General features: G+C 43.4%; 2 protein-coding genes across 2 annotated transcripts; one reads left to right on the top strand and one right to left on the bottom strand.

Moving 5' to 3' along the window:
• The first annotated feature begins 58,827 nt into the window (after positions 1-58,827).
• LOC121287201 (SPHK1 interactor, AKAP domain containing) lies at positions 58,828-204,066 on the top strand. The gene is made up of 12 exons (XM_041204859.1): positions 58,828-59,085; positions 61,034-61,222; positions 66,007-66,117; positions 144,046-144,105; positions 149,004-149,141; positions 151,215-151,470; positions 158,033-161,828; positions 174,034-174,195; positions 179,243-179,329; positions 189,958-190,010; positions 190,107-190,291; positions 203,920-204,066. Exons 1-12 carry the CDS (start codon positions 58,828-58,830, stop codon positions 204,064-204,066), a joined length of 5,442 nt encoding a protein of 1,813 aa, XP_041060793.1.
• Positions 204,067-207,979: 3,913 nt separating this feature from the next.
• Positions 207,980-287,656, bottom strand: daw1 (dynein assembly factor with WDR repeat domains 1). Its single transcript, XM_041180893.1, has 13 exons — positions 287,600-287,656; positions 286,705-286,777; positions 276,225-276,369; positions 270,903-270,961; positions 264,893-265,015; positions 258,191-258,290; positions 255,710-255,817; positions 254,532-254,638; positions 228,685-228,787; positions 226,169-226,283; positions 225,107-225,183; positions 209,600-209,762; positions 207,980-208,048 (listed from the first exon to the last, which is right to left on the bottom strand). Exons 1-13 carry the CDS (start codon positions 287,637-287,639, stop codon positions 208,014-208,016), a joined length of 1,248 nt encoding a protein of 415 aa, XP_041036827.1. The 5' UTR covers positions 287,640-287,656; the 3' UTR covers positions 207,980-208,013.
• Positions 287,657-288,358: the final 702 nt, after the last annotated feature.

Raw genomic sequence — 288,358 nt, 5'->3', positions numbered from 1 at the left:
TAACTCACATCAAATCCCATTCACCCACCCAAGCAGCTTATTGACCTACATTGGCACCAAGTTCAGCAACACCTCAAATTTGAAATTCTTATTCTTGTGTTTAAATTGCTCAGAAGCTTTGCCACTCCCTAAATCAGCTACCTGCTCCAGCCCAACTATTCTCCAGACACTGCGGTTCTGTAATTCTAGCCCCTTGTGCATCCCAGCTTCCTTCATTTCACTCATGGTGGTCATGCCTTCAGCTGCATGGGTTCCAAACTCTAGAATTTTATCCATATGTCTTGCTTCTATGCCAACTCACTTGCCTCCTTTACAATACTCCTTAAAGTATATCTTTCGCCAATTTTATAGTCACCTTGTCCTGGTATCGCCTTCATTGGCATGGTGTCAATTTATTTTCTTTTTTTAACTTCATTCGTACAAAGTGGGTGTTGTTGCAAAGTATTTATTGCCCATATCTAATTGCACTTGAGAAGTTGATAGTGAGCCACTCACTTGATCTGCTATGGTCTGCGTGGTGAAGATACTAACACAGTGCTAATAGGGAGTGAGTTTCACCATTTTGACCCAGCCCATTTAAGGAACAGTGATATAGTTCCAAGACAGGTTGGTGTGTGGATTGGAAAGGAACTTGCAGGCGGTGGTATTTCTGGGCATCTGCTGTCATTGTCCTTAAGTGATAGAGTTCACAGATTGGGAGGAGCTACTGAAGAAGCCTTGGCATGTTGCTTCTGTGCATCTTGTAAGTGGCACAAACTGCAGAAACAATACACCGATGCTGGATGGAGTGAACATTTTATGTGGTGGATTGGATGCCTTTTTAGTGGACTGCTTTGCACTAGATGGAGTCATGCTTCTTTAATGTTGCTAGAGCTGCACTCAATCAGGCAAGTGAAGAGTATTCCATCATATGCCTGACTTGTGCCATATGGAGGGTCGGGAGTCAGGAGCTGAGTTACCTGCCTCAGAATACCCAACCTCTGACCTGCTCTAGTGGCTGCAGTATTTATGTGACAAATGCAGTCAAGTTTTTAGTCAATGGTAACCCCAAAGGTATAAATGGTGTGGAATTCAACTATGGTAATGCTGTTGAATGCTAAAGAGAGAGGGTCAAACTCTCTTGTTGGAGATATTCATTGCCTGAAATTTGTGTGATGTGAGTGTTAATTCCACTATCAGATCAAGCCTGGATATTGTCCTGGTCTTGCTGCATGTAAGGCCAATGACTTCGGTATCTGAGGAATGTGACTGGTGCTGAACATTGTACAATGATCAGCGAGCACCCCCACTTCTGGCCTTATGATGGAAGGAAAGCCATTGATGAAACAGCTGAAGATAGTTGAGCCTAGCTCACTACCCTGAGGAACTCCTGCAGTGATGTCCTGGGACTGAGATGATTGGTCTTCAACAATCACAACTTTTATGCTAGGTATGAGTCTACCAATCGAGAGTTTTCCCCCTGATTCCCATTGACCTCAATTTAACTCACACTCCTTGGTGCCACACTCAGTCAAATGCTGCCTTGATGTCAAAGAAAGTCACTCTCACCTCACCTCTAGCATTCAGTTCTTTTGTCCATGTTTGGACCAAGGCTGTAATGAACTCTAGAGCTGAGTGGCCCTGGCAGAATCCAAAGTAAATACCAGTAAGCAGGTTATTGCTGTGAAAGTGCTGCTTGATAGCACTGTTGAAAATACTTTGCATCACTTTGCTGACAATTGAGAGTAGGCTGATAAGGAGGTATTTGGCCAGAGTGGCTTTGTCCAGCTTTTTATGGATAGGAGATAACTGGGCAATTTTCTACATTGTTGGCTAGGTGGAAATATTGTAGCTGTACTAGAACAGCTTGGCTAGAGGAGAGATTGGTTTTCAAGCCCTTCTTCAGTACTATAGCTGGGATGTTGCCGGGGTGCATAGCCTTTGCTGTATCCATTGCACACAGCCATTTCAAATATCATGTGGAGTGATTGGGTTGACTGAAGATTGGCAGCTGTGAAGCAGGACATCTCAGGAAGAAGCCAAAATGGATCATCCGCCCAACATTTCTGGCCGAAGATGATTGCAAACTCTCCAGCCTTCTTTTTGTTCCATTCGTGTGCTGGGTCTGCCATTATTGAAGATATGGGAAGCAGTAATAGAGGAACAGTAGGCCATTTAGCTCTTCAAGCCTGTTCACCATTCAAGTAAATCATGGTGGATCTGTAACTGAATTTCATGTGTCCATCTTTGCCCCATCTTTCTTTGTTTATTATAAATCTATAAATCTCAGATTTAATATTAACAATTGATCTAACATCAACTGCTGTTTGTAAGAAGATAGTTCCAAATTTTTAGAAGTGTTTTCTTTCCTGAAAGACCTGGCTTTCATGTTTATTCTTAGTTTTCTAGTCTTAGAATCCCCAATCACCCGCAATAGTTTCTCTCTATCTATCCTATTTATTCTCCTTAATATCTTGGAAATACCAATCAAATAACCCTTTAATTTTCTAAATTCCAGGAAATGTAGCTCAATTTCATGTAAACTGTCCTCATATTTTAACCCTTCGAGTCCTGGTGTCATTCTGGTATATCTGCACTGCATGTCTCCAAGACCAATATATCCTTCCTAACGTGTAATGCACAAAACTGCTCACAATAACTGCATACTGCTGGTCTCTCCAGGATTTTGCATAGCTGTAGCATAACTTCTACCCCCAGGTGTTAAGCCCCCTCAATAAAAAGGCCAGAATTCCATTAGCCTTTCTGATTATTTTCTGTACCTGTTCAAGACATCTTAATCTATGAACCTGAACCCCTGCAAGGCTTTTTTAGACCTCTACTTTTCACCGTTTAGAAAGAGCTCTGTTCTGTCCCTTTTAGGATTAAAGTGGAAGACCTCACATTTGCCTACATTGCCATACATTTGCCACAATTTTGCTCATCTAGCTAATCCATAAGTATCTTTGTAATTTTATGCTTCCATCTACAATGCTTACAATGCCACCTATTTATGTGTCATTGGCCAAGCTTTCCAGCCCATCATCTAAGTCAGTAATAAATATAAACATGTGGATCATCAGGGAGCCTCCTTCTCCTGTTAGTTGTTCAATTGTCTACCACCATCCACAACTGGATGTGACAGGATCACAGGATTTTGATCTGATCCATTGGTGTGGGATCACTTACCTCTGTCTATCAAATGTTGCTTCTTGTTTAACATGCATGTAGTCCTGTGTTGTGGCTTCACCAGGTTGGCACCTCATTTTTAGGTATGCCTGGTGCTGCCCTGGTTATGCTTTCCTGCATTCCTCATTGAACCAGGGTTGATCCCCTGGCTTGATGGAAATGGCAGACTGAGTGATATGCTGCACCATAACATCACAGATTGCAGTTAAGTACACTTCTGCTGCTGCTGATGGCCTACAGTACCTCATGGATGCTCAGTTTTGAGCTACTAGATCAATTCTGAATCTATATCATCTATCATGGTAATCATGCCGCAAAACATGATGGACGACATCCTCAGTGTGAAGATGAAACTTCATCTCCACAAGAACTTTGCAGTGGTCACTCCTGCCAATACAGTTAGGGACAGATGCATCTGTGACAGGTAGACTGGGCGGACAAGGTCAAGTAAATGTTTCCCTCTTGTTGGTTTTCTCACCATTTGCCACAGGCCCAGTCTGGCTGATAGGTGCTCCGGCTCAATCAGTACTGTTTCTTCCAAAAAAAGAAAGAAAGACTTGAATTTACAAGGTTCCCACAATCACCGCAAGTCGCAAAGTGCTTTATAGCCAATGAAGTAGTATTTGAACTGTTGTCACTGTCATGATGTAGGAGTCACAGCAGCCAATTTGTGTGCAGAAAGCTCCCACAAAAGGCAACATGGTAGTGACCAGACAATCTGTTTTTTGTGATGTTGAATGAGGGATAAATACAACCAGGACACCAGAGAAAACTCAACTGCTCTTCTTCGAAATAAGTGCCATAGAATCTTTTACATCTGTTCGAGGAGGCAGACAGGGCCTTGGGTTAACATCTCCCACAGTGCAACTCTCCCTCATTACTGTACTGGAATGTCAGCCTAGATTTTGTACATAAGTCCTGGAGTGGGACTTGAACCCACAAATCTTCTGGTTCAGAGATGTGAGTGCAATTAAATGATGGCCACAGCTCACACAACTGGTGTTCATTATGCAGGAGTACTGATTCATCAACTGAGGGCAGGTGGTATGTGGTAATCGGCAGAAGATTTCCTTGCCCATATTTGACCTGATGCCATGATACATCTTGGAGTCTGGAGTCAGTGTTGAGTACTCCCAGGGACACTCCCTCCACATTGTATATCACTGTGCCGCCACATCTGGTGGGTCTCTCCTGCCAGTGGGACAGAACATACCCAGGGATGATGATGGAGGAATCTGGGACATTGAACTGTAGGGGTATGATTCTGTAAGGATGACTACCTCAGGCTGTTGCTTGACCAGTCTATTGGACAGCTCTCCTAATTTTGGCTCAAATTCTCATATGTTAGTGAGGAGGACTTGACAGGGCAGGGTGTGTCTTTGTCATGTCAAAATGTATTACCTAGATACAGTGCATTACTGTGGATCTGAAATCACATATAGGCCAGTGCTGGATCCTGTATCCAAGTTTTGTTGGGACTTAAGGACCCGGATTGCACACTTGTTTCAAGATGAATAGGCTGGCGCCATAGACAGAGAAGATCAGTAGATCGTTCTTAGAAGAAATGCATTTTGTTCATTTACAAAAGTAATTCAGCGGCTATACTTAGGTGCTTACAACTTGTGTGCTTACAACTTCAGATTACCACAGCCAGGTTGGGTAATGATGCTAGATTTCCTTCCCTAATGACGTTAGTGAAGCAGCTAAGTTTTTATGACAATCCGGCAGATTGATGCTCATCATTATTGAGACTACCTTTTTATTCCAGATTTATTAATTGATTGAATTTAAGTTGCCCACTGTAAGAAGATAAGAACATAACAAATAGGAACGGGAGTAGACCATTCGGCTCCTCAAGCCTGCTCGGCCATTCAATAAGATCATAGCTGATCTTCTTGTGTTTCAATTTCCACATTGCCACTTAATCTCCATAACCTTTGATTCCCTTGCCTAACAAGAATCTATCTACTTCTGCCTTAAAAATATTCAATGACCCCACTTCCACCACCTTCTGAGGCAGAGAGTTCCAAAGTCACACAACCCTCAGCGGAAAAAAAATTCTCCTAATCTCTGTCCTAATTTTAAAACAGTGCCCCCTAATTCTGGACTCACCCACAAGAGGAAACATCTTTTCGACATCCACCTTGTCAAGGCCATTCAGGATCTTATATACTTCAATCAAATCACTCCAAACTCTTCTGAACTGCAGTGGAAACAAGTCCAGTCTGTCCAACCTTCCCTCATAAAGCAACTCAAATATTCCAGGTATCAATCTAGTAAACCTCCTTTGAACCACCTCCAATGCATTTACATCCTTCCTTAAATAAGGAGACCAAAACTGCACACAATATTTGAGGTCTCACCAATGCCCTGTATAACTGAAGCATAACATCCTTACTTTTATGTTCAATCCCTCTAGTAATAAAAAATAGCATTCCATTAGCCTTCTTAATTACTTGCTATACTTGCATACTAACTTTTTGTGACTTATGCATTAGAACACCGAGATCCCTCTGCACCTTAGAATTATGCAGCCATTGAAGTAATACTCTGCTTTCTTGTTCTTCTTGCCAAAGTGAACAACTTCACATTTTCCCACATTAAACTCCATTTGCCAGATCTTTGCCCAAACACTCAACCATCTATATCCATCTGCAATCTCATGTCCTCCTCACAATATACTTTCCTGCCTATCTTTGTGTCATCTGCAAATTTAGCTACCATGTCTTCACTCCCCTCATCTAAGCCTTTGATGTAAATCATAAAAAGTTGAGGCCCCAACACAGACCCTTGTGGGACTCCACTTGTCACATCCTGCCAATTCAAAAAAGACCCATTTATGCATACGCTCTACTTTCTGCCAGCCAGTCAATCTGTGATGGTCAGATTCAAACTCATTGGTTGAATTTTACTCGGACGGGCGGCACACATTCGATCTGATCGGGCATAAAATCCCACGAGATGACGTCAGGAGAGCGTCCCGAGGTCATCCCGCGCCTGCACGATATTTCAGTCGGCGGGCGCACGCAAAAGTCGGAAGCGCGCATGCTGACAATTAAGAGGACAATTAAGTCCATTAATGGCGCAATTGTCTGTCATTTTACGTAGCCCGTCCAACCTTACGATTGGCAGATGGGCAAATTGGCCAGGCGGTCTTTACATTTCTCATCAAACCGCATCCAAGGGCGAGATAAGGTTTCAGTTATTAAATAAAACAAAAATTGAAATCTGTGGACACCATTTTTATAATCTACATGTTCAGGTGCCTGATTGTGATGTTTGGACATTTTTCCCTGTTTTTTTAAAAACTTTATTTCATGGTTTTCAGGTCTTCAGCTCCCTGAGGCAACGCTCTGCCCTCAAGGAGCTTTCTCTCAGCGCTCGCCAGCGCTTGCGTTGACGTCATCGACCACCCTCCTCCTGCCCCCACCCCCGCAGCGCTGAGCTTTTCAGCGCGCGCTTTGCGCTGGCTGGCTGTTAATTGGCCAGCCAACATGAAATTGCAGTTGGGGGCTGATCGCAGTTGGCGGTCCATTTCCCAGCCACTCCCAAGCTCGCCAATCATGCCTGGCCTGTCGAGCTGAAAATTCAGGCCCACGTTACTGGATCATTAACACAGGCCTCTGGATTACTGGTCCAGTAACATAACCACTATGCTATTGTACCCCTAGTTATGCTCCCATGAAGTTTCTTGGGCCATTTTATTATGTTGAAAGTACCACATAAATGAATAAATTTCAATAGAATATTTTTTGGGAAAGTGTATTAAAATAATAGGCAAAATATCATGCTCGAATTTTGACAAAGATTCATATACGAGCCCTTGTTCCAATCCTTAATTTAGAGATCAAGGGCCTATACTGGAACTGAATCAGGCATATGACTTTACTAAATCTAGGCTCAGGGATTAGATGTGCTGACTTTGAATTCAGAGGCAGTGGTGCATTATATTTAGTTGAAATGTCACAAATCGCTTTGGACAAATGTAGCCTGAAGGGTTTTGTTAGGGAGATAGGTCTTTAGTGACTATGGTGAGAAATGCTTTCTTCCCTGAATGGAATATACAGCCATTATAAAGCTCCATGTTATATACAATTGTCAAACGACTTCAAGGTGAAATACCACACAACATTTACAACACTCCAAACAGTATTGGTGTGCAATCTTTGCGTTGATCCAAATAATACAGCTATGCAATCTTTAAAGAATTCCATATACTATTACCATGTGATGAAGTGAATCATCATCCAATCTTTTCAGCACTCCAAATGGTTGTATTATGCAATCTTTGCAGCACTTCCAACCTTGAAATTGTTTGCTCCAAATAATGTGATTTTGTGACCTTTGGAACACTCCATATGATGGCAATGTGTAATCTTTAATCAATCTTTAAGGTAGCATGTTTAATCTAGCTGAATTATTATGTAATCTCTCCAAATTATTTGACCGTTAAACACTCTGCAATAATTTTTATAGGACTCGAAATTATGGGTAGCATTCCATAGATCTGAAAATGGTAGATGAGACCATGTGGATGCCAGGTTTGGCATGACTCCTAAGTTAAATAAATAGAGTGACAGAATGTAAGGTGCCACATTAAAGTTAGGGTAGTGGATGCAAAACTCTAGGCTTATTAAAGAGCCAATTAGATGCTAAAATTGTTGATATCAGGGATAAATGAAATAAAAATGGCTTTCCTCATCTATAATTATCTCATGAGGGTCACATGTGACAGGTAAGTTAAAGCATTGGCCTTTAACCTTTGAGACTTGCATTTGATTCTAGGCTAGACAGATGGAAGGCTAATCTTTCTTCTGGTGGCTATAAAGGTTCTAAGTGAAGTGAGTCTGGTCTGTTTCAACACAGATTCCTCCGGGTGAAAATAATGGTACAAGGATCCTTAACTTAATATTTAGGGGGATATTTTCCTTGACTAATTAATTGTAGTGAAGGCATGAGTATTAAGCAGAGGAGGTCATAGCAGGAAAAAAAACAGTTTAGGCCAGTATTCTTATTTCCCAGCTTTTACTGTTTTTTTCTTTCAGATCTAATTTATCATTAAAATTAGTGAACAGAGGAAAGCATGTTCAAGAAGCAATATCGTCTCCAGAGATGTAGGGGAAACCATACTGGCTGAGCATTCATGGCAGCTGGGACCAAAATGCATTGCTGAAGCAGAGTAAGAAAGCTTTAACCCGTGCCTAGTTTGTGCTGTATCTGACATAATTGATTGCACTTTTAGGAAGTGATTGTTCTTCAGCAGCACTGCAGCATAAACTGGAGACAAGGAATTGATGGCGCATTTTACACCCTGCCCATTCCTCCATTAATGAAAGAAAAAGAAAATCAGTATGGTGTAAAACAGGCTGCTGATTCATTATTGCCTGTTTGTGCTGCTGCTGAAGACTACCTACTTTCCACCCACCCCCCCATACATTTTCTTCCCCTTTAAACAGACAGATTTTTTGTGTATTCCCAACCCTCTGAGAGAAAAAGATCATTTTTAATTCCCACAAATCTCCATACAATTGCAGCCAGCAGCAGGCATTATGACATCAGTCTCTGATGACAGATGGCAGCTAAGTCTCTGCAGCAAGCAATGGCTCTTCTCAATGGATGGAAAGCATTCATTTTAAAATTTGCCCATACAGTGCAGACGGATTAATACAATGATTGGTGCTGGCTATGAGGAAGTCAGCAAATTCTCTTAGAAAAACAAAGTACTGTGGAATGCTGGAAATCTGAAATAAGAGCAGAAAATTTGGGAAATACTCAGCAGGTTTTGGAGCACCTGTGGAGAGAGAAACACAGTTAACATTTCAGGTCGACGACCTTTCATCAAAACTTGCTGATCAGAATGTGAACTTGAGTTCATCGATCTGAAATGTTAACTCTGTTTCTCTCTCCACAACTGTTCCAAGATGTGCTGAGTAATTCCAACACTTTGTGCTTTTACTTATGGTAAATTCTCTGCAATGCTTACACCAGGTGGAAATTGAATCTTGGATGTAAACCTGATTTTCTAATAATTCAAAACTTTTATCGTTATTTAAATTGATTTAACTTACACTTTTTACAACACTGAGGATAATTGTCATCATTAGAGATGGCTACAATCCATTTTAGATTCATTAAGATTACCCCCCAAAAGCATAATCCCCCTCACGAACAAACCTTTAATCTATGTAAACTAGATTTAATAGATGTGTTGAAGGGATCAATAAATGCTGCTTCAATGACAGTGACTGATGTGGACAAACACCTCAAGTATCTTTGTACTTGCATTTGTTGTCCAACCGCAAATTAATCTTGCTCATCTAACCCATACAGGACTGTAGGCGTATCTGAAATAATTTGCATCCTTGCCATTTTGTTTGGTGTTCTACCAGATTGCTCCTATAATCAAGTAGAATGAAGTAACGTATTGGGGAAAAGGAACAAGGAACCCACAAGTGGCAAAAAAAATATGGGGCAGAATTTTCCTATTGGCATGCGGGGTGGGCCCCGCACACAGACATTAAAATGACGCGCGGTGACGTCGGGCAGGGTCCCAATGTCACCACACACCATCGTGATATTTTGGTGGGTGGGCACGCGATGATGTTGGATGCATGCCCGCCATTAATTAATGGGCCACTTAAGGCCCTTGAGACACCAATCGATGGCGATTTTTCAGAGCCCGTGCAATCTTTAGGTCATCGCACGGGCGCAATGGGCAGATGGATAGGACATATTTGTATAAACTTCATCCACGGGCGGGATAAGAGGGGTCAATAAGGTCGTGAATGTGCTCAGTCAGATATTTATTTTTGAAAGTTAATGATACTTGCCTATGTGAGCAGAAATACTTCAAAACTCATTCTGGTTGCTTGGACATGACTCACAACCTTCAGGTCAGCATTCTTCTGCGAAGGTCCTTCTTGGGGCCTGCAGGTTTCAGGAAGCCTTCCCTTAGCCTGGGAATGGGAGTTGTGCTCTCTACTGGTTGCACCGCCTCTGAGGAGGAAGGGAGGGTCAGAAGGGGGAGGAGGTTTGGAATGTACATTCAGCCTCCATGGGAGCCATCTTTGGGAGAAGATACGCAGGCACAAGGGGCACAGGACCAACAGGAAGTCCAAGGTGGAAGGGACCACAGAAGACGCCACTATCCTGCTGCCAGGGTATACAGGCAGCGAAGCAGCTACCTCAATATGACTGAGGTGCAGTGCCGAAGGAGGCTCCGTCTGTCAAGGCAGACAGTCAACTATATCCATCAGATGATAGGCCCTGAGATCTCTGCTAACTGTGTGGGTGGGCACCCCATGTCAATGAAAATTATTTTTCGATTTAGTTGCTAAGCTGTTTCCTCTCATTTTTTCACTTTTCCCCACTTTGCAACGGAGTCTCCACTTTTCACACCACTTTCAGCTAACTGTTTCTGCCCAACAAGGAGAATGGCTCCATTTTGCGCCCCTTGAATTGTTTGTGAATCCCTTACAGTTCTTTTCATCACCAGTGCTATTTCTAACACTTTCTTAAAATCAAGATTCACTTCAGCCAGCAATCTTCACTGAATAGTGTCTTCCTGTATGCCTCATACTAAACAATCTCTAAGCATGTCATTCAGGGTTTCACTGAAATCACCATATTCCATTAATTTTTGTAATTTCACCACGTAGGAGCAATTGTCTCCCCCTGGGTTCTATTCTGTGAATTGAACCTAAACCTTTGCATTGTGACTGAGGGCTTGGGTTGAAAATGTCCTTTAACGAGGTCTACTAATTCACTGAAAGTTTTCGAATGTGGGGCACTGGGGGCCATCAAGCTTCAAATTAAACTGTAGGTCTTACTCCCAAAAATACTCGGGAGAATCGCACTCCTCTTTTCCTACCCTGTGATTTTGTTTGCTTGAAAGAAGAATGCAGGACATTCTATATATTGAGACCATTCATCTGTGGCTGGCTCAAAGGGATTGATTCTGCCAAACTGTGGCATTTTGGATGAGTATATCTTCTTTTATTTTTAACAAACTTAGGTACTCACAGTCACTGGGTGAGGTACAGAAGCGAATCTGATTTATCCTCATTGTTATAGAGTTGATATTTCAGACAACTTTTCTTAGTGAATGCATTTAACTTTATTTACAAGACAGCAGCAGCAACTACACATGTGCATAAAGCTCGATAACTAAAGAAGAACCCCCTGTAGAGGTTCCCCACACTGCTAACACATTGGTTTGCACAGGACATGTGATGTTACGACACAGGATTATTCTTAAACTTACAGTCCTACATTTCCAAAAACTGTCATTACTAAACTAACCATCTCCCCTTGATATTCAATGGCATTATCATCACTGAATACCACACTATCAACGTGCAGGGCATTATTATTGACCAGAAACTGAACTGTACCAGAAAAATAAATGCTATGGCTATAAAAGCAGATCAGAGGTTGGGAATAACTCACCTCCTGCCTCCCTAAAGCCTGCCCATTTATAAGGCACAATTCAGGTCTCAGGGTGGAGAGGAGAAGTGAGGCCTGGAGGCTGGGCAGAGGAGGAGGGGTGTGTGTTGGTGGAGGTGCCTTGGGGGGAGGGGAGGAAGGAGCATCTGCAGGGGCAAGATTTTGTGAGGTGGAGTTGGTGGGATGGGGGTGTGCCCAAAGTTGAAAGGAAGCTGCTGATGGAGGCACCCACCTCTCTCCACCCTTTCACGCCCAAAGCCTGACTAGGGTCACTTCCCAGGGTTCCTCCTACCCTCTCCTCTCACCAGCCTGACAATTGAGGCTGGGTGGAAACAGCCCTCAAGTGGTCATTAGTTGGCCACTTAAAGGCCTCAAATGGGGCAATGGTGGGTGAGCCAGTCTAGGCCTCACCCACCCCACCATAAAATTGCAGAAGGTTGGAGCAGGCCAGAGCCCAGTGGGAAGGCCATCTGAGAAATTTTACAGCCCCCCTCCATCTACAAACCTATGTGGAGGGAATATAAAACTCTGCCCTTGGGGTTAGATTCACTCTCCTGTATGTACTGGGACTGAGATGGAAAGATGAAAAGACAATAATCATGAAATGTGGCTGAAATTCCCCAATAGTCAATCCTTCCCGTGATAAGTTCCTGTGACTTGACCATGCACTAAAGATTCTACCGGTGGTTTCATTTTGTCCTTGACTTCCAACAGCTTCTTCGACATAGCAGAGACTTTGTGTTGTGTTGCAGTCTTTTCTTTCAAGATCATAATGACAACTTATTGTGATCAACTCCTGAAGAAGTCATCTGCTGGGGTAGAAAAGTGATGAATTTACTTCATTGAGGTTGGACAATGTTGAGGAATATATCACAATTAAACTGCAAGAATCTGAAGATCCACATGATTCCCACGACCCTCCCCCTACCAAACCAAGGTCATACCCCCCCCCCTTTAATCTTCCCACACCGGCCTCTCAAATTTGCCCCCCACCCCCACTAGAGCCTGCCAGTCAGGACCTGCCAATACCCCAGACTTATCTTCAGTCCAGCCTCCATTAGCTCCTCTTCTTTGGCGACTGGCTGTAGTCCTAGCAGTGGACACTGCTTGAACCTGGCGCTGCTGGAACTACAGACCTGTCGGCCTGCAATTAGTCGGCAGTTCTCTAAGGTTGGACTTCCTCCCAGATGGAGGCAGAAGTCTCACCCTCAGCTAATTAACTCTTCGGGTGGTGGGATGGAAAACCCCTGTATCCAAACTGTGTGTGCGTACTTATGTGTGTATTTGTTATTGTAGTGCATAGTGTGTAATGTCCAATGATAATAGATCAGTATTATTTACAAAATAGTAAAAGGATATAATGGTGTAAAGATTCTTTAGAATGTTGCCAAGAATTTTTTTACCGTGTCTTCACACACTTTTTTTCCCCTTTGGGGAATAGTGGGGAAGTAATGGAAGGATTTTCAGGTTGATTTACAGCCCACTGAACCATGATATGGACACTCCTTCTGTGGCCAACAAGTCCTGGTGTGGGACTTAAACCCGTAGCTTCTGGACCAGAAGTAGGGACATTACCTCTATGCCACAAGACTTCCTTTTTTTCAGAATGAGCTGTAGAGTTATGAAGGTGAATTGAGAAATTATGGTTTTATTCACAAGAGCATGAGATGGTTAAGGGGTGACCTAATAGATGTACTCAAGATTATGAAGGGTATGATAAGGTAAATAGCCATAGATTATTCCACTCAAAACATTAACAAGAAGGCAGATTTTCACAAAAAGAAATTAAAGGAGCAGTTAGAAAATAATTCTTACACAGAGGATGGTGAAAATGTGGAATTCTTTGCCATGAACCATTTTTCAAACAGAATTCATAAAGTATTTTACAACATAGTTGCTTGGAAAAGAATATTAGGTGACTAGAAAACGAGCAGCAGAGTAGGAGTTAACGAGATGATCATATAGAGAAAAACACATGCGAAGACTTGATGCACCAAATTACATTATTCTGCACAATGACATTCTTATAACTTAAAAAAAAAATTGCTTGATTAAAATAATACTCACCAGTTTCTGTGAAGTAAAGGGATTGGTCACTTCTCTGTTCCATAGGCTGGAACGCTGGAGCTGCTTTCACTTCCTATGTTATTGGTCCCAACGTTACCCTTCCAATGCTTTTCTTTGGCTTATCTGCACCTTACATTGGTTCTGTTCTTTATTGTAAACCAAGCATCAGGATCGTTTCCGCATCCCAAATCTTTGCATTTTGTTTATTACCAACCAACATAATAGGCCTGTACAATAGGAATTTGATTTTGGGACTTGGACAAAAATGTAATTTTCAGAATTATCTGGTAAGTGTGATCCAAAGCACCCATTGGGGAATAGCATTGAGAGTAAGTCATTGAAACCTACAAAGTTCTTACAGGGCGTGACAGGATAGTTCTGTCGAAGGGTCATGAGGACTCGAAACGTCAACTCTTTTCTTCTCCGCCGATGCTGCCAGACCTGCTGAGTTTTTCCAGGTAATTCTGTTTTTGTTGTGGATAGGATGTTTTGCCCAGCTGGTGAGTCTGGAACCAGCGTACACGGTCTCAGAATAAAGGGTAGGCCATTTAAGACTGAAATGAGGAGGGATTTCTTCACTCAGAGGGTCTTTGGAATTCTCTACCCCAGGGGACTCAGAAAGCTCAATCATTGAGCATGTTGAAGACAGAAGTTGATGGATTTCTGGATACTAATGACATCATATAGGGATAGTGGGGGAAAAAATGGCGTAGAAGTTGTGATCAGCCATGATCTTTTTGAATGGTGGAACAGGCTTATGGGCTGAATGGTCTACTCCTGCCCCTATGTTCCTATGTTTCTAACTGCATCATGGGAAATTGTGGCTGCCCAGTAACGTGACCTTTCATCTATTTTTATCCATCTGCAATCACATTTCTAGAGATTTGTGTAATTTTGCCTAAACCCATTGATCTCTTTGATCCTCTCCTCTGTGAAGAATGTTAACTTTTATTTCTGTTCTTTGTTCCTCATCCTGAATTACCATCTCATATTTATCCACATTGAACTTTGTTTATACTATTTCTGCCTAGCCTCCTGACCGGCCTCTAACCTCTAGCAGTCTCCAGTATTCTTCTTCACAGTTTGCATGTGCCAGCTCATTTATGCCTGGCGGTCATGGGGAATCGGAATACATCACACCGACTGCTGAGTACATTTGTTCATTGTCTACTGATGAAATTTTTAGTGTCATCATGATGGATGACATGGTAGAAAATACTAGTTGGGATTTCTTTTCCTGCATGATTCCAAAATATGCCCAAAAGGCTTTTCCATGTGCCATCAGGAGATTAGCCTTTAAGTTATTTTGAGCCTTTGACCATATTCTAGGATGTGATAAAATGCTGTGGATTTTTCGTGGATGGTCAAAGCAAATATGTAAAATGCAACCATGTTTAATATAGGAACAAGACGCTCGCCAGAAATTGAATCTCAAACACATGTACAAATTTAAAAATACCTGTGTACTGCAAAGTAGCTTGACAGGTTTGACCTAAGGATGCACAAACACTCTGCTGGGGTGCACAGCCTGATTCGAGCAGACAGCTTTTGCACTAGAGGTTTTGCAACAGCAAACAGAAGGAACTGCTATCCCCTAAGGACAGGCGAAAAGCGTTTGGCCAGGCACAGCAAGTTACGCCACATAACACATTATGGATTACTGCGTTGTTGCTGTAGGCTGTACATCTCATAGAAATGCAGGAACATTCAGAGCAACAAGCCTTAAATATAAAATGCAAATTTAAAATCTGTTCTTTCTAAACACTGAGGAGGAATGGAGCAGTTCATGAGTGACTGAAATACTTGGGCAGGATTTTAAACCCTGCTATGAGACTCAAATGGGTGTCAGAAGCCCACACTGTGGGTGGAATTTAATCACGCACCTCCTCCCCCCAACCCTTCCCCCACCAGTGGCAGGTTTGGAAGTGGGAGGATGCAGGGTGGGGACCCTGCTGCTTACCTGTCTCTGCCCAATTAAGTCTTAAGGCTCATGGATGGCCTTCCCACCTGGACACTAATTGAACCACTTAAGCGTGCGATTAATGCCCACTTAAAGACATCATCCCACCACCTCCGTAATTAAACCAGTTCTCGGGGGCATGCGGGCAGCCCAAAAAGCAAATCCTATGGATTTCTGGGTGGGGTGCAGCTCGTTCAAGGGCTCTCAATTCCTGATTGAGAGAACCGACATTGAGAAGGCGGCGGGGTCCCGCTGAGAGACAACCCTGGCCATTTCTTCCGATCTCCTCCCCCTCAGTCAGCGACCCCCTCCCCTCAACTCTGTCCTGTCCTCATTCACCTAAAGTCTGAGTACCTTGCGATCCGAGGTCTCTGGTAGGCCCATTACCAGCACTAGAAACGGCTCCTGGTGGTGCTGACGGGCAATGAAGAGCTCCCTGCCTCTGACTGGCCAAAAGCTTTCAGGGGTGGGATTCCCACCCCCCAGATTCTAAATCCTGAGAAAGGCCCAACAACTGTTAGATGCCTGATGGGCACTTAGTTCTTTGGGCCTTGCCCAATGGAAGAGACACAGGGCTCCCACCTGTTCTGCAGCCAGTGGGCAGGACCCCTGTTGCCAACATTAAATTCCGCCCTGTGTGGGAAACAGTCACTCACCTGAGATTTTCCCCAATTTGGCCAACAAATGACCACAGGCTGGACCTGTAATCAGATTAAGGATGGCAGGCAGGCTGTCAAGGCCAACAGGAGGCCTTATGCTTGAAAGCACCAGCAGGATGCCAGGGCAGATAAGTGATGGAGAGGGCACCCTAAAATGGAGGCACCCTCTTTCTAACAAATTAAAATCATTTTTTTTAAAATGGCCTTTGCTCCCAGACCATCACTTGGGGGGTGGTGTTTGGGAGTGTGGGTGATAGTGTTTGGGAGGGTGGTGATGCTTTGTGGATGGTGTGCTGGTGTTTTGGAGGGGGGAGGTGCGGTGGTGGTCTTTTTGGGAGATGGTGGTGGTGTTTCAGGGGGTGGTGGTGGTGTTTGGGGGAGGTGGGGATGGGAGCATTGGGGGGTGGGTTGTTGGGTGGTGGTGAGTTTCCAAATGTTTGGATTTCCCAAAGGTGTTCAGTAAGGTACCACACATAAGGCTACTTAATAAGATAAGAGCCCATGGTGTTGGGAGTAGTATATCAGCATGGATAGAAGACTGGCTAACTAATAGGAGACAGAGAGTTGGGATATGGGAGGAATTTTCAGGTTGGCAACCTGTAACTAGTGGAATGCCACAGGGATCAATGCTGGGGCCACAATTATTTACAACATATATTAATGACTTGGATGAGGGAAATGAGTGTACTATCGCCAAATTTGCGGATGATACAAAAATAGGTGGGAAGGCAAGTGGTGAGGATGACACAGAGTCTACAGAAGGATATACTCAGGATAAATGAGTGGGCAAAAATGTGGCAGATGGAATATAATGTGGGAAAATATAAGGTTATGCCTTTTGGCAGGAAGAATAGAAAAGCTTAATATTACTTAAATGGAGAAAGACTGAAGAAAGCTGCAACACAGAAGAATTTGGGGCCCTCATGCATGAATTCCAAAAAGCTAACATACAAGTTCAGCAGATAATAAGGGAGGCAAATGGTATATTGGCCTTTATGTCAAAGGGAATGAAGTGTAAAAATAGGGAAGCCTTGTTAAAACAATACGAGGCACTCGTTAGACCACACCTAGAATACTGTGAACAGTTTTTGTCCCCTTATCTAAGGAAAGATATCCTGGCATTGGATGCAGTCCAGAGAACGTTCACGAGGTTGATCCCAGGTATAGAGGGATTTTCTTATGAGGAGAGGTTGAGTAGGTTGGGCCTGTACTCATTGGAATTTAGAAAGATGAGCGGCAACCTTTTTGAAACATATAAGATTCTTAGGGGGCTTGACAGAGTAGAGGGGGAGGGTAGAGGGGCTTGACAGGGTAGAGTCAGGAGGAGGTGATGACATCGTGGAATTGTCACTGAACTAGTAATCCAGAGACTTAGGGTAATGCTCTGGGGGCTCAGGTTCGAGTCCTGCCTAGGCAGATGGTGGAATTTGAGTTCAATAAAAATCTGGAATTAAAAGTCTGACGATGACCATGAAACCATTGTCAATTGTTGTAAAAACTCATCTGGTTGCCTTTTAGGGGAAAGAAATCTGTCATCCTTACCTGGTAACCTACACATGACTCCAGACTCACAGTAATGTGGTTGACTCTTACATGCCCTCTGAAATGGTCTAGCAAGCTACTCAGTTGTAACAAACCACTACAAAGTCACACAAAAAGAAATGAAAGCAAAAAACTGCAGATGCTGGAAATCCAAAACAAAACCCACGGTGGTTGACAGGGCTCTCAACCATGTCCGGCCCATCTCCCGCGCATTCGCCCCTACACCTTCCTCTCTCTCCCAGAACCATGATAGGGTCCCCCTTGTCCTCACTTATCACCCCACCAGCCTCCGCATTCAAAGGATCATCCTCCGCCATTTCCGCCAACTCCAGCATGAGGCCACCACCAAACATATCTTCCTTTCACCTCCCCCCCCCCGCCCCTCCCCCCGGCGGCATTCTGCAGGGATCGTTCCCTCTGGGACACCCTGGTCAACTCTTCCATCACCCCCTCAACTCCCTCCCACGGCACCTTCCCATGCAACTGCAGAAGGTGCAACACCTGCCCCTTTACTTCCCCTCTCCTCACCGTCCAAGGGCCCAAACACTCCTTTAAAGTGAAGCAGCATTTCACTTGCACTTCCCTCAATTTAGTCTACTGCATTCGTTGCTCCCAATGTAGTTTCCTCTACATTGGAGAGACCAAACGCAGACTGGCTGACGGCTTTGCAGAACACCTTCGGTCTGTCAACAAGCATGACCCAGACCTCCCTGTCACTTGCCATTTCAACACTCCACCCTGCTCTCATACCCACATGTCCGTCCTTGGCCTGCTGCATTGTTCCAGTGAAACTCAATGCAAACTGGAGGAACAGAACCTCATCTACCGACAAGGCACTTTACGGACTGAATACTGAGTTCAACAATTTTAGATCATGAACTCTCTCCTTCATCCCCACCCCCTTTTCGATCCCCCCCTTTTTTTCCAAAAATTTATATAGATTTTTCTTTTCCCACCTATTTCCATTACTTTTAAATGTATTTCCATCCATTGTTTTATCTCTACCTTTTAGCCCATTTCGATCCCTTCCCTTCCCCCCACCCCACCCCCACTAGGGCTATCTGTACCTTGCTTGTCCTGATTTCTACCCTTAATTAGCACATTCCTTAGATAATATCACCACCTTCAACACCGCTTTGTCCTTTTGTCTATGACACCTTTTGGCTATCTCCACCTATCACTGGCCCTCTAACCAGCTCTACTTATCCCACCCCGCCCCCCCCCCTTTAAACCAGCTTATATTTCACCTCTTTTCTATTTTTACTTAGTTCTGTTAAAGAGTCATACTGACTCAAAATGTTAACTGTGTTCCTCTCCGCAGATGCTGCCAAACCTGCTGAGTTTTTCCAAAAAGGAATGAAACCTGGCATCGACCTAGGCACCAGAAACGACAATGGCAATCTCAACCCTGTCCACCCTACAAAGTCCTCCTGGGATCTAGTGCCAAAATTGGGAGAGCTGTTTCACAGACTAGTAAAGCAACAGCCTGACATAGTCATCCTCACAGAATCATACCTTACAATAATGTCCCAGACACCACCATCACCATCCTTGAGTATGTCCTGTCCCACTGGCAGGACAGGTCCGGCACAGTGGTACAGTGGTATACAGTCAGGAGGGAGTTGCCCTGGGAGTCCTCAACGTCGACTCCTGATCAGATCAAACATGGGCAAGGAAACCTCCTGCTGATTACCACATACCGCCCTCCCTCAGCTGATGAATCAGTGCTCCTCTATGTTGAACACCACTTGGAGGAAGCACTGAAGGTGGCAAGGGTGCAGAATGTACTCTGGGTGGGGGATTTCAATGTCCATCACCAAGAGTGGCTTGGTAGCACCACTACTGACCAAGCTGGCCAAGTCCTAAATGACATAGCTGCTAGACTGGGTCTGCAGCAGGTGGTGAGGGAATCAACAAGAGGGAAAAACATACTTGACCTCATCCTCACCAACCTCCCTGCTACAGATGCATTTGTCCATGACAGTATTGGTAGGAGCGAGAACTGCACATTAATTGTGGAGATGGAGTCCTGCCTTCACATTGAGAATACCCTCCATCATGTTGTATGGCACTACCTCCATGCTAAATGGGATAGATTTCAAGCAGATCCAGCAACTGGGCATTCATGAGGTGCTGTAGGCCATCGGCAGCAACAGAATTGTACTCAAACACAATCTATAACCTCATGGGCCAGCATATCCCCCACTCTACCATTACCATCAAGCCAGGGGATTAACCCTGGTTCAATGAAGAGTGCAGGAGGGCATGCCAGGAGCAGAACCAGGCATACCTAAAAATGAGATACCAATCTGGTGAAGTTATAACACAGGACTACTTGTATGCTAAACAGCTTAAGCAGCAAGTGATAGACAGAGATAAGCGATCCCACAACCAACTGCAGTCCTGGCCCATCCAGTCGTGAATGGCGGTGGACAATTAAACAACTCACTGGAGGATGAGGCTCCACAAATATCCCCATCCTCAATGATGGAGGAGACCAACAAATCATTACAAAAGATAAGCTGCAATCTTCAGCTGGAAGTGCTGAGTGGATGATCCATCTCGGATTCCTCCAGAGTTCCCTAGTATCACAGATGCCAGTCTTCAGCCAATTCAACTCACTCCACGTGATATCAAGAAACGGCTGAAGGCACTGGATGGTGCAAAGGCTATGGGCCCTGACAATATTCTGGCAATAGTATTGAAGACTTGTGCTCCAGAACTTGCCACGCCCCTAGCCAAGCTGTTCCAATACAACTACAACACTGGCATCTACCCGGCAATGTGGAAAATTGCCCAGGTACATCCTGTACACAAAAAGCAGGACTAATCCAACATGGTCAACTACCACCCCATCAGTCTACTCCATCGGCAGTTAAGTGATGGAAAGGGTCATCAACAGTGCTATCAAACGGCACTTGCTAAGCAATAACCTGCTCACTGACGCCCAGTTTGAGTTCCGCCAGGACCACTCAGCTCCAGACTTCATTACAGCCTTGGTTCAAACATGGACAAAAGAGCTGAACTACCAAGGTGAGGTGAGAGTGACTGCCCTTGATATCAAAGCCACGTTTGACCGAGTGGCATCAAAAGAGCCCCAGCAACACTGAAGTCAATGGGAATCAGGGGGAAAACTCTCCACTGGTTGGAGTCATACTGAGCACAAAGGAAGATGGTTGTGGTTGTTGGAGTTGAGTCATCTCAGTCCTGGGACGACGCTGCAGGAGTTCCTCAGGTTAGTGTCCTAGGCCCAACAATTTCAGCTGCTTCATCAATGTCTTTCCCTCTATAATAAGGTCAGAAGTGGGGATGTTCGCTGATGATTGCACGATGTTCAGCACCATTCGCGACTCCTCAGATACTGAAACAGCCCATGTCCAAATGCAGCAAGACATGGGCAATGTCCAGGCTTGGGCTGACAAGTGGCAAATAACAATTGCATCACACAAGTGCCAGACAATGACCATCTCCAACAAGAGAGAATCTAACCATTGCCCCTTGACTTCAATGGCATTACCATCACTGAGTCCCCCACTATCATCATCCTGGAGGTTACCATTGACCAGAAACTGAACTGGACCAGCCATATAAATACTGTGGCTACAAGAGCAGGTCAGAGGCTAGGAATTTTTCAACGAGTAACTCACCTCCTGACTCCCCAAAGCCTGTGCACCATCTACAAGGCACAAGTCAGGTGTGTGATGGAATACTCCCCACTTGCCTGGATGAGTGCAGCTCCCACAACACTCAAAAAGCTTGACACCATCCAGGACAAAGCAGCCCACTTGATTGGCACCACATCCACAAACATTCACTCCCTCCACCACCGACACAGTTGCAGCAGTGTGTACCATCTACAAGATGCACTGCAGGGATTCACCAAAGCTCCTTCGACAGCCCCTTCCAAACCCGTGACCACTACCACCTAGAAGGATAGGGGCAGCAGATGGATGGGAACACCACCACCTGGAAGTTCCCCTCCAAGTCAATCACCAATATGACTTGGAAATATATTGCCATTCCTTCACTATCGCTGGGTCAAAATCCTGGCACTCCCTTCCTAATAGCATGGTGGGTGTACCTGCAACACATGGACTGCACACATGGACTGCAGTCGGTAAGAAGGTAGCTCACCAAGACCTTCTCAAGAGCAACTAGGGATGGACAATAAATGCTTACCCAGCCAGCAAAGCCCACATCCCATGAATGAATTAAAAAAAAGATGCTGAGAGGTTGTTTCCCCTTGTGCGTGAGTCTAGGCCCAGAGGGCATAATCTCAGAGTAAGGGGTCACCCATTTACTCCTCAGAGATGAGGAGGAATTTCTTCTCTCAGAGGAGTGTTAATCTGTGGAATTTTTTACCACAGAGGGCTGTGGAGGCTGGGTTATTAAGTATATTCAAGGCTGACACAGATAGATTTTTAATTAGTAAGGGAATCAAGGGTTATGAGGAAAAGACAGAAAAGTGAAGTTGAGGATTATCAGATCAGCCATGATCTCATTAAATGGCAGAGCAGACTTGAGGGTCCGAATGGATTACTTCTGCTCCTACGCCTTATGGTCTTATGCTGGTGCTGGTGTTTGGGAGGGGGTGGAGTTTTGGGGATGTGGTAGTGGCGGTGTTTGAGGAGGGGGTGTTGAGGTGGTTGGTGTTTGGGGGGAGGTGGGGTTGTTTTGGAGGGGTGATGTTGTTTAGGGGTGTTTGAGAGGGGTGTGTTTTGGGGTTGGTATTTGGGGGTGTGGGTGAACCCCTCCACAGGGTGGCCTGCAGACTCTACTGAACCAGACAGACAGGGGGGACCTCTAAGCCTGTGAGTGCTGCCCCTAACCTAGTCTACTGTCTCTAGGCAGCTACAATTTCCCCATTGCCTGCGGGGACCTAGTGGCCGACTGGAAAACCCTAATTGGCCTCCTTCAATAGACCCTAAGTTGGAGTGTGAAATTCCAGGCCCAGCTCCTTCCCCAGTCCTGGCAGGGGCTAAAAATCCTGCCCTAGCTCCTGACTTTCATCCCAAAACTTCTTTTAGTAGAATATTGCAATGAAATGACCTAGAACATCAAACATAAATATGAAGATGATAATTCAAGGTAAAGGCTCAATTAATCAACATACACAGAATTATAAATAAAAGAGTAAACAAGAACAATGAACACGCACCTCAAAATTATTTTAGATTGTCCAACAAACCCAGTCACTCAGAAACATTACGCAATATTGTCAAAGTACAAATAAAGTAATTACAAAATTCCGCCAACAGTAATTACCCTGTGTCCTTGTACCAATTTATAAATGTTATAATGTTTCTGGAGCTTCTATTATTTTTGGCGAATGTTTCAGTTGAAGAGTTAATATGAATTAGCCTAAATCAAACTGCAGCGGTGACCATATCGATTGGCATGATTCAGTAACGTGCTACAATTATATAAATATATTACAACAATTTCAGTTAAATTGAATGATAATTAGTTTCACTCACACTGTCAAGTCAGTGACCACTCAAGATCACATCTGCTCATCAGCTTAACTGTTTGAAAAAAGAAATCAGCAAACGCAGAAAGAAGAAGGGATTTTGAATTCGATCCTAGTCATTTGTGATATTTGCCAGAGTGAATTTCCATGGGGGTTTTTCACTCTTATCTGATATAACTTGGTGGAAGAATCGGGAAAACTGTGGAAAACTGGCATTTACTTACACTATTTCTCCAGGTTTTTTGCTGCTCTTTGCCAAAGTTACAGAGGACAAGTAGAACCCCTGTGGAAATTCAACTTCTTTGTCACTCAGAGTTCTCTGACGGTGATTTTTTCTCTTTAAGAGAGATGTATGCCACCCCCCACCCACCACCCCCCCCCCCACCACTCCCCCCGCCCCCCGACCAGTGGAGAAATGGACAGCCCACTGCAATACCAGAAAATCAAAGTTTATGCCAAGGCCTACAGATGTACTTAGTAGTCATACTCTTACTTTTGAATCATAAAATTAAGGATCAAATCCCACTCCATATTTTTGAGCACATAATCTAGGCTGACATTTCAGTGCACTACTGAAGGAGTACTGCACTGTCAGAAGTGCTGACTTTCACACCAAAACCTTGTCAACCCTGTTAGGTAGGCATATAAGCTCCCATGGTATTTTTTGAGGAAGGACATATGTGTTATCTGTGGTGCATTGCAAGAAACAAGCATTTTGTTATATTGCTCTCTCTGCTGCCCTCTCTGTTGGGAAGGTGTAAATAAAGTTAGTTCAATAATGGCTGTCGGCCATGAGCCCACTCATTAGTCTTTTCTCCGTACAAAACACAACATTCTCCCCAGTGCCTGGGCCAACACATCCTTCCACCAGCAGCTAAAACAGATTATCTTATCATTATTTATTTTTGTGGGGCCTAGCTGTTCACAAATCGGTGGCTGTGTTTCCCACAGTGACTGCACTTGGATTGGCTGTAAAGTACTTTGGGACATCCTAAAGGTATGAAAGGTGCCATACAAATGCAGGTACTTTTTTTCTTATTTTATGTCAACTTTGAAAATTGTGATGAGGTATGGAGGGGCTTGGGAGGCTGCATCATCTAGAACTAAGGGACACGGTTTAAAAAGTTGGGATATGCTATTTAAGACCGAGATGAGGAGATTTTGTTTTTCTCAGAGGACCATTAGTCTGTGGCAGTCTCTTCGCCAGAGAGCAGTAAATGTTGGGTCATATTCAAATCTGAGTTAGATTTTTCTTCAATAGGGGATTCGAGAGTTATTGGTTGTCCAGGGTGGTGGGGTAGTTGGAGTTGAGACCACAATCAGACAGGCTATGATCTTATTGAATGACAGGAGAGTTTTGAGGTGCTAAATGGCCTACACCTGCTCCTAATTTTTGTGTGTCATACTAGCAATTCCTGGTGCTTGGTTTTAATATGACAATGGCTTAGATTTAGGAATAGGTTTGCTATCTGCCTTATTTCAGGATGCGGTGTGGAGAAAATATCTTAACAAAAGGGAATCTGGTCATGGAATGACAATGTGATGGAGCATGAACAAACTACTTATGTTGCTGAGCTTCCAGTGGCAGACGTACATTGCTCTGTTTCCTATAATGGAGCTTTGAAAGTAATGCTGTCCCCTTAAAAGGGCTGCTGAGAAGACAGCCTCACCATTTGGAGGGGTCCTAATGGGGCGACTGCCCCTCAAATTTTAATTATTTAAAAAATCTGTTGTTTGCTGGGGAATTTTTTTAACTTGTTTAGGTATGACATTCATTTCATGGTAGAAGAGTTAATCATAAGGAATGCAATGCCCTATTTAACATGTACAAGGACAGGAGATGTACGTCAGCTGAGCACCGGTGCCCTGCAGTCTGCTGTAGAAGGTTATGGGGTTTCACTCCCATGCCTGAGTGCAACGTGTTCTCTGTGTGGGATGCTCAACCACTGTCACATGCAATCATTTTACTCGCTGTTGCTTAAACAGAGTGTCACTGCTGCTGGCTGTGCAGAGATAAGTACAAGCTACTGTGGTTTAAAGCTTCAAAGAGGGAATTTTTCCAATGCCAATGTGATCCTGAAATCAATAGAGGTGGGAAGCATAATACCATTAAGGACTTACCTATGTTTTACTGTGCTTGTTTCTCTGGTGAGAGACTACAGCTGGAGTCAGCGCGTTTTCAGTAATTCAGTGATGGATCGCAGTAGCTTGCTTTCTGTACCAGGGTATGTAGCTGTTTTTTCTTGTAGAGCTTTCTTTTTAAATTCTTTTGTCATTTGGTATTCATTTGATGTAAAGAGCTTTGTTTCCTTTTATTCTGAACTAACCTAAATACACGGCTGTCTATTAATGCTTCGCTACCAACTCATGTTGAACAAGATCCTAAATCCTCATTAGTAACAGTGCCAGCGATACACATTTCATCTGACTTCTCCCTGCTATTATCAATCAAAGCACGCAATTAAGCTGCATTTAATTGTCTGCGCAAACTACATAATATATCGAATAATTGTACATAAAGTGAGTCACCAGAGTGCAACTGTAATTCCAGTGTGACATTCACATGTTACCACAGTAAAAGTAAAGCCTGAGCAATCTATATATGTCATCTAAACCCCAATATGGAATTAGTGTTTTTTAACCCACTCTTGTGTACTTAGCATTGTTTGTGTGATTCCTGAGAGAGGTACTGAAGTTATTTTCTTTTTGAAAGGGTAGATGTGCTGCTACTTCATAATGATCACCACTGATTGAGAGCCATTGATGCTTCAGTGTCTTCCAAGTGGGCATAGGCGCCGGAATTTTACAGCCCTGTCGCGGCGGGGACGAGACTGTAAAATGCGACGAGCCATTCTAAACTCCATTGACTTCGGCAGGACCGTAAAATCCTGCTTGCATAAAATTTCGACCATGATTTTGAAAGATTAGTCATTTTTAGAATGTGCAACCAGGAAAAATCACACAAGTGTCCACCGTTTTCTGAAATTTTCAGTGGTCTACCGGCTAGAATTGATTCTTTTCAGTTGCAAACTTTGCCAGGAGTGTTGGGACGGTGAACATTGTATGAAAGCAATTATGATATGGGGTACAATAGGGGCTGTAATTCCAGCAGGATGAAATTGGGATTGTTAATATATAAATGGTTGCAAATTCCCTTTGCTAGCTTCTTCCCAGCATCAAAAACACATTTACAATTTTGTTAAAAATTTGTGAACAGGATGATCATTCTGCATTATAACGTAGATTGATATCTTCCATATTTTCATTTTGGTGGGTATGTTGGGAAGAATTTTTTTGTTTTATCGTAGGAAATTTACTTAGTTAATTGTCTCCCACAGAAGATAAACTAAGTTGGAAAGAATTCATACTGTCCACATAGTTGGAAGGAATGGATCGGAAGGTTCAAATTCGTCTTTTTTTTCTCATTTCTGTATATTTTTATAATCTTGGAACAGCCACACTAATTGGAAAAAATACGTAGTTGAGTGTGTGTGAAATGTATGCAGACTAACTCGGAAAAATTGCATCCAAAATAAAGTACTTAGTATTTGTTATGGTCTAGGAAAAATAATGGTGGTCATATAAAACATAGATTACTGTGTAGAGACTAATTATGTGTGGGGATTAACACAAGCACAAAAATAATTTGTTACACAGTACGGCCTTATTTAGAAGGCTGTCCTGTGAATCCTGTGATATTATCCTATTCAAACAACATTACTAATAGCTGTTAGACTCTTTTGTGAACATTATTCACAGATGACATTCAATTCCTTCAGTGCAATAATGCTAAGAAATATTTAAGAAAAAGGTTTGATATTTTTGATGTTGACATAGCATTGTAAAATCTACTGCAAGTCTCCTCTCCAAGGATGTCTTTTTACATTCTCTAAATATAAAAGAACCATTCCTAAACTAGCTAGCATCCAGGATATTGCGAGTTAAGCACCTGTGTGATCTAGACATCTGACCCAGAGGGCATGTCTTATAGAAAGTAGCCATTATTGCAAAAGTTTCAATTTGGTACCAGAGCCTTGTTGATGTTCTTAAACCTTGCCCCCAGAATTTAACCTTTCTTTGTGTAAAATCATACCAAATACAGTTCCTGGCTAGAATAGGAGTGACAAGATGTTTCCATTAGTTTTCTATCCCAAAATCAAGAAAGTGTAATTTTCTAACAGGTTTTGGCATCCTCATCCAATCTACCTGCTGTGTCCCCAGCCAACTCAATGGAATAAATGTAAATGAGGTCCGGTGCTACTACACTGCCCATCCCCTCACCAAGTTTCATAATTCTTAGGCTCAGGGATAAGTTAGATTGAAAAATATTAACTGTTGCCCAAATTACCTGAGACATGGAAAGAAAGAAATTGTTAACACTTGTGATTGATGTTTACTGCAGCTGGGGGGAATTTTATTAGAGTTAATTTTTAGGCATTCTGCCTACATGGCTTTGGAGGTCAGTCTGAGTGATTATGGGAGGGTGAGACCAAGAGATCGGAGCCTGTTACGATTAGGTGAGGAGTGGGTGAATGAGACCAAACTGAGGGGGTTCCCAGACAGGAACTCATCAAGCTATAATAGGAATGCCTTAAACCCAATCACTTGAACAATGGGACCCTGGCTGGGATTCCAGACACAAATGAATTAAGTTTCAAGGAGAAATACACTGCAATGGCCATGTTTGAATCACTGGGAGATGGTCATGTGACAGGTCCACCCTTGGTGTGTTTGAGCTTCTGCTTTCTCTGCAGTAAGAGGGCAACTCCTCATTTGACTGTAACAGGGATTTTGTGCAAAGGATATACTTGCCAATACAGTGAGTGTTTAACTGGTTCTTTTATGATCACAACACGTAAACAATCAGACAGTTTTTCTTGAGTTTAACACAGAAAGGGGTTAGCTTTATTGTACATAACCCAGCCTAAGTAAAAATAATAAATATGCTCCAACTTCCACATGTGTGCGCATACGCACACACAAATAGATACCAGAATGGGGAAGGATAGATTATCGAATTAGAGCCCAGGGAAATAAAGAGGTATATGGCCCATAAGTTCAGTGACTTGGCCAGCTTCAGGATGAATTTGACAGTCCTGCTGTTTTCCTCATGAATGTAATTTAAAGATGTAGCTGACTGATTTGGCTGTCCTTTTGGGGATAGTGGCCATCTGAGTCTTCACTCGTCAGTGTCTCAGCTGCTTGCCCTCTTACTGCGGAGAAAGCAGAAGCTTAAACACACCAAGGGTAGACCTGTCACTTGACCATCTCCCAGTGATTAAAACATGGCCATTTCTCCTTGAAACCTAATTCATTTGTGTCTGGAATCCCAGCCAGGGTCCCATTGTTCAAGTGATTGGGTTCAAGACATTCGTATTATAGCTTGATGAGTTCCTGTCTGGGAACCCCCTCTCAGTTTGGTCTCATTATCAAAGTTAATAGGTTTAATGGTTCATCTCCACCAGTTGAATACTTCCATTGATTGCCTTGATGCCATGTTAATGGGACCAGGGTATGTGGTTCACTAATATTCACCTGGTCATTTTCCATGATGGGTCTTTACAGACACGGTGCCTCCATTTCAATTGATTTTGAATGTGGAAGGTACATTTATGACAGTTAAGTATCCATCATTGGCTGCGTGCTCAAGTCACCTTTAGTTTTTTAAAAAGTTCCCAGTTCTTAGCCAGTGGATTAAAAACATTATTTTACATAAAACACCTTTTCATGATGCCTCAACATCATAATTAATGAAATGTGATGACGGGAGCATTTCATTATAAGGTTGTAAAAAAACATTCACAAACATTCATCCTCAAGCACTCACTTATCAATCTTACACTGCTATAGCTATGCTCTGTTTAAGTTTTATCTGGGATGATTCTGTGCTTGCTTAAACTCTGGATAAAGCATCAACTATCATATTCTGTTTTTCCTGTAATGTGGGTAATCTTAGGTGATAAAGTAGCAAGAGAGGTCTCCATCGAAATAGCCTTGCATTCTGGGTTTTGAATTTCTCCACAAATGTCCAGGGGTTGCGATCTGTCTGAGCTAAGGTCCATCTATATCAATTTCAGACATATACTTCAAAGTGCTTGTGAGCGAGTAACAGTCACAGAATTTCTTTCTCAACAGTGGAGCATCTCTTTTGGTGTCTGTTTAATTTTTTGGAGAAATCCCAACTGGTGTTTCAATGCCACGATTACTACGTGAAATAGTTTGTTAAAGTTCAGAGCTGCCAGCACTAGATCGTTGGTTAATATGGCCTTCAGCCCCTCGAAAGCTGTTTGGCACCTCCCTGACCACACTACCTTCACTCTTTTCTATAACGAACCTGTCAGACGTACGGCTAGAGTTCTGAAGTTTAGGGCAGCCTTACAGTAGACCTACACATTCCCAAAAATTGCATTATTTCCCATTTAGTCTTGGGGATGGGGAAATCCATCAATGGCTGTACCTACGCTGCCCTGTGCAAAACCCACCCTTGACCCACAACATGCCCTAAGTAGGTTACCTGAGCTTTAGTGAACTTACTCTTTCCAAGAACTGCCACTGGATCAGCTGATTGTAACTTTCAGAAGAGAGCTTCCGCCTGGTCTAGGTGGCCCCTCCATGTGTTACTGTGTACTACCAGATCATCCAGACACACAACACTATTGAGTAGGCCGGCCACTGCCTGGTTCATCGGCCTTCGGAAGGTGGCTGAGGCATTTCGTAATCCGAATGGCATAACTTAGCACTGGAAGCAGCCATTTGATGTGACAAAAGCCGAGATCTCTTTGGCTTTGGTGATGAAGGTAGCCTGCCAATACCCTTTTAACAAGTCTATTTTTGTTATGTAAGGGGTGTTTCCTACTCTATCAATATATTCTTCCAGGCAGGAAATTGGATAGAAGTCAGCTCTGGTCACTGCATTAACCTTCCTGTAATCGATGTGAAGCATTGTTGAGCCACCGGGCTTTGGCATGTGCACCATTGGAGAACTCCAGCTGCTCTGGCTGAGCTTGATCAGGTTATGCTCCTGCATGTGCTGAATTTCCTCCCAAACTGGGTCAATTTCCTCCGCCCTAGGCAATGGGGACTTTGCTTTATGGGAGGGGTCTGTTCTACATCCACATTGTGCACCCTAGTTTGTCTCTACAGATTTCTTTAAATGCTGTGAGCAACCTTGTCAGGTCTCCTATCTGTTCTGTGTTTAAATAGGAGAGCATGGTGTCTGATGTCACCAACATTTCGGTATTAGCTAACTGACTGGTAGGGGATTTGAATTAGAAACCATCTAGGCCTCACTCTCTCTTTGACCTGTCCACACTGTCCTCTCTGCCCTCCTCTTTCCTCCCTACCTGACAGACCTGTGCTTGTTTGTCTCCCTTCCTAGCTGTCTGACTGCTTTAATGTTGGCCTGACATAGCCTTTGCTTTCTCCTGCAGTCTGGGGTATCAGTTAAATAATTCACCTCACCCATCCTCTTCGCTACTCTGTATGGGCTACTGAACTGGACTTTCAGCGGTTCACCCAGTATTGGTGGTAGCACTAACACATGGTCTCCTGGCTGAAATGTTTTGGCCTTGGCATATCTGCCTTTTCCTAGTTTTCTGGGAGGTTTTAAGGTGCTGCTGATCCACAGTACACACTTTCATGAGCTGCTCTCAGAACACGAACATGTAATCTAACATGGAAGATTCTTTCATTTGCTCTAAAAGCCTCTCCTTGATTAGTTTGAGGAACTTTCACTTCATGTCCATAAACTAATTCAAAGGGATTAAAACCTGTGGAATGATTGGGTGAGTTCCTGCTGGCAAACAGAAGAAATTCCAGCCTTTTGTTCCAGTTTTGGCAGGTACTCATAGCAGTATGACCTGACCATTATCTTTAGGGTCTGGTGGTACCTTCCTGAGCCCCTTGTGACTGTGGGTGATAGGCTAAGAACTTTAGCTGGAATATACCCAGATTACCCTTTTGAAAAACATTGGACATAAAATTCATGCCCTGATCTTGGCAGGGTAAAGAATTGGGTTATAGCCCCTCCACCAATACCTTGGCAGAGTTAGTTCTCAGGGAAGTTGCCTCTGGAGATTGTGTAACCACACCCATAACAGTGAGAAGATACCGTAAACTCCTGTTTGTTTTTGGCAGGATTCCCACACAATTCACCAACATCCTGCTGAATGGTTCCCCAAAAGCTGATATGGGAATTGGGGGGCAAGTGTTATTGCAGTTTGGGGCTTGCCCACAACATGGCATGTGTAAACAGGTTTTACAGAACTCCACCACATCCTTATTAAGGTGTGTCCAATAGAAATGCTTGTTTTTGTGGACTTGGGTTTTATGGATATCGACGTGTCCAACCATTGAAATTTTGTGGGCTATCCTTAATATTTGCTGATGGTACCTCAGTGACACCACTATCTGGTCGATCCCTCTTTGTCCTCAGGTCTGTGAGGCAGTCTCCACTTTCTATCAGTGCCTTATTTTTGTAAATAGTAGCATTCTGGAACTCCCCCTGCTTCAGCTTCAGCCTGGGCAGTCTGTGCTAACCTTTTTAACATTAGGTCAGCTTGCAGAGCCCTGACCTAGGAAGATCTGCCTTCATCTCATCTAACTTTCTGAAGAAGGTTTCACTTAACCAGATGGCAGGGTCATCTGCCTGTAGTGCCAATTCGGCTTCCTTTGACAGAGCCTTTTAGGCCATAGACCGGGTCACTGCACAGTTAGGGAAAATGCCAGAGACGTCTCCTGTAATTGTTCTGTCTCCTGACCTTGTTCAGCCTCTCTAGCACTCTGGGGAAGCTACCACCTTCACCCCTGCCAGATCATTACCAAGGAGTAGGTCGAACTCATCCACAGGTAAACTAGGGATAACACCAACAGCCCTGAAATAAACTTGCAATCCAGGTGCACCTGATTATAAAGGTATGGGCATATACCACCCTCTATACTGTTCACTAATACTTTTGCGTTCAATGTGCTCCCTGGTGGAAAAGCCATGCCCTTTCCCAGCATAAGGAATTGGGTGACCCCTCTATCCCTAAGTATGACTATGGGCTAATTTGTCTCTCTTGAGGGCTATGGGGCCACTTCTCATAACTCTAAGGGATTTTGTTGAGTTCCCCTGTTTTCAGGGATTTACTGCTGTGGTTAGAGCCACAGTCTTGCATGCTGTGCTGTTCACTAGGGCCTCTTTGCCTATACTGGTCTGGTGTACCCTGACAAAACCTACAGATTTTCTCTGTAACTTCCAGCAGTCAACCTGAAGGTGTATTGTCTTGTAGCAATAGAAACACGAGGCTTTCAGGTATCATTCCTGTTCTTGGGACAAGGGAAGGTTTCCCTTAGGGAAAGGGCTTGCAGACGAGCTTGTAATCATCAGCCAGAGTTGCTGCCTTCCTGCTCCTTGAAACTTTTTGTTCCACCACATGGGTTTTTATGGAAAGGAGAAGATAGTTTTCGATCGTGTCGAGGAGGATCACATCTGAGGCTTTCATAGGTGGACTTTATCTTAAGCACACATACCCACTAGTCGAAAGCAAGTTGCTTAACCCTTTCAAACTCCAATGTATGTTTGTTCAGACTGTTACTGGAGAATTCAGATTTTTTAGTAGCATGCTTCCAGTACCAGCTCAGTTAAGCATTTTTTGGTAATCTCATAGTTTGACAAATGCTCATTGGACAACAGGGAGTAAACCTCATGGGCTTTTCCTGTTAGTTTGCTTTGCAGTAGTAGGGTCTGCTGGCCACATAACTGTTTGGCAAGCTTTTCAAATGAGATGAAAAATGCTTCCACGTCTCCTTCATCAAACATTAGTATCAATTTCCCCTCCAAGTCACTCACCACCCTGACTTGGAAATATATCATGGTTCCTTCACTGTTATTGGGTCAAAATCCTGGAACTCCCTTCCTAACAGCACTGTGGGTATACCTACATCACATGGACTGCAACGATTCATGAAGGCAGCTCACCACCACCTTTTCAATAGCAGCTAAGGATGGACAATAAATGCTGACCCAGCGAGCGAAGCCCACATCCCGTGAATGAATTTTTTAAAAAATTGGGGAACTTTAATAGCTCAGCACTCGGTCCTGAGCTAGGTGCAGTTCCTTCTCTAGTACTGCCTTCACTGGGTATAGTAGGCCTTTCTATACTCAGTTCAAGCTGCCTTAAGTCCCTTTCTTCTTTCTCTCTATGGAAAGCTCATTCTTTCTCCCTTTCCTAGAATTCTCGGTCCTCCTGCCATTCCTATCTCTCCCTTTCCTCCTTTCCCTTCTCTGCTGTCTTTCCTTTTTTTTCTTCTTCTCTCTCCATTTCCTTTTCTCTTCCTTGGAATTCTAGCTCAAGTCTCCGCTGTTCCAGCTATATTCTTGCTAATGCTAGCCTGTCTGTTTCGGATTCTATTCCTGTCTCCGTATCTTCAAATTCAGTTTCAAGCTGGTTGACCACAAGTTCTCAGATTTTGGGTTTTCCAGCTTTTGAATGGATATGTATCTCTAAACTTAGCTATGCTCCTTAACTCTTCAATGATTGGGGGTTTTAAACTGTCCCAAGTTACCTCACTCAGTTCTAGGAAGATACTGGCCTCAAATGTAGCAGTTTTTAGTGCTCTATCACTGAAAACCACAAGAAAACCTGTATTGAAGTTTTAAAATTACTTCTAGGGATCAATTTGATTTCTGCTTCAAATTCCTTGATTGTCTATCGGTTCAATCACAGACAAGCCCCCAAGTTTCTGTTACAACCTGGTGAGGAGGGGTCGAATGGCTCCCCTCGTTTCCCACTCTTCTTTGACTGTAACAGGGTGTTTGTGAAAAGGATATACTTGCCAATACGCTGTGTGTTTAACTATTCATGTGCTGTGATCATAAAGAACTAATTGGACAGGTTTTCTTCAGTTTAACAAAGATTATTGAACTTAGTTCAGTCTAAGTAAAAATAATAAATTACGCACTGACTTACACACACACACACACACACACACACATGCACGCACGCACACACACGCACAGTCCAGAGAAATAGAAGGGGTATATGGTCCATAGTTTGGTGACTTGGTTGGTTTCAGGATGCAATGGTCTTGCTGCTTCCCTACTGGATGTGATTTGAAGATATAGCCAACTGATTTGGCTGTTCCTCTGGGAATAGTAGTGTAAGATTGATTTCCCTTGAGAAGTCTCTGTCTGCAGCAAAGGCAACTCTGGGTGGTGATAATTGGCAAACAGAGTTTGAAGTTTGCAAGGTGGGTTGGAGAGAGGGAGAAAAGAGGGACCACACTCATAACTTCTCTCATCGATGTCTCAGAAGCTTAAGTGCACAAAGAGTAGGCCTGTCACATGACCATCATCCAGTGATTCAAAAATGGTCATTACTAGTGTATTTCCCCTCATAACTTAATCTGTTCATGTCTGGGAATCCTATTCTAAAGCCAGAGTCCCATTGTTCAAGTGATTGTGTTTAAGACAATCCCAGTGTAGCTTGATGAGTTTATGTTTGGGAACACCCTCTCAACTAGGATCACATTGTCCAAGTGATTAGGTTTAAAGATTCATCTCCACCAGTTGAATACCCCAGGTGATTGCCTTAATGTATTGCTAATGGGGGCTGGATATTTAGTTCACTCACATCTTCCTGGTCATTGCCCTTGATAGGTCATTGTCCTTGATGGGTCTTTGCAGACATGGTGTCTCCATCTTAATAGATTGGAATGTGGAAGGTACAGTGATGCAACTTAGGTAGCCATCATTGGTTGCAAACTCAAGTCACCTTTAGTCTCTGGCTTTTTTAAAAATTCAACTCAGGTTTCTGGTCAGTGGATGAAAAATCATTTCTTGACATAAAGCGCGTTTTTGTGACAACACAGTGTGGGTTTCTTAGAGTTAGGTATTGCATTCCCTCTGTTATTGTCATGGAGAAGCAACAAAGGAGAGTTGCATGGCATTTCAGGAGGATACACCCCACCAGCTATTGCTCCCTTCCAAGGACCATATAGGATACACTGGTATGATAAGAACCTTACAACGAAGATGTAGATTGAAAAGGTATGCTTTGCTAATAGGAAACTCTGCTGAAGGAGGACGTCTAGCTATGGTCATCTGACCGTACTTCCCTGCCTATGGTTACATAAGTGATAACTGCCCTTAAAATGGCTCTGTATAGTAAACATTAAAGCAGCTGCAGGAGGTCTATGTAACTTTAGCCTTGGTGTTACATATGCAAATCACATATGGACTCATTTTTCAGGAAAGCTGGGAATTCATCCAGTTTAACCTCATAGCCAGGGAGGGACAAAGTAGGGCTGTCAAAAGACCTGTAAGATTCCTAGTTTGCGCATTCCTTTAACTAAAGTGCATTGTGGAGCTCTTAATTTAGGAGATTAAACAATGTAGCCAAGGTTTCTAAGCATTACAAAAAAGGAGAGTAGTTGGTTACATTCCCTGAAAGCAGGCCTTTTGAACCTCTTAAATCACTGGAGAGCAAATTGGTAATTAGGGAGAGTTAGTACTCAGTCCCAATGTCACCTGCCTCCACATGGCATAAAATATGTTTATTTCAGGGTGCCTAGTATGTGCAGACCCCTAGTCTGTGTCCCCTCAAAGAGAGTTTGGAGATCGGTTTGACTGAAATTGTATTCTCTTCTTTTCCTCCTTGCAATGCCCTTGTCCCTTTTTCAGCTGTCTGTGCCAGATGCTCCAGTCAAAATTATTCCTGAGAATTGGGACAAGTGACACATGAGCCATCAAATGCATCTACCTGACAGTGAACTCACTAACTCCAACACTTCCTTATTTACCTTCAGCTCCCTCAAACTGCTGCTGTGATCCTCAGCCAAACTTGTCTTTTGAAACTATTATTTCCAAGCAACCCCTGCACATTACTCCCAGGCAAGCACTGGAATAGTGGTGACATCTTTTGATGATCTGCTTCTATCACTGCTTGTTTGTCCCTACAACCACACCAACCCCCTCCACTTCTTTCTCTCTCTCTCTCTCTCCGCCCCCCCCCACACACCTTAAATCAGCTTATATTTCAGCTCTTTCTTGGACTCGAACTCAAGTTCTGTCGAAGGGTCATGAGGACTCGAAACGTCGACTCTTTTCTTCTCCGCCGATGCTGCCAGACCTGCTGAGTTTTTCCAGGTAATTCTGTTTTTGTACTGGAATAGTCATGTCTGGAGGTAGCAAAAATACGAATAAGTGCCTCGGGAGCTGAGGCAGAGACAGTGGTTATAGTAAAAGTAGGCAGTCTTATGAGTGGAGGGAATATGGGAGTCAAATAGGTCATTAAGATTGTTCACGATCTAGTTCAGCCTGAGACAATGGCCAAGGATAAGGATGGAATTGGTAATGAAGAATGCAGTTTTCTTTTTTTTTTGATTCTACCCTTCTCTGAAGGCAGCAGTCAGCTTCTGCCAGGTTGTCCAAGTGACCATTATTCATTCTGGGGCTTTAACTGTAAGTATTAGTGGACTATGTCCAAATGTGGAGGAATCCTATGATCACCTGGCACCCAACCACATGCATTTTGAGTAAGCAATTAGCAACAGGAACTCAACCCAACTTGCCTTTCCTTAAATCTATTTTACTTTTGTATAGACCAGATGTGCCCCTTCCATTACCCAACTCAATCATATAACTCACCAGGGACTGTGGATTGAACCTGGAACTTGCCTAGTTCATATGTTTCAGAGACAAAAACCTTACATCTGTGCTACTGCTCAATATTTTTGTAACTCAAACAGGGAAGTGAAATAATTACCGGCAATTATTATTTGAGATTACAGTCAAGGTCCCCATTTCCTTTTTAATTCAACAATGCATTATTGAGCAAAAATTAAGTACTCTACACAAGTGGATATAAATAAACTAAAAAGATCGTTTACTCACATAAAATTCCATGGCACACTGTCTCTATTTACATCCAATGCTTGATAGATTACTTTTCTGTATTTTTAAAGGTTATTTATAAGTAATCTATTTGACAGCATCACTAGATGCACTGGAAGTGAATCAACTGGAATATTCAATTGCTACCAGCTGTATAGTTTTTTTGATCATTGTCTTTCATTTTGCAACTCTAAATAAACTTACACAAAGCGATTACAAAAACAGATCCCTTACTTCTGTCAATAATGAAATATAGCATGTACTGAAGCGTTAAAGTAACTGCTTAGTTTCCCAAGGACACCATTATATCTCCTAAGTTATGGTACATTAGTATGTGGCCAACTCTGCTATGAAGAGGAAGATGTACTGATCTGATGCTGAACACTTAAAGTCAAGTGTCAGCATTTGATACTGAGTTAATGAACATATTTTCTTCCAAAAACCTGTATATCTCAGGCATTTTCATGAACCAAAGGATAATAGCCTGCATGACTGGAGGTTGCTGACCTGCTGGATTCACCCAAAATGCATATTTGAGGTAAACTCGAGGTGAAGTAAGATATTGCGGAGCTGGGAATTGACTTCACTTTTGGCTTCGATCCGACTTAAATCTTCTTTCAAAGTCCCCCCCGGAGGCTCTTCACCAGTAGGCTGCACGCTTGTTTGTGCAAAACATTGAGTAAATACCTTGAAAGCCCCCAAAACAGAAAAGATGGCCAGTTAGTGGGAAGCAGCAGAAAATCACATGCCATAGAGGCTGTTCGTCGACACATGATGTCTGGCAGGATAGAGTTCCAGGGTCATCTCATGGTGGGCTTAACACTTAGGAAGAGGAGAAGTTCGGGGCAGTGAAGCCTAAGATTTCTTTGTGGAGTCAGAGGAGTACTTGTACTCAAAGTAGTATCATTTATAGCATGTCTTATTATGTCTCAAAATACTTTATGTACTATGAATTACTTGAAGTGCAATGTCTGTTTATATATACAAATACAGAAGCCTATTTATATACACCCGGGGCCCAAAAACAGCAATATGAAGCATAGTCTATTTTTAAGGCATTGATTGATGAAAGAATTTTAGCCAGGAAGATTTCTCCCCTCTTCTTCAAATAGTGCCATGAGATCTTTAATGTTTGCCTAAACCAATGACAGATTCGATTGTCATTGAAAACAAATCACTATTCAAGCATGCAGCACTCCCTCAGTAATACACTTGAGCCTAAATTTTATTTACTCAAGTCCAGATGAGGGCTTGAACCTACAACCTTTCGGCTCAGAGGCAAAATACTACAAATTAAGCTATGCTGATCTTTGGCAGAGAGAAAGCACAGAGCAGGAGCTGAGCTCCTTCCCAGAGGAAAGTAAGATAAATCAGCAGATGTGCCCATCTGTTTTGTCTAAAGCAGCTGCAGTAGTTGATTATTATTTTAGCCATAAAAGGAGAAAAGAGGTGGAGTGGAAATAAGTAATAACTATTGAAGTTGGGAAGGGATATATACCTTTTTAGCTAAAGCAAAAGTTGCCTGGAATGGTGACAATTGCATGTCAGCTAATTCCTCAAGGTCCTGTTTGATGTCGACAGTATCACTTCTCCCAACATCCTTGTATACTGATTGAATAAAACCTTCAAGCAAAACTTCAATCACTTCTCCTCTGTTTTCACATAACTTAGTAGATGAGTGTACAATTAAACAAAACAGCTGTGTATCTTTGATTCTTTGTTTGTCATTCAGCTTGTTTTGCCTCCTGCTGGAATAAACATTTTTAATTTGTTCGTAGGCCATAGTTTCTGCATTTGTCGAAATTTATATGCAGTGAAACTTGCATAGGTGTTTGCGTGTTTTATCTATATCGGTATTTGCCTCGTTTTGCCTTTTCCTGACTGTGTGCCTCTGTATTCAATTTTTTTTAACCATGAGCCAATGTATCTCCTTTCTTGGTCCTATACCTCCAGAATTCTTTCCGTTTCTGTGCACATGTCTGTGTATATCAGCAATAATACAAAGCCATGAAAACATGATGAATCATGATCCAATTTTCAATTTAGAATTTTTCTTCCAGCAAGGACAAAAGCACTATTTAATTTGCTCATGGAAAACTGTGTGTCCTTTCAGACAAGAACAGGAATAATAGTAGATCCGGATAATATGAAATATTTACATATAAAGATCAAAAGCAAAAACCCTTTAAGAAGCTATTTGGTGAATGCAGCCAGGGCTGACGTACAATCCAATGGCTTAAAGGCATTGTGGTAAATGAGACTGAAATGGACATTAAGACAACTGGTATTTGCAGATGAGCCTACGGGAGCATGGATGATTCAGTTAGATGATAAATAGCTGGAAGAAATGTGTACAATTTACATGAGTAATGTTTGACAAATATGGCCAGGAATAGTATGTGTGCTGTCATTTGGTCAGATTTGGTGAATGCGGCTGGAAGATTTAAATGGAGCTTGATTTTTCAATTGCTGTGGGGGTGAGGTCAGGTGTGGGCATGCTTTGAAAATACGGATGGCGTGTCAGTGTCGTGATGCCTCTGGGATGCACTGCTATTTTCAAAGCAAGCATGGACAGAGAGGATAGGGAGCTAGCAATCCCCTCGCCTCCGTATTAATTGCCAGCTAAGTTCTTTGAGGAACTTGTTAATAGGCTGGAGAGGTCAAATCGCATATTGGCAAACTGAAACAGTCTAGTGCTCAGCTGTTGGGAGCAATGTAGAGAGACATTAAGTCATGTTTCTACTGAAAATATTTAGGAGAAAATGGTTATTTTCTCAGCAGGTCTGGTACCTTATCGCTGACCATGTGGCCACTTGTCTGTGCCGTGAAGCTACTGGACCTCTGATCTTCTGCCTCCTCTATTCTGCAAGGCAGCAGCAAGCCCAGTCATGGCTTTTGTCTGTCTTCGGGAATTGTAGAGTCGGTTCCCACCTCCTGGCAGCACTTGGCACCTCGAATTGAGCACCAAGCTTGTAGTTGTTCCAATTTCGGGCATCGGCATTTTAAAATAGCAATGTGGATGTAGCACAGGGTTCGGACCTAGTAATGAACAAGGCATTCCCACCCCCAGCTCGAAAATTAAGCCCATGGTGATTGTGGTATGACAGATGCTTATGAAAATAGGCATCTGGTGAAGTGTCTGGGATGAAAAGGCCCCCTTTAAATTAATATCATTGGAGGAAACCTGAGTGGAAGAAGTGTATCTTGTTTAGATGGTTGGCATTTGTTAAGTGTGTTTGGAAAGCAGATAAATACTTCACATAAATGGTTTCTATTGACTGTAGTTGGAAGTGGAATAGATGTTTTAGACAACTGGGTCTTTAGTCAAACTGTTGCTCTGACTGATGAAGATTTGGATATATTTTATATATGAAATCCCTTGCTTAATTTTGTAAATTGAAATCACGGGCGGGATTTTCCGGCCACTCTCGCCAGCAGGATCTTCCAGTCCCACCAAAGTCAACGGAGATTTGAATGACTCACCACATCCTGGTCTATAATACTTGTGTAATTTTTACAATTTAAAAAAAACAAGTTTTTTATTCTTTAGTAGTTCCGCCTAACTGATAATTTAAAGGCTGCAATTTTGGTTTCCACAATTTGATTCTCTGAATGTGTGGAGGAGTTGGATTATGGCACGGCTTTTGCGGCAGCAATAGCAATGAAGCTGTCAATGCTCATTGTTGTTAATCCTCTGAAACCAATAGCAACTCCTGGAGTCAGCACATGAGGGCAGTGGAGATGGTAAATGTGCTGCAGTTAAGCTTGGAAATCTGGAAGGTACTGTCAGTGTTCTCCTGAGGCTCTGCTATTGCGGTTCCCCTAGTCTGCATTAATTAAAAATCATTGAACTGAGAAGAACTTCCACTTCTATACTATTAGCCTCACTGTAAAAACTCTTAAACATTATACCTTGTTGAATGAGTCGAGGTGCGATTGAGTTTTTAATGGCACACTAAGTTCATATTTACTACTAAACAGCCTCACTGGCCCTGAAAGAGTAATTTAATATTTGTTAAATGCTAATTTTTTCCATTATGACAAGTTCCACATTTATTAAAATATTTTAAGTTTATGATAATTTAGCTTCCACCTTAATCCAATGTGTATGCCTCAACCATTTATTTTGCTATTTGTCAAATTTACTTCCTGCTTTGCTGTCTGTGAGAGTAATTCAACGTGATTGGCTACTTATACTGCTTGATGGCATCACTACTGCTGGAGATCCTCTTGGTCCCAGATTCACACTGACATCGGGAAAGGGAAAGTCCACACCACAGAAATTGCTAAATTTTTGCGAGCCGGGTTCTTCAAAGTCAGCAGTGAGCAATGCTCCTTTGCTGCTGACCTGAAATCCAATCCACTAAACTTTTAAAGTCTTGAAATTGGATGGAGTGATATTAGCTTAGGGGTGGTTAATATTTAATATTTCTATATGAAAGTCATCTTCTACTCCCATTTATTTTAAATATTTTACACTAATTTTGCATACTTAATTTCAGGAGCAAATTTTCAAGCAGTCTTTCTCATATATTTGATGACCCAGCTTTATGAACTCATTCTGTAGATCAATTTCCTAACTGTATTAAATCCACATGAAATTGATGCATACATTGTTATATGCAACCAATTAGGCCAAAGAGAATTTCCACTCTTATCCCCTGTCCCCACAATGCCATTAGATACAAAGGCCATAGATATGTTTCTGGCATGAAATTCTGATATTCCAAAAGCTTTTTCATTATGTGCAATTTCATTGTGCCATCTGGTTTCCTTACTGGTCACTCACTAGATATTATTGAACACATGGTGAACTTTGTAATTAACCTCATTCTTGCAGGATCATTCCTAATGATGGGTACATCCCATGGACCTATTACTGAAGCAGTCCATCAATACATCACAACCATGAAGAAATATTACACCCAGACAGACTTGCAAATACAATGGTTCCAACATGTTTAATGAGCATGGAAAGTTTTTGGTGAATTCTGGTGAATTGAAATAAAATTTAGCAATAGCGTCCTCTAATCATTTGTACCAGCAGAAGGAATGCTGGAAGATACTCTAAATTCAAGAGTTTTTATCAGTTCAAATATCGTCCAGGTATATATCATAATAGTTAACTTGTTTTTACTTTCATTGTGATAAAAGCAAAATACTGCGGATGCTGGAAATCTGAAACAAGAACAGAAAATGCTGGAAAAACTAAGCAGGTCGGACAGCATCTGTGGAGAGAGAAACAGAGTTGATGTTTTGAGTCCCAGTGACTCTTCTTCAGAGCTGCAGAGAAGCAGTCATTGAAGATTGTTTTCTTGATATTTCACTAACCTTCTGCTACATCTACTGAAAGACATGCCCTTTCTGCAAAGCCCATGGAATTGTTTCTGTGACTTCTTCTCACAATAAGAATATTACAGTGGAATCTCTTTAAACACATTACTAGTTCAGCAAGAAATGGATGCTTGCAACAAGAATTATCCTTTGATGGCAAATTCTATAAATACCAGTTTATAAACCAGCTAGTTAGCATATATGTGCTCAAATCCAATTAATCACTTGTTCACTGATTCAAACTAAGCAAAGACAGAGCACTTACCAAAAATCTGTGATTTCACACAAAAGTGTGAAATCTAAAATGTGCTGCTGCATGTAAATGACATTTGGCAATGATTTGATGGAACATAGTGTTCTGATAATCAAGATCTGGATAATTTAGAAGTAAGAAATTAGAGCAGACACAGTAAAGATAAATAGGAATTGGTTTAGCCCACTAGGATGTAGCAATGTCCCATTTCCACTTTGGGTTAGGTAACCCGGGATCTGGATACATTCCTGTTCAGCTTCTGTCAGTCTAAAACTGTTAGCGCACAAATTACAAACTTTTTTTGCCTCTCACTTCAGCATGCATGAATGAGTCAGCACTGCCACACTGATTTCATCTGTTAAGACTTCTTTACATCACAAGTACTACTTTTTCAAGCAAATCAAACCAGTGCTTTGATGGAAACAGCTCTTTGCAGAACTCAGTAGATGTTAGAGGCCCGAACAATCCCCATCCACCACTACTCTCCTCCGTCTGGCTGAACTTGTTCTCACATTGAACAATTTCTCCTTAAACTCCTCTCACTTCCTCCAAATAAAAGGTGCGGCTATGGGTACCCGCATGGCCCCAGCTATGCTTGTCTCTTTATGGGGTATGTGGAACATTCCTTGTTCCAGTCCTACTCCGGCCCCCTCCCACAACTCTTTCTCCAGTACATCGATTATTACTTCGGTGCTGCTTCATGCTCTCTTCTGGACCTGGAAAAATTTATTAATTTTGCTTCCAATTTCGACCCCTCCAACATTTTCACATGATCCATCTCTGACATTTCCTTTCCCTTCCTTGACCTCCCTGTCTCAATTTCTGGTGATAGACTGTCCACCAATATTCATTACAAGCCTACCAACTCCCACAGCTACCTCGACTACAGCTCCTCACACCCTGCTTCCTGTAAGGACTCCATCCCATTCTCTCAGTTCCTTTGCCTCCGTCGCATCTGTTCTGATGATGCCACTTTCAAAAACAGTTCCTTTGACATGTCCTCTGTCTTCCTTAACCGAGGTTTTCCACCAACGATAGTTGACAGGGCCCTTAACTGTGTCCGGCCCATCTCCTGCGCATCCGCCCTCACGCCTTCTCCTCCCTCCCAGAAACACAATAGGGTCCCCTTTGCCCTCACTTATCACCCCACCAGCCTCCGCATTCAAAGGATCATCCTCCACCATTTCCGCCAACTCCAGCATGATGCCACCACCAAACACATCTTCCCTTCACCCCCCCCCGGCGGCATTCTGCAGGGATCGTTCCCTCAGGGACACCCTGGTCCACTCCTCCATCACCCTCTACACCTCAACCCCCTCCCACAGCACCTTCCCATGCAACTGCAGAAGATGCAACACCTGCCCCTTTCCTCTCCGTCCAAGGGCCCAACCTCTCCTTTCAAGTGAAGCAGCATTTCGCTTGCACTTCCCTCAATTTAGTCTACAGCATTCGTTGCTCCCAATGCAGTTTCCTCTACATTGGAGAGATCAAACGTAAACTGAGTGACCACTTTGCAGAACACCTTCAGTCTGTCCGCAAGCTTAACCAGACCTCCCTGTCAATTGCCATTTCAACACTCCACCCTGCTGTCATACCCACATGTCCGTCCTTGGCTTGCTGCATTGTTCCACTGAAGCTCAACGCAAACTAGGGGAACAGCACCTCATCTTCCGACTAGGCACTTTACAGCCTTCCGGACTGAATATTGAGTTCAAAAATTTTAGATCATGAATTCTCTCCTCCATCCCCACCCCCTTTCCTATCATTCCCCCCCCCCCACCCCCATCGCCTTTTTTTCTAATAATTCATAAAGATTTTTCTTTTCCCACCTACTTCCATTATTTTTAAATATATTTCCATCCATTGTTTTATCTCTACCGTTTAGCCTTTTTTTGATTCCTTCACCCCACCCCACCCCCACTAGGGCTATCTGTACCTTGCTTGTCTGCTTTCTACCCTTAATTAGCACATTCCTCAGATAATATCACCACCATCAACACCGCTTTGTCCTTTTGTCCATGACATCCTTTGGTTATCTGCACCTATCACTGGACCTCTATCCAGCTCTACTTGTCCCACCCCTCCTTAAACTAGCTTATATTTCACCTCTCTTCTATTTTTACTTAGTTCTGTTGAAGGGTCATTCGGACTCGAAACGTTAACCGTGCTCCTCTCCACAGATGCTGCCAGACCTGCTGAGTTTTTCCAGGTACTTTTGTTTTTATGTCAGTAGATGTTAGGTTGGCTGGAATTCATATCAATTCACCACTAGTCATTTTGGTAATCTCTTCATAGGTGATTGGAAACTAAACTGCAAGAAAAAGTCATTGGTAGTTTGTTAACTGAACACTATCTACAAGTTGGAAGAATTAGTGGGAAGTGATCTGGTACATTTTAATTATGTAAACCACAAATGAATAGGAAGTGGCGTGGTTCACTTTAATTCTGTACGACAACTTTGTAATTCTTTACTGCAGATGATAAGTTAAAGCACTCACTATTAAAAGATTTAAAGAATCCCTATCATGTGACTGTGGAACTCCTAATCAGACCCTGAAGCACATCATGAAACACTGCCCTCATAGAAAATTAGCAAACAGCCGCAAGATACTTACACTGTTATACCAGATACTTGGTCTCCTTATCTGACTTAGATATTGATATATGATTTGTTTTTTTGCTACCGGTATTCAGAAGACGTACTAAAGGATTGTTCACCCATTGCAACTCAGTTCAGTGGGAATGATTTTACGCAATTATGGTCAATTGAAGATATTTTTAAAGCGTAGCAGTCAATATGTGATTTGGCCAATTGGAATTCTATAGCCTGTTAATAAATCATATAGAGGGGTATGTCTATTCAAATGCTGTACAGTAGGACTAAATATGAGAAGGTGGGTATACTGGAATTTGACAACGGATGAGAAAGGAAATTGTCTACCAAATACGTGTGAATATTAATGGGTTTAGTCTTTTCTAATGAATATTATGAGGGAGGAGTTTAATGTTGTGGAATTATATGTATGGTTCAGGTATGTGGTTATCTGAAATAAGCAGATTTTTAACAAGTGCCGATGACTTTTATGTTTACTGAAAACAGCCATGAGAGGCGAGGAGACAGAAACAGTGCATACAAAGAGTTGAATGTAATTATTAAAGAGAGAAACAGTGTTTACACAGAGTGAGAGTGAGAAAGGATGGAGAGAAGAATAGAAAGGCTATGAGTAATGGTAGCCAAGTAAAGATCCATGCAGCAGTTGAATGTGGAAGGCAGTGAGCAAGGATGGAGGCCGTCATAAGGGAGGCAGAGGATGAAGCCATTTATTTTTCTCTCCATTTTCTTTTAACTTCTCCTGCTGATCCCACAAAATATGGTGAGTCTAGTGATGGAGATAATTTCATTTGTTACATTAGGAACACATCAATTGAGGCTATGTCTCATAAGGCACATAATTTTTGAGAACAAGTTCTCAAAAATTATGTTTAAAAAAATTTATTTTCCCTTCCTCCTTTGCTTAAGTAAAATGTGTTCCCTTTATGACACATTATAATGGTGTACAGATTGGTGCTGTCACAGTGAGCTTATTTCTATTGAACCAATTTTTTGTATTTTCAGATATAATGAACTACTGTCCTAGTCAATAAAACATAACTAGGTATTGATCGTACTGCTCCCATTCTGCTCTGTATACCTAGTTTGTTAGTCAACTGGGTGTGCACAAATGGAGAAATATGTGCCATAACAAAATGTCTTTTCATCACAGATGTTAAGTTGTAGCGTTGGAGGTTTCCATTGATGCCTTTTCAATCCTAAACAATGCACTAAAAAGATATACTGAGATTACTCCTTCAATCTAGGCAAAACCTTGTATTCTCATGGTTCTTTACCATGCCTCCATTTGGGTCTTCCTGTCATGGTTGTAGCTTGGGAACCTATCACCGCCGAAAAGGTAGCTTCTTATGTGGCCAGGAGGAACTGGATTGGTCCTGCTTGCTCCGTAGCAATCCTGCTGACTGTGGTCGTCTTCCTCCTGCTGTCCTCCCCACTACCTGAGACTTAACCTGAGAGCTTTGGCCAGCATGGCAAGCAGCTTTTAATCCATTTTTGAAATAGCCAAGCTAGCTCCAGAAGCACAATAGGTTGTCTAAATTAAGTGAGGTCTGAGGCCTAATATTGGATCAGCCTCAGGTCTCCTGGTTGGGCTGCAGCTAAGAGGTGCAGAGTAAAGAACTAACATCAGGAGCACCTGATACCGATGTTAGTACCGATGTAACAATGATGCAATGTCACAAGACTAAGAGACTGCGATCTGGTGGGAAGCAGAGGTACAACCTCGAGTATTGAGATGTATATGGATCTGTAAATAAACAAGAATGGTTTTTACAAATAACAGTCTGTGGTAGCATCCTTAGGGTAACCATCAAACCCTAAAGAAACTCCATGTAGACCCCGAATTTGAGACAAAACAAGAGGCTGTGCATAGTTACATCAATATCAGGTACTCCTGATACTAGCCCTTTAATCTGTACCTCTTAGCTTGCCCAACCAGGGGTCTGAGGCTGGCCCAATATTGGGCCTTAGGCCACACTTAACAATTTAGACATTGGTATCCTTGCAATTGTCCTGATGAGTACGAGCCAAAAAGCTTTGACAAAATGTCTTTTTTCAGCAATACTTACTAATGGATAAGAATTACAGGCAGTGTTAATGATTTCTAACAACCGCACAGAAGGCAAAGCTGATGCTTCCAATAGAACCTGCAAGAAAAATGTACCAGTTTGGTGTCAGTTTTTTGTCAATTTTCTATCTTCTATTGCAGTGACTTTGAAGCCTCACAAATGCGTCAACTCTCAGAGCACTTTGAAACAATTCCAGGTAGTGAAGCAGAACGTTCCACTTGCACTACAGGGAGCTCCATCACAGCATGTAAAAAGGTAAATAATCTTACCACTTCAACGCAAAATGCACTCCATATGTGACTTGCAATTGCTTGTAGATACCACACAGCAGGCGATTGCACAGCTCCAGAAACTGAGTGGGATCTGACAGCTAGCAAGCAAATGCTATTAAAAGAGTTTTCTGCTGAGGGTCTAAAAATTATTTCTGGAGAATAATAGTTTCGCAGTATGAGCATAATCACCCATCAAAGACAAAATATGAGTTATCAACATCCAGACAGAGGCCATTCTTCAAGTTGAATAAAACAGTTTTTAAAAGCAGCACCTTTGGAGCAATTTGATAGTTTGTCATTTGGACTCTTCAATTAGACCATGGAAAATAACTCCCTTCCAGTTTTCTTTTACCCCACAAATAAACCATAGGATCCCCTCTATTAGATTCTAGCCTTTAATTTTCTCCAAGATATCCATTATTATTCAATCTATCATTTGACCAAACCCTTCGATTAGATTCCAGCCTGTAACTCATCCTAGGTATTGGCTATCTACGACAAATTAAAGTGGTCAGCAGACTCAATATAACTGTAGATAGCAATAAGATTGTCACATTCAGTGATGTAAAGGTATCTGACAGAGGAAAATGCCAATAAGACTTTATTATGATTAGTTATAAGCAATGAAGAACACATTAAACATATATAAATAGCAAAATAGAATCAAAATGTTCTTGTTAGAAAGCAGCAGAGTTCTATCGGAGGTCACCCAGGATCAGGGCAGCTACGGTGATGTTTCCTTTGCCAATCTTTTTCATGCATCCATGTCTGAATCAAAGCTATAAGATATGAAGCTGTGTCAATCCTACAAGAACCAGAATTTGATCATGTCAGTAACTTTTTTTTCATTTATGAGATATGAGTATTGCTTGCAAGGCCAGCATTTGTTGCCCATCACCAATTTCCTTTGGAAAGATGGTGGTGAACCACCTTCTTGAATCACTACAGTGTTTTTAGTACAGGTACACTCACAGTGCTAGGAAGTTCCAAATTTTTGACACAGTAACAGTGAAGGAACAGTGAAATATTCCCAAGTCGATGGTGTGTGACTTGTTGGCAAACTTGCAGGTAATGGTGTTCCCATCCTTTTGCTGCCTTTGTTCTTGATGGTGAAAGCCCTGTTGAAGAAGTTTTGTCGAGTTGCTGCTGTTTATTTTGTAGATGGTCCACATGCAAGCATGGTACACCAGTGGTGCAGGAAGTGAATGTCTAAGGTAATAACTGTGATATAGTTTGGATGGGAATTTAATAGGGTGAATATTATTCCTTGGTATTTTATTAATTACACCATATAACCATAATCACACGTCAATGACATAAAATGTACCAATATTCACCATCTAGGCATAGCGATGCCTGAATCAAGAGGCTTAAGAATCAATAGAAATTCATCCTGGGGCCTCATCAACAGATGTGAAACAAGTTCCCAGCACTTTAACTGCATTAAGCCTCTACAAGCAACATGTTTGAGGGAAGACATCAATGATAGGATACCTGTTTCACAGGCAGCAACCCTCAGGTAAGTTTGGGATGAGTGGGATTGGAGCAGGTTCTCATGAGTTGGGAGCTAACAATTCCTGTAGGGGAGTGCTTTGCCTTTCAACTTCTCTATAGAGCTTCAAGAAAGGTTAGGGGTGGGTGGAGGCAGTGGGGTAATGGAGCAATGTGGTGAAGGTGAGTAGAGATGGGGGTAACCTGGGGAAGGAGTGATTGGTCGGTCAGGGCAGGGTTGTTGACTGGAGGGGTGAGGTAGTGACCAGGGGGTTGACAGGCAAGTGAGGGGAAGGGGGGGAGTGGGGAATCAAACAGAGGGGCGAAGGGTGATCTGGAGAGGCGGTTGGCTGATTGGGGTAGGATGGAGAATCAGCCAGAGTGGATTAAATCAGGAGGTTGGATGGAGAGGGCTGGTCATCCTGGAGGTGAGGTCAGGTTCTGAGCGGGGAAGGTCAGAGACCCTTTTATTAAACTACCATGTGCAGGCTCTTGGTAAATTACAATTTCTTCAAGTTATGCTTCCACCTGCTTCTATGCGGTGCAGCTTGGTGGCTTCAGTGGAGATAGAGGCAGGCTGGTCACTCCCCTGCACTGACTGCTCAGATGCTTTTGGCCTATGACCTCTAGCACCAAAGACTGCTCCACCTGGACTTATGCCAGGGGCAGACTGGCCATTGGGAGAAGAGGCAATATGGCAGGTTCTAGCTGAGGAAAGGAAAGAGTGAAATGTGAGAGATGAAGATTGCTTTGAGTTGAGATCACACTTCCATGTCCCCACTTAACATCATTCATGTTGATCAGGAGCATCTCAACCCGAACATTCTGCTGGCAGCAGCTGGTTGAAAATCAGTGACGAGTTATAGTCACAGATAAACTATCTGCCATCCTGCTTAATGTAGCTGTCGCATTGGCATTCAAAGTCTGCACATACCTTCCTTGAAACTTTGTGGAGGAGTCTCTCTTTCTCTCTCTCTCTCTCTCTCCTATTCTCTCCCTATCTCTCCTGCAGATTAATATACCAACCAATAGCTAAACACATTCAAAACTCACTCACTTACACAAAGTTAAAATGGGGCCCAATTTTGTGCTCTTCACACGATTATGTGAAAATTCTGATGACGACAACTTCTTATACAATTTGATCCTTACATATATATTTTTTGCAATCACCCATAATGTTTCACTTTACGTAGCTATTATTAGAAACATTTTCAACTTGTCCTTTCTTAGAAGCGAAATACATTAATGTTGACCTTTATGATTAAAGGCATTGGGCTTGTTCCCAGACACTTAGCAGGCAGAGTTAGGCTCGGCATTGTCCGCCGTTTGGGAGATACAGATACCAGACAGGAACTGAAATGGTGTCAGATGTGTGTGCGTTCATACTTGTACTGTGAATTGCACATGATACCACCTTGGTAAAGGCATTAGCATGTGAAGCTAACATCCACTGGAAGCATCCAGGGCAGGCTGATCATGAAGTCAATCAGCATACAATCCTGATGTAAGCCAGTGGTGACATTTTACAGCTCAGTGCTCCAACCAAAACCCTTATCTCTCACAGCTGAACCGTGATAAGCAGCAGGAAGTATCTCCCACCAGCATTATTTATGGTGAACACGAACTACTTAACAGATCAGTTGCTGTTTGATTTCTTGCGGCTGTTGCTCTGATTCCATGAGTGTTTTGTGCTTTTAATAGCTCCTTCAATTTGCAAAAGCCTATAGTGAATGGCGTGGCAGGTACCGAAGAACATTTTGCTGACTTCAAGGCTTCTGCATAAACGAGTTGCTTCCCAAAATGGGTGCACTGCTAGCCATTCCCCTCAGAATGCAATTTGACTGGGTGAACAAGCAGGGGCTACGCAGAGTTAAGATGCTGAGTAAGGGAGGAGGAGGAAGAGAAGGGTTCTTAGCTGGAGGCCATATCTGCTTGAGAACTTTAGAAGTAGAGGTAGTTACTGGAGTGGTAATTCAGAGGCCCGGAGACAAAAGTACAAATCTCACAATAGCAATTGGATTGTTATGAAAAGCTGCTGTCCTTATCTTTTCTATGTGACTCCAGACCCACATCAATGTGATTGATTCTTAATTGTTTTCTGAAATGGCCTAGCAAACTACTCAGTTGTATCGAGATGCTACAGAAAAGTCCGAAAGGCTGAAAAGCCTGCTAGAAAGACTGTTCAACAGAAGCATGCAACAATCAGCACCAATTTGCACAGGGCTTTGTGCAGAGCTTAGAGCCCATCCCTTCCAGCATGAAAGTGATTGTCAACTCTATCTGTACACTTATGGATGCTACCATGATGAAGCTTAGACTGTTGCCATTATGACTATAGATTACAATGTTCAAGGAGGGGAGTGACAGAGAGGCTCAGCTGAGCATGAACCTGCTGTTGTCTCTTAGAAAGGCAGCATTCATCCTCCCACCCCTGTCACTCCATCAGTGCCCGTGCTGTTGCCTGTCAGCCAACCATCCCAGGCTGGCTCTGCCCATGTCAAGGTAGGGGGGGCCAAACTTTGAAGGTCAGAGATGTTTGAAGTTTTGCTTTAGGCTATCTACAGTTCTCCTCAACTACAATGTCTGCTTCATCTTTTTTTGTGAAAACAGATGCTAAGTGTTTCTAATTTCTTCTTGAGATACGTGCAGTGACAATATCTGAGCTGGTGGCATTCTCGTGAAATCAATTCAATGAAATTCAATTTCCTCTTCTTTGGTGTCCCTGCACTGCCTGGAACATTTACACCAGCTGCAGTTTATAAATCAGAAGAGATTGCAGAGTGAGGGGTAAGTGGGATTAGGAGGATTAAGTATGAGGATAGATTTATGTTTGATGTTTTAAATCCCATGACTGACCACAGTTTCTGCAATGGCTGCTGCACTAATGATCTCCACCATAGGGGTTAGGACATGTAGGCATATCTGTCCACCTTTTGGTTAACTCCTGCTGCCTCTGGTTGTGCACCAACTTGTTGTGCAAGAGATTGGTAAGTGTGTCAGTCTGTGTCATGCAATCTGTTTGAGTGATGTGGCTGTCATGGTTGATTAGCTGGCTGTGTGCAAGTTGCAAGATGAGGGGATGAGGCTTGCAGCAGTGCCAAGTGTGTGAGGGTGAGGTGAAGAGTATGAATGTTAATCATGAGTGCTAATTGTTATAAATTGTTGTTATGAGTGATGGGATGTAGTGAATTGAGGAGTGGCTGAGACTAATCAAGCAGTTGGTAGGATATGGCATCTGAAAATGCGTTCACTGACCTTCACAACTCTTGTGATGTCATTGAACTTCTTTCAACACTGCATCCAGCTCTGTACAAAGTCCTCCACAGCTACCTGCCCCTTTTGCCTTTTGATTCTGTGTTTTGAGGGACTCCTGTTCACTTGTGGATACAGGGCATCCCTCGTACATTCCATCTCCTCCACCAAGACTTCCATGCAGCACCTGAAAATCTTGGAGTTCACTCCGTCACATGCCTCAGTATTTCCAAGTACAGATTCACTTCCTGCACAATTCCCAGAATCTGCTCCAGCCACAATGCACCTCCCCTTTTAAGAGGTGCAGTCTAGCTTTAAGCAGGGGAAGGTAGCTTTTAAGTAGTCCTAGGAAGTTATGATTTTTGGCTGCCTCCTGATGTATGCAGGCACTGAACCCTGCAGTTAATGCTGGCTGCATGCAGAAATTATTATAATGACCAGGCAGCACGAACACAGCATGCTGCCTGCATTTCAAGCAACGGGCACAAGTTAATCAGGCATCACATTCCTCATTCCTGTTTTTCAGGGGTTATTCAATTTGGTTCCCTTACATTTCAGTGTACATTCAACTTCCATGGATGAACTTAGCAGAGCAGTTTCTTAATTTAGAGTAATGTACAGCAGTCTGAAAGCTGATGATTTTAAACCTTCCCCTCAAATCATTTAGCTTCTTTGTTGTTTCAAAATTAATCATTTGTCTGCATTGGGAAAAGCCCTTGCTCGATGAAATCACATTTAAACAGTTCCAAAACTTTTCCAGATGAGCTGAATTCATCCTCTTAACATTTTACTAAAGGTAAGCCACTGCCAAAGTTCAGTTGTTGTTGAACCTCCACCGCCTGCCACCACCCCATCCTGCCACGCACGGTCCTGGTTTAGCCATAAATCTCTAAATAATCTAATGGAGAACCCATATCCTACCAGTTTGTGATCCAGTTTAACAATGCACTAACATTCTGTGCCTCTGGGGGTTCTCAGATTGCAGGATACTTCACATTCAGTGTTCATTTAAGTGGAATAAATTGTAACCGACTGTCAAATTGAGAGCTGTGACATGAAAGATCTTGGAGTCAAGTGATACTCTGATAATAATTAATGGGGAGTCTCATGCTGACTTGCCAGGAGGTGCATCCAGTATTATCAATCCTGAGAAGAAGAGACAGACCATCAGGTAAATCACACTAGTAGATTTATGTGGTATTTATTAGTTGGGTAGCCACCAGCAAATCCTAATAAACACTTAAATATTTAGCCAAAACAAAACTTCCTTTGGCCTGTGCGACACCCTTTTTAATATTAAAATTACCTCTTTTAAAGGATTACGGTTGGTGAGGTTCTTAAGATGTTTCAATATAACAAGTATTTAGCTATGAAACTGAAGCCAAAGCTCCCATTAAAATACCAAAGAAAAGAAGTTCAGACTTTTGAAGTACTATAAAAGAAGCATAGAATGGTGCTGCAGAGAGAAGGCCATTGGGCCCATCATGTCTATATTAGTTCTTTGGTATTCGCTTAAACCTACTACTCCCCTGATCTTTCCCCATAGCACTGTCATTTCTGTACCTTTCAAGTATTTATCCAATTCTCTTTTGAATGTTATGATTGAATTTGCTTCCACCGCTCTTTCAGTTCATTTCAGAACCCAACAACTCATTCTGTTTTTTTTTTTAAATTCCTTTGTTGCCTCTAGTGCTTTTACCAATCACCTCAAATCTGCCTCTTCTAGCTACCAGTTTCTCCTGATTTAATTTTATTAAAACCTTTCATGGTTTTGAAATCCTCTATTAAATCTTTCCTTGATCTGCTCTGCTCTAAAGAGAACAACCCCACCGTCTCCAGTCTTTCCCTGCAACTGAAGTTCCTCACCCCTAGTACCATTTTACTAAACTTCCTTTGCACTCTCTCTATAAGGCCTTGACATTCCTCCTGATATGTGGTGTTCAGAACTGAACAAAATATTCAGTTGAGACCTAACAAAAGATTTAGCATGGTAGGCTTAAGTCAGTAGCCTGCCCATCATTTTGAAAAGTCATTAATGAGCAATTGAGCTTGTTAACAAGTCAACTGTTATGATCCAGTTAGGGACCAGTAACTTTTTGTTAAAAGTAGACAAATTTTGAAATCCCAGTTATGCACTAAGAGAATAAAGCCAAAGTTCCACAGTTTAAAATAAACAAAATAAACGTTACTGTAGAAAGTCAGAAAAATAAAACAATCTAAGAATTAACAGGCAAACTGTGAATGAACACATCCCTCTGCATATTAAATGGAAGATGCGACCAAGACAGATCCCACAGATTTTGCAGCCACGCTCCCAGATGTCAGTGACCACTGTGAACTACACAAGCTTATTATAACTTTGTCTTCCCCATGAGGGATTTCAACTCTTAACTTTCAAACATCTATGCTTTTAATTCCCTCAAAAACTGCTTCAACTTGGACTCAATGACTGTTTACCTCCCGATATTTCCATCTCTCCTCCTGAGACTGTTTCATGGGATTCACAAAGCTGCAATCCCATCTCTAATTATGAAACCCACTTCCAACTCTTTTGCAAACCACTAGCTTCACTAAGCTGATATTGCCCCTGGGTTTCTCTGAATTCCAATCACCCAACAGCATTGCACTGTAAATGGCTCCCGGGGCTTCTTGAACCTCTAACTGCCTGGCATGAAACCAACGACCTTCCATCGCTAGCTCCCCATGGCGTCTCCGAGCCTGAACTGCCTGGAGCCTGCTAACAGCGGCACCTTTTTGGGATGATCAGATGGCAGTAAATTACAAAATGCCTGAAAATGCACCAAATAAACTGAAACCTTCAGTTGGGTTGGGCATTATTTCTTAAATATTACTTTGAGGGATTTAGAATAGTCTGTGATTAGTTATTGTGGGGAAAATGCTAATGAATATTATTGAAATATTCAAAGATAATGGAGTGTGTTTTGCCATGGATAGCCTGGGAATACTGCCAGAATCTGAGATGCTGACAGCAGTAAAAGCATGTTCAATTCTGCTGGTGGTGAAAGCTGTTGTTCCTGACAACTCTCCAATTCTTGTGCAAGTGCCAATAAAAGAAATATTGCCAAGAATCAGCCATTCTGCTGTACCTGGATCCAATGACCAAATCTTCCATGATCATCATTATTGTGATCTGTCCCTTGATTCCAGGATGATCTCTACTTGGGGTGTTACGAGGCTATGCCCTGTTATTTTTGAAAATATGATTTTTCAGCTTTCAACTGACAGAAAATTGTGCAATTTAAACTGAGACTGCTTAAAAACGCAAGGCCACATTCCAAGGTGAAGGTGAGAAATCAACAAATCATCCTTGGGAGTGTGAAGAGAGAGACATTTCCATCGAAACTCATAACAGTCTAAGAAAGAGACATTAAAAATGCAAAGTGCTGGATATTGAAATGATGGCTGCCAAAGACAGACACACCCAAAACCTCTTGGAAATACATAATAGGTGAAGTATTTCAAGGCAAGGCTGTGAGCCACTAGAGAGAAATTGTAAGTAACACAGGTGGTGTTCAGAAAGTCTTCAGCAAAGGAAACAATTTGAGGCCTGTCTTTCCCCCTCGCTCTCTTTTGGAACAAGTGTGTTACCTGGTTTGAGAAGCAACTCTACCATAAACCCATCAAGGAACCTAGGTCTCGTAATAACTACAGCATCTTCTACATCTGCCACATCCAAGAAACCAGCTAACCTAAATTGGCCATAACGTTCAAAATCCAAGCTTCAAGGACAATCATTACTGAATTCTAACTCTCCTTATTTCTGATACCTGTGCATGTGAGCTTTAACAACTGCATGAGGGCTGAATGCTTAAAGTTGCGTTTTTATTAGTTTTCTTGAATTTAGTGATTAATAAATTTGCTCTTTCTTTGACTTGAGAAAACCTTGTTTGATTGGTTCCTTTGCTCACAGCTTAACGAGTAAAATTAATTCTGATTTGGAAAAGGCATATTCTTGACAAAAAGGAACTTAAACCTTTGCTGTGGCCAACTGAGGAGGTTGAATAGAGGGGAGCAAGTTCATCCCTTTTCACCTGGTCATAACAAGGGCCATGTGTTTTATGCCATGGCACATCATGTGACTGAACAGGTTGATTCTCAATACACAGATCTTTGGCACACGGGGAAGGATTTCCTACACAGTAATAGATCCAGAGTGCAGGATTTGCTTCTGTTTCTTTGCCTCTGTGCTGCCACTCTGCATCATCAGTAAGATATTGCAACTCAAATCGTAAAGCAACTTCATACGAACAAGGTGTAGGAGGAGGCCATTCAGTCCCTCGAGCCTGCTCTCCTATTTAATAAGATTGTGATGTTTGTGTTTAACATTTATGCTTTTTTGTAAAAGGACATTTTAGTTTAAAAAAAATAGGTCTTATATTAAAACCTGATGGCAGGGTGTACAAAGTACTGGATATATTGCCCTCTGATGTAGAATAAGGAATAAAAGAACCTTCTGGGTTTTTTTTTTACACCGTGCGTGTGTGCATGTGCATGCATGCATGTATTCTTAATTGTTAAGAAGTGGCAAAACACTTCAAATGACTATGAGGGTGGGACCATCATAATTAGGGACTTTAGAGGCTTTTGATCCAGCTACTATGGACTTTGTAGTTTTATATAGTCAGAGTTTTACAGCATGGAAAGAGGTCCTTCAGCCCATCTCGCCAGTCATCAAGCCATTATCTACTCTAATCCCATTTTCCAACACTTGGCCCGTAGCCCTGTATGCGATGGCATTTCAAGTGCTCATCTAAATACTTCTTAAATGTTATGAAGGTTCCCGCCTCTACCACCCTTTCAGGCAATGAGTTCCAGATATGCCCCATCATCTGAGTGAAAAAAAATTTCCTCAAACCCCCTCTAAATCTCCTGCTTCCTACCTTAAATCTATGTCCCCTAGTTATTGACCCCTTTGAAGGGGCAAAGTTTCTTCCCACCTACGCCATCTATGCCCCTCATAATTTTGTACATCTCAATCAGGTCCTTCCTCAGTCTTCTCTGCTCTTAAGGAAAACAACCTTACCCTATCCGGTCTCTCTTCAACATCCTGCAGCCCAGGCAATATCCTGGTGAATCTCCTCTGCAATCACATCCCCCCTATAGTGTGGCGATCAGAACTGCACACACAACTCCAGAAGTGGCCTAGCTAGCATTTTATACAGCTCCATCATAACCTCCCTGTTCTTGTATTCAATGCCTCGACTAATAAAGTCAAGTATCCCATATGCCTTCTTAACCATCTTATCTACCTGTCCTGCTGCCTTCAAGGATCTATGGACATGCACACCAAGGTCCCTCTGATCCTCTGTACTTCTTAGGGTCCTACCATTCACCGTGTCCCTTGCCTTGTTAGTCATCCCAAAATGCACCACCTCTCACTTTTTGGGATTAAATTCCATTTGCCACTGTTCTGTTCATCTGACCAACCCATCTATATTGTTCTGTAGTCTAAGGCTTTCCTCTTCGCTATTTACCACACCACACAATTTTCATGTAATCTACAAACTTACTGATCATACCCCTACATTCATGTCTTGATCATTAATGTACACTACAAATAGCAAGGGACCCAGCACCAAACCCTGCGGTACACCACTGGACACAGGCTTCCAGTCACAAAAATAACCTTTGACCATCACCCTCTGCCTCTTTTATGTTGAGCAAATGGAACAGTTTTTCATTGCGAATGAGATTGAAGAGGAAAAGCTGACCTCAGTTTTAATTACTGAGAAATCTCATTGCTCCTGACAAGCCAGCAGATAAAAGCTTTAAAGAGCTTGTGAAAAAGTACTTCGATCCCAAACCAGAAATTATTGCCGAGAGATTCAAGTTTCACTGAAGAGAACAGATGAAAGTGAGTCAGTTTCCCAGTTCCTGGCCTAGTTGAGAAAATTTGCAGAATGTTGTGACATTAAAGGTTACCTGAAAGAAGTTTTGTGTAACTACTTGGTTTGTGAACTAAGAAATGAAAGAATTCAGCATAGATTGTTAGCGGAGCAAGAGTTGACACTGAAGAAAGTGTTCAAGATTGCGCAAAGCATAGAAGTGGCAGAGAAACAAGTTGGACATTTGAAGGCACATGCTAACAATGCTGAAGTTGAAATAGTAAAGTCAGGGTACACTCGCTTCCAAACATGTCACCACTGTAATGGAATTGGGCATAATGCAGAAACCTGTAAGCGAAAATCCACTGATTGTCGCTACTGTGGGGATAAAAAGGACACATAGTGTGCATGTACATCAAAGACTGATCACAGTAAAACAGTACCGCCAAGAAAAGAGCATCACGAGGAGCACATGGACAAGTCACGTTTGAAAATAGAGGCAGTTTAAAAAGATGCGTTACTTGGAAACAAAATACAAAACTAATGCGAATCCAGATGAGACAGAAAGTGAAACTAACAGCAACAATGCAGAAGAACAATTGTATTACATTCAGTCTGATCTGAAACTATATGAAGGACTAAAATTTGGCATTGTCTTAAATGGTAAAATGGTTGAAATGGAGGTTGACACTGGAGCATCTGTTTCTATTGCTTCAGAGAAGACATGGGAGAAGATTTTCAAGAAATGCCCATTGGAGAAAACTCTACATGTATCGTGGTCACACCTGCATAAAGACCATTGATACTCTCTGGAATGTGTTTACTACTTTTGGATTGCCGGAGCAGATTGTGTCTGACAATGGCACACAATTCACATCATGTAAATTTCAAACATTCTTGAAAAACAATAGGATCAAGCAGATTCTCATCTCACCTTAACACCCATCCTCAAATGGTGAAGTAGAGTGCTTTGTCCATACATTCAAAATGACCATATTGAAGAGGAGGATGCAAACACATTGGAAGTTGAAGCTGAAGAACTTTTGATGATGTTTCATAACACTCCACATTCAACAACACGCGTATCTCCTGCTGAGCTGATGTTTGGAAGACGACTGTATACCAGAATGGATTTGCTGTGTCTAGATTTGAAAGGAAAGATTAGTTCAAGGCAACTTGATCAGAAAAGGCCACACGACACAAGTAAACCAGCTTGAGAGTTTAACCTGGATCAGTCTGTTTGGGTCCGAAATTACTGTGGGACACCAAAGTGGCTCCTTGTGTGTATGTGTGTGCGTACTCTTAACTGTTAAGAAGTGACAAAACACTTAAGAGATCATGGCTGATCTGATAGTAACCTCAAGTCTGCATCCCACCTACCCCCAATAATCTTTCACCCCTTGCTCACCAAGAATTTATCCACCTCTGCCTTCAAAATATTCAAAGACTCTGCTTCCACCACCTTTTCAAGAAGGTAGTTCCAAAGACACTGAGCCTTCTGAGAGAAAAATTTTGCCTAATCTCCACTTTAAATTGGCAACCCCTTATTTTTAAGTAGTGACCCCTAGTTCTAGATTCTCCCACAAGAAACATGCTCTCCACATCCACAGTCAAGACCCCTCAGGTCTTTGTATGTTTAAATCAAGTGTATGTTTCATGGAAAAGTTGTTGCCATTTTGGATGATTGGTAGCAAGCTCCCACCAATCATTAATGTCAATGCTGCTGCACTTCAAGGAGAGCTTCTTTGAAGTGTTTTCTTTGTTTCCTCCTGGAATGTTGGTCAGTTGAGAGTTGGGAAAACCGCCAGGAGATACTTTTCGGCCATCTGGGCACAGTGTCCAATCCATCAAAGTTAATTTTGCAGGAATTTTGCTTGAATGCTTGTGAAAATGATTTCAAGAAGGACACTGGTGTTTGACGGTCCTCCCATTGAATCCAATGGATGCAGTGGAGGCATTGTTGTTGGAATTTCTCTAATGCTCTTTTGTGTCACTGATACAGAGTCCAGGTCTCGCTGCAGTACATGAATGTGGTAATGACAATTACACTACTCTAAATGATTTTTGTTGACTCGCAGAGATCTTTGTTGTCAAAAACTCACTACCATAGTGTTGGATCTCTTTGTCAATGGCGGTCTTTTGCAAGAGGTCACTGCTAAGGTATGGGAAGTGCTCAACCCATTCTAGAATGTCTCCTTCAACATATATGGGAGGTGGAATATTTGGCTGAGCAGGTGTGGGTTGATATACAAGTTTTTTTTTGGCAACATTCAAGGACAGGCTGAGTTTCTTGTATGCAGAATTGAAGAGATTGAGAGTGGCTTGCAAATCTTGTGTAGAGTGGGTAACATCACTGCAGTCACCTGCAAACTGGATTATATGTGACTATGGTAGTCAGTTTAGTTTTGGCACAGGTCAAAGGGTTTTCCATCTAGGCAGCATTTAATATTGATGAAATGAATAGCCACTGTCAGGTAGATTGTAAATAATATGGGGGGTATGGGGGCTATTACACAGCCTTGCTTAATCCCAGTCCAGATTTTGAAGGCATCTGTTTCAGAATGCAAGATCGTGTTGAAGTTTTGTGATGAGACATCCAAATCGTTTGAGCGTAATCCACAGAACCTCATGATTTATGAGTCAAATGCTTTTGTCAGGTCAATGAATGCAATGAAGATTTCCTGGTTTTATTCTCAACACTTTTCTTGGATTTCCCAGGCAACAAAGACCATGTCAGAGGTTCTTCTGGAAGATCTAAAGCCACACTGTGCTCTGGGAGCTTTTCCTCAATCACAGGAATTAGCGATTCAGGAGAACGTGGATCAGGATTTTCCCTGTTGTGGACAAGCAGAAAATAGCTCAATAGTTTCAACAGCATCATTATCTCCCTTCTTGAATATATTTACGGTCTGTCGCACTCCTGACAACAGGTGGGGGGAGTTCTTTACCTGCCCCCCCACCCCACCCCACCAAAACACACAAATCTGTAGGATGAGTGCATGGAGTTTTGATGAGAGCAAAAACCCACCAGCTATGATGACCTCAGCTGGAATACCATTGGGCTTTAGGTTTTGTTGTTTTTCACAGCTGTTCCAACAATGGTGGTTCACACATGGGTCCTACCTTAGGGTATGTGGGCTACCCTGGAGAGTATCAGCTGCCACAGTGGATTCACAGTTGAGGAGTTGTTGAAAATGTTCTGCCGTTGACAAACATTTGGGCCGCACTTTGTCTGGCACATTACCATAACCTCGTCACCATTGGTAGCCCTACCAGGAGCAAAGAGTTCCTGACTCTACCGCTCAAGGGATCGTCAGAATGCTCAAGCGCCTGCACCACATAGATGTGGCGATCCACAGAGGGCTTCCATGATCACCTGGAAGGCAAATGCAAGTGCAGCTGCAAGATGTGCTTAAACCTACCATCTGTTCTGGAGAGGGAATCATCTGTTTTACCCAAACCAGTACTCGCTGATCAGGAATTCAAGGGAAAGTACAAGAAGGCATATTCTGTAAAAAGAGAAACTGTGGGTTCTGAAGTCTGAATGAAGGTTACCAAATTCTGAAACTATAGAGCAGGTATCTGAAAGAGAACGATAGATTAATATTTCAGATGGAAACTTTCAACTAATTTCAACTAATTAAAATCCATGGGGGTTGTGCCAGAGACATGGCAGGAAGACCGATAGTTGTTTTGCGGGGTATGCTCATAAGCTTCTTAACTTTGGAAACTTCAGTCTGTGAATTGGGCTATAAATGATGGAACATGCTTACTAAACCCAACAGGTAAGATTAAATTGACTAACCAGAAAAAGAAATTGGTGGCAATTTTCTAGACACTTTTCTCTTGCTTCATTGCCATAACTTTGACAGTAAAATGGGAGAAACCATGAGGAAATTCCTGGAGAGTGTGTAGAAATTAAAAATATAAAAGCTTTTGCATTTCATGAAATGTTTGAAGAACTTTATTCTTCATAGGGTGAGAGTGATGAAAACTGCCTTTCAGGCTCAGCAGCTCTTTTGCTGTGCCATGAATCCTGCATCTATGTCCAATCTGGGCAGCATTAATATGGAATGGGCAAACTTTACGCTATAAACCGAGTCTGAGTCAGACCACAGCACCTTATTCAACCCTGAGTTAAGATTCTGACTCCATATCCTCTATATTTCAATGATTTCCTCCTCTCCCACATTAGCCTATCAATTGTTGAAAACCTCAACAATGACTTTGTCACCTCTAGACTAAATATTTCAATGCCCTCTCTGTCTCCAATTTCTTTCACCCATCATAAACCTCAGTTCATCCAGAACCTTGCTGCCTGCATTCTTATCTCATGCCAGGGCCTAGATTTTCTTCTTGCCGATTTTCACAATATCGCAATCCCGCCTCCTGCCTGGCAGAGCTAGCTTGTGCTATTTTCAAAGTGGGGTGGCAGGGCTGGGCTAGAGTTGGGGCCACTGCCTTCAGGTCTGAGGTGGGAATGGAGGCAGGTAGATGCTGAGGTGGGCAGGTTAGAGGGCCTGCCTCCATTCACTGGAACATCAGCCCAGTTCTGTAAATGTGTTAGGCACCCTAGCCCTCACCACTGCCCCCCAGTCATATCCCAATGCCCCCTCCATACCGACATGCCCACTCACCCAGTATCCGCAAAGGACAGAACTCATGAGATCATAATAACATTGGGAATTCTTTGAGTTGCTGATGAAACTGTCAAAATAAATAAACACCCATTCAAAAACCCTTCATAAAGCGTTAATTCTCTTAGGAGCTCATAAAACTCGTCAATCAAAACAAACCATTCAAACTCCATTTGGGAAAAAAACTTACTGTTGAGTGGCCACAAAGCTGTCAAAATAAATACACTCCTTCAAAAAAACTTTAAACCTATTAACTGCTTAGAACTGACAATCAAAACAAAGCTCACCATCCTCCTGACAGCTGTGTCAACAACTGTTAATGAGCTAAATCCAGTAGTGTGTTTGAATCCCAGCCAACCATTCATAATGAGATTCCATTGCAAAGCTATATAAACAATTACTGTTGAGCTATATCCATTAATAGGTTGGTACTCAGTCAAGCATTCATAATGAGATTCCATTGCACAGTTGTGCCTACAGCCCTGAATATATCAAAACCTTGATGTCTTTTAAAGACATTTGCCACCAGTTCAACTTTTGAAGCAGAGAACAGATAGTCATCTGTTCCACTGCTTCAATGGCTTTAACAAATGGTTGGACTGTCAATCAAAGAAATGATTAAAATCTGTAGGAGATTGGCGGATAAAATTTTAATCTCAGTGCTGTTGAATGAGAAAGAGCATGTTATCCACTGGATAAAGTACTCTCTTGTATCTGAATGCTTTCATAATGCTGGTCAGTGTAGTGGTCAGATGCCTTTTCTAAACAAAACTTTATCTTTAATCACTACATTCAAAATATATTTGGCATATCACATTATGACATGTACAGTTGTCAGCACTTTTTAAACTATCTGTCAGAGGTTTCTGACTCTAGATTAGACTTCCCCGATCTCGCTGATGACTACTCTGCGGTGCCGTGAACCATATTTCCTGCCAAAATGGGTCCGTCTCCATGGAAATAGCAGGGGGCCTAAAATGCCAATGGACACGAGAGTAGGTAAGTGTGGTTTGCTGCGCGTGGCCTTACTGCCCACACTCATATCCCAGCGCCATGAAAATCCCACACAATGGGAATGGGGTGGGTATCACAGAATCGGGTCCCACCCACTATTTTTAAATCCTGCCCACTATCTTTCCAACATGCACAGAGACATGAAAATCCGGCCCCAGGTCTCACTTGCCTATCCCCTCAGTTCTCACTGGCATCAAGTGGCTCCTAGTCCTCCCATGCCACAAATGCTCTTCCTTATCTTTGAATCCCTCCATGACCTTGCCCTCTTTACTTTAACTCCAAATAATGGACAGGGTTGTGTCAGGTGGGAGACTAATTTTAAAAATCTGAAACCGACCACAACCCAGCTTCGATCCGCACAGGTCTGATGTTAATGCAGGCGGGATGGGTGGGAGGACAGCCAATCCACTCCCAGGCTTGGCAATTTAAATATTATAATGAGGCTGCAGCCTTTTAAATATAGCTCCGGATGGGTGGGTTTCTCTTGCCTTGGGAAACCTGGCAGATCTGGGGTGGTGAGGGCTGTGCTAACCCCAACCCCCCACACCAACCCATGAGGCCTCCGATTGCCTCGATCCCCAAGGCCGATTTAAACTGCCTTGGAGGCATCCAACTGCAACGCCCCCACCCACCCGTTCATCCAAATCTTCCAGCCCCCATTGCGAGTCTTGAATGTTACCCCTTCCCTGGATGTGAACAGCTTCCACTTCCTGCCTGATCATGGCTCGAACTAATCTATCCCTGCAGCCTCTTCTCTCGTGTTCTCCACCGACTAGAAGCCAAGCCTGTCAATCAGGCTAACTTTGGGGTAGGGAATCTACCTGTTACATCACACACGCACGCACTCACTCACTCACGCACGCACGCACGCACGCACCTCCTAAAATTTCACGCGTGCATAGAAACCCCGAACTCTAAGTTTCCTGCTGCCGGGCCCCTTCAATCCCAGCAAAAATTTCCAATTGCCCTTCAGTATCTCTAATTTTCTGCATCAAAATTTCCACTCATGTACAAAATCACTAATGTACGTCTGTATTCAAGAAAGTAGGGAGACAGAAAACAGGAAACTACAGATCAGTTATCTGTCATAGGACAAATGCTAGAATCCATTACTAAGGGGGCAGTAGCAGGACATTTAGAAAATCATAATACAATCAGGCAGAGTCAACATGGTTTTCTGAAAGGAAAATTGTGTTTGACTAATTTATTAGAGTTCTTTGAGGAAATAATAAGCAAGGTGGTTAAAGGGGAGCCTACGGATTTGGTGTATTTAGATTTCCTAAAGATACAAGTTGTGGTATCAAAGGCTGCTACACAAAATAAGAGCTCATGGTGTAGGGGGTAATATATTGGCATGGATAAGGATTGGTTAGCTAACAAGAAGCAGAGAGTAGAGTTACATAGGTCATTTTCGGAAAGGCAAGTTGTTATTAGTAGAGTGCCATAGGGATCAGTGTTGGGGCCTCAACTATTTACAATCTATTTCAATGACTTGGGTGAATGGGCCGAATGCATGGTTGCTAAATTTGCTGATGACACAAAAATATGTAAGAAAGTAAATTGTTAGGAGGACATAGAGTCTACAGGTAGCTTTAGACAGGTTAAGTGAGTGGGCAAAAATTTGGCAGGTGGCATAAAATGTGAATTTGACCACTTTGACAGGAAGAATAGAAAAGCAGTAAACCATATGAATGGACAGAGACTGCAGGACTCTGGTACAGAGGGATCTGGGTGGCCTGGTACATGAATCACAAAAAGAGATTCCTGCTCCTAATTCTTGTGTACTTTGTGAGCCAGAGCTGCTGTTGCCACTATACCAGAGGCACAAGTGGTGACTTGTGCCTGCAGCTCATTGGCCCTTTCATGTGCAAGCTTTCTTGACCTTTTTCACATTTAAATCTTTCTTGCCATAATTGAAATAAAAAGCATATTAACGGGCAGCAGCCTTGAATGCTCATATAAATATATTAAAAACACTTGCTGATGGTGAAACAAATCTGTAGATTGAAACAGAGATAATTTGATTTTCTCTTTCAACAGGTCTTGTGCAGCAATAGTTTACTGGACTCTGCGGAATATTGGTTACGGAATGAGAAGAAACTTTGCCGGGTTGGATTCCTGGAAGATAAGGCAGGAAACAGCTGCCCGACGGTACGTGTGATGGAAATTAAAAGAATGATTTCTACCTATCAACTTTTTAATAGAGGGTACCAGAAGGGATTTGAATAATTACAGTTCTTAACAAATATTGACCAGATGGGGATCTGTGGTTAGGTAGTTGTTGTGAAATGACTCCTATCAATAATTTTGCTGAAAAAATTCATGAGAATTGAAAATTGTTTCCTAAAATTTTACCCTGACTATTATTTAATGCGATACCATTCAGTTATTTTGCACAGAAAGTCAAAAGCTGAACTCATGTCATGTGATAGGAGGAAACAACATTACTAAAAAATAATCTATTAATGAAGCTCACATCATGCTCTGGGGTTTCCACAGAAGAGGTAGCAGATGATCATGACAGCCCCATAGAAATTCAACTGTTTAGTCTATTCAAGTACCTGGCATTATCTTCATGTTGATTTCTGTTCTTCTTTACACTGGGTGTCGTGAAATCGTAAACAGATACTTTGTAAATTCATCTCCGTGCATAAAGGAAATCTTCCCCCATTTGTACAACAATACATTACCATTGGACAGATAATTCATGCTGTTCTATCCAATTATGACAGTGAAAAATGTTCAGAGAAGAACAGTAAAAGTGATTCCTGAACACACATCATTCAGTTGTCAAGAAAGACTAAGAAAGCTAATCTATCCTCATTTGAAGCACCGCCAACTGGGACATAATCACACTACAGGTGGTAATCCATCTATCTCTTTGAGTGAAAGCAAATTTTGTGGTTAATCTCTTTCGTGGATCTCGCATTATTACTGCAAAACTGACAAAATGTGTGAATGCTTAATTTTAATACTCAAATCAATTTAAATGCATGTAAACATGACAGAGTGATTTCCTGTTTGTAGAATGGAATCATTTTATGTGCTTTGCTCAGCCATCTGGTGTGATCATTAAGTTAAGTTTCATGTCTGATTGCTATTCTTTTGTATGAGCTCTTAATATTCATTTTTCAGTGCCTTCTGCTACGGTGCTTTGGAGAGAAGAGGTAAAAAGTGTTTAGGTGGAGGTAAGAATAGGGAAATAGGGTATCAGGTTCAGCAGCTTGATACTAGCTGTTCTTGAAGCATTTGATAGAACAGGAAGAATGAAACAAGAGAAGGGAAGTGAAAAAAAACTCAAACAATACAAACGTTTATAGGAGCTCAAGCAACAATGCATCCAAATGCAAACTACAAAATACTGTGGTGGTCGCCAAATCAAATTAAAATGAATGATGGGGTTCATTATAAGTACATTTTCACCACCATATGGTTAGTAATATGGTGAATGAAGATTGGATGGATTCTATAACAGGCAGGCATTCTACTCCATTGGATTACTCCTACCATGTGGTAAAGACAAACATTTACCCCAGAATTTCAGGGTTGATGTGATACAAGATTAAAGAAGGCTTGTCAGGGAGAGCAGCAGGTATCAGAGCTGGACAGTATTCATCCATCATTTTGCCACCAGCCATATCTGGGTCTCCTGACACATCTACCTGACAATGGTCAAGATAGCTTGCCTCTATAGACTTTGGTCAGGACAGAGCCAAAGATAACAGCTCCTCACATTAGTAAGGAATATCCATAGCATAAGTACTGTCCTTTCTGGAGTACATCCTTCAGACCTTTTTATAATCTTAATTAGCTTGTGGCTTTTAACTTAGAAGGTTTTTGTGGCATGATTACCTGGGAACTTTCATTGTTTGAATTAGCTTCACTCCACAATTGTTCATACCTTGAAAAATTCAGGAGGTTTACACTTACCAAGCATAATGTGGTGTGCAAATCCAAATGGCAGCCACTCCTGATCCAGAGGATTGCTGGAAATGGCCTATTATCTTAGTTTGGACGTGCTTTCTAGCTTTAAAACTCTGAAGTTTGGTGAAGGGAGACAAGGGCACATGATCTGTTTAACGCTTGTAGCACTGAAATCACGAGATACCATGTATCCAGTGTCCCATCCTGAAAGAAGATATGCCAAGGTGACCATCAGCCAGGGTACCCTGGCTGATTTATGTCCTGTGGAGTGGCAAAATGTGTGTCAGCTGTGGTCACATTCCAGCCTCTGAGTCAGAAGCTAACACCTTCAAGTCACACTCCAGAGACTCGAGTATGTAATCTGGGTTGGCACTGCAGTGCAGTACTGAGCAGAACTGCCAGAGTTGCTGTCTTTTGGATAATAAGCTAAACTGAGGCTCTGCCTGTTCTCTCAGGCGTATGTCCATGGTAGCATTCTAAGAATAGAAGGTCAGCTCACCCCCCCAGTGTCCTGGCCAATATTTATATCACAACAAACCCCTAAAACAGAAGGTCTAGTCATTCAATTCACTACTGCTTGTGTAAACTTGCTGTACATAAATTGGCTACAGCAGTGACAATCGCAATTTAATTGTAAAGTGCTTTGGTTCTTCCTGAGTTCTGAATAGCTCTATTTAAATATGTCTTTTTTAAAAATTTCCTTATATCCAATTGAGCCACAATGTGATTGTCACCTGTGTTTAATTCTGAAAGATGCTACTCAGATTCAAATAATATTTAATTCTTCCCATTTTAACAGAAACCATAATCCACTTGTTTTAAATGTATTAATTTCTCGCTTAAAATGATTCAACTGACATAAAAATACTAATATTAAACAGTAATCTCTAGGCTATATGTATACATTAATTTCACTGATTTTCTTTTAAAACACAAGTTGACATAATTAGAGCAACTGTCTTATTTGATCTAGTGAACATATCGAGGCATATTCAGCATCCAATACCTAATTCAATTAAAATGATCATATAATATTTTAGCCCTGTCGTTAATATTCCCTGGTAATGCAAGAAAAGCTAAACCTACTTTGCATTAGTAATTATGGTAATGTTTCAACATAAACCTTCCCCTCATCCTCAAGTGAACCAAACGAACAATTACTATCTTTAAATATGTATTCTGTGCCTCTATTTCATTTGTAGACAGTGACATTGTGATTCTTATCCAGTGACTGGATTGGAGGCAGAGGAGATTTAACTGGCAAGTGACATCATCTCCCCAGTCCCATCATCTCCTGATGTTGCTATGGGGAGATGTGGGGTAGCATGGTAAAATCAACACTTCACCCCTACCTAAGCTGGAATTTTTCAAATGTCATTAAACATTCAGTTGGCTTAGTTGCTTTATTCAGTTCTTTATGAAACAGCCCTCATGATAAATAGTACCCAATAAAGCTAAATGTCCTCCTCCCTCTCCGCTGTAGCATTTCTGTCATTCTGTCATATCAAGAGGAGACCTTTGTGCTTTTTTAACAGTACGTTGCTCCCTTCAGGGGTCCTTTTAGTGTCCAACTGATGATATTTATGAATGACAAGTCGGAGGGAACAAGGACCAGTTGCTCCAAAGCAAATTCAAGGAATATATATAGAACATTGTTTTACAATATTTTATCCTGCTTTAAAACAAAGCACCAGATGCTCATTGTTTTAAAAATGCATATTACTCCTGAAATTTCATTTAATATCCATATAAATAAGCAAGTAGAAAACAAATGATGAAAGAAACCCTGAAAAGTATAGTTCCAAAATTTGTAAGTATGTTCACTATTCAGAATCCATTCCATACAGATGATTATTTTAAAAAATCAGAACACCAACAGTGTGTGGGTTGCTTGAAAATTGTACAGTGAGACGTTAAATTGCAACCCTCAAGTCAAGATTAAATTTTCAATGTGTGATGATCTCATAACTGACTCAGTACTGCTAAAAAGTCTTTTTAATATTTATTCGGCAATATTAATCTGTTTTCTGGTTAATCTGTGGCAGGAAACCTAAAACAATGTCTAAAAATTTGATGGGCATTTCAGTAAATGCAAATATTATCAAAGGACACAATAATCATTTAGTTACAAGTCAATTTTATTTCCTAATCATAAGGTACTTGTTTAGAGATATTTGAATAACATAATTAGTAACCCAATAATTATCAGAAACCAATTGTGCCTGATATTCAAATTTTGTAACTTTAGTTCAAAACTGATTTAAAGTAATAAACTCTGGGCCAGATTTTGCTCATGATTATTTATGTGTAAATGCTACAGCAGCTTCAGGAAAGAGCAAATGCACGATTAAATGCCAATGCCAAATGTTGCTGTTGGAGTAGCACTGCTCCACTGTTGGGTTCACAAAAACAGAAGTTAGTTGTCTGCCAAACCAGTGACATCCTTTAAATGCCATGAAGCTGCTGCATTTGTGAAAAGGATATGAATAAAAGCCACCACAGATATTTAGGCTAGTACTTGCAAAATTAACACAGTAAGTGTTAATTAGTGACAATCAGCACCTCGGACACTGAAAATTAATTATTGGAAGTGTGGAGTCTCTTTCCTTCAAGTTGTTAATTGTTTTAGGAGATTTTAGAAATGTCAAATTTAAAATTTAACTTTGTTCCTTATTTGTTCTTTCGGTCTCTTTCATAGAAACATAGAAAATAAGAGCAGGAGTAGGCCATTCAGCCCTTTGAGTTTGCTCTGCCATTCATTATGATCATGGCTGATCATCCAACTCAATAGCCTGCTCCCGCTTTTTCCCCATATCCTTTTATCCCTTTTGCCCCAAGAGCTATATCTAACTCCTTATTGAAAACATACAATGTTTTGGCCTCAACTACTTTCTGTGGTAGCAAATTCCACAGGTTCACCACTCTCTGGGTGAAGAAATTTCTCCTCATCTCAGTCCTAAGACCGTATCCTCAGACTGTGACCCCTGGTTCTGGACTCCCCCACCATCAGGAACACCCTTCCTGCATCTACCCTGTCTAGTCCTGTTAGAATTTTATAGGTTTCTATGAGATCCCCCCTCATTCTTCTGAGCTCCAGCGAATATAATCATAACTGACTCAATCTCTCCTCATATGTCAGTCCTGTCATCCCAGATGGTAAACCTTTGCTGCACTCCCTCTATAGCAAGAACATCCTTCCTCAGATAAGGAGACCAAAACTGCACTCAATGTTCTCACCGTGGCCCTGTATAATTGCAGCAAGATATCCCTGCTCCTGTACTCGAATCCTCTCGATATGAAGGCCAACTTACCATTTGCCTTCTTTACCAAGTGCTGCACCTGCATGCTTACCTTCAGCGACTGGTGTATGTGGATACCCAGGTCTCGTTGCACATTCCCCTCTCTCAATTTATAGCCATTCAGATAATAATCTGCCTTCTTGTTTTTGCTACCAAAGTAGATAACCTCACATTTATCCACATTATACTGCATCTGCTATGCATTTGCCCACTCACTCAGCTTGGTCCAAATCACACTGAAGCATCTCTGCATCCTTCTCACAGCTTACCCTCCCACCCAGCTTTGTGGCATCTGCAAATTTGGAGATATTACATTTAGTTCTCTCATCTAAATCATTAATATATATTGAGAATAGCTGGGATCCCAGCACCGATCCCTGCAGTACCCCACTAACCACTGCCTGCCATTCAGAAAAAGACCCGTAAATTCCTACTCTTTGTTTCCTGCCTGCCAGTCAGTTTTCTATCCATCTCAATACACTACCCCCAATCCCATGCGCTTTAATTTTATACGCCAATCTCTTATGTGGGAATTTGTCGAAAGCCTTCTGAAAGTCCAAATAAACCACATCCACTAGCTCCCCTTTATCAACTCTACGAGTTATATCCTCAAAATTCCAATGAATTTGCCGAGCATGATTTACCTTTCATAAATCCATGCTGATTCTGTTTGATTCTACCACTGTTTTCCAAGTGCTCAGCTATTAAATCTTTTATAATGGACTCTAGAATTTTCCCCACTACTGATGTCAGGCTGACTGGTCTATGATTCCCTGTTTTCTCTCTACCTCCCTTTCTAAATAGTGGGGTTACATTAGCTAGCGATAAAAACAAAAAACTGCGGATGCTGGAAATCCAAAACAAAAACAGAATTACCTGGAAAATTCAGCAGGTCTGGCAGCATTGGCGGAGAAGAAAAGAGTTGATGTTTTGAGTCCTCATGACCCTTCAACAGAACCTGCTTATATTTCAACTCCTTCTTGGACTCGAACTCAAGTTCTGTCGAAGGGTCATGAGGACTCGAAACGTCAACTCTTTTCCTCTCTGCCAATGCTGCCAGACCTGCTGAGTTTTTCCAGGTAATTCTGTTTCTGTTTTACATTAGCTAGCCTCCAATCTGTAGGAACTGTTCCAGAGTCTATAGAATCTTGGAAGATGACCACTATTTCTAGGGCCACTTCCTTAAGTAGTCTGGGATGTAGATTATCAAGCCCTGGGGATTTATCGGCCTTCAATCCCATCAATTTCCCCAACACCATTTCCCTACTAATACTGATTTCTTTCAGTTCCTCCCTCTCTCTAAACCATGTGTTCCCCAACAGTTCTGTTATGTTATTTGTGTCCTCCTTTGTGAAGACAGAACCAAAGTATGTGTTTAGTTGATCAGCCATTTCTTTGTTCCCCGTTATAAATTCCCCTGTTTCTGACTGTAAGTGACCTACATTTGTCTTCACCAATCTTTTTCTGTTCACATACCTATAGAAACTTTTACAGTCAGTTTTTATGGTCCCCACAAGCTTACTCTTGTACTCTATTTTCCCCTTGTTAATCAATCCCTTGGCCCTTCTTTGAGTTCTAAACTGCTCCCAATCGTCAGGAATGTTGTTTTTTCTGGCCAGTTTATATGCCTCTTCCTTGGATCTAATACTATCTCTAATTTCTCTTGTAAGCCATGGTTTGGCCACCTTTCCTGTTTTACTTTTGCACCAGACAGGAATAAACAATTATAAAAACAAAAAAACTGCGGATGCTGGAAATCCAAAACAAAAACAGAATTACCTGGAAAAACTCAGCAGATCTGGCAGCATCGGCGGAGAAGAAAAGAGTTGACGTTTCGAGTCCTCATGACCCTTCGACTCTCACTCAAGTTCTGTCGAAGGGTCATGAGGACTCGAAACGTCAACTCTTTTCTTCTCTGCCGATGCTGCCAGACCTGCTGAGTTTTTCCAGGTAATTCTGTTTTTGTTTAGGAATAAACAATTGTTGCAGTTCACCCATGCGCTCTTTGAATGTTTGCCATTGCCTATCCACCGTCACCCCTTTAAGTAATATTTCCCAATTCATCATAGCCAACTCGTGCCTCATACTATCGTAATTTCCTTTATTAAGATTTATTAAGATAAGGACACTAGTCTCAGAATCAACTACGTCACTCTTCATCTTGATGAAGAATTCTACCATATTATAGTCGCTCATCTCCAAGGGGCCTCACACAACTAGATTGCCAATTATTCCTTTCTCATTGCACAATACCCAGTCTAGGATGGCCTGTTCTCAACATTGGTTCCTCAACATATTAGTCCAGAAAACCACCCCGTATACACTCCAGGATTTCCCCCTCTATGGTATTGATACTAATTTGATTTGCCCAATCTAAATGCAGATTAAAGTCACTCATAATTACAGATAATCCTTTATTGCATGGGTCTCTAATTTCGTGTTTAATGCTATTCCCAACTTCACCACTACAGTTTGGGGGTCTATATACAACCCCCACTAACGTTTTTTGCCCCTTAGTGTTTCTCAGCTCTACCCATACATATTCCACAATGTCGGAGATAATATCTTTCCTCACTATTGCGTTAATTTCCTCTTTAACCAGCAATGCAACTCCACCAACTGTTCCTTTTTGTCTGTCCTTCCTAAATACTGAATACCCCTGGATGTTCAGTTCCCATCCTTGGTCAACCTGCAACCATGTCTCCGTAATCCCAACTATATCATACCTGTTTACATCTATTTGCATGGTTAACTCATCCACTTTATTGCGAATGCTCCTCACGTTAAGGCACAAAGCCTTAAGGCTTGTCTTTTTAACATTACTTGTTCCAATCCCACTATTTTTCACTGAGTCCCTGTTTGACTCTTGCCCTTGATTTCTCTGCCTATCACTTTTCTTATTCCCCTTTCTGTTTTTTGTTCTTATCCTTGATTCCCTCTCCTCTGACTTCTTGCATAGGTTCCAATCCCGCTGCTGTTTTAGGTTAAACCCTCCTCAACCACTCTAGCAAATATTCCCCCTAGTAGATTAGTCCTAGTCCAGCCCAGGTGTAACCCGTCCAGTTTGTATTGGTCGCACCGTCCCCAGAACTGGTCCCAATGTGCCAGGAATCTGAAACCCTCCCCCTCACACCATCTCTTAAGCCACGTATTCACCTGATATATCCAGCTATTTCTACTCTGACTAGCACGTGGCACTGGTAGTAATCCTGAGATCATTACCTTTGAGGTCCTACTTGTCAACTTACTTCCTAACTCCCTATATTCTACTTTTAGGACCTCATCCTTTTATTTCCTATGTCGTTTGTACCAATGTGTACCACGACCACTGGCTGTTCACCCTCCCCCTTCAGAATGTCCTGTAGCCGCACTGAGACATCCTTGACCCTAACACCAGGGCGGCATCGTACCAGCCTGGAGTCTCGGTTACGGCCACAGAAATGCCTGTCTATTCCCCCGACAACTGAATTCCCTATAATTATTGCATTCCCATACTTTTTACTCCTCCTCTGTGCAGCAGAGTCAACCATGGTGCAATGAATTTGGCTGTTGCTGCTTTCCCCTGAGAGGCCATTCCGCTCAAAAGCGGTATGTCAGTTTTGCAGGGGAATAGCCACTGGAGATTCCTGTACTGCCTGCCTAGTTCTCTTGCTCTGCCTGGTGGTCACCCATTCCCTTTCTAGCTGTGGACTCAGCCTGCAGCGTGACCATCTCTCTATATGCGCTATTCACTATACTTTCCACCTCGTGGATGCTCCATAATGTCCCCAGCCGCCGCTCCAGCTGCAAAACCCAGGCTTCCAGAAGCTTCAGCTGGAGACACTTCCCACACACATGCTGGCCCTGGGCACTGGAAATGTTCCCGGCTTTACACATAGAGCAGGAGGAGCACACCAAGGCTTTGAGCTCTCCTGCCATGACTTACCCCATTAAATTAATCCTTTTGGAAGACACTTAATATCAAATAATATCAATTAATCTGTGGCCCTTCTTCCCTGGTCCTCGTTGTTACAGAATATAGCCCTTACAAACAACAAAATAAGACCTTAAAAACTGTAAGCGATTAAAGTAGTAAATACTTACTTGACTGTACTCATGGTACTCAAAGGATCACCTCATTCCGAAATCACCAAGCTCCCTCAGTCATCAAACTCCAACTTAAGCACTCTACTGTAGCCTAAAGCAGCACTCCAGTGTAGACAAAGTCAGCACTGTAAGATGGCCTGTTTTTATTCTCTCTGAATCTAGCTTCTGAAAACCTGTTTAAGCCAGTTATCTAATTAACTAGTTGTAGCTGCAAGCAGAGCCTGTATAAACCCTGTTTTAAAACTGGCCTAAAGCTCACCTTCCAACCCAAACAGCAACTTTTAGCTAATTACTAAATTAAACAAAGACTAGACTTTAACCCTTAAATTCCCTCAGTCACCGAACTCCAACTGAAGCACTCCACTGCAGCCCAAAGCAGCACTGCAGTGCAGACAAAGTCAGCACTGTAAGATGGCTTGTTTTTATACCCTCTTTCACTCAACCCAGTCTTCTTTCTATCTTTCTTCTTGTACCTAATTTGACATTGGATTCACTCCCTTTTAGTTTACCCTTCTTCCTAGTCCTTCTGTTTATTTCCGAATCCTTTAATCTGATTGTTTAAGGTGATGTCTTGTTTATTACCCTGTTCACTCAAATCCCAGATGCCCTGTTCCCCTTGTTGTACCATTATCGATGTCAGTAACATAGTTGGCAAATTGTTTTGAGCTGAAGGGCACAGGGAAAGTCTAACTAATTTAGTAATTAGCTAAAAGTGTGTGTTTGGGTTGGAAGGTGAGTTTTAGGCCAGTTTTAAAACAGGGTTTATACAGGCTCTGCTTGCAGCTGCAACTAGTTAATTAGATAACTGGCTTAAACAGGTTTTCAGAAGCTAGATTCAGTGAGTATAAAAACAGGCCATCTTAAGAGCAAATGCCATTACATGCACAGCTACTGAAAAATCTGTCCCTTTGTAACCACAAATTAAGGAAAGATCTAAGTGCTGAACCTGTTTGGAACTTCTCTGAGTTATGTCCAGCAAATACAGTTAATTTAACATGACTGTATACCTCTTTTCTACGTGGCTAGCCCATTTGGTTTTTAAACAATTCTGTGTGTAGTAGCGGTGGTTGGGTTGGGGTAGTGGAGGGGGTGGGTGGAAAGTGGGCTTGCTTTGTCCATTCTTTGCATTTTATCCCACTAGCTGCTCCTTATTTATTTAAAAACATATATTTCTTTAAGGTTTTTGTACATTTTTATTAGTGGGTTTCCCATGGGACTTTTTAAGAATGCAGGAGGGAGTGGCTACAGACTGGAGATTAATGTTTTTGATATTAGCGGATGAACATTCAACATGTTCCAATACAACTCCCTGGCCCTGCTTTAATGCAGACATTAACCAGTTTATTTTAAATGGGTTAATGATCTTACAAATATACTGGACAGAGGATTGTCATATAAACACATTACGCATTTGTCCACTAATATCACAAATGCTAATCTCCATGTTTATGTGTCTAATGTTTCTGGTGTTTCAGAATGTTTGTGCTGACAAAACATCCAATTTCCAGGGAGTGACATCTATATGTGGTTCTCCCACTTTTACGATATGTCTACTGTGCCATTCCCTGTATTTGCATTGGTCTCCAGAGATCTACAGAGAGAAAATACATGGGACTAGTGAACAAAGAACCCTGTGAAATGTAGCACCTATTGGTATTTATACATTCACTTCTTCGCACATTTTCCTGAACGCACTTTAGCAGCACATTAGAAAAATACAAATTTGCTGCCAGTTAGCAGCTAGTTTTCTCCACAGATGCTAACTGACCTGCTGTATGTTTCCAGCATGTTCTGTTTTCATCACAGGTTAAACATATACAAGATCAACACAGAAGGAGGCCATCATGCCAGTGCCAGCTCGTGTGGATATTGGTTGGAATCTTGTGAGCCCTCAAGGGTATTGCCTGTCGGCTGGAGAGCTGGAAAGAGGCCTATGCTGCCTCTTTTCTGGAAGGCCTGCCGAACCACATGCCAACCAGGCAGTGGTGAGGCCAGTTGCAGGCCTTTCTCTGGAGCAGAAGTCTCTCCCAATGAGAGCTGCTGGCCAATCACAGTCCAAAAGCTCTTGCGCTCAGCAGTGCCACGAAGGAGACTGTGGCTGCTGCCAGAAGTACAAGCCCTGGGGTCCTAGATTATGAGGTGACCCAGAATAAAGGTAAATGATGATGTGGTGGAGGGGGCTGGTTTCTTAGGGTGGGGCCGCAGGGAAAGGAAGGCAGAGAGGGTCGGAAGCAAGGACAGGGGAGTGGCTCTCAGCAGCCCCCCTTTCCCGATGTCTAGTCCCTCGCTCAGGCACCGGGTGCTTTTGATCAAGGGATATCCCCCCTGGAGGTGACGAGCTGCCAGTTGGGTAGTAGTTGTTGCACATGCTGCATGGCGATGGGCCTGCCTGCAGCTAGGTTAATCCCAGTGGTGGTGGGATGAGGCCCTTTAGTGGTCATTAATTGACCAGTCAAGGGCCTCAATCAACGGCAGGGCAGCAAGGTAGGCCACGGGTCTTCCCGCCCAGAACTTAATTCAGGCAAAGGCAGGAATGTGGCACGATTCAGGTATGCCACAATTCCGCCTAGGTACATGCCCTTCCTGCACCCCCAATCTCGTCACCGCCCGTTGCCTCTAATCCCATTTGTCTGCCCTTTTCCCTTTTAATTTTAGCAGCTATTTGTGGTAGACCATTCCTTGTTCTAATACTCTGGTGTGAAATAAATGTTTAGCTTTTGATGTGATTTTTTTCTTGATAATCTTAAATCTATGTTCACTTATCACTGACTTGACAACCAGCTAAGATTTTTACTCTTAAGATCATTTTTTTTATGTTAACAACTTAAATTTTGGAATAATTTTAAAAGAAATCTATAGAACACAATATTTTGAGCCTTTCTTCACAGTTACACCCTCTCATTCCAGGCCATTTTCCAGTTTTTCTTCATATTATCCTTTCTATGGGTATAATACTACTCCTATACTGGGGTGCTGAAAACCCACTATGGCCCAACCAATACCTTACATAAATTCAATATTACTTTTCCTGCTCATGTTTTCACTGGTCCTAGGTGTAAAATCCAGAATCCTCTTTTTCTTTCTGCTTTGTTACAGTCTTCTACCTGCACTTCCACAATTGAAGCAGTATTAGATTTTCTCTTTATTCCTCTGATTACTTCCTTTCGTCCTTTTTCACAAAATGCACTATTTCACATTTCAATGCATTAAACTGTATATATCTGCTCACAACAGTAAAATAATTATTCCCTTTGTATTCCTTCTCACTGTTGTCATACCTTCTAATTGGTATCATAAACATACATCAGTTCCACCCCCAGCTTATGCCTACATACAGTGAGGAAGTTGGGGAGCGGGCAGGGGCTGGAGGGGGAAATGGTGGTATATCAAATACCAAAGAATAATGAAACATGATAGAAGAAGGCATTAGAATATTAGAAATTCTGCAGATTAGGCTGTTAAGTGACAAATGAACTTTAAAATATATAAATGTGAGGTGATGCACTTTGGTAGGAAAAATGAAACATCAACCATACCTTAGGAAATAAGAAACTGAATAGGTAGAAAATAAGAAACTAAGTAGGTAGAAGAGCAAAGGGATCAGGGTGACAGGTGAACAAATTATTAAAAGTAGCATTGAAAGTCAGCAAAGCAATTAAAATGCTAACAAAGCACTGGTATTTTTTTTTCTAGGGACATAAAATTCATAAGTGGTCAGGTTTTGTTACAGCTATTGGAAAAAATTGAATGGGTTGAGTTTTTACCTCCAGAAAAGGGAAGACTTAGAGGTGACCTAGGAAAAGCCTTTACAATTATGAATGAGCTGGACGGGGTAGATGTAGAGAGAATGTTTCCACTTTTGGGAGAATCCAAAGGTTAGGGGCCATAAAGTCAAGTTATTTAGCAACAATTCCAATAGGGTAATAAGGGGAAATTTCTTTACTCAGTGAGTTAGAATGTGGAACTCACCACCATAGAAACTGGTAGAAACAAATAAGTCTCAAAAGAAAACTAGACATGTAGATGATAGAAAACAGAGCAGTACGATATGCTGAGATGAGTTGGATGGAATGGGAGGAGACTGTGTGGAATATAAGCACCATCCAGACTTGTTGGGACAAATGTCCTATTTCTGTGCGTATATTCCATGTAATAGTTGACTTAAATAAATGGAAAATGAAAAAGGATTCTGCATAAATCCCTGGGGCACACCACCATCCATGCCCCACCATTCGAAAAGTCATCCAGTTGTTCATAGGCTCTTCCGGTCTGGGTTACGTGCGTGTTCAGCAGAGGGAGAGAAAATAATTTTTTAAGTCTCTGGTTAGCTAAAGAGCCAAACATGATCTGAAATTCCATCATTGTTGCTGACTGATAAAGCAATGGTTTGTAAGTAAAATGGATTTGATAAGAATCAACACGAACAGCAAGCTGAAAAGAACTGAGTTAGTCCTGTAATCATCATATGATTCATTTATATTTATACCATGATAATAAATCTCTGAAATCTTTTATTAGATATTATTTGCCTTTGGAGAGTGTTCATGTCATAATTAATTCTTCAAGTCCCTATTCAAACTTGCAATCTGGCTCAATGAGTTACTTTCTGCCATTCATAAGCTGCTTTGCAGAAGCTAAGGCCTTATTTTCCCTGAATTGCACTAAGTGCAGTGGCGGGCGTGAAAAAGGACATTTTTCCCACCAGCCGCAATGGTGGGTTTTTGCGCTATATCATCCGCTTCCCATATCATTAATTATGCAGCCACAGAAAACACTCTGTATCGCTGGCAGGCAGCCTCTGAACCACCCACCACGCTATCACATTGTTTCCACACTCCAGGTGCCTTGTCTAAACTGCAGCTGCTCACACAGTTCTCTATGATTGCAGCCCAGGACTGCTCCAGCGAAGACATGACCCCAAAGGCCAAGAAGAGTTGAGTGATATATCTCTGGAATGCCTTTTGGAGGCCTGCTACGATGCCCTCTACCCATCTCTGGCTGCAGGAGGTCCAGCAATCTCACCACTCTGGCTTGGGAAGCAGTGGCAGTGGTGGTTAGTGCCAATGCTGCACAGAAGAGGTTGGCCATCTAGTGCAGAAAGAGGATGAATGATCACATCAGTGCTGTCAGGGTAAGGCAGCCATCTCATCACTCTAAACTCACACTCTGTAAATTGATGGAAGGGGTCATCAACAGTGCTTTCAAGCAGCACACGCATGGCAATAGCCTGCTCACTGACGTTCAGTTTGGATTCCTGACCCCATTACATCCTTGGTTCAAACATGAATAAAAGAGTTGAACTCCAGAAGTGAGGCAAGAGTGTCTGCCCTTAACATCAAGGCAGCATTTGACCGAGTGAGGCATCAAGGAGCCCTAGCAAAACCAGGATCAATGGGAATCAGAGGGAAAGCTCTCCACTAGTTGGCGTCATACCTAGCACAAAGGGAGACAATTGTGGTTGTTGGAGGTCAATCATCTCAGTTCAAAGACATCACTGCAGGAGTTCCTCAGGGTAGTGTCCAAGGTCCAACAATCTTCAGCTGCTTCATCAACTACTTTCCTTCCGTCATAAGGTCAGAAGTGGATTGTTCACTGATGATTGCGCAATGTTCAGCACTATTTGCATCTCCTCAGATAATGAAGCAGTCCATGTCCAAATGCAGCCAGACCTGGACAATATCCAGGCTTGGGCTGACAAGTGGCCATTGACATTCATGCCACACAGTGTCAGGCAATGCCGAACTCCAACAAGAGAGAATCTAACCATCGCCCCTTGACATTCAATGGCATTACCATCACTGAATTCACCACTATCAACATCCTGGGGGTTACCATTGACCAGAAACTAAACTGGATTAGTCACATAAATACTGTGGCTACAAGAGCATGTCAGAGGCTAGGAATCCTAGAACTCACATCCTGACTCCTCAAAGCCTGTCTGCCATCTACAAGGCATAAGTCAGGGAGTGCGATGGAATATTTTCCACTTGTCTGGATGAGTGCAACTCCAACGACACTCAAGAAGCTTGACACCATCTAGGACAAAGCAGCCCAGTTGATTGGCACCCCATGTACAAACATTCAGTCCCTTCATCACTGATGCACAGTGGTAGCTGTGTATACCATCTACACGATGCACTGCAGGAATTCACCAAGCCTCCTTGGACAGCATTTTCTAAATCACTGTTACCATCTGGAAGGACAAGAGCAGCAGAGACATGGGAACACCACCACCTGGAAGTTCACCTCCAGGCCACTCACCATCCTGACTTGGAAATATATCACTGTCCTTCACTGTCACTGGGTCAAAATCCTGCAGCTCCTTCCTTAACAACATTTTGGGTGTACCTACACCACGTGGACTGCAGCGATTCAAGAAGGCAGCTCACCACCACTTTCTCAAGGGCAATTAGGGATGGGCAATAAATGCTGGCCAAACCAACAACACCCACATCCTGTGAATGAATAAAAAAAAAACTCACAAGGCCATTACACATTCACTGGCATCTCACTAATTGCCAGCTCAAGGAACATCACCATTCAGTCACACCCTCACATCTCTGTCTGGCCTCATCCCCTCTGGACACTGCCTCCTCAGCCCTCACCATTTTGAGGTCACTTGCACAAATCAATATGTTTCCCCACATACACCCTGGGATAATCCCCATCCCCAAGCAAGCCCTAGCCCTGCAGCTGTTGAAAAGCCAACGCCCCCCTTCACCACTAGTCTGGTAGGTAGAGACCCGCCCATGAACCCTGCTAATCACGATACGGTGATGCCTGCGAAGCCTAGCACTAATGACTGCGAGTGCTGCCTAAAATAAAGTATGCAAACTAACCTCAAGGTCTCAAGTGAAGTGCAGGTCATGAAGTGCATATTGCTTATGTACTGTTGTGAAACACGACATGCAATCATGCCGACGTGAGCTCGTGATCCAGTATGAGGAGGGAAGGGTGTGGTTCCAGCAAGCAGAGCTTGTAATGAGATGCTAAAGTATTAAAATTAGGTTCCCGACATGCTGCGGCAGGAAATGTGGCTCGTCGTTGACAGGTGGAGCGGATGATCACAAACTGGTTTTACGAAGATGTGAAACCAATTTTTGCTATCCCCTGATATTTTCCGCTCCCGTCCGTTATGATGCCCACCACACACGGGAGCAGAAAATACCATCTTAAATGTTAGTGTTGTAATTTGGAGAAAGAGAGAAAACAGAGGTAAACGGGAAAAAGGAGAGGCAGGAATAGCCCTGTAGTGGATAAAGAAACATAGCTGCTTCCCTAATGCCAGAATGAAGGACATCATAAAGCAATTGGAGAAACTTGGAGGGGAGGGCAAACAGCCCCATGGTACCAGGTAGCTGTACATTTGAGCTCCTGTAGAGGGATTTAAAGGAACTAGATTGAAAACCAAGACCTCAGGGATGGTATTTTTCAGATTGATTGATATGCCACATGTTGGACAGGTTAACAAGAAGCAGCTCAACCTGTGGCTGCAGGGCTGATTTAAGAGGGAAAGGTAAGACAAAATGGAATGAGAAAACTAAGAAAAAGGGAAGGTCCTTGTTCAAATAAGTTAGAGCACATACTTTGTGTGTTAAATTGACAAAGATTTAACAACAGAATTGGAGTGACAGGAGCCATTAATAATTGTGAAGAGGTAGATATTAAAGGTGGCTTAATGTCTGAATAGGACTAGTAATGGAGTGAGGTGATGGTGTAGTGGTATTGTTGCTGGTTTCACATCTTTTGTGAAACTAGTAATCCAGAGACTCAGGGTTGCTCCGTCCTGGGTTCAAATCCCGTCATGGCAAATGGTGGAATTTGAATTCAATAAAAATCTGGATGACTATGAAACCATTGTTGATTGTCTATCTAGTTCACTAATGTCCTTTAGGAAAGGAAATCTGCCATCCTTACCTGCTCTGGCCTACATGTTACTCCAGACCCACAGCAATGTGGTTGACTCTTTAAATGCCCTCTGAAGGGCAATTTGGGATGGGCAATAAATGCTGGTAATCCCATGAATGAATTTTAAAAAAACTTGAATGTTCCCAGATAAAGAAACATAGCTGCTTCCCTACTGTCCAGAGTGAAGGACATCACATCTGTTGTAATATTTTCAGTAAAAAAATAGGGGAAGTAAAAGGTGAGCAGGGTGGCATCATGAGTGAAGGGTTTCATCGCTCACTATAAAGCAAGATATGGTTGCTGTGATAAATTAGAATTCATATTGATAAAGATAGGAGATAAGAGAAATGGTTGGTTTGGATTTTAACTGAAATAGAGCTGGAGATCAGATCTACAGACAGTTCAGGAAGATATGTCAGAACGAAGGCCAATGTTATCTGGCAATTGTAACCATCCAAGACTGGATTTTTTAAAATTTGCTTTTGGGATGTGGGCATCCATTTTATTTTTTTAGAGGGCATTTAAGAATCAAGCACATTGCTGTGGGCCTGGAGTCTCACATGTAGGCTAGAAGGCAATAATTGAACTAGATGGGGATTTTTAACAACAATCGGCAATGGTTTCATGGTCATCATCAGACTTTTAATTCCAGAGTTTTTTATTGAATTCAAATTCCACCATCTGCTGGACTCATGAACCCAGGTCCCAAAGCATTACCCTGGGTTTCTGGATTACTGATCGAGTGACAGTACCACTACACCTCCTCTAATGAAGCTAATGCTGGTGGTCAAAGTGGATGAGGAAGCCGGGCAGATGTTCTGCTTTCCAGAATGATTTCAATGCTGCTGCTCTCTTTAGAAGCAATGCTTGATTTAATTCAACAAAGAACTGGCAGTTCAAATATAAAACTGTTGAACTGTTCTCACTGACTTGAAACATTGGGGGTATTTTTAAATGTGGGGGTGGGTGGTGGTCAAAGTTAAAATGGAAAGCTGCCTCACAATACACCCATATTTGGTTTTAACAGATTGGGAGATAAGCGACCAACCTGCTCTCAAATGGTGGGTCCATTATTTAAATATGTTAGTGAGGCTGTGTGCCTCAAATTTTACCAAAGTTTCACCTTTAACCCCTATATGCCAGATTTCCCAGAGCTCAGGACCCGAGATGCTGAAAGGAGGGACGCAGGGCTAGATCTTGCAGGAAAATGCCTTTCCACGACTGCTTGCAGGCCAGGAGGAGCCAGGTTACTGTCCCCAGTCCCATCTGTTTCTCCTCCCTCTGCCAACCTCTGAGCAGCCACAGACACCAGGATCTGCCTCTCTCAACCTCAGGCTCCCAGCCACAACGTATCCTGTTCTATCCATGAGATCTCTACCAACCCATGATCTCCCTCCCTCTCTCCTTTCTGCTCCCCAGCTGGAGCCTATCAACATAGGCCTTCCCACCTGACAGCCACCGCCTGAGAAATTGAGACTTAAAAACAAATGGGTTATGTTGTTAAATTCAGCAGGATCTCTGCGTTACCTGCGTTTCTTGGACGTTGACTTCCATCTTCACTGTCTCCCTGCCTCTGCCCAACTTTTGGGGCCATTAACTCTTACGTTTAGGCCCAGATGTTTGCCATGATGGAGAGCTGCTCTGACATGGTGAAAATCCCAGAAATGGCCGAATTTTCTGAGTCCCGCCCTCGAACACATCATCTCCCATCTTCATGGGAAGAGACTGAAGTTGTGCCGGTGGGTTCATGCATGCGCAAATTGAAGGCTTCTGGCCATTTAAATCACCTGTTGCCTCCACTAACTTCCAATTTTTGAACTCCAGCTGCATGATTCCCAGAGTATGCAGAGCAACCAGTTAAGAGGTCTGAACTTGGAGGATTTGTTTGGATAGCCAGGGTAGCCCTTTGGTGAGATAAGGTACCCCTTTGGATTTAGTCCTGGTACACCTTTGGGAGAGGTAAGGGACCCTTTGGGAATTTTAGAAGTAAACATGATTATGCACTTGTTAAACATAAACTAATTGGAACTATCCATCTATTAAGGAGCTGTTCAGCCATCCAGCAAGTGTCAAAGCTGTCCAGGAAGTGTCAAAGGATACTTGTTGAGTTGGCATGGAGGGGGTAAGGGGCAAAAGATCCTGCTGAATTTAACAACATCATCTGTGTTGGGAGCTTGGATTTGCATGAGTTGCCACAAAATTGGCATGAGGTTATGAGGGACCATGGGGAATGGGTAGAGGGATGTGAGGTGACATGGGTTGGCATGGACATAAGGCGTGTGTGTAGGGGGTGAAGGCTAGAAAGATGTTTTATTGTCTTATTTTTAAAAATTCATTTAAACATCATGCTGGAACAAAGAGGCAGGCCTTGTGCCCAGCCCGCCTCAGCACTTGGAAGCCTCTGCATATTTTCCAGTATCGCTGCCCCGACCCTATTTCAGCCCATCCCCACCACCAATGCACCCCCCCCCCCCCCCCCCCCGCTCCCCCGGCTGAAAATCTGAGCAGCAGGCATACATTTTTAAAGATTGGGTTCACCAAGCCATGCAAACTCTCAATGACCTGGGAAGGAAAATCAGGGCCTAAATGTTTCCAACTTTTTCCATTTTACAATAGCTCATCACATGTATAGAGTCATTATCATATGGCAAAGAAGGAGATCATTCAGTCCATTGTAACCTGTGTTGGCTCTTTGAAAGAACAGCCCCCTGAGGTTTCCCCTTAACACTGCAAATGTTTCCTTTTCAAGCAGATATTCAATTCCATTTTGAAAATATTACTTTTGAATCTGCTTCCACAACCCTTTCAGGCAGTGCCTTCCAAAGCATAACAATTTATTGCATGAAAAGAAAATTCTCCTAATTTCCCCTATGGTTCTTTTGCCAAATATTTTCAGTTATACGTACACATGAATTAGGGGCAGGAGTAGGCCACTCGGCCCTTCGAGCCTGCTCTGCCATTCAATAAAATCATGGCTGATCTGAATGTAACCTCAACTCCACTTGCCTGCCTACCCTGATAACCTTTCACCCTCTTGTTCATCTAGAATCTATCTAGCTCTGCCTTAAAAATATTTAAAGACTCTGCTTCCATCGCCTTTTGAGGAAGAGTCCCAAAGACTCTCAACCCTCTGAGAGAAAAAAATTCTCCTTATCTCTGTCTTAAATAAGTGACCCCTTATTTTTAAACAGTGACCCCTAGTTCTAGATTCCCCCACTAGAGGAAACAACTTCTCCACACATCCACCCTGTCAAGACCCCTCAGGATCTTATAGGTTTCAATTAAATCATCTCTTACTCTTCTAAATTCCAGTGGATACAAGCCTAACCTGTCCAACCTTTCCTCATAAGACAACCCGCCCATTCTTGGTATTAGTCCAGTAAACCTTCTCTGAACTGCTTCAAGCGCATTTACTTCTATCTTTCAATAAGGAGACCAGTACTGTACACAATACTCCAGATGTAGTCTCACCAGTGCCCTGTGCAACTGGAGCATAATCTCCCTACTTTTGTAATCAATTCCTCTCACAATAAATTAAAACATTCTATTAGCTTTCCTAATTACCTAATGTACCTGCATTCTAACCTTTTGTGATTCACGCCCTAGGACATACAGATCCCTCGGAATCTCAGAGTTCTGCAATCTCTCACCATTTAGATGATAAGCTTCTTTATTCTTTCTGCCAAAATTAATGATTTCACATTTGCCCTCATTATACCCCATTTGCCAAATCTTTGCTCTCTCACTTAACCTATATATGTCACTTTGTAGCCACCTTATGTCCTCTTCATAATTTACTTTCCTACCTATCTTTGTGTCGTCAGCAAATTTAGCCACTATTCCTTCGGTCCCTTAATCCAAGTCATTTATATAAATTGTAAAAAGTTGAGGCCCCAGCACTGATCCCTGTGGCACACCACTTGTTCCATCCTGCCAACCAGAAAAAGACCCATTTATCACAACTCCCTGCTTCCTGTTAGCTAGCCAGTCTTCTATCCATGTCAATATGTAACCCCTACACCATGAGCTTTTACTTTCTGCAATAACCTTTGATGTGGCACCTTATCAAATGCCTTCTGGGTTGTCTGGTTACTGACCCTCCACCCAGTGGTATCTCCATTCTATCAAAACTATTCATAATTTTGAACATGCAAATTATAGTTCACATTAAACATTTCTTCTCGACGGAAAAGAAAGAAAAGCTTGCATTTATAGAACACCTTTCCCAACCACAGAATGTTCCAAAGTGCTTTACAAACAATGAAGTGCTTTTGAAATGTAAGCCAGAATTTTACGCCCAACCACTGGTGGATTTTTAGGCGGGGACGGGAGTCAAATTGAAGCGAAAGGATTCCCTTCAGGTTCCCGCCCGCCCGCCCCCGACCGCACAACGATTTTATGATGGTGTGGCAAGCCTGCCTTTGACCCAGTTGAGGCCCTTAGGGGCCATTTCCCACCCAGCCTCAATTTTTAAGCTGGCGGGAAGATTGAACCTTCATTGGGGAAGACTAAAATACATCGAAGTTACATCCCGAGTGGGAAGTGGAGTGGGGAAGGTTCCTCTGACAGAGGCCCCCTTCTGAAGTTGGGGCACCCCCCCTTTAAGGTCCGGTGGCCTCCAGACCTCCTTCCCCCACCTCCCCCCACCCCCACCCAACCCCCGGCCTCTCTCCAATGACTCCGATTGTACCACCATTCCCCCAGCAGGGCATTCCCTACCCTCCCCACCCTGGAACCCCCTGAACTTACTGGGTCTCTGGTTCCCAAATTTGTCTCTGACATCTTCTTGAACTTGATTTTCTATCCAGTGCAATTTGTGTTGCTGCAGGGACTGGAGAGCTACCTGCCAATCAAATTGGCCGGCAACTCTCTAAGGCAGGATTTTTTCCCGAGTGGGGGTGGAAGTCCTGTCTGCAGCCAATTGATGCTTGTTGGGTGTCCATTGGCTGCGGGTCAGTTGGAGTTGGTGGGGATGTTTTCCCTACCAACTCTTCGGATGGCAGGAAACAAGAACTTGCCATCCTCAAAATTCAGGCCGTAGAGTTGTGATATAGGAAATGCTGCAGTTCATTTGAATACAGTGACCTTCCACAAATAACTGCATTATCTGTTTTTCATGTTGTTGGTTGAGGAATAGATATTGACCAAGATACCGGATCATTCCCCTACTTTGAGCTAGTGTCATGGGATCTTTTACATTCATGTGAGAGGGCAGACAGGGCCTCAGTTTAAATCCTCATCAGAAAGACAACACGCCCAACAGTGCAACACTTCCTCAGCCTGAACCTGAACCCAGAACCTCGGACTGACAGGGAAGTGTGCTACCAACTTAGCCACAGCTGACACAGGGGAAACATTCCCCACTAGTCTCTCCACATAACAGAAGTCCCTCATTCCTGGTAGCGTAAACCTACTGTGCCTCTTCTATTGACATCTTTCCTAACTGGCCAATATTTATCCCTCAGCCGACAGCAGAAAAACAGGTTATCTAGTTATTATCACATAGTTGTGAGAGTTTGCTGTGTGCAAATTAGTTACCAAATTCCTATATTACTACAATGACTACACTTCGAAAGTAATTCATTGACTGTAAAGCACTTCGAGACATCCAGTGGTCATGAAGAGTGCTACATTAGTGCAAGTCTTTCTTTCTTTTTAATGCCCAGAATTGAATGCAATGCTCCAGCTGAAGCCTAGCCAATGATTTATAAAAGTTTAGCATAACTTCCTTACTGCAATGCTTCTATTTATAAAATCAAGGTTCCCAAATGCTTTTCAATAGCCCTGTCCGGCTTGTCCTACCAACTTTAAAGTGTCTTTAATATTGGAATCAGATGATGGGTTATTGTGCTCGAGGGCAATTTATGACTTAAAGGTAACAGCTCTCTGCACAACACTGCATTGCTGACAGCTGACATCAGGAATTCAGTGCAGGAGTTCCTCAGGATAGTGTCCTGGACCCAACCACTTTCAGCTGCTTCATCAATGACCTTCCCTCCATCATAAGGTCAGAAGTGGGATGTTCACTGATGATTGCACAATGTTCAGCACCATTCATGACTCCTCAAATACTAAAGCAGGTGGTGTTCATTTGCAGGCAAGACCTGAACAACATTCAGGTTGGGCTTATAAGTGGCAAGTAACATTCATGCCACATAAGTGCCAAGCAATGACCATCTCCAACAAGTGAGAAACTAACTATCTTACCTTGACATTCAATGGCATTACCATCACTAAATCCCAAACTATCAACATCCAGGCCATTACTATTGGCCAGAAACTGAATATAAATACTGTGGCTACAAGAACAGGTCAGAGGTTGGGAATTCTGTGGTGAGTAACTCACCTCCTGACTCCCCAAAGCTTGTCCACCATCTCCAAGGCACAAATCGGGAATGTGCTGGAATACTGTTATGACTGATGCAGTTTGTACAGCTGAGTTATTTAAAAATCCCAGAGGGAAACTTTAAACAAATGTCATAACCAATAATTTTAAATGTTATGTTTGAGATGTGACTCTAATTTCAGGAATCAGACCCCCAGTTCTCGAGGTTTTACATTAAACTAAATGAAACATTTTATTAATTTAAACAGGTTAGAATATATATAACATGGCTACAAATTACTACTATCATCATTTTTAATAAATTCTCAAACTAATCTCCATTAAGGCAACAACAATCCATAGACTTAGCACAGACACCAGGCAAAGCATTTTCACTTTACGAATTCAAAATGAGGTTATTTTCACTTTGGTTCCCGTGGAGCCAGTTGGAGGCTTACAGCTGCCTTTTGTCTCACATTGCCTCTGCTCTGCACACCCCAAAATTGCTGAAGTTATACCTACCACTGCCCGTTGAATGTTAATTCTCATTGTATCAACAGCCTCTAAACTAAACCCCTCTAATGATACAACCCCTTTCATAGTACCAATTTTATTAGTAATCTAAACATATTGCTTTGTATCTGCTAGATAGGTATCAGTTTTCACCCCACTTCTTGAATACTCTATTCAAAAAATGCAGATACACACTATCTCGCTTACATATCAAAATTAGTACACATCAAAACACCCAGACTAACTGGCTTTAATCCAATTAAGATACACCCACAGATTAAACCTCTATTTTAAAATAAAAATATTTTCCAAAAATATTACATACATTAATAGCTTCATGACAAATACTCTGCACTTGCCTTGATGAGTGAACTCCAAGAACACTCGAGAAGCTCGACACCATTGAGGACAAAGCAGTCACTTGATTGGCACCCCATCTACCACCTAAAACATTCACTCCTTCCACCACTGATGCACTGTATCACTTACAAGATGCACTGCAGTAACTGACCAAGGTTCATTCAACAGCATCTTCCAAACCTGTGACCCCTACCACCTAGAAGGTCAAGGGCAGCAGATGTATGAGAACACCATCACCTGCAAGTTCCCCTCCAAGCCACTCCTGACTTGGAAATATATTATCGTCCCTTCACTGTTGCTCGGTCAAAATCCTGGAACTCCCTTCCAAACTGCACTGTGGGTGTACCTGCACCACATAGACTGCAGCGGTTCAAGAAGGCAGCTCACCACCATCTTCTCAAGAGCAATTTGGGATGGGCAATAGATACTGGTTGAGCCGGCAAAGCACACATTCCATGACAGAATAAGTTTTTTAAAAAAACACAGAACAAGCAGGTTTCAGCTAGCAAATTCAGCAGTGGCTTCCACTCGTTCAGAAACAGTATAATTGACTGATTGAAATAAATTGCTAAGATCAGCATTTAATTTACATGAGAAGTGATCAGGCACGTGACACAAAGTATGGAATTAAAGCCAGTTGCATATAATTATTCTGCATTCAAAGTTTAAAACTATTGTGAACTAAGTATTTTGGACCAGTCTGGTTGCAAGTAGACTTTGAGGTAGACTTGAGAGAAGCTAGGAGCTACAAAGAGTCATGTGGACTCTGTCTCCCTTTCAAGTCAATATTTGTCTGGATCATGTTAAATTTCTTGGTATTCCAAAGAGGTGAGTTCTACAATGCCAATACCCCACAATATACCATCCATACTCCTTTTGTGATCTTGTTTATCGGAATTGTCCCAGGACTGCAAATGATAAAAAAATACTTTTAGAGATACATGTGTCGCTTAATTATGATTCCACTTGCATGTGGCTCACCATGGCAAAAGGTTAAAAAAACATTTGGCTGTATCAGACATAAGTATATTTGGACAGGCATTTAGAATAGGTTCTCAGTTGAACCTAAATGCACAGAAATGAACAGTGTAGAAATTCATTAATGGGAATAAATTGCACGTAGGACAAGGCCATGCGGTGAGACTTGATGTAGCAAATATTTGATTTTTTTTTGTTAACTTAAAATCCAATATTGCAGTTTGATCAGAATTTGACTGGTTGCACTTTTTACTGACACTCCAGCCTACCTGCAATGATGCCTTTGTTCTACACACTGAGGGAATTGAGTAACATCCATTTTTTTGAACGCTGTAATTAAGTAGGTGGAACAGTAAAGCTAAATTGGTGCATTGTGGCAATTTTATGATATTTAAATGAGTACACAAGCCACATAGACCGGGATTTTAGTGGGCTCATGGGGGCCTCGCTCACCAGTTGGAGAACTGGCAGGGAAACCTGATCAATTCCGTGGAGGAGCCTTATGGGATCAAGTGTCCCTCAGGCACTTAATTGGCCACTGTCAGGCCTTCCCCGCGATTGAGGACCCTGGTGGCAGAAGTCCCGCCTACTGAGAGCTGCCAGCCGCTTGGAGGCCAGCATCTCCTTGTGCCACCAGAGGGAGCAGTGGCTGCTGTCAGCAATGCACCAACCCAAGGCCCAGGATAACAGAGGGATCCCAGGCCACAGGTGATTGAAGGTCAGATGGGCGACGTAGGATGGGGTTCACTGGAGGGGTGAAGGGCATCAGAGACAAGGGCAGGTAGGTGGTTTTCAGCTTCCAACCCCCTTGCCCAATGCCAGGTCCCTCAATTGAGCCCAGAGTGCCTGATAATGATGGACACTCCCACCCTCAGGAGGTCACTGGCAAACCCAACAGGTTTTGCCAGGCAGCCTTCCAAGGGCTCAGGAGGCCTATACGGCCTCCATTTAATCCCTGAAGCACCACTAAGTTACTTATTTCTCAGTGCATTGTCCGTGTTTCTACTTGGAGCTGGTGTACTTGGTCACTGCCTTGGTGCCCTCCGACACGGCGTGCTTGGCCAGCTCCCCGGGCAGAAGCAGGCGCACAGCGGTCTGGATCTCCCGGGAGCTGATGGTGCTGCGCTTGTTGTAGTAGGCCAGGTGGGAAGCCTCGCCGGTGATGCGCTCGAAGATGTCCTTGACGAAGGAGATCATGATGCTCATGGCCTTGGAGGCGATGCCGGCATCCGGCTGGACCTGCTTCATCACCTTGTAGATGTAGATGGAGTAGCTCTCCTTCCTGGATCTCTTCCTCTTCTTGCCGTTCTTGATGATTTTTTTCATGCCCTTCTTGGCCGCTCCTGTTGCCTTTTTCTCATCAGCCATCGCCACTCTCAACTCGCAACGTAGACTTACAAAATTTATTTTTAATTAGGTGGAACCAGCGAAGCCAGTCATCCGTCCTTTTCGTAGACTTACAGTATTGTAGGCACTTGTGCTGAGAGTTTTCTGCTGTCATTATCCCTCTGGAAAAACTCAGCAGATCTGGCAGCATCGGCGGAGAAGAAAAGAGTTGACATTTCGAGTCCTCATGACCCTGAGTGAGGCTTCAGTAGACTAACCCTTGGACTCGAGGAAAAAGGATGTCAATTGGCTCATTAATTAGTCTAATTGACATCCTGCCCTGGCGACCATATATCCCACATCAATCCATTCCGCCCACTGACTTAATAGGCAGAGGTTTTCCTGCTGCCAGGACACTGACAAAGTGCCCTCTCCCATGATTAAATGGGCTCAGCTCTCATTGTTCCCATATTGATGAGCTGTATAAAATCCAACTCATAATATATTTCAACTTCCAACAGAGCATGCAATGCAAGGTGTGGTAGAAAGTTCCAGAAGCTTCTTGCTGGAAATCATCAACCTTTATTTAAAGTTAATAGGTACGCAGCTATTTTGTTGAGCAATTTGACTGAGACTTCAGCAAAATTATAAAACTGCTGTTGAAAAAAGAAAGACAGCATTCAATAGTAATGTCACAATAAAGAAGATAAACTGAGAATATCGACATCATTGCAAATATGAATGAGTTAATAAAGCCGGTGAAAACATTCCTTAAAACATTAAAACCAATTCCAGTAAGCATAAATTGGAGAAAAAGGCTTTAATGTCACTGTTTGTTGCAGAAATGGGTAATGAGGGTGATGTGCCAACTCTGAAGCCTTCGGCACAAATTGTGCAGTATTGTGTCCCAACTCAATGGCCCAGAATTCGCACTCAGCAATGATGGCGCTGGCTGCTCACCTTTCTGATAGCTGCTAACAAAGATTTGAAGTAAAGTGGAGTTTTGACCATGTGACTGTATTGACCAATTGCTGCACAGCATGGGCTTCTTGAGTAACTGGGAAGTCTAGAGCTGGAGGTGATTGAAGAAGCATACATGGTGTCAGTGCTCTGTTCTTAGTCCCAATAAACCATCAGTGTTTGTTCAGTTAATCAGTCTCTCTGCCTATATTGTTTCAAGCACTAACTAATGTATTAATATCAAGGGCTCAGCTTGCGTTCGCTGGACAAAGTGAATCTGATAACCAAAAACATAAAACTGGCGATGAGGATAAACCAGATCAATTGACGGCAATCAAGAAAGCCGCAGTAAGGCAGCTACGTTATTTCGCCACTACCTTGAAAGCCTTGAAAGTGCAGTCTCCTTAGTCATCGAGTATGCTGCGGTTTGGGCATCTTGAACCATTCAACCCCATTTCTGACGGCTGGTCTCATTACGTTGAATGCCTAGTGTTCTTATTTACCGCTAACAACATCATGGGGAGGACAAGAAGAGGGCGATTCTTTTGTCCACATGCGGGAGCAAAACATAGGTAGCTGATCCGCAGCCTCACGTCACCTAACACCCCTGATTCAAAGACTTCCGATGAGTTAGTAAATACTGTGTGTAAAAAATAAACAACACCTGAAGCCAAAGCCCTCAGTCACTATGCAGCGTTTTAAATTCAATTCAAGGAATAGGCTTCCAGGAGAGACAATCACTGGCTATGTAGCGGCTTTAAAGGAATTAACAGAATATTGAGAGTTCAGAACTTCAACGAATGACATGTTGAGAGACGAATGATATGCGGAATCGGGGGAATTGGGGATAATGCTATTCAAAAGCAATTGCTATCTGAAACTGACCTAGTCTTCAGTAAGGCATTATAATTGGCAACAGCCATGGAGAGCGCTGTTAGAGACTCGGAGGCAATAAAAGATACAGAATATGGCGCCGTCCATCTTGTAGGACGGGATGGTCCTGTAACAAACGATGCAAAAGCGTCGGACTTCAGAGAAACGCAGGGAACGCCCACTATGAACAGACCATTGAAGAATAATAGTACTACAGTGAAAGCCCATGACATTAATGAGAGAAATGCATCCAGGCAGCCTGCAAGCAATCAACAGTTCAGAAATATCAAATGCTTTTTCCGTCACTGAAATGGTCACTTAATGCAGCGCTGTCAAGATAGGCTGAGACAGCATTTTGAAAACAAAGGTAGAAATCACGAAATCTGTCTCGTTGAAGAACCAGAGGAAACAGAATCTGACATCTATTCATTATGCAACCTGAAAGTGGGGAGAACTGACCCAATCCAGGTGGTCATTAGAATCAATGAACAATCAAGATGGAGGTTGATACTGGGGCATCAATGTCTGCTGTAGGAGAACATACTTTCAGACGCTTGAATAAAGGAATCCATCCTTTAAGTTTGGAAGAATCGGACACTAAATTAAAAACATATACAGACAAAGAAACAAGAGTGAAAGGGGTTTTTCAAAGCTCTGGTGCAGTATGGGGATCAGTTTGCAAATTTATCCCTTATAGTAGTTGCTGGGGTAGGCCCCAGTTTAATTGGTTGCAACTGGCTCAAAAAGATTAAATTGCAATGGGCCTAGATTTTTCAAATCAGCACAAGAAACCTACAGTAATTGTCACAAAAGTACGCTTCTATTTTCAGTGATGAGCTAGAATTCGTGAGCTACAAGCCAAAATCCATGTAGACCCTAACACAACCCCCAGATTTATCAGAGCCAGACAGTCCCTTATGCTCTATGGTACAGGGTCGAGACTGAGGTAAACAGGCTGGAAAAGTTGTGAATCTTACAACCGGTGCAATTTTCCAAGTGGGCGGCACCAGCCATAATACCTGTAGTGAAGCCAGCCCAAAGTATTCGCTTATGCAGTGCCTGTAAGTTAACTGTAAACAGAGTGGCCAAATTTGATAGACACCTAATACTGTAGATTTACGAATTATATTCAAAATTGGCAGGGAGCATCACATATTCAAAACTTGACATGAGCCATGCCTACCGGCAGGTAGAGTTGGAAGAAGGCTCTAGGGAACTTGTGACCATCAATACACATCGAGGATTGTATCAATATACTTGTCAACCCTTTGAGGTCTCATTGTCATGTGCTATTTTCCAGCGTTCCATGGAAACTCTGCTTCAGGGACTGTCCCATGTCGTCAGTTATCTGGATGATGTCTTAGTTACTGGACGAACTTACAAAGAGCACTTAGCTAATTTGGAGGAGGTGCTAAAATGCTTCTCACAAGTGGGGGGTGTCCTTGAAGTGAGAAAAATGTCTTTTCCAAGCCAAAGAGGTAGTTTACTTGGGCCATAAGTTTGACATGCAGGGCCTACATCCCGGGGAAGAAAAGGTCAAGGCTATTCGGGAGGCACCTGCACCAAGAAACACTACAGAACTAAAGGCTGCCTTAGGCATGATAAACTACTATGGGCGATTTCTCCCAAATTTATCAACCATACTTGCTCCGTTAAACGCATTGCTTAAAAATAAATAAATGGATTTGGCAAGCTCCACACCAGGATGCATTTCTGAAAGTAAAGCAATTGTTAAGATCATTGGCCCTGCTGGTCCACTTTGGACCCAAAGAAAGAATTGGTTTTAACTTGCGACACATCCCCTTATGGAGTAGGGGCTGTACTTTCACATCGGATGGCAGATGGCTCCGAACGACCCACTGGTTATACGTCTTGCATGCTCAGTGCTGCAGAGCGATGATATTCTCAAATTGAGGAGGAGGGTTTGTCTGTTGTGTTTGGTGTTCGGAAATTCCATCAATGCCTCCACGGTCGCCATTTTCACATTTTATCCGACCACATGCCTCTGCTGGGATTATTTGGAGAAGATAAGACAATACCCCGCCATCACATCTGCTTGCATCCTGAGGTGGGCACTGGTATTGGCTGCTTACGAAAGCACTTTTATTCACCAATCAGGAAGCCAGATCACAAATGCTGATGCACTGAGCTGCTGCCCTTGCCAGATAATAACATGAAGGTTCCAATTCCCCAGGAATTTGCCTTCATACTAAATTTTTTGGATTCCTCCCCTGTCCAGGTCAAACAAATCTGTGAGTGGACAAGCCAAGATCCATATTTATCTCACATCCGGGAGCTGATATTAAAAGGATGGTCAGGTGAGCCAAAGTCTGATGACATGTAGCCCTATTTCAAACATAGATATGAGGTCACCTGCCAGGACGGCATATTGCTCTGGGGAGCAAGGGTTATCATGCCGAATTACATTGCACTCACCCTGGCATTAGTAGGATGAAGATGCTCGTACGCAGCTGGTTGTGGTGGCCAAGGATGGACGTGCACATTGAAACCCTAATCAAAAGTTGTCTTCAATATCAACAGGTACAAAAGCTACCACCCCCTTAGCTCCACTGCACCCCAGGGAATGGCTGGGTGGTCATGGGGGCACCTCCATGTCAACCACGCCGTGCCCTTCTTGGACACAATCTTCCTTTTACTAATAGATGCCCACTTCAAGTGGATAGATGTCTAAGAAGTCTGGTCACCCACATCTGCTGCCACCATAGACTGTTTGCAACAGGTTTTTGCAGTACACGAGTTACCAGAGGTACTTGAGTCAGACAATGGTGCTGCATTTACCAGTGGGGAGCTCCACAGGTTTACGATCCTCAACGGAATAACCCATATCAAAGTCTCACCTTACCACCCCACCTCTAATGATTTGGCTTCTGAGACCCCCTTCTCAGGGGTCAACTGTCCACCAGGCTCTTCGGCTGAGCGGGCGATCCAAATTTTTAAGCCCGGAATGAAAAAGCTGGACAGGGTTTTCATCAGCACTAGATTGTCACGATTCCTGCATGCCTCCCAGATGACCACCTCTACTGCCCCCAATGAATCACTAATGAAGAGACTTCTCTGCACTAGTCTTAACTCTTATCAGGCTGAGTTTAGGGGGAAGGGTGGAGAGAAGCCAAGAGACCCAGAAGGCAAGACATGATGGCTATAATCATGAAAGAAATTTCACAGTAGGAGACACAGTTCTCACAAAGAACTTTGGAGATGGGCCCAATTGGCTATTAGGTGAAGTGAGTGCCATGACAGGACCTCTCTCCTATAATGTGTCGGTAAATGGCCTAATAATTAGACAACACGTGGACTATCTCCAGAGAAGAGAGACAATCCCAAAAGAAGGAACGCCATCATCATTTGCATTTGAGTCTGCACTACACATGGGAGAAATGTCACATGATTTGGAAGTACCGGTGGGGCCTGTTGGACCCAAGAGGGTTGAAGACACAAACTTGCCCACTTCCAACGAAGACCCTGGTGGACAGTTGACCCCGGAGAAGGGGGTTCTCAGAAAACCAGCCGAGGTCGTTGAGCTACAACGCTCGACACGTTCAAGGAAGCCTCTGAGAGACTTGACTTAGTTCTGATGAAGAGTCATACGGACTCGAAACATAAACTGTATTCCTCTCCGCAGATGCTGTCAGACCTGCTGAGTTTTTCCAGCTATTTTTATTTTTGTTTCAGAAGCCTCTGAGAGACTTGACTTGTAAATAGTTATTCATGTAAATAATTGGGATGTTGTGAAGCTTGTCAATTGTACTTTCAAGTAAAGGGGGAGGTATGTAGTAAAGTGAAGTGCTATGTACCTTTAAGAAAATCTATTTAGTTGGCCATGTGACTGTATTGACCAATCGCTGCACAGCATGGGCTTCTTGGGTAACTGCTAAGTCTAAAGCTTGAGTTGATTGAAGAAGCACAGTTGGTGTTCATCCTCTGTTCTTCGTTTCAATGAACTTCCAGTGTTTGTTCAGATAATCAGTCTCTCTGCCTATATTGTTTCAAGCACCAACTAATGTGTTAGAATTGAGGGTGCAGCTCATGTTCGCTGGATAAAGTGAATCTGATAACCAAAAACATAAAAGGTAGGTACATCAACCAATCAGATTGAGGAATCCTCACTGAGCCACAAAGCATCTAAACCAGAAAGTATAAAGTAGGAAGTATAAATAAGATTTAAAGATAGGGAAATACAGATGGGATTAAGGGAGAGAGATAAAAGAGAGAGACAGAAAAGGTTTTAAAAAATCTTAAAATCTTGGACATTAATTTTCTACTGAGGAAATGCGATTGTACATTTGTAAACTTTATTTTTTTCAGAGATTGCTTGCTGTTAAAAACAGACTTACAGCTGATTGCATCAGTCTTAACATTTTTGGTCATTTTCAGTGTGGAATTAGTGGACAAGGACAATAATTCACGTGTTGCATTGTGGAGTCTATTGGCAAAGACTACAACAATACAGTCTATGGAAAAGCTGGCTATCTCTGACAGCAACCCATGGATTTCCGCTTTTAACAGTGCCAGAAGGTGCTGCAAATTTAATAAGCAATAATGGTTATTATTACAGCAAAATCCAAGCCAATTGCCTCATATTTGTGAAGACTTGGGAGGGGAAGAGTGAACTCCTGCTTAACAGCATTGGATGTTAAGCGTATGTTCCTAATGCAGCGAGTGCTGTGAATGGTCCTTACAAATCATGGTTCTCACATCTCCATTCAAATTATAGTCTGACAATAATCTGCTCAGCTCCAGAATATAATTGAAGACATCTGCCAGCTAGGGAGCTGGCTGGAGAAACAGCTCTCTGTAACTTTTGGTGCATTCTATGCTTACCTGTCTCTATATCAGTTCACTACACTTTCAGTCTCTGCCACTTTTCCAGGCTTTTCCAGCACACTTTATTTTATAAGGGTCAATGTGGGGAGATGTTTCCTCTTGTGGGAGACTCTAGTAATAGAGGCCACTGTTTAAAAATAAGAGGTCGCCCATTTAGGACAGATATGAGGAGAATTTTTTTCTCTGAGGGTTGAGAGCCTTTGGAACTCTCTTCCTCAAAAGGTGGTGTAAGTAGAGTCCTTGAATATTTTTAGGGCAGCTGTAGATAGATTCTTGATAAGAAGGGCTGAAAGGTTATCGGGAGTAGGCAGGAAGGTGGGGTTGAAGTTACAATCAGATCAGCTATGATATTATGGGCCAAATGGCCTCCTCCAGCTCTTAGTTCGTATGTTTGTATGTATGCTGTATTTTTCTCAGATCTGCTGAAATTTGTGCTGCTCAATGGACCTTGATACTAGAGTTCATGGATATCTTGTGAGATAAAGAGGAAAAAGAGTGGCAATTGGTAGGAACCATTGCCAATATTTCAGCTTTGCAACTGCAGCATATAATGCTCCCAATCAGTCTGACTAATCTTACATTTTCAAAAAATTAAACTTCTGGGGCCCCTGCAATGAGTTGCCCATGGTCATTATTTTCTTTAGGACTGAAAAATATCATCAATAGATGATGGCTCTTATCATCTATTTTAATCTTCTGGATAGTTATACTCTGCTAAATTAACAATTATGATACACTTTGTAGACTTTACCTTCAGTAACAGCCATAATTCCAGTGGGAGACTTGTGGAACCCAGCAGCAAATGATAGGGATCTGGTTGCACCAAATCTCTGCTGTTTTTCTATCTTATGGTGATTCATTGTTTAAATCATAGAATAATACAGCACAGAAGGAGACTGTTCAGCTATCCAATTAATCTCTCTTCCCAGCTTTGTGCCCGTGGCTCTGTAATTTTTTTCCCTTCAAGTATTTATCCAATTCTCTTTTGAAAGTTACAATTTGAATCTGCTCCCTTTCAGGCAATGCATTCCAGATCACAACAACTCACTGCTTAAAACAATGTTTCCTCACATCACCTCTAGTATTTTACCTCCCACCTTAAATCTGCGTTCTCAGTTATCAACCCCTCTGGCACTCAAAACAGTTTCTCCTTACATAATCTATCAAGCCGTTCATGATTTTAAACATCCTAGCAAACCTCCTCTTACCCTAAGGAGAACTTTCCAGCTCCAGTCTCCCCACTTAATTTAAGTCTCTCATTCCTCATACCATTCCAGTAAATCTCTTTTGCACCCTTTCTAAAGCTTTGACATCCTTTCTAAAGTGTGGTGCCCAGAATTGAACACCATACTCCATCTGTGACTTTAACCAGTGAATTATTAAGGTTAAATATAACTTCCTTGCTTTTGTAGTCCAGGCTTTATAATCCACATGTCTTTATGACAGCCTTCTCAAGGTGTCCTGACACCTTCCCAGGTATGTGTACATACAACCCCATGTCTTTGCATTTGCATGCCCCCTTCAAAATTGTACATTAGCGTTATTATATTATACCAATGGAGGTACGCAATGATGTTGCAGTCCATGGTGACATCATGGTGCACATGTGCATAATGGGTGCTGGCAAATGAGGTTGCAGGTGTGATTTTGATGACATTGACACTTTGCTTCATTGTCAAGAGTTACAGTGGAAAATACTGCCTTAGTGGCTCCACATCGGTACTGTGCAAGCAGAATACAGGAAATTGCAATACAGCATTACAACACTGCTTTGATTGAAATAAGATCCAGCCCATGAAATTTGTTAGCCATGAGTAGTGTTGAACGAATGGAGGAACAAAATGGAGAGTACAAGAGGAATATGGTAATATACCGACAAAATTTGACCAGGACTTTGAATGAAACCAGTGAGTTATGGCAAGTTCTGAGCAGCAGCTTATTGTGGGAATTAAAGCAATATTGATTTAGACAGTCTGATTAGAAGATTTTATGTTAAGAGAATAAAGTGTGGAATGTAATGCCCTTCCCCTTGATGAATTGGGTGGTGAGGGGGTATGTAATCAGATGGCGTGTGGGGACCCTGCCACCTTTCTGCCTCCAACCTGATTAAGTCCGTGGCAGGAAGGCCTGTGGTATTAACCCAGTAGTGGGTGAGAGGGGGGTGTGCTCGCCAAGCAGGGTGCACAAAAGGAAACCTGTCCAGGGTTCCTTGTGGGCTCCAAGCAGTCACTTGTTGTCAGGCACTCAGTGCTGGATAAAGGGACCTGGCATGAAGGGACTTGGCATCAGGTAGAGGTGGCCTGCTGAAAGCCAATCCCCTGCCTTTGCTGCCAAACTCCGCTCCCACGATATCCATCCTACCATCACTTAACTGTGGCCTGGGATCCAGCAACAATATTAGGCCCTGGGTGGGTTTCAAATTGGCAGCAGCCACCGCCTCACCAGTGGCAGTGTTGTTCAATAGAGCTTCCAGCCTCTGATTGGCCGGCAGCTCTCAGAAGGCGGGTTTTCAGCTCCCGGGGTTCTCAACCCCAGACCTGCCACTGCCCAGTTAGTTGCCTGATTGGCACTTAATACAGTGGGTTTTCCTTAAAAGAAGCGATATTGGCCTCTCAGCAGTTTTCCAGCCAGCAGATGGGAAGCCTATCACCTCCATTAAATATCATTCAAAGGCTTTTGCAAGAAATGGATCCATACAGGAACTGGAAAGCAAGAATCTAAGAAAGGAACTTAGTTGTACCAACAAATCAGACCTTTGAATGAGGCAGGGTGCTGCCACACCAATCACTGAAACAGTTGGTTGAGGAACTGTTGATTACATGGATCTATTGCTCTTGTTCTGATATGAGATGATTGGAATGCAGTCCCAATAAGCATGGAGTTGGAGAATTAAGAGTGGAGGTCAGGGCAGCTGATTCACAGTAATCCTAATTTTCTAATGCTCATCTTTAAATCAGAAGTTTGAAATATCAAACCGAGTTCAGGACATGAGCAAAGGGGGAACCATTTTCTGACTTTATGCTCACAATGAGGAGCATATTTTTTTTTTTTGGATTCATTTACAGGATGTGGGCATTGCTGGCTAGGCCAACACTTATCGCTCATCTTTGATGACACAACTGTTGGTAAATGCTGAGCTGTTCAAATCCCAGAGGGAAACCTGAAACAACTGTCACAACTAATTTTCAATATGTATAAATTTCGAGATGTGTGCCTTGGGGGAGAATTTTCTCCCTGTCGGCAGGGGCAGAGCAGGAGCATGCCACCATTTTATGTGGATGGGCCGATTAATGCCCACCTAGCGTGATGTGCATCCAGAAGCGCTGAGCGCTCCCGGTGCAGGCGGGGGGAGGAGGCTGAGTTGGGGCCTGCACTCTTTCGTGCGCGAAAGAGCACAGAAATCTCTGAGGCATGGAGTTGCCTCAGGGAGTTTAATTTCATTATGCAAAATTTAAATAAAGAAAAAAACATTTCAGACATGTCCCCTCGTGTGACAGCGTCACCTGAGCTGGGACATGTCATTGAATTTCAATTTAAAAAATTATTTGATTTATAAATCCTTCATGATGCGAAGGCCGCCTGGGCTCTTCGCCTGCTCGCCAACCTTAATTAGTTTTTAAATGGCCTTACTAGGCCACTAACAGTTCGGCAGGCGCGCAGCCGACTCCAGTGCACGCCCACCAAACTGAAAATCGGAACGATGCGCGGTGATGTCAGGACGCACGCCCGATGTCACCGCGCATCATTTTACGTGTCGGCGAGTGGGGTCCACCCTCACACGCCAACCTGAAGATTTTGGCCTTGAATTCAGTAGTAAGAAGACCACCAAGGCTTATAGGATTTTATTAAACTAGATTAAACATTTATTAATAAGAGAAATTATTCTAAATACATACATAGATCTAGAAATTACTACTCTGATAACTTCTAAATCCCCTAATCAATCTAATTCCCAGTTACACTTTCGTTAAGGCAACAGTAAGTCACACAGATTTTAAAAGACCCAAGTAAAGAAACATGATACACTGAACAAGCTGAATTCAAAGTGATTTCTCTTCACTTCAGTCCCTGGAGACAGCAGCTTGAGGCATAGATGCTGAAGGCGTTTTCACACTCGTAAGATCTTAAAAATGCCTCCCCTGACACACAGCCTTTGATCCTTTATACATATTTCCCCCTTTGAATGCAAATGCCCATTGTTTCACTATGTCTTTGGAGATTATCTACAAGAAAATAAAACCTTCTCAAAGCACTAAGTTTTACCAGTAATCTTTGGGAAAAATAAACATGCTCTTTCTAAACTTCACCTGGCTAGGTCACACATTTCATCCCTCCTTTGAAAACAATATAGTCTTATTTAAACAATATTTAAAAATGCAAATGTTCCCTTAACACCAATGTTTTTAAACTTCCCCATGTTTACCTAATTAACATTTCAAACCTAACCTCTCTTCTTAGATCCAAGCACCTTGACTAATTCAATTAAGCCTCACACACACACACACACAGACACAGACACATATAGACACATAGACACATCCCACTATTATTCTATTTTACAATAAATTCCAATAACATTATGAGAATTATTGTATGTTCTTGACACCATTGCTAAATGCCCTTGAGAAAGTGGTGGCGAGCTGCAGTCCTGTGGTGTAGATACATCCACAGTACTGTTAGGGAGGGAGTTCCAGGATTTTGACCAAGCGACAGTGAAGGAACAGTGATATACTTCTAAGTCAGGATGGTGAGAGGCTTGGAGGAGAACTTCCAGATGGTGGTGCTCCCTTGTATCTTGTCCTTCTAGATGGTAGTGGCCATGGCTTTGGAAGGTGCTGCCTAAGGAGCCTTGGTGAGTTTCTGCAGTGCATCTTGTAGATGGTACACAGCACTGCCAGTTTTTGTTGGTGGTGGAGCGAGTGAATGTTTGTAGATGTTGTGTCAATCAAGCGGGCTGCTTTGTCCTGAATGGTGTCAAGCTTCTTGACTGTTGTTGGAGCTTCACTCATCCAGGCAAGTGGAGAGTATTTCATCACACTCCTGACTTGTGCCTTGTAGATGATGGACAGGCTTTGGGAAGTCAGGAGGTGAGTTACTTGCTGCAGGATTCTTAGCTTCTGGCCTGCTCTTGTAGCCACGGTATTTACCTGGCCAGTCCAGTTCAGTTTCTGGTCAATGGTAACCCTCGGGATGTTGATAGTGGGGGATTCAGTGATGGTAATGCCATTGAACATCAAGGGGCAATGTTTAGATTTTCTCTTGTTGGAGATGGCCATTGCCTGGCACTTGTGTGGTGTGAATGTTACTTGCCACTTGGCAGCCCAGTCCTGGATATTGTCCAGGCCTTGTTGCATTTGGACATGGACGGCTTCAGTATCGGAGGAGTCGCGAATGGTGCTGAATATTGTGCAATCATCAGCGAACACCCCCACTTCTGACCTTATGATGGAAGGAAGGTCATTGATGAAGCAGCCAATGGTTGGGCCAAGGACACTACTCCTGCAGTGATGCCCTGGAGCTAAGATGATTAATCCCCAGCAGCCACTACCATATTCATCTGTGCTTGGTTTGACCCCAATCAGCTTAGCGTATTCCCCCTGATTCCCATTGACTCCACTTTTGCTAGGGCTCCTTGATGCCACACTCGGTCAAATGCTAACTTGATGTCAAGAGCAGTCACTCTCACCTCACCTCTGGAGTTCAGCTCTTTTGTCCATCTTTGAACCAAGGCTGTAACAAAGTCAGAAGGTGAGTGACCCTGGCGGAATCCAAACTGAGCATCAGTGAGCAGCTTATTGCTAACCAAGTGCCGCTTGATAGCGTTGATGACCCCTTCCATTACTTTACTGATGATCAAGAGTAGACTGATGGGGCGGTAATTGGCCAGGTTGGATTTGTGCTACTTTTTGTGTATAGGACGTACCTGGGCAATTTTCCACATAGCCGGGTAGATGTCAGTGTTGTGCTGTACTGGAACAGCTTGGCTAGGGGCGTGGCAAGTTCTGGAGCACAAGTCTTCAGTACTATTGCTGGAATATTGTCAGGGCCCTTAGCCTTTGCAGTATCCAGTGGCTTCAGCCATTTCTTGATAACACATGGACTGAATCGAATTGACTGAAGGCTGGCACCTATGATGCTAGGGACCTCCGGAGGAAGCCAAGATGGACCATCCACTCAGCACTTCTGGCTGAAGATTGTTGCAAATGCTTCAGCCTTATCCTCTGCACTGATGCGCTGGGCTCCTCCATCATTGAGGATGGGGATATTTGTGGAGCCTTCTCCTCCAGTGAGTTGTTCAATTGTCCACCACCATTCACGACTGGATTGTGGCAGGACTGCAGAGCTTAGATCTGATCCGTTGGCTGTGGAATCACTTAGCTCTGTCTATCACTTGCTGCTTATGCTGTTAGGCATGCAAGTAATCCTGTGTTGTAGCTTCACTAGGTTGACACCTCATTTTTAGGTATGCCTAATGCTGCTCCTGGCATGCCCTCCTGCACTCTTCATTGAGCCAAGGTTGATCCCCTGGCTTGATGGTAAAAGTAGAGTGTGGGAAATGCCAGACTGTGAGGGTACAGATTGTGGTTGAGTACAATTCTGCTGCTGCAGATGACACACAGTGCCCTTTGGTGGCCCAGTTTTGAGTTGCTAGATCTTTTCAAGATGTGTCCCATTTGGCACAGTGGTAGTGCCACAGAACACGATGGAGGGTACCCTCCATGTGAAGACAGGTCTTTGTCTCCACAAGGACTGTGTGCTGGTCACACCTACCGATACTCTCATGGACAGATGCATCTGTGGCAGGCAGGTTGGTGAGGGCGACCTCAAGTATGTTATTCCTTTAGTTGGTTCCCTCACCACCTGCCGCTGATCCAGTCTAGCAGTTATGTCCTTTAGGACTTGGCCAGCTCGGTCTGTGGTGGTACTCCTGAGCCTTCTTGGTGGTGGACATTGAAGTCTCCCACACAGAGTACATTCTATGCTCTTACCACGCTCAATGATTCCTCCAAGTGGTGTTCAACATGGAGTACTGATCCATTAGCTGAGGCAGGGTGGGTTTGGGGTGGGGCGGAACTAACTGTCCTGTCATTCCATTTCTCCTGTCTTTCACTCGATCACAGACTGTCCTTTTGTTCTTGTCTCATCTAACCCTTACTCAAAACCTATTAAATTTCTAACTTATCCAAGTTCAGATGATAGGCCATCGACCCAATATGTTAACTCTGTTTCTCTCTCCACAGCTACTGCCTGACCTGCTGAGTATTTCCAGCATTTTCTACTTTTATTAAAAGTAATATCTTTTTGCTGATTTTAAGAGTTTCCAAAAATAAGCTTCTTTAAAAAGTGGAATTATTGAAGAGTGTAGGAGGTCCTGACTGGTCTCTTGATAAGTTCATGAACTGTTGAATAATTACAATAATTTTGTCATTGTTACTGACAGAATTCTACCAGAATGCTACACATTAGAAAAGGTTTAAAACATGAATGCATTAGAAAGGTAAACATTTCTCTAGTGTCACCCGCATATTAATTACATCCAAAACCGTTTTCAGTCAATCCCAACACAATCGTTGGTATGGATGAGCTGCCAACAACGGGACATGGGTCATAGTTGCTGTAAAGGCTGTTTGTGATCAATGCTACTCATCAATTTGGATGGAAGGTTTAGGGTTGGAAGAATGAAGTGATACAGCAGGTATCAATTTGAATGTCATTTGACTCTTTTGAGTTGCTGATGAATCCAATTCTCAGAATCTGGCTGCAGCCATTTTCACTCCATTCTTTCTGTATTGATATAACTTTCTTCCTCCCCTTTCAAGATCTATGCAGAAGAAGCAACATTCCTAACCATGTGCCTGATCCTACAGCTGTGCTAGTATTACCCTGTGATGACCTGCTGGATTGTGCACAAGAAGGCACTGAGGGGGATTCTGCGCATGAGGTCATTCTCAGCATCCTGCAGTATATGAGCTATACTTCGCTTTGTTCATTATTTTGGTTAAATTGGCAGGATTATCTTTTACTTAGCAAGTTTTATTTCTTAAAAATAGTCACCTATGGGAAATATAACTCTGTAGAATGGGGTACACCAAGGCTGAAAGACATTGGAAATACATTATGATAAATTGGGAAGTAGGGATTAAAAAGGGAGGAAGGGGTAAGGCTGAGTAATTACAGGCCAGTCAGCCTAACCCCAGTGGTGGGTAAACTATTGGAAAAAGATCTGAGGGACATTATAAATTGTCCTTTAGAAATGCACAAATTAATCAAAGACAGCATAGATTTGTTAAGGGAAGGTCATATCTGACTAACTTAATTCGATTTCTTGAGGAGAAAACAAGGAGGGTCGATGAGAGTAGAACTTTAACGTCACTGGCATAGATTTTAGCAAGGGTCTTGACACAATCCTGCATGGCAGACCGACTGGAAAAGTAAAAGCCTATGGGATCCAAAAGCAAGTGGCAAGTTTGGCTCAGTGGCAGGAAGCAAAGTTGATAAATGTTTTTCTGGTTCCAGTGGGGATGATATAAAAAATTGGTCATGTGATTGACAGTGAGAAAGAAAGTAGGGGCAGAATTTAGCCCTTGTCGGGCGGGCTCGGGGCGGGTGGGGGTGGTCGGGGCCAGACCACAAAAGGCCTGCCCAACAAGAAACGCAAGCGGCAGTGCTTAGCGCTGCCTATGGGGGCGGGGGGGGCGGCAGTGTGGGGGGTAGTGTGAGCATGAAGTTTGTGCGAGTGCAGGCTTGCAAATCTCCCTGAGGCAGCTCTGCCATTTTCAGAAAAGTAAATAAAGGCTGATAAAATGTTATAAAACGCCCCCGCATGTGACTCTGTCACGTGAGCAGGGACATGTTATTAATTTAATTTAAAAATTTTTATTTTATTTTTTATTTGCTTTTGGAAACCTCCTCCTGCCCGTGGATGAGGTTTCCTAAAAAGCACAAAGGCTGCTTGGCCTTTTTGCCAGCCTGCCAACCGTAAGGTTGGACTGGCAGCAAAAAATGTAAGTTAATTAAGATTTTAATAGCCTTAACAGGCCTTTTCATTGTCGGCGGGCACTCTGCCGATTCCCGTGTGTGCCCGCCAACTGAAATATCACGCGACTGCGCATTGCCATCGGGGCGCTTGCCCAATATCAACACGCGTCATTTTATGCTTGAGAGGGTTGGACACACGCCTCCCCGTCAAGGTAAAAATTTTGCCCCTGCAGATTGCAGGAAGATATCAATGGACTGGTCAAGTGGGCAGAAAAGTAACAAATGGAATTCATTCCAGAAAAATGTGAGCTAATACGCCTGGGCAGGGCAAACAACTGGGAATACATAAGAGATGGTAGGATACTGTAATGTCTGAGAGATTGAGAATCACAGCTGACACAATTTCACATATATCCAACAGCTTTATTGCCAAAAACACAAGACAGAATGATTTAAAACATACAATTATCCCTAGTTAGTCAGACTAAGTTGACTGCAGGTTGCTTAGATCTGACTTGAACCGATCCCCTTCCAGTACAACTTCTCCTGTTGATGGTCTCGCTCCGGACAATATCATCCCAGTTAGGGCTTTTAGCCAGATTTCATACTTTGGCTGTATCACAACTGCTGTCATGCTCAGTCCCTCTGAGTCACTCAACTGGCAGACTTTGATTGGTTCCTGCAGTGTATGATAAATGTTCTGAGAATAGTCAGCTCATTTCTGCAGCAAATTTAAACAAATATTAAAGCATATTCTTACAATACTGAGAAGGGTATGCTGATCAATCAGTGCTCATCCATGTTGAACATCACTTGGGGAAAGCACTGAGGGTGGCAAGGGTGCAGAATGTACTCTGGATCGGGGACTTCAATATCCATCACCAAGATGGCTCAGTAGCACCACTACTGACCGAGCTGGCCGAATCCTAAGTGACATAGCTGCTAGACTGGGTCTGCTGCAGGTGGTGAAGGAAGCAACAAGAGGGAAAAACATACTTGACCTCATCCTCACCAACCTGCCTGCCACAGGTGTATCTGTCCATGACAGTATCGGTAGGAGTGACCACTGCACAGTCATTGTGGAGACGAAATCCTGCCTTCACATTAAGGATGCCCCCCATCGTGTTGTGTGGCACTACCACTGTGCTAAATGGGATAGATTTCGAACAGATCTAGCAACTCAAGACTGGGCATCCATGAGGCGCTGAGGGCCATCAGCAGCGGAAGAATTGTATTCAAACACAATCCATAACCTCATGGCCTGGCATATCCCCCATTTTACTATTACCATCAAGCCAGGGGATCAACCCTGGTTCAATGAAGAGTACAGGAAGGCATGCCAGGAGCAGCACCAGGCATACCTAAAAATGAGGTATCAACCTGGTGAAGCTATAACACAGGACTGCTTGCATGCCAAACAGCATAAGCAGCAAGTGACAGACAGAGCTAAGCAATCCCGCAACCAACAGATCAGATCTAAGCTCTGCAGTCCTGCCACATTCAGTCGTGAATGATGGTGGACAATTAAACAACACGCTGGAGGAGGAGGCTCCACACATATCCCTATCCTATCAATGATGGAGAAGCCCAGCACAGCAGTGCAAAAGGTAAGGCTGAAGCATTCGCAAAAATCTTCAGCCAAAAATGCTGGGTGGATGATTCATCTCAGCTTCCTCCGGAAGTTCCCAGCAGCACAGATGCCAGTCTTCAACCGATTCAATTCACTTCATGTGATATCAAGAAATGACTGAAGATACTGGACACCGCAAAGGCTGTGGGCCCTGACAATATTCTGGCAATAGTACTGGTAATAGACTTCAGCTCCAGAACTTGCCGTGCCCCTAGCCAAGCTGTTCCAGTACAGCAACAACACTGGCATCTACCTGGCTATGTGGAAAATTGCCCAGGAATGTCCACAAACAGCAGGACAAATCCAACCCGGCCAATTACTGCCCCATCAGTCTACTCTTGATTATCGGTAATGTAATAGAAGGGGTCATCAACAGTGCTATCAAGCGGCAATTGCTTAGCAATAATCTGCTCATTGATGGCCAGTTAGGGTTCCGTCAGGGCCACTCAGCTCGTGACCTCATTACAGCCTCAGTTCAAACATGGAGAAAAGAGCTGAACTCCTGAGGTGAGGTGAGACTGATTGCCCTTGACATCAAGGCAGCATTTGACTGAGTGTGGCATCAAGAAGCCCTAGCAAAACTGGAGTCAATGGGAATCAGAGAGAATACTCTAAGCTGTTTGGAGTCATACCTAGCACAAAAGAATATGGTAGTGGCTGTTGGAGGTCAGTCAACTCAGCCCCAGGACATCACTGCAGGAGCTCCACAGGGTAGTGTCCTAGGCCCAACAATCTGCAGCTGCTTCATAAATGATCTTCCTTCCATCATAAGGTCAGAAGTGAGGATGTTCACTGATGATTGCACAGTGTTCAGCATCATTCATGACGCCTCAGATGCTGAAGTAGTCCATGTCCAAATGCAGCAAGACTTGGACAATATCCAGGCTTGGGCTGACAAAAGGCAAGTAACATTCACGCCACACAAGTGTCAAGCAATGACCATCCCCAACAAGAGAGAACCCAGCCGTCGCCCCTTGATGTTCAATGGCATTACCATCACTGAATCCCCCACTATCAACATCCTGGGGGTTACCATTGACCAGAAACTGAACTGGACTAGCCATTTAAATATTGTGACTACAAGAGCAGGTCAGAGGCTAGGAATCATGCAACGAGTAACTCACCTCCTGACTCCTCAAAGCCTATCCACCACCCACAAGGCACAAGTCAGGAATGTGATGGAATACTCACCACTTGCCTGGATGAATGCAGCTCCTACAACGCTGAAGAAGCTGGACACTGTCCAGGACAAATCAGTCCACTTGATTGGCACCACATCCACAAACGTTCACTGTTTCCACCACCGACACACAGTAGCAGCAGTGTGGATCATCTACAAGATGCACTGCAGGAATTCACCAAGTCTCCTTAGACAGCACCTTCCAAACCCACTACCACTACAATCTAGAAGGACAAGGACTGCAGATAAATGGGAACACCACCACTTGGAAGTTCCCCTCCAAGTCACTCACCACCCTGACTTGGAAGTATATCGCCGTTCCTTGACTGTTGCTGGGTCAAAATCCTGGAACTCCCTGCCTAACAGCACTATGGGTGTACCTACACCACATGGACTGCAGCAGTTCAAGAAGGCAGCTCACTACCACCTTCTAAAGGGCAACTAAGGATGGGCAATTAATACTGGCCCAGCCAGCGAAGCCCACATCCCGTGAATGAATAAGAAAAAAATAAAGAACAGAGGGACCTTAGAGTCCATATCCACAGATCCTTTAGGGTAGCTGGGTAAGTAGATAAGGTGGTTAAGAAGGTATATGGAATACTTTATTAACTGAAGCATAATATATAAGAGCAGAGAGATTATGTTAGAACTATATAAAACACTAGTTAGGCCAAAGCTAGAATATTGTGTACCGTTATTGCATTGCAGGGAGACGGTGGTATAGTGATAATGTCATTGGATGAAAAGTCCAGAGGTCCAGACTAAGGTCCTGGGGTCTGGGTTCAAATCCCACCACAGCAGCTCCTGGAATTTGAAAATTCAATTAATAAAATATGAAATTGAGAGCTAGTCTCAGTAATGGTGACCATGAAACTATCATCGATTGTCATTAAAAACCCATCTGGTTAACTAATGTCCTTTAGGGAAGGAAATCTGCCATCCTTACCTGGTCTGGCCTTCATGTGACTCTACACCCACAGCAATATGGTTGATTCTAAGCTGCTCTCGATGACAATTTGGGGCAACAAATGCTGGCCTTGCCAGTGATGCCCAAAACCCATGAACAAATAATAAACAAGGAAAGACAGAATCACACTAGAGAAGGTAGAGGGAAATTTGCAAGAGAGGTGGAGGGGGTTGGTGTGGTTGTAGGGACAAACAAGCAGTGATAGAAGCAGATCATCAAAAGATGTCAACGACAATAGTACAATAGAACACATAGGTGTTAAAGATAAAGTTGGTGATATTATCTAAACGAATGTGCTAATTAAGAATGGATGGTAGGGCACTCAAGGTATAGCTCTAGTGGGTTTTTTTTTTAATAATGGAAATAGGTGGGACAAGGAAAATCTTTATAATTTATTGGAAAAAAAAGAAGGGGGAAACAGAAAGGGGGTGGGGATGGGGGAGGGAGCTCACGACCTAAAGTTGTTGAATTCAATATTCAGTCCGGAAGGCTGTAAAGTCCCTAGTCGAAAGATGAGGTGTTGTTCCTCCAGTTTGCGTTGGGCTTCACTGGAACAATGCAGCAAGCCAAGGACAGACATGTGGGCAAGAGAGCAGGGTGGAGTGTTAAAATGGCAAGCGACAGGGAGGTTTGGGTCATTCTTGCGGACAGACCGCAGGTGTTCTGCAAAGCGGTCGCCCAGCTTACGTTTGGTCTCTCCAATGTAGAGGAGACCACATTGGGAGCAACGAATGCAGTAGACTAAGTTGGGGGAAATGCAAGTGAAATGCTGCTTCACTTGAAAGGAGTGTTTGGGTCCTTGGACGGTGAGGAGAGAGGAAGTGAAGGGGCAGGTGTTGCATCTTTTGCGTGGGCATGGGGTTGTGCCATAGGAGGGGGTTGAGGAGTAGGGGGTGATGGAGGAGTGGACCAGGGTGTCCCGGAGGGAGCGATCCCTACGGAATGCCGATAAGGGGGGTGAAGGGAAGATGTGTTTGGTGGTGGCATCATGCTGGAGTTGGCGGAAATGGCGGAGGATGATCCTTTGAACGCGGAGGCTGGTGGGGTGATAAGTGAGGACAAGGGGGACCCTATCATGTTTCTGGGAGGGAGGAGAAGGAGTGAGGGTGGATGCGCGGGAGATGGGCCGGACACGGTTGAGGGCCCTGTCAACGACCGTGGGTGGAAAACCTCGGTTAAGGAAGAAGGAGGACATGTCAGAGGAACTGTTTTTGAATGTAGCATCATTGGAACAGATGCGACGGAGGCGAAGGAACTGAGAGAATGGGATGGAGTCCTTACAGGAAGTGGGGTGTGAGGAGCTGTAGTCGAGATAGCTGTGGGAGTCGGTGGGTTTGTAATGGATATTGGTGGACAGTCTATCACCAGAGATTGAGACAGAGAGGTCAAGGAAGGGAAGGGAAGTGTCAGAGATGGACCACGTGAAAATGATGGAGGGGTGGAGATTGGAAGCAAAATTAATAAATTTTTCCAAGTCCTGACGAGAGCATGAAGCGGCACCGAAATAATCATCGATGTACCGGAGAAAGAGTTGTGGAAGGGGGCCGGAGTAGGACTGCAACAAGGAATGTTCCACATACCCCATAAAGAGACAGGCATAGCTGGGGCCCATGCGGGTACCCATAGCCACACCTTTTATTTGGAGGAAGTGAGAGGAGTTGAAGGAGAAATTGTTCAGCGTGAGAACAAGTTCAGCCAGACGGAGGAGAGTAGTGGTGGATGGGGATTGTTCGGGCCTCTGTTCGAGGAAGAAGCTAAGGGCCCTCAGACCATCCTGGTGGGGGATGGAGGTGTAGAGGGATTGGACGTCCATGGTGAAGAGGTAGCGGTAGGGGCCAGGGAACTGGAAATTGTTGATGTGACGTAAGGTGTCAGAGGAATCACGGATGTAGGTGGGAAGGGACTGGACAAGGGGAGAGAGAAGGGAGTCAAGATAACGAGAAATGAGTTCTGTGGGGCAGGAGCAAGCTGAGACGATCGGTCTACCAGGGCAGTTCTGTTTGTGGATTTTGGGTAGGAGATAGAAGCGGGCCGTCCGAGGTTGGGCGACTATCAGGTTGGAAGCTGTGGGAGGGAGATCCCCAGAGGAGATGAGGTCAGTGACAGTCCTGGAAACAGTGGCCTGATGTTCAGTGGTGGGGTCATGGTCCAGGGAGAGGTAGGAGGAAGTGTCTGCGAGTTGACGCTCAGCTTCCGCGAGGTAGAGGTCAGTGCGCCAGACAACAACAGCACCACCCTTGTCAGCGGGTTTGATGACAATGTCAGGGTTGGACCTGAGAGAATGGAGTGCAGTAAGTTCAGAGAGAGACAGGTTAGAATGGGTGAGAGGAGCAGAGAAATTGAGACGACTAATGTCGCGCCGACAGTTCTCAATGAAAAGATCGAGGGAAGGTAAGAATCCAGAGGGAGGGGTCCAGGTGGAGGGAGAATATTGGAGATGGGTAAAAGGATCCGTTGAACTGGGAGAGGACTCCTGCCCAAAGAAGTGAGCCCGGAGACGAAGACGGCGGAAGAAGAGTTCAGTATCATGCCGAGCCCGAAATTCATTGAGGTGAGGGCGTAAGGGTATGAAACTAAGTCCTTTGCTGAGCACTGAACGTTCAGCATCGGAGAGGGGAAGGTCAGGGGGTATAGTGAATACACGGCTGGGGTTGGGACTGGAAGAAAGGGTGGGGACGGAGGAAAGGCAGGGGTGGAGGGTCCTAGATGGGTGTTGGTGTCGATGAGTTGTTGGAGCTTGCGTTCCTTAGCACTTGAGAGAAAGAGAAAAAGTTTCTTGTTGAGGCGTCAGATGAGCCGAAGGATAAAATGAAACTGGGGGCATGCGCAGCTTTGAAAAAGGGTACGGCGGTGCTGCTGGAGGGAGAGGTCGAGTGTGTTCATATGGCGTACTATTGTCGTTGACATCTTTTGATGATCTGCTTCTATCACTGCTTGTTTGTCCCTACAACCACACCAACCCCCTCCACCTCTCTGTCTCTCTATCTCTCCGCCCCCCCACACACACACCTTAAACCAGCTTATATTTCAGCTCTTTCCTGGACTCGAACTCAAGTTCTGTCGAAGGGTCATGAGGACTCGAAACGTCAACTCTTTTCTTCTCCGCCGATGCTGCCAGACCTGCTGAGTTTTTCCAGGTAATTCTGTTTTTGTTTTGGATTTCCAGTATCCGCAGTTTTTTTGTTTTTATCGGAAATTTGCAAGCATGTTTCCAGGAATGGAGAATTTTAGCAATGAGGAAAGATTGAATCGGGTGGCATCATTTACTTTGAAACAGAGGAGGCTGAGGGGAGATTTAATTGATATATATAAAATTACGAGGGTCTTAGTGTGTGGATAGGAAGGATCTATTTCCATTAACAGAGAGATTAATAACCGGGGGGCATAGATTAAAGTAGTTTGGTAGAAGGATTAGAGGGGAGTTGAAAAGAGAGTTTTCATGCAGAGGATAGTGTGGAAAGGAAAGTTAAGGCAGAAACCTGCATCACATTTAAAACTACTTGGAAATGCACTTTGTTACAGACACGAGAGGTGAACTGAACTCTTTTATCCTCTTGCCGTCTGCCTGTAAGCAGAGGTGTTTTTAATGGTTTAAAAACAAGCAGTGGCATGTTCCCCCTTTGACAGAAGGTTAATTTATTCATGCATTCAAACCTGGGGTGGGTGATCACAACCACACACAAGCACGCGCACGCACACTCACGCTCACACTCATACAGACTAAGGGGCATAGAAAAGAGTTTTACAACTATGAATAATTTTACAGTGGGAAAGAAACACAGAAATAGATATCAGTTAACTTGATTTCCAGAGTGTAGAAAGTCAAAGTCCGGAGAGGGTTCTTTTACTGAGAAGCTCCAGCTCCATTGTGTCCATGGCTGAAAGCAACACAGAATTTCTTTTAAATGGATGGCTATGCACCAGGATGAGATTGCTGAACATAGACTTGGTATGCTAGGCAGGCAATGAGCAGAGGCTTCCAGATAAATAGGCTTCGAGTGGCTAAGATTTGTTGCAGGTTGCTGTTGAATCTTGCAGGTTGGAGGTACATCAGGCTGAATTATGAGTCTAGAAATGTAATATTGGAAGCATTTCAAAGGCCAGAAGCTTGGATTATGTGATATGGCACATTAATGAGGCAATTGCAGGTTAACAAGCTGTTTCTGTGCCTCTGGTCAAATTTATTGTCTGCCTTATGAGATAAATGGTGGCTCTTAACGTCTCTGCAGGGATAATGAATTTCAGTGGCACTCCCTTTGTTATAGTTTAGGCTGGAGAGACTGACCATCTGCTGCTCCCCTAGTTTCATTTATTGTAATGCCTCTGTGAAGAGATGTGTGAGATTCCATTCCGATGATGGTTGTTTTTGTTTTGTTATTGCTGTTTGGAAATTTCCAGAAGGTTGGTCAATCTTGAATGATGTGACCTGTAGCAGCCATCCTTTGGTTCAGCAGAGTCCAGTTTAGGTAAGGTTTAATTTTAAACAGTTTACGATCCCTTTCATATCTTAGGGACATGACAACTTAAGTGCTATAACCTACAATGCTATGGACAAAGAGTTTGCATGTGGGATTAGGCTGATTTACTCTCTTTGATTTACACAGACCCGATGGGCTGAATGACCGCTGCCTTTGCCATAAATTTTCTATGCTTCTATGTTTCTTTGGTTAGGTGGTGAGAAAGAGCTAGAGGGAGAACCAGGAAATTGTGCAATTAAATCCTGGTTTCAATACAGAAGCAAACTGTTTGCCCACCCCCTGTGAATGCAACATTGATGAGATGAAGCTGACCATGTTCATCATCCGGAGCATTTGGTTCAGGTGGATATGTAGGTAATTGCTAAGGCCAAGCTGAGCCTGGAAGGTTCTGCTGCAAATGCGGCAGCAATACGGCAGAGGTTTTGGACCAGTTGCTGGCTCGGGATTTCCTTTTCTTTCGTTTTCTCAATGCCTCTGATATGTGCCTGATGCAGTGATGCTAGGCCAGCTTCTCCCAGGGTTTGAAGTTGACTTGAACTCAAACAAAACTCCAAAGTGAAGCCTTCCAAGTGTCCTTGTAGCATTTCCTTTCACCATCATGAGCGCGCATTCCAGATTCAAGCTCTCCACAGAAGATTTGCTTTGATAAGTAAGTGTCAGGAATTCTGGCTACATGACCAGCCTGAATCAGTTGTGACTGTCTCAATATGGTGTAGATGCCAGCTTGGTTGAGCACCTTAGTGTCTGGTATTTTGTCCTGCCACCTGATCCTCAGAAGCTTCCAAAGGCAGCTCAAGCAGAAACGGATAAGCTTCTTGGTATGTTGCTGACACACAGTTCAAGTCTCACATGAGTAAACTAGAGTGTGTAGGACTAATGCTCTATTTTGTTACAATCTTGTTGGGGACTGTTAATGTTTAAAGAAGAAAGTCAAACTCCCAGAAATTAACTGACAGAATTACAAAAGATTTCACATTTTTAAACAAAAACAAACTTTATTGTATATCCAAAAGAGTTAAACAAATGGGGCCAGAGCTTCCGAGGAGTGGCAATCACAGTTGGATTGCCACTCCACTTCTTTTTACTTAACTTAGTCAGGAGCTGCACATTTCTCACTCGACCTACTCACTCGGGTCTGGTGAAAGAAGTGCAGCACAGCGGGTCCCTGAGGCCTTCAGTGCAGTCGAGCAGGGTTGGAAGTAAAGCCATGACCAGTTTATATGGCACAAAACAGATACGTTTAAAGTTCCCTGTGCTTAAATGCACTTTGAAAAGCCAGAGAGGAAATAAGTGTGTAAGGTAAGTGGGTAGGATGGCGGGGGGGGGTGGGGGGGGGGTGGGAGTAGATGGTGGGGTGGGGGTTGCGGGTTGGGGTTCAGGTGCTCAATCGGGGTTAGGAGAGCAGTCAGGAGGGGTTGTTGAGTGGGTAATTGGGGGAGTGGGGAAGCTAGTTGGTGGGTATTCGGGGGATTGGGAGGGTAGTCGGGGTGGGGGGTAGCCTGAGGTAGGTAGGGGGGTTGGGGTGTGGTTGGATAGTTGGGGATAGTCAGGGGGTCAGGAGCTAGTTGGAGAATGGGAAGTAGAGGGGTAGTCAGGGTTAGTGGGGAGGTGGAGGGATATATGGGTTGTGAGAGGGCGGTTGTGAGGGTGAGGGAGGAGTCTGGTGTTGGGGGAATGTTAGGAAGTACTTGGTGGGGGGTGCTAGTCGGAAGGGACAAGAGGGTAGTCATGGGGTAGGGAGGATAGTTGGGCATGTAGGGAGGTAGGCGATGGGGTCAGGAGGATAGTTGGACAGATGGGAGGATAGTTGGGGGGTCAGATGGGTTGTTGGGCTTTGGGGTGTTGGGGGTAGTCAGGAGGGTAGTCGTGGGCGGGGAGTAGTCAGGGGTTGGGGGTGGGGTGTGCAGGGGTCAGTATTATAGTTATTCAAGAGGTAGAAGTGGTTTTAACCCTTCTAATTTTTCCTGGGTTTTTATTGCGAGGAGAGTCGGAATCATGACAAGCCAATGATTTAAACCGGAGGATCAGATGGTCCCCATTACAGAGTATTTGCCCATTGGCAGTTTAAATTTTAGATATTCACAATAATAACTGAACTGGACTAGCCATATAAATACTGTGGCTACAAGAGTAGGTCAGAGGCTAGGAATCCTGCGACGAGTAACTCATCTCCTGACTCCTCAAAGTCTGTCCGCCATCTACAAGGCACACGTCAGGATTGTGTTGGAATACTCCCCACTTGCCTGGATGAGTGCCGGTCCAAGAACATTGAAGAAGCTCAACGCCATCCAGTACAAAGTCCACTTGATTGGCACCCCTTCCACAAACATTCACTCCCTCCAACACCGATGCACAGTAGCAGCAGTGGGTATCATTTACAAGATGCACTGCAGAAACTTACCAAGGCTCCTGAGGCAGCACCTTCCAAACCCCCAACCCCTCGCATCTAGAAGGACAAGGGCAATAGATACATGGGAACACCACCATCTAGAATTTCCCCTTCAAACCACTCACCATCCTGACTTGGAAATTTAGCGCTGTTACTTCACTGTCGCTTGGTCAAAATCCTGGAACTCCCAACCTAACAGCACTGTTGGTGTACCTATACCACAGGGATTGCAGTGGTTCAAGAAGGTAGCTCACCAACACCTTCTCAAGGGCAATTAGGGATGGGCAATAAATGCTGGCCTAACCAGCGACACCCACATTCTGTAAATGAATAAAAAAAGTATCAGTTTTGTAGGCAGACTTCCTCCTCTTCATTCACAGACTGATATTTGAAGTCTGCCGAAGGCTACACTTGCTATGGCAATTCTTGTATGTGCCTTGACCTCAATATAGACAGCTTGAGGGATTGTGCTATTGAGATAAATGAACTTATCCACTGCTGACAGGTTCTCATCATGGACTGAAACATCCAGTACAAAGTCCACTTGATTGGCACCCCTTCCACAAACATTCACTCCCTCCAACACCGATGCACAGTAGCAGCAGTGGGTATCATTTACAAGATGCACTGCAGAAACTTACCAAGGCTCCTGAGGCAGCACCTTCCAAACCCCCAACCCCTCGCATCTAGAAGGACAAGGATACTTGAAATAGAGCTTTACTGGAGCAGGGTACTTACTTCAGTTTTCTTCATGCTGATTAAGGCCAAAGTTGTCACATGCATTGGACAACAAGTCTCTGCTATATTGCATGACCAGCTCAGAACCAGCTTCTATTGCATTGTCATCAGCAAACAGGAAAACATCAAGTCTGACCTTGGTCTTTGCCTGGAGTTGTCTCAGATCGAGCAGCTACACATCCATGTGGTGTATGATTTTGATGCCAGGGTCACCATCATGGAAGGCATCGGAAAGCTTGGCAGAGAAAAACATGCTGAAGAGTACTGGCGCTAGCATGCAGCCCTGTTTAACTCCATTTAACTTGCAGTTCTGAAGAAGAGTCATACGGACTCGAAAAGTTCACTCTGTCTCTTCACAGATGCTGCCAGACCTGCTGAGCTTTATTCCAGCATTTGCTGTTTTTATATCAAATTTCCAGCATCCACAGTATTTTGCTTTTCACTCCATTAGTGACTGGGAATGGGTGAGAAGACTCACTATCATCCAGAAAACATGTGAACATGCTGTCATGGAACTGTTGAACCATTCTGATGATTTTCTCAGAGCAGCTAAATATATGTAGAATAACAGCTAAATACCACTTTACATGAGGGAAAAGAGAATGCTGAGCAGGAGACAGGAAAGACAGGGGTTGAGGCAGTGGGAGTGTGAAGTGAATAAGAATTTGCTTTTGAGTTAAGGGAAGGTGATAGATTCATGAGGCTGGTTTCTGGGTCTGGATTTAATGGAGTTGATGAGGGTCTTGCCCACTGTTTGGAGAGCCAGCAGGCGCACCCTTATCGCCTCCTTTGGGGAAGACCTGCTGGATTAAGTGCCACTCAGGTGCTGTACAATGGCGGTGCTTTTCAAGATCAAGGATCCCAGGGGCTGAAGTACCACCTGCTGAGAACTGCTGGCTAATCAGAGGCCGACAGCTATTGAATGGCATTGCCACTGGGTGACGATGCCACTGGTGGCTGTTGCTGGTATGACACCCACCACGATCTAGTATTGTTGCAGGATCCCATGTCACAGGTAAGTGATGGCAAGAGGGGAATCACAGGGAAGGCGGGATCAGGAGCAAGGACGGGGTATTGGTTCCCAGCATTTCCCTCCAATGTTAAGGATTGAGTGGCCCATGTATCCCGGAGCATTACCATGGGACTTGCTCACATTTTGGGACGGTAGGGGTCCATGGTTCCTGAAAGGACAAAACTCCTGAAACTCTCTCTGGGAGTTTATCCAGCTCAGACACACACAGTGCCATGCCCTCCAAAGGGTAAGTTTCTGTAGCGAGAGGCTCTGCCTGCCCTGCTGCACCACCCAAAGGCAAGTTCTTCAGGGGACTACTCATGTGAAGTTTGACTAGTCCAAAAGGCTTACCTCGCAATCTCCAGCACTCAGGACTGAAGTGGCCTATTTTGTTGCAATAAGAACACTGGCCTCTGGGAGTTTTCTTTTTGGACTGCCTGGGGCCTTCTCGCACCCTCTTTTGTGTTTCTTTTCTGGGTGGGGGGCCTTTCCTATCTAGATCGCACTGCTTATCCTTCCAATGCTCAGGGTTATGGTTTGGAAAAGGATCTGCCTGAGTTTCCAGGCTTATGGGTGAGGTCATAGCCGTCTGCTGTGACAGCTGTACCCCTGGCTGTGAGGACTCTCTGTTCCTCTTGGTATATTTGTGGGTTGGAGGCTAGGCAGTTCTTGAATTCCTCCAACAGTAGTAGCTCAAGCATACCCTCATAAGTGCGTGGGATTTTTAGGGGTCTCATCCATCAGTCGAACGCAATTTGTTTCCGCCATTCAAACTCAGTGTGGGTTTGTGTTGTCTTCTTACGAGGGTTCCAGAATTGCTGGTGGTATGCCTCCGGTACTAACTCTTAGACACCTAGGATGGCAGCCTTAATATGCTCATAGTTCATGGACACATTAGAAGGCAGCATGGAGTGGACCCCTTGGCCTCTTCCTGACAGCTGCCCTTGAATTAAAAATGTTCAGATCCTGATTGCTATTTTAGCTGTCCTGCTATTTTCTTAAAGGTGGTTAAAAAAAAAATGATTCCACATCACTGTCCTCAAATTTGGGAAGGAATCTTGCATACTTAGGGGCCTCAGTGAATGGTTCTAGGTTAGGGTGATAAGGGGTGCCCGGGGAGAGAGAGATTTTCCCTTACAGTGGCCAGCTGTCTCTCTCGCTCTCTCCTTTTGAGCTGCTAGCTCCATTTCCAATTTTCGGAGCTGCAATTCTCTTTCCTTCTCTTGTTCCCTTACTCTCTCTTCCCTCCCTTTCTCTCTTTCCCTCTCTTAAGCTTCTCTCTTTTTCCCGCTCCTGAAATTCTAGCTGCAATTTAAGCTTTTCCAGCTCATAATTGCCTAGGGGAGGGGATTCAGAATGATGATTGTGCTCTTCATCTAATTGTTCTGGTAATATGAGATCCAAACATTCTACCAACAACTGGATCGGTTCACTTGGTTTGATTTTTGTTGGACAATTTTAACTATACTTTCTTAGCTACAGCTTTCAATTGTCCTGTGCTAAGGACTGCCAAAGATTTACCATTTAAATTCCCATCTGGGCATCAAACATTGCCATTTTCTTAATGTTAAAGTAAAGGAATTTGCTGTGGTAAGTTACTTGTATTTTAAAATTTGTTCCAGCCACTAAGTTTCCCTCTTAGCTTCCAATTGGCTCTTTTATATCAAACTGTGCTCATTTCTTAACTTGGACTCTGGTCAAATACAAATTGGATTCATCCTGGATGTGAGCTCACAATTTTCTGTTACAGACAGGAGGGGATTTAATTTAGAACAACGCTGATTTCTCCACTCACCACCCATCCGTAAATAGAAAGATGTTTTTGATTTTTGACTGCCTCATTTATAAGTGGTGGTGTATTTTCCACAATACTTCAATTTTTGGAGTGATCCAATCCTCTATTAATAACCCACACAAACTTGAGATAAGGTAAAATAAGAGGGATAGTATATTTTACACACACCCAAAATGTGAGAAGGGGTGTCGCAACGCCGTCCCTTTCTGCATTCATACAATAAGAGAGGGATAAGGGAAAGAAAGGGCTTCAGAGCAAAGACCATGATAAAAATAAGAATTATGGTTTCACATGAGTCAAGAGACCAGAATCAAAAAGTCCAATGGTGTATTGGTTTTAGTAGACTGAAACAGTTGAAGAGTGATCGCTTTTTCAAGAAGCAGTGATTTCCACGATGGAAGAAGGCATGTAGAGATGAATTAGTCTCCCAGGCACAGATAGAGAAGTTCAGATGTTCCAGTAGTACACAGTGTAGATTAGGGCCAGGTAATTTAAAACCTGATCAGAGCCCTGGCTCTGTTGCTGCTCTGTTAGATGTTAAATGGCAGAGAGAGCCTGGAGATCTGTTTCTCTTCTAAGGTTAAAGAGCGAGTGAAGATAAAATGCAAAAGCTGTTTAATTATAGCAATCAAACAGCTCAAGCTTAAGTGTGAGTCATGTGACAGGGTTTTTTCAGGGTGAGCTCTTCAGCTAACAAGGCCCCCTGTTAAGACCCATTAGTTTTGTGCAGGTAACTGTAGAACTATTAGCACAATATTGGAGATGAGTCACAAATGGTCGATGGATGCCCTTGCGAACGGAAAGCTGTCTGAAGTGGCGTTCCACAGGGCTCAGTGCTGGGACCCTTGCTGTTTGTGTTATATATTAACGATTTGGGCATGAACATGGAGGGCACGATTGGGAAATTTGCAGATGACACAAGGATTGGCTGAGTACTGGATAGTGTAGAGGATAGCCATAATCTCCAAAACGATATAGATGGGTTGGTGGAGTGGGCGGTAAAGTGGCAGATGGATTTTAACATAGAGAAGTGTGAGGTCATACATTTAGGGAGGTCAAACAGTTACAGGGATTACACAATAAATGGGAATATACTAAGGGAGTAGATGAAGTGAGAGATCTTGGCATACAAGTACACAGGTACCTGAAGGCAGCAGTTCAAGTAGACAAGGTTGTAAAGAAGGCATATGGAATGCTCTCCTTCAGTGGCAGAGGTATAGACTATAAAAGTAAGGATATAATGTTGGAATTGTATAAAACACTGGTGAGGCCACAACTGGAGTTTTGTGTGCAGTTCTGGTCACCACATTACAGAAAGGATGTAATAGCTCTGGAGAGAGTGCAGAGGAGGTTTACAAGAATGTTGCCAGGGTTAGAAAAGTGTAGCTACGAGGAGAGATTGGATAGGTTGGGGTTATTTTCCTTAGAACAAAGGAGGCTGAGAGGTGATGTGATTGAGGTGTACAAAATTATGAGGGGAATAGATAGAGTGGACAGGATAAAATTGTTTCCCTTGATGGAGAATTCTAGAACCAGGGGGCATAGATTCAAGATAAATGGCAGAATGTGTAGGGGGGACATGAGGAAGAACTTATTTACGCAGAGGGTAGTGGGTGTCTGGAATTCGCTGCCCAAGTTGGTGGTAGAGGCAGAAACTCTAAACTCTTTTAAAAAGTACCTGGATCTGCACCTTAAGTGTTGTAAACTGCAGGGCTATGGCCCGGGTGCAGGAAGGTGGGATTAGAAAGTGAACCTGGGTGTCCTCGGGCTGGCATGGACAAGATGGGCTGAATAGCCTCCTTCTGTGCTGTAACTTTTCTATGGTTCTATATATCTCTGCCTTTGTCCAAAACCGGCTGATGCAGATGTCTCATCCACTATCCTTCGTGTTTGCTTGGCTGGAATGTTGAAACAATGCAAAGAGTGTTACATTCCAGGGGTTTGGTGTGTTAGCCTTTGTCCATTTTTTAAAACTGCTCAGAAACTTCCAGAACTAATATCATGTGGTCAGTGGTGGCCATTTTATTAGTTCAACTATTTATCCATTTAAAAAAAAAGAAATTAAACAAGAGTATATGGAATCAAAACAAATTTCTTTTTTTTTTTATCCTTTGTGCCGTCTCGGTGGAACGATCCTGAGAATAAGATGGTAAAAGTATGAAAACGTAATTGTGAAACAGGATCAAAAGTATGTGGCAATGCATGTCTGGTATTGATGTATTAGCACAATGTAGCCTTTGCTTTAAATATATTAGATAATCTGTGTGTATATATTAACATTCTGCCTAAAGTTAATGAGGCATTATGTTCCTCACAGTGTATTTAGCAATGTCATTTTTATTTCATTTGGGCATGATATTATTATGCTTTATTTTGTTGTAATATTACGCTCAAGTAATGTGATAATGTGTTTTGGAGTTAGCTACATCATTGCACCATTACAACAGGAAAAAACAGAATTTTTTTCATGAAGACTGTTCCTTTTTAAATATGCAAATGGTGAATTATTTGTAATTCAAGATTCAAGGCATAACTGTCCTGTTCTACACTTACACTGCAAAGAAAAATAAGCTACTCTTAAAGCTCGATCTACTTGTGCTTTTTGTTTTTACTTTGAAAAAATCTTGCACCACTTCTATCTAAAAACACTGGATCTGATGTTAAACTGTTCATTTTAAATTTGTAAGTTGTGATCAGTGATTGCAACAAGAGGCAAAAGGGAAACCTTTATTTTTAAAATATGTTGAACTGATCCCCTGTTTTCAGATGTATGTGCTTGATCCAACCCTGCATTTTAATCTCCATTCTTCTTATCTTAATCTTAAAATTGTCAATTGTCACAAAAGTATAATAATTCTCATAATATTATTATAATTATTGTAAAAATAGATTAATAGTGGAATTTAGTTTCTGTGTGTGTGGGGGGGCGGTTGGTGGTGGTGGTAATTGAACAGGAGACAGCTGGTCTGGAGGCTTTGACTCATCAAAAGAAGCTAGGTTTGAAATGCTAAATACGTAAATATGGCTGAAGTCTTAGACTGTGATGTGAGGAGAATTTGCATTTTTAGATAAATCAGGGTAGTTTGAATTTCAAAGAGATAGGATGTTATACCTAGCCAGAGGAGCTTGGCCAAGCAGTGTGCTTATTTTTCCTAAAGGTTACTGATAATATTAGCACCATGAAAAGATTTATATTATGAGAAATGAAGTTCCAAAGATATATGGGAACAATAGGATTTACATTAAAAGGGAGAAACATGTATAAAAGAGAAGAGGCTATGTGTCGGGGGGGCACTATAAGATCTATCAGATGTGTTAAAAGCCTCTAGTGTTTGTGCATCGAGCCTGCTGTCTACAGAAACCAAAGCTGGGAAAAGCCACTTTGAATTCTATTGTCCAGGACATTGAGTTGACTTGCCTTGATCTGTTTAAATCTAATTTTTTTTAACGTTGCCTTAACGGGGGTGAAACTGGAAGCCAGATTAATTACGGGTTTTAGGAGTTATAATGATAGTAATTTGTAGATCTATGTATGTGCTTGAAATCTATTCCTTTGTTAAGAAATGTTTAATTTAGTTTTCTAAAAAATCTCTAAAGTCTTGGTGGACTTGTTACTTCTGAATTCAGGGCGCGCACCTTGAAATGAATAGAAATTGCAAAACCGTTGTGACCATGTGATCAAGTTTCCCTCGTGGTTTTGATCCACCTGGCACACATCAACTGCTGCATCATAACACAATGCATTCTAAATCTAAATCCAATTTGTTCTATAATCTGTTATTCTCTCGATTCTGACCATCACTCTAACCTATTTTGTGTTTTAATTTTTATACTAACCTATTCTGTTTTCTGTAATTTACCCTGATGACTATCTGTACACTAACCTGCTCTGTACAGTAATCTGCTTTTAATTTGGTGCCCCAAAGTAACTCCTTTGCTCTAATCTGCTAAAATTTTTAATTTTTTTCATGGAATGTGAGCATCACTGACAAGACTAGCATTTATTGATCATCCCTAATAAATCTGAATGGCTTGCTAGGCTATTTTGGAGGGCAGCCAATAGATAGCTGTATGCCTGCTGAACTGTCAAAGGCCTATTAAGGCCATTTAAATATCAATTAAAGTAATAAACTGAGCTGCCCATCCAGCCTTAAGGTTGGCGGGGCAGGCAAATAGCCTAGGCGGCCTTTGCATTTTTTACGGAACCTCATCCACAGGCAGGATGAGGTTTCATGAAGGGTTTATAAGTTAAATAAATTTTTCCATTAATGTTCCTTGTCATGCCCCAGCTCATGTGACAGTCACATGAGGGGACATGTCTTAAAATATTTTCTTTCCTTTATCTAAATTTTTAAACCTTAAACTAATCTCCTGAGGCACCTCTGTGCCTCAGGGAGATGCGCGTGAAAGAGTGCAGGCCTGGACACCGGGAACCCCCTCCTGCACAGGGAGCACACACGTCCATGTCATGCTGGGCGGGCTTTAATTGGCCCGCCCACCCAAAATGGCGGCGCGGACCTGATCAGGTTCAGGCCTGCTCCCCCCACCTCCGCACAACCCCCCCCCTCCCCCGATAGGGAGAAAATTCTCCCCACTGTGTTTTAGTTTTATTCCACAAGCAGAATTCTTTACTTTTTTTAAAAATAAATTTCCTTATTTTACTCCATGGGCAGAATTTTACGGCTCCCCCTGTCAGTGGGTTTACAGGCAGGAAAGCCCTTAAAATTCGGGTGGTGTCCTGCCTGCCTGCCACCTATATCCTTCTGCCCCAAACCTGGCTGTTATTTTATGGGAGGCAAGTGAGACCTAGGGTACCCAGGGTGGCCCTCCCACCCTCGCCTCAATTGAGGCCCTAAAATGGAAAATAAATGGAAGGGCCGCTCCCCACTGTAGGGGGTGGTGGTGTGTGTCAGCTTCACCTCTGACTTCTGAGCGGTCCGAATCGCTCCTACTCCCTGGGTTTTGGACCTTGGACTTATTTGGGGGTTGTGACAAAGCTCAGCAGACAACTGGTTTTGGTGCAAGAAAAGAACTGGGTTTATTGAATCACAAATGAACTTATAACGTTAGGATAACACTGCTTAAACTCTGCTTCAACTGCTCTAAAAACTGCTCACCCTTCTGTGTCAGCTTCACCTTCGTAACTGGTGGCCCAGTTATACTGTTTTTTCAAATTTCTTATCTAAAACCAAATCAAGGTTAGTTCTTTGTCTGATTTGGGCTTCTTCAGGTGATTGTTGTCTCATTGTTTTTAATGGGCTCGCATGATGTTTATCATTGTCTTCCTGTCCCCATAACTAGTCTTGAACTGAAAGCCATTGTATATGTGGAAGTATTAATAGGTTCGCATAATTGCATTGATTGCGGCCTTCCTGCCTCAACAGTTAGTAGCGATTATTTATGCAAGATTTTGATGGGCTTTAGTTTCGTGCAAGATGAAGTCTTTCTCTGGGTTGATTGTTTTAAAGGGAAGAATGCGTATTCTGTCACCGCTTGTTGTCTGGTTATAGGCAACAATCCACAGCGCACTCAACAAGCCCGGCCATGTCCAGTCCCAGGCCTTCATGGGCTGCAGGGTTCTACACTTAACTCAGCAGTTGGGTCCTCTGCCACAAAAGTCCAAAAGTCATATCCTTGTTGATGATATGAAAAATGTGGGAATTTTGAGAACCCTTCACCACCTGGCACAATTTTTAGGCTGGCAGGAAGAAGTCAGGAATGAGGGGGGCGGGGTGAGGGTGGGGGGAAGGGAGCAGTGCCTGGCAGCTTGCCCTGCTGCAGCCTTGGGCGGATAGATGGAGGATGGGCACTCAATTATTACGCTCAATAAAATGTTATCTTTAAAAGTATAATGAGTGGAATGGGCATAATTAATGCAGCATAATTGGAATAAAATGTAAAATTGGCATTAACATTGTGCACCAAATTTGGGGGTGTAATTAATACAAAGAAAGAAAGTAACAAAATACAAGAAGACATTAATAAACTTGCAAAATGGAGATGTAATTAGTAAATTAATTTCAATGTAGCCAAGTGTGAGGTGCTGCATTTTGATAGGAAGAGTAAAGAGGTCATATACTGCTTGGAAAATGAGGACCGGATTCTCCCGGAGTCAGGCTGACTCTGGAGACCTTTAAAAATGTCATGTGGGGCTTAAATCTGGAAGTTCTGCCCCCTTTCTCATTTCTGCCACTTTTCGCCAGCACGGAATAAGGGTGCAGGTAGCAAGCCTGCACCCTGCACTCACAACCTGGCTGGCTCCATTGTGGCATGAGGGAATGGTGAGAATGACTGAGGGCAGAGTGAGGCTGTAGGGTGAGTGATCGATGGTAGTCGTAGAAGGGACGGGGAGGGTGGGGATTCAGAGGCAGACACAGACCCTGGGAGTGGGAGGGAGGAGGTCGCGGAGGTGGGTGGATGGGGTGGGATTTTCAGGAAGGAAGGGAATGTGCATGTTCACCGTGACATTCCCAAAGAAATAGGATTGTGGCTGGTAGGTCAAGGAGGGGAGGTGAAAGGTGATGCCAGGGGATCAGATGTAATGGGGGAAAGGAAATGGGTGACTTGATTTTTTTGAGGAGGTGACCAGTTGTGTAGATGCGGTTAGTGCAGTTGATGTAGTTTATATGAATTTCAGCAAAATCTTTGACAAGGTCCCCCACGGGAGACTTATGAAGAAGGCAAATGCACATGGGATACAGGGTAATTTGATGAGGTGGATTCAAAATTGGCTTAGTTGTAGGAGACAGAGAGTGATGACAGAAGGATGCTTTAGTGACTGGAAGCCTGTGTCCAGTGGCGTACCACAAGGATCTGTGCTGGGTCCCCTATTATTTGTCATTTATAAAAACGACATAGATGAGTATGTGGGGGGTAGGATTAATAAGTTTGCGAATGACACAGAGATTGGCCGGGTGGTTAACAGTGAGGTTGACTGTCTTGGGCTTGGAAGATATAGACGGGATGGTCAAATGGGCAGATAAGTGGCAGAGGGAATTTAACCCTGAAAAATGTGAGGCGATGCACTTTGGAAGGAGTAATTTGACAAGGAAGTATTCAATGAATGTCATGACACTAGGAAGTTCTGAGGAACAAAGGGACCTTGGCGCGTGTGTCCATAGATCTCTGAAGGCGGAGGGGCATGTTAGTGGGGTGTTTAAAAAGGCATATGGGACACTTGCCTTTATCAATCGAGGCACAGATTACAAAAGTAGGGAGGCCATGTTGGAGTTGTATAGAACCTTGGTGAGGCCACAGCTGGAGTACTGTGTGCAGTTCTGGTCGCCACATTATTGGAAGGAGGGGGTGCAGAGGAGATTCACCAGGATGTTGCCTGGGATGAAACATTTAAGTTATGGAGAGAGGTTGGATAGACTTGGGTTGTTTTGGTTGGAGCAGAGAAGACTGAGGGGCGATCTGATCGAGGTGTACAAGATCATGAGGGGAATGGACAGGGTGGATAGGGAGCAGCTGTTCCCCTTAGTTGAAGGATCAGTCACAAGGGGACATAAGTTCAGGGTGAGGGGCAGGAGTTTTAGGGGGTATGTGAGGAACACTTTTTTATCCAGAGGGTGGTGATGGTCTGGAATGCACTGCCTGAGAGGGTGGTGGAGGCGGGTTGCCTCACATCCTTTAAAAAGTACCTGGATGAGCACTTGGCACGTCATAACATTCAAGGCTATGGGCCAAGTGCTGGTAAATTGGATTAGGTAGGTCAGGTGTTTCTCACATGTCGGTGCAGACTCGATGGGCCGAAGGGCCTCTTCTGCACTGTGATTCTGTGAAGGCATCTTTAGCCTTCCACCCCCAATTTTCATGAAGTCCAGCCAGCTTCTTGAGGACTTGTGGTTCAAGGTTTCTCAGAGAGGTCAAGAACCACAGTTTGCTTTCAGGAGCTCTTTGACTCAAGTCAAAAAGTCTTACCCATGCCCCCTCATTTCCTCCATTCCTCCCTCATACGCTTTCCATTACCCCATGACCCTTCCATAATGCGTGCATTCATCCAGTTTGCACTATGCACAGAACCAATAAGCCATAAAATACAGTGATAAGTGTTTGAAATGTTTATGACAAAACACCCAAAATATATTTCTCCAGATGGCATCATTATGAATTGTTGGCTGAGCTCCAAGACCCACTAATGGAATCAGCTCAGCAGGGGTTTAGACAGGCTGAAGGAAAGTGTTAGCACTGATTGATTGACAACTTTATGAAGTTATAGTAAGTTCTTTCTTTGTGGTGTTTCAATGTATGTTTATTAGTACAAAATTAAAAGGTGTGAAGTGGGATAAAGCTTCTGTTATTGATGCTATGAATGGCTCTGTATGATTAACACATTTACAACAGCTGTTTTTCTCAATGGAGATTTTCTTGAATGTTTTGGGGTTTCTTCATGAGCATTTCAAACAGTTGCCATTATTATATGGCTCATTGATTCTATATAGAGTCATAGAGTTATACAGCACAGAAACAGGCCCTTTGGCCCATCGTGTCTATGCCAACCAGCTAGCACCTTTCTATTCTAATCCCATTTTCCAGCACTTGGGCCGTAGCTCTGTATGCTATGGCATTTCAATGTTGTGAGGTGGATATTGGGTATATGGACATGGTGGATATTGGGTATATGGACATGGAGGATGCAGGGGTCATGGAAGGAACATGGGGGTATGAGGGGACATGGGAGGTGGGTGGGGGTGAGGGCATGTGTGAGATAAGGGCTGGAGGGCCTAACAGCCTTTAATGCAACTGGACCAAAGTCCCAGAGAACCAAGGCAGGCTGGTTGGAAGGCTTGCCTTGGCACTCGCCCGCCTCTGTGACCATCTCTGAAATGCTTCCAGAGCTGATGGACCTCACTACATCCCACCCCTCCCATCGCATCCCCCCTCCCCCCAGGCGGAATGAAAATACGATGGGCTGGAGCTCTTTTAAAGGAGGCAGGTCTGCCAACTCGGGACATTTTACAACTCGATCTTCCACAAAATTCTGACCTTAAATCTTGCCCCCTCTCCAGCATGGATGCAATGGGCTGAATGGCCTCATTCTGTGCTGTAACCATCATATGAAATAATGTAAAAGAGCAAAGGGCCCTGGAGGTACAAATACACAAATCACCAATGTAGTGACGTGGGTTAATGAGGGCATTAAATATGAAAATCAATCCAAGCACCAATAGAATTGAAAAACAGTGAATTTATGTTAAACCTGTATCAAACCTTGGTTAAACCATACTTATTGGGTGGGCAGGAGGTAGAGGAGGGATTTTATGGAGCCCATAAGAGTGGTAAACTTGGCGTGCAGGGTAACATAATTAGGCAGGTTGTGAAATTTTGATTTCCTGACAGCAGGTTGAGACGCAGAGATAACTTCAGAGGGGTGTTCCAACATGTCAACCATTACGTTGGCCTGCAGCAGGTTCATACTTGTAATTCATTTGCATGCTTGTTAACATAAAACTTTTTTTGCAATTACATCCTACCTTCAACATAAAGTCAGCAGAAGACGAGAATCTCATGGCTGCTGGTTCACCATCGTTTAAAGGTGGTAAGCACCATTCGGCTTTGTGCAGTTATATATACGGTCAGCAGTTTTCCTTGTTCAAATCTATGGCACAATGGAGGAGAGCAGGAGAATCGCTGCTTTCATGGAGGCTCAGGACTGGAAAGGGTGAGTCAGTGGCCAGTTACCTGATCTGGTCTACACGTGGCTCCAGACCCACAGAAAAGTGGTTGACTTTTAACTGCCCTCTGAAATGGCCGAGCAAGCCATTTAGTTCAAGAGCAATTTGGAATAGGCAACAAATGCTGGCCTTGCCAATGACGCCCACATCCCGTGAAACGAATAAATAAAAGAAAATGTAATGCTGACCCTCCAGTAATTTTGCCACCATGTGTGTGCCAGCCCTGGAAGACTTAGGAAATGCATCAAGTTAAAGAAGGAAGTGATTTATTCATAGCAGTTTTTTTTTCTTTGAAAGTGCCCTCTCACTCTTTACTCCCTAGCTATATACCCCTTCAGGTCAAAAGAGCACTTGGCTTACCTGCTATAGGTACTTCATCTCAAGCAGTCTGAACTTCTCTCTCTCTCTCTCTCTCTCTCTCCTCTTGTCCCATCTCTCTAAGTGCCCTCTTGACACTGGAAGCTGGAGAGTACTTCACTCCATATTACCTAACTGCTGTGGCTCACACACAAAATTGAGGGTTTCCTTGAAATTATTCCAGAGTGACAGGTTGGATCTACTTCGTGATTAAGTTGCACCCCCATGTGCACCGTGCATGTTGCAATGGTAACTTTATTTCTCTTGATGAACTGACTCCATCATACTCAGTCCTCATTCCGTGTTGTATAGGTTGCTGGCCAGCTTCATCTAATTCAGCACGCTAGTCAACACCATTACTAGGATGTAAAAACTGTCATATGTTAATTCTAAAGAACCACAGGGGAGAGTTGGTTGTGATACAGAGGCCGATGGCTAAGGCCACAGAAGACATCATCACCGCTGGGTACAAATTTCCAAGGATTAGGGATGGTCCTCCTGTACAAATACCCCAATTATCTTTCATATCTTTAGGAAAGGTGATCATTGCAAAAAGGAAAGGGGAACACAGCAGTTGCAGATCTCAACTATCTATGGACAAATGGAATGTGATGGGTGGGATTGAGGTAGTTGGGTCCAGAGGTGAGAAGAAAAGCAAAATAATGTGTCTCATGTGCAGGATTCAGACAAGCATAATTTTAGATAAGTCAATAATTCCATGATGAAATAAGTTCTTAACAGTAAAAGACTATGGATATAAACAATTTATCTAGCTAGTTCATGTAACAAATCCTTTTTTATTTCTTGAAACTTGAATATTTGGTTGATTTTAATCACACACTGATTTCATTCTTCCTGCCCACCCATTAAGAACAGGCTTTACGTGACACGGTCATAATACTCTGCAATTTTATTATCACAGTAGCCCTTTGTGCTCTACCATTAATGTCATTTCAACTTGTTAAATTGTTTTAATACTGTTGCTAATTTTTTATTGAAATCAGTGTCTATTATTAAAAAAGGAATGTGTGGCAGAATAATTAAAAGGTTGTAATTCAAAATGCTGCTTCAAATGATGTCCATAAATCTAGGAACTTTCATTTTCATTTAAATGCTTCATCCATAGGCAAGGCCATCTATAATTCCAGCATCAATTGGACTTGTAATTTATAATTGCGGTAGCACGTTTTCTTACATAATTGCTCAGGATGTATTATACATTGGCCTGATCTTAGTTTCTCCCCCAACCTTTTTCTTAAAAGCTATCAAGTTTCCTTGCCCAAGCTGTTACTGCGCCTGTCACAGCTGCATCAGCTAAGAGATTGGCACAATGTAAGTGCACAGGTTTTTATTTTAAAGCTTCATTAAGCAGCTCTCTGCATCAGCACATCTGAGCACAACAAATGCCACCCGCATCTGGAGGCTCAGCCAGATGGTAAGAAACTGATGAACTGCTGACAGATCTCTCTGAGGATTTAGGTCTGATTGATACCAAGACTTCAGCAACACCTCTTCTATCTAAAAATATTCTTGGATGATGGTTGAGAACCTGGTTCAAGGACCGAAAATAGCTGTTTATTTCTCAAAATGTCCCTTGCTGCTATAAAACTACTGGCCTTGAGAGAAATGGATGCTCATTTAACTTGAACTGAAATTTCAAAATAATCAATATCATAATCCTGGTTTCATGGAGATACAAAATCTTGGTTTCATGGGGATACAGAATTGTGCTCCAGATGAGTTTAGATTGTGAAATTAACCAGGCAGGTCCAAATATTGCATTTGAAGAGTTCAGCACATCGTGCTTACACCTCCCATGAGGAAGGAAAGGAAAGGGAGAAAGAAAGATCAAGAGAAAGTTCTTCCTGTAGATGTCAAGATCATTAAACTGCCATAGACAGCAGTGTTTGCAGAATGCAACACCTTCATTTAATCTGTGGCAAGCAAGTATTAACTTTAGAGCGCACAGAACCTTTACTGGGTATCTAGATACTTGGGTGCAGAGGATAATAGATGGCACTGATGTGGGCATCAGGTCTCCTCATCAATCCCAAAGGCGATCCAAACAAAAAAAGCAACACAAAATTAATCCAAGTATTGTGGAGTCTTGCCTCTTTTGATTAGATCCTTTAGATGCCTGAATAACAGGGATCATGAGTTGAAGTCACAGGAGGTGCTTAGAAACATACACAGTCAGACTGGTTGAGGCACCTGGAGGTGGCTGATCCATGGTTATCAGGCTGCAGGCAGGTAGTTTGAAGTTGAGACTGTTGCAGGCCATTGATCTGGGGTTGTCCAGCTGTCAGAGAGGAGTATGAAGTTGGAAAACAAAATTTCAGGGGCATTAAAAAAAAAGTTTCAAGGAGCAATGTACACATGACCTAACAAAATACTGAAATTAGTTTGAAAATTTAATATCTAAATATTTGAAGATAAATCTTATTTTTGATAAGATTTTTGATAAGATTTGCTCAAAATCAGTTAGATTCTTGAAATATTGGTGTCAAGCATTCATACATGCAGCAGTTGAGGCTAAGGACTCAAAACATTACAGTTCTGAGATCTGAGGATTCAGATCATTCAAATCCAAATTACTTCTAAAATCTAACACTTTTTATATCTTTCTGGGATAAAATTTCCTTATTAACATACCTGTATGCTTCAAGCTACGCAGACCTGATATATCTTGATCACATCTATAGCTTTACATCATTTAAGTGTAGAGTAGTATCCAATAGATTTTTTTTTATTGTTTCATGAGATTTGGGCTTAGGTGGCAGGGCCAGCATTTATTGCCCATCCCTAATTGCCCTTGACTGAATGGCTTGCGAGGCCATTTCAGAGGGTTGTAAAGAGTAAATTACATTGTGGATCTGGGGTCACATCTAGGCCAGATGAGGTAAGGATGGCAAATTTCCTTCGCTAAAGGACATTAGTGGACCAGATTGTTTTTTTGTACCATTTGAAGATGATTTTGTGGTCACCATTATTGAAACTAGCTTTATCTTTCATATTTATTAATTGAATTCAAATTCCACCAGCTGGTGGGATTTGAACCCATGTTCCCATAGCATTAGCCTGGGTCAAAAATAAAAGCAAAACACTGCAGATGCTGGAAATCTGAAACAAAAACCCAAAATGCTGGAAAAATTCAGCTGGTCTAGCAGCATCTGTGGGGAGAGAAACAGAGTTAATGTTACAAGCCCATATGGCCCTTCTTCAGTGCTGAAGAGAATTAGAAATGTGATGAAATTTATACTGTTTAAGGGGTTGGAACAGGTGGAGCTGGATAGAAGGCCAGCAATAGGTGGGGACAAAGGAGGGATTGACAAAGATGTTATGAACTAAAGGACAAAAGGAATGCTAGTGGTAGTGGTTAGCGCTAAAAAGGGTGCTGATGGTGGCAAAAATGTAAGAAAGCAGAATGTGATCATCGCAGAACAAGAACAGGGCCATTTGTTACTTGTTCCATGGTGTTCTTTCACACAATGCTACCCTTGTTGTGCTATGATCACATTCTGCTATCCCATTAACTCCTCCATCCTCACCCCCTTTTTTATCCCCTTTTTTTTCTACATCATGTTTATTTTTTATCCATTTACTTTTATATGCATTTATCTGTGGTTTTATCCCCCCCTTCCATCCCACTTTCTATCCTATTTTCCATGGATCCCGTAGTTATTCACATGCATGACAACGTACTGTTTTTACACTGAAAGTGTTCCCAATCCAAATTAATTTATTTGTTCTCAGGATGTGGGGGTCACTAGCAAGGCCAACATTTATTACCCATCCCTAATTTCCCTTGAAGGTGGTGATGAGCTTAAGTGAAACTGAATAGCTTGCTGCATCATTTCAGAGGGCAGTTAAGAGTCAACCACGGATCTGTGGATTTTAAGCCACGTTTAGGCCATGCTGGGCAAGGATGGCAAATTTCCTTCCCTCAAGGGCATTAGTGAACCCGATCAGATTTTACAATAATACAGTAGTTTCTTAGCTTTTGAAGTCAGATTTGTTTAAGTTATCAAATTTAAATTCCCTGACTGCCATGGTGGGATTTGAACTCATGACTCTGGATCATTATTCCAGGCCTGTGGCGTACCAGTCCCCTAACATAACCAAGGTTCTCCAAGGTTAATATTTGTCTGGTCATGTTTGTCAAAGAAAGGTAGCATTTTATTAGACTTCTCAAACTCCTCAGAAGTTAACGCAGCTTAATTCCTGTGGCGCGTACTCATCTCATTGCACCGTCTCTGTGATTGGCAAGATCAACAGATTAAAGTCATGTCCAAGTTTTCTTTTCCATCTGACTAGGTACTTTGCTGTTTCCCCATGTACGTCAAAAGCAAATAAGGGGAAATTCTTTTACCCTAGGGGTGCACCATCACATTTACACAGACGGACACAAATCTGTTAATGTTAACACCAGAGCTGGGGGGCAAGCTTTTCCTGGGTTTGATTGCATTAGGTCCTGTCAGGCAACCTAATCAGCTGGATTTTCTATAAGTCCCCATGAAGTCTCATGGCATCAGGTCAAACATGGGCAAGGAAACCTCCTGCTGTTTACCATGTACCGTCCTCCCTCAGCTGATGAATCAGTGCTCCTCCATGTTGAACACCACTTGTAGGAAGCGCTGATGTTGGCAAGGGCATAGAATGTACTCTGGGTAGGGGACTTCAATGTCCAACACCAAGAGTGGCATGGTAGCACCACTACTGACTGAGCTGGCTGAGTCCTAAATGACATAGCCACTAGACTGGGTCTGTGCCAGGTGGTGAAGGAACCAACAAGAGGGAAAAACATACTTGACCTCATCCTCTTCAACCTGCCTGCCACAGATGCATCTGTTCATGGCTGTATTGTTAGGAGTGACCATCTCACAGTCGTTGTGGAGATGAACTCCCGTCTTCACACTGAGGATATCCTCCATCATGTTATGTGGCACTACCACCATGTTAAATGGGATAGAGTTCGAACAGATCTAGCAACTCGAGACTGGGCATCCATGAGGCACTGTGGGCCATCATCAGCAGCAGAATTGTACTCGGACCTGTAACCCCATGGCCCAGCATATCCCCCACTCTATCATTACCATCAAGCCTTAGTTCAATGAAGAATGCAGGAGGGCATGCCAGGAGCAGTACCAGGCATATCTAAAAATGAGGTATCAACCTGATGAAGCTATAACTCAGGACTACTTGCGTGCCAAACAGCATAAGCAGCAAGTGATAGACAGAGCTAAGCGATCCCACAACCAGCGGATCAGATCTAAGCTCCCCATCCTCAATAATGGAGGAGCCCAGCACATCAGTGCAAAAGATAAGGCTAAAGCATTTGCAACAACCTTCAGCCAGAAGTTCCAAGTGGATGATTCATCTCGGCCTCCTCCATAGGCCTCCAGCATCACAGATGCCAGCTTCAGCCAATTCAATTCACTCCACCTGACATCAAGAAACGGTCACTCAGCTCCTGACCTCATTACAGCCTTGGTTCAAACATGGACAAAAGAGCTGAACTCCTGAGGTTAGGTGAGAGTGACCGCCTTTGACACCAAGACAGCTCTTGACCAAGTCTGGTATCAAGGAGCCCTAGCAAAACTGGAATCAATGGGAATCGGGGGAAAACTCTTCACTGGTTGGGGTCATAGCTAACATAAAGGAAGATGCTTGTGGTTGTTGGAGGTCAGCCATTCAGCTCCAGGCCATCACTACAGGAGTTCCTCAAGGTAATGTCCTAAGCACAACCATCTTCAGCTGCTTCATCGATGACCTTTATTCCATCATAAGGTCAGAAGTGGGGATGTTCGCTGATGATTGCACAATGTTCAGCACTATTCGTAACTCCTCACAGTAGCAGTCCATGTCCAAATGCAGCAAGACCTGAACAATATCTAGGCTTGGGATGACAAGTGGCAAGTAACATTCGTGCTACACAAGTACCAGGCAATAATCATCTCCAACAAGTGAGAATCTAACTATCGCCCCTTGACGTTCAATGTATTACCATCACTGAATACCCCACTATCAACATCCTTGGGGTTACAATTGACCAGAAACTGAATTGGACTAGCCATATAAATACTGTGGCTGCAAGAGCAGGTCAGAGGCTAGGAATCCTGAGATAGGTAATTCACCTCCTGACTCCCCAAAGCCTGTCACCATCTACAATGCACAAGTCAGGAGTGTGATGGGATACTCCCCACTTGGATGAGAGCAGATCCCATAACACTCAAGAAGCTTGACACCATCCAGGACAAAGCTGCCTGCTTGATTGGCACCACATCCACAAATAATCACTCCTTCCACCACCAATGCACCCTAGCAGTGTGTACCATCTACAAGATGCACTGCAGGAATTCACCAAGGCTCCTTAGACAGTACTTTCCAAACCCATGACCACTATCATCTTGAAGGACAAAGGCAGCAGATAGATGGGAATACCACCATCTGGAAGTTCTCCTCCAAGTCAATCACCATCCTGACTTGGAAATATATCGCCGTTCCTTCACTGTCACTGGATGAAAACCCTGGAACTCCCTTCCTAACAGCACTGTGGGTGTACCTACACCACATGGACTGCAACAGTTCAAGAAGGAAGCTCACCACCACCTCTCAAGAGCCACCAGGGATGGGCAATAAATGCTGGCCCAGCCAGCAAAGCCCACATCCCATGAATGAATTTTAAAAATGCATTTTTTTAATAGGAAGATGTACAAATGTTTTTTTTTAATAATTCAGAGCAATTTGAACAATCTAAAATGGAATTGGAAATGGAGGCAAAGGGCACTTATTCAAATTAAGCCAGAAGCACACAAAGATTTTAATAGGTATATGAAGTATTTGTGTATCCAAATTAGGTGTTTTTATTTTAGTCTTTGACCATTGTAATTTATAAATAATGGTGTTGAAAGGAAGTTGGAAGATAAAGAAAGACTTGCATTTATAAAGCACTTTTCATGACCACTGGATGTCTCAAAAGTCCAAAACAGCTAAAAGTACTTTTGAAGTGTAGTCACTGTTGTAAGGGAGGAAATGTGGCATGCAACAGTCTTTCACAAACAGGAATGTGATAATGAACAGATAATCTGTTTTTATGATGTTGATTGAGTGATAAATATTGGCCAGGGCACTGGAGATAACTCCCCTGCTCTTATTCAAAATAGTGCCATTGCATCTTTTACATACACCCGTGCAGGCAGATAGGGCCCCGATTTAATGACTCTTCCAAAAGACAGCGCCTCCAAAAGTGCAGCACTCCTTCAGTACTGCCAACTTTGAGTTTTGTGTTTAAGCCCTGGAGTAGAATGTAAATCTGGAAACTTGTGACTCAGTGGCAAGAGTGCTATTAACTGAACCACAAGTAACACAGATAAAATGTATAAACATGGATGGAAAGGAAATTACAAGAAGCAATGCCACTAAATTCAAAATAATTCAAACTGAGATTTGATAAATGCAAAGTAATTAAGATGGGACCAAGGTGCTAAATTATAGCGTGTGCACTGAATGGACTCATTGAGCCCAACAGTCCAGTAAATAGGTGAACTGAAAATAATTAAACAAGATTTAATGCATCATTACCTGCTAGTCTAGGATAAATGGTCAAAATCAGGGTCACGTAATTTATTGTACATAGTCCCAGGTATATTCACTTAACCTAACATGTTCATTCTTGTACTATTTATAGTAAATCATGGCATTTAAGTCGACCCAGCATATAAGATGACCCGATTTTTCCAAGCTGAAAAATCATGCTTTTCTGTATACTCGGTGTATAAGTTGACCCCCCTTTTCAGACATGACGTGCTATACTAGCATTCGTAGTCAGCCTCAATTTTTCACCCCATGAATGGATGTTTCATTTATTGGTACCTTATAGCTGGGCGCATGGAATCAAGCAGGCGATACAGGTTGTGCTGTGAAGACGCCCGCTCTTTGCGTCAGATACTGATGACATTTCAAAATGGCAACAACCCACTTTTATATTCGCTGTACAAGTCAACCCCCACTTTAGGAGCGAGTTTTTGAGGCTTCAAAGGTCAACTTCTACATCAAAATCTAAGTTTCATGCACTGCTACAGTGTGAGTATTTTTGCCATAGTTTCATTACACACCAAACGTGAAAGTGGATTGCAATATCTGTTAAAAAAAAAGTTAAGTACAAGAAAATGTTATTCAGCCCACCCAAGCACATCTTTCTATTTTGCTAGTTCTCCCACTGTGGGACTAGCAATATGTTGAATGTCCTTAACATTTATGGGACTGCTTTTCTTCTAAAGTTATGCAGGTTTTGTGTTGTAGTGAGAGTGAACATTTAGTACCACTGTCCAAGTGTGGGCAGATGTATCCCAGGAAACGTGAATGATCACTGAATTTAAAAAGATTTATTTCCTGTCCTACAGTCATCGTAACCACTAATGTTAGTGTGGTGTGGCCACCCAAATTGCTGCGATGGGGGAGGGGGAAAAGCAATTCACGGGGTGATCAGCCGTACTTCTGCCAAAAAGATTTGAAATTAAAAAATAACACAAGCATATTCTTCATATGACTCAGGCCAAAAGCCATGCTCCACTGAAGCAGGCACCCAAGACCTGCATCAATTTCCCACCAGCCCCAAGGCAGGTTCCTCAACGCAGGCAGGAACTCTCCTGAGGGCCCACAGAATTATATAACTAAGGATGCCTGCAGAGGATCGGTCATAAATGGTGCTGCTGAAAGGCAGCTCACTGAAACTGTAGCAGCAACTCGATTATTTATTTCCATTAGTCAGCAAGACTATACAATCTATCACTATTTACTTTAACACAAGCCTTCATAAATGTGAAGGCTTCTATCAAACCACCTCTTAACCTTCTCAGTTCTGGAGCAAAAAAGCCATAATTTCCCATGTTTCCCCTCATAGATCAAATTCTGTCATCTCCAGTAACATTCTAGCAAATCTATGTTGAACCCTTCTACAAAAGGCTGCGCACATTACCCTGATACAGCTCTATTAGCACATTGGCATTAGCTCCTGGCATGAGCATTCTATGGGGAAAAGGTGCAAATCAACTTGGAAATGCACTCTACTACATCCCTACCTCTGGACTCTTTCTGTGGGTGAGTTCCAACTGACTCCATTGATGTGTGGTGTATTTGAATGTGATTTTTAAAATTTGTTTTGGAGATAGGTGCAGTGCAAGCAAAGCCACGTTTGGTACACACCCCTTGGCCCAGGTTTTTGCTCCCCGGGTCGGGTGAGCAGAGACGGAGAAAACCTGGCCCCATGAACCCAAACTTTAAAAATGGCCGCCGGCAGTTGGGGTGGGTGTGGGGGCGGTGGTGGTGGAGGATGCAGGCTGGATTGGAATCTGGGTCGGCTACCCCCAGAACGAGTAAAGAGGGCTATCATGTGCAGAGGCAGATCTGGCAGAAGATCTATATCTACGCTCCAGCCCTTTATTTTATTTTTTTTAAGTATGAAATCAAGAACCAGCCCTCACCCGCTCCCCCCCCCCCCCCCGCCCCCGCCACACACACACACACACACACACACACACACACACTGCCCATGCCACATCCATGAAATCCAATGCTACTTCATGCCCCTGCTATCCCCCATAGTCCCTCATATTCCTTATGCCAACCCATGCCCCCATCCATATCCTGATGGTCCCTCATACTCCTTACATATCCTGATGGTCCCTCATACTCCTTATGCCCCACACATCCCCAAGGCCCTTTATAGCCCCCATGTCAAAAGTGCCAACTCATGCCAACACATGCCCCCCACCCATCACACTTTGCGCTTACCCACTCGATGCCAACTCACCTAGTACTCTTTGACAGCTCATTGACAGCTTGACAGTTCCTTGACAGTCCTTTGACAGTTCCTTGATAGTTGTTTTACAGCTTGACAGTTCTTGGATAGCTTTGACAGTTCCTTGATAGCTTGACAGTTCTTTGACAGCTTGACAACTCTTTGAAAGATTTGGCAGTTCCTTGTCAGTTCTTTGACAGGTCAACAGTTCTTTTGCAGCTTCCTTGATAGCTTCAACAATTCCAATGAATTTATGAGTGTAATTTTTACAAGCAATTATGTTTACTTGTAACCATCCACTCTGAAAAGTGCCCTAGAACCATATACAAAGGGGTACCTTACCTCTCCAAAGGTGTACCCTGGCTATCCAAATGAATCCACCAAAATTAGACCTCCAGTTCTCTGGGCTAATCTGCACACTTTGGGTTTCACACTCCTAGTCTACCAAAATCCTACCTCAGTGGAAGTAACTGGTAATTTAAATGGCCAGCTTCATCCATGAATCAGACATATGTGAACCCTGGCCCACCTTCAGTCCCACCCTCACAAAAATAGGAAATGCCATGTTCGAGGGCGGGACTTCAAATTTCTAGCCACTTCCAGGATTTTTGCCATGACGGAGAGCCTGATTTATTTTCCTGGTTTTACTATCTTGTTCTATATAACCACATTCAACCTTTCTAACTCCTTACTACCTTACACTTAGTGCTTAATTTCTCTCCCATGCTGCCTACTTTGCTCTTTCTTCTGCCAGATTAGTTTATATCTAATATTTTATGTAGCGCCTTTCATGACCTTAGGGTGTCCCAAATCACTTTCCTACCAGGGAAGTGCTTTTTGAGTGTCGCCTCTATCACAATGTCGAAACAATGATAGAAGCTGATTCAATAATAACTTTCAAAAGGGAATTGTATAAAAACTTGAATGGGGAAAAATTTGCAGGGGAAAGGACAGGGAAGTGGGACAAATTGGATAGCTTGTTCAAAGAGCTGACATCATGGGCCCCTTCTGCATTGTTTCAGTCCATGATTCAACGATTGTTTCCAGACTATAGAGCATAAGCTTCTCAAATCCTCTCTCATGGTTCATGCATATTATGCTTGGAATCATTCCTGTCCTTCCCTGCAAGCTCCCAATGTTGAACAGACTAAGTATGTCATGTCAGAGGGGGGGAAAGTGGGAACCAAGTATACCAGGTCCAAGTAAAACACCATAATATATTAAAAAAAAATATGATTTTGGTGGTGTGATGACTGCAGTTGATCAGAGTATATTGCAAAGCCCTGCCATAATTTCTGGAAGCTAACACTCTTCTGCTCTGTCTACACAGGGGTGATATTGCATTTGTGCTCCCAGCACAGAGCTACACTTGCCATAGGGGCAGTTCAAGTCCATGCGCCAGACAGCTTGAATTAGCGAAACAAATCATTTCTGTAACTTTGCACATAGTTCACTTTCGGAATGTCAATTTTGGTGACTTAGTTGGTCGATTTCCTCCCACGTCCCCACAGCCATCTCATTACAGCTGCAGTAAGCTCAGACTTGTCATCCTCTACCCACTCACAGCTCAGCTCTGATTGAAAAGCTTTGCTGTAATTAGCTGGCCTGATGGCTGGAAAGTCCTTGTCAAACTTTGATCATGAATGTTCTTGAGCTGAATTCAGTTTTTTGTTTTCTCTAGATCTGTTTTGTAAATCTTGATGGAGTGGATGCAAAGAGCAATAGTAAGGAATTCCAACAGGTAAGAGAACTTGGTTTAAATTATTTCTGTAAAAACCTAAGCACAGAAATTACAATGTGGAATACGGGTTTGTGAATGTGCAACATACTTAGCTGAATTTCCCCTCTTCTATTTTAGAAGGGGCATTGGCCTATCTATATTAAACAGGTAAACATTCTCATTAAAATAGTGAGGAGAGAAATTTCAGGCGAGCATATTAACCACTTAGTCCCTGAAATTACAAACATACAAATTAGGAGCAGAAGTAGGTCACTCGGGCCCTTGAGCTTATTCCAGCATTCAATAAGATCATGGCTGATTTGATTGCAAACTCAACTCCACATTCCCACCTACCCCTAATAACCTTTCACCCCTTTGTTTATCAGGAATCTCTCTAGCTCTGCCTGAAAAATGTTCAAGGACTCTTTCACTGCCTTTTGAGGAAGAGAGTTCCAAAGACTCACCACCCTCTGAGAGAAAAAAATTCTCTTCATCTCTGCCCTAAATGGGCAATCCTTTATTTTTAAACAGTGACCCCCTTGTTCTAGATTCTCCCATAACAGGAAACAACTTTTCCACATCCACCCTGTCAAGATCCTTCAGGATCTTAAAAAGTTTCAATGAAGTCACCTCTTACTCTTCCAAACTCCAGCAGATACAAGCCTAGACTATCCAATCTTCCTTCATAAGACAACCCACCCCTTCCAGGTATTAGTCTAGTAAGCCTTCTCTGAACTGCTTCCAAAGCATTTACATCCTTCCTTAAATATGGAGACCAATACTGTTTGCAGTACTCCAGATGTGGTCTCACCAATGCCCTGTATAACTGAAGCATAACCTTTCCATTTTGTATTCAATTCTTCTCACAATAAATGATAACATTCTATTAGTTTTCCTAATTACTTGCTGTACCTGCATACTAACTTTTTGTGATTCATGCGCTAGGACACCCAAATCCCTCTACACCTCAGTGCTTTGCAATCTCTCACCATTTAGGGAGTATGTTTTTTTTATTCTTCCTGCAAAAATGGACAATTTCACACTTTCCCACATTGTAATCCATTTGCCAGATCTTTGTCCACTCACTTAACCTATCTACACCCCTTTGTGACCTCTGAAGGTTCTCTTCACAGCTTACGTTCCTACCTATCTTTGTATTATCATCAAATTTAGCTACCATACCTTCTGTCCTTCATCCAAATCATTGATATAAAATGTAAAAAGTTGAGGCCCCAGCACTGATCCCTGTGGCACACCACTCATTATATCTTGCCAACCAGAAAAAGATCCATTTACGCCTACTCTTTGTTTCCTGTTAGCTAGCCAATCTTCAATCCTTACCCCCTGCACCATGAGCTTTTATTTCCCACAATAATCTTTGATATGGCACCTTATCAAATGTCTTCTTGAAATCCAAGTACAAGTACATCCACCAGTTCCTCCTTACCCACAGCGGATGTTACTTCCTCAAAGAACTCCTATAAATAGGTTAAACATGATTTACTGCTCATAAAACCTGGTTGACTCTGCCTGGTTACCTTGAATTTTTTTTAAGGGCCCTGCTATGACGTCTTTAATAGTTACTTCTAACATTTTTCCAATGACTGATAAGCTAACTAGCCTGTAGTTTCTTGCTTTCTGTCTCCCGCCCTTTTTGAATAAAGGAGTTATATTGGGAAATAGCTAATCTAATATAATATTCCCTGCATCTAGTGAATTTTGGAAAATTAAAACCAACACATCAACTAATTCACTAGCCGCTTCTTCTAAGCCTCGAGGATGAAGTCTGTCAGGACCTGGGTGACAATGTTAGAAATTCAGGTCCCTTTAAGAGTAAACCAGGACAAGCTTCAGAGTGAATTGAGAGCAGATGATGCTCATTGAAACCTGTACTTAAGACCTGGCTTTCCCTCAGTGGCTGTGTTTGCTTCTGGACAGGGGGAGGATCTAGAAGGGAAGAGTGGAAATTGGTATTTGTATACTATTATAGTTTAACAATGAAACAGTTATGGTTCGCAGAGTGTCTTCTGCTGCCTGATTCAGTAAATGGATAGTTGCCTATTAAACACTGGGAACTTGACAGCCTGCAGCTCTAACAATTTGCTAAGTACCAGGTCTCTGATGATTGTGATCTTTTTCTTGAGTTCCTCTCTCCTGTCGAATTCCTGATTTGCAGCTATTTTTGGGATGTTACTTGTCACCTCTGTGGTGAAGATTAATGCAAAATACCAGTTAATTTGCCATCTCCTTATTTTCCATTATTAATTCCCCAAACTCACTTTCTATAGGACCAACATTCACCTTGTTAGCTCTTTTCTTTTTAAAATATCTATAGAATCTCTTACTATCTGTTTCTATGGGCAGAATTTTGCCCTTGAAGGGTGGGCGGGTCCCAATGTTCTTAACTCTTTTTTAAGTATCTATAGAAACTCTTACTATCTGTCTTTATATTTCTAGCTAGCTTTCTCTTGTACTTACATTTTTACCCCCTTATTAATCTTTTAGTTATTCTTTGCTTTTTTTTAATGTTCTGTCCAATCTTCTGACATGTCACCCATCTTCGTGCAGTTATATGCTTTTTCTTTAAGTTTGGTACTGTCTTTAACTTTTTTAGTTAGCCATGGATGTCAGGTGCTCCCCTTGGAATTTTTCTTTCTCGTTGGAATGTATCTATTCTGTGCATTCTGAAATATCCCCTTAAATTTTTGCCACTGTTTCACTATTGACCTATCCCTTAACCTGAATTGCCAATTCACTTTTGCTAGCCGTGCTTTCATGCCCTCATAATTGCCTTTATTCAAGTTTAATATACTAGTCTTAGACCCCTCTTCTCTCTCTCAAACTGAATGTAAAATACAATTATAATATGATCATTTCCTCATCTCTACCCAAACCACTATCCTGGTTTCCTGAACTTAGGTCATCTCTCTCTCCATTGTGCTAATATCATCTTTAATTAATAAAGCCACCTCTCCACCTTTTTCAAGCTTTCTACCCTTCTTAAATGACAAATGCCCTTCAATATTCAGATCTCAATCTGTTATCCTGCAGCCATGTCTCTGTAATTTCTATCAGATTGTACTTATTTATCTCTATTTGTACTATCAGTTCATCTATTTTGTTTCAAGCTACTTGCATTCAGACACAGAGCCTTAAGTTTTGTCTTTTTATTCTTTTTTCATCCTCTATCCTTAGCTGCTGATTTACCCTTCGATTTGTATTTTGATCCTTCCTGTCATGGTTTGTTTATCATTTCCCATATTAATACCTTTCTCTCTTGCCTTGCCTTTATTCTTTGTAATACCATATCTTCCCAAATTTGATCCCTTGCCCCCACTAGTTAGCTTAAAACCCTCTACTTCCCTTGTTATGTGGCTTGCTAGAACACTGGTCCCAGCATAGTTCAGGAATGGACCGTCCCAGTGGTACAGATGACACTTTCCCCAATACTGGTGCCAGCACCCCGCGAACCGGAACCCACTTCTCCCATACAAATCTTTGAGCCATGCATTCATCTCTCTAATCTTATTTGCCCTTTGTCAATTTGCTTGCGGCTCAGGTAATAATCCAGAGATTATTACCTTTGAGGTTCTGCTTAATCTGATGCCTAGCTCCTGATAATGTCTATGCAAAACCTCATTCCTTGGCCTGCCTATGTCAGTGGCACCTACATGGACCACGACTACTGGATCCTCCCCTTCCATTGTAAGTTCCTGTCCAGCCCTGAGCAGATATCCCAAACCCTGGCACTGGGTAGGCAGCACAGCCGCCTGGACTCTTAATCTTTGCTGCAGAGAACAGTGTCAATCCCCCTCAATTATATAAGAGAGAGGCAGGACTAACACCTGACTATTCACTTTGTCAACTTGCTATTGACTACATTTTTACTCTGCAAGCATTATTCCAGAATTAAATCCACTTCATTTGTTAAATCCTGTATAGTTCTGAAAAATGCAGTGAAACAGACAATTCCAGGCCAATGTCATCCTGACCTATCTTTCAGTGAAAGGGTTAAGCATTACTATTGCAGGGAGTCTCAGCAAGATGCTGAATATGAAAATATGTCCCCTCTCTGCTACTTCGTCAAATAATAATTAACAGGGATTGGAAGGAACCCTTATATAATAATCCGTTAACAATAATTTCAGACATCATTTCACTACATTGCATAGGTTCACCTAACTATTGGTTTGTGAAAGTAGAAAACAGCAACAGAAATGCAATGTGATCTGAGCAATTCTAAGGTCATCACCAACCAAAGCTTCAATAAATGAACACAGCTGCAGATGATCAACTTGGAGATGGTGAATGAAGAAAGATGTGTCTCGTATTTTTACCATATTCACTTGTTGCATTTTAAGTGCTCCTTGGATATCCTCCTGGCACAATTTAGACTCGGGAAGGTTGGGTACAATGGCCCTCTGAATTACTCTAACATTGTTCTTTGGCCAAGAGTAAAGGGGAAGGGGTGAATGATTTAGTCACTTTACCTACAAATACTCAACCTTGGCACTGAAGTAAAAAGTAGAAAACTATTCCTAACACTGACTTTTAATTTGATGATCAAAATATGCTGTGTAGCTGATTGCTAATGTCGCAAACATGGCACAGAGCTATGCTGGACTGTAAGGTTCTAGTTTCATCCCTTGATGTTTTAAGTTAGCCAGTCTTGGCTAGGGTAGTAATTAAGCCCTACAGTTAACCTCTGTATCCCTGAATCTTAGGGAGAAAGTAAATCAGTGATTATACCTACTTTTGTTTTTGACAATAGCTCGTAACTATGTAATGCCTTTTTATGTAGCAAAATGTCCCAAGGTGTAGAGACACACACTGAGGTCAAAAGTACAGTTGAATAGGTGGGTGATGTGTTAAAAAAAATATTATGAGCCTCTTATTTGTTTGTGTTTTTCTCTATTTAGAAATTAGTTACTGTGTCTCCTGATCTCCCATACCTCATCAATTCTTTGAACGTTTGCCAAATGAAAGATAATGAACTCATTCTTGTGAGTGGATTAATTTCTCCAGGAAGCTGTCAGGGCAATTCAGATGATTCCCAGGTATGAAGCTGATGATTTTCATTGGAAAACACCTCGATGGTTAACCTGGTTGATTCTATGATGCGACAATGTCAATTCCCAATTGTAAACTTTCTTTAGACTGAAAAACTAGTTACTTTTCACTGAATGAGAAACAAATATTTGGAAAGTTTCTCTCAAAGTAAATAGTTGGAGGTAGGAGGAAGAAGAAATGGAGATTATTACATGAGAGGTCAAAGTCATTAATAATGATTACTGACAAGTTTGTACTAAAACAATTTAATAATTCCCACTTATCAGTCTACTCTGAAGATTCACTCGGATGGTATTGACCCTGAGGGTTCACTTGTTGGCACTCATGTCAACAGCAGACTTTCACCAACATTCCTTCAAATAAATGACACTATTGCAATAGAACATGCTGCTTCGCTAAGTATAGTAAATAAGCTGCAACACAGTGAACCTGTTGAGTGAATGTTATTCACAGTACCATCTCTTGAAATTCCTTTCTACCCAAATGTCCTGAGAGCTTTGTTTTAATTAGATAAACCACATTTGCATAATAATTTGTGATGGATCATTATAGTTTTAAATAGTTGGCACACATTTTTAATTTTGAATTGTGCATCAATGGAAACTGCTGCAAACGCTTTTTACTTTATTGTACTGGTTGTGAACTATTCATTTAAAGTAATGAAATCAAACCTCTAAAATGGGCAAATAGGGACACATTTTCCCCTGCTATATCAATATCAATATTCAATGTAAATGAGTTGTAACATGTACATTCTAAAATTATGGCTTTAAGAGAATAAACTTTACAATTTAAGGATATTTGTTAATATCATTAAAACATGAAATACAGATGTCAGTTTCATGGTGCTTCATTTCAGAAAGAGGGCACTAAAATTGTATTTAGCGTTTTCGATAAATGCTAAGAGACAGCGTAGACATCCAGCATAGTATAAATGAGGAAAATGAGGCTAATACTCATCAGTCTTGCTTTATCAGTAGAATGTGGTAGAACAGGCTCTGTTGACTCTGTCGCATAATGGGTTAATAATCATGGTGATGAAATAATGATGTATATCATGATGTTATAGTGACATCAGCAGTCATGTGCTAAAAGCTCTGTAGAGAAGATAGAATAGCCTGCATACAAGAGAGATGTAGCTACCTAGTATCTTATGTAAATAGTGTAAATAAAGTAGTTTTGAAGAAACCTATCTGAGTGAGACCTAAGTCACTCATGAGTGGAGGGAAACCTTCTCTGTATAGATTAGGTCAGGAGATAACCCACAAAATAGACTCCACCCGAATATCTGGATTCGGGGCTGCGTAATCTCATTAAATTGCAGTCAGTAGCCATCTATGCCGGTATTAGCACACATTGATCACATGCCAGGCTTTGGGAGGAAGGAGCATAGCTTAATCACAGCTGATACCACCACTCGTTATTTCTTCCAATCAAGGGGCTGAGCAGCACTTTAAATTAGGGATCCAGGCCTAGGTCCCAACATACATTGTATATGCCTCTATGGTAGTTCATCTTTGTGCCAGAGTGTTCAGTGTATTGTGGTTAGGGCCTACAAAATTCCCCATTATATGAATTCCCTCCTGCCCTGCAGTGCTCCCTCTTATGTCAGAGGGCATGTTTGCAGAATACAGATGTCCCACCCCAAACAGACACCTTTCAGATTCACAGCCTGATAGACTTGAATCCAGCATAATCTGGTTCCAAGCCAGTTTCCAAGCAGCATTGCTGTGCTTCTAGTTCATTGGAAGAAATAACAAGTGGTGGTATCAGCCATGAAAATTTCTATGACTTAATCTAGCAAACGCATAAAGGTACCCCTGGACTACACTAGTAAACTCAAAATACACCAGTAACCCTGCCAAAAATTCCCAGCCAATCTTAGTAAAATAATGCAGCTTTTAACTTGCCTTAGCTTAAACTGACTGGTTGGTTTTCAAAGAACCATCCTTTCTGTAAGTACACTCAAAGCTATCCAATGTTTGTAATTTATAAATATCTGTTTTTAGGGTCTTCATTCCAGTCATTTGGAAGATGAATGTTTCCCTCCTCCCCCACAGTCGGCTAGACCACCAGACGTCTGTTTAGTTCAATCAGCCAGAAGGTGCAGGAAGAATGATATGGCCTGTGTCATTTATGACATAAACAAATGCATGATTGGCTTGGACTATGTTAAAGGAAAGAAAATACATCTTCGTAGCACCACCAAGTCAGGGGATGACACCAATTGTTCTGTATCATCAATTGAGGAGGACTTTCTCACGGCCTCTGAACACTTAGATGATGAGGAGGTTGAAGCTAGCAATGTCTTAAGTGGTAGGTCTTTCTTAAACTCAATATTTATCATGTTAACATAAAGTTTGCTGCTGCTCACTTGAACTTGATCTTAAAACTACAAGATATGTAAAGGTAAAACTGGTATATGGGCAAAGAACACAGTGGCCCATAATTTCTGATCTCCGGGACATCATGCCTGGGAGGTACCCCAAAGACCCAAAGATGTGCTGCGGACACCACCCCCCCAAAACCACCTGAAAGTCCCCATGTTGAGATTGCATGGCAATTGCCCTGGAAGGTCAAACTTCCATTAGGCAATTACCCTGCACTGGAAACAAATTTGGATGGTTCCAATTATCTTACAGGAATAGTTACCTAGGAAAAGCTATCCTAACTGCTGGGGATAACTCTAGTACTGACCCACCCCTGACACCTACTGGACTCCTAGACTACATCCTCTGGCCCCCACCCACTTGACCCTCTGACCCCACTGACTTACCCCCACCCGCCCCACAGGACCCCCTCAACTATCCCTCACTCCACTAACTACCCTCCCAACCCCCCCCCACTACACGCACCACCTCGATTACCCTCCCGACACTCCGACTACCCCTTACCTAACCAACTACCTCACAACTGACCACCCGACCAACGCCCCTGCTGACTACCCGACCTGACCCCACCCCCAACTGACCATCCTACCGCTATCTCCCCCTTCCTACCCACTTACCTGCTCTCTGGCTTCTCAAAGGCGCTGGGACATTTAAAGTTACCTACTTTACGGCAGCCCATGCCATAAAAAAAGGGGACATGGCCTCCTTTCCCCCTGACTCTCTTGCACTTGAGTGAAGGCCTCAGGAACCCACTGCGCTGCACTTATCTCACCTGGCCTGAATCAGAAGGTCAAGCGAGAAATGTGCAGCTGCATTTCAGTGTAAGTAAATAGGAGTGGATCCATGGACATTCTGACCCAAAAATTTTTGTCTACTGTTGCTATCCCAGCTGATGTTAATATTGGTTAAGATCTCAGAAACCTGGCATGACTTTTATTTAGAAACTGCGGAGGTAAGTTACTGAACGAATTCACAGGAGTCTGCTGATGAACTTTTAACACACAGAATAAAAGAAAAATGAACAATATTACACCACACAAAAAGGTTGGAAAGATCTCAATACAAACACAAGAAAATGATTCAAATATTCACTATGCCTTCCCTCTATATCTTTACAGACACGTACAAATTCGGAAAGATAAAACAAATGATCACATCTTGCTTATACTCTAACACTCAGATTCAGTGCATGTTGCATGTGAATTAACAGGCGAACTGTGATCAGACTCACCACACTTCAAAGTAACTGACAGAGGTGACCAAAGCAGATTCTATGGATTTCCCTACTACCCACCCCGAAGCTTGCCACACAGTGAGCCAACTGGTCTCACTGAAACTCTGGGCGGGATTTTCCGGCCCTGTCCGCTGCCAGGATCGTTCGGCTGGCCCACTGCATCCCCCGAGGCAGGTCCCATCACGACATGGCCGGAAAATCCTGGCCTCTGTCTTTCTCGCAACGGTTTCCAATCTCCACGTTCGAAGAACTTGCCTTGGAATTCTTGCTCAAACGTCACTCCCACTCGGACAGCTTCAACAAGAATTCACCTCCAGGGTTTCAATCTCACCTTCCGAGATTCCTTTCCCCTGGATCGTCACGTACTCTCTTCACCTTTAAGCAAAATTTCAGATCTTTGGCCATGCCAAGCAGAACATTACTGCTCCAGGGGGGTACCTTTGGCCTAATGGCCTGCAGCGTGGAGTTACAAAATTTCGGCTGCTCTCTTGTATCATCAGGGCTTTTCTCGAGCCCACTTTGCTCCAAGTTTACTCCCCGCAGCTCTTGCTCTTTAATTCGGAGTCAATTACTCTACTCCTTTCTCTCAACTTTGTTTACCAGGATTTTTTTCTGATCTCTGTCCTTGTCCTTTACCTAGGACTGTCTTCTGGGATCTGTTTCTGTCCCACTCCCTTGTTTGGGTCTGTTTTCTTGGTTTGGGGCCTCTCCTTGTCCCCATCCCCATGTCTTGCTCTCTGGGGCACCTTCTCTGCAGTGGCGCTCCGCTTCAGGTCACCTGACCTGCAGTTTCATGTTGTTTCACTTTTCTTCTTTTTTTTTCTTCTACTTATGTGCACAGGGTCATTTCCCAGCCTGAAGATGGTGGAATCAACAAATTGCGCATAAGCGGCCATTTTCCAGCCGGCACATGTGCAGAATGCCCGAGTCCCGCTGGGAACTGCAGTTCCTGCACTCTGAACTCCTCATATCTGACTTCGATTTGAAATGAAGGTAAGTATCTGGAGTTCATTACAGTACGCTTATTGTAAACTTATTGTTACAATGAAGAATTCCTGTACTTTTTATTAATAAACAGTGAATTTACAAGTCTGAAAATCTTGTCAATGGTTGGGGAAGCCAGATTCTCTCTCTTCCTCTTGCCACCCCCACCCACCCATCCTCCATCATCCCAGCCGAACCCCCCAAATGCAGCAAATAATCGTAGGCTGGCAGCCTTAGGACTTGGGCTGATTCAGAACGTCCCTCATGCAAAGTGATGTTGGTCAACATTTAGAATGGACTTCTGGCTAAATAGAGACGTATAGCGCAGAATGCAAGCCAAAATTTTAACATGTCAAAATGCCCCATTAAAATTTAGGCTTTGGCAGATTCTTGGTCATTATGTTGGAATTAGCTACGTTGCAGTACAGACTGATAACAACAGTAAAACACATCAAGGGCTGAAATTAATGGACTGCCAGAATTCCCCACCCCCAAACCCTGGCTAAAATGTTGGGGTCAGGGGTGAGCCAGTGGCAAAACTTTCCCCGCAGCTATTTAACAACTGATTAGCAATTATAGACTGGAGGCGGGACCTCTGCCTCTTGGGAGCAGGAAGTCCCATCTTAGAGAGCTATCGGCCAATCAGAAGCCAGCATTTCTCCAGTCCTGACAACGCCACTGGGACCTTCATGGGGGATCATCTCTGGATCCCTGGAGAAAGGTAAGGGTGGGTGGGATGGGGTAGCAGGGAAAGGGGTGCTGGGGAATGGGGGTGGGAGGCTGAAGCCAATAGAACGGGGAGTGGGATGGTAGTGTTACCTGGCTGGAGGGGTTAGGGTTAACTTTTAGGGGAGAGGAAACTGGAGGGGTTACACCTTGGGCAGGCCCCCTGATGGGCCCAGGGAGCCTAATAAGAAGGGACTTCCCCTGCCCACCACTAGCCTATGTAGGGATACCTGCCGAGCTGGCTGCTTGGCATGGGCCTCTCCCACTGCCCATTAAATCACAAAGGCGACAGGATTTAAGGACATCAGTTGGCCCACTGGCAGGCAGACACCCTGCCCCTGCCACTGGTGTAATTGCAGTGGGACAGGGCGGGTGGGTAGATGGCAAACAGGGCACCCACTGGCCTTGAAATCCACCAGTGGGGAAGCGTTAAATCCAGCCCCAGGAATTATCCATGCTTTCGGTGAAATAATGTTGGTGGAGTGAAAGCAGCTCCGAGAAAATACTCTGCCAAATCACTACAAAACGGCAAAGTGATTTTGGTTTCTCTACCAGCCCATCTTTTGGCAGGAAAGTAGTAGTTGCATGACCAAAATCGCTAAAGTTCTTGCTGTCTTCTCACCCATTGTTATTATGCACCAGCACATGATAAAGATGATCATCATACTCACCGGAACTATTGAGGAGCCACTATGATGTGGATAGGACTTTAATGCCTTTTTCATCTGTGAACATGTACCATGTGCCCACTAAAACTTCTATGTCTTGAGTAAATTAGTTCGTTGGCCAACTGAACTCGAACTGCGGACCTTCTTATATTCTCCTCAATAGCTGCTTGCAATCAATAATGGGGAGAGACTGATGTAAAAATAAACAACGATGGTTTATTGAGACATAGGGCAGAGCACCAGATCATAAGTGCTCACTCAGGAACCTCACTCGAGAACTAGGCTTACAGTTCCCAATTGCCTGTGCTGTACAGTGATTTGTCAGTGCTGTCACGTGATCAGTACACTTGCATTCTATTAAAGGGGTAGAGTACCTCACTTTGCCACATCCCGCCCCCTTTACTTCAAAGTACAGCTAACAAGCTTAATACACATTAACTATTTACACAATAACTATTTACAGGTCAAGTCTCTCAGGAGGCTTTCTCGGGCGTGTTGAGCGTCTCAGTTCAACAACTGAGTTTTTCCAAGACCAGCTTTTCAGCTCACAGTTGTCCATTAGGTTCCTCAGTGAAAATTGGTGGGTTTGTCCCCCCGCCCCCCCCAAAAGGTCCCACAGCCCTCATCGGTGCTTCCAAATCATGTGACCTGTGCTCTACATGTGGCACAAACTCAATCATAGATGAAGACTGCATTTCTTCTTGTGGGACTAGTGTTCTCTTGCGGAGATGATTCACATGTCATCTAATTATTAGGCCATTTACCAATACATTATAGGAGAGGGGACAAGTTACTGCACTCACCTCGCCTCATACCAATTGGGTCCATCTCCAAAGTTCTTCGCAAGGACCACATCTCCCACCACGCAAGTTCTTTCGCGACCATGACCACCATGCCTAGTCTTCTGCGCCTTTTGGCTTTTCTCCACCCTCCCTCTAAATTTGGCCAAATAAGGGTCAAGCAGGTGTGGAGTCGTCTTTTCATTAGTAATTCTGCAGGGGCAATGCCGATCGTCGTGTGTGTGTGTGTGTGTGTGTGTGTGTGGCGTGGTCCGGTATGCGAACAAGAACCAGGACAATCTCGTGCCGATGGAATCCCCTTCCATTTTTTTTGATCCTGGATTTAAAGGTTTGGACTGCCGGCTCAGCAATGCCATTCGATGCTGTGTAGTAGAGTGAGGTTTTAATATGGGTATCCACAGGTTGTGAACCTGTGGAACTCCCCGCTGGGAAAAGTGGTCCTGTTGTCGGAAATGAGGACCTCCAGCAACCCGAGCACTGCAAAACTCTGCCGCAAACGGCCAATGGCGGCAGCCGACGTGGGCGACCGAACTTCATAGACATCCATCCATTTGGAGTGGGAGTCAACCAGTAAAATGAACGTTGTGTCCAAGGAGGGTCCGACGTAAGCAAAATGGAGGCACACCCATGGCCACACTAGCCATTCCCACAGGTGCAAAGGAGCTAAGGGGAGGAGCTTTTGCACCTGTTGGCATTGAGGACAGCTTTTGTCCAGGGTTTCTATATCCAAGTCCATGCCTGGCCATCACAAATAGTTGTGTGCGAGCATCTTCATTCTGCTAATGCCCAGGTGAATGCTATGTAACTCTGCTAATAACGGCCTTGGGGGCATGATAACCCTTGCTCCCCAAAGTAATTTGCTGCCCTGGCTATAGAATTCATATTTGTGATCAGAATCATCTCCTCTCATTTAGATCCACCTGACCAACCATTCAAGACCTGCTCCTGGATGTTAGACAATAATAGGTCCCGGCTTGTCCACTCACGGATCTATCTAGTTTGAACATGGGAGGAATCCAGAAAGTTTAGCACTAAGACCAGTTCCTGGGGAATCAGAGCCTCCTCGTTATTAGCTGGCAGGGGAAGGCGGCTTAGTGTGTCAGCATGTGCGATTTGAGTTCCTGAACGGTGAATAGAAGTCTATTCGTAGACTGCTAATATTAGTGCCCATCTCTGGATGCGAACCGCTGTGATAGGTGGTATCACTTTATCTTCCGCAAATTACCCCAGTCGGGGCTTGTGGTCAGTTATAATATGGAAATGATGACTGTGGAGATATTGATTAAACTTCTGCACACCGAACACAATAGCTGAGCTCTCCTTTTCAATCTGGGAATATCGTCGGTCAGCGTAGGGTTTTTTAAAATTTTAAACTGCAGCACTGCTTTCTGCTCCAATTTCCAACTGTCACCTATTTTACAAGCTCAGTACAGATGCTCTTTCCAATTCTTTGCTCACCTGTCTTATGGGCTCACTCAGGGGTCTTGCAGTGTTTTTATCCTCGTCGACACTTTTATATCTTGAGTAAATGAGTTAATTGGCCGACCGAACTCTAACTGCATGCCTTCCTATATTCTCCTCAACAGCTGCTTGCAATCTATAATGGGGAGAGACTGATGTCAGAATAAACAGTGATGATTTATTGAGACCTAGGGCAGAGCACTAGATCATACTTGCTCACTCAGAAACCTCCAGAACTAGGCTTACAGTTTCCAGTTGCCCACACTGTACAGTGATTCATCAGTGCTGTCACATGATCATACTTGCATTCTCTTAAAGGGGCAGGGTACCTCACTTTACCACTAAACCAATGAAACGTGGCCAAATCTTGAAGGATTGTTGGAGGCCATTTTGCAAGTGGCAAATTGAATATTGGTAGCTGACTTTTAAGGGCTCAGATGAACAAGAAAGAGTAAATTGTGCAAACACAAGCATCAATTATTTGTTAGTTTATAAATTGCTCCATTTGCAACAGATTTCCATTTATATCTCTATTAAAATGCCTATCAAGGGGCAAAGAATGATATATAAATCCAAGCAATATTGTGAACTCAAATTTTAATTTGTTTCCTCTAGATCCTCTGAGAATTAGACATTCAGAACCGTCAAGGGACGCTAAAAAGCCAAAAGGAGAGACTTCGGGTCTCTTGCAGATGCGACAAAACAAAGAAAATTTATTTCTTCAAAGGACATGCAATCCCGAGGATATTTCAATGTCCTGGCCCACAGGTGAGGAGACCTCTGAAAACACTGTGCAGACACTTTGCTGCGAAAGCAAACATATTTCTGGAGAAGGAGATAATGGAAGGCACAATCTAGATGAAAAAGCTCGAAAAGAAACCCTTATCTGCCAATCGTTTCAAAGCACAGTCTTAGCAAAACATGGAGTGGAGGAAGATCATGGCTCTTGTGCAATGGAATGTGTTGGTAAGCACCTTCACAGCAACTCTCTAGCAGAGTTCATAGATACACAGGACACTGAGGATAAACTAAGTGTTTCTTCATCTCTGGAGGAGAATCAGAATGTGGAGGGTGAATACGCTTCAAACTTAGCAGAATCTGTTTTGCAAGATGCCTTCATTAGACTGTCCCAGTCAGAACCTACTTTTACCACAGAGGCTGCTGTTAGCATCTCTGCAGAAAACCGTGATGCTCTTTCACCCAGCAAAACAAAAACAGATACAATAAACTCTTCTTGCCCATGGAATGTTCTTCCCAAAATTGTTATTGTACAAAGTCCAGACAACTGTGAGAATGCTCCAGAATGGCACGAGCCATTTAGTCCAACAGTGGCTTCATACCTGGACTTAGAACCTTTGAATGAACCTTCAACCTGGGTTCAGGAACATGTGAGTGACCACAGGAGTTCTGAGTCAAGTGGATTGCCTCCTAGTTCTGTGGAGGTTGCACTAGTCTGTGCAGCCAGTATTGTAGGGACTATTTCAAGCCCGTATGTTGCTGAAAGTCTGCAGTTAGACCAAGCCTTATGTGACACAGATAATTTATCTTGCAATGGAAACTGTGAAGATGAAACATTATTAAATGATCCTGAACGTCATGAAATGAACTTCTCGTTCTCTTCAGCACTCTATGGCGTGACCCAGGTGGCCAGTGCTGTAGGAATTGCAGGGTTAAATGACGAACCAGACATTGGTTTCTCTGCTACTTCAAGCGGTCTCCTATCTGCAGCTGAAACCTCTGCTGCAATTACCCTGCGGTGCAGTGTGAATGTTGGCAGCTGTGTGGATACATTTGCCTGTAACATTGCTGAGGTACTGCTCAAAGAAGCAGCCACTGTTCTTACAAAACCAGACCATTACAAAAGCGTTGGTGAACTTATGGAATCTGTGGACAGAAAATTAATTGAAACAGTGACAAGTCCAAAAATCTCTCAATGGGAGGAATTGTCAATGGATGATTTTGCCCAGAATGTTTCAAATTTAATTCTAAAGCACTCTTTCCAAGAAGCAAATGTAAACATAGGAATAACACATCAGGAAAAAGAAAACCATTCAGATGTGAATCCAACTAGCATATTTATTGAAAGGGCAAATAAGTCTCTCTTCAGCATAATATTCTCCACTTGTAGGAAAATCAAGGACATTGTAAGGCATAATGATCTTTCCATGGTCTTTCAAGATGAAACAGACAACTGGAAGGATTTGGAAAACACTATCAAGCAGAAGGGTGGAGTTACGCAGAATTATAATAGCAATGACAGTTCCGAAGACTTTGGGCAGCCAAACAATGTTCTCTCTATTCAAGAGAGCCTGATGGACCCCACAATCTCAAATAGAAACAGTTTTGAGGGACTAGACATTTCACAGCAGATTAACCTGAACTCAGTGTGGCTTTGCAATAGACGAGGTAGTGACTGTTCAAACAACACACACAATTTGACGGACCAACTGGGATCAAGGATTGACAGTGCTGCCATTACAAATTATGTTACCCCACAGCATCAGCAGAAAGTGTGTGACAAAGATGCAAGTTCATATTTCTCCATTGGCCTTCATGGGACAGATACTGGATATGGTGGTGTCACGCCAGCACAGACATGTGGTTTTACTAACACGCCTACAGAAAGCAGAGAATTGCAGAGAACCAAACCGCAGCCAGAGAAAGAACAGAACTTCCTTATGATAAATGCACAAAATGCCTTAAGTCCACTTAAATCTTCATTCCATGTTATGCAGTCAACAGATACAAACCTTTCAATAAATGGGTTTGCTGACCAGATATCCAAAACCGTTGTTTCCATGGCAACAGAGATGGCAGCCATTTGTCTTGAAAATACAAATGCTAAGCAGCCATGGTTCTGTCCATGGAAAAGAAGACTTGGAGACCCGGAAAAATTCATGGTTCCACAGTCATCCTCATCCAGGGTAGTCATGAGGAGTAAAGAATCCCAAAGCATCACTCCAATTGGAAAGAGACTTAAGCCACCCAGACTTAGTGAGATTAAAAGAAAAACACAAGAACAACCTGAACTAAAGGAAAAGCTAATGAATAGAGTGGTTGATGAATCATTGAACTTTGACGATGCCTTAGAGCCAATAAGCAACTTTGCCAATGAGGTGGCAGCAAAAATAGTGAACTCAGCTGAACTGGCCATGATGGATTCTGTGAAGCAAGGACAGGGGCTGACTAGAAATCGGCTGCTGTGTGAAAGGTGGAGCAGGGGAAAGGCATCCAGTTATGAAAGCATTCCAGAAGAGGCCACAGATTCCAGCAGTTCATGGGCTGCCCTGGGTGCCATGACTAAACTTGGCCAGCCATTAAGCAGGGCCAGTTCCATCTCCAAGCAGTCAAGTTGTGAGAGTATCACTGATGAATTTTCGAACTTTATGGTGAATCAAATGGAGAATGAAGGGTGGGGATTTGATTTGCTGCTGGATTACTATGCCGGTAAGCATGCCAGCAATATTTTAAATGCAGCACTCCAGCAGGTGTGCAGAAAAAATGGGCATCTCAGTGTAAGTACATCCTGTCTTTCAAAGCAATCCAGTACAGAGAGCATAACGGAGGAGTTCTACAGATACATGCTCCAGGAGCTTGATAAAGAAAGTAAAGAAAATAAAACCAACAGGGAATTGCTGGTGCCTGTTGGACGAACAGTCATGTGTTTCAGGCAGTCGTCAATGCCAGACAGACGAGCATCAGAGGAAAGATTAACAGTAACTCCTCCTGTGAAAGCAAATTCCTTCGACGGCTTTGCTCAAAATGATCGCAGGAACACTTTAGATATACACATGGGTGACACAGCGTTGTCCACTAATCTCTATAAATCTCTAACAGACTCTTGTTTGTATCGGAAGTGTAAAACTGACCATATCACTGATATGCTAATAAGTGAGACTTGGTCAAATTCCATTGAGGCCCTAATGAGAAAGAATAAAATCATCTGTGGTGACACTGCTGGTCAGAGTGCCGAGCAGCTACCAAGTGGAGCCCAGCCACACATTGACCAAAATGCCACTGGGGTGTTATCAGACACTGTTAGGTGTGGGACGTTACCCATCAGCAGCCAGCAGGATTCCATTGAAACTGCAGTCCCTAACTCTGGAACAAAAAATCAAAACTGTGAGGCATCCATTCGGCACAAATTGGAGAAAACAAAAATAGTGATTGAGAAAAAGTGTTTCACATCACATGATTGGGAAACTGTGAAGAGAAAGAAGTTGTCCCACTGCCCAAGGGAAGTCCCTTTAATTCATATAGAGGATGACCAGAGAGGAGAGAGCACTGAATCCCTTCAGGCAAAGACAGCTTGTACTACAAAGGCATTGACTGAAAGGAGGCTATTGGAAAGGAAGCTCCCAGAAGTTGATTCTGAAGGGCATACTGAGTCTAGTTCTGTCACGAACAGCAGGTAAATGACAGATATAGAGAGATGACATTTGCTGACTTTGTTCTATCAGTGCAAGTTGTGGCCTACAACAGAATTTGGAATCTGGAGTTTTTTATATAAATCCGGAGTTGTTATAAAACAATGGGAAAGATTATAATCATAGGGTGGCATATCATGGTAAGATATTGGCTTACAACTAGTTTGCCATCTATTATCCTGATGGTCATGTGATACAACAATAGTGTAGTTGTTGACTGATCATGGCAAATCAATTAGTCTACTGAAAACCCACCCATGAGGCAAGGAAAAGATCCCAGATGTTTGAGAACCATAAGTCCAAAATTGCCTGTTCCTTCAAAGCATTCTGCATTTTCCATACACCATGGCCAGATTTTCCATGGACCTTTGGCTGGTCTGTCAAATTTTCCGTCCTGTAAGACCATAAGATGTAGGAGCAGAAGTAGGCCATTCGGCCCATTGAGTCTGCTCTGCCATTCAATGAGATTATGACTGACCTGATAATCCTCAACTCCACTTCCCTGCCTTCTCCCCATAATCCTTGATTCCCTTACTAATTTAAAATCTGTCTATCTCAGCCTTGAATATACTTAACGACCCAGATTCTACAGCCTTCTACAATAAAGAATTCCATAGATTAACTACCCTCTGAGAGAAGAAATTCCTCCTCATCTCTGTTTTAAATGGGCAACCTCCTACTCTGAGATTATGCCCTCTGGTCCTAGACTCTCCTATAAGGGGAAACAACCTCTCAGCACCTACCCTGTCAAGCCTCCTAAGTATCTTACATATTTCAATAAGGTCGCCTCTCATTCTTCTAAACCTCAATGAGTACAGGCCGAACCTATTCAACCACTCCTCATAAGAAAATCCCTCCATACCCAGAATCAACCTTTTCTGGACTGCCTCCACTGCCAGCATATCTTTCCTTAGATAAAGGGACCAAAACTGTTCACAGTATTCTAGATGTGGTCTAACTAGTACCTTGTATAGTTTTACCAAGACTTTCCTATTTTTATACTTCATTCCCTTTGAAATAAAGGCCAACATTCCATTTGCCTTAATAAAAACAAAAAAACTGCAGATGCTGGAAATCCAAAACAAAAACAGAATTACCTGGAAAAATTTAGCAGGTCTGGCAGCATCGGCGGAGAAGAAAAGAGTTGACGTTTCGAGTCCTCATGACCTTTCGACAGAACTTGAGTGTCCAAGAAAGGGGTGAAATATAAGCTGGTTTAAGGTGTGTGTGTGTGTGTGTGTGTGTGTGTGTGTGTGTGTGTGTGTGTGTGTGTGTGTGTGTGTGTGTGTGTGTGTGTGTGTGTGTGTGTGTGTGTGTGTGTGTGTGTGTGTGTGTGTGTGTGTGTGTGTGTGTGTGTGTGTGTGTGTGTGTGTGTGTGTGTGTGTGTGTGTGTGTGTGTGTGTGTGTGTGTGTGTGTGTGTGTGTGTGTTTTTGGCGGGGGTGGGGGGGGAAGAGAGAGAGAGAAGTGGAGGGGGTTGGTGTGGTTGTAGGGACAAACAAGCAGTAATAGAAGCAGATCATCAAAAGATGTCACAAACAACAGAACAAAAGAACACATAGGTGTTAAAGTTGGTGATATTATCTAAACGAATGTGCTAATTAAGAATGGATGGTAGGGCACTCAAGGTATAGCTCTAGTGGGGGTGGGGGAGCATAAAAGATTTAAAAATATTTAAAAATAATGGAAATAGGTGGGAAAAGAAAAATCTATATAATTTATTGGAAAAAAACAAAAGGAAGGGGGAAACAGAAAGGGGGTGGGGATGGAGGAGGGAGCTCAAGACCTAAAGTTGTTGAATTCAATATTCAGCCCAGAAGGCTGTAAAGTGCCTAGTCGGAAGATGAGGTGTTGTTCCTCCAGTTTGCGTTGGGCTTCACTGGAACAATGCAGCAAGCCAAGGACAGACATGTGGGCAAGAGAGCAGGGTGGAGTGTTAAAATGGCAAACGACAGGGAGGTTTGGGTCATTCTTGCGGACAGACCGCAGGTGTTCTGCAAAGCGGTCGCCCAGTTTACGTTTGGTCTCTCCAATGTAGAGGAGACCACATTGGGAGCAACAAATGCAGTAGACTAAGTTGGGGGAAATGCAAGTGAAATGCTGCTTCACTTGAAAGGAGTGTTTGGGCCCTTGGACGGTGAGGAGAGAGGAAGTGAAGGGGCAGGTGTTGCATCTTTTGCGTGGGCATGGGGTGGTGCCATAGGAGGGGGTTGAGGAGTAGGGGGTGATGGAGGAGTGGACCAGGGTGTCCCGGAGGGAGCGATCCCTACGGAATGCCGATAGTGGGGGTGAAGGGAAGATGTGTTTGGTGGTGGCATCATGCTGAAGTTGGCGGAAATGGCGGAGGATGATTCTTTGAATGCGGAGGCTGGTGGGGTGATAAGTGAGGACAAGGGGGACCCTATCATGTTTCTGGGAGGGAGGAGAAGGCGTGAGGGCGGATGTGCGGGAGATGGGCTGGACACGGTTGAGGGCCCTGTCAACGACCGTGGGTGGAAAACCTCGGTTAAGGAAAAAGGAGGACATGTCAGAGGAACTGTTTTTGAAGGTAGCATCATCGGAACAGATGCGACGGAGGCGATGAAACTGAGAGAATGGGATGGAGTCCTTACGGGAAGCGGGGTGTGAGGAGCTTCCTATTACCTGTTGAACTTGTATGTTAGCTTCTTGGGATTCATGCACAAGGACTCCTAAATCCCTCTGTGCTGCAGTTTTCTGCAGTCTTTCTCCATTTAAATAATATTCAGCTCCTCTATTCTCCCTGCTAAAGTGCCTAACCTCACGTTTTCCCACATTATATTCCATTTGCCACTTTTTTCCCCCACTCACTTAACCTGTCTATATCCTGCTGCAGTCTCCTTGTGTCATGTTCACCACTTGCCTTCCCATCTATTTTTGTATCATCCGCAAATTTGGCAATGGTACATTCACTTCCCTCATCTAAGGCATTAATATATATTGTAAATAATTGTGGCCCCATCACAGTTTAATCAAATTATTGCTCCAAACCCTCTCCATGAAACTAATAGCATCATTATACAGGTTCTCCTGTGTCCTTTATCCCACATTGATGTGGGGGATGTCTTTGCCACAGCTAACTGTGGTTGAATTTAAAGCACATTGTTCTTACTGTGCTTTATGAAATGAAAAAATCATTTCAAAAGAGAAACAGAATATGGAAATGTTCTTTTTTAAGGTATGATGGAACTCTGCTTGTCATATAAGTGTACTCCAAACTAGTGAGCTATAGTTGCTAGCAGTAATCCTGGAATCAGTACAACAATCAGCAAAATGTTGTTATCTCTGCTGGAAGCTGCATGTCAGTGAGTGGAAAATATTTTGTTACAAAACCTTTAAATATTTCAGTCACTATGATAGCACATTGAGGTGGTTTGCCACTATGAAAAAGGAAAGGACAGGATATGCAATTGTTTAATACCTTTCACAACCTCAGGAGTCCCAAAAGTGTTTTACAGTCAATTAAGTGCTTTTGAACTGTGGTCACTGTTGTAATGTAGGGATATACAACAGAAATTTGATCACACAACAGCAATCTTTTTTGTAAGGGATAATTGTTGGACAGGACAACAGAAGGGCTTGGCTACTCTTTACCAAATCATGCCAAGGGATCTGTTATGCCGTTCTAGTTTAACAGCTCACAGGCACCTCTAACTATGTGGCATCCCCTCAGCACTGCAGTAGAGTACCAACCTAGATTATGTGCTCATCCTTGGGCTAGGACTTAAGCCCACAACCTTCTGATTGAGCTCAGGGCCAAGAGTACTACCAATGAAGCAAGGATGACATCTTTCACCCGTCTCCAGTATTCTTCCTCCATCTGGATCTCTCCCTCTCTGGCCTTTTACCTGCTCTTGATCTTTTCATTGAGAACTGTCGCCGTGACATTGGTCATCTCAATTTCTGTACTCCTCTCACCCGCTCAAACCTATCTCCTTCTGAACTCACCACGCTCCATTCTCTCAGGTCCAACCCTGACTTTGTTATCAAATCTGTTGACAAGGGTGGTGCTGTTGTTGTCTGGCACACTGACCTCTACCTCACAGAGGCTGAGTGCCAACTCGCCCTGGACCATGACCCCCACCACTCAACATCAAACCATTGTTTCCAGGACTGTCACTGACCTCATCTCCTCTGGAGATCTTCCCTCCACAGCTTCCAACCTCATAGCCTCCCAACCTCAAACAGCCCACTTCTACCTCCTCCCCAAAATCCACAAACATGATTGTCCCGGTAGACCAATTGTGTCAGCCTGTTCCTGCGCCATGGAAGTCATTTCTTCTTATCTTGACTCCATTCTCTCTCCCCTTGTCCAGTCTCTTCCCAACTACATCCACGATTGCTCTGATCCCTACATCATATCAACAATTTCCAATTCCCTGGCCCCAACCGCATTCTTTTCACCATGGATGTCCAATCCCTCTACACCTCCATCACCCACCAGGATAGTCTGAGAGCTCTCCGCTTCTTCCTTGAACAGAGGCCCGAACAATTCCCATCCACCACCACTCTCCTTTGTCTGGCTGAACTTGTTCTCTCACTGAACAATTTCTCCTTAAATTCATCTGATTTCCTCCAAATAAAAGGTGTGGCTATGGGTACTCACTTGGGCCCCAATTATGCCCGTCTCTTAATGGGGTACGTGGAACATTTTTTGTTTCAGTCCTAGTCAGGCCCCCTCCCACAACTCCTTCTCTGGTACATCGATAACTGTTTCGGTGCCACTTCATGCTCTCGTCTGGACCTGGAAAAATTTATTAATTTTGCTTCCAATTTCCACCCCTCCATCACTTTCACATGGTCCATCACTGACACTTCCCTTCCCTTCCTTGACTTCTCTGTCTCAATTTCTGGTGATAGACTGTCCACCAATATTCATTACAAGCCCACCAACTCCCACAGCTACCTTGACTACAACTCCTCACACCCTGCTTCCGGTAAGGACTCCATCCCGTTCTCTCAGTTCCTTCATCTCCAATGCATCTGTTCCGATGTTGCCACTTTCCAAAACAGTGCTTCTGATATGTCTTCCTTCTTCCTTAACCGAGGTTTTCCAACCACAGTGGCTGACAGGGCCCTCAACCGTGTCCGACCCATCTCCCATGCCTCTGTCCTCACACCTTCCTCTCCCTCCAAGAGCCATGATAGGGTCCCCCTTGTCCTCACTTTATACCCCAGCAGCCTCCACATTCAAAGGATCATCCTCCGCCATTTCCGTCAACTCCAGCATGATGCCACCATGAAACACAGCTTCCCTTCACCCCCCTGTCAGCATTCCATAGGGACTGTTCCCTCCGGGACACCCTGGTCCACACCTACATCATCCCCTACACTCAGCCCCCTCCCACAGCACCTTCCCATGCAATTGCAGAAGGTGCAACATCTGCCCCTTTACTTCCCCCCTCCTCATCTTCCAAGGGCCCAAACACTCCTTTCAAGTGAAGCAGCATTTCAGTTGCACTTCCCTCAATTTGGTCTACTGCATTTGCCGCTCCTAATGTGGTTTCCTCTACATTGGAGAGAACAAATGCAGACTGGGTGACTGCTTTGCAGAAAACCTTTGGTCTGTCCGCAATCATGACCCAGACCTTCCTGTTGCTTGCTTTTTCAACACACCATCTTGATCTCATGCCCACATGTCCACCCTTGGCCTGCTGCAATATTCCAGTGAAGCTCAATGCAAACTGGAGGAACAGCACTTCGTCTTCTGATTAGGCACTTTACAGCCTTCCGGACTTAAGATTGAGTTCAACAACTTCAGATCATGAAATCTCTGCTCCATCCTCACCACTTTTTTCAATATTTATATATATATTTTTTTTCCTACCTATTTCTAATATTTTTTAAAAAATTATTTCCATTTATTGTTTTAACCCCACCTTTTAGCCTATTTCGATCTTTTTTCCCCACATTGTCCCCTCCCCCCACCCCACCCCCACTAGAGCCATCTGTCAATTGCTCATCCTGCTTTCTACTCTTAATGTCACCATTAGCACCTCCTTTAGCCAGTATCACTACCATCAGTACCCCTTCAACCTTTTGTTTATGGCAGCTTTTGCAATCTCTCCTTTGCCTCCACCTATCACTGGCCTTCTATCCAGCTTTACCTGTCCCATCCCCTTTAACAGTATATATTTCACCAGATTTCTGCTTCTCTTTAGTTCTGAAGAAAAGTCATACGGACTCGAAACGTTAACTGTCTTTCTCTCCACAGATGCTGTCAGACCTGCTGAGTTTTTCCAGCAATTTTTGTTTTTGTTTCAGATTTCCAGCATCTGCTTTTATATAAAGATGACATCTAATTGTGCTCTGCAATCTGATAGTAGAATGGAAGCTTACATCTAGATCCGCACACAGAAAGTCCTCAGCCCCAACAAACAAGGTAAAAGGAGGTGTGGTGCAGTAGTAAGTCATGCTAGGTCACTCTTGAGATGTCCCCCAAGAAGTCATGGAAGTAACATAATCATCAGTTCAGGAGGCTGCTAGAAGGTGCTTCAAAAGGAATTTTAAAAATATGCTACACTACAATATGCAGAAACCTTCAGGGTTAATGCTCTTTAATTCTGGAGAAATGGCCCAATGCTTAAGAGTTCATCCTTGGCATAGAATAGTTTTTCACTGAATTAATTTGATTGCTTTTTCATGGGATGTTCCTCAAGGTTATTCTTCCTCTCAATGAAGGTAACTTCAATTTCTGATCATAGTTGTCATGAACTAATCTGCGCTGTCACACAGGAAAGCTCATCACTGACAGCACTACTAAAGGTCAAAGACAAAGCTGTTAGGGAAATTTTCATATGTGGGTATTAACAGTTACAAACAAGGTCTTTCTTGCTGTATGGCTATTCCAGGTAGTTACTAGATAACCCGATAATTACAGTGTGATCTGTTTAATTCCCAGAGGCATCTTATTAGCATCAGCCAGGCAAAAGGAATATAAAATGTTATTGTTGATTAAATCCAGTAAACTTGTTAACCCCAAATGGCTCTGTTGCAAGTTCTTGGTCAACTGTAGATACCTTATCGGCGTCGGCTGCATATGCATTTTACTCTTAAGGGAGTTGACTCCCACCACCCTACATTGTACTTGCACAATAAAATGACCCATGAATGTTCCCTTAGCACCCCCTTGTGACTTGGGCTGAATATGCATGTTTTTTTTTCACCTGTGATCCATCAGTTTCTCTCAAAACACAGTAAGTAAACACTTGGTGAGATGGATCTTGACACGAATCATTAGGCTGGTTTATTGCAGAGCGCATGGCTATTTGGAGCAACAGCTATGATGAAGTTTCCTTAGTTCATCGGCACAACTTGTTCATAAGATTATAAAAATAGTAAAAAAAACTACATTTCCCCACATCAATGAGTAATCTTATTTGACTTCAATAATATATCTAACTCTCATCCCTTTCCTGCCACCCCAAAACCCATTGTAATCATCTCACAATCTTTTTCGGGACCTCACTGTTCTGAAGATTTATGTCTTAAGCTCAGACTACCAGTGCAGCATCCTGTTTCCAAAGCCTTTCTGCTTGTCTGTACCCATCGTTCTCTCTATTCATAGCTATGAGAATTAATCAACTTTACAATACAATGATTGTGAAGTGTGCATCAACTACAGAGATAACCTAATGAATTGTTGATTAAATACAGTCAATGAAGAAACATCAGAGTTTGCTCATTCTATCTAAATTGTTTATCATTCAAGCCTGCTTTTTTTTTTAAATTGAGTGAATGCGGTGTTTTAGAACAAAGGATTTAAAGTAACTATTTTTCCCAAATAATTTCTGTGGAAAAACAGCAGAAGGATCCTGAAATGTGTTAGACACATTATGCTGACTATTCTAAAAACATTAAAACAACAAAAATAATTGACTATTCTAACCCTAACTCTAAAAACCGCTTTGAGTTAATTTGATGAAAACTGGATTTGATTAACCTGATCTCTGTCTCTGAATACACCTATCGCTTGACTAAATTGGCAATAGACATGCTTAAGTTGTCAAAATAACACTTTCAGTGTCTCATTGTCAATTTCATGGTGGTTGGCGGTCAGGTAACCAAACAACTCTTGGCAACTAGAGCTACTGAATAAAATCATAGAATCATTTATGGCGCTGAAGGAGGCTGTTTGGCCCATCAAGCCCATGCCAGCTAACAACAGAGCAATCCATTTACTCCTGCTCCGTCCTTTTGAGAAAAATCAAAGCATTAAAAAAGTGTGTTTTTAAAAAGAAATTTCTTAAAACACTTGTGCTTTTTAGCTACTTAAACTTTGGAGGATGAGAAAAATAGGGCCCTTGACTTATAGTCAAGAATCATCCAATTGGAAGAAGAGTTTGCTTGTTTTCCAATTGGCCATGGGAAGCCTGTGAATCATGAGGTTGGGTGTGTTGGGCAGCCAAAGGCGGGAAAGGGGAAAGGAATGGCGTGGTTGGAGGTCATGATATGTTGGTCTTACATGCGGAGGAATTTTAAAGGAGTACCATTGACATCATTACTTAATATATAGTGTTTCTTTTTCTGTTCGACAGTGGATCTTGGGCAGGGGAATTTTGTGGTTCACCTTCAAGGAGACTGCCCAGCAAAATCTAGAGATCTGTGTCATGGAATTCCCCTTTCCTGATAGCAGTTTAAACCTGGCACCAAGGCAAGTGGACCTCCAGGCATCCAGCAGCAATGATGACAACAAGCAGGACAAGCAGCCAATCACACTGAAGTATTCTCATAAACCATAAAAAGCAAATCAGGGAGTCAGAAGTATTGAATCCCTTCACTTTTAAGTTTTCAGATAGCAAAATAAATGATTGGATTAAATAGAACCTAAAATGGGAAATTTTATCATTGTGGAGAAATTTGACATTCCACAAATATAAAATTAGCCTTTCAGGGCAAGTTTGTTTCACAGTATTTATAAACTTAGCACAGCATTAAAAACACGTCTGCACTTCATTTAAGATGGTGTAATGTTTTCAAGGATTTTTACAGCACGATTAACAGTGTAAAATGGAAGTTCTGTCAATTCAGTCATTGCTTACAGATTGCACTCTGGGGGACCTCAAGCACACCCTCTGGGGAAGCATAGAATCACTGACAGCAACCTTCTGCATTATTCTACGTGTGTACAGATTCCCAAAGCTGCCATTAGTTTCGGTGGAGTGATAACTGTGAATGCGAACAGTTTTACTATTATTACCACTACTAATTCTAGTCTATAAGCTGATAGCAATAAAGACCCAATTCTTCATTGTGAATATCATCATGTGTCAATAAGAGAAAGAGAGGGAGAGACTGGCAATTGGCATTTAACAGAAGAAACAGGAAATATAACAAGATGGAGAAAAGATCATGATTAGCTGGCAAAACCCCTACACTAAATAAAGGAAAGTGATTTGTTTGAATCATACGTGTGAAAACAAAAATTACATTGCAACTAATTCCATACTCAATAGATGAAGAAACATAATTTGCCCAAAAAACCTGAATGAAACCAATTAAGCATATTTAAATAACTGCAGTTTTATAGCACAATGCAGTCACTCAATAAGATGGTGGCTTTGCAAAGCTTTTTTGTTGCACAAGAGTATTTGTGCATTTTGCCAACAATTCAGTATGTAACTTGCATTGATCTGTTTTTATAGCAAATCTGATTTTTTAGTAAAAGTGTCAACATAGTCAATTAGGCTTGATGTATTGAAACACCCAGAACAGTAAGTCCCCACTTAACATTGACTCACATAATGTTATTTTCAATTTACCATCATTAATAAGGTAGTGCCAATACATCCATTTAATGTTGCCATTTCACTTTAACATTGTTTGCCACAATGACAATCTTCTGTGGCCTGCCTGCTTACATGACCTTTCCCACAGTGCTTCCACTCCCACCCTTGCTGCCTCCCTTGCCTCATGGTGTTGCTTCCCACCCCTGCCCTCCAATGTGACTCCCAGCCTTGCCTCCTTGCAGCGCCCCCACAATCCCCAGGCTTGGAATGCTGTACATGTATGGTAGAGTATTTGAAATTATATATTGTTTTTACCAGCTAAGCAATGTCCGAAGGAACCTACCTCCTGCTTTAACATTGATTCCTATGGGATCCTATGATTCGTTTAAAGTCATTTCACTTAAAGCCGCAATTTTCAGGAACACAATCACAGACAGAATTTTTCAGCCCTGACGCGGTGGGGGTGGGGCCGGAAAATGCAGCAGGCCATTCAAAAGTCTGTTACCTTTGGCAGGACTGGAAAATTTAAGCTTTAAGTGAGGCTTTAAGTGAGGACTTACTATGTTATAAAAATTTCATTCCAACTTCACAATGATAAGTGGCGTGGCATTTGTCATATTTACCTCAACTTACAGCAACAAAACAGACAATATGCATTAAAACCTTTGAATTACTACAAAATTTAAATTTTTCACAAATTTCAGTTCTGGAATCCACTTTTCAGATCATTGATAGGTTCAAAGCTCATTAGACCTAGTAATTTGTTGTGAACTAAGCTACTGCAACGTAATGACAGCTTGCATTCCTGTAGGAGTATTTGTTTGCTTGTGGGGGGATCCCCATGCAAAGGTTCGGAATTGAGTTTCCAACATTTTGCTAGACAAGCTGATATTTGAACCTAATTACAAATGCTGAAAAATTCACCTTCTTATGTTTGCAAGGTTGTTAAACTTTTCCTGAACAATGTACCTGTTTGTGGGGTGGTGGTGGTGCACTCAGCCTCTTTCCCTATAGTCTAGGGCATTCTCTCCTTGCCTCAGTTTCCAGGATACCTTCTCTCCTGGAACTAATTTTTCCCAAGATAGCTAGCAAAGCTTCAATAATTCTGGGAGCCCTTCCTGCTGCTGATCTTCCCTCCCTGTGCTCCTTACTCATTGCTGTTCTGCTTTGCTGATCCCTATCAAAGAACATACGCTGCCTTTAATCAGCTGGAATCTTTAAAATGTTGCAGCACTACTGAATGTCCTTCCTTCCCTACAGCAGTAAATCAATAAGCAATGGTTTTACCTTTGGAAACCTGCCCTGCATAACTGATAAGGATTTGTCTGAGAAACTTGAATGGGCAGCAAGAATACCTGCCCCACTGTAAACCGGCCAGTGGTAGAAGAATTCAACTTTGTACAAATCTTTCTCTGCTCCCATGAGAATGAGAGTCTACAGGTAAAATACAAATCCAAAAGAGGAGACTTTGATGGTTGGCCACTACGATGTATAAGTATTAAATCTCAAAGTGTAAATCTTTGAGGAGAAGACAGCTGTGAATGTTCCTACTTGCCTCCCGCTATTAAAACTGCATAGAAAATGGGGGATCATTTTCACTTTTTGCTACAGTGATGGAACACTAATCCCGGTTAATTAGTTTCCCGATTATACAACCCACTTTCCCATTGACTTCAACATGAAGAAGAATCAGGCAATGAGTATTGGGCAGCAAACCAAGCTTTCCATAATCACCAAAAGTGAAAATCAGCCCAGTTGTATGATAACTGCACAGTCCCAACTCATGGCTGATTGTAATTTATTGCAGCAGTCACTGGTCCTATCTCTTGGTTGTAATTAGAGTGTGAAAAATAATCATGATTCCCCTTACAGCAACCGCAAGTTTAGCTGCAATTAGTAAATAAAATGTCAGTGCAGCTTTTTTACACCAAAGGCGTAATTTTCTTAGATGATGCTTGTGTTGAGGAGCCTTGCCCATCACAAATAAGCACTGCTTACGACTTTCACACCATTTGAAATTGTGCATCTGAATCCTGAATTCAGATCTGTGGGAAATCCTCTCAACAAAAGAAAATCAGTAAAATTGGAAAATTGCCCCTCTGACACACTCATCCATGCAGTGGGCTCAGGAGATTCTGCTCATGAAATGAATTTAGACATCTCATGACTTTTTGCATGGTGAATTCCTCCACTTTGCCAAAGCTACATGAAGGAAAAATCTAGCTGGCAAAGCAAATGGCAACTTACTTCATAGAGTATTGAACACCTCCTGGCAGGTATTACATGTGCTTCATTAGCAAGGTGCTGGGAAAATACCACTTAACCACTTTCCTAGTTAATGATCGGTTTGTAGGAGGGAAATCAAGTATGAGGGAACATTTTTAAAATAATTATTTGGTAGCAAATCAATTAATTCGTTTCCTCTTTTTGTTTTCTCCCAATAAGCATTATGAGGAATCCAATACCAGTAGCAGCAGAGAAGGCCGCAGCTGATGAGATTCCATGCAGCTTGAGCACCAGCGATGATAGCATGGGGAGCTGGTCACAGCTCATTAATGAAGAGGACCACGCAGAAGACAGCAGTAGCTATCTTCATCTCAGTGAAAGGTCGTTAAAAAAAATCACTGTTGATTTAGTGAAGTGCATGATAGTATGTGATTGCTATTTAAATTTACGACCTGGCCGCAGTAGGGTTTTAATAGAATGTTATGAGTCTAATCAGCCTTCCAGCTGATTAAAATTAAATTATCTTGTGTACCTTAAGCTGTTAATCACAAAATGAAATGTTGTGAAAAGTAGTAAAAAGGGTGATGTAACACAGGAACAAATCACAGAAGTTTGATGTCTCAGGGTTGAATAATATCACTATGAAGATTGGTACTAATACAATGATTGATAGCAATTAGAAATAAATATTCTACAGATTCTCTGAAGAAGAGCTATACGGATTCAAAACATTAATTCTGTTTCTCTCTCCACAGATGCTGCCTGGCCTGCTGAGTTTTTCCAGCATTTTCTGTTTTTATTTAAGTATTCTACATGCTTATGTCCCACCATAGTCTGAACTGCTGTCTATATATTTAAAATATTAGATGATCCACAGGCACTTGGTCTCTTTCATTTTTTTTAATGTAATCGTTCTTGTGAAGGTTTAAAACCAACAGACTAATTTCTGCAATAAAAACAAAAAAACTGCGGATGCTGGAAATCCAAAACAAAAAAAAAACAGAATTACCTGGAAAAACTCAGCAGGTCTCGCAGCGTCGGCGGAGAAGAAAAGAGTTGACGTTTCGAGTCCTCATGACCCTTCGATAGAACTATCAGTTCTGTCGAAGGGTCATGAGGACTCAAGACGTCAACGCTTTTCTTCTCCGCCGACGCTGCCAGACCTGCTGAGGTTTTCCAGGTAATTCTGTTTTTGTTTTTGTTTTGTGACTAATTTCTGCAATGGGACTCGTGTAGAATCTGCAAATCTCTTGTAAACTTGTATCTCCAAAACAGCAATATATAAACCCGCCAGGATAATATACTTCAGAGCTCTAACTTTATATGCAAGAGGACAAGTTTGTAGTAATTGTTACAACCTGTTAAAACTGCATACACAAATCAAATGCATATCTTGTAGTAAAATGTGCTTAAGGTAGAAAACACCTTGAGTTCTCACTGCCTGTAATGGTCATGTGGACCTGATGTTTAAACTGGGCTTGTCAAAACCCATTTACCAGTGTTTATAATGTTCAGTTCCAATTAATCAGTTTTTTATAGGAATCCCCTATGTTTCTCTCATTCTGACTGGTTTCCACCTGGTAGCTTTTTCAAGATGTTAGTGCTGCAACACATGTTTTTGTTTTCTCCAATTACTCCTAACCCAAAACTAGCATTCTGAGCAATGTGTTGCTTAGCCTTTTAAACGGCCCACCATTGCTGAGTAATACCTCATTCAGGATTACACTTTTGGGCTGACATCAATGAATGGAATAAAATAAGGGTACTAACATGAATTTTACAGCACTGTCATTCTGAGCAGTATATAATGGGTAGAGCAGCTGCATAGTGCATGGGGAGAAGGGTGGAGCAGCACATGGGTAAGAATACATCAGAGATAATGAGACTGCCTAGTGTTAGGGAGAATATAGTAAGCAGCTGTTCAATCAGCTATTTCTTGAATAGCTCGATTGTACAATACTGATCAGTCACTTTTAGCGATTATTTGGGATACTGCTGGATCAAATTACTTTACATCACTATACTAAATTTCAGTCCATTTTATTTGTGATGAGCCCTCTATGTTATTTCTTCACCTTGAGCTCAAGGAATGTACTCCTGTTAGTGTATAGTTGTTTGTGTTAGTCTAGCACTTATTTCAGCAGAGATGGCATTGCACCAGACAGCACTTGTGAACCAGAGTTGAGAGACTATGATAGTCACTAACTAATAACTCAATCTGCTATACTCCATTGGTTTCATAAGATTAAACTAAACAGGACAGTTAGAAACAACAATCTACAAATGGAACAATAGCGTTATTTGTGAGGTGTCACCTAATTTTGTGGCATGTGAGTGTTTGGTGCACACTCTGACCAGATAAGCAGTCAATTTGTCCAAATGAGGCCACACTAAGGGGCCATTTTGTACTGGCGTTGATATTTTGCTAAAGTCAGAGCAGCTGCCTTCACCATGTGCCAAGACCACCAGCTAAATCAAGTTGGCCTACAGGCAGCAAACAGGAGGGCTATTGGCCCTGTGTCCCAATGACAGGACCCTGCGGATGAAAGGCTGCAGCCCTGTCCGTAAGTAGGCCTGCGAAGGGCAACCCATTGGCCCTACCGCCTTCAGACCTCTTTAATTTAGAACTTCAAAGTAGGCCACCAAGGGCGTCTCCATGTTGAGATGCACTCACACTCGCATGTTTACCTCGGAGGCACCGACCTCTTCTGGCAGTGCTGCTGGCCTCACACTGCTGCAGGCCCTCTGATTGGTCTGCAGTATGTGGAGCCCACCTGCTGTCCAATTAGGATGCTGTGACCTGGAAGGCATTCTGATGACATGGGTGGCCCACTCACCAGAAAATTCAGCCCAAAGTGCCAACTGTGATTGAGATAGTACTTTTGCCTTTAAGTCAGTCGCTCGTAGGTCAAGAGACTTGAACACCTATCTTGACTGACATTTTAGTATAGTACTGAAGCATTGCGCACTGATGAATGTCTTTTGGATGAATGTCTTTTGGATGAGATGTTAAACTGAGGTCCCATCTGCCCTCAGTCAGACATCCTTCGGCACTCTTCGATGAAGATCCCCCTGTGAACTGGTCAATGTTTATCCATCAACGAACATTACCTGGTCATTGACTTTGGCATCTGTCCGTCTCGGGAGATGACAGAATGCACCCATGGTATATGTCACTTCAGTATTGAACATTGTTGTGGCTGTGGACGCTGATTCATGGGTGGCAGTCTCTTCTGCTGCTGGCACCGGTGAATAGTGCAGGCCCAACTTCGACTGATGCTTTTATCTTCTGGTGGGTTCTCTTTTCCACTATCTGGTTACTTTTCTTTCCTCTGCTTTCTCTGCACCTTTCCTGTCTGCTTGTTTCCAGGCACTCTGGTCAGCAGCAAGGACTTCCCATGCATCGACTCCAATCCCAGTCAACTTGAAGTCTTGTTTGCAGATATTGATGTATTGCAGATGTCAGTGACCTGTTGACCTTATACCGATAGCAAATTCACCATAGAGTGTGTCTTTGGGGATGCAGCCATCACCCATTCGGCTCACATGACCGAGCCAATGGAGTCTCTCGAGGGCAGATTTGCTGGGAGATCCCTGCACACTGGTGTACTTCCATATTCCACACCATGTCTTACAGAAGATGCCCATCTGAGGCAGTGGAGGTGGAAATTGTTCAGCTGCTTTTCCTGGCTTGCATAAGTTTTCCAATGCATCACAACTGTATAGGAGGGTGTTGAGAACACAAGCGTTGTACAGAAGGAGCTTTGTATTTTCAGTTAGTTTACTGTTGGTGCACACTCGACTTCTCAACATTAACATGACAGTTGCAGCCTTGACAATCCTGGTGCTGATTTCAGCATCAAGGGACAGGTTGCTGGTAGTTCTTGATCTAAAGTATGTGAAGCTGTGAACGACCTCCAGAGTGAGGTTTTCAAGTTTTTGGAAGGTGGAGTTTCTACGTCCTGTTCCATAATCTTAATCTTCCTGACACTGATTGCCAGTCCAAACTCCTTGCAGGCCGGGAGAACTGATACAAACTGTTGAAGTGAACTTCATTATGGGATGTCAGTGCGGCTTCATCAGCAAACAGAACTAAGACATTATGCACTTTGGTCTTGGCGTGCAATCTTGCCAAGTTGAACGGTTGGCTCTGGCATGCAGGTAGGCACCTCATTTGAGTCGCTGAAAACATACTATAGCAGCATAGAGAAAAACATGCCAAAGAGACCTGATTTTTATCACACTGCTACTTTTGGAACCTTGCTGTGTAAAGATGCGACTGCTGTATTTCTTACAGCAATGCTGAATATGTTTCAAAAGCGCTTAATTGGCTATGACACCCTAAGGTCATGAAAGGCGCTATATAACTGCATGTTCTCTCCACCCTAAAATGCTAATCAGAGTTCTATGTACATCATCGAAGATAGGCATATTAAAAGAGGCCTTCTCCTTGAAATATGCAGGCACTTTTGTCACCTTGTAGTAGGGCTGTGACAAGGTGGTATTAATGGGGCGCTATGTCTGATAAGCCACTTTTTGAGGCTGTTATCACCCAATTAATGCCAATTTCAGCAAGTTAAAATCAACCTTGTCATATGTAGACCAGTGTTATCTTTAGACTTTGTGCTGTGAGTATCATTAATCATTAAAAGTGGATTTGGAGCTATAGGCTATTGGTGGAAACTGCTGATGGCTTATCAAATCATATTACACTGAATACACAGAATGTAAAATAGTTCATTTGTAAATCTTTGTCTCATGGCATATTTAATCATTGAGTTAGCAAATCAATTTGAACAGAAATGAAAAACACTGACTGCAGTTTCTGCACTAATGTAATTAAATTCTGAGTTTGCAATATTAAATTTGGCTGTGTTTAGGGAGTTCAGCCTTACAAAGTAGATGAATACAGAATGTTTTAAAAGCTTAGGTCAGCAAATTATTTTCTGTTCATGGGAGTTGCTTTGGTTCATTATAATTCTATGTAGTTGCATAATTAAGTGCTTTACCTTATTGGTATGCTATACAACAGAAGTAAACTAAGATTGATCCATTATAACTCTATAAAATAGGAATGACTGGGAATTGAGTTAATCCATTGGGATGCTCTGCACAAAGAGTAATTGTGTATTGTTCAAATGGAATGCCATATAATGAAAGTAGATGGAAAGGTGGTTAATTCAATATGGTTCAGCAACAACCTGTATTTATATTGCACCTTTAATTTGGCAAAATATCCCAAGGCATTTAATACAATGATATGAATAGAAAGTGATTTGAACCATTGGGATGATATAAAAATGAATGAGAAAAAGTTTTTCCCATTTGCGTGGGATAATTCTTCCCACTAATTATCCATTTTTTTGAAAGGTACTTTTAATTGTAGAGAATTATCCCTGTCTAATTTTGAATTCTCTGTTTTCATTAGCAATGGGAACAGCAGCGCTTCAAGTAGTCTTGGCTTAGTGGACCTGGATGCCTATCAGGAAAACCTTTCAGCGCGTGCTTTACCCAGGTTTGATACCATAAATCATCTTCAGAAACAAAAGGGATGAAAATTGTTCTTTGACCCTTCAGGTCTTGTGAGTTTGAGCTCATTATCCAAGCTGACATCCTAGTACAGTGCCGAGGGAGTGATGAGTCATTAAAATTTGATTGTTTAGATGGTGACTAAAAACCCCATGCCATTAGTCAGAAATGAATTTTTCCCTGACAGCATTATTTTCTCATTCAAATACCACTAAAAACAGATTGTTCATTTCGTTGCTGTTTTTGAGATGCTGATGGTACAGCATCTACGTTGCCTACGTAGCAACATTGACCGCACTTCATGAAAATTGATTGCACAAAATGCTTTGAGATATATGTGGTGATAAAGTGGTGCATAAATGGAAAATGCATGACAATTGGATGGAAACTTATGGAAAATTGAAAGCACTGGCCTCCATATTTGTGATGCACAAGCAATGCTGAGCAACTTCATAAAATATTGCTCAATATTAAAAAGTAAAAGGGATGATGTATTACAGATGGAATATGCAAGTGAAACAATGGTAAGCTTTATCAGAAAGAAAACAATGAATGATCAGTGCATACCATCGTATGCATTGGAAGCAAATGAAAATATGATTTTTTTAATAGATGTATTCAATATACATTTTTGTAAACAGTGAGAGTAGGGTGGATTTTCAACTTGCTGCCCTGGTGTAAAACTGTTACTGAACTAGTAATCAAGAAAACATGAGTTTTTCTGAAAAAAAGAGATATATCGAAGCTTTTCATCTTGTACTTATCAGGATACTTCACAAGACTACCAATACAAGGGGAAAATAACAATTTATACTGTATGTGAAGAGAATGCTGATTGGTTGGGAAGTAGATTCTGACTGGTAGAGGTATTGCCATGGAGAATGTGCCAGTGATGGTGACTGACAGGTAACTGCCAAGTATGTTTGAAATTTAAAGCAGGCAGCTTGACCCTGATTGGTCAAGGCTTTATCCTGAGGAATGAATCAGCGAATGTCTGTCACTTATTTTGTTTAGCTGAAACAGGCACAATGTGTGTACATGTTCTTTCTGTCTGCAAAGAACAGGGCCCTGTGTATTAATATATGAAGCTTCCAGTAGATGCAAATGCGCCACACTGCAAGCCCAACTAACAATCTTAAATCTTAGCACACTGAGGATTATCTAGCAAATGTTGTCCACTCGCAGAATCATATGAGTTCCAATTGCATTGACAGTTTGAGAATTTTAATTCAGTTTTTTTTTAATTTATTATGAGTAAATATGTCCAGGAAGTTGTTGGATTGTCATAAAAACTGGTTCACTAACAGTTCATTTAGAAAGGAACACCCGCAATCCATTCCTTATCTGGCCTAGATATAATCCAGTTGCACATCAACATTGTTGACTCAGCTTGCTCGGCGACAGAGCAGTTATCCAGTTCTATTATGTTACCGATCAAGAAGGCGGCCCACTAGCACTCTGAAGCGAATTAAGAGTGGCGAATAAATGAATTATCCAGTTCTATTATGTTACTGATCAAGAAGAAGGCCCACTAGCACTCTCAAGTGAATTAAGAGTGGCCAATAAATGCTAACCCTGCTGCCAACAGCCACATTCTGAGAGTGAATTAAAATGGGCCAAATGGCTCCATTCAGTGCTGTAATGACTGTGCAGTCCATATTTTTGTTAAGTTGGGATGACTAGGGAGCCCTTTAAAAAAGGTGGTTGGGATCCAATTCCAGAAGTCATCTCTCCATTCCCCTTTCCGTTAATTTTCGTCTTGGAATAAGGGTTCACGTGGACTGCCCACACACGGCACTCCCACCCTTGCTGGCTTGATTGTGGGGTTGAGCAATTTAAATTACTCCAAAATTTTAGGACCCTTCTCGGAGAAGGCGTGAACCACAGAGAACCCCAGTCCCAAGTGGAGAATGAAGAAAAAAGTCACTTGCTCCTGGAATTATTTCATTGACCAGTTTTAAAATGCAAATGAAATATTTATTCTTTCAGTTTCAGTAGTTAGATACTGTACTGTAAGTTAGATGTGATTTTTACTGCAGTGATTTGATATCTCTAGCGTACTAATCTGAAGTGAATTAAATGCTCAGAATCCTACTGAAAAAGAAAACCTTCAGCCGCTGTCAGTTAGAGAGAAAAAGCCCCCATCTGATCCTGGACTGCTTTGATTGTCAGGCCATCTGGTGTTGCTTCTAAAAAACTTAGTCATCTGTTTTTGAAATTTCAATAGGCTGCACTATCTGTGAACTGGAATGGTTTGTTATGACAGCTGTGGCCATTATGGCTGAGTTTCAAAAGATCTAGATCAAATTATCTCAGCGGGGGCTGTATGGGCATTTTGATAGTTTTAAGAGGTTATTTAAGAGGTTATTACAACAGATTAACTAGTGAGAGAATGTAATTGTTTTGGAACTATTTTGTTTTTAAGGGGAGTTCTTTTCAGTACGGTAGCCTGAATTTTTGGTCCTGGGTCAGAAGCGCAAAGTCAGGACAATTCCCAGCTCTACAAACCCGACCCAGGTAATAGTGCCCCCGATGGTAGAATTTTCATCATTATTGGGAGGGGGTGTGATGGGGGTGGGCGGGTGATAACTGGAATTGGGCCCATCACCCTTAGAAGGAGTTGTAAGGCAACGACAGGAGCTGCCAGGTGTAGAGGCAAGCTGGGGGAAAGGCTGACCTTGGAGCTGTGGCATTTTGTTAAAACTACGAAAGAAAGGAGTAAAATAAAAAAAAGCCCTCCAGCCCTCACCTCACCCTCACACACACTCCTGATGATCCATCCATGTCAAACCCTGCCACCTCATGCCCTCTACCCACCTCCATGGCCCCTCATACCTTCCATGCTGACCCATGCCCCAGCTCATCCTCGTGGCCCTTTTTAGCCCCTATGCCAACCCATGCCCTTTGCCCTTATACCCTTCATGCCAACTCACCCAGAATCCACCATGGGCAGACCTTGGACCCATACTGAGATTTCTTAAAAAGTGTTAATTGATTAATTCACTATTTAAGAAAAACTCTTTCATTGATAAAAATTCAATTCACTACATTTAACTTCCTGTAATCCTTTACAAAAACAAGCATTTGTAACCACTTGGAGCTGTCAATCAAACTGTGAACTGACAGGCACCCCACTGTGGTTATGATCAGTTGTAAAATCAGTCATGCAGCACTAATTCTATAATGGTAGCCCTCAGACTTATGTCAACCGTCAGTGAAATAGCAAGCACTGATTTTTTTTTAACATTGCACTTGTTTTCAAAGACTTAAAGAGCACTTAAAGACTTAAATTCCTTCACAGCTTATAGCTTTCTTGACAACTCTCTTGGCAGTTCCAGTGAGCTTAACAGTTTGAATAAGTTTAGCACTTTTTACCCACATTCATGCTTCCTTTAACAATCCCAAAAGGGCACCTTACCTCTCCAGAGAGCACCTTAGCTCTGAGAAAGGGTACCCTACCTCTCCAAAGAACTCTGTGGTGAATTTAGATCTTCTCCTACCGGTTCTAAAGTGCACATTATGTTTTGGACATCCCCACCAGCAAAAATCAGATCTGATTGAGGCATCTGCACTTTAACATGTGCAGTTGCCTCTCAGAACCACGGATATGCTATTTAGAACTCATTCCCATTTCCCCGCCACCCCATAAAAATCGTGGCGAGCCCCTCAGTCTGCGCGAAAATTCAGGCCGGTTTGTTTGACTGAGATTAGATTGTTAAAAGTTTATTTATTTTTAATTACCATTTCAAAGGCATTCTGAAGTTTGTCCATCATAGATACTGGGTGAGTGGCTATGCATGATACATGGGGACCATTGTGTTTAGTGTGTTGGTCTCATGGCCTGCTATACTGGGAAGGTTTCCCTTTTATCATAAGTAACTCTGGTCTGACTTAGGTAGGTTACTTCAAACTACTTTATAACACTACATACAAGATAGACTACAGAATAGGTAGACCTCTTTTGAGTGCCTACTCCACAGAGTCCATCTGCTGTACAGAGTCTTTAGCACATGACTGCTGATGTCACTGTTACATCATGATACACATCACTAACTCATTACCACAACTATTAACCCATTATACTACACCTCCCCAAGTATAATGTCAACTCCTTTAATAACGATGTTGAACTATTTCTTAACCTATTTACATTACCATTCTGTAACTTGCTTTACTGTTACAGATTCTACCCAAATCCTACTCTTGCTCTTCCATCCCCATCCCCCAACCACAAGTCACTATTACAAAGGATTCAATCTCCCACAGTGTCCTTGGCTCTCAGGAAGATGTAGTGGATACATGCAGGGGCTTCTCTGTTCTGTGGAGGACATCATCATTGGCGAAGTGGGACAGCAGCTTTCCAGGATGGCTGGTAATTGTGGTGAGATCTTCAGGACAGCTGAAACGTAAGGACCGTGGAACCTTTTCAAAGAAAGACTGATCCAAGTGAGAAGACTGAAGGAGATCAATGCTTGCACTATCTTGAACTGGAAGAGGATAGATTGGCATTCGCTCAAGAATCTTCTGCTCTCTCATAACTCAATGGAGAAAGGTCTGAGAAGATGAAACATCTTCAATTCCAAAGAAGAATTGCACAGCTATGTCATTCACTGCTGCATTGAGAATGAGAAAAACATTCAGCTGCTGAGATTAGAACAAATCTGGAGGACGAGAAGAAGAACGACAAAATTCCTGTAGACATTGCAGGAAACGAAGAAGATATGACTTCCCAACAGCACTTCAGAAATGACATTCGGTAGTGATAACATTGCCACACTTTCTTCAGTGTGAGGTTGCTCCACTTGGGCAATGGGAATACTGTGTCAGGATAAGAAGATAAGACAGCACCATTTTCAGAAATAGAATGAATCTACAGAATGATATCTAGATGAAATTCTTGTACAGGACACAGCTGTAGAAGCCCTGAAGATTTGGCTTCTGCTCCTGCGCTGAAGGACAGCTTTATTGGGAAAAGGATTTTCTGGTGTATTTGAAGTGTGGGGGGTCAACTTACTTTCACCTAAGTTAATAGGCTCTACTAATACTCTGGCTGTATGATCCTATGTGGAATTGACCATTTTGCTCTCCCTGGACAACTCTTCATGGTCGACCAGTGATATACAAGGCATTGCATTGGTGGGTTCAGTAGGACAGAGATCTGAATGCTGCTCTTCTGCAGCAAACGCAGCTGACTCCTCAAAAAGACAGAGGCTTCATATGCTGCGACAGTAGATTTGAATAGCATACCAACCTCTAGGACCTCATCTTCCAATGGATCACTCAGTGCTACAATGGCGTCTTTCTCTTAAACTTCTTCAGGAAAGAGCCAACCTAGGTCTGAAAGGTCTTCTTGCTGATGGCCACCATCTGCTGCAGTGCTTTTGTGTCCACATCCTCCGGCTTAGCTTCAAAAAGAGCTGAGAGATCTACAATTTCAATCTCTGCCTGGGGTCTATTGGATGGTGTCTCTGTGATAAAGAATGAATCACCACTTATTGAATAAACCTCACTAGAAGCTGTAGTTATACGTGATGTTGGAAATTCCTCCATGAAAAGGCATCTGGTTGTTCTGTTGTAGGTCTTCATCTGCTCTTTCCAGGATGCCCAGTTGTATACAGACATCTCCACTTATTAAAGATCATCATTGAATGTAGACAGCATAGAGAGTCTCAACAATCTGCCAACCCTTGTGGTGAAGGATGGTGATTATCCAACCTTTTTTACTGGAAGATTTGTGCCACCTAGATCTTGCAGTTTAATGTCTCATGGATAGAGGGCTACTGTTTGGAGCCAGTCCAGATGATCAGCTAGCATTGTAACACCAGTTCCAGTGTCAATTTTAAAGTCAGTGTTAAAACCTTTAATTTCCACTGTAACTAATAGTCTTGACCATGATCATTTGCTTCTCCTAGGATCTCTGTAATTTTGTGTCTTTCGTTATTTCCAATTTGTTGAATATTTTGCATTTCATAAATGATCCCCTCTCTTCTTTCTCTACTGAAATTGTTAAACTTCGAAAACTGCTTGAAGCGTCCTGTCTTTTTGCATTAGAAAAACTTTGTGTGCCATGCTAGACAATCTTGGCACCTGTGCTGCTGCTTTACGCCGCAGCATAGGCACTTTAAGATGGCTGCTGTAGGGTTTCCCACCCTTTTGCCCAGTTTGGTAGGCTTTTGGTGGGACTGCTGCCCTTGGACCTAACCAGCTAACCGAGTCATCTAGAGGCTCGCTGTCACAACAGATTTAGCCTGATTTAGCACTCTTGAGTTCGGCCTACCTAGTGTGCTGAACTGCTTGATCGAGCTTGAGGTTGTCTCTTGTCTACATAAAAAAAATTGACGGTTTTTCATCATGGACTCCAGTTACAAAGCAGTCGCAAATAAGTTCACCTTTCAAAGCACCATTCCCGTAAGAACCGGCTGAGGGGGTATAGGTCAGTAAGAAATAATTCAACAGCTTCCCCTGGTCTTTGAGATCTCTGATTAAATTGATTGCAAGGTTTTGTTTCAGGCTAAAATGTGTGTTGAACATTTAAGTCTGGAAGTCTGTGGAGGTTTCTTCTACCTCATGTCTCAAAAGGACGTCATTACTGACAGGTCTCATGGTATAGAGGAGTGAACTAACTTGGTGCTTCTGCTCTTTGGCATGCAAACCCGATGCTGCTTGATATCTTAGGAAATGTTTCTTCCGCCACACCCAATGTTGGTCTCTCTGTGGACCTTCAAGGTTTTCAAGTGCTGCAGAAGGGGCAGTGACTGCTTGCCTGATGCTGACATCGCTACTGCTTCTCAGTGCGACTCTCTCATAGATAAGCATTCAGATTCTTGCTTCTAATAGGTTTTCTTCCACTTTCTTGCTCTATTCTGTTGATGGCAAAAAGTTGGTGTTAGATTGGTGTCACCACCGCTGCTATCATGTTTAGTGTGTTGGTTTCATGGCCTAATCTATACTAGGTAGGTTCCCTCAAACCATGAGTAACTCTGGTCTGACTCAGGTAGGCTACTTGGAACTACTTTGTTAACACTATATACAAAATAGGCTACAGAGTAGGTAGATTTCTCTTGAGTACAGACTGTTCCATCTGCTCCAGAGTCTCTAGCACATGACGGCTGATGTCACTGTTACATCATGATACACATCATTAGCTCATTACCACAGCTATTAACCCATTATACTACACATGGAGGGGGCATGGGGGGGATGAGGGGGCATCGAGGGCGTGATGAGACATGAGGGTGGTGAGAAGTGAGGGTTTGAAGGTCTGACATACATCATTAAAACTGTGCCAGTGCCCCAGTAAACAGAGGTGTGCCCCGCCCACCTCCTTTGCCACCTTGTCTCCATCCTGTCCACACCTCTCCGGAACGAAAATATGGTGGACGAGGGCCCTTTTAAAGGAGATGGGCCTGCCGAGTTGGCAAGTTTCCCAATGTGAACCTCCCGCCTCCTCCAAAGAAATCTGGCCCTATGACTCTAATGGAATTACACCCAGGTGGCAAAATGAAAATCTACCAACTGGAGTCTGAGATTATAATTTACTCTCTGAGTCCTGCTGTGATTATTCAATCTATACTCTCATCGACTGGGAAATTCCTCAGAGCTATCCCACGCTGCCAGCATTACTTAAGCAGAAGTGTGACAGAAATCCCTTTTGCACGTGTGACAGGATTTTTGCAGCACTTCTGGTGAAGTAGCACAGGTGGAACAGGAGCTGCTGTGCAGAATTTCTCAGCCAAAATTTCTGATAGCATCAGACTTGCTTTATGGGGCTGAATCCCCCCATGGAAGTGGGAAACAGGAACCGAGTTTGTTTTTGGGTCAGAAGTTCTTCCCCTGGGGAAGTTGATTAAAGCTAAAGTTTTCATTTGGGTAAGCCCTTAATTGGCATGGAGATGCATTTTCAATCAAAGGCCTTCCAGCTTCAGAAGGGCACCTGGATAGAGTGAAGGGTAAATAATTGTAGGGTACAAATAAGGGTAGCTCAACAAGAAGATGCCCACAAGCAGCCATGGGCCACCACTGTATGGGAGGTGGGGGTGGGGGGGGAGACCCTCAGCAGTGTTCTTTAGCTATGCTCCCAACCACCCAGGCAGGGGGGACCTGCAGGTCTGCCAGGGCAGTGGCACCCCAGGCTGCCACTGTGTGCATCCCTATCCCCGTCACATTGGAAAATTGGAGGCCAACTCGAAAATCCCAAGGCACAAGATGCCTTAACAAACCGAGTTGCCTGCCCACCTTGTGAGGGCAGGCAACCTTCCCGGGCCCCGAATTCGCCTCCCTCAAAATGGCCACTGCCAAGAATGGCGCCCCGAGACTGACATGTGCCCTGGTGCCTTCAGGCCACCCCTTGCCTCCATTCCTGGCTTTGCAGGGGCTTGAAAATTCAGCCTGTGGGATCTGAATCATGTAATTTACTGCACATAATCCAAATATAGTACAATATACATTTTATTGTGTATAAATAGGAGCAGGAGTAGGCTATTTGGCCCCACAAGCCTAGCTGTTCTGCCATTCAATTAAATCTTGACTGATCTTTATCTTAACTCCATCCACCTGTAACATCCAACTCCATCCAACAAAAATTAAATCAGTCGCAGTTTTGAAATTTTCAGTTGACTGAGTCGCAACAGCATCTTGGGGACAGAGTGCCACTTTTGTGTGAACAGGTGCTTCTCACATCACCTTTGGGGATCTAGCTCTAGTTTTAAGCTAACACCCCCTTGTTCTGACCTTGTGCTCCAGAGGAAATGGTTTCCCTCTATTTACCGAATCAAGTCCTTTAATCGTCATCAATTATATCACCCCTTAAACTTCTATATTTAAGGAACTACAAGCCTAACGCATGTAACCTGGCCTCATAGCTTAACCCTTTTAACCCGACTATATAATTGAAGATTTGCATGCATTGGGCAATCTTCATTTTGAAAGAATGCAAACTTGTTATAGGTTAGGGTGCAGTATTTAAAGTAGAATTACAGCTACAGTTAATTTCTCTAGCATTCACAAGCTTCTTCAGTTACCTAGAACAAGTGACACAGAAAGCTTCCGAATTGAACATTTTGTAGACAGTTATGTTATACATTTTGCATTGGTATGAAATGGTCCCTACTGTTTGTCCCCTATTTAATTTTTATCAACAGTATAATAACATTTACATTTATATAACCCCTAAATGTTTATTTCAAAAAATTGCTTTGCAGTGCTGTGACTATTGTAATGTAGGAAAACACAGCAGCCACCCTGTAGCAGCAAACCCACAAACAATAATAAAGTAACCTATTAATTTAATTTTTTGAGGTAGTTGTTTGAGGGAAGAATATCAGCTGGGATTCCAAGAGAACTCTCCTTTGTATTTCAAACATTGTTATTGATGTATGATGTCCAGGTGAACAGGCAGGCAGGATATTTAATCCAAAAGACAAGACCTCCAACATTGTAGCACTTCCTTAGAAGTGCATTAAAGAACCAAATTTTCCAGGCCTGGTGGAGACGGGGTTGGAGGTGGGAGGACCAGGAAAATAGGGGGAGCATGTCAGGACAGCGCTCTTTGATGTATTCCCACCTCTAGGTGACTTTCCTGGGGTGGGCTGGAAAAGGGATCATCTGCCCGCTCCATGGAGGCGAGCAGCCAAGTAGTTCATTTGAGGCCCCACTTAGAGGCCATTTTGTGACATGTCAGTATTTTATCACCAACAAAGCAGCCCTAGCATGTGCAGAAGCTGCCAGTCCACTTGAGGCAGCCTTCCAGTGGCAACCTCCCTTGGAACCAGAGGCTCCATGCCCCAACAACAGGGTGGTGGGGATGAAGGGCAGCAGCCATGTAGAGGCACCCTTGCCTGCCTCAGCAATGCTCGCCCCTCCCTGTGGAGCTGCAGCCTCATTTTACTGTGGCTGCTCTGAATCTGCAGCCTCTGGAGAGGATGGCGAGTGAAGAAGTGGCCAATTAGGACACACCCATATCGCACCAGCAGGCAGGCTAATGATATGGGTGACCTTGGGACTCACATATCGGCCTCCCAACACCTGCCCAAAAATCCAGCCCAGAACATCAGCCTACATAATGCACAGGCCCTGGTGTGGATAAATCCTGAATAATGAATGTCCTGGTCAAGTACGTTTTACACCAAAACTCCCTCTGGCTGCCAAATAGCACAACAAAGCTCAACATCCACAGTTGTGTTGCTAAGAGAATGACATAGCAATGCAAGCTACAAGCTGAAATAGGAAAATTAAGCAACCACAAGCGAGCCAAAATAAAAGCAAAATACTGTGGATGCTGGAAATCTGAAACAAAAACAAAAATAGCTGGAAAATCTCAGCAGGTCTGACAGCATCTGTAGAGAGGAAGACAGAGTTAATGTTTTGAGTCCGTATGACTCTTCATCAGAACTAAAGAGAAATAGAAATGTGGTGAAATGTAAGATGTTTAAGGGGGGTGGGACGGGTGGAGCTGGATAGAGGGCCAGTGGAGGCAAAGGAGAGATTGCCAAAGATGTCATAAACAAAGGTCAAAGGGGTCACAAACAAACAAGGTCACAAACAAGCCTTGCTTCTATCACTTCAAATGATAATTAAGAATGTGTTATAAATAATCATGTTACTTTTTTTTGCCAGTGAAATCGTAAGTGAAAAGGAGACAGCGAAAGATAACCATGAACATTTGGATGGTGAGATAATACTTGTTGGGCAATAGAACAATAACTTTCTAACTGCTGAACGTTCCACATGTACCTGTATATGCATTTTCTTTTTCTTTTTTTCAGAAAAAACATCTCAGTTATCAATGGGGGCAGTCGGCTGCCATAAGGACTTTCTTGTGCTGAATTTTGACCTGAGCCCTGAGTGTGTTGACTCTGAATTGAGAGCAATTTTGCAGTGGATAGCAGCTTCTGAACTTGGTTTCCCAGTGATTTACTTCAAAAAATCCCAGGAAAAAAAGATTCAAAAGGTAGCTTTCATGTCATTAAAGCAATTGCTAACTCTACTTGTTGTTATTATTGTTTGCTCCTCATAATGCTTGCTGTGCCATATATCATTTCCAGGGCAGGAGACTAGCTGGCAAACTCCTGGCAGTTGTGCTTTACATCTAGCTATCAATAGATGGGTAACTGCAGTATGTGTTTGCTTTGGCTTCTGATTTTTCTTTCTCTCCCTGCAGAACAGATAAGTGTACTTCCAGTATTCAATGTAAGTGACGGAACCATACCTGGCATCCACACCTAAGCTTAACAATCAAAAAAATAAGAAAATTAAAGCCAGACATAAAATAAAGAATGCCTGTATTAAAATAATAGTAAATGCCAGACAATATGGCTTCAGAAGGTGGTTTTGAAAAAGTGAAATCCAATATTGGTGGACAAAGTGCAACAGCTTCTGTGATCTATGATATAATAGCCATGATTTTGCACCAAAGCTGCCTGTTGTATTGTAAATTGCCTGTTGGCTTATAAATTGGGGGCTAGTGGCAGAACTACCCACCTTTCACTGCAGTGAGGTTTTTGAGCAGGGGTGTGATGGGACTCAAGTGGCATAGGAAACGGTCACCTCATAAGCATGAGCTTCCCTCCAATATTCTGTTTTGTCTTTACCTACGAGACAGATGCTGCCCAGGCCATGGTGGCAAAGGAGATAGCTCAGTCACTAGAAGGGTTTAAAATTGGTAAGGAGAAGGTACTTAAAGTTGATGAGATGCATCCAAGAATAATGAAGGAAGTGAGAGTGGAAATTGCAGAGGCACTGGCAATAATCTTTCAACGTTCCCTGGATTTGGAGGAGGTGCCGGAGGACTGGAGAATTGCAAACATTACATTCTTTTTCAAAAAAGGTTGTAAAGATCTGCCCTGCAATACAGACCGGTCAGTTTAACTTCAGTGGTGGGGAAGCTTCTAGAAACAATTATTCGGAATAGAATTAATAGTCACTTGGAAAAATGTGGATTAATTTGGAAAAGTCAGCATGGATATGTTAAAGGAAAATCGTGTCTAACTAACTTGCTGGAGTTTTTTGAAGAGGTAACAGAGATAGTTGATGAGAGCAAGGCCATTGATGTGGTGTATATGGACTTCCAAAAGGTGTTCGTTTTGGTGCCACACAACAGACTTGTGAGGAAAGTTATAGGTTATACAATAAAAGGGACAGTAGCAACTTTAGATACAAAATTGGCTGAGGGATAGGAAACAGAGAGTAATGGTTAATGGGTATTTTTTGGGTTGGAAGAAGGTTTGTAGTGGAGTACCCCGGGGGTGGGGGGGTTGGGGGGGTGGGGGGGTTGGTGGTGATATTAGGACCCTTGCTTTTCCTGATATATATAACTGATCTAAATCTAGGTGGGCAGGGGATAATTTCAAAGTTTGTGGATGACACAAAACTTGGGAGTGTTGTAAACTGTGAGGAGGACAGTGTAGAACTTCAAAAGGACATTGACACATTGGTGAAGTGGGCAGATAGGTGGCAGATGAAGTTCAATATGGAGAAATATGGAACAAAGAACATAGAGAGGCAGTATAAAATAAAGGATACTATTCTAAAGGGTGTGCAGGAGCCAAGAGACCTGTGTATGTGCATATTAGTCATTAAAGGTGGCAGGACAGGTTGAGAGAACTGTTTCTAAAACATACAATATTCTAGGCTTCATTAATAGGGGCATAGAGTACAAGAGCAGGGAAGTTATGATGAACTTGTTTAAGACCTGGTTAGACCTCAGCTGGAGTATACACTATAGGAAGGATGTGAACGCCTTGGAGATAATGCAGAAGAGGTTTACGAAAATGGTTCCAGGGATGAGTCACTTCAGTTATGAGGAAAGATTGGAGAAGTTGAAGCTGTTTTCCTTGGAGAGGAGAAGGCTAAGAGGAGGCTTGATAGAAGTTTTCAAAGTCATGAGGGGTCTGGCCAGAGTAGATAGGATCGTAAACGGGTCGAGAACCAGAGGACACAGTTTTAATGTGTCCTGCAAAAGAAACAAATGCGAGGTGAGAAATATCTTTTTCACACAGCGAGTAGCTAAGGTGCGGAATGCATTGCCTGGAAGTATGTGGAGGCAGGTTCAACTGAGGCATTCAAGGGGACATTGTTTCTATTTAAATTATCATTCAATGGGCAGGGTTATGGAGAAAAGGCAGGAGATTGGTACTAAGTTAAAATGCTCAGAGAGCCAGTGCAGACACGATGGGCCGAATGACCTCCTTCTACACCATAACAATTTTGTGATTCACTCGAGGGTAGGGCTATACCTCAGTGTGCAACATATTGGGGTAGATTTTCAACTTTCTGTGCTGGCATAAAACTGGTGTGACTCAGTTGCCTAGGGCACGATTTTTGGGTTGTCGGGCGGAAGCAGTGGGTGGGCCCAGGAGTGGCCTGGAAACAGCCCGGCTCCTGCAATCGGCCCTCGGCCGCGATTTCATGCTAGCTGGCCAATTAATGGCCCACCAGCATGAAGCACGTGCTGAGAAGCTTAGCACGGCTGGGGTGGGGGTGGGGAGAGGCCGAGCATTGAAGTCAGTGCAGGCGTGGGGGGGCAATGGGCAATGAAAGCTCACCGAAGGCAGCGAGCTGCCCCAGGGAGCTGAAGAACTTTAATTACAAAAATAAAGAGTTTGAAATTCAGAAAAAAAATGTCCCCACCTCAGATTCCCTCACAGAAAGGTATAGGCCAGGATTCTCAGCTCGGCGTGCGGGCGCACGCCCGGCACACAGGAGCGTGAAATAGCGCTTCAATGACATCGGGCGAGCGTCATGATGTTATCACGCGCTCACGCGATAGTTCTGTCAGTGGGTGCGTGGGAGTCAGCAGTGCGCCCGCTAACAATTAAGAGGGCTGTTAAGCCCATTAATGAATTAATTACATTTAATTTTCCCCTGCCCGTCCAACCTTACGGTTGGCAGGCGGGCGAATAGGCCATGCGGCCTTTGTATTTTTTTGCGAAACCGCATCCACGGGTGGGATGAGGTTTCGAGGGGTGATTTTAAAAATAATATAAAAACTTTTAAAACTCGTGTTTAACGTGACCCACCAGCGTGAAGTTGTGGACTGCTGTGTGGCCCCTCCTAGGCCCGCCCCATCGCGCCCACCCAACAAAGGGAAAAGCCTCCCCGTTGAGTATAAAAATTCTGTGAAAACACTTTTTTTTATTACTACCTGAAACCTCATGCCACTCAAAAATGCAAAAGCTGCCTGGCTGATTTGCCCACCCACCGACCATAAGGTTGGACAAGCAGTGAAGAATCGCTGTCAATTGCTGACTTTAATGGCCTTAATAGGCCTCTTAATTGTCAGCGGGCACGTTGCCAACTCTTGCGTGCACCCGCTGACTGAAATATTGCACAAGTGTGCGATGACGTCAGGATGCTTGCCTGGTGTCATTGCGCGTTATTTTACACCCGTTAGGCACACTCCGGGGCCACAGGACATAAAATTCTGCCCCTAGTGTAGAATTTGACTGAGTTTAATTTCAACCCTGGAGTGGCAGACAGAGTAGGAGATTAGGTGCTGGGTTGCTCTGTTAACTTGCCTACGGATACCTACTTGAACCTTGAGTTTCCTTATCTCTTACTTTCCTTCCTCCCCAAAGGCTGGTAATGGGTGATGTGCCTTTGGAGCCTTTCCATCTGAATTCCTGTCTCCATTTTCTGACTCACTCCGTTAAAATTTACATTAATATTTAAAATTTCCCCTTCCTTCTACTGTTGTGCTCCCAGCAACCATCCAAATCTGCACCTGAAAGCTAAGGAAATCAGCTAACCCAAGCAGAAAGGGTGTGATTGGCACACTTCCATCTGAATCTACTTAAAACCTGCCAGTAACCAGGGACAAAACAATGGACTCAATTATGAATCCATCTGCGATCCTGTGAAAGGTCTCTGCCAACATATGGGACCTTTCCCTATATGTTCATTATCCATGTGCAAAATCAGGATATTAAAGCCCAAACATTACAACAGTTGCAGTTGGATAATGAAGTATGCTTAGGTAATTAAATCTTTAAGAGACTCTACGAGCTTATGAGTAACTTCTTGTAGTTCATATTATCTGTATTATCTCGATAAGGGGTTCCAAGCTCTCCCTCCCATGTTATAAATATTCCAAGGGCCACCTGCCCTCCCCCGGCCAGTAACATGAGTATTTTTTCTATACTTAAAGTTAGTTTTACAATTAAGCATATACATTGACTATTATTTTTGTTTAACTTAGTGTGAAACTTGTTTCTGGTTCTGAACAATAATTCTGCCAAGATCTGGTGGTACTTTCAACAAGCACATGTACACATCATGGTCAATATTCATACTGGCTGTTGAGGTGCCTTCTAAGGATCGACCACATGAGACTCAGATACAGGTTAGCGATCGTTTTATTAAAGCGAATACAGGGAGAGTCTGCCGTAGACTGGCTAAAACAGAACTATACCAATTAAAGGAAAACCATCTTTTTATACACAGCTAGTCACATACACATTGCATTATTCAAATTCCAATCTTGTCAGTACATGATCACATAATAAGCAGATGTCCCCTGACCAGTTACATATCTTTTCCTTACCCAAGCAGGGCCTATTTATCTCTTTCTAGCCTGGCTTCATCCCTGACACTGTTTGTCTTTGACTTATCTGTTTATCCTCATCCCCCTTCTGTCTCCTGTCTAGTTAATCTGTTGTGCTCCCCAAGGTCTTTCAGGAGAGTTCTGCTAATTTTGGCCCTATGGTGTACAAGGCTCACCTGGAGAGTTCTGCTGACCTTTGGTTTTGCTAATAGAAAATTCCTGTTTAACTAGAAGTCCCTGTTTAGCTCTTATAGTCCCCCCTTTTGGCCCTTGGACTAGCCCAGGGTAGCCAATTCAGTGGCACTGTCCTTTCCTTTTACGCTCCGCCACCCATTGATACTGGCCAGGTATCCGGTTTAGGGTTGTAAAGGTACTGGGCCAGATCATCTGTACTAGTTGGCCCTTCAATTTAGGCCCCGATTTAACATTTTGTTGACCCATCTTTTAAGTCCTCATCGAAATTCCCTGTGTGACCTCCTGGTACGATAGACCAGGCATATTAAATATAAAATTAATAACAGTCGAGCAATAACCAGAGTATGGGAGATAATCCAAATTATCTGTAAATTCGATCTCCAATTCCACAGTTCCTCCCATCAGATGGTAGAGTCTATTTGTCTAATGTCATCAGTTAAGGCTCGAGTCTGTTGCTAGAGTGTATAATATGGCCTATACACTCGCTGTACCTTATCCCGGATTAGGGTGAGGTGTTTGAGCAATAGTGGGATAGCATAGGAGAACTGGCTGAGATATTGCGTCAGGTTGTCTTTTACAATTTCCTCAGCTTGAACATTAACTGTTCCTTGCTTATATATTTCAATCAATTCTACCTTCCCAACTCTTGCCAGCACCCGTGGGTGTGAGCACACTGAATGGTTGTGTATGGGGCATGACCAGTTGTTCCTGTACCGGAATTCTTGCTGTCACGTGGTAATACAGTATCTCCCATTACCTATGTACGCAACGTGGGTTGGTTCTTTTGCAGCTCATATAGTCTCCATTGTACAATTGGCTGTAGCATTAAATCCGCACCTTGGCTTTTCTGTTTCGTATATCAGATGGGTGCATACTACTAAGGTGGCTTATCTGCACCTATCTAATGAAGTACTAACCATACTATTCTCTATCTCTACTGCGTATGGCAGCATATTGTGATCTTACATAATGATTTCCCCTGATTACCCTTATATTCTCTACCCTGCTGCCCTGCTGGGTGTTGACTTGGATATAACGGGGATATCAACAAGACAATACCTAACAACATGTTATTATCCATTATACATATCGGCATCAGTTCCATACACACGTTAAACCCCTGAGCTGCAACCAGTCAAATCATGATTGTGTCGTGAAAGGTTAAAAAGACCCATAAAGGGACCATACCCTCATGAATTTGTCTCAAACTTTCCCATGTTTAGTTCAAGCACCTATGATCCATAGATACTCGGACATTGCTCCTGTTTGCATCACCTGAGATGTTCTTACCAATTCCAATTAATTTGTTAATAATGCCCGCATGACTCTCCAGCACAGTGGTCAAGCTCTAAACTATTTGTCTCAGGTCTTGGTCTGCACCTAGTTTGAGTGTCTTGGGTCCTTTGCCCCTTTTCTAAACTTTTCTTAAGCTGTGAACTTAAGGTTTGGACCTTTTGGTCCACAGTAGCAAGGTCGATGGAATTAACTACTTGGTTTCTGTATTAAACACTGTAGTGACATCATTTACTAAGCTGTGGTTCAGCTGGCTCTTCTCCTGGGCCATTGGCCGTGTTCCACCTTTGAACTGAGCTGTTTTTATCATTAACTGACCCATTACAACCATACACAGTGCTTGAGTATGAATTGAGCACCATCAGGGCAGGGTTATGTCAGAAACATTTAGGACCACGGGTACCAGCTTATGGTGTACATTATCATACAAGATCTTATTATTATTAATCAGCACAAGTCCATTTTCCAGTCCTGGGTTTAATGTCAGACAAGGTTGGTCAGTTGGCATGGTTTGTAGGGTTTTGAATGCATCTGCTCGGACTGATTGTCCTGTTGTCATGAAAGGTGGTGAAGTGGTTGTAACAATCCTTTCCTTGGGATATACTCCCCACATCCCCCTATTATCGTCCTGTGCCCATGCTTGTCTATTATTGTCATTCTGACCACATTCCTGATTCTTGGGGGGAGATTGAGTAAAAAATCTGGGCACACCCTGTCTGGCATGCCATATGTATGTGACTTTCTTTCTCACAAACAGAACTCTCCCATTCCTTACATACGTTAGTTAGACTCGGGAATTTAACAAAAGGACCAGTCTCCCCAAGGACCCCCCCCCCCCACCAACCGTCTGTGTGTGTCAAGTCGTTACTGCCTCCACGTCCGAACTTAAGTACACCCATACTGCAATGCAAAGTTACTTGCTCTCCTACTGTTACGTTCAGTGTTGGGTGTTGCACTCTGCACTGCTTGTGGTATACCATAGTCCTGTCTATGGTTTGTTTGTTTGTTGGGCGGTATTCCCCATTCCCTCCACCAGGATTATCAGTTCCATAAGTATTGGTACGGCAGTTAACATTCTGTAAATTAAACAAATAACCATCCCCGTTACTGGTCGGTCAAGATTAGTTTTGGAAGACAAAATTAATTAATTAGCAAAACGCTTCAGCTGTGACCAGTGTTTCCAGTGCCTCTTTCCTTTAATGTCCATGCAGGCACATGTATCACTGGCCATGATTACCTCGTATGGTCCCACCCTCCTGGGTGCAAATCCTGGCTTATCGGGTGTGATCCTGACCATTACCTTATCACCCACGCTGGGTACCTCAGCCTGTTCTGCTCTTACCTTTGCCGCTATATCACACATAAACTGCTAGTCTCTAATCTCTTGTCCCATTTCATGCAGCTGCTTGCACAGCTCCTCCACGAATTACTTCACTCTGTCTCACACCGGTCCTACTTCCTCACTCCCTGTCACGACATCTCCTGGCTGTCTCATAGCTCTTCCCATCATCAGCTCATATGGAGTCAATCCAGTCATCCTACAGGGTGTTGCCCTGACTTGCGTCAAGATACTAGGTAACAAATCCACCCGCCACTGCCCTGAGTCCTGACTGGCCTTGGCCAACGCTTTCTTCAACGTTCTGTTTTTTTGTTCAATCATGCCCAAACTTTGCAGGTGGTAAGGGATATGAAACTTCTATTTTATTCCTAGCCGTTTACACACTTCCTTAATCACTGGCTCCATAAAATGTGTGCCCTGATCTGAATCTATCTGTAATGGTTGTCCCTGCCACTTTGCCCTATTTATTTCTGTCCATTTATTGCAACTCCAGTCACAAGATGTTTTATAAACAGAATTAACAGGGCCCATTTTCCCTGCCCACGGACAGAATTTTCGGGTCGGTGGGCGACCATGATCATCAGCCCCGAGAGCGGCCTAGGGACAGACCGCTAAGCACGATCAGGCCCCAACCGCGATCTCACACTGGCTGGCCAATTAACTGGCTGGCCAATTGAAAGACTCAGCACTGCTGGGGTGGGTGGGGGGCTGGTGTGCGGGTGTGGGGGGAGAGCAAGCACTGAGGTCAGCTTGGGGGATTGCAGAAGGAAAGCTCCCTGAAGGCAGAGAGCTGCCGAATTTACAATCAATAAAAACAGAATTTAAAATTGGGGAAAAATGTCCAGGCGTCAGAATGAGACACCTCAGCATACGGACGATGAAATTTTTTTCAAACCATCTTAATCTTTTTCTAAATTAATCATGGAAACCTCACTCTGCCCTTGGATGAGGTTTCCTCAAAAATGCAAAGGCCGCCTGGTTGATTCGCCTGCCCACCAACCATAGGGTTCGACGGGCAGCCAAAAGTCACCATCAGTTGCTGCTTTAATGGCCTTAATAGGCCTCTTAATTGTCGGTGGGCACGCTGCTGACTCTCGCACGCGCCCGCCGACCGAAATATCACACAAGTGTGCGATGACGTCATCCCGCGCTATTTTACACCTGATCAGGTTGGGCACCTGCCTGCCCCCCGGGACGTAAAATTCAGCCCCATAGCTTCCAGCCACCTTCACTTTTACCAGATTTTTCTCTTGGGAGAGATTGACTGTAGACTCTTTTCACCATCTGTCCTTTCTCTCTTGGGGGCTCCCTGCTGCCTCTGACTGCGTGCCTAAATAGTTCCCAATCAAATGTTTTGTTCTGGTACAAGCTCGGGTTTTTTGCTTTGCATTTCCATTATGGCCGCCCTTGTCTATTGAATCTTTTATCCCCACACGCCTGATAATTCAATTGAAGAAGAGACATACGGACTCGAAATGTTAACTCTTTTTTTTCTCTCCAGAGATGCTGTTAGACCTGCTGAGTTTTTCCAGCATTTTCTGTTTTTGTTTCAGATTTCCAGCATCCGCAGTATTTTGCTTTTATTCAATTGGAATGGCCGGCTTATGCCATGCAAAAGCATGTGGTTGGAGGAGGGGGAGGGGCATTGGGAAAGAATGGTAGCAATTCAAATGCAGTTATAAAATAATATAATTGGATCTAAACAGTGTGAAAATTTAATAAAAATATTGTTGGCAGTTTAGATTTAATGTTGAACTTTGTAAATGAATTGCTGGCTGGTCAGAGAGGTCATATCACTGTTTTTGCACTGGGATTGTGCTGGCTGCCAACAAGAAGTCAGTAAGAGCTGAATCAATCTGGGGGCTAGATTGATGACATTGTGAGAGGCCGTAGGGCAGCAGCGGCTCCTTAAAATCTTCTCATGGATTCTTGGTTGAGAAGCTCTCATGTAGATAATTCATAGAAATGGAGGGAGATTTACCTGAGTGTGTAATAATGGCAAGGAGTTTTACTTGCCAATGTTGCATATCAGGAAATTGGTGCACTGGAAATCTTTCACAGGTTGTACATTGAAGTAGAAGAAACATCACAGGTCAAACCACAGGTCAGGGACTAGCAGTTATTTTCATCCTAAGAGAGCTTTCGACAATTGAAAAATCCCTGGACTGTGACATGATGTTAGAAGTACCTGAGCTAGAATCATCTGCATGCTGGAAAGCAGTTTACTGTGTCAACACTTCTTCAGTGGCCTGCTGAAAATGATTATGGCCAGAGAAGACCTAGAAAGAGGAACCGTAGTATCAAGGACTATAACTGAGAAAGAAACAGTTTAAATAGTCTTCCACATCCTCAGGATGTTCTAAAGCATTTCTCACTTAATTTGTGTCTTTTGAAAATGTGTCAGCAATTTTGTTCATAACAAATTGGGTTATTGCGGGACGAAGGCTCAGACACTATGCAAACGCCCTATTTTTTTCGACGAATGCTATGGAATCTTTTACATCCATTGATGGGGTATGGATAGATGGGGTCTTACGTTAACATCTCATTCCAAAATGCATGGCCTCATGGCAGTCCCTCACTGTAACACTTAAATGTCAGCCTAGATTATGTGCTGAAGCCTGGAATGGTCGTTGAACCTACAATGTTCTAACTCAGAGGCAATCTGACAACTAGAATGCTAAATATTATTGCATTCCCCTATGTTTTTTCTAGGCCTAAAATGCTTCTGTGCAGCACAATAGGAAAGTTGTATTGTCCATCCCTTTTTTTCTAAATTGTTTCTTCAATGCATTGTTTCAAGTAAACTTCATGAATTTTGACTGACACTAGACTTCAATCAGTTTGGTTTTATTTACATTTGTCTTTTATGTTTCCAACCATATTCACAAAATCGCAACATCAGAGACAAATTGTGCACAACAACCATGATGTGAGACTTACCTTCAATTTTTCTATTCCTCCCTGGGCCTTAGCTCTTCCTCAGGACCACAAAGAAGGAGACATCAGAGCATAGTTACATCCAAATTTCCCAGTTTTTTTTAAAAAGAAATTCACTGTAACTTTGTACTTACGCATATACATTCCAAGAAAATTCCACACCATTTTCCGGTCATTTACCTTAGGAACATATAAATAGGAGTATTTAGCTCCTAGATCCTGTTCCATCATTCAGTGAAACCATGGCTGATCTGTGACCTGACTCCATATGGCCACCTGTGCCCCACATTTCTTAATACCTTTGGATAAGAAAAATCTATCAAACTCAGTTTTAAAACTAACAACTGATCTAGCATCGACTGTTGTTTGCGGAAGAGAATTCCAAATTTCTACTGCCCTTTCTGTGTAGAAGTGTTGCCTAATTTCACTCCTGAAAGGTCTGACTCTAATTTTTAGACTCTGCCCCCTAATCCTTGACTCCACAGCTAGAGGAAATAGTTATCTACTCAATCTGTTCACCAAATTACCCATTACCCTTCTAAATTCCAAGGAATACAATGATAGTTTGTGTAATCAACAACAACTTATATTTGACCATTTCTGGGGATGATGGGACCTGTATAGACCAGATGGGTTGCATCTAAACAGAGCTGGGGCTAATTTCCAAGCAGGGTGATTTGCTAGTGCTTGGGGAGGGTTTAAAATAACTGACCTGGGGTGTGGGAACCAAGAGGTAATATTAGAAAGGGACTCCAAGGTGCACAGAGGATTCAGAGAGACAGATAGCACCAGAGTAGGAAATAGGTGTTTGTTGGGTCAAAGTAAGAGGGGCTGTAATAAAGTCTAAATTAGAGTTACTGTGCAGTTGTGTGAATGCGCGGCATGTGGTAAATAAAATTGGTGAGCTGCAGGACCAGATGGAAATATATTGTGGTGATAACGGAGACCTAGCTCAAAGAAGGGCAGAATTGGGTACTGAATATTCCTGGATACAACGTGTTCAAGAAATAGAGGGAAGGAATGAAAGACAAATGGGTGGCAGTATTGATCAAGGAGAACATTGCAGTGCTGGAGAGAGAGAATGTCTCAGAGGGATCAATTAAAGGACAGAATCTATTTGGCTAGAGCTAAGGGACAAAACAAAGTGCAATTATGTTGCTTTGTGTAATTTGTAGGCCACCAAATAGTGGGAAAGATGTAGATGAACAAATTTGCAAGGAAATTACAGAGAGTGCAAGAATTATAGAATAGTTATAATGGGAAATTTTAAGTATTCTAATGATGACTGGGATAATAATGGTGTAAAGGGCAGAGAGGTGCAAGAATTCCTAGAGTGCGGTTAGGACAGTTTTCTACATCAGCATGTTTCCAGTCCAACAAGAAAGGAGGCATTGAGGTTCCTGGGAACGAGGTGGGCCAAGTGGAACATTTAGGGGACAGTGATTATCATATCACAATGCAGTGAGAACGGATCTGGACCAGATAAATTGGAATAAAATATTGGCAGGCAAAACTGTAACTAAACAGTAGGCTGCCTTTAAAGATGAGATAGTTTGGATACAATCAAGGTACATTCCTACAAGAGCACGCTGGCGACGAAAGAGGTAGAAAGTAAGATGAAGCAGAAAAATGATGCATATGACAGATGTCAGGCGGATAATACAATTGAGATTCTGACTGCATATAGAAGGTTCATAGGGGAACTGAAGAAACAAATCAAAGCAAAGAGGGAGTATAAGAGACTTGCAGCTAACATAAAATGGAATCCAAAAACCTTCAACAGGCATTTAAATAGCAAAAGGTAAAAGGAGTGGAGCTGATTGTGAATATAAAAGGAGATTTACACATGGAGGCAAGGGGCATGGCTGAGGTACTGAATGAATGGTTGCGTCTATCTTTAACGAGGAAGAAGATGCTGCCTAAGTCATGGTGAAAGAGGAAGGTTTAAAATTGATGAGGAGTTATTGGATAGGCTGTCTGTACTTAAAGTTGATAAGGCATCAGGACCAGATGAGCTGCATCCAAGGATCCTAAGGGAAGTAAAGGTGGAAATTGCAGGGGCATTGGTCATAACTTTCTACAACTTATTTGCAGGGATGGTGCTAGAGGACTGCAGAATTGCAAATGTTACACCCTTGTACAAAAAGGATGTAAGGATAAGCCCAACAACTACAGACCAGTCAGTTTAGTCTCAGTGGTGGGGAAGATTTTATAAGCTATTATTTGGGGCAAAATTGGGCAAATACAAGTTAATTAAGGAAAGCCAGCATAGATTTGTTAAGGGAAAATCAAGAGATTGGAAAAACTGTTCTTGGAGAAGAGAAAGTTGACAGGAGATTTGATGGAGGTGTTCAAAATCATGTGGGGTCTGGACAGGGTAGATGCAGAGAAATTGTTTCCATTGGCATGAATGAGAGGGCATGGGTTAAGGTGAGTAACAAAAGAATCAATGGTGACATGGGAGAAACTTCTTATGCAGTGACTTGTTAAGACCTGGCACGTACTAGCTGAGAGTGTGGTGGAAAGACGGGTATGAATTCGGGAAATATACGTTCAAGGACTCTGGAGAGGAAAGAGAGGTTGGAGATGGTACGGTAGTTTGCAAAGGGCTCGGGTTGGTTTTTGAGGGGAGTGGTGATGGTGGCAGACTTAAAGGAGAGAGAGAGAGAGAGACAATACCTGAAGAGAGTGAATCATTTACAGTATCAACTAACATGGGGACCAGGAGGGGAAGTTGGGTGGTCAGCAGTTTAGTGGAAATGGGATCAAGGAAACAGAAGGTGGGTCTCAGAGAAGGCATAAGAGGAGATAGGAAAGAAACTAGAGAAAGATGCAAGCTCAGGGCTAAGGCAAGGGAGAACTTTAGCTCTTCATAATTTAATGGTTGGAGTCTATATGTCTTATTGCTGTTTGTGGGGCTTTTTTATACGGAAATTGGCTACATTACAACAGTGACTAGTTTGAAACCAAAAAAACAGCTATTAATTGGCTATAAAGAGCTTTGGAACACTCTGAAGTTGTGAAAGTTCTACAAATACAAGTTTTTATTTTCTTGGTAGTAATCTATGTAAATATGCAGATAAAAAGAAAAACTATAGCTACTGGGAATATGGAAAGTGGAAATAAAATGATCACATTCTAAAGATTATTGTTAAGAAATTGTTGGTAAATTGTGTAGAAATAATGTTATTCAGTTTTCTTTTACCTTGCAGCAAGATGTGTCAACGCAAAACACTGTTGTGCAATAACTGATTTCTTTGTTTGGATTCAGTTTTTAGATGTTGTCCACTCTGCTCACCAGAAAGCCTGGAAGCTTAAAGATCTATTTCTTGCAATCCTGCAGTATTGTAAAGTGCAAGAGGAGGGAGGAAGCCTTCCAACAAGAAGTCTGTTTGATTGGCTTCTTGAATTTGGCTAAAAATCAATTTGCAATTTTGACTTTGTAGGTATAATAGTCGATTTTTGAATTTGGTTCTTATGACTATTTTAAAGCCAGTTTGTGTTCTCCTTGAAGTGATTAATCATTCATCATGTACACATGGGGCAAACCAAGTAGTACTGTACACAACATGTGAAAGCTATCAATTGTACGTGAGTCAATCAGGAGCAATTTTCTATCTATATTCAAGATATAGTGTTTTTGCTATTTGCAAGTTTGACTTATCTATCTATGATTATACATGGATAAACATGCTCTTTCATTACCAAAGCATCTCTACTGTTATAATGGACTTGCAGTGTACATGTATAAGAGCTGACACTGATGTAAACAAGCCATACAATACAAAGTTGAATAAGTTGTTACCTTTTATCTGATGTGTACTGTACATGTGAAGAAACTGACACTGACATATACGAGCCATATTGTATCAGACAGCAACAAACTATCAGCTTTTACCAATTGTGTACTGTACATGTATATTCATGTGGCATGTTTTTAGAGCAGGTTTGGATAGCGTTTTGAAAAAATATTTTTGCCATCATCTTATTAAAACTGTATATTGTATGTACAGTGAGCATGTATGTCCATACAATCAATCTTTAAGTTAGTGTATAGATCAAGTTAATCACAACTGCAACAATGATTTTAACATAGTGAGACTGCTTACTCTGTTGAAATAGTTATGCAATATTAAAACAAACATTAGAACATAAAATTGAAAATTGGCATCTATCCAAACCAAAATCTTTGCAAAATGCTGCCGATCGCAGTTATAATTGCTACAAGTTCCCACCAGCTCCATTTCAGGGGCCATTTGTGTCTGGCAACACAAATAAATGAATGGAAATCAATCCACTTGGAAACTACACAGTGATTAATCTATTGAAATTCTAGAAGTCTATCCTTACGTTTGAAAAAAAAGTCACATGTTTAAAACTGTCAAATATGACATTTAAAGAAAGGAAGACTTGCATTTATATAGCATCTTTCATGACCACCAGAAATCTCAAGCGCTTTGTAGCTAGTGAAGTACTTTTGAAGTGTAGTGACTGTTGCAATATAGGAAATGCACACAACAAACTTCCACAAACAGCAATGTGATAGTGACTAGATAATCTGTTTCTGTGATGTTTGTTGAGGGATAACTACTGGTCAGGACATTAGGGATAACTCCCCCTGGTCATCTTCAAGATAGTCCTATGGGAGCTTTTATTTACACATGACCAGGTAAATGGGGCCTCAGTTTATCGTCTCATCTGAAAGGTAGCACCTCTGACAGTGCAGCATCCCACAGTGCTGTATTGGAGTGTCAGCCTCAATTTATGTCCTTAAGCCTCGTGGGTGGGTCTTGAACCCAGATTCTTGTGACTCAGGCAAGTGCTACCAACAGAGCCACAATTGTCACATACTGTCATTTGACAGTAAAGTCATAACCAGGTTTTGTCAGTGACAGGATTGTGGGACAAATAGGAACCGTATCGTTGTGCAGTTTCCACTTGGCTCAATTATTTGTTTATTTTCAAGACAATAGTTTATTTAAAATATCCATTTTTATAAAGCACAAACCTAGAAGATCAGAGGGAAGTTTGGAACAGGCCACTACTGTCACTAAAACCTACTGTTTATTAGAAACAAATATTCGGAGTCAAAAGGAATTTGGGTTCTGTATGAGAAATATGGGTTAATTTGTAATACTACAGTTATTTTGTTAAATTTAGTCAAAATATTTTTCTTTATTACAATTTATTTACAGTACCATATCAAAACAGTGGAATAGAACAGTATGTGTGTTCCTCAAACACTCACTGAAGTCTTGCTTAGGATTTAGTGCTTTACCATGTACAGTAGTGTGACAATAGTTTCTTGATTATTGTAAGAACTTTGCATCACACATTTTCATCTTCTTCATATTATTCCATGAAACTGGACTCATCATGGATGTAACTTACAATAAATATTGATTGAAAATGTCAAGACTGATTTTGTTTCTCTGAATTCTAGAACCCTTTCCTCTCTCCTTCCTCCTTTTGTCTTTGTGTTGAAAATGCAACTTACTGTTAACTTTTATGGTAAGGCAGACTTTTACTAACTTACCCTTTATATTAAAATTCTGGTATCTGTCATGTGCATTGAATTTAGCATGAACACCATGACCATCAAGCTGTCAATCAATCAGCTGCTTGGACATTTAAGTCTCTGGGATGAAATTCCATGGCACTTCCACCTGGTTTGTGGCCATTTTCAAGAGCAACAGACATGAAGCAGAATTTCAATCCATCTGTCACAAGGTAAGTCAATGGCTGAGGTGGGACCAGTGATAAGCAATCCTAGTCCAATTCCACAATAACCACAGGTAAATTGCACCAAGGTGGTGTCCATTAGTTGACACTGTTAACTCAGGCAGGGTTAGCACTAGATTCTTTACCCTTTACTGGCCTCCTTGTTCCATTCTTCGACTGTATGATAGAGAAGAAAGTTTAGAGTACTAAAATAAATATTGCAGATAATAATACAATAGATACCGCTCTTAGCAAGTGTAAGTGGACAATATTTTTTTTGGTGGAGCCTAGCTTGAAAAAAAAGGACACTGATGTTAAGGAAGAGGCTCAAATCAGTCTTTTGCTTACTGACCCAGGTCAGCTGTACTTCAGTAAAGGAAAACACTGTAGCAGTAATGACTCCAGTTGTGAAGTAAAAAAGCATTACAAAGAGTAAAGTATACTTACAACTGACAAAGTTAGTGTACCTCCTTCCAAAGTTCCTTCCCTGCACAAGTGACTTCTCATCATAAAAATCACACAAGAAAATAAGCTATATGCATTTCTATTGCTGAAAATTTAATGCCCAACAGCAAAAAGTCAGTTTTGTTGTTGACTACGAGATGCTTCACGCATGTGGGAGATACCAATAAAATGCATCTTCAACCTGAGCACATTACCTGATCACCTTTACATGTAGAACATCAGAGGGCTGCTGTTACAAATGCACACTCCCAGCAGAGGTTCTCGATTGGTGATTATGCATAAAGCGAAATCACAATTGAGTTCCTTATCACTTTTCACTCTTTAATTTTAAAGCATGAAAAATCATGAAGAAAAACCTGCGATTTCTTAATTTGAACTGCAAGATCTCCTGCTGGAGTACATACTCTAAATAGCCAAGTGGTTATGGTGCTGGGTTTGTAACCCCAAGATCAAGAGTTCAAATCTCACAGTGGCAAACTATGAAACAATGTAACTTCATCTGAATAGGAACAGATGGAAAGTGTTTGTACTTGAAAGAGTTACATACTCATAAAAATTGAATCTCAGTGGTAACCACATTCTAATTAGCTTTGGATACCATTGTGCCTGAATAATGAAGACAACAAGACACAAGTGAAGAACTCCTAGACACACTTTTATTTTGTAAACAAATGTAAGAAGGTTTAGATGGTTAGCTGCTATGGCAGAATACTTCAGTGTAATTGTATACTTTACAAAAGCATTCAATTTAGGTGCAACAACTCATGATGATTAAACACAGTCAAAGATAGTTTTTTAAATATTTTCAAAATTCAGAACAGTTAACACTTATTATTAACCACATTAAAGCTTAAACTTATAACAAACCTTGTTAGAAACAAACAAAAATCATGCTATGGTCTTACATAAGCTTTATTGCAGCCAGAAGTATAGCTCAGTCTGTGTTTAATGATGATTCTCTGACAAGCTGAAGTATCTTATTTGCCACTAGTTTGCAATAACATTTGTCTGCATGCAATGAAGAAACTGAACATGTGGCTTAGATTTCTTCACAAGTCCTTTTTTGAGACAATGAATATCTGAAATAATATATACTCTCACTTATAGAGCAAAATTACAGTATTCTTATCCTAGATATTTATGAATTTACTAAGTTAGTTTTAGTAATTCCGTCTTCATTCATCGCCAAATCCTGCAAGTGTTATCCTTGCTTCCTGTATTATAATGAAAAAAGTAAATTTAATATTCTTACACCTAATAAGCCGACAATTTTCAATGTTTAAGAATTAATACTGGACATCAAATCTTTTGCAAGTAAAACCTGCAGCACTTGACTTCAAATACAAGTTGAATACCCTTCAGTGAACACTAAGAGAAGACTGATCTATCCACCTCACAAACTAGGGGTAGGCTACTGACCCCTGAATCAAGAACATTAAGAATTAAAGTTACACCAAACAATGTACAATATTTAAAATATATAAACATTGTAGGGGGTGATTTCAAGAATGTAATCTAATACAATATATAATTATTTGCTTGTCACAACTGGTCCACCTGTCATAACCAACCTTTCCAACATTGATCAAGTTCAAGGTCAAATGAAAAGACCCGTGTTTATATACCACCTTTCGTGACCACCAGATGTTTTATAGCTAATGAAGTACTATTGAAGTGTAGTCACTATTGAAATGTAGGAAAAGATAGTGGGTCAATAAAGACATGTAGATCGAACGTTCTTGTACTTCCAATTAAGAAAGAATTTTGTTGTGCTTTCTAGGGGCATAGAGAGGGGAGAAAAGAAAAAGAAAAACCATAGAATCATATTGAAAAAGGCCACTCGACCCATAGGGCAGAATTTAGCCCTTGTCGGGTGGTCGGCGTGATTGAGGCTGGAAGGCAATTTCATGCTGGCACAGAGCTGTCTCAGGGAGATGAAGAGTTTTAAAAGATAATAAAGAACAAAGAAAAGTACAGCACAGGAACAGGCCCTTTGGCCCTCCAAGCCTGCGCCGATCATATTGCCCATCAACTAAAACATTTTGCACTTCCAGAGTCCGTATCCCTCTATTCCCATCCTATTCATGTATTTGTCAAGCTGCCTCTTAAACACCACAATCGTACCTGCTTCCACCACCTCCTCTGGCAGCGAATTCCAGACACAGTCTGAAAATTAGAAAAATGTTACAAAACATGTCCTCTCATATGACTCTGTCACATGAGTAGGGACATGTAAGTGAAGTCTGAAAAATTTTATTTCATTTTTATTTGATGTTGGAAACCTCATCCCGTCCGTGGATGAAGTTTCTAAAAAAGCGCTTGGCCTTTTCACCTGCCCGCCAACTACAAGTTGGACGGGCAGCAAAAAATTCTATTTCATCGATCCTTTAATGGCTATAATACGCCTTTTAATTGTCAGCGGATGCGCTGCTAAGTCCAGCGCACGCCCGCTGACCAAAATATCGCGCGCATGTCCATTGACGTCGGGACGCTCGCCCGACGTCAACACGTGTCATTTTAAGCTTGAGCAGGTCAGGCACGCGACCACCTGCTGAGGTAAAAATTTTGCCCATTGTGCCTGGACCAGCTCTTTGAAAGATCTATCAAATTAATCCCATTGCTTTTCTTTTCCTAAAGCCCTGCAGGATTTTCTCTTCAAGTATATATCCACATCACTTTTGAATTTTATTGAATCTGCTTTCACCACCATGTCAAGCCAGAAAATAGTTACATTAATATTATCCAAGTATCATTTCATATAGTACCTGTGATGATGGCATTTCCTTCATAGTTAAAAGCACATGAGAAAATTTCATCAGTGTGCCCTTCTAGCACCTGAAGGCATTGGCCTGTGCGAGGATCCCAAAGCCTGGATGTCTTATCAGAACTGCCTGTAAGAATGCGACTGCCCTGAGGATTGAAACAAATCTGACAAAAGCATTGTAACATTAGGACATTGTGCAGTCGTCACTAGAACTGTTAATATTGCCTGAAAGAGGCTGTAGTAACATTACTTTTATAGTTAAAATGCAATCTTAGCTCTAAATATGATTTTTAAAAGCATGATTGCTTAGCACAGTCAATGATGGAGCTGCCATTGTTCCTTACAGGTGTTGCTGTATATACACATATTTAAAGTAAAATCTGATTTCTCTTCATCTCAGCATATATTCATGTGGGAAGACCACCCAATCCTGCTGATAATTTCTTGTCAAGCACCTGTACATTCCTTGTTTGCAGAAATCAAGTTGACTAAACATAATGAGGCCAATGTTTCATTTGCACCTGCACCTGCTGTGATGTCAGCGGTGCGACAGCATTGCATGCCAAAAGCTGGCATCAGGAAAACATGCATTTTCTGATCCAGCTTCATTCAGCTGCTGCTGGCGAGCCACAGGTAGAAAATGTGCGCCTCACCTGCAATTGTAAGAGGATGGGAAAACAGTGGACTTCTATTCTGAGCTAACTAGTAGAGGGAAATAATCTTGGTGGGGGTCATTGAATGGTCCTGCATTCCTGTTCTTCCAGAATTCATCAAAAAAAAACTCCTGGGTTGTTTTCAGAGCAGCCTCCAGTGGTTTCTGTCCTTGTATATCTGCAAATTGCAGTTGGAGTCATACAACCAATGGGGCCCCGGTTTGCATACTTAAGCAAACTTGGCTGTTTACTTGCCAATTTACAAACCTGCTTGAAAATTGTCCTGGGCATCAATTTAACAGTGGAGATACACCCCTACAGATTTTTAACTGTTAGTTGCTCATTTCTCAGCTGATGTCAAACTAACCCCTTCAGCACTAACATTATGTCAGGGACTATTCCCTTAGGTTTCCAGTGTCCTCTGGCTTCCCACTTAATTTTCACTCCTGCCCAATGGCCCTGATATCATTCCTACTGGATTCGGGCAAAGTGATTGCTAAAAATCTTTTTATATTATTTTGTTTGGAATCGCATTCATTTTCCATGAAATCTGGTACGAGATTTTTGCCAATAAAATGATGCTTGTCTTATTCTTGCTATGTTGCTTGTTAAGGTTATCACTGCAACTGAATCTGAATGGAGTGGAAAGAGGTTTACTGTACAAACATAGTCTTCAATATCACATAAAACACAGCACTAAAACCATTGTTGGTATAGTAACCTCAGGAGGCTCATGGTTTTGTATAAGGTGACCATAGGCATTTGCAGCTTCCTGGAAGAAGGCCTCCTGCTAAGTGGACCAGATGGGCATGCATTATCAGGAGCTAGCAAAGTCACCACTGGCCTTAATTGTTTTGCTTCTGGCTCCTTCCAGGGCTCTGCAGGTGATATTTTCAGAATCTCACAATCTGCTGCCAATAACGCATCTCACATGTGACCAATGCCATGTTTACCAGGGCCAGGATCTATAAGCACTTCTCAACAGATCAGGCCAGCCAGAATAAGTGGGCACTTGACTTTGTTGCTCTGCCTGATTTCCACAGCTCCAGGGTGTCACTGACTGCACATATGACAATCAAGGCACACCACATTACCCTGGAGTCCTCATCAACTGAGGGGTTCCACTCCATCAATATTCAACTAGTCTGTAAACACAAAAAGGTCATGATACCTGTGTGTGTAAGATATTCAAACAGCTGTCACAAAGCTTTGGTCCTGCACCAGTCAAGGTGCCCTGAGATCTTCACAACTCAAAGTGGAGTTTACAGATGATTCCTTGGAGACAAGAGTTACCCTCTGATGATCTGGTTGATGCTACCCCTGAGGAACCCAGGCAATTATGTCCAGGAGAGATAAAAGAGAAGCCACCTGACCACCAGAGCTGTGATAGATCAAGCAATCGGTATGTTGAAGATGTGTTTTAGGTGCCCCAATGTATCTGGCAGTGCCCTTCAATATGCACCAGCCTGGATATCAATAATGATAGCGGTCTGCTGCAGCATGCATAACATAGCACAGCAGCAAAGACTGGAGCTCTGGAAGGAGGAAGGTCCTGAGTGCAATGCCTCTTCAGAGGAAGAGGAGAAGCAACATGAGAACCAGAGGAAGGAGGAGGGTGAATTGGCATGGGCACCAGCAGCTGCACATATAGCTGCCTGAGATGCCCAGGAAGGCCTGATTCAGACACAGTTCACTTGGATCAAGGCAGTGCAGCCACCAGGCAGCCAAATTCTGAACCCATTTAGCCTCCCCCAATCTTCAGTACAAAGCTGTCCCACAATCAATAATTCATTCTATTTACAATCACCCATTGCTTGTCTTTAACTCTTTTCTTACCACCCTTCATAAGTAGAAGGCCTTGCTCCAATCAATAGAAAAAAATGGCAATGTAGGAAATTGGAGCAAACTAATGAACTTTATCGTACAGAAAAACTGATTGTAAAATTAACAATCTAACTCTGTGTTAAAAATCCATGTATATATTCTTGTGCAACTACAATCTCTACTTTTCCTTCTTCAACTATTCCTACATGGTGTTATCCCTGTGGTTTCTGATGTAGAGCAAGGCTGCTCATAGTCAACATCCTCTCAGTTTTTTGCCCATAAGCCAGTGACTGCCAACCCTTACCCCCACCCCCCCACCCCCATCCACCCCCTGTGCAAGGCAAGACTTGAAAACCTGGCCATCAGGGTAGGAGACAGCATGTACGGATCTGAATGAGGAGGGGACCAAGGGATCAGAAATGGAGCAGAGTCCCCACTTCCTCCATCTTTCCTTTCATTGTCCACCTACATTTCTAGCAATGAGCTGGAGAGCACTTTGCTGCTTCTCAGTGATGTGCTGAATGGCCAAGGTTAGGTTTTCATCAAACCCGTTTAAGTTGGTAATTTGAGTGTGCAAGCCATGGCGATGCACTTGGCCAACTGCCAGGTCTGATGCTCAATGAGACAGCCAATCTTTCCATGGATATAGACATCAGCACAAAGGCCTAAAACATCATGGCACTCATGCTAAATACAGGGTGGCAGGAAGAATAAAAAAGGATATTATCTAAATGGTGAGCATTTGCAGAGCTCTGAGGTGCAGAGGGATGTGGGTAGCCCAGTGCATGAATCGTGAAAAGGTAGTATGCAGGTACAGCAAGTAATTAGGAAAGCTAATAGAATTTTGTCGTTTATTGCAAGGGGAATTGAGTACAAAAGTAGAGAGGTTATAATTCAGTTAGACAATACACTGGTGAGACCACATCTGCAGTACTATGTAAAGTATTGGTCTCCTTATTTAAGGTAGGATGTAAATGCATTGGAAGCAGTTCAGAGAAGATTGACTAGACTAATACCTGGAATGGGATGTTTTTCTTATGTGGAAAGGTTGGACAGGCCAAAATTATATCCTCTGGAGTTTAGAAGAATAAGAGGCGACTTGATTGCAAAAAGTAAGATCCTGAGGAATCTTGACAGGATGGATGTGGAAAGGAAGTTTCCTCTTGTGGAACAATCTAGAAGTAGGGGGGTCATTGTTTAAAAATAAAAGGTCACCCATTTGAGACAGAGGTGAGGAGAATTTTTTTTCTCTCAGGGTGGTGAGTCTTTGGAACTCTTTGCTTCCACCAGTCTTTGAATAGTTTTAAGGCAAAGCTAGATAGATTATTGATAAGCAAGGGAGTGAAAGGTTATCAAGGGTAGGTGGGAACGTGGAGTTGAGGTTACAAACAAATCAGCCATCATATTATTGAATGGCAGGGGCCAAGTGGCATACTCCTGCTCCTAATTTGTATGCTCGTATGTCCTCCAATCTCTCTCCAAACTTGCACAGTGCAGCTAGAAAGACTGACAGAACCTCACCCATTTCTGCTCCAGAATTTTCCTCTTCATCAACGGCCCCCAAGGCCCAGTATCTGCTTCCAGCTGAACAGAACTTGGAGGGTCCTGCAGCTTCCAAAAGGAACTCTCCACTAACCTTGTTTCTACCATCTGCTCCTGCCCACTTGTGAGACACGCTGTGAGAACCCACCGACTAACATTCCCTCTATTTCTATTTTATATACGAACATACAAACATGTGAAATAGCAGCAGAAATAGGCCATTTGGCCTCTCAAGCCTGCTCCACCATTCAATAAGATTATGGCTGATATACTTGTATCTTGAATTCCACATTACCATCTACCTCGATAACCTCTGATACTGTTGCCTAAGAAGAATCTATCTACCTCCAGCTTAAAGATATTCAATGACCCCATCTTCACTGCCTTCTGAGGCAGAGGGTTCCAAAGTCGCACGACCCTCAGAGAAAAAAATTATCCACATCTCTGTCATAAAAGGCCAAACCCTAATTTTAAAACAATGCCCCCTAGTTCTGGACTCACCCACAACAGAAAACATTATTTCCACGTCCACCTTGTCAAGGCCCTTCTGGATCCTATATACTTCAATCAAGTCACCCCTCACTCTTCTAAGCTCCATTGGGAATAAGCCAAGTCTGTCCAACCTATCTTCGTAAGACAACCCGCTCATTCCAGGTATCAATCTAGTGGACTTCCTCTGAACTGTCTCCAGCACATTTACATCCTTCCTTAATAAGGAGGCCAAAACTGCACACAGTATTCAAGATATGGTACCACCAAAGCCCTGTAAAACTGAAGCATAACATCCTTACTTTTATGTTCAATTCGTCTCATAATAAAGGATAGCATTCCATTAGCCTTCTTAATTACTTGCTCTGCCTGCATACCAACTTTTTGTGATTCATGCACTAGAATACCTTATTACCTCTGCACCTCAGAATTCTGCAGACGTTCTTCATTTAAGTAATACTCTGCTTTTTTTGTTCTTCCTGCCTAAGTGAACAACTTCACATTTTCCCACATTAAACTCCATTTGCCAGATCTTTGCCCATTCACTCAACCTATCTATATCCAACCTCATGTCCTCTTCACAACATACTTTCCTACCTATCTTTCTGTCATCTGCAAATTTAGCTACTATGCCTTCGCTCCCCTCATCTATATCATTGCTATAAATTGTAAAAAGTTGAGGCCCCAGCACAGACCTCTGCGAAATTCCACTCATCACATCCTGCCAATCAGAAAAAAGCCTATTTATGCATACTTCCTATTTTCTGCCAGCCCACCAATCTTCTATCCACGCTAATATATTACCCCCCACCCCATGAGCTTTTATTTTCTGCAATAACCTTTGATGTGGCACCTTATCAAAAGCCTTCTGGAAATCCAATTACAGCACATCTACAAGCTCTCTTTCATCCACAACGCATGTTACTTCTTCAAAGAACTCTGATAAATTGGTTAAATGTGATTTCCCTTTCATAAAACCTGTTGACTCTTCCCAATTAGTGCCCAGCTATAAACTCTTTAATGATTGATTGTAACACCTTCCCCATGACAGGCGTCAAGCTAACTGACCTATAGTTCCTGTTTTCTGGTTCTCTCCCTTCTTCAATAGAGGGTTTATACTTGCCAGTCTGATGGAACCTTTCCAGAATTTAGTGAATTTTGGAAAAGTAATACCAATGCATCTACTACCTCATTAGGCACCTCCTTTAAGACCTAGGATGAAGAGACTTGTCAGCCTGCAGCTCCAGATTGCTCAGTACCACTTCACTCGTGATTGTAATTTCAACTAGTATCTCTCTCCCTTCTACTTCCTGACTTACAACTATTACTGGAATGTTTTTTGTATCCTCTAAAGTGAAGGCAGATGGTGGAATTTTCCATCCCCCTGGCGTCGGGCGATCGGTGGTGTGAGTGAACAACATGGTGAGAAGGCCAAAAATTGGTTTCATGACATCGTGAAACCAGATTGCGAATGTCCGCTCACCCGTCAATGTTTTCTGCCAATGATATCGGGAACCTCAATGTAATACATCAACACATAATTATAAGCCGAGCAAGCTAGACTTATTCCTCCCCGCTGGATCATCCACCCACCTGACGTGTTTCACAACAGCATATAAAAGGCATGCACTTGGCAGGCTGCATTTTAAGGAGAACTCGGAAGTGAGTGCACAGTAATTCTGCGGAGCGCTCGCGAGGGACACCTGTTGGACTTCAAGGTTGAGGCACGTTGGGGGGGGGCGGGGGTGACAAAGGCTGCCCTGCAATTGAAGGTAGTACACAAGCACGTGAGGGATGAGGGGTGGTGGGCGAGGGAGGTGGTTACACATTAGGGACACTTTGTATAAAATGACCATTCCTCTGCAGCTGAGACAGTTCAGGCACAGCCACATTGATATAATTGGAGTTGGACCTCTCGCTTATCTGTCCACTCAAGCAACGCAAAGGCACGAAAGTATCACCAAGTGCTCCAGAGCTTTTCATCCCTCGGGCACAGACTGCAAACTGAGCATTTTAGTAGATTGCAGAACAGTTGGGCAACTGAGCATGTTGTACAATCTCTTTGCGAAAGCTGGCCGTGGAGCAGTCACAGGTAGAAGAGCTCACAGTCCCTTGCAATGTCATCATCCTGGTTTGGACCATTTTCCCTCATGGTTCAAGCCAACAATGCAACTTTGCAGCTTAGGTGAGGAGAATGCCTGCGCCTGAGCCGAGAGCACAGCATGCAGCCCAAAGGGGAAGGCTGCTGCCAATCGGTCAGGTGGAGTGGGGCGAAGGAAGGTGGGGATTTGGGCAGCCATGCAGCGCACTAATCTCTGACCATCCAAGTGGTGGCCAGCATTCTCCGGGAAGCATTAAGGGGTCTTCCAGCTTAAGCAATGCAGTTTCTTAGTACATCCATGCTAACTCACGTGTCTCTCTCTTTCCTCCTGCAGGAGGAGTACATCAGGATCATGGAGCATGGTGAATTAGCTGTATGCTTCGTGGCGTACAGATAGCGAAGACGACAGAGAAGAGACAACTGAGGCGACTGGTTGAGCAGAGGGGGGACCAGCTCCCTCTGGAAGAAGCGGCGGCTGGGGCTATAGATACCGCCTTTCATTTCTGCAGGTGACCGAGAACTAGTGTCGTCGAAGACTGCACATGTCTAGGGAACTGGTCAGTCACATCTACTACTGCAGGATTTGGTGCCACATGGACATGGAGGACATCCGCTGCCAGTGGCCATGAAACTGACAATGGCACTCAATTTATACGCCAGTGGCTCCTTTCAGGGCTCTACAGCTGACCTCTGTGGGGTCTCACAAGCCTCCACCTACAAATACATAAATGTTGTCATGGATGCTAAAGGAATAGAGTATAAAAATAGGGAAGTGTTGTTGCAACTATACAAGGCATTGGCGGGACCGCTCCTGGAGTGCTGTGCACAGTTTTGGTCCCCTTACTTGAGGAAGGAAGTAGTTGCATTCAAGGCGGTTCAGAAGAGGTTCACTGGATTGATTCCAGAAATATGGGGCTCGTCTTATGAGGAGAGATTGAGGAGAGTTTAGGCCTATACGAGCTAGAGTTTAGAAGGATGAGAGGAGATCTAATTGAGGTATATAAGATGCTAAAGGGGATAGACAAAGTAGACGTGAAGCAGATGTTTCCCCTTATGGGGCATTCTAGAATGAGGCGCCATAGTTTTAGGCTAAGGGATGGTAGATTTAAATTGGAGATGAGGAGGAATTACTTTTCTCAAAGGGTCGTGAATCTGTGGAATTCACTACCTCAGAGTGCAGTAGATGTCAGGACGCTGAATAAATTTAAGGAGGAGATAGACAGATTTTTAATTAGTAACGGGTCGAAAGGTTATGGGGAGAGGGCGGGAAATTGGAGTTGAGGCTGAAATTAGATCAGCCATGATTGTATTGAATGACGGGAAAGGCTTGAGGGGCTGAATTGCCTACTCCTGCTCCTAGTTCTTATGTTGTTCACAGGGACACACAACTTTGTGTATTTCACCCAGGACCAGGACAGCCAGGATACAAGAGCAACTGGATCTCGGGTTTCTCACAGGTGCAGGGTGACATCAACTGCACTCAAATGGCACTCAGAGCTCTGTCACAACATGCAGTCAACTATGTCAACCACAAGGGCTTCAATTTGCTGAATGTGCAGCTGGTGTGCGATGGTACGGCTAGATGATGGCGTGGTGGACGAATGACAGCCCGCCCGCAATGGAAACGGTATGTTTCCTGGGGATGCGTAATTAATGCGGTGGGTTTGAGATGATACGGCATGAAAAGCCACCATTGCATGTTTTACCCGCCCACTACCGCACTTAGTGAAAATCTGGGATGATTCCGCCCAAAAAACAAAATATTTGTTCATTTCATCGGCCATTTCCTTATTATCTACAATTAACTCCCCGTTCTCAATCTCTAGGGGACTGATGCACTGCACTTACACTTATCCTTTTTAAATACCTGTAGAGACTCTTGCTATCCATTTTTACATTTCTAGCTAACAACCATTCATAATCTAATTTCTTTCTACCAATTAACCTTTTAGTCATTCTCTGCCATTCTTTATATTCAGAACAATCATCTGACCTGCCATTTATCTTTGCGCAGTTATATGTTTTTTCCTTAAATGTGATGCGTTCCTTAACTTCTTTAGTTAACAGATGGTGGGTCCTCCCCTTAGAATTTTTCTTTATAGTAGGAATATACTTATTCTGATGCTGGAATTTTCTGGCCCCTCTGACATCGGGTGTAATGGTAAATGGAGGGCAGTGCACAGTATGGCAAGATGGCCAAAAATCGGTTTCAGGCCGTCGTGAAACCAGTTTGCGATCATCCGCTCTGCTGATCAATGGCAGGCCCACTTCCAGATGCCGCATGTCGGGAGCCTAATTTCAAAACTTTACCATCTCATTATAAGCCCTGCTTGCCGGAATCATCCCCCCATGCTGGATCATCCGGGTACGTGGGTGTGTTTCACAACTGTATATAAGCAATGCGCGAGCTGCGCTTTGCTCAGGATTTTGAGGTTTGTTTGCCTACCTTGCTTCGGGCAGCACTTGCGGTCATCAGCACCAGGCTTCACCGGCAACACCACATCACTTTCGGGGGGCTCATGTGCAGTTCCCTACCTACCAGACCAGCTGTAAGGTGGGGGTGGCTTTTCAACAGCTGCAGGGCTAGGGCTTACTTGGGGAAGGGGGAGAAGTGGCCTCAGGCAAGGGAAGAGGCTGCTGGTCGAGGGCTGTACAGGGGAAGTGGGTACCCCAGTCTATGTATGGGGGCACATGTTGATCTGTACAAGTGGCCTCAAGATGGTGAAGGCTAAGGAGATAGTCTCCAGAGGAGATGAAGCCAGATAGAGTTGTGAGAGTGTGTATGAAAGAGTGCGTGGTGATGTCCCTTGAGCTGGCAGTCAGTGAATGCGTGATGGGCTTGTGAGTGTGTGAGCTTACAGTGATAAGATGGTTGCCTTAATCTGACGGCACAGGTGAGATCATTCATCTGTTTTCTGCACTGGATGGCTGACTTTTTGTGTGCAGCATTGGCATTGACCACCTCTGCCACTGTCTCCCAAGATGGAGTGGTGAAACTGATGGGCCTCCTGCAGCCAGAGTGGGGGTAGAGGACATCATGGCGGACCTCCACAGCACCCAGAAGGTGTCCCAAAGATGTGTCACTGAATCAGGCGGCTGCACTCTTCTTGGCTTTTGGGACCATGTCTTCACTGGGCCAGTCCTGGACTGCATGCATGCGGCTGCATTTTAAATATGGCGCCCTGCACGAGGAAGCAATGAGCTAACAATGTGGCGGGCAAATCGAAGGCCGCCCTCCAGCGAGATGGCTGCATAATTAATGAGATGGAAATGGGATAATATGGCACAAAAACTCACGGAGGGTAAAACAACTTTCATCCCGCCCACTACCATACCTTGTGCAAGTCTGGGACAATTCCACCCTCAGTATTTTGAAACATCCCCTTAAATATCTGCCACTGCCTCTTGATTGATCTATTCTCAAGCCTCGTATCCCAGTTCACTACAGTTAGCTCAGCTTTCATGCCCACATCGTTGCCCTTATTTAAGTTTAAATTACTAGTCTTAGACTCTTTCAAACTGGATGTAAAATTCAATCATCTTGTGGTCGCTGGTACCTAGATATGCCTTTACTCTGAGGTCATTAATTAATCCTGTCGTGTTACACAATACCAAGTCTAATATAACTTGTTCCCTGGTTGGTTCCAGAATGTGCTGCTCTAAGAAAGTATCTGGAAAGCATTCTATGAACTCCTCACCCAGGCTACTACTGCCAATCTGATTTTTCCAGTTTATATGTGAATTAAAATCACCCAGGATTATTGCTGTCCCTTTATCATAACCACCCAATATTTCTTATTGTATACTTTGTCCTGCACTGTGGCTACTGTTAGGGAGCCTGGCGACCACTCCCACTAGTGACTTCTTTCCCCTGCTATTCCTCATCTCCACCCAAACTGATTCTACAGCCTGATTTCCTGAACCAAGGTCATCTCTAACTATTGCACCAATGCCATCCTTGATTAACAGTGCACGGTCCATTCATTTAAGGGCAAGGGGCCTTTAAATTTGTTTGCCCAGCCGCATACGTACAGTGACTTGAAAGGGCTGATTTGAGCTTATCCTGCGCAGGAACATCTGGGTTGGTTACACAGCTTAGAGGAAATATTGCCAACTCCTGTCTTGCGGTTCTACTGAAGTGTGTGTATCTGAGTTGGTGGGTGTGCGTCAGTCTTGTGATTGTCCATCCTCAGCATGAGTGACTTCCTTTAAGGAGTCTTCAACCTCCTCTGGTACCTCCTCCTCTGGTACCAGTGTCCTGTGGGACACTGAAGGGCCTATGGGAAATAAAAGTCATGAATTAGAACAGTCAAGGTAAGAGGGTGATAATTTATCATTGTGCACATTCATACTTCAGTGGCTTCTTATATCAAGTCAGTATGAGTGAGTGTTGTATGCCACATGGTTATTATTTAATTCCATTACCTAGGTACCTGGGAGAGCCCCATCTCCAATCACCAGGCATCCTGAGTCTTGGCTTATCTTCAGCCATGAAGATGCATGACTGCCTCCTTTCTCAAAATGTCCAGATAATTTTCCCCCGCCCTGATACATCACAATGTCTGCTATGACCAACAAACTCTGATTTAAAAAAAAACCTCTTCCTCCACAGCTGTCAGCATGGAGGGCCATATCCACTTCTCTGTCTCTCCCTGGTGTTCTGTGCTCTCTTCTCCTGCAAGGAGGAAAAGAAGGGATCTATGAGCATGAGAAAGTTTTGAGAGGATGGATATTTGTGGACAGTTACTGTGAGAATGAGTAGCAATGGTGCATGGTTAGATGGGGATGTGAGGAGGTGTCTTGACAGAGGGAAGGGTTCATATGCAAGATCAGGTGTGATGTGCAGGAGTAGACTTGGCAAGTCAGAGTGAGAGGGGTTGTGAGAAGATCCACATCCGGAAATACTTGAATGTTGTCACTCACCTTTCCTGCTTTGATTAGTTCATTAAAACTCTTCCAGGACATTGCACCTCCCTCCTCCTGCTGACTTTCACAGTGACTTCCAACCAGGCCTTCTTGTTCTCTGCACCAGGTTTCTTCCTCCCGTCAACAGAGAATAGAATCTCCCTGTGGGCTCTTACAGCTCACAGTATGATAAGGCTACATAAGGCTGCTTAACGAGCTAGAGCCCATGGTGTTGGGGGTAGTATATTAGCATGGAGAGAAGGCTAATAGAAAACAGAGAGCTGGGATAAGGGGGGCATTTTCAGGATGGCAATCTGTAACTAGTCGAATGCCACAGGGATCAGTGCTAGGGCCACAATTATTTACAATATATATTAAAGACTTGGATGAGGGAAGTGAATGTACTATTGCCAAGTTTGCAGATGACACAAACATAGGTGGGAGGGCAAGTGTTGAGGATGACACCAAGAGTCTACAGAGGGATAGAGACAGGTTAAGTGAGTGTGCAGAAACTTGGCAGATAAAATATAATGTGGGAAAATGTGAGGTTATTACTTTGGCAGGGGGAAATAAAGGAGCTGAATATTATTTAAATGGAGAAAGACAGCAGAAAGCTGCAACACCGAGGGATTTGGGGGTCCTCATGCATGAATCAAAAAAGCTAACGTACAAGTTCAGCAGGTAACAGGGAAGGCAAATGGAATGTTGGCCTTTATTTAAAATAGGGAAGTCTTCCTAAAACTGTACAAGGCATTAGTTAGACCACACCTACAATACTGTGAACAGTTTTGGTCCCCTTATCTAAGGAAAGATATACTGGCATTGGAGGCAGTCCAGAGAAGGTTCACTAGGTTGATCCCAGGTATGAATGGATTTTCTTATGAGGAGGGGTTGAGTAGGTTCGGCCTGTACTCATTGGAGTTTAGAAGAATGAGAGGTGACCTTATTGAAACATATAAGATTCTTAGGGGGCTTGACAGGGTAGATGCTGAGAGGTTGTTTCCCCTTGTGGGAGAGTCTAGGCCCAGAAGGCATAATCTCAGTGTAAGGGGTCACCCATTTAAGACAGAGAGATGAGGAATTTCTCCTCTCAGAGGGTAGTCAATCTGTGGAAATCTTTACCGCAGAGGGCTGTAGAGGCTGGGTCATTAAGTATATTCAAGAGTGAAATAGGCAGATTGTTAACCAGTAAGGGAATCGAGGGTTATGGGGAAAAGGCAGGAAAGTGGAGTTGAGGATTATCAGATCAGCTATGATCTCATTGAATGGTGGAGCAGACGCGATGGGCCAAATGGCCTACTTCTGCTCCTACATCTTATGGTTTCATCTCTAGAGAGGCATCTGTGAGGTGTGGTGCTGCCTTGCAAAATTCTGAGTTCATTGCTTCAGGTTTCGGCTCTATTAAATGCCTGCAAAACGCTTCAATTCTCATCCTAGCAATGCCTTTTAAATAGCTGAGTTGAATAGACTGATGCAGTTTGTTATCATGCCTGCTCACGCTAATTGGTTCCGAATCCAGAAATCAGGTGCAAACGCAGTGGTTACATTAAAAAGCTACTTCCAAAATGCTTCTGAATTTTCCAGGCTCCCACATGCTTCTGGGCTCCCCTCCTGCCAGTGGCAGAAACCCAACTCACAGTGGCCTGTTTCTCTTGCAAGAAATTGGTATTTGATCTCTGAACTGTGTCATGATCTGTCATTCCCGAATTGTGCCAGAAGTATGTCAGGTGTCATATCGGCTTGGGCATCTTGTAGTCATTCAAGGTGCCCATCTGAAATGGGTGTTAGATTTGTTTCACAACAGTTGCAAGGCCTCAAAATGAAATTCAGATACAAATGGGTGGAACTTGGGCCTAGTTGTGCCAGGTTGAGTGGCTTAACCTGCCATCCTTAAAGAGAAACTCTGAAGGTCACTCAAAAATAGGCAAAGAAAATTTGTTTGCATGTTCAGAAGAAACAAGAGTGCTCCTCTGCAGCCCACAAAAATGCTCTGGTCTGTTGTTGGTGCATTTCAGTCTTCCCCAAGACAAGATCTTAAAACCAGCTCTGCATAAGAACCAGCTCTTTCCAATCAACAAGTTGAAGTGGGGCCCCGTTTGCACTCACAACATTTATATGAGGTCTGAAAGCAACATTGACACAGCACAAACCAATATTCAGAGCAATGTCATTTTTTATTCGTTCATGGGATGTGGGCATCGCTGGCTGGGCCAGCATTTATTATCCATCCCTAATTGGTCTTGAGAAGATGGTGGTGAGCTGCCTTCTTGAACTGCTGTAATCCATGTGGTGTAAGTACACCCGCAGTGCTGATAGGCGGAGTGTTCCTGGATTTTGACCCAACAACAGTGAAAGAACGACGCTATATTTCCAAGTCAGGATGGTGAGTGGCTTGGAGGGGAATTTCCAGATGGCGTATTCTATCACATTCCTGAATTGTGCCTTGAAGATAGTGAACAGAATTTGGGGAGTCAGGAGGTAAGTTACTCGTTGCAGGGTTCTAAGCCTCTGACCTACTCTTGTAGCCACAGTATTTATATGGCTAGTCCAGTTCAGTTTCTGGTCAATGGTAACTCCTAGGATGCTGATAATGGAGGTTTCAGTGATGATAATGCTATTGACTGCCAAGGGGAGATGGTTAGATTCTCTCTTGTTGGAGATGGTCATTGCTGAAGATGTTTAAGCCAAGAACACAATCCTGAGGAACTCCAGCAGTGATGTCTTGGAACTGAGATAATTGACCTCCAACAACCACAACCATCTTCATTTGTGCTAGGTGTGACTCCAACCAGTGGAGGGTTTTTCCCCTGATTCCCATTGACACCAGTTTTGCCAGGGCTCCTTGATGCCACACTCAGTCAAATGCTGCATTGATGTCAAGGGCAGTCACTCTCACCTCACCTCTGGAATTCAGCTCTTTTGTCCATGTTTGAACCAAGGTCAGGAGCTGAGTGGCCCTGGCAGATGCTAATCAAGTGCAGCTTGATAGCACTGTTGATGACCCCTTTCATCACTTTACTGATGATCTAGAGTAGACCGATGGGACGGTAACTTTGACAGGGTTGGATTTGTCCTGCTTTTTTGTGTACAGGACATACCTAGGCAGTTTTCCACATTGCCGGGTAGATGCCAGTGTTGGAACAGCTTGGCTAGGGGTGCGGCAAGTTCTGGAGCACAGGTCTTCAGTATTGCCGGAATATTGCCGTGAGCGTAGCCTTTTCAGTATCCAGTGCCTTCAGCTATTTCTTGATATCACAGAGTGGATCGAATTGGCTGAAGACTGGCATCTGTGATGGTGCGGACCTTCGGAGGAAGCCAAGATGGATCACCTACTCAGCACTTCTGGCTGAAGGTTCTTATAAAGGCTTCAGCCTTATCTTTTGCACTGATGTGCTTGGCTTCCCTATAATTGAGGATGGGGATATTTGTGGAGCCTTCTCCTCCAGTGAGTTGTTTAATTGTCCACCATCATTCATGACTGGATGTGGCAGGACTGCAGAGCTTAGATCTGATCCGTTGGTTGTGGAATCGCTTAGCTCTGTCTATCACTTGCAGTTTATGCTGTTTAGCATGCAAGTAGTCCTGTGTTGTAGCTTCACCAGGTTGACAACCAGATTGACACCTTATTTTTAAAGAAGACTGGTGCTGCTCCTGGCATGTTCTCCTGCACTCTTCATTGAATTAGGGTTGATGCCCTAGCTTGGTGGTAATGGTAGAGTGGGAGATATGCCGGGCCATGAGGTTACAGATTGTGGTTGAGTATGTTTCTGCTGCTGCTGATGGCCCCCAGCGCCTCATGGTTGCCCAGTCTTTAGTTGCTAGATCTGTTCAAAATATATCCCTTTAGCATGGTGATAGTGCCACACAACATGATGGAAGGTATCCTCAATGTGAAGGCTGTTCTCCTGAATTTGTTTTGAGCGCAAGAAAAATTACGCCCCCTAAACCTTATCTTTTATGCAACCATTTTTCACCCAGTTTTTTTTAAACCTACCTTGGAGATTTCTCCTTCATGACCTTCTAGCTTCACCATACATTTGCGACTGGCTGCACTGTAAACTCTTGCAGTACCTTTAAGCAAAGAGTGAATATATTCAGCATTGTGGTTTTTCTGCACAAATGACATAAATATATAAAAACAACTGCAATGAAGGCATGAAATTTTCTCATGATTAACTCCAAATTAGATAATGATAAAAATTAAACAGTCCTCTATCTACCAGAGAATAATTCAAAGTATTACCTATTCCCCGGCTTCAGTTGACCTTTGGAAACCAGACAGAGATGTTATCAGAAACTAATTACCAACTTGTAATCACTCCCAAAGTTCAGTGGACTCCAATTTGGCAGAATGTGTGGCATGGAGTTTGCCCTCTCCTTAGTCTCTGTTCCATCCACTCCCTGGTGTGCCCCTGACACTATTGTCCACATACCTGTTGTAGCATTTATATGGACAGATCACCTGATTCTCTTCCATCACCGTGAGGATGCGGCAATACTCTCTGGTAAATGCATCCAAATACCTCCAAAAACACTGCAGAATACTTTCTGGCATTTTTCAATAGAAAAGGTTTCAAACATTTTAACTTACCTACAATCAGGGTGCCTGACCCTTTAAATAGCTCTATTGCAGAGCCTAGCTTGCTGTTTCATGCTTCCTTTTTTAGAACTGGACAGTGCAGGCATTTCCAGGACATATTTTGCCCAAGCTTGGAATCCTAGCATCACACCAGCTGGTTAGTCTGTAGCATTAGGGTAGTGCCAATTCATTTTGTTCAGGAAAACACATGGGATGCAACCCAGTGTGCCTATATCATGGACTTTGCAGTCAACAACCTACAGCGCAGCATGCCCCCAGGGATATAAGAAAGGCCATCACAATCATGGTCTTATATTGAATTTATGCCATCATCTTCTGTACTTTATTTTATAAAATTCATAATGCAGTGTAACTAAGTATATTTAATTGAAAGTGGGGCATGCAAGCACCAGAACATAAAAGAGGCATAATGAACACACTATTCCTTTCTATAGACCCACTTGTTAGTATACCTACCATCAGCTGATGCAGTTGCTATAAGCTGCCCTGTGTAATCAAAGCAAACATCCAGTACTTCATCTTCATGTCCAGACAATGTTGCCACACATTTTCCACTGACTGCATCCCAAAGCTAGAAAATAGTCAGTATTCATAAATCAAAATAATTCATTGTTGAAGACTCTTTAATGAAAGAAATGTAACTAATCTTACCTTGCACTTCAACGTACGGGGTAGGCAGGCAACTTGCCCAATTATTTTGCCAACACACCTGGAGATGCATAAGGAGGCCTGGAGTGGTGGCAGTGGGGAAATCATTGGCTAAACTGTATCCATGCCCAGAAAACCAGAGTGGAACAGGACTGTCACCTGTTCTGTTCAGGGCAGGAGTCCTACAACAGGTGGTAGACCCTTCATTAGCATATTCAAGGGGCCTAACACCTGTTTTGTGGCCACTCTAACTGAATGGCCTAACCAAATTCTGGTCAGCCGTTTCTCAGGTGAGCAGGCAATTGGACCCCAAAATTAGAATTCATGATGATCACTTTACATCCGGAAAATTGGTGCAACAGGATCCAATTTCTACCTCTACTGTTCTAGATTATAATGTACATACTCCTTTCCCTAACTAGCACCAAAGTCAGCTTTAATGAAACTGTGGAAGACATAGGACCACAGAAACATTGCGTGGCAGAGTCAGAACTTTAAATTTTCTTGTCTTCCTTTCTGGTCTCCGTTTGATACACATCATTCTATCAGAATAATAGCAAAGTGCTGTCAGGGTTCTACCAATGCTGCTAGGTAATACATAAGAGTACTGCGGGATGACTACCCTGTGCCCCTTCTTCATGAAAACACATAACCTATACTTGCCATTCTCATGTCCAATACCCTGATCAACATCAGGACCTCACCATAAGGGGACCTACAAGTATGCGCCCACTACTGGTCACCAGATGACACAGCAAATTGACAGGGTTATGTTCTACCAATAAACTGCCAGAGCTTAAATTGTGTAATGGAGTTGTTTCTAACATTTATAGTTTGTGAGAAGTCATGAGGCAAATAAAAGGACAAAAAAAATGTTAGTAAGAATACTTCACAACATTTGCATTTATATAGCAACTTTAATGTAGTAAAAACATCTCAAAGCCCATCACAGGATTGTTATCAGACTAAATTTGACAAAGGTCCACATAAAGAGATTTGCAGACAGGTGACCAAAAGCTTGGTCAAAGAGGTAGGCATTATGGAATGACTTAAAAGGAAGAGAAAGAGATAGAGAAGTGAAGAGATTTAGGGAGGGAATTCCAGAGCCTAGGGCCCAGGCATCTGAAGGCACGGTGACCATTGGTGGAAAGATGAAATCGAAGATTTACAAGAGGCCAGATTTGCAGGAGGACAGTCAGAAGATTTTTGGGCTGAAAGAGCTTACAGAGCTAGGGAAGGGCTACGCCATGGAAAGATTTGAAAACACCAATGAGAATTTTAAACTTGAGGCATTGCTGGGTTGGGAGTCTCTGTATATCAGCAAGTACAGGGATAATGAGTGATAGGTGAATGGGATTTGGCACAAGTCCTTGGTATGGGCAGCAGAGTTTTGGATGAGCTCAAGAATACAGAGGTGGAAGGCTAGCCAGGAGAGTATTGGAATAGTCGGGTCTGGTATTAAACAAAACATGGATGTGGGTTTTGGCAGCAGATGAGCTGAGGGAAGGGCAATATTGTGGATCCAGGTTTGGTTATGGAGAGGGAATGAGGTACAGTTCAGCTCAGGATCAAATAAGATGTCGAAATTGCAAACAGTCTGGTTCAGCCTCAGAAAGTGGTGAGGGATAGGGATGGAGTCAATGGCTAAACAATGGAGCTGGTGTTGAGGACTGAAGATAATGGCTTCAGTCTTTCCAATATTTAATGGGAAGAAATTTCTGCTCATTCAGTAATGGACGTAGGACAAGCAGCATGACAAATCAGACACAATGGCAGGGGCAAGAGAGGCAGTGGTGAATTAGAGCTGGCTGTCATCAGTGTACATGTGGAATCTGACATTGTGTTTTCAGATGTAATTGTCAGTTTATGGCCTGATTGAAATGCAATTTTAAGTATTAAAATAGGAACAGCATGAAAACCCCTCCCAATGCCTCAGTAAACAATTTATTTTGTAAATTTTCCTGTAGAGTACAGGCTCAAAACAAATCATGTCCCCCTTAAACAACCAGCACTATTCACCGTTCATCACTTTTCCTTCAATATTTCAGAAGCATAGGTAGTGCCAGGAACTTGAATGTTAGTAGCACCAACCTATTCACAGCTTGCAAAATCACTAATATTTATAGGTTCCTCTTCCATTTCATTAGTTTAATTTTAAAATTGAGGCAGGAGGAAAAGTAATAATAGCAAACAATTTTTAAGCAAGGAATATAACTAAAAATTAAATTCCAGACCTGCAGCCTGATTGAAAACAGCAGTGCCATTTCCCAATAAAGCTGAGAGAATTTTTACAGCATGGTGACACCATTTTGTGAGAATCTTACCGTGCAAGTTTTATCCATTGATCCAGTAGCAATAAGTGAACAGTCCCAATTAAACTGTGCACTGCTGATCTCTCCTCGGTGCCCAATCAGGGTGTGCATTCTCCTAACAGATCGCAGAATTAACAACAGCCAGTTAATATTCTCTAACTATTCAGATTACAAAGCTTTCTGTTCAAACTTACCCATGTTTGGATACAAGAATAAAGTACCAGAAAAGCAGACTGATGTACGAGTCACACACCCCTAGTTTAAAACCCAGGTGTATACAAATGCAACATCAGTATAGAATTTTACAATTGGTATTTATTCAAAATCAACTGGTAACTATTGCATGCTTGTTTCCCAAGGTTTCAGTCTTCAGTATAGGTAATTCAAATATTTGTAAAGATCACAACCACAAAATTTGTCTCCATAATGTCCATTATATGTTTTCAAAATGGCATGCACTCTGTGCAAAAACTGCTGGTGCAACCCTCACCAAAGACCATTTCAAGAAGGTCAGTAGCTTGGGTATCAAGAGCAAGTAGCAGAAGTATGCAGAGTAAGCAGATTGGGGCATTGTCACAAGGCAATGTCTCTTTTTTGAAGATAGATTTTCCAACTTTCTCCTGGCTGGAAATTTTGCAGTATGAACTGAGACAAAGCAAACTGTTTAAAAATCAAGGCCACATTCCAAGGTGAAGGTGAGAAACAAACAAATCACCCTCAAGGGAGTGCGAAGAGAGACATTTCCTATAATCCAGACACCCATTGAAACCCCTGTCTAAGGAAGAGACATTAAAAGTACAAAGTACTGGATATCGAAACAATGACTGCTACAGACAGACACACCCAAAACCTCTTGGAAATTCAAGATGAGAGATTGCCAGTGACACAGATGGCTCAAGAAAGTTTTCATCAGAGGAAACCAGCTGTGGGCTGCTCCCAATCTCCCCCTCTCTCTTTTAGAATAAAAGTGTCACCCAGTTCAAGAAGCCAACTCTACCAGAAACCTACCAGCGAACAAAGATCTCATAATAATTGCAACATCTTCTACATCTGACCACATCCAACAAACAAGCTAAATTGGCTGCAGCATTTAAAATCTACACCTCAAGGACAATAAAAGGACATTAACTATATATTCGTTTACCTTTTCTTTAGAGGACTCTAACTCTCCTTATTTCTGATACCCAGGACAGAATTTTGAGTTTGGGCAGGCACAGTCGGCAGGGCTGGGAGCGGGTGGGAAACAGCCTGCTGCCTGCAATCGGCCCCTGGCTGCAATTTCACACTGACGGTCCAATTAAGGCCCGAGCGTGAATGGCAGCTCCCCAATGGTGGGAAGGGGCGGGCAGGGGGCGGGGACCTGTCGGCCGCAGGGGCCAATGGTAACCCAGTGGCTGGTTTAAAACTGGCATAGTCAGGCCCTGGAAGGCTGCCGGCGAGGAAGACATCTTCAGTGTTGTCAGCAGGAGATTAAAAATTACAGATTCCAATGCAGCTGTAGACACCAGGCGGGAGGGCAAGCTGGGAGGTCACTCTGCCCCCCGTTTTTCTGATGAGTGCCTAGTGGTCCTCTTGGAGGAGGTGGCTGCCAGGAGGGACACCCTTGTCCCCAGAGATGGAAAGAGGAGGCCACTGCACTCTACACAAAGAGCTTGGGAGGAAGCAGCAATGCTGGTCAGCAGCCGTGATGCTGTGTGGTGTACCAGGTCCAGTGTCACAAGAGGTTTAACAACCTGCTGTGCTCAGGAATGGTGAGTACCGTGTTGGTATAGATCAGTGATCAGTCTGTTGAAGTGTTAAGGCCTGACCGTCACCACTCACCCCCCCACCGCCCGCCCGCCCGTGGAGCTCAGGGGTGTTAGAGTCTGAGTGTCAATTGTTAATGATGCCAGACCTGGCCAAGGGGGTGAGCCCTGGCTGCTTGGTCTGAGTGTCTTGCGGCTCGAGGGCCACGACTCGGATGTGCCTTCCAAGGTGCTCCTCAGGTGGGGTTGGCCAGGTTGCAATGGCGCTGCGGGTAAAGAGTGAACTAATCAATGCTCCTCCACCCTTTCAGGAGAAGACAGCTCTTAACAACATTGAAAGGTCGCGGACCAGCAGAGGCCCCGCTAACCTAATCCTAACCAGATACGAGCAGGTCGCCTTGGAGCTGGAGAGGTGCCACTTACCTCGGTCAACTTGGCCGCAGAGAGGATGGGGTGTCAGACAAAGGTAAGAATGCAGTAAGCAGAGGTGAGAGTTTCGGATGGTGAAAACTTCTTGTGTAGTCTCATCATTGATGGGAGCCTCAGAACTGGATTCCCCATTGATCATTGAAAGATGGCACCATGATGCAGATCTCCATGGTCTCACCAGGGTGCCTGGCATGCACAGTGACAGTGTGATGACTTAAACTAATGACATGTCATTGTTCTCCCTTAGGTTTGCCACCACGGACCCAATCACATGACCCTGAAGACCCAACCCTGATGCCAGGCTCCAGATGCACCTGCGTCACATCCACTCTCTGAACCAGGCACCAGCGAAGATACCAGCAACTCGGTGGGTGTTAGATCTTCAGCTAGACTGTTGGTGCGCAGCGGTGAGGACGTGGGTAGCTTGAAACTTTATTGCACAGGCATTGAGTGGACTTGGGGTCAAAGGAAAGGGCCATTTCAGACATCTGGGGTGGAGGAGACCTGGCATGAGGAGGTAGTGCTTATTTGGCAGCCTAGCTGAAGGAACTTTGGATCAAGGCGTTCATGCCTCTCTGGAGGTTACAGGGGTCTGTCTCCACACCCTCAGCGTTCTCCTCACCGTGTTCCTTCACTGACTCACTACTGGATTCATCATCTGTGGCCTGTGCAGCTGTGTCAACATCCTCTTCCTCGAGTGGGTGTCCCCTTGCCAGTGCCAGATTGTGGAGAGCGCAGCATGCAACCACTATCAGTGACACCTGCTCTGGGGGGTATTGTAATGCTCCCCCTGAACGGTCCAGGCATTGGAAGCTAGTCTTCAGAAAGCCTGTGGTCCTCTCTATCACCTCCCTAGTGGAGGCATGGCTCTTGTTATACTGCTGCTCTGCCTCTGTTCGTGGGTGGCGGAAAGGCGTCATAAGCCACCTTTTCAAGGGATTGCTCTTGTCACCCAGCAGCCATCCATTCAATCAGGCTGGAGCACTGAACAGCCTCAGCAATTGCTTGAGGTGCAGGTGGAGTCAGAGAATGCCCAGGGCGCCGGCAGTCGGATGACTACTCAATCGAAGACAGATGATGAGCCTCTGGAGTCGTCCGTTAGGTGGCAGATGCTAGATGTCCAGCCAGATGTCCAGTGCTGTCTAGTGAGATGTCCAGTGAGATGTGCGGGAGGATCCATGAGGGTATGCGTGCCATGGTCTCCTTATGGAGGAGTCCATGCGGAGCACCAGTATTGCGTTAACCCTCATGGTCAAGCTCACTGCCTCCTCCATTGATAGAGTGACCCTCATGGCGGGGCAGCTCCAGGAAAAGAGTCAGGGGTTCCTGGGGTTGCGCTCGGACCTGCAAGCCCTCACACAGGCACTGACCTCAGGTGGTCAGTGTCCATGCAGGAGATGCATGAGGTACCCAGTATCCCAGTTAGGTGCCCGTCCATCAATGGTGAGCAGGGAGGTCCAAAGCGACCTCAAGTTGGCGCACGAGCTGCCTGTCATCCCTGCAGGCTCCTCTCAGGGCACTCTGGGTGATGACAGCAGTTCTTCCACCCCTCTACCAGTGAACGTTGCATCTGATGAGGCGGTGCCGACTAGGGAGATGCCAGCCGTGGAACTGGCCACTCCTTCCCAGGTGGGGCCAGCACAGGCTCCAATGGGCAGAGGATGACCACCAAGGTCATCAAGGCCAACAGGATAGCAGAGTCAGCAGGATGACTCCAATGCCGGTGCCAGCAAGGAGGGAGCACCAGGTTGTAGCACTCGCAAACGTAAGTTTAAGGCAAGATAAGCACAAGAGGGACTGTCACGGGTGATCTTCTGTTCTGCAATGTTTTGTCTATTTTAACTGGCCTGGGAATGAAGACCAGAAAAGATTCTGTTAATTTGTTTTGACTGTCAACATGAGATAAATTTTCTTTTGTCCTAACGTCTGAATATGCTTCGCCTTTTTTTATTTAATGTGGTGCAGGGTACGCAGAATATAATGCTGGACATGGATTGCTCAAAACTTTATTGCACAGGAACTGAGTGGACTTGGGATCAAAGGAAAGGGCCATTTCAGACATCCCGGATGAAGGCGGCAGCCCTGGCATGAGGTGGTAGAGCTTATTTGGCAGCCTAGCTGAAGGAACTTTGGATCAAAGCATCCCTGCCTCTCTGGAGGTTGCAGAGGTCTGCCACCACACCCTCAGCATTCTTGTCACCGTGCTCCTTCACTGACTCACTACTGGATTCATCATTTGTGGCCTGTGCAGCTGCGTCAACATCCTTTTTCTCCAGTGGGTCCCCCCTTGCCAGTGCCAAATTGTGGAGAGCGCAGCATGCAACCACTATCAGTGACATCGAGTTTTGGGGGTATTGTAATGCTCCCCCTGAATGGTCCAGGCATTGGAAGCGAGTCTTCAGAGGACCTATGGTCCTCTTTATTAGCACCCTAGTGGAGGCATGGCTCCTGTTATACCATTGCTCTGTGTTCTTGGGTGGCAGAGAGGGGTCATAAGCCACCTTTTCAAGCGATAGCCCTTGTCACTCAGCAGTCATCCATCAGTCGCGCTGCAGCACTGAAGATCCTCAGCACCTGGGAGTTTCTGTGGATGTAAGATTCATGGGGGCTGCCTGGGTACCTTACATAGACTTGCAGAACATGCATCCTATGGTCTCATACTATCTGCACGTTCATAGAGTGAAATCCATTCCTGTTATTGAAGGCACCCAGCTGACCTGCTGGCGCCTTGATGGCCACATGTGTGCAGTGGATTGCACCCTGGATGCGGGGGAACCCAATCGCTGCAAAGCCTCTGGCTTGCTCAGTCTGGCTGGCCTTGTCCGTACGGAAATGAATGAAAGTCAATATCTGCCTGGACAGAGTTTCTGTCACCAGCTTGATGCAACAATGGACAGCTGATTGGGAGACTCCACACAGATCTCCCACTGAACCCTGGAAAGAGCTGGCGGCATAGAAGTCGGGGGCCACTGTGATTTTCAGAGCCACTGGCATGGGGTCCACCCACACAGTCGGAGGTGATCTCATGCCCAAATATCTGACAGATGGAGGTCACTGTCTCCCTTGAGAGGCAGAACCTCCTTCAGAATTGCACCTCAGACATGTTGGGGTAGCTGCATCCCCACCCACAAACCCTGGCAGCAGGATAGTGGCGTCTTCTGCAGCCCCTTCCGCCAAGGACGGCCAGCTGGCCCTACGTCCCCTGTGCCTGCGCCTCTCCTCTCACAGGTCACTTCCCTGGAAGCTGCACCATGTCGCTTGGCCTCCTCTCCCTTCTACCCATCTCTTCCTCATCAAAGGAGGTGCAGCCAGCGAAGACCATAATCCCCATTACCAGGTAACAGAAGGCTGGAAGGATCCACATGGTTTGAGTTCCCTGAGCTACTTGGAGACACCAAGGAGTCCTGAAATAAAGCCTAGAAATACTAACAATGAAGCCCCAAACAGAGATGAAGCTGCCATATACCAATAAGTCACCAGCAGCAAACTATCTACCAAACTCCTCACTCCTCACACTGGCAATGCTGTTGACCGTTTTTATCCCGTCCGTGGATGAGGTTTTGAAATTGTCGTCTGTCCACTTGCCTCTTTTGCCTGTGCGGCGAGCGCGAAATTGCATAGGCAACAAAAAATTAGTGCCAATTGACTTTTTAATGACCTTAACTGGCCTCCAAATTAATGGTGGGCACAGATCCGGCATCCATGCGCAGCCACCGAGCAAAATATCACATGTGTGTGATGACACCAGGACACTCACCAGAGTCATCGCACGCTATTCTAAGCTCGAGCACGCTGAGCGAAAAATTCTGTCCGGTGTTTGTTTGTGTGTGTGCGTGTGCGTGTGCATGTTTGGGCCCTAATGATTGCATGAGAGCTGAATGCTTGATGCCATATTTAATTGTTTTTCACAGGTTTAATGATTAATAAATTTGCTCTTTCTTTGACTCGAAAACCTTGTTTGATTGACGCCTTCACTGCTCACAGCCTAGTTAAATACATTCTGATCTGGAAAAGGCAGTTTTCGTTTCACGAGGATATAAGGGCAGAATCGTCCGCTCCCATTGGTGGCGGGCATCATGGCTGGTGTGAGCGCACAATATGGCAGGAATGCCAAAAATCAGTTTCACGCCATCATGAAACACGCTTGCAATCACCTGCTCCACCCGTCAATGATGGGCCACATTTCCAACCGTCGGACGTCGGGACCTTCATTGTAATACATCTGCATATTATTATAAGCCCAGATTGTTGAAATCATCCCACATCAAATTTACCGCCCACATTGGTGGGAAAACATGTCTGTGCTGAGCACATCTTGACAAGTGTGGCGTGCAGAAATCGGGACTTGTCAGGGCCTTGCTCACATCGTGGACATTCGAGGAGCAGAAGGTGCTGGAGCCCAACAACAACCGGATCCTGGGGGAACGTCCATCACATGCTGGGTGGATTCTCATCAGCATGGCTCCATCGCAAAGCAGCTCAGGGAAGGTGGAAAATCACTGCTGAGGGTTTGCATTGGGACTTCAGTGTCTTGGCCATGGTCTGCTACGGATGATCGTTGAAGGGGTGGAGAGGAAGGTCCAGCTGTGAGTGGGAGAGGAAGATGTACTGGGGGTCGGTGGGGGGGGAGAAATGGGAGAAGAAGGTCTAGGTTTGACTGGGAGAGGAAGATGTGTCAAGGGAGAGACGTTGGGAGGGTGGAAGGAGTATGGGGACAGGAGGGGGTAACAGGGGAACATACGGTAACTGGAGAGGTAGTTGTAAGCAGTAAGGTGTATGGGAAGGAGTTCAGAGAGGGGGGGATGGAGTCCAGGAGGGGGTGGGGGGGGGGGGGGGTGAGTGGAGGGAGGAAGGAGTCCAGGGAGGAGGATGGAGTCTGGGGTAGGCGGGGGGGGAGGAGTCATCCGGGGGGAGGATGGAGTCCGGGGCGGGGAAGGAGTACTGGGGGTAAGAAGGAATCCAGAGGGAAGGAGTCCAGAGGGGGAAGGAGTCCAGAGTGGGGAAGGAGTCCAGAGTGGGGAAGGAGTCTCGGGAGAGGAAGGAGTCTGGAGATGGGGGAGGAGTAAGGGCGGAGGAAGGAGTAAGGGTGGAGGAAGGAGTAAGGAAGGGGAGAATGAGTCCAGTGAAGTGGAAAGGAATTCCAAGGGGGTAAGGAGTTCCAAATGGGGAAAAAGTTCCAATGAAGGAAGGAGTTCTGAGGGGGCAGGAATTCTAAGGTGGGGGGAGGAGTTCTAAGGGGGCGAAAGAGTCCGGAGGGGGGAAGGAGTAAGGGTGGGGATGACCAGGTGAACATGCAAGTGAGGGGTCTGTGGAGCGATGACTGGAGGGAATGGTGAGATGAGAGAGAGCAGAGTGAGGCGGTAGGGTGGAAGGGTGAGGATGCGATGGTAGAAGGGGTGGTTGATGGGGACTCGAAGGCAAACATGGACCCTGGGGGTCAGGGGAAGGTTAATATGGATGGGGCGAGATTTTTAGGAAAATGCACGTTCACCTGGACATCCCTGAAAGAAAAGGGTTGTGGCTGGTAGGTGACAGTGGGGAGGTGAATGGTGATACCGGGGGGTCCGACAGTGATGGGGGAAAGGACATTGGTGACAGGGGGAAGGTAAAGGATGGGCAGCTGGAGAAGAATGTTAAACGTACTGTTTTTGCAAATCCAAAAGTGAAAGGAGACTCATGGTGCGTGGGAACAGGTACTGCATGGGAGTGTGATCAGTGGGTCAGCAGAACTGCAGGACAGGTCAGGTGGACAACTGAAAGTGAACCCCAGCAGGCAGCACTGAAAATGCGCAAGGCGTTGAGATGAGTGTGATGGGGGAAGGAGCCGAGTGCCTGGCAAAAGGCTCTGAGGCTTGCACGAGGCTCTGAAAGGCCCTGCCACACACAGACTTCCCCATCCAAGATCACACGTGGGCCTGCTGCATGTTGCTGAACTGCTAGTGGTGGGGTCAGGGGCAAGGGGGATACAGGGGGAGGATTCGTGAAGCCTGTAAATGAAGCTGAAAGGGACCATTACACATCATTCAGTGAAAATATATTTTCAGATTATAAAGTGACAAAATGTGTTCACCCGTGCAATGAGCTGTGATCAGAATAACTTTTCTAGGCTTAACACTCCAAGGTGCTGCCCTGACATCCACAGAAGAGGTGGAGACAGCCTGTGCAATGGTTGGCTCTGATGACTACGGCATGGGTCCTCTGGAGAGTCGATATCTTGGGGGCCGTGACTTGCTTTGGCTGACATCCTGTGGGCCAGCTGCTCCTTCTGCGGTGACAGAGGACGAACTTGAGGAGGTCACAGGCGAAGGGGACTTGGAGGAAGCGGACAGCCTCTGAGATTCCTTAGTAGATGACCCAGAGATGACCAGCTACCTCTCTTCCTCCCTTTGGGTGCCTGAAGACCCTGGCCTGAATCCTTAAGGGGAAGGAGCACCTTGAGGGATATCGAGGATTGCCCCGTTTCCCTCTCGCATTGCCACTGTCGGAAGCCGCCCATGCTCCTCTCATGCATCTATGCGTTCTGCTGGACCAGGGTCTCCATGGCGTCCACCGTCCTTCCTATGAAAAATTCGATACATGCAAATTAGAGAACCACTTTCTCAGAGAGCAGGCGGACGCACTCCTCCGACTTGCATGTCACTCTGTTGAGAGCTTCCAACAGCTCTGCATGATTTTCCCCTGCCTTCTGCTGACCCTCCATGATGAGTTGGAAGGCTGAATCCAGAGGCCTGTCATCTGACTCAGATCTCACAGATGCCTCTTCCTCAACAGTCGTCTGAGTGCTGGGAAGCTCGGCTGAACATGCCTCCTCCTGCTGCAAGCACATGTCCGTGCAGTGACCACCAGATTATGAACATGAGCCTGCTCTAGATCTAGGTCCCACCAAGGTGTGTGTATCTGTGCTGGAGGAGTGTGTAGGTAAGCACTGTGCCAGATCATCCAGGCTGTTTATTTCCAGCTCTTAAATGGAGGAGGTGTCCTTTTGGTTGGAGATGAGGAGCTGGATGGAGCTGAGGAACTGGCTAGCTGAGGGTGTCAGTCGCTTGGCAGAGTTCCCTGTGAACCAATGTAGAGATAATTAGTGCATGACAGCAGGGTCAAAAGCAAGAGAGAAGGGGCTCACATTTGCATTGAGAGAGGGATGGTGTGATGCAGGATTCTCACGTGGGTGTTTGCCACCGATCTCAACATTGATGTAGGCACAGTTCACATACGCACCAGTCAGCACGATGGCACATTCCTCAAAGTGAGTGAAGGGCCTAACATGGGCCACTCCAACCCCGGTGTGGGACCTTTCCCTGCTGCTTTGAGCCAGCTTCTCCTCCATGAAAACAGATGGAGAGTGTGAGCAGGACACATGGACTGCATGAAATGTTTGTGTGGTGAGCAGAGCGATGGACAGGATGAGGACACAAGTTTGAGAGGATATGAGCCGGATGGAGATGTGAGGTTGTGTGTGTTAGTTGTTGTGTCCCTTGAGGTGTAAGATCCCTGTGGATGTGTCATGGGTCCGTGAGTTGAGATTGATGAGAAGAGTGACTTACCCTGGTGGAACAGATGAGACCATTCATCCTTTTGCGGCACTGGGTGGCTGTCCTCTTTTGCAGGGCATTGGTGCTGACCATCGCTGCTACTGCCTCCCTTGCTTGCTGGCCTTCGTCCAGAATGGGGTTTGAGGACATCATGGTGGGCCTCCACGGGGTCCAAAAGGCATTACAGGGATGTGGCTCTAAATTGGGGGGCTGCCTTTCAGGGCCATGTCTTCTGTACAGCAGTTCTGGTTTGGAAGCACTGAGAGGTGTGCGCACAGCTGCACTTTAAATATGATGCCCGGCATGAGGAAGAGGCAAAGTGACGGCATGGCGGGTGAATGAGAGCCTGCCCGCCATTGAAAGGTGTGTTTCCAGGGAATGCATGATTAATGAGGCAGGATTGGGACGATATGGCATGAAAAGCCGCCATTGCAGCAGGTGGGTAAAACGTTCTTTTTCCTGCCCACTACTGCACTTAGTGCAAATTTGACACAATGCCACTCTAAAACCTATGCTGTGGCCACCTGAGGAGGTTGAATAAAGGGGAGCCAGTTCACCCCTTCCCACCTGGTTGTAGCAACATTAGTTAACATGTGGATGAAAACAAAAAAACTGCGGATGCTGGAAATCCAAAACAAAAACAAAAACAGAATTAAACCTTAAACCTGCTTATATTTCAACTCTTTCTTGGACTCGAACTCAAGTTCTGTCGAAGGGTCATGAGGACTCGAAACGTCAACTCTTTTGTTCTCCGCCGATGCTGCCAGACCTGCTGAGTTTTTCCAGGTAATTCTGTTTTTGTTTTTGTATTAGTTAACATGTAATGCATATTTGATGCCAGTGCCACCATTTTCATACAAATGTACAAATTAGGAACAGGAGTAGGCTATTCGGCATCTCGAGCCTGCTCCATAATAAGATCATGGCTGATCTAATTCTGGCCTCTGCTTTCCTGTCTATCCTTTCATTCCCTTGTCAGTCAAGAATCGATTTAACTCAGCCTTAAAAATATTCAATGCCCCTGCCTCCATCGCTCTCTGGGCAAGAGAATTCTATAGACTAACGGCCCTACGAGAGAAAAAAATTTTCTTCATCTCCATCTTAAATAGGAGACCCCTTAATTTTAAACTGTGCATCCTAGTTCTAATCTCTCCCACAAGGGGAAACCATCCTTTCAGCATCCACCTTGTCAAGTCTCCTCAGGATCTTAAATGTTTCAATAAGATTACCTCTCATTCTTCTAAACTCCAATAGATGCAGGCCCAACCTGTCCTCAGAAATCAATTTCTTCATTCCAGAAATAAATCATTAACCTTTTCTGCACTGCATCTAATGCAATTATGTCCTTTCTTAAATAAGGAGACCAAAACTGTACACAGTATTCTAGATGTATTCTCACCAATGCCCTGTACTTCAGTAGCAAATCTTCTCTACTTTTATTTTCCATTCCCCCTGCAATAAACGACAACATTCTATTTGCCTTCCTATCAATTGCTGTACCTGCAAACTTAACCTATCCATGTCCTTTTGCAGACTCCTCATGTCCTCTTCACAACTTACTCTCAAATCTGCCTTTGTGTTATCAGCAAATTTAGCAACCATACATTCAATTCCTTCATCCAAGTCATTGATATAGATTGTACATAGACTGAGGCCCCAGCACTGATTCCAACAGCACTCCACTCGTCACATCTTACCAACCTGAAACTGACCCATTTATGTCTACTCTAAGCTCCCTGTTAGCTAACCAATCCTCTATCCATGCTAATATATTACCTCCTATGCCATGAGCTCTGATTTCGTGTAGTAGCCTTTGGTGTGGCACCTTGTCAAATGCCTTCTGGAAATGTAAGTACCACATACACAGATTTCCCTTTATCCATTGTTTATTTCCCTAAAGAACTTGAATAAATTAGTCAAACACTATTTCCCTTTCACAAAACCATGTCAACTGCTTGATTGCATTGAGATTTTCTAACTGCCTTGCTATAACCTCCTTAATAATAGATTCCAGCATTTTCCCCATGACAGATATTAGGCTAACTGGCCTGTAGTTTCCAGCTTTGTCTCCCTCCTTTCCCGAAGAGTTATATTTGATAGCAGCCTGTATTTTCAAATATGATGGGAGCTTTCCAGAATCTAGGGATTTTTGGAAAATTAAAACCAACGTATCTACTATCTCAGCAGCCACTTTTAAGACTGTAGGATGACTCTCCGCTCCAGCTTTTTCTTAAACACCCACAGCTGAACATGCATTCAGCAGCAGGAAAGACACCTTCCCTTCAGCACTATTTAAAGGGATCATCAACCATTCTTGAGTTATTGATAATTAATTTCTACTCACTCTATGAGTTTGCAGAAGTTGTTGGTGGACACAGCTGTTTAAATTTGGTGAAGTCAATGGTAGTGCTGCACATGGAGAAGGCCGTGGTTTTGACTTCAAGGATTCTGGTCAGATCACTTGCTCCCAGTTATGGTAACCATCCCCCTTGGCCTGCAGCATCAGGGGGACATGGGAGACAGCAAGCTGCTCACAGAGGGTGGAGGAGGGTGAAGAGTAGGGCCTTATTAACCCAGAGTTTCCAACCTAAGGCAGGAGTTGACTCCATTTTATGAAGGAGGTGCTCATGGAAATCTGGCACCTCCTGCAGGCAGACCTGCTCTGAAAATGGACATGACCATGAATTTCTTTCTATTTGGATACTTCCAGGCTGGAGAAAATGATATCCGTAACATCTCCCAATTAGCCATTAACAGCTGAAATGAGTGGTGACTGATCCTCTTTATGCCAGGAGAGGGCAGTTCATAGTGTTCTCCCTGCACAAAGAGAAGCAGGCAGAGCATGCATATGGCATTGCCAGGAGAGCGGGCTTCCCCATGGTGCAGGCTGCTATCAAGAGTCCACTTGGCTTTGTGGGTGCCATATCTAAATGCTGAAAAATACTGAAACCACAAGAGGTTCTGCTCCATGGATGCACTGTTCTTGCGTAACTATGCTTAGCACATCATGCAGGTTAATGCTTACTATCCTGGCAGCAGTCATGATGCATTTATTCTGTGTCAGTATGCAGTTCCCTCAGTATTTGAGCAACTGTGTCAAACCAGAGAGTGGCTGCTAGGTGACAAGAGCATTCACTTTACACTTGACTCATGGTACACAGATGTTTGGTCCCTTGGGGAATTAAGGCATATGGGGATATGTGTATTTAAGACCAAGATAGATAGGTTCTTGATTGGTAAGAGGAACAAAGGTTACGGGGAGAAGGTGGGAGAATGGGGTTGAGAAACTTATCAGCCATGATTGAATGGTGGAGCAGACTCGATGCACCGATTGGCCTAATTTCTGCTCCCATGTCTTATGGTCTTATGGGAGTGGGCAAAAAAATGCACTTAAAGCCAAATATCAGCCATGATCATATTGAATGGCAGAACAGGCTTAACGGGTTGTATTATTTACTTCTGCTTCTATTTCTTTTGTTTGAATGAACTTGCTGAGCAATCCAACCGCACATGGCTATTATGTGTCTAATGAGAGAGTAGATTATTGAGATGCTCAAGAAACAGTTCTGCTGTCTGGATAACTCTGGAGGAGCCCTGCAATATCCACTGCAGCATGTGTCATGATTGTCATAGTCTGCTTTATCCTACACAACCCCACCATCATGAGGGCACAGCTCTTGCCACCAGTATGAAGAGAGCAACTGAGGAGCAGGAGGAAGGGAGAAGGAAGTCAACACATCTCATTTCTAGCCAGGATGTCTGTGGACTGTGGTTCCACTGACCAGAATTTGAAATCCCCATTCTGCAACAGGCCCACACAACACCTCTCCTTTGGCATTGGCCAATGCAGCTTCCTCTTGGCCTCAATGCTGATATAAAACCCATTTAAAAACAGCCATTCCAAATCAACTTCATCGAACAAACCATCTAATATTCCATACAAAAATCAATTAAACACCCTTGTGTCTTCCTTGTGCCTGACTTACATTTGACTTTGTCTGACCAAATGCTCCTACGCAGTGCTACCCTGTGGTTGCAGCACACTATTTGCTTTCAGTGGGCGCGACTAGAGATGACTTTGAAGAATGCTGTCAAGCAGCCCAGACCATAGAAAGCCCAGCTTTGGACTGCACCACATTGACATGCAGCAATTTCAGCTTCCTGATTGGCAGACAACACAGCAAGGGCAATGGCGAAGTGGCTGTGGTTTGTATATAAATGCTGTCATCCTGAGAAAGAACAACATGCCCCAGTGAATCACTGCTACTTTCCCAGACTGCCAGCTCAAAATTCTAGTAATCTGTTTCAGTACAGGTTGCTAGACAGCTGCAAGACCTTGAAAGCCCCACTGAACATTGGTATTTGCAAGCATGATGGCAGCAGTCTGAGCCTGCATGGCACCAAGCTGTGCTTGCAAAGCAACCAACAAAGAATTCATGGTCTTAATCTGAGCTTCTGCTGCAGCACTTAGATACTGGGTAGCTCCTGCTTGTGGTTCAATGGAACCAAGGATATTGGCCATCAGATGCTGCATCATGGCTAGGTTCGCAAGTGCTGACATGGAGTTGGCCAACATTTTCACGTTGAAAAGGATGGACTCCAATATCTCGGAAAAGCCCTGTGCACAAGCCCAAGTCGGCACAGGATGCCTCCATGCTCCTTGGAAGTGACAGCAGATTTTATGGCAGGCCTGTCTATGCACCAAACATTTCATTGTACATGCCCATCAACCTTTTTTTTATCGTTACTTCATCGAAGTCCTCATCTGAGTACCCTGCTGCACAGCTCATGAACGACCTTGTCCTCCAGGATGCTAGTACCGATGTTACCCTTTCACACTGCCTTGGTTGCAGGCCACTCATTCCCATTGATTCACTATCTTTAAGTCCTGCCTCCAAGTTACCCTCTAAGGTTTGCATATTGGCAATGTCTGAGCTGGGAGTTGACTGATGAGACGGTAATTGGCTTGGTTGAATTTGTCCTGCTTTTTTGCGTACAAGACATACCTGGGCAATTTTCCACATAGTCAGGTAGATGCCAGTGTTGTAGCTGTACTGGAACAGCTTGGCTAGGGGCCTGGCTAGTTCTGGAGCACAAGTCTTCAGTACTATTGCTGGGATATTGTCAGGGCCCACAGCCTTTGTAGTATTTGCAATATTTGGGCCCATAACTTCCGATGGGGTGACAATTGAGGCAGATTGCCACTCCACTCCTAGTTTCTTACCTAAAAATGAAATGTTCCTATCTAGTCCGACCTTCCAACTCAGGCCGGGGAGATCACTCCAGCGCAGTGGGTTCCCAAGGCCTACTGTCGAGTCCAGGAGGGGTAGTCGGGGTCGGCCTGATTGGGTGGGGGGCTGCGGGTCAGGCCAGGGTGTGGGTGGGAGGGGTGCTGGGTCGAGTCAGGTCTGGGGAAGGGGGTTAGGGATAGACTTGGACCGGGGTGGGGCGGGGTGGTGAGTTAGGTCAGGTGGGGCTTGGGGTTGGGAGTTCATGCCGGTGGGCATATGTCAGGTCGGTAGACTGTCAGGTCAGGGGGCTCAGGGGAGTAGTCATGAGGTATTGGGGGCCATGGGGGAGTCCCGAGCGGGATCAGGGCGTTTGTCAGGGGAGGTAGTGAGGGTCATGGGGAGGAGTCCAGTGGTGGGTCGGGCTGTGTCAGTGGTAAATAGTGCTCACAATCTAATTAGGTTCACAGCAAAATTAGATTCAGAGGGAAAAAAAAAATATTCCTTAGATAATATCACCATCTTCAACACCTCTTTGTCCTTTTGGCTGTGACATCTTTTGGTTATCTCCACCTATCACTGGCCCTTTATCCAGCTCTACTTGTCCCACCTCCCCTTAAACCAGCTTATATTTCACCTCTTTTCTATTTTTACTTAGTTCTGTTGAAGGGTCATTCGGACTCGAAACGTTAATTGTTTTCCTCTCCGCAGATGCTGCCAGACCTGCTGAGTTTTTCCAGGTATTTTTGTTTTTGTTTTAGATTCAGAGGGAATAGATTAAGATAAGGGAAGTGGATAGGAAATTAGCTGATTTCACTGGGATCTATTTCTGATTAATTCACTTAAAAATGGCTAATCAAACAGTAGTCAAAGTAGTGGGTATTCAGGTACAAGCTGAATAAGGAACGGATTAAATATGTTCCTGCTAGGAAGTAAAGAGGTGCATCAATAGCTGGGTCAATGGATAAATTGACTATAGAAACAGGAAAATACAAATATATAAAAATGAAAGAGAAAAAAATCTATGAGAAATATATACTATATAAAGGAATACTATAATAGAAGTAAAGCAAAAGAAGTGATTAGAAAGGTTAAGAGGAAGAGGAAGATTGACGCTGAGCATAAATGATAAAGGTCAGTTCTCACAAAGGTGTTATTAAAGAAGGCAGGGGGGAATTATTTGGAGACAGAGTGGCGTTCTTAATAAGTCTTTATGTCTCAATTTTAATATAAACACACAAACACGCAAAATAAGAGCAGAAGTAGACCATACAGCCCCTCGAGCCTGCTCCACCATTCAATAGGATCATAGCTGATCTGTTTATGTTTCAAATTCCACACTCTACCCTTGACAACCTTTGATTCCCTTGCCTAACAAGAATCTATCTACCTCCGCCTCCCAACTCCTTCTGAGGCAAAGAGTTCCAAAGTTGCACAACCCTCAGAAAAATTTTCTCCTCAACGCTGTCCTAAAAGGGCAACCCCTAATTTTAAAACAGTGCCCCCTAGTTCTGGGCTCACCCACAAGAGGAAACATCCTTTCCATGTCCACATTGTTAATACCGTTCAGGATCTTATATACTTCAATCAAGTCACCGCTCACTATTCTAAACTCCAGTGGAAACAAGCCCAATCTGTCTAACCTTTCCTCATAAGACAACCTGCTCATTCCTGGTTTCAACCTAGAAAATCTCCTCTGAACTGCCTCCAATGCATTTACACACTTCCTTAAATAAGGAAACCAAAATTGCACACAATATTTGAGATGTAGTCTCCCCAAAGCCCTGTATAACTGAAGCATATCATCCTTACTTTTATGGTCAATTCCTCTCATAATAAAGGATAGCTTTCCATTAGCCTTCTTAATTACTTGTGTACCTGCATACTAACTTTTTGTGGCTCATGCACTAGAACACCTAGATCCCTCTGCACCTCAAAATTCTGCAGCTGCTCTCAGTTTAATATTCTGCTTTTTTATTCTTTCTGCCAAAGTGAACAACTTCACATTTTCCCACATCATGCTCCATCTGGCAGATTTTTACCCACTCATCTACATCCATCTGCAATCTTATGTCCTCTTCACAACATACATTCCTAACTATCTTTGTGTCATCTGCAAATTTAGCTCACATGCCTTCACTCCCCTCATCTATATCATTGAGTTAAATTGTAAAAAGTTGAGGCCCCAACACAGACACGTGGGACTCCACTCGTCACATCCTGCCAATCAGGAAAAGACCCATTAATGGATACTCACTGTTTTCTGCCAGCCAGCTAATCTTCTATCCATGCTAATAATAGAGGAAGCTGAAACTGTAACTGTAGAAATAGCTAAGATGATTGAGAAAAAGGCCACTTATAGGGCAGAATTGTCTGCCTGTCGGGTGGGCGGAGCAGGAGCGGCCATGGACCCGATTTGCGCCCATGATCGGGGGGGGGGGGGGCTGCGCTGCCATTTTGGGCGGGCAGGCCAATTAAGGCCTGCCCAGTGCACTTCCGACTCCTGTGAATAGCAGGAGTGTGCAGGCTACAGCGGGCGTGCACAGGCCACCGGGTCCAATGGCGACCCAGCAGTCTGTTTAAAGGAAGGCCTGGCAGCCTCATGTAGGCTGCTCACAATGGCCATGTCCAGGTCACACCGCAGGGGGACTGCTGAGCAGAACACATTGGAGGGAAGGGTAGAGGAGTAGGGCAGGCTGCAGTGTTTGCCACAGGAGCAGGGCAGGCTGCAGGGTAAGCCAACGGGGGACCAATGAGCCCCTCACTTTTCTGATGACTGCCTTGCTACCCTCAAGGAGGCGGTAGCACAGCAGCAGGTATTGGAAGAAGGGGGTCCCCCAACATGACCAAATGTGCCTGGGAGGAGGTGGCAGAGGTGGTGAGCTCCCACGACATGGTGTGGCACACCTGGATCCAGTGCCATAAGCATTTCAATGGTTTGTTGTGCTCTGGTAGAGTTAGTATCCTGTTGGCATTGGGCATTTAACCCAGCAGGTAGCCTTAGCCTTAGAGCCCCCACCCCCGACAACCTCCAAGTCTTACTGTTGTGACTACATTGAATCATGTTGGGCATTTCTTGTATGCTGGGTGGGCAGGCAGATAGTGTCCATGCTTACATCAACCTGAGTGGTTCATGAGGAAATGAGTTCTCCCTCACATCATGTGTTGCTCTTAGTCGCACATGACTAGTCTGGGGGCAACTTGGAGATGCAGCTAGGCACATACTCAGAACTCCAACCCGTGTCCTATTCACGGTGATGAGATTGTGGAAGGGTAGCCTCAAAGTCTCGCGGCCAAGAGCCATCTGCTGCACTCGAAGCTGTACGTAGTTGCGCATCCTTGTTATGGGAGCTAAGACTGTGTGTTTCCTAAAGTGATGGACGCAAAATGTGTCCAAAGTGGCCGTGGGAGGGTGGGTGGGGGGGGGAAGTTTGGGAGCAGACATACTATCTTTATGTGACTGATCAGCAGTAGCCAGGAAGAGGAGGCACTGGAGGCCAGGTATGGGCCACTGTGGTTGGGGTGCAGCGTGCGTGTGCAGAGTCCATGTGCAATTAGCCTCAATGAATGGTCTACTCTGTTTTTCGGGAGAAGAATGCTCACAATGCATGTGAGTGTTTGCGGACTAGAGGCGGCCAGGCCCAGCTCATGATTTTAAGCCGCTTCGAGCAGGAGAACCTGGAGCTTGAGAGGCGCCATGTGCCCAGGTCCACTGGTGTCAGTGAGGCTGGGGTGGAATGGCCAGGTATTTGAGGTTAACAGTGACATCCGCTCTGTCTTCCCACCATCTATAGTACTGATGATTGTGTGATTTGTTGTTGTTGCAACATTGCTCATTCACAGACTGATAGAGTCAGAGGTGTGGGTCATAGACAAAGGTCCCTCAGCCCTTCAGAGATCGCGTGTCAAGCATCTTCTAAAGTTGCCTTATCCCATTTCCAACCACTATCCCCATGGCCTTGTGTGCCATGGCATCGCAACTGCACATCCAAATACTTATTACATGTTAGGGGGGTTTCTGCGTCCACCAGCCTTTCAGTCAGTGCGTCCCATATTACTGTGTGCAAAAGTTGCTCATCACATAACCTGTCAACCTCATGCCTCTTACCTTAAATCAATGCCACCTGGGTTACTCATCCCACTGCCAAGGGGAAAAGTTCCTTTCTGTCGACCCTATCTATGCCCCTCAATGTTATAAACCTCAATAATGTCACCCCTCAATCTCCTCTGCTCCAGGGGAAATAACCCCAGTTTATGCTATGTCTCCTCATAAGTCAAACTCTCCAGCCCAGCCAGCATCCTAGTCAATGACCTCTGCACTCTCTCCACTCCAATCACATCCTTCCTGTGAAGCATATATCACTACTGCATGCTGAATTATAGCTGTGGCTTAAGCAGCGTTTTCTGCACTTGCAACATGACCTCCCTGTTCCTATATTCTATTCCTCGGCTAATATAGGCAAGTATGGCATTTACCTTCTTAAATGCCTTATGTACCTGTCCTGCTACCTTAACAGGCCTGTTGACATGCCAAGCAAGGTTCCTCTGATCCTCCTTACTTTCCACGCTCCTATCATTCCTCATGCATTCCCATACCTTGTTTCTCCTGCCCAAGTGCATTACCTCACACTTATCCTCATAACATTCCATTTAGCATTCCTTAGGCCATCTGACCAGCCCGTCTGTATCCACTTGTAATGTAAGGGTATCCTCCTGACGATTTGCCACCCCACCAACATTCGTCTCCATAGGTTCTCTAGGTACTCAAGGTACTCTAGTAGGGGTGGGGTGGAAAGGCTAGCAGGGCATAAAAGATTTAAAAATAATGGAAATAGGTGGGAAAAGAAAAATCTATATAAATTATTGGAAAAAACAAAAGGAAGGGGGAAGAAGCAGAAAGGGGGTGGGGATGGAGGAGGGAGTTCAAGATCTAAAGTTGTTGAATTCAATATTCAGTCCAGAAGGCTGTAAAGTGTCTAGTCGGAAGATGAGGTGCTGTTCCTCCATTTGCATTGGGCTTCACTGAAACAATGCAGCAAGCTAAAGACAGACATGTGGGCAAGAGTCCTCACTTATCACCCCACCAGCCTCCGCATTCAAAGGATCATCCTTTGCCATTTCCGCCAACTCCAGCATGATGCCACCACCAAACACATCTTCCCCCCGCCCCCCCCCACCCCCCTGGCGGCATTCCGTAGGGATCGTTCCCTCCGGGACACCCTGGTCCACTCCTCCAAAACCCCCTTCTCCTCAACCCTCACCTATGGCACCGCCCCATGCCCACGCAAAAGATGCAAACCTGCCCCTTCACTTCCTCTCTCCTCACCGTCCAAGGGCCCAAACACTCCTTTCAAGTGAAGCAGCATTTCACTTGCATTTCCCCCAACTTAATCTACTGCATTCGTTGCTCCCAATGCGGTCTCCTCTACATTGGAGAGACCAAACGTAAACTGGGCGACCGCTTTGCAGAACACCTGTGGTCTGTCCCCAAGAATGACCCAAACCTCCCTGTCGCTTGCCATTTTAACACTCCACCCTGCTCTCTTGCCCACATGTCTGTCCTTGGCTTGCTGCATTGTTCCAGTGAAGCCCAATGCAAACTGGAGGAACAGCACCTCATCTTCCAACTAGGCGCTTTACAGCCTTCTGGACTGAATATTGAATTTAACAACTTTAGATCTTGAACTCCCTCCTCCATCCCCACCCCCTTTCTGTTTCTTCCCCTTCCTTTTGTTTTTTCCAATAATTTATATAGATTTTTCTTTTCCCACCTATTTCCATTATTTTTAAATCTTTTATGCCCTGTTAGCCTTTCCACCCCACCCCCACTAGAGCTGTACCTTGAGTGCCCTACCATCCATTCTTAATTAGCACATTCGTTTAGATAATATCACCACCTTCAACGCCTCTGTGTTCTTCTGTTCTTTTGTCTGTGACATCTTTTGATTATCTGCTCCTATCACTGCTTGCTTGTCTTTACAACCACACCACCCCCCCCCCACTTCTCTCCTTCCCCACCCCCACCTTAAACCAGCTTATATTTCACCCCTTTCCTAAGATTCACTCAGTTCTGTTGAAGGGTCATGAGGATTCGAAACGACAACCCTTTTCTTCTCCGCCGATGCTGCCAGACCTGCTGAGTTTTTCCAGGTAATTCTGTTTTTGTTTTGAGACTATGCTTCGCTTGGTGTCCGTGATGGAGGAGTCCACGCAGAGCATCACTGATGCAATGAGCCTCAAGGCAGAGCGTCATGCTTCCTCCATGGAGAGAGTGGCGACTCTCATGGAGAAGGGCTTCCAGGAGAACAAGTAGATTCTCCTGGGGTTACGCATGGACCTGCAAGCCCTCACAGCGCCAGTGGCCACAGCTGGTCATTGCTAATGTGGGAGATGGTGTGGGCTTCAAGCTTCCCAGCTCATTGCCCATCCATCAACGGTGAGCAGGGAGGTCCGGGACAACCTCACGTCGGCGGAGCAGCTGTCTGTCGTATCTGTGGGCTCCTCTCACAGTGCTCCAGATGAAGGCAACAGCTGCTCTGCCCCTCTCCCAGTGACCACTTCATCGGGTGAGGCTGCGACAACTGGGGAGATGCCAGCTGTGGGCCTGGCAGATCCCTCCCAGCGGGGCCAGCACAGGCTCCATGGGCCAGAGGGTGGCAGCCAAGATCATTGAGGCCAACAGGACAGCAGAGTCAGCAGGCTGTCTCAGATGCCACTCCAAACGATGGGGCAGCACCAAGACGTAGCATCCGTGAACATAAGCATAAGGTACCTTAGGCACACCATGGGTTTCTCACTGCTGCTTTTGTGTTGACCCTAGATTAGGGAACAATTATTTGTTTATGCTTGAAAAACGTTTTAGTTTGTGTGACCTTATGATGGTGAAAATTAAAACCAGATGTGTTACCATGGCTGAGGGTGGCTCCTTGGTTCTGGATTTGTATGTTTTACATATGAGTCAAGAGTGTTTGAGTAGATATTGAAGTTTATGTCCAAAGCCCTTGGTTGCAGCTGATGAACTGGCAGATTTAGCACTTAAGTGCCGAGTATGGAAGTGCCAGGCAAGGCTGGTCCTCTTGATCCATTTGTGTGAAGCTAGCTGAAGGCTCGTTGGATTAAAGTCTCCTGGGTGTCCCTGTCTCCTTGGTGTAGTCCCAGGTTAGTGTTTAGCCCCTCATCATTACCTTGTGCTTCCTCATCCCCAAAATCAGTGCTGGCCTCATCGTGTGCTGCCGCATCCACTGCGTCAATGGCTTCATCATCCACTGCAGCCCCCCTTTCCAGCGCAAGATCGTGGAGAGCGCAGCATGCAACCACTATCACTGAGACACGATCTGGGGGGTACTGGAGTGTGCCCCTTGAGCCCTTCAGGCATCGGAAGCACATCTTAAGAGCACCAATGGCTCTCTTCACCACAGCCCTTGTGGAGGCTTGGCTCCTATTGTACCGCTGCTCAGCTTCTGTTCTTGGATGGCGGAGAGACGTCATAAGCCACCTTCTGAGGGGATAGCCCTTGTCACCCAGCAGCCATCCATCCAGCCGGGCTGGAGCACTGAAGAGCCCTGGCACCTGGGAGCATTTGAGGATGCAGGCATAGCGAGAGCTGCCTGGGTACCTGGCATAGACTTGTAGAATCAGCATCCTGTTATCACACACTACCTGCACGTTCATGGAGTGGAATCTCTTCCTGTTGATAACGGCACCAGGCTCACCTGCTGGCGCCTTGATGGTCACGTGTGCTGTCTATTGCACCCTGGACTTGGGGGAAGCCAGCAATGGCTGCGAAACCTCCGGCTCGCTGTGTCTGGCTTGCCTGGTCCCAACGTAAGTGGATGAAGGTCAATGCATGCCTGAACAAATAGTCAGTAACTTGCTTGACACAAGTGTGCACAGCTGATTGGGAGACACCGCAAAGATCACCCACCGAGCCCTGGAAGAAGCATAGAAGTTAAAGGCAACTGTGACCTTCAGAGCCGCTGGTATGGGATGTCCGCCCACAAACCCCATGTGTGTTAGGAGTTAGGATAGATCTCAGGGCCAATCATCTGACAGATTTAGTTGACAGTCAGAGCCTCCTTTGGCACTGTGCCTCAGTCATATTGAGGTAGCTGCTTCGCCGCCTGTATACCCTGGCAGCAGGATAGGGGTGTCGTCTGCGGCCCCTTCCACCTTGGACTACCTCTTGGCCCTGCACCTCTTATGCCTGCACCAGTACTCCCAAAGGCGGCTCCCCTGAAGGCTGATTATGCACTCCTGGCCTCCTCCTTCTTCTAGCCTTCCCTTCCTTCCCTGAGGAGCTGCCTCCAGTGGACATGTCAGAACCCATACCCAGGCTAAAAGGAGGCCTCCTGACTTCAGAGTGCTGACCTGAAGGTTCAAAATACACAGAAAGCTGCTGGAATTTGTTCTGAACTGCTACAGATCACACAGGCAAGTTTAAAAAACTTTCTGCAATAAATACTCACAGACTAGACTGACAACCCCACTGAGCCCTCTTATCCCGCCCGTGTATGAGTTTTATTAAAAAATCTCTTACCTGCCTGCCCGTTGCGCCCATGCGCCGACCCAAAGCTCGCACATGTGCCTGCAAATCAGCGTCGATTGACGATTTAACAGCCTTAACTAGCCCGTTAATTAATAGCGGGCGCACGTCAAACTTCATCGTGCGCCGCCCAGTGAAATATCACGATGGCCTGCGGTGACATCAGGACACTCACCCAACGTCACCACAAGTCACTTTACACGCTGACTGGCAGGGCCCGCTCCCCGCACATCAAGCAGAAAATTCTGCCCGCAGAGATAAAGATTCCAAACGTAACTACATAAAATAATAGAACTAAAGCAGAAAAATCACTTAAGTCCTGACGGCATGTATTACAGAATAGTGAAAGGGGCCAAAGGAGGATAACAGAGGCATTAATCCAAATTTTCTAAGAATAAACTTGATCTATAACAAGTGTGTTAAAATGATCCAAGATTAGCAAATGTTAAACTTCTGTTCAGGAATCGAAAAAGGGATAACCAAGTAAATTATAGGCCAATTAATCTTATGTCAGTGGCAGGTAAACTTCTGAGCTGTAATATATGGTGAAATTAGTGAACACTTAGGCCCAGATTTTCGCTCCTGGGTCAGGTGCGCACAGACTAGAGAATTCCCAGCTCAGTGTACCCGATTTTTAAAAATGGCTGCCCGGGCGTTGGATTTTCAGTCCAAGGGGCAAGCTGGATTAGAAGTCAGGGCAGATGAGCCGGGAAGAAGTGAGGAGACCGCTGGGGGTGGAGGCAGTCTGGGTGGAAGGCCTGCCTCAGGGCTCTGGCACTGTGTCCAAAATTTTAAAAGAAGATTAAAGCTTGAAACATCCTCCAGCTCTCAGCCCCCCATGCACACTCCCCATGCCCCCTCATGTCCCTCCCACCCACCCAATAACTTCTCATTACCTCTCTTCCAACTTAATCACCTACCTAGCCCACCCACACTCCATGGTCCTTCACAGCCCCTAAGCCAACTTAGTGCCAACTCATGCTCCCCCACCCATGACCCTTTGCCCTTACACCTACCATACTAACTCACCTAGTATCCACCAAGGCAGGCCTCAGGGCCCATACATTGATGTGATGAAATAAAGTTCTAACTGTCTATTGCAGACTTCACTATATTGAAAAAACATTTTAATTCATAAAACCCATTTACTACATTTGTATTTCTTCAACTAAATAAAGCCTTATAACAACTAACATTTAATTCAAGTGCACAATTCCTTATAACAAGCATTGAAAGTCATCGAAGAGTCTATAACCACTTAGCTGTCAATCAAACTGTTTAAAAAGCAGGCACCCTGCTGTGACAATGGATGGTTGTGAAATCAGCACTAATCCAGTAGTGCAAACCCTCAGGCTTATGTTAACAGACAGAGTAAAAAAAATGATTGCTTGCACTTTCAAACACCTCATTTTTTTCAAAGATTTAAAGGATAGGATTTTCAGTTGCCTTGACAGCTTCTTTTGTCAGGTACTTCTGACATTTTTGACAAGAGCCTTTGACAGGTGCTTCTGACTGTTGAGTTTGACAGGTCTGTTAACAGTTGCAATCAGCTTGTCATTATTGAGTTTATTAATATTTATGCCTAATTTTAACAATTTCAAAGGGCACCTGATCTCCATCAAAGGGTACCTGACCTCCATCAAAAGGTGTCTGGAACCATATCCAAAGGGATACCCTGGCTATCCAAAAAAATCCATGAAGTTCAGATCTGGTTTTACCTGTCCTAATCTGCACACTCTGGGTTTCAAACTCCTGGGCTACTGAAATCCCACTTCAGAGGCAGCTGAAGATTTAAATGGCCAGCTGCCTTCATAACTCGCACTTGCGCAAAACGCACCCCACCCCAGATCCTGCCCCATGAAAACATGAACTGCCGTATTCAGGGATGGGGCTTAGAATTTTCAGCTGCTTTTGCCACAATGGAGAGCCTCTGGCAAAAATCTGGGCCTTAGAAACACATAGGCTAAACAGAGACAATCAGTATGGATTTATAAAATTTATGAACTTCTAAAGTATTTGTCATGTTTGATTAATTCTATTTTTTGTACAAAGGGAATACAGTGGATGGTGTATGTGCGCACCTTCTTTTCAGAACTTGTTTGATAAAAGCGTCTAATATTAAGGCACACAATATTAAAAGGAATTAATCCATAAGAATAAAACGATTGCTAAAGAATAGAAAGATTGCTAAGTGAAAAAAGTAGAGATAAACAGTTGTTTTTTGTATTGACAGGATGTGGGTACTGTTGTGAACCAAGAATTTTGATGACATTTTGTTTTCCATAATTTGTATAGGAAATTTGTATTTGAATGCTCCAAAAGGTGTTTAAAACATACAGGATTAAGATGTGGACTGATATGACACATTAAGCAGTTTACACACCTGCCAGATCCCACATCCCACACAGAAACTGTATGGTCAAAGGAGCCCGTGATAATCTTATCCCCTGTTGTATTAAATGACAAAGAGATGATTTCAGCGGAATGTCCCTGAAAAAAAAATAAGTTTATCAGAAAGGAACAACCTATATTTTTGAAGTAAAGTTATTGTTGTTATGTAGGCAAACATGGCAATCAATCTGTCTACATCAAGGTTCCACAAACAGCAATGAGATAAATAACCAGATAATGTTTACAATGTTGATGATTGAGACTTAAAATTGAACAGGACACAAAAAAGCTTCCTGAACTTATGTGAATAGTGCTGAGGGATTCCTTATGGCCACCTGAGGAAGCAAGACAGAAGCCTGGTTTAACATCTCATCTAAACGATGGCACCAACACACTTTCTTTGTACTGCACTGTCAGTCTAGACTATGTGGTTAAGAAATAGGGTGGGGCTTGAATCTTCGATCTTCTCACTCAGAGGTGAGAGAGCCACCAATAAAACAAGATCTTGTTAAAGCATATTGAGAAGAAATGCCAAAGTTATTCATAACCTCTAATTTGGATTATGACTCTTATGCACAGGCAAGTCAGGCATCATGAAATGCTTCATGCTTAACGTGGAGACTGATTTTCCACTAACTCCATCTTGCCTATGGCAGCTTAGAACAATAGTTGCCATCACACAGGAAGCATACCGGGTAAACATTTATAGAGAGAAGACATACATAATCAAAAGAGAAAAAAGATTAGAGTCAAATTGTTTGGTTGTGAAACTGTGCGAATCACTGTATTAGATATCAGTGAAAATAAATTTAGCTACACAAATCTGATATTTAAAATTTGACTAATATCTAATAAAACACTCAAGTTGACATAAGCAACTAATGCTTCCAAAAGTATAAAGGCCTTAAACTAGTCGACACATTGGTTCCCAAAGATTCTTAATCATTGACAACATGATTCATAATAACATGTAACACAGTAGATGACAATTTGGCTACTGAACATTCATCATTAGGAAATCAAATATTCCCTAGCAGAATGACTTGAATGGACAAAGGGATGAAGAGACAATATCAAAATGTTTGTCATCTAATCATGCAAGAAAATCAAAATCACCACGATATGCTTGAACTAAAAAGAGGCATTTGTAGCATTATTTTATATGTATACCGTTAGAGTAACTGATTCTTCTCCAGACTGGATATCCCAGAGCTTTGCTGTAGTATCCATGCTGCCTGTTGCTACTAGAGTACTTTGAGGATTAAATGATAAACACACCTATAATAAGTTAAAAATAGGAATTAAAAATATTAACCTTTAAAAATAAATTATTCAGCATTTTTTTAATAAGACACCTTAATTAAAAACCACAGGATTAATTTCAGGCTTTCTATAAATTGCACCACCTGCCACAGTTGTTTCCTTGGTATAAAGGATGAGGCTTACATAAAATTGTGGTCCAATCACAGGGATAAAAGGACATCACAATTCACAAAAGTCAGAACCTTGGATTTTTGAACATCATCTGAACCTCTCAACTAAATTACTGCTCCAGACTGTTCATTTATACACAAACATTAATTTGTTTAAAATCACTATTGTTGTGTGTTTCCAGTAGTTAACAGAGGAACATTATATGTATACTGTCAAAGTATAACACTGATTTGAACATAGGAACTAAATATACAAAATTGGATGCTGCAATGATCTAAACTGCAAAGCAGTACAAATAATTATTTTTTAAGAGATATAGGATTGATATCTTAGGTTATGTAACAGCAGTCAATGATTCCCCTACCTCCCTCCTGTTTCCACCCATTTTCCTCCAACAAAGATAGACTTTTTTATTTTGATATCCTTACATAATATCATGAAATTCTATTGTAATCAGAATTCAAATTAATTCCATTTGTTCCTCCAGTAAGGTGGCAGATCAAAGGCCTTCAGTAGAACCAATCTCTGTACAGTGTGCAGTGTATGCAAGAATTATATAATTGTATTTTTTTTAAATCAGTAATCCCAATTCTCAGACTTTGTATGCTCTTTATGGTGTAAATATTGTCATCTGAGACCCTGGATTGGCATGATATTTTTTCCAATTTGGAAAGGATGGAGATTATATAAAGTTAGTGTGCACTGCAGACAGTTGTTAAGTCTGAGCTCCAGAACCCAAGATACATTTTTATGGATCACAGCGGATGTTCAATTGCATCATCTGGGATAATTGCTGAAAAGAAGAACAGCTTTAAAAGTCCAAAGTGGCAACATCCTTCTGACCTGAAGGTGGCATCTCATACTAAGATATTATTTTTCAAAGGCACTAGCAGCTCTCTGGTACCTCATCAAGTGGTTCATGTTCTTACGTGAGTCTGTGCGTCTAAGGAAATGGCTAACATGTTAAATGAATACTTTGCATCTGTTTACATAATTGAGGAAGAGGACAAAGGGCAATTACAAATGAACTGAAAAATAACATTGGCGAAGAACTTAGTGCATTTAATATAAGTTTAAAAAATGGTAATGTAGAAAGTAATGGGCTACAGACAAATCTCCAGCTTCCAGCTCCTGGGTATTAAAAAAAAAAGGAAATTGCAGATGTGCTCAGCATAATTTTCCAAAGGTTACTAGATTTGGCAATTGCACCTTTGGATTGTAAAATTGAAAATGTTAATTCACCATTTAAGATGGGAGGAAGGGAGAAACCAGGTAACTATAGTCCTATCAGTTTAATATCAGTGTGGGGAAGTCTCTTGAATCTATCATTGGGGACAGAGTAACTGAACACTTGGACAAGAATGAGTTGATCAAAAAGAGATAACATTGATAGTGAAGGGTAGGAAATGCTTGACTATTCTAGTTGAACTTTTTGAGATCATTAATTATGGTGGCATGGAAGAGTATGGATGTTGTCTAAATGAATTTCCATAGGCATTTGATAAGGTTCCTCACAAAAGACTACTAGCACAAATAAAAGCACACTAAATAACCTTGTGACATGGGTTGGTAGGTAGGAAACAGAATAGGAAATGTTCTAGCAAGTTATGTTCCCCAGGAATCAGTACTGGGACTCAGCTTTTCACTAACAAATTTCTGTGCTTTAATTATAGTTAATAAATGACAATGCCATTTTAGGGGAGCTACTGAGCCCCACTAACTGTCAAAAAGCAACTTGGAAAATAATGTTATCATTGAATAGAAAATGCATATATAGCAATAATATGTTAATGCATCAGTAGTGCTACAGAAACAATCCAAAACCTTTAGAATGTCAAATTCTTCAGACACTGTAACAAATGGGCAAAGATCTGAGGACATAATAGATCCCGAGATAACAATGCAGACCCCAGTTTGAAAATATAAAACTGCCAGGAAGCTGTGCTGACACAGGTGAAATAACAAACTTGATCCAATTGATTTGCTCATTAATGTAACTTTCTCATATAAATCAACTCAAGTGGATCTCACTCAACTCCATGCCCACCCCACCCCCATCTCCCAAGATGGCATCAGTAATTTTCTTCATGAGAAATTAGAACTATACAAAACAAACAAAAACAACAAAATCCTAAATAATTATTTTAAAGTTTGATTATTAAAAGGAGCAATAACAGCGAGGTGTCATCTTTAATTCTGAGAAACATAGAAACTTACAATTTCTGCAGTATGTCCACGAAATGTATTGTAACATTTGCCTGTTTCAGAGCTCCATAATTTGCAGGTTTTATCGAATGAACCAGTTGCAATCTTGTCTCTAATTAAAAGTAAGCATGCCTTTTAAACATGACTTAAAAATTGTTATATGAAAGATATAGCAGCAGCTCTCCCATCTTCATTGTAACATCAGTGGAAGAGCTGCAGAAACCCTGGAAATTATATGCCCCTTCCCTGCGTTTCTGCAGTTCTCTGCCAAAGTTACAGCAAAGGATCAGGAGAAACCCTTCGAAATTGACACCCATAAGTATGAAAGGAACAAAGCTGTCCACAAACAATGAATGGAAAATTTCAACAGCAATACATCTTTAATGCCTGTTACACCAACATCTAACCTAGTTCTATACTAACCCAATTGCAATGACCATACCCACATCTTGCTGACTGTCAGACCTGCCAAGTCAAAAATATATATACCTTTCCTTTACTCTCGCAACAGCATTAGGAGAGTTTCAAAATTGTCAGGGTTTCAGAGTTGGAGCGCTTGAATCACTGAAGCAGACTTTCTTTCGCTAAGCACATTTCAGCTGCAGCTTGACTTCATTTTTTCAAATGTCTCTGGAAAAAGGTTCTAATTGGGAACTTTTAAAATGTTTCATAGAGCTTTTGAATAATTATACCTTATTTACCGAAAGCACTTTAAACTGTAAATCAGCTTGGCTATTTATCACTCTTCTACAGAAATTCATCATTTAGACCACCCAGCATAAACTCAGCTAATACTGCTGTTCAACTACTGCTTTTTGACAACTCTTAAGTAAAACAGATCAATCTATTTGTATAAAACTACTAGAGGGGGCACTTAATCCGTTTAATTTTATTGGTAATTCAGTGCTCCCTAATGCATCTGGCTCCATCTTACCCTAGCTCATTTAGAGTGACAAAAATACAGTGGAAACTTTTCAGTATCATTACTCCACAAAATGTCTAGGGAATGGGTCACCTGTTTAAAATAATTGCATGATATTTCACATTAATTGCGATTGTTGATAAAATTGCTCAGGGGGAGGAGGTAAAGATCACAATAACCACTAACACAGGCATACTATTTTAAATTTTTTTTCCTAAACGTTTTGGAGTTTCTGAGGGAAAAATTTGATTAGTCCCACTAGCATCATGATGCATGTTTATCCCACACCTGGTCAAATTGAGGCAAACAGCACACAGACTTCATGCTCCCTGATCATCAACATGATTGTGACATGCAGCCAAGGGCAAATCACACTGCTGACTGGCAGTACACTAAGTAGGGAGCACCAGTGTGTATATGACTAGCATGACATACACCACGCCTGCAGTTCTTAATGCAGCCTGCCTCTCTTAAAAGGGGAAGTCCAGTCTGTCTACAGCAACTGGTTGAACTGTGTCAGAAAGTCTTTGAGGAAAGAAAGAACACTGCCAACAGAGCAGCTGGCCAGAGAGAGAGATCCCAGGTTCTCTGATGTGGCACTGGATATCCTAGTCCAGAAGGTTGCAAGGAAGAGAGTGGACAGGAGGGCAGGAGGTACTCAAGGCAGAACCTGAGAATGGGAGCAGGTCGTCAGGAATTTGAATTCCTGGAGTCTAGCCTCAAGGGCCTCACTGCAGTGCTGGCAAAAGTTTAATGACCTCACACAAGTAGTCAAGGTCAGTGAATGCATCATCAAATGACATTCACACACCACAACACCAACCTCTTACAATGCTCAATGCATCACAGCCCCATTATTCACCCATCAGCAACCATGACTCATGCCATTCAGATGCTCCACTTCACTTACCAATTCCGCCAGCCTCACAGCCACCTCTTGCAGACTCCACATACTTCCAACTATTCAGCTATGGCAGGTACATCAATCAAAACACATGGCAACATACTCACTGATATTTTACCCTCTCTCTTATAGGATAAGGTCACATATAACCACAGGGAACAGCAGAAAATCACTATCAAAAATGCACATTTGCTTGCCTGAGCCTTTTAGAGGTGTTCCACATTATGACTGAGATGGTTGTATCCAGTGTCACCAAGAATATTCAGGGTGACGGTATGTTCCTGCTTTATACATCTTCTCAAATGCCACTACACCCACATTCCGCTTTCTGGCATCAAATGCAAACTGCGGATGGTATGACAATGGACTCTTACTTTCCACCCTAGCCCCTTCAAATTCCGAAATACTAACACCTGGTCAGTTGCTCTTGAAGGGCATGGGCATCAGAATTTATCTGATAAAGAAGTATTGTCACTTGGTCTGACACTTGCAGTCACCAGTTCAAATATTGGCAATGCGCATACTTTAGAGGATAGTATAGAGTCAGGACCAGCATGTGGTGCATGCGGTGAGTCACTGGGCACAAGTAGGCTGCAAGTTGCAGCCAGGCCGGGGGAAAGGATAGCACGTACCCTAGTTCACCCAGAGTTTGGGGGGTGGTGGTGTTGAGGGCAAGATCGCAGACAGGTTTTGCTGCAGAGGGCTCAAATAAGGACTTCAATGGGACAGTATACAGGAGAACATTGACGAGCATGCACACAGATACTTAATGCATTGGCAGGCCTGTTGTCACTGTCAAAGTGCATGGAGGAGTCCAGCTTCAACTTGGCACATGGCTTTTCACGTAGCTTGAAGTCCATTCTTTCCAGCATAGAAATGGCGGCCAGCTCCATGGCAGCACTTGTGGACCCGGCCAAGATGCAACATCTGGTGATTAATGTATCAACTTCCATTGCAGCACAACCAGAAGCCATCCAATGTCTCAGTCCTGTAGTGGAAGCTCACACTGAGGTCATGAGATCCATGTTTGTTGCCCAGCAAGCTCAGTTTGCAGCATCAGACTGCTGCAATCATGGCTGTGAATACCAGTGCTCAAAGGGGCATGCCCCTTTTATTGCATCCAGCAACCTGTGCTCCAGTAGATCATGAGAACTGCTGAGACACCACTCCTAGGCAGGATCCATGGCTCTGGAGCAAAAACCACCGTCCTCTCACAGGCTGACAGCATTCATGCTCCCATCACTGCTGGTCTCCCAATGCCCTTACTGTTGCCTTTCCGCCAACCTGCCCAGACTGCAGCCACCTATGCTTGAGGTGGTGCTGTGTAGAGCCAGGCCCTCAAGAAAGAGAGCTACTAAAGGGCATCCTACACAGCCATCAACAACAATCTCCCAACTGAAAGTCTGCAGTTTTTCTGCCAGAATGCTGCAGCCACTGAGGTAGCACTGCAATTGGAACACTAGGCCAGGCATAAAAACCTGCAAGACAAGCACTAAGGCAATACAAATGGGTGGACAGTTCAGTTTAATATGTATCATTGGATAAAGTTATTGAAAATAGTTATCTTGTGGCTTCTTTTATTTCAGGATTTTGGCCAAGTGGACCATGTAATGTCCTGTAACAAAGGGATGGAAAGGTGGGGAATTGTGGAGCAGGGGTGATGTGAGAAGAGGTTCTAGGGGAATGGGAGTCTGGGTAGCCAGTCACAGACAGTCACGACGCCAGAGGTGCTGCTTCCCGTGTGAATCCAAAAACTTTTCCAAACTCCTCCAATAACACTGAACACTGTACACTCATTCTTTGCTGCAAAGGAAAAGTCAAACCTCACCTTACCTGGTGATTTCTTTAGATAGTGCTAATGGGCGATTCTTTGTGCATTTTATTTTTATTCATTCACAGGGTGTGGGCTTCGCTGGCTGGGCCAGCATTTATTACCCATCCCTAGTTGCCCTTGAGAAGGTGGTGGTGAGGTGCCTTCTTGAACTACTGCAGTCCATATGGTGTATGTACACCCACAGTGCTGTTAGGAAGGGATTTTGACCCAGCAACAATGAAGGAACAGTGATATATTTCCAAGTCAGGATGGTGAGTGACTTGGAGGGGAACATCAAGGTGGTGGTGTTCCCATGTATCTGCTGCCCTTGTCCTTCTAGGTGGTAGTGGTTGTGGGTTTGGAAGGTGCTGTCTAAGGAGCCTTGGTGAATTCCTGTAGTGCATCTTGTAGATGGTGCACACTGCTGCTACTGTGCTTTGGTGGTGGAGGGAGTGAATGTTAGTGAATGTGGTGCCAATCAAGCGGACTGCTTTGTACTGGACAGTGTCTATCTTCTTAAGTGTTGTAGGAGCTGCACTCATCCAGGGAAGTGGGGAGCATTCCATTACATTCCTGACTTGCGCCTTGTAGATGGTGGACAGGCTTTGGGGAGTCAGGAGGTGGGTTACTCATCGCATGATTCCTACCCTCTGACCTGCTTTTGTAGCCACAGCATTTATTTGGCTAGTCCAGTTCGGTTTCTGGTCAATGGTAGCCCCTAGGATGTTGATAGTGGGCCATTCAGTGAAGGTAATGCCATTGAACATCAAAAGGCGATGCTTGGGTCCTGTCTTGCTGGAGGTGGTCATTGCCTGATACTTCTGTGGCGCAAATGTTACTTGCCACTTGTCAGCCCAAGCCTGGATATTGTCCAGGTCTTGCTGCATTTGAGCATGGACTGCTTCAGCATCTGAGGAGTTGCGAATGGTGCTGAACATCATGCAATCATCAGTGAACATTTGCACTTTTGACCTTATGATGGAAAGAAGGTCATTGATGAAGCAGCTGAAGATGGTTGGGCCTAGGACACTACTCTGAGGAACTCCTGTAGTGGTGTCCTGGAGCTGAGATGACTGACCTCCAACAAACACAACCATCTTCCTTTGTGCTAGGCATAACTCCAACCAGTGGAGAGTTTTCCCCGATTCCCATTGACTCCAGATTTGCTGGGGCTCCTTGATGCCACACTCAATTAAATGCTGTCTTGATGTCAAGGGCTGTCCTTCTCACCCCATGAGGTCAGCTCTTTTGTCCATGTTTGAACCAAGGATGTAACAAGGTCAGGAGCTGGGTCGCCCTGGCGGAAACCAAACTGGGCATCAGTAAGCAGGTTATTGCTAAGCAAGTGCTGCTTGATAGCACTGTTGATGGCCCCTTCCATTACTTTACTGATGATCAAGAGTAGACTGATGGGGCGGTAATTGGCCAGGTTGGCTTTGAGCTGCTTTTTGTGTACAGGACATACCTGGGCAATTTTCCACATAGCCCGGTAGGTGCCAGTGTTGTAGCTGTACTGGAACAGCTTGGCTAGGGGTGTGGCAAGTTCTGGAGCACAAGTCTTTAGTACTATTGCCAGAATGTTGTCATCAGCTGAGGGAGGGCTGTACGTGGTAATCAGCAGGAGGTTTCCTTGCCCATGTTAGACCTGATGCCATGAGACTTCCAGGGCAACTCCCTCCACAGTGTATACCACTGTGCTGCCACCTCTGTTGGGTCTGTCCTGCCAGTGGGACAGGACAGATCCAGGGATGTTTGGTGGTGGTGGTGTCTGGGACATTATCTGTAAGGTATGATTCCATGAGGGTGGCTATGTCAGGCTGTTGCTTGACTTGTCTCTGAGACAGCCCTCCAAATTTTTGGCACAAGCCCCAGATGTTAGTAAGAAGGACTTGCAGGGTCAACTTGCTGCTGTAGTTTCCAGTGCCTAGGTCAATGCCAGGTGGTCCGTCCAGTCTCATTCCTTTTTTGTGTCTGTAACGGTTTCAGAGGGCATTTAAGAGTCAACCACATTGCTGTGGGTCTGGAGTCATGTAGGCCAAGCCAGGTAAGGACAACAGATTTCCTCCCCTAAAGGACATTAGTGAACCAGATGGGTTTTTACGACAATTGACAATGGTTTCATGGTCATCTTTAATTGCAGATTTTTATTGAATTCAAATTCCACCATCTGCCATGGTAGGATTCGAACCCCGGTCCCCAGAGCATTACCCCTGGTAATTGTCCAGCAACAATACCACTACGCCATCGCCTCCGCAGTTGAATGCTGCAAGTGATTAGGAGGGGGCATTAACAGGACCTGTGAGATCCAAAATGGTAGCTTGTGCACCTAATCAGCATTAGGCAATGTTTTACTTAACGATCTGCCCACTTTTCATGCTTCCAGTAAACTAGGAGCCTTACAATAATGGTGCAGCGCCTTGGCTAGAATCCACCATTTAATGAGCTCTAGGTTTCTGTACCATCTGCACTATTTTGCAGCTTCTAATTTCAAATTACACATTTTATTTGCTGTTATAGTGGAATTTTGGGGAAAGACGTGTTATGCAAGGAATTCTGCAACATTCATTTGAGCAATGGAGAGGAGATGGGAAGCCTTGCTACCCAAAATCCTTGAAGTTATGTCATGTGAACATTGGCTATATGAACAGGTACTGCATTTATTTGCAAGTTTTGCATTTGCTATTTTAATGGAAGCATTATCATGTTCAAGATAATTGCATATAAATGCATCCAGCATTCATATGCTAATATTTACATTTTTTAATTACAAGTAACTAATTGAGGAAGGGTTAGACATTAAAATTGCAGGGAATTTAAAAATGTGCAATGCACAATATATATATGTAATTGCATATTTTAACATTTGTAACAGTGCAATTTTGTAAAAACTTTGCAAGTAAAGCAATTACCAAAATTGACTCACTGGCATCTGCTGATTGGATATAAAATTTCAGGTGTCCAGGTGTGCAGTTTTTTATATTGTGACCATAATTTCTAACAAAGCTAAAACAAGGAAATCACTATCACAGTTTTTATGACAAATATCAGCAACCAACATGCAATTCTTTTTCTCACCCATAAGGATTGTTGAATGCAATAGCATAGACCACATTCCTATGTCCCTCGAGTGTATGCAGCTCTTCTCCTGATGCAGTATCCCATACTTTGCAAGTCCTATCATAACTTCCTGTAATAAAGCTAACATGTGCAAAGTGAATATTAATCTCAACAAAACATAATAAAAGAACAGAGAAATACTTAGAAATCCATAGAAGTTATAAAACAGAGACAGGCTTTCCAGCCCAACCAGTAAGCATCAGTAAACATTAAAACACCTGCTTCTCATACTCCTTCAACCACCTATTCAATCTGATTTTAAACAATGACATAGGTTCTGGCCTAATCGTTAATCATGGTAGCGAATGCCATGCCATAAACTCTGCGTAAAAAGATATCTCTTTTTTTTTTGTTTTTATAATATTCATTCACGGGATGTGGGTTTCGCTGGTTGCACCAGCATTTATTGCCCATCCCTAGTTGCCCTTGAGAAGGTAGTGGTGAGCTGCCTTCTTGAAACACTGCAGTCCATGTGCTGTAGGTGCACCCACAGTGCTGTTAGGAATGAAGTTCCAGGATTTTGACCCAGCGACAGTGAAGAAACGGCGATGTATTTCCAAGTCAGGATGGTGGGTGACTTGGAGGGGAACTTCAAGGTGGTGGTATTCCCATGTTTCTGCCGCCCTTGTCCTTTTAGGTGGTAGCAGTCGTGGATTTGGAAGGTGCTGTCGAAGGGGCCATGGTGAATTTCTATAGTGCATCTTGTAGCACACTGCTGCCACTGTGCGTCAGTGGTGGAGGGAGTGAATGTCTGTGGTTGTGGTGCCAATCAAGCGGGCTACTTTGTCCTGGACAGTGTCAAGCTTCTTGAGTGTTGTGAAAGTTGCACTCATCCAGGCAAGTGGGGAACATTTCATCACACTCTTGACTTGTGCCTTGTATATGGTGGATAGGCTTTGGGGAGTCATGAGGTGAGTTACTCATCGCAGAATTCCTAGCCTCTAACCTGCTCTTGTAGCCTGTGTTTATATGGCTAGTCCAGGTCATTTTCTGGTCAATGATGACACCCTCACACTCCCCAGATGTTGATAGTGGGTGATTCAGTGATGGTAATGCCATTGAATGTCAAGGGATGATGGTTCGGTACTCCCTTGTTGGAGATGGTCATTGCCTGTCACTTATGTGGCGTGCAAATGTTACTTGCCACTTGTCAGCCCAAGCCTGGATACTGACCAGGTCTTGTCCTCTGCTGTAAGTCTCTTTCATTTAGTTCTGTATCTAAGATCCCCCGTTCTTGACCCTTCGACTACCAGAAACAGCCTTTTATGTACTCTGAATATTCATTTCATAATTTTTAACAATTCTATTATACTTCTTCCAAATCTGTGTTTAAATCAAGGAGAGGGGCATTCCTTTATATTTTTATTTCCTCAATCTTAATGAATCTGCATTGTATGCTTTAACGCCTCAATATCCTCCTGGAGTGTGGACACCAATATTCTACATAGTAATAAACTGAGGCCTTATTAAAGTTTTATAGAGTTCTTCATTACACGTAGCTTTTATAGTTTATATTTTGTGACAAAACCTAGAATTCGATTAGCATTTTTATTGCCTTATTAACCATAAGGGAAACATTTTAAATGCAGTCTACTTACTGCATCACTTATCTTTTAGGCATGTTCAGAATTAATATAAATAAATATTAAGCTACCAGTCATCGCCAGGATTGATCTTTTATTATCTTTTGTACTAAAAGCATCACTGAAAAGATCATCCATTCAGATGGTCCATTTGGGATTTTTAGCAAAATGTCTAAGTTTATGAAATCTGCTTCCATTTGTAATTACGCACCAGTTGAAATGTGTTAATTAATAATTCTTCCTTTAAGCATACACATAAATGTTGATTGCTATTGTCCCAATTTAACACTTACGTGGGCTGAGAGCTAACTTATTTTATCTGATTTCCTACAAAATGATGCAACCAGGTTGTTCACAGACCTTATCCAATTGTTTGCTCTGGTTTTCTAATCTGTCCAACTTCCAAGAAACGTAGAAATCATTAAGTTTGTATAGCTTGAAGTGGAATTTGATAAACAGAACTCACTGGTGCCCTGTGAAATATTCATTCTCTTTCCATTGTAAACCTGTCTAACTCAATTTTAACTCAGTTTGAAATTATCCAAATGACTCACAGAAAGATAAAATGAACTTTCACAACCTGGCATTTAATTTCCATTGTTTCTAGGAACATTAATGCTTAATTCTAATTATCTGTTTGTAACATGGACTGAACTATTAAAATTTATTGTGGTCAGCTTCACTTGTGGTAGCACTCTCACCCAAGTCAGAAGTTTGTGGAATTAAGCCTGACGGCAGAGCTTAATTAACTAATGACAGTTGACGTAAATGTAAGTTCTGATCTCGACATGCACGACAATTTTAAACTCAAATTCCATTCAAATTCACAACGGCTCTTGCATGTAACTGCAATAATTGGGACACATTAGTTTCTTTCTAAGCACTTTTTTATGTTCTAATGAAAGCTAAATATTTACAGAAACAGAGCAAATTATTACAGATTCTGGAAATCTAAATTAAAACAGAATCAATGCTAGAAACACTTGGCAGTTAACATTTGTGGAGGGAAAAACAAAACAAAAATGGCCTCGATAGTAACCTCCCACCCCCACAATTGGCTGGAGTGTTGGGTTGGGGTGGGATGTGGACTGGGGGTGGGGGGGGTTAAATGGCTTAGAACAGGGAAGGCAGCACCAACCCATTGTATTGCCATTTTTATGGCAGTGAACTTTGTGTTAAGCAAGTGACCCACTGCAGAAAGGCAGGGTATCTCATTAACATAAATAAATCAGGCTATGAGCCCGCAATAGTACTGAAGACTTGTGCACCAGAACTAGCCATGGCCCTAGCCAAGGTCTTCTAGTTTTTTTTTATTCTTTCAGGGAATGTGGGTATTGCTGTCTAGGTCAGGATTTATTGCCAATTCCTAATTGCCCTTGAGAAGATGGTGATGAGTTATCTCCTTGAACTGCTGCAATCCATCTGGTGTAGGTACACCCATGGTGCTGTTAGGGAGTTTCAGGGCTTTGACCCAGCGATAGTGAAGAAACGTCAATAACAGGGTGGTGTGTGACTTGGAGGGGAACTTGCAGATGATGGTGTTCCCAAGCATCTGCTGCCCTTGTCCTTCTAGGTGGTGGGGGTCACAGGTTTGGAAGGTGCTAATGAAGGAGCCTTGTTGTGCTCCTTGTAGGATGCAGTACATCTTGTAGGTGTGCACACTGTGCATCAGTGGTGGAGGGAGTGAATGCTGAAGGTGGTGACTGGGGTGCCAATCAAGCGGACTGCTTTTTCCTGGATGGTGTCCAGCTTCTTGAATGTTGTTGGAGCTACACTCAACCAGGCAAGTGGTTCCATCACACTTCTGACTTGTGCCTTGTAGATGGTGGACAAGCTTTGGGGAGTCAGGAGGTGAGTTACTCTTCACAGAATTCCAAAGTCTCTGACCAGTGTTTGTAGCCACAGTATTTATATGGCTAGTCCAGTTCAGTTTCTGGTCAACGGTAACCCCCAGGATGTTAATTGTGGGGGATTCAACGACGGAAATGCCAGTGAACATCAAGGGGTGATGGTTGGATTCTCTCTTGTTGGAGATGTCATTGCCTGGCACTTTGTGGCACAAATGTTGCATGCCATTTACCAGGTCTTGCTTCATATGGGCTTGGACTGCTTCAGTATCTGAGGAGTTGCGAATGGTGCTGAACACCGCAATCATCAGCGAACATCCCCACTCCCAACCTTATAATGGAGGGGAGGCCATTGATGAAGTAGCTGAAGCTTTTTGGGGTTGGGACACTACTCTGAGTACAGCAACAATACTGGCATTTAGCCAACAATGTGGAAAATTGCCCAGGTATGTCCCATACGCAAAAAGCAGAACAAATCCAACCCAGCCAATTCCCACCCAATCAGTCTACTCTCCATCATCAGAGAAGTGATGGAAGATGTCATCAATAGTGCTTTCAAATGGACCTTATATAGCAATAACTTGCTCATTGACACTCGGTTTTGGTTCCATTAAAACCACTCAGCTCCTGACATCATTACAGTCTTGGTCCAAACATGGACAAAAGAGTTGAACTCAAGAGGTGAAGTGAGAATGGCTGTCCTTGACATCAAGGCAGCATTTGACCGAGTGTGGCATCAAGGAGCCCGAGCAAAAATGAAGTCAATGGGAGTCAGGGCGAAAACTCTCCAATGATTGGTGTCATGCCTAGTATAAAAGACAATGGTTGTGGCTGTTGGAGGCCAATCATTTCAGTCCCAGAAGTTCCTCAAAGTAGTGTCCTAGACCCAACCATCTTTGGCTGCTTGATCAATAACATTCCCTCCATCATGAGGACAGATTTGGGGAGGTTCACTGATGATTACAAAATACTCAGTACCCATTTGTGGCTCGTCAGATACTGAAGCAGTCCATGTCCATATGCAGCAAGATCTGGACAACATTCAGGCTTGGGATGAAAAGTGACAAGTAACATATTCACAACAAAAGTGCCAGGCAATGACCATCTTCAACAAGAGAGAATCTAACCACCTTCCAATTAAATTCAATGCCATTATCATTGCTGAATCCCCCACCATCAACACCCTAGAGGTCACCATTGACCAGAAGCTTAACTGGACCAGCCGTATAAATACGCAGAGCAGGTCAGAAACTTGTAATCCTGTGGCAAGCAACTCACCTCCTGACTCCCAAAGCCTTTCCACCATCTACAAGGCACAAGTCAGGAGTGTGTTAGAATACTCTGCACTTGCCTGGATGAGTGCAATTCCAACGACACTCAAGAAGCTCAACATCATCCAGGACAAAGAAGCCTGCCTAATCAGCACCCCATCCACCACCTTAAACATTCACTTCCCCCACCACCGATGCACAGTGGCAACAGTGTGTACCATATACAAGATGCATTACAGCAACTCAACAAGCCACCTTCGACAGCACCTTTCAAAGCCAGAGACCTCTACCACATAGAAGGATGAGGACAGCAGGTGCATGGGGCACCACCACCTGCAAGTTCCCCTCCAAATCACACACCATCCTGACTTGGAAATATATCACCATTCCAACACTGTCATTGGGTCAAAATACTGGAACTCCCTTCCTAGCAGCACTGTGGGTGTACCTACACCACTTGGACTGCAGAGGTTCAGGAACGCAGCTCGCCACCAACTTCTCAAGGGCAATCAGGGATGGGCAATAAATGCTGGCCTAGCAATTTTCCTAAGGCCCAGCACACCCGGGAGAAGAACAGCAAGAATTGCTGTCACAAGAAGGTAAGTGCTTTTTACAGCAGTCCTCGTGAGCCAGGGGGAGCAAGGCTGCTCCTCACAGCCAGTCAAGGAAGCCTTCCATCGCAGCTCAGCCGATCGGTGCCTATCTCTCCGCACTGCCACGATCACTGACTTCACACCACACTTCACCCAGCCCCGATCACTCGCTCCTCTCTCCTATGATGGTCTCTTTCTCTCTCCACCTCCCTTTCCCAAACCTTGATCTCTCACTCCCAATAGTCGGCAGCTTACTGCAAAGGTCCCTGGCTGTGGTCTCTTATCATTGGTTTTCCTGTCTGGCAGCCTGACAGTCAAACAATTTGTCTGGCAGCCAGCCAGAAAACAAAGAAGAAAATTATAATGAGGTCCTGTTTTTGAATTAAACAGAATCTTTGTATCCACTGCCTTGCCGAGTTACCCCTGCTTTATCACAATCCCCCGCAAATACCTCGGCCAACGTTTCAAGTTGATGGCCTTTCATCAGAACACCACTGGATGGTCACTAAATCTGTCCACATAAAAAAAAAGTTACATCGAACTTTTTGGACAAGGGGTTTAAAATAAAAATGTACCCAGAAGGAAAAAACTGTAAAAACTGGGAAATAAGAGTACTGGTCCGAACTGTATTTTCCTTCTGAGTAGTGTTTCATACAACCAAGTGGAACACTTACTTTGAACCAGACTTGTTGAATGCAACATTTGTCAGTGGTAATATATGCGCCCGAAGTACCTACATCAACAAGAAAGAATTGTCAGTGAAAAATATCTTTGGTTTTCTTTGTTACAACTTTCAAGTGCTACCACACAGAGTAATTCACTTTCATATAACATTGTTTCCTGACTGGGTCAATACTCAACTTTTACTGACATTATATTTACTTTAATGCAACTATTTAAGAAGTGAGAATTATGAATTTAATGGAAATAAAATCCGAAGAAAGGGACAACAAGCTATTGATTCATTATCCCCCTTTTCAAACAATCACGCAATGTCAAAAATGCCCTCATTGTGTCAGGTTTAACGCATAATGTGTGCATGGTGTTAGGCAGTGAAATGCCTGCACATTGGTGAAAACAAAAATGGGGTAGAAATTTATCGCACATTTACAGTGTGTGACAGAAGCTGGGGCCCCAAAGTTGGGCTTCAGGCACATCTGAATAGTGCCTCTTGAGACAGCTCACCGGTTACCACTGGACTAATTTTGGCCAGCTGTGACACCTGCCAAGTCTCTTAGGTGTTGGCAGGCATGAGAAAGAGGGTTTGATAAGGGCTGGCAGCGGCCCATGATAGTACATATGGAACCAGAAGGAATGCCTCTGGTCTCCTTCATCTGCTGTTTAGAGGAATACATTGTGAAATAAGTTTGGGCAGTCTCAATCCAGACCCTACAGCTTTTTTCTGCATCTACCTGTGCTATAAGTAAAGACCTTAAAGTCAATTTATTTTTCAATCAACATCACAAAATTGTTAAAGATGTTTTAAAAGGGTACTAACTACACAATCTGTGATTGCACATTGCTGACAATGCTGTCAAAACAAGTTATTCTAAGATCAGCACCAACATTCTTCACCTTCATAAACTCAAAAATTCACATGAAGAAACCAAAAGAGATTTGCACTGAATTGGCTTTGGTCTCTTACAAATTCTCACTGGAAGCTTACACAAAAATATAAGAACAACTATTAGTCAGTAAATGCATCACTCTCCTTAATCAAAGCCATGGAGCAAAAACACTAAGAGAGCTTCCTTTTCCTATGTTATCCCAGCAAATTTACAATTACAGAAGAATCATACAAGTTAGGCTATCACTGAAGCTAATTAACAAAATTTAAAAAATAAAACAAACTTGGGACACTTGTAAACATAAGCACTTTCAAATAGGCAGCTGAACTTTCTTAGTACTGCAGAATGGTCTCACTTTAAGTTAATAATATTCTTGTGAGAGGAAAAAGAGACTGCCCTACAGTGATAGAGTGCTTAAAGTGCAGCCATGGTGCTGGTTACATTTGATTGTATTGATACACAGGTTAATGCAATTAAAGCAAGGGCAGAATCGTCCCAGATTTGCACAAATTGCGGTAGTGGGCAAGAAAAAAGCCACTTTACTCACTGGCCGCAATTACGGGTTTTCGTGCCACTATCGTCCCCTTCCCAGCGCATTCTGCCTCATTAATAACACATTCATGAGAAACACATTGGATCACTGGCAGGTGGGTTCAGATTTCCCACCACGCCATGACTTCAGCGCTTCCTCGCTCCAGGTGCCATATTTAAGGCGCACCAGAGGGCAGCCTACTTCATGTCCACAGATCAGGACTACTTCATGCAACAGATGACCCCGAAAGCAAAGAAGATGGCAGCCCCCAAACTTAGTGACGTCTCTCTGGTGCACCTGCTGGACACAGTGAAAGGCCGTCATGATGTCCTCTACCCCCACTCTGGCCACAGGAGTCCACCACAGTCACCAATCCGGCCTGGGAGGCTGTGGCAGCAGCAGGCAACACCACCGGAGCAAAGAGATGGACAGCCATCTAATGCAGGAAGAGGATGAATGACCTTACTTGTTCTGCCAGGGTAAGTCAACCACCTAATTACTCTCAAATCACACACTCGCAAACCCATCAAATCCACAGGGATCTCACACCTCAAGGGACAACACCACTAACTCTCTCACACATCCTCATCAGGTTCAAATCCTCACAAGCCCGTGTCTTTATCCTGTCCATGTCTCCGGTCACTAATGCTTCCTGCTCACACTCTCTCAATCTGTTTCCATGCAGGAGAAGCTGGCTCACAACAGTAGGGAGAGTTCCCAGACCGGGGTGGAGTAGCCCATATTGGTCCCTCACTCACTTTGAGAAGCATGCCATCGCGCTGACCGGTGAGGACACAGACCGTGCCTGCAGTGACGGTGAAGTCGGTGGTGAACACCCAGGTGAGGTTGCTGCGCCACATCACCCTCCCTCAACATCCCACTGTAAGTGCTCTCTCTCTCTCTCCTACTTTTGGCTTTGCTGTCATGCACTAATTATCTCTACTTTGATTCATAGGGGAGCTCTGCCAAGTGACCAATGCCCTCAGCCAGGAAGTCCGTCAACTCCGTCCAGGTTCTCACCTCCAGCCAAGAGAACACCTCCTCCACTGAAGAGCTGGAAATAAGCAGCCTGGAAGACCCGCCACAGCGCTTACCCACACCCACCACCAGTGCAGAGATACACACTTCAATGGGACCTAGATCTAAAGCAGGCTTGGGTTCACAATCTGGTGGTCATCGCACAGACAAGCATCCAGATCAGGTGGAGGCGAGTTCAGCCGAGCTCCCCGGCACTCAAAGGACTGCTGGGGAAGAGGTATCTGTGAATTCAAATTGGATGACAAGCCTCTGGATTTGGCCTTCCAACCCATCGTGGAGAGTCAGCAGAAGACAGGAGAACATAATGCAGAGCTGCTGGAAGCCTTCAAAAGAATGGCACGCAAGTCGAGGAGTGCGTTGCCTATTCTTTGATGAAGTGGTGCCCACAAACTTGTGCATGGAGATCTCCATGGGAAGGATGGCGGACGCCATGAAGACCCCAGTACAGTAGAATGCGGAGATGCGTACTGACCTGCACTCCAACGCGGTCGCCATCGATGAGTTCTTGCAGTGGCAAGATGAGTAGAAAACGGGCACCTCGACATCCCTCCAGGTGCTCCTCCCCTCAAGGAGCCAGGCCAAGGCCCTCAGGCACCCGAAGGAAGGAAGGGGAGAGGCAGCTGGACACCCCTGGATCATCCACTCAGGAATCTCAGAAGCTGTCTGCTCCCTTTGATTTCCCTTTGCCTGTCACCGCAGCGGGAGCATCTGGCCCACTGGTGAACAGCCAAAGCAAGCCAGGGCCTTCCAGGCCTCAGCTCTCCAAAGGATACACACTGAAGTCACCAGAGCCAACAGGGCCAACCATTGCACAGGCTGTTTCCACCCCTACTATGGATGTTAGGGTGGCACCTAGAAGTAGTAGTAGGCCCAGAAAAGTTAAGAAATTTTGATCATAAGCGGTTGCACAGGTGAACACGTATTATCACTTTATAATCTCAAAATATATTCACTTCCACTCAAAATGTGTAATATTGTCTTTCAGCTTCATTGACAGGCTTCATGGGTCCTCCCACTGCAGCCCCCGCTACTAGCAATTCAGCTGCACGCAGTTGGACTGTGAGTGATTCTAGAGGGAGAAGTGTGGCAGGGCCTTTCAGAGCCCCATGCAAGCACTCTCCCATGCACACAGAGCCTTCACCCATCACACTCATCTTACTGTCCTGAGCATTTTCAATGCTGCCTGCTGGGGTTCTTTTTCAGATGCCCATCTGAGCTGACCCTGCATCTCTTCCTACCACTGATTGCACTCCCATGCAGCACCTTTGCCAGTCCAACATGCTCACTTTTAATTTTGACAACAATGGTCACAGTGGAGTATTGGATCAGTTCCCCTGTTCTTTCCCCTCAGTCACCCATGACCTTTCCCCCATCTCTGTCGACCCCCGGCATCACCTTCCATCTTCCCACCGTCATCTGCCAACCTGAACCCTTGCTGTTCCAGGATGTCCACGTGAACGTGCACGTTCCCTACCTTGCTGAGAATCCCAGCCCCATCCACATTGACCTCCCCGACCTCCTCCGTCCCACCCCCACAGTCTGTGTCTGCCTCTGGATCCCCACCAAGCACCCTTGCCGTCCCTTCCACCGCTCTAACAATGCACCCTCACCCTCCCACCCTACCGGCCTCTCTCACACTCACCATTCCCTCCAGACCACAAACACCCTTAGTTTGTTCCCTGAGAGGTGGTCATTGACTCCACAGATCCCCACCTTGGACGTCCCCCCCCACTTACTCCCTCCTTTCCCTGGACACCTTCCCCCCCTACTCCGAACTCCGTCCTACCTCAGGACATCTTCCCCTCTCCGAACTCCTTCGCTTACACCTTCCTCCCTCCCTCCCCCCTTACACCTTCCTCTCCATGCTGCATTCTCCCCCTCCCTCATCCGCCTCCCAACCTCAACCTCTCCTGATACCTTTGTCACCCCAACACCTTGGCCCCCCCCCATCCCCAACCTCAGCCTGCCCCCACCTTCCCAGTGCACCTCCCTCTCTCAGTTCCACCTACAACCTCCTCTCCCACCCACTCACCAATCCTCCATAGCAGCCTATAGCCAAGATTGTCACATTCTGAAACAGGCCTGAAGCATCAATGGACACCTCCCATCTGCCGAAAGCTGCTTCACGGTGGAGCCATGTCCATGAGAATCCACCCAGCATGCAATGCATGTGTTCCTCCAAGGTCCAATAATTGTAGGGCCTCAGATGTCCACGATCTGAACAAGGCCCCAAAGGTGAGTCCAGGCTTCTGCACATCTCGCTTTGTCCAGACATGCTCTGGGCCAGTATGTTTTCCTGCCGGCATAATGATAAATTGGGCTTGGGGGATGATTCTGGTCAGGCCTTACTCCCTCCAGCAGGATTCACGGTCTGTCAGATGCCATTGGATGATCCCGCTGTGCTTTTACACCAGTGTGAAACTGATTTCTGTCGAATTGACACCCCCCCCAACCATGGCGCACACCGCCAACAGGACTGGACGATTCCGCCCCTTGTCCTTTAGTAAGGTTTCACTATTATAATCTACTTATGTTTATACCCTATGTCTTGTACTTTTGTAAAATTCTCTAATAAATCCTTAATAATATATAAGCTCGGCCAGAACCATAGCAGGAACTGAATTTTTTTTAAAACGCAGATTCCCAATGTGAAAAAAAAACTTATTTACCTAATTGTCTAGATACACTTGCCCATTTAGCTCAGTTGATACATAAATATTGTGTCAAGGGAACCACCATTAGGTGTCATAACATCATAGCTTTTCAGCAAATCGATGTCAGCATTTCCTGGCAACTACTGAGCAATTTGGGTTGGAGCACAACAGAATCTATTTACTGACTTCAAGAAAACTTCTCACCTTAAAAAGATAGAATTTATGGTCATCCTGTTGACCAAGCTTTTCCTGGAGCCTCTGAACCAGCTGTTTCACCTGCTCTGTGCGAGATGCAGTTATGAGTGGTTCAACCTTCTGGATTTCCTCAACCACGGCATCTACATCTGCACTGGATTGATCGTGATGCAAAAGAAACATACATTTTAATGCCAATAAATCTCAACAATTAAAGATTTTGAGTAATGTAGACAAGAATTGAACAAATTGAAAGATCACTTAAAAAGTTATTGCAAAATTAAAAGATTCTGCCAAGCCAATATTAAATTTTGAGATTCTTAATATTTTAACAAAGGGTTACCAAGCATACCTACAAAATCCAGCGTATTTCATGCATGATTTGCTACCTCTAAATGCACTGGTTTCCATACAAATTCCTTCAGAAAAGGAATGTCCATCAAAACTTCAGCTGATGCCTTAATACAAGCTTTTGAAACTGGATCAAGTTTTAAATTCTTGGCCACTGCAGTCTGGATCCATAATATTTAATAAAATGCAAATTATACAAAGGAATTAAGAAATAAAAGCAATATTTGTAAAACTTAAGAATATGACAAAATAATTGATTAACATGGAGAGGTGTTTTCTCGAAGAATGATAAGCATAAAAATGCTGTACAGTACATTTTTAAACCAAGCAAACGAGCAACACTTTGCAGGCATGGACACTACTAAACAAAGGAAAATAAGAGTGCTGACTAAGTTGACATGCCATAATAAAGATCATATCTTTTAACTGATTGGCCCTTATACCCTGCAACATGAATGTGTAGGTAAATTGCACGTTGTCTAGCTCTGTTCTTACCTGAAACTCTCTACTGCTAAAACCCTTACACTTTTGCTTTTGTCACCTCCAAACTCTTACCCTAAAGCTTTTTGCTGGCCTTCTATCCTCCAAACGTTTCACTTGTCCAAACTCAACTGGCTATGTGACCTACACAAAATCCTGCTTTCTCATCGCCTGGTCCTTACTGGCCATGCGCCCTCCCTGTTTCTCAAATAATTCAATTTAAAATTCTGATCAGCAGCAACGCACCTGTTACCGAATGTGAATCTTTAAAAGTTCACAACCAATGCTACAAGGCTATCACAAAAGCACCCAAAATATTAGGACGTATTGCTAGGGTCATAAAAGACACCACATTTTAACAAAAGGCAAGATGCTATGAATGTTAGAAAGCTAAAACCTGGATATGCAGATAGAAGAGCAAAACTGGCAGTGTTGGGAAGCCAGCAGGAACCTGCCAATTTCAGCATTTAAATGAAGAAGAATTAGGAGTAGGCCATTTGGCCCATTGAACTTGCTCCACCATTCAACAAGATCATAGCAGATCTGATTATGACCTTAACTCTATTTTGCTGCCTGCCTCCCATAACCTTGACTCTCTTGTCGATCAAAAATCCATCTACGAATCTGTCAACATAACAGCCTCCACTGCTCTCTGTGGAACAGAATTCCAAAGGCAAATGACCCTCAGAGAAGAAATTCCTCCTCATCTCAATCTTAAATGGAAGATGCCATATTTTTAAACTGTGCCCCCTAGTTCTAGATTCCTGCACAAGAGGAAACATACTCTCAGCATCTAACCTATCAAGCCCCCTCTGAATGGATCAACAAGGTCACCTCCCATTCTTATAAACTCCAATGACTATAGGCCTAACCTATAAAACAACCTTTTCATCCCAGAAATAAGCCAAGTGAACATTCGTTAGTGAGCAGGAAACTACCAAGCGATCGGGGTGTCTATGATCAACATGTTAAACAGGCAATTACATGCAGATTTAACCCTGGATTTTGTCTTCAGATTGTCAGTGCATGGATTTCCTGACTTACTGGAACCCGCCAGGTAAAACAAGATGAGAGAACTGTGGGTATTAACATGGGTGAGCAATTGAGAGTCTGGAAAGCCTTTAAACACTGAGATTTGACAACTGCTTCCTTGCCTAAATAAAAATCTTATGCTCACAAGACTTGTTCTGAAAATATTCTTTCACTGCTTTGGAGATGGTTTCCAATACTTTGGAAGTCATTTCTGCAACCTTGGAGTTTTTGTCTTTAATCTGCAAGTCACTGTCAATCTTCACAGTAACAGGGGAGGCACTTATACAGTTCTTTCTTGGATCTCCGATGAGGAAAAAGACAAGCTGCACCAGCAACACCAACAGGACCAGGACCAATAGGAGTAATAGTAGCCTTCTCCTCAATCACCTTCTACTCCACAGGACAGAGTATATGAACACAGAGCTCCAGCTCACAGGAGCAATACGCCAAACACAGAGTATATAGGCAGAGGATTAGTTTTCAGGATGTGAGTCAAGAAGAATGCCTCAATAGGCTCAGGGTTGTTGACATTAGCAGCCTCCAGGAAGAAGACCTCCTGTCAAGTCAACCAGGTGGGCGTGCATTGCCTGTGGTGAGTCAAGGTCGCCACAAATCTGAGTTTCTTTGTCTATGGCTCCTTCCAAAGCTCTGCTGGTGACATCTGGGAACAGAATTTCCCTGCCAGCCCTTTCAGACTGCAGCATGATGTCCAGGGATGTATCTGAAAACTCTAGTAAAATCTTCCTTCATTGCCACTCCATCTGTCAAGATTCTTACCCTAATCGAAAGATGAGGTGCTGTTCCTCAAACTTTACTGAAATAGGAAAATGAAGTCAGAATGGGATTGGGACATTGAAAAGGCAAATGACCAGAAGCTTGGGTTCTTTATTCCAATTCCACTCAGGTCACCTTTGTATGAGGATCAATGAGCACATTAATCACTGTATCACTAATGCTTTATGTTCTTGTCCCAAACTGGAAAGTTTCATTGACTTTGCTTCAAATTTCCATCCCCCTCTCACCTCATGATCCATCTCTTCATTTCTGAAGATAAGCTGTCCACTAGTATAGACAACACTCACTCCCACAGTTACATTGATTACACTTCCTCCCATCTCACATCCAGTAAGGACTCTGTTCCATACTCCTCCTGTCTCCATCGCATCTGTTCTGATAGGTTCGCCTTCCACACAAGAGCACCTTTTTCCACAACTGAGGGCTGCCCTCCACCATGAGTGAAATGGCCTTTAAAAATATCTTTTCCAATTCCAGCACTTTGAAGTGTATTGAAGTCAATGGAATTGACTATCATGCAGGTTGTATAATAGGTGTTGGATGCGATACCACCCATCTTGCACAGCTGCTCAAAACAAATTTCCACCCCATTAACTCTGTTTCTCTCTCCATAAATGCTGCCTGACCTGCTGAGTCTCCAGCTTTTTCTGTTTACATCGCACTATGGCGAAAGACTTTGGTTAGGCCTCATCTGATGCAAAGAAAGAGTTGTCGCTTTTGGAAGCAAATCACCTCAGCCCCAGTACATCAATGCAGGAGTTTCCCAGGGTAGTATCTTAGGCCCCACCATCTTCAGCTACTTCCTCAATGACATTCCCTCCATTATTAGGTCAGAAGTGGGGATGTTCACCTATGATTGCAAAATGCTTAGTACCCAATCATAATACATGCAAGACCTGGACAACATTCAAGCATGCGCTAATAAGTGGCAAGTAAAATTCATGCCACACAACTGCCAGCCAATGACCATTTTCAACAAGAGAGAATCGAACCATCTCCCCTTGACATTCAACAGCATTACCATTACTGAATCCCCCACCATCAATATCCTGGGGATTAACATTGACCAGAAATTGAACTTGACCAGCCATATAAATATTGTGGCCAAAAAAGCAGGTCAGAGGCTGGGAATTCTGCAGCAAGTAACTCACTTCCTGACTCCCTAAAGCCTGTCCACTATCTACAAGGCACAAGTTAGGTGTGATGGAACGCTCTCCGCTTGCCTGGATGAGTGTGGCTCCAAAAATACTCAAGAAGCTCAACGCCATCCAGGACAAAGTGCTTGACTAATTCCTTTTCACCACCTTAAATATTCATACCCTCCACCACTGTTGCACTGCAGCAACTCACCAAAGCTCCTTCGACAACACTTTCCAAGCCCGCTACCTCTACCACCTAAAAGAACAAAGGTAGCAGACACACTTCCTGCCATTTTCCCTCCAAACCACATACCATCATGACTTGGAACTACGTTACCGTTCCTTCACTGCTGCTGGGTTAAAATGCTGGAATTGCCTTCCTCACAGCACTGTAGTTGTTCCTACACCACATGGACTGCAGCTGTTCAAGAAGGCAACTCACCACTAACTTCTCAAAGACGATTACGGATGAGCAACAAATGCTGGCCCTCCCAGTGATGCCCAGATCTCATAAAAGAGTTCTTTGGCACTCGAATGCCATTTTGCTTCAAAATGCTGCCTACAGAGAATACATCTGGTGTTGGCTGCACGTTTGCCATTTTGGTGAAATTATTAGCCCGCATACAGAGAACATCTATACGCAAAGCAGGCAGATGGCAACTGGTGAGTTCAGAAATTGCAGTGCTTTCTCATTGGCATCAGTAGAGAGAAGGAGATTTAGATTCATACCTAGCTTAAAAAGGTCCTTAATTACCATGATAGGTTTATAGAGCTCTATCTTTTTATCCTTTTTCCAGAACCCCTTGAGCTTGAGGAGATTTGATGGCAGTCTTTAAAATAATGAAGTGGTGGCATTGTGTCCATATGGATAGCCTATTTGATAAGTTAAGTTAGGGAAAACCAGGGAATATGCGTAGATGTTGCTCAAGCATAGAGCAAGGTTAGATGTTAGGAAATTTTGTCTTTTACAGAGGGTCATTGATCTTCGGAACAAGTTGCAAGTTTATGCAGTATGAGTTTTCTCCAAGCGTTCAAAGGTGGACTCCAAATGTTCAAAGGTGGACTGATGCAAGCATTTAAAAATGGAAAACAAATGTTTAAAATCATAAATTACACATGAACTTCAATATAGGTAACTGTGAGGGGGGACAATTTGATAGAAAGAATAAGCAGGCCGTATACTCTTCAGAAAAAGAGGCTGCGAAATTCAACTCCATAGTGCTTAGTTTTTTGGCACTTGAGTGCTGTTTTGCTTCAAAATGCTGCCTATAGAGAATACATCTGGTGCTGGCTGCACCGTTTGCCATTTTGGTGAAATTATTAGCCCGCATACAGACAGCATCCATATGCAAAGCAGGCAGATGGCAACTAGTGAGTTCAAAAATTGCAGTGCCTTCTCATTGTAAGCCTTTACTGAAATGATCTAAAATGGCAGCTTACGGAGAAAGTCCCTCATGTCAGAGGTCACATGACCACGGCAAGCCAGATAGAACATGCAGTAAAGTTGCATTTCAAAACCCCAAACATCCCGCTTTTTAATAACGAAAAAAACACAAACATCTCCCTTTTCCTAACGAACAAAGGACAATTTTGTATCCAAAATCGTATGGAACTGTGAGTTACCCTCGTTACCCTTAATACCACCACTGTTCGCATGCATTAACAAACTGTTCATTATTTTCGACTGTCACTGCATATGCATTGCATACATAGTCATTAAGTCATGCAGGTCTCTTAATGGTACGCATGCACGTCGTCATTGGCTGTTCGCCTGGATGATATTCCCTCTGCGGGGAGTGTTGTTCCCATGGCACTTGTCTGGAATGCCGTAATGACAGAAGTGTGCTTTCAGGAATTAAACTATTTCTCCTGTCATCATTGAAGTCAGCTGGCCTAACTCCCAGTAGTCAGAATAGTAGTCTACAGTGATAAGATAATCAGTTCCTGCTATAGTGAAGAGGTCTACTCCCAGATTCATCCATGGTCTGTCTAGGATATCATACACGATCAATGGTTCTCTAGCTTGTTTAGCTTTGCACTCTTTACAAGCACCATACTAGCCGACGTAGTCTTTAATTTCTTTGTTCATGTTTGACCAGTAGAACACTTCTCTTGCCTTTCTCAGACTCAATTCAATTCTTTGATGACTTGCATGGATGCACTTCAGCATCTCTCCTCTCATTCCCTTAGGGATAATGACTATATTTGTTTTGTACAAGATGCCATCTTGGATTGTCAATTTATCTCAGTATGCCTAATATGTTCTTGCGACCACACTGTGCTCTTGATGCTCTCAGGCCATCCTTTCATCACTATTCCTTATAGCGCTTGGAGAGTTGCATCGTGTTGGGTGGTTTGCTTAAGTTGAACAAGGCTGACAGATTCAATGTCTTGCTGGATGACTCCCAGATCATATCGAGCTGCTGCTTCACATTAAATCTGGAAGATTTCACATTCTGTTGTGGCATCCTCAACTTTCTTCATGGGTAGGGCTGCTCTCAACAGCATGTCTGTGATATATATCAGTTCCCTTGCTTGTATGTCACATTGAGATGATAGCTCTGTAAAAGAAGTAACATTCTTTGCAGATGCTTTGGAACAGATAGTGGTAGTTGCAAAAAATGCTTTGAAGTGGCTTGTGGTCAGACTCCACTGTTGCCTTGACTCTCCCAAGCTGGTATTGATGAAAATGCTCACAAGCAAAAGAAATAGCCAGGCACTCTTTCTCAATCCGAGTGTAGCGTAAGTCAGATTGTGTCAGTGCCCTGGATACAAATGCAACTCGTTGTCCTTGCTGCATTAGGGTTGCTCCCAGACCTGTCTCGCTGGCGTCACACTGCAAGGTGACTTCATCATTGAGGTCATAGTACTTCAACACTGGCGTGTCTTCACTAGTTGTTTGATTTTAGTGAATGCTGATTCTTGTTCTGTGCCCAGTACCACTGCACCTCTTTGACAGTGAGCTTGCGTAATGGTTCACACTCCGATGAGAAATTGGACAAAAATTTTGAAAATTGTTCACGAATCCAACAAATCATTGCAATGCTTGCACATCTGTTGGTTGCTATATCGCCGCTACAGCTCTCTCCCTGTCAGGATCCAGGTGAAGGCCTTTTGCGGTCAATAAATTACCTTTGTAACAAAAACAGAAAACGCTGGAAAAACTCAGCAGGTCCAGCAGTATCTGTGGAGAGAGAAACAGAGTTAATGTTTTGAGTCTGTATGACCCTGTTCCAGATCTCCACATACAGACTTGAAACTTTAACTCTGTTTCTCTCTCCACAGATCCTGCTGAATTTTTCTAGCATTTTCTGTTTTTGTTTCAGATTTCCAGCATTCACAGTATTTTGCTTTTATCTTACATGACCTATGTACTTGACTTCAGGCATCTTCAATTGCAATTTTTTCTTGTTCAGCTTCAGGTTCATCTGGCGAGCTCTCTCTAGCAGTCGTATTAAATTCTGACCACGGTCAGCTATGGGTTCTTCCGTTGTGTCTCCATAGCCAAAGACTAGTAGGTCATCCACTATAGCTTCCACTCCAGGAAGAGCACTGACTACCTCATGTTGTCTGTGTTGATGCTCTTCTGCAGCCATGGAAATGCCAAACGGCATGCACAACTATCTGTATCTCCCGAATGGCCTCCAGGATGCAGTTAGAAAACTATTGCTTTCATCTTGCAAACTATTGCAACCATGTCTGTTTGTGCCAAATCCTTGAAGTCAGGACAAAGTCCTTCGGAAGTGCCAGACCTCAAGACTTTAGCAGCTTTAAACAACTCTCCTGCCTGATTAAATGTCCCCCTGCCACGAAACATGCCACAGGGGATGACATACGATTCCACCCAACATGTGATCAAGCAGACCATTTGGGTGTTTAAACAATGCTTCCCCTGCCTGGCACTCTGGAGGAGTCCTGTACCACTTCGCAGAGTGTATGGCAGGATTCTTCCTCAACTGCTGCATGCTGACCAATCTTAGAATCATGAAGGTACAGCCCTTGCCACAAGCTACAAGGTCACCAGTCTAGAAGGAAGAGGAGAAGGAGGGAGAAGAGGAGGAGGGGAAGAGTCAATCAATACAACCCCTTTCTAGCTGAATTACCTGTGACTGACTCATCCGATTGCTGTACCAGTGAATGCAAACCCAATTCCTTATTCACCAACAGTCCCACATCTTACCTTGTCTCTATTATTAATTATCACATCACCCATTTGATCACAATGTAAAAATAAAAGCCAACACAAATCAAACATTTGAAACAAATGTATAAATCAAATGTTGTCATATTGCCTACAAATGTCAACTATTCACCCACATAGATTCCATGAGTTCTTCTCTTTTGTCTGCCTCTGGCTGTCCTACACCAGTGTTAGCAACATGGGGGAAGACTGCAGATGGCTTTGCAAAATAGTCTAGAGTGGCTCTGGATCTAGAAGACCCAGTTTCTGACTGCACTATTTCAGCTAAGATAGCAGGGTCTGGGTGACTGGCTGACATGCAATAACAATGTTACATTGACAGAGTTGCATTGGTGGGTGGACGAATGCTGTCATCCTGATAGAGGGCAACGAATTTGTGCTCCATGGTGTTACTGGCACTCCTCCAAGGCAGAACCTCAGCAATCCTTAATCTTTTGGAAGACAGATTACTGGACTGTTGCAATATCCTGTAAGCCCCTGTGAGTAAGAGAGCAAGTGATGGTGTTTCTTCATCACTATCTTCCTGCTCTTCTTGCTCTTCTTCCTCCACCACTTCCTGGCCAGGTTTCCGTTCCTCAGTATTGGAATGGAGAATGGCACAAGGGTAGGTTTATGGTGAAGGAAAAGTGGGATAGCAAGAGGTGCATGTTTACACCGCACTGAATGAGAGTGGAAGTGGGATGTGAGGAGAAGGACTAGATATCAGGATACCAATATTTTCCATTGCTTCACCCTCAGTGATAGCTACAACAATGATAGAAACATAGAAAATAGGAGAAGTAGGTTATTTGGCCCTTCTAGAAATCTATTTATTTCCTTCTTAAATATATCCAGTGACTTGGTCACCACAGCTTTCTGTAGTAGAGAATTCCAAAGGTTCACCACCCTCTGAGTGAAGAAATTTCTCCTCATCTCAGCCCTGAATGGCCTACCCCATATCCTCAAAGTGTGACCCCTTGTTCTGAAAACCACCCACCCCCCCCCCCCCCAATCAGCCAAGGGAAACATCCTCCCTGCATCAAGTCCATCCAACTCTGTCAGAGTTTTATGCATTTCAATGAGATCCCCTCTCATTCTTCTAAACTCCAGTGAATACAGGCCTAGTTGACCCAATCTCTCCTCATACGACAATCCTGTCATCCTAGGATTCAGTCTGGTAAACCTTCGCTGCACTCCCTCTTTGGCAAGTATATCCTTTGAGGTAAGGAGACCAAAACTGCACACAATACTCTAGGTGTGGTCTCACCAAGGCCCTGTACAGCTGCAGTAAGACATCCTAGCTCCTATAATCAAGTCCTTGTCTCCTGCATTAGATTAGGACATGCAGCTGTGCCCATCGCCTGCCAGTTGGGTGTTGCTGCCTCTGGTTAAGAACCAAATTGCCCTGCAAGAGGCAGGGATGTATGTCAGTGAGTGTGTTGCAATATGTTTGGTGATGTGGTAGTCATGTTTGGTTAGCTGACAATCTATGCCACATGTGAGATGTTGCTCCAAAGGTTGCAACAGTATAAAATATATGAGGGTGAAGTGAGGGTGAACATGGTGCATAGGTTGTGATTGTTGGTAGGTATCTGATGGCAGTATGATGCGACGAGTAGTGTGTTAATCTAGTGGTGCTGTTGGTGAGAATTGGCATTTGAAAATTACCTTGACCAATCATTTGAGGCCACTGAACTTCTTGCAGTCCTCAGAGCTAGATTCTTGGCATTGTCAGCAAAAGCTATCTGCTCCAATGCCTTTGCAGTTTGTTTGGAGGGCATTCTGTGGATAGAGGGCATCTCCCCTTGTGAACAACCCATCAAGGAGTCCATTGCAGTGTCTGAGGAAGTTGCAGCATGCTCTCTATCTTGCTGCAACATGATTCCATGGGCTTCTTGTTCGCATGCTCTTCTGCAACCAGTTTCAGCACTTGTTCCAGCCAGAATGCCTCCCTCCCTCCTGTAAAAGGTGCAGATTGGCTTTAAGTAGTGTAGGCTAGCTTGAAATGTTACAAATGTCACACAAGCTTGGGCTTCCTGCTGAGGTGTGCAGCCACTCAGGTGCATGCAGTCTATGCTAGATGCACTGCTATCAAGTAAAGCAGCGAGCAGCACCAAGTTTGAATGTTGTTTGCATCAGTAATAATGCCTGGTGAAAGGTCGTCAATCTAAAACATTAACTCTGTTTCTCTCTCCACAGATGTTGCCTGACCTGCTGAGTATTTCCAGCCTTTGCTATTTTTATTTTAGAAAGATATGATGACAAGGCTAGTTGAGGAAAGGCAGAATCCCATTTTGTGCTGTAAATACAATGTAAGTTTGGTCAGACAAGGGAGTCAAGGGTTATGGGGGACAGACAGCAAAGCGAAGATGAGACCACAACAAGATCAGCCATGATCTTACTGAATGGCGGAGCAGACCCCAAGGGCTGAGTAGCCTGCTCCTAAGTCCAATGTTCCTTATACCATGTAAAAGTCATTTGCATTTTAAAGCTACTCAGGCATCACACTTACACTGGAGTCAAGTCAAGCAGATCGATGGACTTGTTCTTTGTCTCCCCTCCTTTTTCATATTCCAAAATAATTCCTGTAGAGACAAAAGAAAACATTCATTGTGTATTTGTGAAAAGCAACAAAATTTTTGATAATTTCAGCATCCCTTTAGTTGTAACATCCCCTTTGTCCTTTTGTTCAGACATCCTTGTCAATCGCTCCTTTACCCCCATCTGTCGCTGGCCTTCTGTCCAGCTACACCTGTTCCAATGCCCCCACGCCCCCACCCCCCCTCCTCCCCTCCCCTCCTTAAACAGTGTAAATTTCATCACGTTTACTTCTCTTTAACTCTGAAGGGTCATACGGACTCGAAACGTTAACTGTTTTTTTCTCCACAAATGCTGTCAGGCCTGCTAAGTTTTTTTTTCCCAGCGCGTTCTGTTTTTGTCCTTTTAGTTACAACCACCACAACATGACCAGACTCGAGGGTTTTTAAAGAGGAAGAGGGACACTGAAGAGCGTCGAGGCAACAACAAAAAAAAACCCTTCATGAGCCACAGTTTGTAACTTCGTGCCCGGCTTCATAAAATAAAACAAAAAAAGAAAGGTAGGAAGTGTTTCGGTAACGAAGTTTCAAACGTCAAAACCTCCATCTGCTGTGCCGCCAATTTTTAAAAAATGACATACGGTTTGAGAAACAACGGCCCAGGAAAAGGGCAGTGACGGTCAGTTGGGGACTCGGGTTCATGGACCTCTCCTCACTGGCTAAGGCTCAGCGAGCTGAGGTACATCAGCATCTCTGCTGGCTGACCTCAGGAGTTAACCCTTTGAAACTCTGCCCCCCGCCCCGCCGCCTTTCACCTTCGCCCTGGGCGGACAGTACCCTACCCCCGCCGCGGGCCTGGCCTGATCTGACCTGGCGGGTAATACCGCAGCAGGAACCGTTTGAGTCTCATCTTTCTTTCTCCCGGCGCGTCCTTCTCCTGTTGCCTCGCAACCAAACTGCCATCCAGACCGCGCAATCGCACAATGGGCCCGCTGATTGGCAGCCCGGACGCATGCGCAGCACATCTCCGGAGCCGGTCCAGCGCCACCATCTTGGGAAAGGAGAACTTCTCGTCCCCACCGCTCTTTGTTCCTTGACTGTCATATTCAGTAGGTAATGGTTATTATTAAAGAGGTTGGGAAGAGTTATCGGCAGAATGGTGGCGAACCAGAGGGCACAGATTTAAGCCGATTAACAAAGGGGGCATTTGCTGCCAACGCGGTGCATGCACAGTCGTCGCGCTTCACTCTGTGATATCATTGGGAACGATGGGGTTCAGGACTCTGCTCGTTCCCTGTCCTCAGTGTGATGCTTATCCTCTCCATTCGGTTTCTCGCTTTCTTAGGATTTTGCAACCAGAAAGGACTATTTTATTGAGAACAAAATGCAATACCCATCTTCACCTAAGTTATTTCCTTTAACTTTATCTTTTTCATTGGAAATCACTCATTTCAAACAAGTGAGCATTTACATAGACGCTGGAGACTACAAACTCCTTTAAAATGCAAAAGAGCCGATTTTTAAGTGTTGTTAAAGACCAAGCAAAGGTCCTTAAAAATGTAAATTTTCCCTGCTTAAGGTGTAAAATTGACTGTTTTGCAATCGGTTCATTTGTGCTCTTCCTAACAA

Source organism: Carcharodon carcharias, chromosome 2 (genome assembly GCF_017639515.1).
Source record: "Carcharodon carcharias isolate sCarCar2 chromosome 2, sCarCar2.pri, whole genome shotgun sequence".
Lineage (NCBI taxonomy): Eukaryota > Metazoa > Chordata > Chondrichthyes > Lamniformes > Lamnidae > Carcharodon > Carcharodon carcharias.
Note: the sequence above shows the minus strand (reverse complement) of the source record. Positions and strands in the feature narration are given on the sequence as shown.

What these genes read in the sequence shown, in the direction of transcription:
- LOC121287201 (XM_041204859.1), top strand. Translation starts at nt 58,828, where the DNA reads ATGCGTTACTTGGAAACAAAATACAAAACTAATGCGAATCCAGATGAG. An exon ending in CATTGGAGAAAACTCTACAT is followed by an intron (nt 59,086 to 61,033) that starts GTATCGTGGTCA and finishes TGGATTTCCCAG; the next exon opens with GCAACAAAGACCATGTCAGA. An exon ending in CAGGAAACAGCTGCCCGACG is followed by an intron (nt 66,118 to 144,045) that starts GTACGTGTGATG and finishes TGTTTTCTCTAG; the next exon opens with ATCTGTTTTGTAAATCTTGA.
- daw1 (XM_041180893.1), bottom strand. Translation starts at nt 287,639, where the DNA reads ATGAGACTCAAACGGTTCCTGCTGCGGTATTACCCGCCAG. An exon ending in TTCAACAAGTCTGGTTCAAA is followed by an intron (nt 265,016 to 270,902) that starts GTAAGTGTTCCA and finishes TGCACATGTTAG; the next exon opens with CTTTATTACAGGAAGTTATG. An exon ending in ATGAAGGAGAAATCTCCAAG is followed by an intron (nt 209,763 to 225,106) that starts GTAGGTTTAAAA and finishes TGCTTTTGTCAG; the next exon opens with ATTTGTTTCAATCCTCAGGG.